Raw genomic sequence first — 288,358 nt, 5'->3', positions numbered from 1 at the left:
CATTAATGCAACAATTGTAACGATTTGTCGACAAACATTGCTGTTAGAGATTGTAAAAAAATGTGAGATTGGTTGGTTTGCTGAGAAAAAATAATTCACAGATTTCTTTGAATGGGACTAGAAAAGCTTTCAGAAAAAGAGTGCAATACAAAATCTATTATTATTAAATTATAATAATAGATTTTTGGAGAATTTAAGGAAGTTAAAGATATAAAAACATTTTGTCAAAATAGAAAAAAAAAAAATTACCACCAAAGCATCAGAACAAACTTGAGCCATAAATGGATTCAGCCCAAGGACAGAATTTAAAAACAGAAGCTAATATCCTAATCCCTTTTTCCACCTCCACCGGAATCTTATCTAAATTGCACAGTCCCATAGCGGTCAAAGGTTTCTACATTCGTTCAGCAACCGTGGGAGAATTTTATGTGGCATTCCAGTTTAACACTGTAATGGAGCAAATTTTGATGCAAGCAAAGTATCAAGCATGATGCAAGCAAAGTTGATGATATTTCAACTGTTTGGTGATACATTTCCGTTTAAAAAAAATGGGATAATGGACAAAATAATTTAAATTAAGAAAATTAGCAAATAATTTAAATTAGTAAGATTAAAAGAATTATCAAAGAAAAAATTTCCAGTTTTTCTTTAAAATTCCCTGATTTTTCCAGGTTTTTATCTAAATTTCCCTGATATTTCCAGGTTTTTTCCAGTATAAAAAAATTCCCTGATAATTCCAGGTGGGTGGCCACCCTGGTTCACTAAATCGCATTAACGAAACGTTTTCATACACGACTTCCGAAATTTCGTTTTTTTTCTTTCAATTTCTCGGATTTTTACTGTCCGAATTTTAAATGCCTTACTTTTCCATCCTTCTACTCCCTAATTTGTCCAAATGCTACGTTTTTAATCTCAAGACAAGATTTAGCACTAGTTAGAAAGCTAAATAGTAAAATGTTTCGTTTCTTTGCAGGAAAAAGTTTTGTAAAGCAATTTTTTTTTGTAATAAAAATCATTGAAGCAATCATTTTTTAATTAACACCAAAAATTTGTGCAGGGTTGCCTGAATTTCCCCTAACTTCATTCATGTGATCTGACATGCATCCCGGCAATATAGCACAATTCCCTTATATTTTTGTTTACATATTTACTTTATGCAATCTGACAATATTTTCTGAAGCTAAGAGTTAGAGCTAATATTAAATAAGTGAATAATTTTAATTTCTATTACTAAGTTAAGCATCAATGCATTTATTTGTATTATGGTGCTACATCAATTTTTGATCGAGAGGCTAGGCCTATCTGTATTCAAAGATTAAATTATCCCGTTGTGCTATGTATGCAGCTTTTACAGCAATTTCCTTTTTCCAAGACTCATGATGAGCCTTACACAAGAATTGTGTGATATTTTCACTAGAATCTTTTTGTAGTAAGATGTTTATGAGTTAACAAGTAAGATTTCAGTTCTTTTCTTAGAATGGTTTTGTGCAATTTTCAATATTCTGTTCAAATATATTTTATAAAGATTATTTCTTTCTGAAATATTATTTTAAATAAAATACCTTTAACTCTAATTGGCCTTATATAAATTGATATTAATAGCTTTCTTAGTAAAAATATTAACATTTCTATCAATAAACTCTATTTTAATCAATAAACTCTACTTTTTTTTTAAGTAATAGTGCTATATGATATTTAATATTAATATGATCATTTGAAACTATGCAGATGTTTTTGTTTCATTTAAAAATTCAGTCTCATTACTTTCCAAGATACTGGTACTTATTTGCTCTTTCTTGAATAAATCATTTTTAAGGCAGCATTCAATTTTGAATCATTAGCCGACTTTATTAATCTATAATTCTTAGCAAGCTTTGCTAAGTTTTTTAGCTTTACTGCTCACACTAAAAGATAACAAAACATACTTCTTTTCAGCAGAAATAGAAGCCGATGTGGTCAAAATTATCTGTGTGAGTAATAATATGAAGATGAATGAAATAATAAAAATTTCCATTTAAATTTGTTAACAATGGCAACTTTTAACTATTTAAATGTTTATTTCCATGTAATGATCAATTCTATGAAGTGAATATATTCATTATAAAGAGCGTTTTGTATTTAAAAATCGGTTATGTATAGCAAAAAGAAACAAAAAAAATTATTTGCCTATTTTTAAGGTGTTAAAAAAAATCTTTTTCGGAATTAGGTTAACAAAGGTATTTGTTTTAGAAAGGTTAATCAAGACTTTACTGTACTTGAATTATTATTTAAATTATCAATTATTTACTAAAGAAAAAACTTTTTTCAGACATTTTTAGGAATTGCTGATTTAAACGGTGATGTTCCTCGTGGTTTGCAAAAAAGTGAGATTAATAGACTTCCTACTCGCCAATATATTGCTGCCAATAACAATGCAGGCTCATCAAATGAGTTACCTCACAAAAGAGCTGGTTTAAATAAAGAATGCCAAGTTTGCCTTAGCGATTATGAAAATGGGGACACTCTTCGAATTCTTCCATGTTTCCACGAATTTCATACTCCGTGCATTGATCCATGGCTAAAGGTATTTACATTCTTTGCAAATTATCTTTTAAAGGACTTGTTTAGTTCAGGCCTTCAAATTGTTTTGATATTGAAAGTATTATCATTATTTAACATGGGTATTGCGAAATCTTTTTTGCAGCTCATATAAATAATTCACACAGATAGTGGATTTTAAATGTTTATGTGTGGAATATGTTACAGTCATGAACTTGTTTTTTAAATTTATGAGCTGAGGCATTCATTAAAGCCACACACTGTGCCCAATATGTTTATACAGTACAGTCCTAATTATCCGAGTTAATATGGACCACGACTAACTCAGATTACCGAAAAACTCGGTTAAAACGAAGAGTGTAAAAAAGGAAAGAGAAAGAGTAGGTATAAATGTAGTATATTTAAAAAATACAAAATTTATACGAGTACACCACACACAATTCATATTATAATTATAAAGCTTATTTAAAAACACTTTACGAGAATTAAAGAGTTTTTACTTCAGAAAGTCTTTAATCATTTTTTGTTTTACATTACTTTGGTGCTTTTCTGCAGCAATGTTTCGCCATTTTTTAGGGATAACAGGAAGGCTGGTGTCGCCTCTTCTTGTTGTTCTATTTTTCAACAGCCCTTTTGACAACTTTTAGTCCATCTGTATGAGAGATTTTTATATGTTGATTTTCATCGTTCCTGTCTTCATCTTCGCTAGATTCATTATTGACGATCATTTCATCGGATCAAGTTGTTAGATTTAGTTTTTCTGAGTGTTTGGAAGATAAAATTCAGATTTTTTTCGGCGGTAGTTTTAAAAATAAAGTAGAACAAAAATATCCTTGGAATATTTGATAGCTCGGTTAAAGCGGAAACTCAGATAATCGGGACTCTACTGTTATATTATTTTTGAGCAATAGTATAGATCAGATCAAGCAGGCAATGCTAACTAAAATATGTGATGCTGTGGGACAACATTAACATAATGTTGTAATCATAAATATGCAGGAAGTATTTAGATTAATGTTTAAAAGTAATATGAGTGACTTGTAACACATGTAAAGCTAGTCTTGCTTGGGTGCAGATATTAAAAATAAATAAGTTAAAATATACAATGTAAATAAATCTTAACAGATATGTTTATAAGATTACAAAACAAATTTAGATTTATAAAAAGAAAACATTTCTATTGGTTGTTGATTTTAATTGTTATTCTGAAAATTATTTTAAAAGTTTCTTTTATTTTAAAAATTATTTATATAAATTTGAAAGAAATTTAATTTCGCATTATCAGATGATTACAATTCAAGATTATGAGAAATGCTCCAAACTAGAGAAGCTACTTACTGTAAAAGAGTATAGATGAAAAAAAGATATGTGTGCTTCCATATTTTTATTAATATTCAAGGCAGTTCTGAGGTAAAATTAAAATGCTTCATTGGCCAAAAGTGATCCCTAGTTTTCTTAAATAAAATTTCTCCTTAGTCAGCTGTTTTTTTCCCCTTCCGTTTTTGGAACAGTTCATGATTTTTTTTTATCACTTAACATTTTAGTTGTAATTATATTTTTCTATATTACATATTTATATAACTTAAGTCTTTTAAAATTTGAGCTTGTTTTGTAGAAAAAAAAATGTAAATGTAGCAAATTCATTTTATTTGGCTCAGAGCTGTTAAAACCATGGGCATGGCCCTGCAACAAAGTGAGCTTGTAACATAAAACATTACTTAAAATTTTGCTAGAAGGTTTGCCTTCTGTAGATAAATGTTTGTCCTATGATCCCAGTAAGTACCCCTTTTATTTTTGCTACCAATTCGGGTTTTAACGCCACATGTTTGGCACAATATAGCCACTTTTCCCCTAATTACTTTAAATAAACAAGTTTAAGCATGACTCTTATGTTAACACATTTTTTAGTAGTTTCTGTAACTACCAATATTCATGCATTATCAACTGTTCCCGCAAGTTCTTGTATCATAGCAATTTATATCAATGATAAAATGTTTTCTGATTTTAATAATCACTGAAAAGCCTATCATAATATCAATATCGTGAAACATTTGGGCAACATGGATTCAAAAGTATTTTTATTGATTTGTGTTTTATCAATTTAAAAGCATTGCGTTCATTGTGTGTAACATGTTATATTTGCCCAATTGCTAATAATTGAAAAGTTTTTTACAAATTTCTAAATTTTATCTGTTTTGATTTTCTAATGTTTAATTATGTTTGAATAAAAACTTATACGGGTATACTTTTCTTTTATAGATCAATCATACATGTCCTGTGTGTAGAGTTGTTGTGGATTTAGAAGGTTGAATTCCCTTTTTATTTTTTGAAAGATTCCATATTATTAAGCATTCCCCTAATATTGCTGTGTGTCATGGAATAATTTCAATTTTATTTTAAAATAGGGAATTTAAATTTACTGAAATTCAAATTATTATTTTTTACAGTAATATAAATTTTCATAATACAATATAAAAGTTATGAAAATTTAGTGTATTTAATTTCATTGAAGTGAAATGTTTTGTTCATATCAAGTATGTACAAATTGTTTGCTTGATGTAACTTTAAGGTTGCTTTGTTTATAGAAATATTTAATAAAATTAAAGTATTATAAATTTATTATTTTTAGTCCTTGTAATTTTATCAATTCTTTAGTGTAAATAAATCATTGCTTGTACATATTTATTAAAATATTCAAGAAGGAACGATCTGACATAAAATTAGTGATGACTTACTCATAAACAGTGATGATTCTTCATGGTGCATTTTAGCATGGCTATTAAGTCAGTTTTTTTGCAAAAATGTGAAATTGGTAGTTTTAGTAAACTTGTGTAACTGATAAAATTGACATTGCTTCAGTTATTTATGCAGCATTAAAAAGAAATTCTATTTCTCATGATTTTTTGTGAAATGATTTTTCTAATAAACTATTCTATACAAAATTTAAAAAAAAAATCATCTAAATTATTGCAAAAATAACCTGTCATTGTGGGATTTTTCAGCTTTTCTAAATTCTAATTGTTGTTTTGAAATACTGTCAAAATGGTAACTCTGGTATTTAATATGTATGCACATAAGTAAAATTTTATATCTATCTAGGGAGCCACTGTTTTTTTTTGACAGAAATTTGCTTCTAAACCTATTTATTTTTTAAAGTTCACAAGTATTAGGAAGTTGGGATGACCTTTTTTCCCCAAAAATCCAAATTCAACTTTTTATTTTTTTGCATCATAGTGTCATTATGTAGTTAAATTTTTTAATAGTTCTTGAATTAAAAAAAAAAATATTCCATCAAATACCTTAAGAAATAGGACATTCAGAGAAATCAATTCAAAACTATGCTGTTTTTGAAGACCAATTGAGTTGAAGAAGAAAAAAAATAATAATTAGGAATGGTTATTTTACTACAAAAATAGAAAACATAAAAACTTTTATAATTAAGCTTTGTATTTATATAAAAATAAGTTTGGGATTATACTATAGTATTCATCAATATCATAAAAAATAGAATAGTACTTTCAATAATGTCGGATAGGAAAAATAACTGCATTTCAGAAAAATATTATTTAATTTAATTCACATGCTATTCTATTATATTTTGAAAGTAAGAAAAAAATGCTTCTGTTGAACTTTAATGCTCAAAAAGGGAACATCAATTAAAACTAATTAAAAACATTTTAGTATGTTTCAAAATCTTTTAATAACAACTCTTATTGAATTTCAAGTTATTTAAATAATCCTTTCTTTATTTGTCCTTTAAACGTTTAAGCAGAATTCATTAGCTGTTCTTATGGCAGTTTATAAAAACGATTAAAAAATATTATTTCCCATTTACACTAGTAGCCATTAAGAATAACTGCACTTTATTTTTCAAGTTAAAAATAATAAGATTGAAATGTTTGAAATTGTCAATTTGAAATGTGACAACATTTGTGTGCAAAGAATAAATATCAATACAAGCATCATTTTGATTTTTTGCAATTTTGTCTGTTTGTAAATCAAGGCAAATGATTTTCACAATCTAGATCATTCAGTATATAAAATGTGCTACAGGGTTTCCGCTACGGTAGCTTTTTTTGCAAAATGCGAAAAGACCCCTCAAAAATGCTAAAATTCAACAAAGCATTTTCGCATTTTTGCTAAAGGATTTTACTAAATTCCATTTAAAAAAAAGCTTCCGCGAAAAACCATGACGCTAACATCCATGAAAAAAACTTTATCAAACAAGGAGAAAAAATCTAAATATCTTTCGCAAGAAGAACCATGACGCTAGCGTTCACGAAAAAAACGCGATCAAACGAGATGAAGCATAGCGATCAACAAAAATGGCCGTTGCATTTTCAATTTGTTTTCGGAATCTCCCAGAAAAGATTTTCAGTTTACAGAAACTGAATTACTTTGTGAATGGGGATTATTTAAACACATCTTAATGCAACGATGTAAAAACATGTCATTTAATGAATTACTTTTATTTTTATATACCAATGATGTGTCTGAACAGTACCCATTAATAACTCCTGTTATAGAGTATTGTGCAACAATACCAATGCACACTGTTGAATGTGAAAGGGGCTTTAGCTGCCTTAATTTGATTAAAACTAATATTCGAAACAGGTTGTTAATCAACCATGTAAACAATTTGTTAATGATTAATATTGAGGGCCCTGAAAGTGCATTTGTAAAATAGGCAAACATGAAAGAAAGGAAGATTGTTAATTATAAACCAAATGTTTTGATAAATAATAAATGTGTTTTTTTTTTTTTTTTTGTTATAGGTATTCTTTTTGATATTCTTGTACATTAAGCTATTCTTTGTCAGATAACTTACAGTACTTGTTTGATATAAAGTAATTTTATGAGTCTAATGGCATTTTAGCATTTTGCTAAAACTTTTTTTCAGATTTTAGCTTTTTGCTAATGAATTTTTAGACTCAGCTTAAACCCTGATGTGCTATCATTTTACTGGAGTTTAATTTTCATAAAAAATACTTAAATATTTTCAATCTAATTTGTTGCATTTTAAATAAGTTGTCTTCTTTGAAATGCATATGGCAGTTTGAGTGGCATAAAAATTTCAAATTCATGAGATTATTTTTAAGTGGTAAGGTTATTTTTTTATATAATTTATTAAACGAATTTGAATTTATTATTACTGAATCATGATACTTTTATACTTACGTATATGAGGAATGTAAAAATCTCATACTACGCAGTATTTATTAGTGGAAAGAATTTTTTTTCCTATCCGGGAAAATATTTTAAATATCATTAACCCACTGACGGTTCTGCACGTAAAAAGTCGCATTTTAACCTGCAGTCTTCTCTGCATAGCAAAACCGGTTTTCCCTTGTTAACTGATAGGGGAACTGTGTGTAGGGGAGAAACATTCTCCCAATTTTGCCCATTTCCTTAACCGCCAGTGGGTTAAACTAAAGCACAAATAAAATCTAAAGTTTGCGTTATTTGGAGAATATCTCACACATAAATTTTAGAACATTGCCGAGAAAGGTTTTAGAAGTTACAGAAAGAGGCAGTTTTGAGTTTTTAAGAGCTGACTGCAATTTCCAGATTAAAAATTTTTTTCTGAAAGCAAAATAATTCTTTAAAAAAACATTTACTTGAATAAATTAGTTAAATGATATAGGAAGTTAGTTATCAACAATAAAAATTCATAAATTAAATAATATTCTGCCATTACCCTAAAATTAAATTGCCTATTCGAAGATTTGAAATTTACAAGTATAAAACAATTCAAATTATTCAAGGAATTTAGTATAATAAAGCAATAATAATAATAAAAAAATTGTTTTAAAAATGTTGGAGAAAATAAAAATAATCCGCTTATTAAAGACCAATTTTTAGTTTGAGTCAGAAAATACCCATCTATGCAAACACAAATCCTCTAGTACAGTGAGTGATTTAGGATGACAGCTTAAATTAGTTCGCTGCTCCAGAGGCAGAACATGAAAATGCTTGGTCAAGCCGCGTAAGTACAGAAGTCTTGCCAGAGATATATCAAGCTTGATGCTTGCTAGGAGGGTTAAAAAGCTTTGTTTTAAACGGAAAAATGCCATTAGAACATTAAATAAGTTGGAAACCTTCTGATATTCATAAACTTAAGAGTTTATAGTTTTGGATTTAAATCTTTCACTTTTAATCCACCTTTCGAAAATAAATTATGAAATAAATTTTTTTTTTTGCAAGAAGTGAAAATATAAATTTTCTAAAGATGTATGTTGTATTATTGACCATTCATTTTAATACAAGAGTTTCATATATCCCATTTTTTAAATAATGTTTTTCTACTATTTAACATTTATTTAAGAATGTTTTAACAGCTTGTGAAAGCCCTATTTTCCTATCTCCTCTTTTAGATGGTTATGTACCCTTAATGCTAGACAAAACTTATTAAATATCTGACTAAATTAACTATTTATTGATCACCTATTGAAAGAATTTAAGTAACACACTAAAATTCTTGACTTATAAAATGAAAAAATGTGAGCTTGATCAGTAGTTTTCAGTTTAGGTAGCTAAAAATTACTAGTCTGTTATTTGATTTCACATAAGAGATCTTGTATAAGATAGACCTTGAATAGAATAGATAAAATAATCAGGAAACAGGGTCATGGATATCTTTGTATGTCTCTTAGCTGCAAACTTTGTTTTATGATAAAATTTCCTAGTGATTTAGAAATATTAAAATTTAGCCGGAATCTTACATTTCATGCACATTGCTGCACGACTATTAAATATATATGCTTAAAATTTGTAATGGTAATCAAAACTAGTAAATTGAGAATCAAATGGTTCATAATCATTCCCTTTAAATAGACTCTTGAGTTTTAAAAGTGTTAACTGGTATTAGAAATGGGAACAATCACTGAAGATAAAGGGTACATGATTAAAATAATTTAGAACAGCCTGAACCTTTTCATTTTTACAAAAAAAAAAATTTTTTCCACGATTTCTTAAAATAAAAACCTACATTAAAGAAGGAAATATCCTAGTAAAAGTTATTAATACAATTAAAATTATTCATAAATATATATGTGGATAAAAGACTAACGAATATGGAGCTAAATATAAAGTGAAAAATATCTGAACTTGTATGTTACAAATTCTCCCTTTAGTCATTAACTTTGTGAAATTGTACTAATAAAATTGTTTACAATTACTGCAATTGTTTAAGAATGAATTCTATAAATTTTCGTTTTAAAATCGTAAATCAAAAGATATTGCTAATAAATAATGACTTTGCATTAAATTACAGTTGGAGAGTCTTGAAACATCTCTGAAAAATAATACAGATTTGCAAATCCTTATTATGACTCTCATAGCATAGATGTCAATAGCATTAGAGCTACTAATAATTCTAACTATATTAACAGAAATATCTAAAACTATTAGGAGCTTTTTGAATTTTAGTTCGTAAATGCTGACAACAGAATAAGTTTTTTTAAAATCTATTGAATAATTCAATTTTTGTTCTCATTTTTTAATAATTAAATTTTCTATTTATATAAATATTTTAAACTAAAATATAACCAAATGAAAACAAAGGAAGATTTCTCACTTTTTTTTATACTTTAGAGTTAAATTTCAAATTAAAATCTATTAATTTTAGCCAACATTCTCATTTTCATAATTCTCTAAACATTTGCAGTTTTTAAATTATTACATATAATTGTATTTCTGCAAAAATACCCATGCAAAATATGTCTAAAAAAAAAAAACCCATCTTCAATTCTATGTCCTTTTAGTTGACATTAGCGCTATAAAATGTATACATTTAAGTATCATTAATATAAATGCTGAAATATTAATATACACACTGACAATCAAGATGGAAAGCTGACTTTCAAACTTATTACTAAAATAACAATTAGATATTAAAAGTTTATTCGCACATTAAGTTAAAATGTAAAATAAATTTTTAAAGTACTCAGTTATTCTTTTTCATCATGTCAGCATATGTATGGAATAAAAAATAAATATTTAGGAATTGCTAATTAAAAAATCTAGAAATATTTTATGATTTAGTTGCTTATATTTAAAAAGTAAAGTATAACTTAATCCTTTGTTTAAAATAAAAAACCTGGTTTTTGGAAATTTTTTTAGACAAGCAACAAAGCTTTAAAAGTTGCAGTATCAAGTGAAAAGGACACATACTAATAGTGTGATAATAAATAAAATTGAATCATATTTATCAAGGAAAATTTAAATTAATCATGAAGGACATTATTTGTTGCAATATTAAATTATGCAAAGTAAAATAACAAAGTTAAAGAAGTCTAATTTTAAAATTACTTGTAGAGATAATATTTCATTTTATTTGATAGTAACTCATAATAATATTTTACATCAAAATTTTTATACCCCACCATAAAATACTAAAATCAATGTAATTTATTTTTAGTAAGCTCAAAACACATGTAAGGAAGGAGCAATAGGTTCAAATCATCATTGAGGAATTTTAAACTTTATAAAATGTATACTGTGATGTTCTTATTTTATGAAACAACTGCTTGGAATTACACTAATCTTCTCCTAATTAAATTTCTGTAAGTCTAACCATTATCTAAATTAGAGATATTAGTTTTTCCAAATATATTATGAAATACTAAAGCAAGCTCACAAAAAAATGTTAATCACATTTAGTATATTCAAAAATGTATAATCAATTCTGTTTTGAAATAAAAAGGTTAAAAAAATTTAAAACTTAGAATTTTCCATAGCACAATAATCCAAAAAAAAATCTAGAAATATTTCGCGTTTCAATATTTAAAAAGCAGAATTATATAAAAATGGAATCTGTATTATAATTTTTTTTTTAAAAAAAATAGAGATTCAATGTTTACTGATAAAACTAACACTATTACTAAACTATATATGTACGAAATGTTACATAAATAATACACTTAAAATTTTTTTTTCTATAACAATAAAATTTGATATCGGAAATAAATTGACATTTTCAAGAATTATAATGGTAATTTAATGAAAGGAATCCAAATAATACAGGTATATACTTCATCTAAGCAGGGTGTACATTTTGAAGTTTGCATGAGCATATTATGATGATGAATCATGTTACCGGCGACCGCGAAATCCACGTCTTGAGCCGCCACGGCCACCTCCTCTGCCACCACGACCTCGCATTAGTGAGCGACTCTCGCGTTCTAATTGTTGAACTTTCTCTCTAGCTCCAGATGGGAGAGAAATTAAGCGTATTTTAACGCCTTTAATGTAAACACTATGCATTGAAACTTCATGACCGCTTGCAAACACAACTTTTGCATTTGTGAGAGTTAAACTCAAATTATCTTCTGCGTCATGAAGTGTTCCGGTAAAAACTTCGCCAGTAGCTGTGTCCACTGTAATTGTTTTGTTTTCGAATTCTCGTAAGAGTTTGATAGGTACGCCAGTTTCTTCAGTAGGTTTTGGCATGCTTGATAATTTCTGCTATTGAAAAGAGTAATTGAAGTTATCAAAACTCGATGAAATATTTCCTCACACTGCCAAATAGAACACAAAACGAATACCACTCTCACTTCGAACCGAAACCCGGAAATGGAATTTCGAACAAAGTAAACAGTTGCAGTTAAGTTAATGGTCATAATTGAATTCTGATTTCGATTTTCAAATGACATTTAGAGAATAGCAATAATTTTTTAAAATAAAAACGAAACAGTTTATTCTTAACTAATTAAGAAGTTTAAGTTGCGTAGACAAATTTTTCCAAATGATTAGTAATTAAAAAAAAAAAACAGAAACGAAATCGATTATTGTTTTATATCATCGTCATTGCACAATAGTTGCCTCATGATTACGTCATAAACCTGGTGAAAATTTCGAAATCTGAATTTCCGTACCTCTGAAACATTTTCATTCATATTGTTAAGAATGTGATAGAATCAGAAAATGAGTAACTTTTTGAAAAATATATTGCCCTTAAATTTCTTTGAATTTTGGTAATTGTTTCTTGATCCAATTGCAATAATATTTCAATTTTAAAAACACTTATTTTTATTTGGCTCTCATTATTATAGAGTTACGAGTATTATTTTTATTTAAAATTTTTTTTATTGTAAGATAAATCTAGATATTTTCACTAGTGTCATAAGATTTTTTTCTCTCTCAATGCGTATAGAATTTTAATAACCTTGTGTTTTAATTGAGGTTTCAAACTGTAAGAAACAACTAACGGGAATGTTAATCATGATTGGTCATAATTTGTCATACATTTTAAATTTAGTTAAACACATTTTTTTTTATAGTAAAGAAATAAAATCGAAACCGGGATGGCTTCCTTCCATTTTATGTTCTGTCATGATAATGATTAGTGTAAAGTGATACATATTTTTTTTCTAATCTGGCGGATTTCATGTTTTTAGAATCTTTATCAAAAATGAGGACATTAAGGGTCACAAAATAATGTTTCAGTTAATAATTTCTAATAAAAAATTCTATCCAAATGTAACGGACCACTAATGAGGAATTTGATCAAGTTTGAGTGTCTAAGGATTTGATTGAATATTAATTTGGGACCACTAATGAGTTTTCCTTTTTATTTTCATTTTTGTGAGGAATTCTGAAAATCAATATTAAGCTTTTAAAAGACAATTCAGATTAGTCAGATATAAATTTAATTGTGTGTTTCGCACGCATTTGCTGAAAAAATAAAAATCTTTTGGAAATTATTTAAACCATTCGTTATGAATGCATTTTTTTGCCGGTGCTTTTACTCACAGGGCAGATGTTACGCAGAAGTTTTTCTTCCTTGTTTTAACATTTACCAGATTGAATGAAATTGCTGAGAATTTTTAGAGTAATCTTAAATTGCATTTTTATTTATAATTCTTGCTAAATCTTCAAATATATTGATTGTTATTTAACAAGAAAATAAGAAAATGGGAATTTTAGCTTACCGACATGCAATGTGTAAGGTTCACGGCACGATGCATCTCTCAGTGGCGTCACACCAGTGGAGTCACCTCTGTGGAGTCACATCAGTGGAGGGGGTTGCCGTAACGAAAGGTTAAATGTTGGAAAATGTATTCATTGTTATAAACAGATGTTAAGTTGATTTGAATTTTTAGTTAGATTTTGTTTTGTTTATTTATCAAATAAAATAGAAAATTCATTCCTATACAAAATTGATTTTTTTAAAAAATATTTATTTCCAAAGTGTGAGGGATAAAAAAAATTAAGCAAATGCAGATACAAATATCATAAAATTGAGAAAGAAAAAAAAACGTTTTTAGTTTAAAGCCTGACATTTAGCCAGTCTTAAATATCAAACAATTTTTTTGTCGAAAACTTTCGAAGGTTTCAGAGTGAAATAAGGAGAGAAAAAAAGAATAAATTCGAAAAAATTAACAAACAGTGAATATTTCTAATTTAATGTTTTATTTTTTAAGCATCTAAATCTATATTAATCGACATAATGTGCTCCAATTGTAAAACAACAATTTCCTTCTTCCCCCTCCCTTTTTTTTTAAAGATTCAAACATCTAATAACTTAATTAATCGACAGATTGTGCTTCACTTGTAAGCATATATGGCAACGTTACTTTTAAAAAGTAACGAGTAAAAGCACAAGTATTTTTTAGAAAAGTAACGAGTAAAAAGTTCTTATTTTAAAAAGTAACGAGTAAAAAGTACAAGTACTGAACAAAAAAAGTAACGATTTAAAAGTACATTTCTAGGCAATCGAAAATTCAAAGTAACCTAAAATTTTATTGAATAATATTCTTATGTTCTTTAATGTTTTTGCAAAATTGTTGTTATTTATTTAATTATTTTAAATTTTGAAAGTTATGGACATTAATTTATTTTTAAATTCTGAAGAATATTATAATATAATTTTATAATATAATCGTATAATATAATTTTAAAATCAAATATAATTTTAATATCAAACTTTTTATGGATTTGCTCGAAAAAGAAATTTTATCTTTTGATTTTAATTTTTAGTTTATTACTTTAATTTATTTAAATTACCATTGATTTAAAATTGTTTTACTCTATAGAAACGCGTTTTAAAAGCACAAACATGAACAAAGCAAACACCGATAGCTTTGCGATCTTTGAGCTAGTAAAAAATAATTGAACGTGCAGTATAAGTTGAAACAGAACAGTCTACAGTTTTATTAGTAACAATGGCTAATGCTGAAGTCATGCGAGAAAATCATTTTCCGAACATTTCTGCCTAACGGAATAATTAAAATTTGTAAACGAATTTTGGTATCAGCGGCTAAATTAATACCTTCGAGTTTTCAAGAGTTAAAATAGTAGTTATAAAAGGTTTTAAATAGCACAAATAGTTCTAAAGTTCTCAGATATTTGACTGGGCGTTGTTTGACAAGGTCGGCATAAACATAATTTTAGTAAAAAATGTACTAGATAAAAATGTATTTAGTAAAAAATGTATTAAGACAAAAATGTATTATTAGTGAGTTCAATAAGAAAATTGAAAAACGTAATGACAAAATCCAACATTTTTAATTTAAATGTATGAAATAAATGCATAAAACTCGAAAATGAATGAAAATAACTTGCTAATTAATATTTTTATTCATTTTGCAAAATAATTGCATTTCGAAAGTGGTGTCACTGAGTCTGCTGCGAGAATTTCTCAGAACGTGCTTAGCCACGCTGAATAAGTGCTCCACGGGAGCACTAGAAGGTACTGCAGTATTATATTTCACATATAATTTTTTTACGATTGGATATCGATTCAAAATTGATATGCTTTCCGTTTCGAATTTTGAGCTCATATATGCCATAAATTCTTCTGTCGCTGGTGATTGGCATGATGTTTTCAGCTTTAGAAAATTTAAAATCCCTGGGTTTTTTTTTTTTCTGTTACGTTATTAGTTATAGCAGGGTTTTCAGCTTGGGCAATTTTTTGGTAGCCACCTCCCTATCTTTTTCTTCCAACCAATTAAATTTGATGCAAGGTACCAAACCAGCAGCAAACTCTTTTTAATTTAATTTGTTTCCTTTTTTTTTTAGAAAGCTTACCGAGTTTTAGAAAAAAGTAACGATTTCATTCGACATTTCCGTTACAAATACTTGTACCTTTTCCCTAAAAAAGTAACGAAAGTACAAGTAAAAGTACTAAATTTAAAAAGTAACGAAGTACAAGTAAAAGTACGTACTTTTTACTTGTACCGACGGTACAAGTAACGAAAGTAAAAGTACTGTCATATATGCTTGTAAGACAACGATTTTTTTATTTTTTGGGTCATCGTCTATTTCTTTAAAGTAACAATACAATGCACTCGCAATGTAAAAAAAGATAAAAACTAAATGTTAGTTATAACTTTTTTATTCAACTTTTTCTATTGAAACGTATAAAACTCCTTTTCATAAATATTTACCTAACATTAGGAATAATGTCATACCCTAGACAAATTTTTGAAGTCAATCCTAGACAAATTTTGATCAGTTGAAATTTTAGCAATATTTATATTAGTTTATGTATTTCCTTCTAAAGGAAAGGTACTTGATTATATGTTTAACATACATACAGATAAGTCTCTATTTGACTTAAACCAACTTGCTTCAAAATGGCTTGCATAAAATCATGTCTTCTGCTAACTGTTTATAAGTAAAGCAGTGTAAGTCAAAAAGGCACTTGGTGACTTGACTCCGACGTCATTTTTATACGTCATTTTAAATATGACATTTCGATTGTAGTTCAAGACGTGACTTATCGGGCGTTATTTATAATGTCAAACGTGAAAACACTTTTCAGTGAAGGAGTCGAATACTATAATTGAATTTTGCTATTCGTAGTATGATTTTAAAAGCACTTACGTAAAATTTTCTATAAGAAATTGCTTTTCAGAATCATAGGAGCGAGATATATCAAAATGTACGCTCATGAAATTGAGATCAGAAAATGATATGGTTTGTTCTTTTTTTTTCGTTTCTTGTAAAAGTAGCTTGTTTTTAAATCGCGTTTTTGTACTTTTTAAAATATGTTCCCAATTCTAAAATAACATTTGATTTCGTGCTTTTTTTCAATGGCGGCACATGCAAGGGTAACACACTAACAGTGACACACTAAGTGTAATTTGAGATTTTGATATTAAACAAAATTTATTTTGCGAAATTAAAATGTGACTTTCAAACGTTTCAAAATGAATGTTTGAAAAAAATACTACGATTTAGTACAATATTATGTCAAATACAGATAATGTTAATATCCCATTTATTAATGTAAAAATCGTAAAACGAAGATGGGGGATGTATCAATCATAAATAAGAACCAATAGAACCATCCTGCAATGTGTGTGTTAAGATGAACACCTGACGGAAAAAGAAAAAGAGGGAGACCTGGCATAGGCACAAAAAAGTAGTCCTTGGCAAAGAAGTTTAACCGGATGGGAGGCAGAAAAATGCTTGTCCAAAGAGTATTCGGGATAAAAATACTCGAGACCTTATGTCCCAGTTTGAGAAGAAGGTGATAAGTAGGTGAATAATTAAGATATGGCATTGATATTAAGGCCACGTTTAATAACTGTCAAAATTTTTTAAGCTACTTCAAGAAAACAAAATTGGCGCAGAAGGCTGATGCTCCTCTACTGATTATGAAGTTTCATATTCCAAATCTGGAGTAGGTTAGAACTTTATTTTCTTTCCTTCAACCCATTATCCAGATAATTTTTAAAATAATCAAGTTTTGTTCTCGTTTGGTGCAGATAACTGTCATAAATGAAAATGTTAGATTAAAATATTTGTTAAGTTAAATTATTTTGAAGAATTAATTAGTTTTTACTTTAATTAATGAGTTACATCATTTATTAAATCATTGAATTAATTAGTTTTGTTGATTTAATTACAGTAATTTGAGAGCAAGTTATGATAATCTGAAGGATTTTGTACCAATATTCGGTCTGGGTATCTTATCGGTAAACGCTGTTTTACTGTAAAAAATTTAAATTTATGGAGCCACAGTAAATTTAATTCAAAAATACAATGAGAATTTTTAAGGCTGTTTTTATTCTTGTTTTTTTCATATTGATTTAATTTACAAACAGTATTAAAATCAACTAATTGTTGTAAATAATAAATAAAAATTGTATTTTATTCATTGCAATTTTTTCGTTTAGCTTTTCTACCATTTGTAAAAAATTCGCTTAAAAGGTTTTAAAAAAACTTTCTGGAAAATTGACGAATTAATTAATACAAATTGTTCATTTAATTGCTGTTTTAAAATTGAAAATGGACATAGTCAAACTTCTGGATATTTTGCTTAGTTTCTTTTTTTATTAAGGTTTAAGATTGGCCAGTTCTCTGATACGTAGCTTTTGGTGCCCGCTTCAACCAGCAATGCAGTTCGAAAACCAAGAGGAAAGATAAATCGGCTTTAAGAGTGAAGATATTCTTTCATTCTCTTTGTTACAAATAAATGATTTTGTACAGAATTCAAATGTTTTGAAAATAAACTTTTCATTTTAATACAAAATATTTTCCAACCCTGAACCAACAATATTTTTGTCACTATTTTACATCAAAATAAAAAATTTTCTAAAATATATATTCAGAAATTGAGAATTTGACTAATGCATTTAAAGTAGAACGATGAAAGCATTCAGTAGGAATGTTTCCAAAGTTAGTAAAATAGTTAATTGTATGTAACGTAGAACAATGAAACCATTCAGTAGGAATTTTCCCAAAGTTAGTAAAATAGTGAATTGAAGGTAAAGAAGAACGATGAAACCATTCAGTAGGAATGTTCCCAAAGTTAATAAAATAGTGATTTGTAGGTAAAGTAGAAAAATGAAACCATTCAGTAGGAATGTTCCCAAAGTTAGTAAAATAGTGATTTGTAGGTAAAGTAGAACAATGAAACCATTCAGTAGGAATGTTCCCAAAGTTAGTAAAAATAGTGAATTGTTGGTAAAGTAGAACAATGAAACCATTCAGTAGGAATGTTCTTAAAGTTAGCAAAATAGTGATTTGTAGGTACAGTAGAACGATGAAACCATTCAGTAGGAATGTTCCCAAAGTTAGTAAAAATCGTGAATTGTAGGTTATTATTCTTTAGGATTTCAACTTTTTTGATCTAGTGAAATTTTCTGAAAGAAATATTTTAAATATTGATAGAAGAATTATTAATAAACCGTTAAGTGATTAACTACTGTTAAACTTATCAAAAGTTGAAGATATTTGGAGCGGGTTCCAAAAGTTCCAAGTGTCGGAGCAGATCACATACACTGAGTGGCCAAATTATTATGACCACCTCAGAGTTTTATGCAATTGAGTTATTGCGTCACAGCGTTGCCGCTAGAGGGCAAGATAACTATAACACGGGAATGCTGGACAAGTGAGTCATCAGTTATACTGTGTTGCTGGCTCAGATATGGGAAGAAAAAGTGATTTAACTGAATTTCAACGTGGAATGATTGTGGGTGCGAGATGTGTCGGAACAAGCATCAGCAAAACGGCTGCACTTGTGAAGTGTTCTAGAGCAGCAGTTGTTAATGTGTACAAAGAATGGACAATCAAGCAAAAAACCGGATCTCAACGTCAGACTTGTGATCGTCACAGGGTACTGAATACTCGATCAGAGAGAAGGCTGGCCAGGGTTGTGCAGTGCAACAGGAGACCAACAGTGCGACAAATTGCAAGTGATCTTACTCAAGCAGCATCTGTGAACGTCTCTGAACGTACTGTTCGACGCACATTGCGCCGTATAGGGTATGGAAGCAGACGACTGACGGGGTGGTCATGATAATTTGGCCACTCAGTGTATATGACTCCGAATATATTTTTTCATTAAATCAAATATCTTTATAGTTCACTATTAAGCCTTTAAAGTTATATCTGTTTACGGTAGAAGAATGTATTATTTAAGTTAGTGGCATATTGGTAATTTTCTCGTTTTAAAATATTTTTCCCAAACTTAACTAAATTTTAAACTATCGCACTAGAATGATTTCGTTTCTCTTCAAACAACTATGTGAAGAATTAAGAATGCTTGATTCACTGTCGTTAAATTTTTGGAATGGAAAATCAGTTTTGAAATATTTTTTTTTACATTTATTTTAATCCTGTTTTTAATTTACAAAAAGAATCATTTACAAAAGAATCGCTTTCAAAAAGAATCATTTCTCAAACGGCGACGAAAAGAACTTTCATAGACAAAAAATATATAAAAATTACCTTTATTAACTATCTAGAATTTTGTACAATTTCTAAATTCCATACTATTTCTTTTTTTAAGTATTAAACTGTCTGAAGTATAAAGTCGCAATAACAATTTATGTTATTTTTTTTAAACATTTGTCTGATTACAAAATATCCAAGCTCAAAAAAAGTACAAAAAAAGAAGTTAAATATGTTTTTATTAGAAAATTATAGCAAAGATAAGTATCAAACTATGAACAATAAAGGAGAAGGGAAAAACAATTTTCTGTACTAATTACTGCTAAAACAGTCAAATTACTGTGAACTAAACCAATTAATAAACCAATAAATCTTACCAAAAAGAAAATATTTACACATAACACACTTTAGCGCAAATGCTTTCTCAGCTTTTTTTTGAAACTGACCATACTTATCCGACGATTGCATATAAATGAAAAAGAAAAAGTTACTTTTTATGGGACTTTCGAGAGAAGTTGGACGATTTATAGACAAAGCACAGCATAGTCATAATTTATACCTTTTCCCCGCGATTGTAACTTATGGAATAAGACGGTTTTATTACTTTCAAAACTCTGGGGTATCGCTAAGATGTAATAGCTTGTCAGAAGCTCGACCCTTCCCCGCTATAAGACGATATCCGGCTGTTTTATATGATGCCATCCTCACTGTAAATAAGCTTTGGACGAAATTAAAGCTCTACTAAAAGTATTTATTTATCTCTCTTGATGTTACAGTTGTAATGCAAATCTTCGTAAATGCGATGCTTTTATTGCAAATTGTAATGAGAATTGTGATGCCATTATAGGCATTACTCTTTTCCTAGCTTGTAAAATTTCTTTAATTTACTAAATTTAATAATTTTTTATCCAATTGGGTATTTGCACTTCAAGAAGAAGACCGCCCATACCCACACATGTGAACTATGACGTCAGCGCCAGCTAATCTTTATCAGCAAAATGGCGGATTAAAGTTGAGCTAAATTTTCCTACATAAGTTAGAATGTTAATTAACGATAAGTTGATTAAATAGAGTGCCATATCCCACATCGAATTAGTTGTAATATAATTCATTTTCGTCTACTTCTTTCACTTAACTTAGATTTATTATTTGTTAATGTATTTTATTGTAACCGTGTGATATATTTTTGTTTTGTGTACCTGGCTACCTCGATGCATAATTAGTTTATTTATGTTCCACGTGGACTCATGCCTGCCTTTGTGTTAAGTCTCTGCGTAAATATACGAGTATGGTGAAAGAATTGAAATCTTTGGAAAAGAATCTTTGTGGAAGAATTTAGAATGTATCATTTGAGAGAATTGATATTTGATGGGCATGACTGACTCGAAATAGAATGAAAAGAACAGTTTCTAACGTAAACAAATGACACGTTTTAACAATTAATTAGGATCGAGATAACCACACTACGTCACTTTCAGGTCTCCCATTATTATTAAATTAAGGCAATTAACTGGTAAATTTTTAAAAGAAATACTTTTTCTAAAACTTTTTGCTCTGTTTGAAAAAGTTATTCAATTTTGGAGTGTAAAATAGCTAAAAACTATCAGAAAAAATATGTGAGTAGAAAGTAACTGTATTTACCAAAGTATTTTCTAAATACAAATAAAATAGAATTTTTGCTAGATTTTTACTTTTTATGGGATTACGAATAGAAGTAAATGATAGAAGTTTATTACGAATGTGTACTTTACGTTTTTTGTTTTCAGCTTGACAAAAACAGAGTTTTTTTCTCCTTCTTAGTCCACAAGACCATGCAGTTTTTGAATTTCTTTATTTTATATTTTATTCTTTTTAGTTGATCATTTTAATTCCTTTTCGTTTGACATTTTAATTATTATCAATTTATCGAACGAACTAACAAAGAAAATTGACTAATATTTCTAAGACAATTTAGTTTAGTCATTAATAAATTTAGTCATTAATAAAATAAAAAAATTAATAAATATTTAAATAAAATTAAAATTATAAAAGCTTTATTTTTATAGCGAACTTAAAAAGAAAAAATAATTCTGCTTTTATCAAAGTAAAATCGAATAGCATCTCTAGCAGCAAAATAGTTTGCGCCTTTTTTAGACCAATATTCATTAATCTTATCTCAATAAATGTTAAATAGGCCGATATTTTCCGATATTGGTCTTATATAGAACTATTAGATTAACCTAACATTTTATATCCATTATCCAGCCTATATCAGTTCTATATAGAATTCTCCATTTTACCCGGATAATTTTCAGCCACTTTCAATTAATATCGGCTCTATATAGAATTGTTATTGTCCAATGTTAAAAAATTAATTTTGGATCAATATTATTTTATTTTATAATCGTCGTTGAACAGCCGATTCAATGTTTTGGGTTTACGACTACCATTTTTCCTCTCCGTAGCCCTGAACCCAATCCAGAAGACAAGGGAACGCCTGGATGAAGAATTGGAAGAAATTCGGACCGATGTTTTCGTCGAACTAACTCGTGCTTAGCAATTGATCGTTGCTCCGATTTTCAATGTTTTTACGATATACAAAAATTCCTTTTTCAGGAAAAGACACGTTTTTTTTGTGAGAGTGATTTTTTTCCATATTGTTATCGTGTGTTTTTCCATGCATATTATCCATGTGTTTGTTTTACAGTTTTCAATTATTAACAATTTTAATTTAATTAATGAGTTTTTTTGGACATTTTTAAAGGATTAATTCTTTTTCCGCCAATAATATAAGTTTATTTCATACGGATTTTTTTTCCTCTTTCGTGGTGTGGTTTATACTACAAGGCTTAGAAGAAATCAGAATTGTTTCGATTCCTATTTAAAATCCTTTTACTCGAAAAGCAATTCGACCTAAGCCCAATTCTTTACCCCCTCTGAAAATTTAAAAAAAAAAAAGAAATAAATAAGTTTGGTTAATATCTGAACCACCTTATAAGAATTTCTTTCAAGTAGTCACTGAGAAAACATAAAAATTGTTTGAGCCGCCTTTTTTCTTTCTCGGTGTTATTTTTTGAACTAATTAACTATACATAGACTTTATTATTTTTTGAACTAATTAACTATTATATAGACTTTATAAAAGCTAAGTAAAACCTTAATTATTACCATAATGCCTTTTATGGGGAAGAAGTGAAGCGTCGTTAGAAATTAAAAAGAGGAAAAATATTTATTTCCAGTTAAAGTTTAAAGTTTAAGTTTCACAATTTATTCTGCTCTATAATGCTTGTAATTAATGAATAAAATTTTTATTTACTATCTAAACTGCCTTGCACTAATTTTGAAGAGTGTCCGCTGTAGTTGTTTTTACTTCTTGGTGTATTTTTATTGAATTTTTTCTATCGCATTTATTTATCTTATTAATTCATAATACTAGAGGGAATTAAAAAAAAATCTAATTAGGTCTTCAATGCCATTAAAGCTGTGGAAAAGTAAATTTAATTGGCAAAATCTTATTAACCTACCGTAATCATATTTTTTCTTTCTATCTTTTTATAAGCAATTTTGAAGCGGCATGGCTTGTGTATAATATTAAAAAATAAATTAATTTCTCTTTTAATTTAGGAATTGGAAAATAAGAAAATTTGAACTGCTTTTAATTTCTATGTCCATTCAAAGAGGTTGCATGTACCAGATAAAACGAAAATAGTTTTTTTTTAAAAATTTCGTTTAATCTCTAGAGATTTAATGTCGAATATATTTGGTAGGTAGGTACTTTATTTACGTCGCACGAGATATGGGCTATAGGGATTCATCCCTGAGAATGATCCGAAGACATGCCATCACAATTTGATCTGCAGAGAGGATGTAGTTACTATAAATAGGGTGTTCTATAATCACCTCCCTTAGTAAATAATTTCCCTAATCCTTGTCGAAAATGGAATCAAAATTATCACATTAGAGGCTGCATATTAATATTTAAGTGCGAAAAGCAACAATGTGATTAAAACAAGACAAATCAGTAAAGTGAATCAGAAAACATTGAAACCTGTTTGATTGAGGAAAACTTTCAAATTTCTACCGGAAATTGATCTAGTTTTCGATGTTTTTAATCCCGCTTCTCTTCATCGTGAATCGTTAGATTTTATTAACGTTAGGATGCTTTTTCCATTCTTAAAAATTAAAATTATCGTTGCCTCGAATGTGTATAGATAATTTTGACATCACTTTCGACAATGATATAAATAACATGTTTTAAGCGTGGTGGTTGCGAAACACCTTGCATATTTTGAAATAGAAAAGTCTGCACTTACCATAAGTGGGAAAAATAAATCGAAATCAAAGGAATCGTTGTCAAGGTTACACTAACTAAAATAACTACTTTACATTGTACGTGGTATGAAACGAAATGTTATAAATACCCCTTCGCTTAATGTCTCTTCCTTATTGACATCAATAATCATACGTTGAATTTTGCCAAACTTTTTACATTGATTAAAGATTTTAATTAGGGACCTAAAGAATTATTAAATGACTTATATTAATTTAAATCACCACCCTCAATATATTTTTAATCCTGGCTGAAGATGAAATCAAAACAAATATACACATTAGGTACCGCAAATTAATATTTCAACCAGAAGAAAGCAAAGACGCTATCAAAATCAAACGAAACACTACTGAAGAAGGCGGGATTGAAAAATTCAATAACTTTTTCATAACCAGAAGCAACAGAGAGGAATCGATAGTCAATTCTTACAAGCAACTTCAATTTTAATCAGGCAACCAAGCTTGTTTTGATGGTTTTCATTCCGCTTTTCTCACTAGTGATTTGTAAAAATTTGGTGGCATTTCTTGTATCTTCCTGGTTTAAATATTAATCTGAGACTCCTAATAAGTTTATATTTTTGATTTTACTCTTGTCAAGGGTTTTAAAACATATATGTAATATTACGTATATATTTTCTAATGAAAGTATATTGCAAAGCCATTTTATACATATATATATTCAAGAGACTTTTTTTCACAGTCTCAAAAATGAAAAGAGCAAGAGAACGTTTTTAAAATCTTATTTTAATAACCGTTGTTAACATTTGTTTCTCTTTTATTTTCGAACGAAATCAATTAAAACGCTGTTCACGTTAAAATAATCCCGCATGGTTGACATCAAACAATTTCTGTACTAATGTTGGCATTTATATCACTGCATTAACCAAAAGCGTGATATTAGTTGCGTTCTGATAATCTAGAGTGTGGATTACAAACCGAATGTTTGGTTTCCGAGATTCATGTGAGGGGGAGAGGATTAGATAAGAGGTAATGCATTACCTATCAAGAGACGATAATTTATTACTTATATTAAATCAAGATCTATTCCTATGCAATGAAACCATGATCATTATTGGAGCCTTCACAGTTATTTTGGGCTTATTAGATCAACCGGACTGCCATAGGACATTAAAGTGATTGCTTGATGAAGATGTTTCTGTTACATTGGATAGATGTCGACTGTGTTTTCCTTAAAAAAAGGAAACGGGTGTTGTAAGTTAATATATATATATATATATATATATATATATATATATATATATATATATATATATATATATATATATATATATATATATATATATATATATATATATATATATATATATATATATATATATATATATATATATATATATATATATATATATATATATATATATATATACGGACTCACGTTCTCATTCGTGAGTCCTGCGCCCGGCCAACCAGGCTATTCTGACCAATTTCTAAGTAAAAGAAGCATTTATTTTCTACCATTGTCTCTGGAGGTTAAATTGATGTGAAACTTCTCAGCTAAACTTTATTAATGTTTCAGCAAAATTTTAAAATGTATGACAATTTAAAGGGATTTCTAATGATCAAACGAAATAAGGAATAATAATGCGAAATAAGGAAAATAAAAAAATTATTCTTCGCCTCTCAAATGTCAAATTTTATTTAAAAACGTAAAACATTCGACACAAGTATTAGTTTTTGATTCACTTTAGTCTTTTAATTCAGCCTTTAAAAATAAATACTAGATGGCAAATATAAGTTTTCTTTACATTTTAGAGGGAAAAGAAATTCTTATCTAAAACTTGATTTTATTTAAATTTCCGTGTCCTCTTTACGTTTTAGCTTTACATAAAGATTTTAACGAAAAAAAAAGGAAATTTGATTTTTTCTCTAGCTGACTCCAGAGGACTGTTTTCCACGTCAAAAGTAAACTTAAAAAAAAGGGAGCAAATCAATATTTAAGCTAGGAAGAAATAAAAACACTATGAAAATATGAGGAATCTCTTTTACGGTAAAGGGATTAAAAATACCAAAATCTGATTATCAGCTGGAAGAAATAAAGAGGAATTGAAAGTTGATTTTTAGAAACACTTCAAACTGAACCAGACAATCGAACTGGTTTTGATATTTTTAATCTCATTTTCTCACAGACATTTTGATAGCTGTCAAAAACGTTTTTTTTTTAGCTTAAATATTAATTTGCAACCCTTGATCTGTATACTTTTTTCAGCTCATTTTTGACAACGACTCTAAAAATATATATTAATCAGGGTTCCAAATTAATGGTAATCCGTTAATCCAGGACCACTCAAAGTTGACTTTACAACAATAAAATAATCACTAGTGGTCTGCAGAACCAGTAACTGATATAAAGGGATGATTTGTTATTTTGGTTTTTTAATTTTCTGTTTCGTGTTTTGGTGTGCCTTTTTGTTACTAAATAGCATAATTGGGTACTTGCACTTTAAAAGGAAGAAGATCACAGATGCCCACACATGTGACCTATGACGTCAGTGTCAGCTGATCGCTTTTAAGCAAAATGGCGTGTTTAAGTTGAGCTAAGTTCTCCACTTAAGTTAGAATGTTAACTAACGTGAAATTAATCAAATACAACGTCGTATCGCACATCAAATATTTTAAAATGTAATTTTTTCTTGTCTATATATTTTTATTTCGTGTAGCTGGCAACTTTGGTGCATAATACGTTTATGTTCCACATGTCAATGTTCTACATGTTCTACATGTTTCCTTGTTTAGTAAGAAATATATTGTGAAAGAATTGAAATCCTTGTGAAAGAACTTTTGTGACATAATATAGTGTCACTTAAGCGAATTGATACTAGGTGGGCTTGGCTTACTCCAAATAGAACGGAAATAACATTTGCTAACGTAAACAAATGCCACGTTTCAACAACCAATCTGAATCGATATACCCACACTACATCACTTGCGGGTATCCCATTTTGAACATCACGCATTATCTGTTACATAATTATTGTCATCTAAATTAACTTTATGAACTTTTTAAAAACAAGTCTAATAGGAGACATGAAAAAAGACCTGAGAAAAGGTGTACGGCCTGATTCTGTGATCCAGTGTCTAAGTTTACTACTGGATTAAGGATGCTGGTAAGGCAAACACCCTGTATAAGGTGTTGGGTAATAACCGTCTTTAATATATAATTTTGAAATTTTTTAAGGAAAGGGAATGGAGAGGAAAGGAGAAGCGTTTTTAAAAACTTTTAACAAATACAGTAAAGGTAGTATTGAGAATATCAAAACCAGTTTTATTTTATTACCGTCGTTGAATTGCTGACCCAATTTTGGGCTTACGACGACTAATGTTCTATTCCGTAGCCTTGTAATTTTGAACCTAACCCAGTAGACAAGGAAACTCCCGGATAAAGTGCTTGGAGAAATTTTCCTTCGTGTAGGACTTTTTGATGGATCTAAACCCGCATTTGCGTTGCATGGAGAGGAAAACCTCACACGGTTAGCTCGAGGGCAAGTGGACTCTTGCCCATGATCCTTCTACCACTGAGGACATCACTGTGAATGGTGCGAGCTGGGTGTGAAATTTGTATCGACCAGCCATCCATGGGATTTGAACCCGGCTCACCTGTCGAATGAAATAGAAATGTATTTCTAACAACTGCTTTTAATTTCATTTAATGAGCAAAGAGGTTTTAAAGCTCATAATACTTAAACTCGTACTTTAACTCGATTATAATTCATAGGTTTTTAATAAAATATTTGTTTTTGAATTTAGTCTGTGACCTCAAATGTGCAATAATTTTACCCCATTTTTAAATATTGAATTTAAATATTGAAAATGTGAAAATTGTGTTCCCATTTTAAATATTAATTTGGTGGCAATAATAATGTTCTTTTTTGAATAATTCCTTCAATTTAATTAACATCAAATTCAGATTCCACCAACTAAATTCAATTTTATTATTGTAGCATTAAAAACAGTGTTTTTTTACGAGATTTAATTGCTTTTCCAGCTTATATGAATAATTAAGTTTAGAAGAATTTTACTTCCCACAAAGCTTTAAGCCAAGCAATAAAGATAAATCGCGTCTTGTCGTTGTCGTTATCTGCCTCAATTATTTCGTAATTTTTCCAAGAAACGGTACCATTAATTACTAATTTAAATACTTATGACACTTGTACTTTAATTTAGTTGGCATAAACGTTAAGAGAATATTACGGTCTTTTTATCTTCGAAAAAAAGATAATTAGACCGTAATGTTTGGAGACTAAAATAGTTTAATTACTTCATAAAATTCCTTTGAAATTAGCCAAAATTATCTATAATAAGTGTAAAAAATTTTCATGCATGTCTCTGCAGTTAATTTTAACTTTTGAGAAACATCTAGGCCTGTATTGTTTTGAGCTGTTAATTGCGGTGGTTAGTTATGGAGATTTAAAACGCTTCACAAATTTAAACACTTTAGGTCGGGGATCACATTTATGAAGATAGTTGTTGACGCAAGCCATTAAGGCATGGGTAGCGATTTTTTTTTGTTTTCCAGTGTCCAGTGACGTCATCTATGGCCAAGAATTCTACTTCTGCCACACCCATACGTCACATCCAATTACAGGGCGGAGCTAGCCTTGATGGCTCTGGGGATAGAACGCAATCAGTTGAACCGGATTCAAATCCCAGCGACGGCAGGTCGATACGAATTCCGCTTCTGGTTTGCATCGACCACAGTGATGATGTGAAATACCCTCAGTGGCAGACGGATCATGGGTTAGAGTCCTCTTGCGTCAGGTTAGCCGTGGGAGGTTTTACTGGCCTTCCTCTTTATGTAACGCAAATACGGCTTAGTTCCATCAAAAAAGTCCTCCAGAAATGCATAAATTTCTTCCAATACTTGATCCAGGAGTTCCCTTGTTTTCTGGATTGGGTTCAAAATTTCTAGGCTACGGTGTTGAACAATGGTAGCCGTAAACTTAAATTTGGGTCTGCTGTTCAACGACGGTCACAATATGAAATAAAATATTGGACGGACCCATTCATACATTCATTCACAGTTCGTAATTTTGACCTGAACCAGAGAACGATCAAGCTCCAATTCATTACCTTCAGAGGTATAATTTTGCATGGAAATGTGGATGACTTAGTGACTGATTCAACGTGCGCCAGTCATCATCTACTACACGGGGAGTCTTCGGCCGGTTGGAATCGAACTCTCATTCTCACGAATGTGAGGCCAGAGCCCTACCAACCAGACTATCATGACCTCATTTATGAAGATTAAGGGGGAAGAATGGTTTAAGTACATTTTTCACAGAAAATGAGGATTGAATTGCTTCACAATAAAATATTACATGAGTAAATTTTTGAGTAAGTTTAAGTAAATTTTTAAAACTAAAAAAATATCAAATTTTTTTTTTAAATGAAGAACTTTTTTTTTACCTGCACTCTTTATATCAAATTTCAAAAACTCAAAATAAATATGAAATATTAAATAAATAAACCCCTCCAAAAAAAAAAACTGAAACGGTAAGACATTACTTGATTTCAAACTTAATTCCTTTTAAAAAAATATACAAAATGGAAGTAGCATTCGGCATGTTTCAAGCGCTTGAAAATAGGCGCTCATTTTCAAGACTTATCAGACGTGAATGAGGAGAAACAAAAGTACTTTGAAATAAAAAACGTGAAGTTCCCAACGAAAAATGGAAAAATAAAAGTGAGAAACAAAACTAGAAAAACCACAGTAGGCGCGAGAGAAAATAAAAGATGAAAAACAGAATCAAAAAAAAAAGTAGCTGAAAAGGGCAAATTACGGTAAAATGCATTTCCACAAGTTATGGAGAGGTGGTGAGGAACTAATGTCGTTAACAAGCGAATCAGCATGGTATCGACATGAGCTAATGTGTAGGGTGGACATAATTTTGACATTGTCAAAATTGAGGCCCAAGATTCCAATAATGTGCAGCAATTGATGATTTCTTGCATTCTTGATAATGGACATATTTATCATGTTCTTTAAGTATAAAGTTTAAAGCGCGTTCTTGTTTGTCCTATGTAGACAAGGTCACACTGACAAGGAATGTGATAAATGCCCCAGAGAACAAATAAAACAAGTTTTAAAATTTAGACTTAAGAGCCTCTACTGCGACGTAAATAAAAAGTACCAAACTACTATTTAGCACACTACTGTCGGAGAAAAAAATTGACTCATGCAAGACACCTTGCTAAAATTTTCATCAAGAAAAAACCCTATTTCATTTACTTTTACTCTAAAAAAAAGTTATTTCAGAATAAACTAAAATGGAATAAAATGATTACTGCTGTTTTTTTCCTAGCAATAACACACTTCAAAGGAGATCATTAGATCTGTACGTCAAATTCTATTTTAAGAACGAAATGAAGATTTCATCCTCACTTATCGATATTTTCCAAACGAGAAATATGACCACCGAAACATCAAATGCCCCAAGGGCTAACTAGTCTCACGAGAAAAGTTTTTATTACTTTTCTTTAAAGACGTTAGAAGGGTAACGGGAATTGGAAGTTTTCGTTCGTTTTGTATCAAATAATGTTAGACATATTGAACGTTTGTCTGAAACTTAAAATGTTTTAGATGTATGGAATGGTAACAGACTTATATCAACACATTTTGAAATAGTAGACTTTATTAAATTTTTCGTGAGACAACATTTATATTTTGAACTATTACATTCTAACTAATTCAGATTTGATTTGATCGAGAACTTCATTCCTTTCAAAAATATTAAATATTGCATATTTTTGAACTGTCACGATAACTGTCGTCGTGTTTCAAGAGCTCAAAAATAAGCGCTTGCTTCATAATGGGCGACTGTCTGGGAAACATCTCTGCAGATGATCCGGAAACAACAAACATACGTCATATCCACAGGGAGGACGCATTCACACACCATCCATATATACGCAGATCACAGTTACGACTTGAAGTAGAGCACGATCAATCTCCGATCCAGTACCCTTTGAGGTACTGGTTTGTTATTGAAACTTGGAGGACCTTGTGTCCCTGACAGATTTAGAGTGCACCAGTAACCATTTTGTACACAGGGCGTTTTCGGCTACAATTGATCGAACTTGCGACATATGAACCCAATGTCTTATCAACCAGGCTGTAATTTGCATATCTTATATTTTGCATATAAGATAATGTTGGATATTTACTCAACTAGACAATATCTTTTGAATAATGTAAGATACAAGGCAATTAGAATTCGAGAAAAAAAGCGCGCCGTATTTTCTGACAAAAATTATACCGATACAATTCTACAATCAGAATTTTTCGGAGTTTTGTATGTTTGTTTGTTTTTAGAGTTTTGATAAATTCTTTAAAAGAAATTTTATCAGAGGAGTTAGTTTTGGAGACCATTGTAAGATGTTCTGACGATATTGACCGATACCGCCTGAAAATCTCTTATCGGTTTTAATTTTTAGAGATGAGTGGAGATATACCATTTTTCTCTTTTTTTTATAAACAAATGAGTGTTGAATCAAAATGTTTTGAAAACAAATTTTTTATTTTAAAACAAAAATAGTTACAGTCTTAGACAGTAGCCTTTTCTTCACAACGGACTGAAATTTTAATTATTTCGTAACATACGTAGTTAGCTCATAGGTTTTAAGGGAATTAGAAAATCAAGGGCTGAAATTCAGGGCCTCGTTTCTTGAATTTTTCTAGGAGATAGATGATTAGTAGTATTCTATTCACGTCGCTCTAGAGTTGCACAATGGGCTATTGGCGACGGCTTGAGAAATATCCCTGAGTATGATCCGAAGACATCCCTATAGAGGGTGTGTCCTACGCTTTTGTAGCTAGACACCTACGAACGAAGTCTAGCACTTTAAGTTAGAACAGCTTAACGAGGACCTAAACCGCTCCCCCGCGGTCCCTTCACAGGCTGATCAAGAGAGACACTCGCTCGATGACAGTCGCCGGAGATACTTGACATCGGTGTTCTACTGGGAACCGTGTCTTTAAGATCAGTCCACTGCGGGATGGAATACTATCAGTCCACTGTGGGACGAATAAAATAAGGTAAAATGTTAATGATCAATATTCGGTGACGATTTTCTTAATATTTTGTTGAGGATTATTTATTAAAAAAACATAAGCAAAGTAAAATATTTTATCTAAGGGAGGCCAGGGAATAACGGCTTTTTACAAATTTTAATTTCAAATAGATTGTTTTTGTGTAAAGTACTTATAAATGATTTATGATTATATTATCATACTTCTTAATTCATGAGATGCAAGTAATTATTTCTATGAATATCTTAGCTAATTAATTCCAGATTAAACTACTACATTACTAACAATTGAAAAAGCAATAAATCATAAAATATTTGAATTATAAATTTAAGAAGCAATCCATTTTATTTCAAGCTTGTGTTCTTCAGGGAATTAATCTTTTAAGAGGGCTGCTTACTTGCAGATTTCTTGAGAATTTAAGATGACAGCTAGGAATATCTTCGGTAAGTAATTAGGTGTATTTTGATGCATTTTTCCTGGATTCCATTGCATCTCATTTAACCGGAATACATTTTATTTTAAGCATAATTATCTTGAAAGCTTGTATGTTTTGGTTAACATATTGTTAAAGTTCGAAATATTTGAAAAGTTCAAGATTTATGTTTAAGAAATTACTAATGAATCCTTCTAGCTAAAGAAATCACATCTTTTAGGAATTGTTTGTCAAAATTTGTAAATATTTCTACGAAATGTGAAAATATTCCTATAAAATATGGAAATTGGTAATTGGTAATACACGACGTGTATGATTATAATTATTGCATGCATGATTATAACTTGTGGTAATATATTGCATGCATGATGAGATGCATTCCCAGATAGCATTGTAAGGTTGCTTTTATTTTAGCAGCAACCTTTATCACAAAACCAGAAAAAGGTTTATAAATGATTAGCAAATAAACCACGCAAGCGTGAAACTATGCTAATTTTAGCTATTCAATGAGGTTCGCATTTAGCCAACACTTCCTACAAGAGATAAGGCCTCCACTCGGGTTACCATAAACGAGAAATCCAAACCTTAAGTTTTCCCCCACTGCGCAGTTTATGCTCATTACGTCAGACTACTAAATTTTTCCATGGTGAGGCCTTCTTTCTTCTAGGAGGTGTTGATTTAGCTTGAATAAGCAGCCCTTTTATATCGAGAATGAATCTAAAAACACTATATATCATCATTTAAAAAAATCTTGCATTTTAGAACCTTAACATGCAAAAGAAAAGAAAATTCAAAAGCAAGGTTTGCTATAAACGCTAAAAAATTATATATTTTTGTGTAAATGTATATGAGTGCCTTTATTTAATCTTTAAAAAAATATGATTGGCATTGTAACATTTCTGCTTTGTGTAAATAATTATTAACCAATCAAACTTAACACTTATCACTTAACACTTATGTGAACATTAACAATAATTGTATTAATGAGAGCCGCGATGGCTCAGGGTATAGAGTGTTCGACTTCCAATGAGGTGACCCGGATTCGATCCCGGTGATGGCTGGTTGATACGAACTCCGCATCCGGCTTCCACCTACCACAGAGCTGACGTGAAATATCCTCAGTGGTAGACTGATCATATGTTAGAGTCTCCTTGCCGTCAGGCTAACCGTGGGAGGTTCTCTTGGTCTTCCTCGTCATGTAACGCAAATGCGGGTTAGTTCCATCAAAAAGTCCTCCACGAAGGCAAATTTTTCCCAATACTTGATCTAAGGGTTTTCTTGTCTTCTGGATTGGGTTCAAAATTACAGGGCTACGGAGTTGAGCATTAGTTGTCATAAACCCAAAAATTGGGTTGACTGTTCAACGGTGGTTATAAATTAAATAAAAAATTGTGACAATGGAAAGAAATCACAAATACAACGTTTGCCGTAAGGTTGCTTGCTTACTAGGGCTGTTGATTGCTTAATGCTTACTCGTGATTCATTCAGCGCAAATACATTCATTCAATGAATTGATGAAAAAACATTAGAAATTGGTTTTGTTATAAATCCGTCAGAGAATGTAAAATGAGGGCTTAAGCCCGGTATAACGAAAACGGAGTTATTTCCATTCAAAACGACAAACGTATTTCCAGTGCAACTTATTTCAAAATCAGGGTTTTAAGAAAACCCGTTTTTTTAAACAAATAATTTTTAAAAAAAACTTAAATTAGATATTTTGTTGGGATTACTTTTAAAGATTATTTTATTTATTTTGTGTCTTTGAAATTTTTTCCATCGAATATTTGATGAAATATCAATTGGTGATAAATTCTACTTTGTAGAGGTCAGATATCTAATATTGCCATCCGGCACAAAACACTAGAATTTGATCACTCTAAATTGCCGGAAAGTGGTTAAATGCTAGATTGGCAATAAAATTTTTTTGCGATTAATAAAAAATTTGGTATTGATTAAAACTTGAATCTAGTTCCAAATGAAATAGGTGGTAGGAAGTTCTCAAAATTTCAAGTTTTGTAATAAATGAATAAATAAATAAAATAATTGAAAATCTTCTTAAAACAAATTGAATAATTTCTTTCTCACTTTCTAATTTGTCTAAGCACTCTTGAATTAGTAAATAAATTTTAAAACTTAGGGAAGCATCAATGCTAAAAGTCTCAAAATGCAGTTGAACAAACTCGCTTATAACGACGTGAAAGGATCAAAGTATTTGCTGAATTCAAACGAGAGCTCGTAAAATAAGAGTTCGTGAAAAAATAAACGTTCATATATGTTGTTGTTAACTTGTACCACTTCTCAATACTGACAAGTCTATTTTAACCCTTTCACTACCAATTTTTTTTTCTGAGAAAAAAATGAAATAAGTACTTAAATACATCAGTTACAATGTAAATATCGATAAAATTCTGAAAAAGGGAAAAAATTACTTACCAGAGGGAAAGGGATGAGTGGGACATATGTGTCCCATTGGTATTTTTTCGTGGGACACATGTGTCCCAGTGGTACTGAAATAATGATTGAAAATGTCGAGAAAAGCTAAGTTACTTTTACTCATTTACACGTATTTTGCTACAATAAGGACATAATGAGGATATAATAATATGTATATAATGAGGATATAATAATATGTATATAATGAGGATATAATAATATGTATATAATGAGGATATAATAATATGTATATAATGAGGATACAATAAGGATATAATGAAACTATAATAAGGATATAATAAACACTTTGTATGGTATACTGCAAAACAGTCTTTGCAAAGTGCAATTTTGCACATTGTACATACAGTTTTTGTTCTTTTTTCCTTTTTAAATTTGGCACAACGTACACATCTTCTGTGAGTTGGACCTTCTACTTGCAAATGATCGCCCACATTCAACATAAGCTTTGATACCTTTCCTTCCATCACACAGTACTCAAAATGGCGGCAAGACAGGACAAAATATCGCGCAATGAATTTTTGAGAGGGAAAAATGTATTGGGAAAGGATTGTACTGTCATCTATTGGGAGAAAATTACACGACAGTTGATACCAATTGTCAGTGATATCAAGGAATACCAGTGGGACATGCATTCACAATAGTACAACGCATATTTAGCACATAGGGTTATTTGAAACTGCCTGCGGGACATATATGTCCCGGTGGTAGCGAAAGGGTTAAGGCAGAGAAGTGATCTTCTTGATTTTCAGTGGCGCCATCTAGGGGAAGAATTCGATGCCTACCACACACAAACGTCACTGCCTATTTTACAGGGAGGACACGTCCACACACCGTCCATCCGCAGATTGTAATTTTTGACCTTAACTAGAACACGACCAATCTCCGATACAGTACCCCAGAGGTAATGATTTGTTATGGAAACTTGGAGGATTTTGTGAGCCTGGCAGATTTAACGGCACCAGTCACCACTTTGTATATAAGGAGTCCTCGGATGACGGAGATTGAACTGAAGACCCTTTGGACATGGACCCAATGCTCTACCAACCAGTCTATCCCGGCCTAAATGCTCATATATATACACTAAATTATAAATAGTTTTTTTATTTATTTTTGTAACTTTGTTTATTTTTTATCTCCATACATCAAAAAATAAGTTAATTTGTTTTGAATTGCCTTTTTGTCTCGCTTTATATTTCCCATTACTGGAAAAATATCGTTGACCCGAAAAACATAATAAAAATGTTTTTTTTTCTTCCGAAAAAGGGATTAGTTCAGCAAGAGAGGTTAAAATTAGTAAATTCGGTGGAAAGTAGAAAATTTAGCGAAAGAGAGGAGGTGGAAAATAGAAAAATTTTGATCACGAAAGCGGTCTTTGGTCTTTAAAAACGAGTTATGCTTCTATAGACTTACACTTTATCAACCAAGTATTTCTGATTTCTTCGTTAAATTTGGGTACGTAATAAACAAGTCCAATTGTACTGGATCATTAGAAATAAATTGAACTCATATGCCTTGGTTCAGCGCTTTCTAAAATGCCATATCCAAACAACATTCAGATAAAGATAAAAACATTACAAAAGACTGTAAATATTACCAATAATAATAATAATAATAACAATAATAGCAACAATAATAATAGCAACAATAATAATAATAATAACAATAATAATAATAATAATAATAATAATAATAATAATAATAACAATAATAATAATAATAATAATAATAACAACAATAATAATAACAATGACAATAATAATAATAATAACAATAATAATAATAATAATAACAATAGTAATAATACAATCGGAGTGACTAGCTTTAGCCTTAATGCAGAATCGTGAACGTGTCCCTAAAGTTTCCTCAACGGGTCGCAACTTGCCTATTGACCATTTGTCCCATAGCATAAGGACTTTTTTTATGGATGGCAAAGTTTTATGCGGTTTAACTTAAACCCATGTCTCCAAGATGGACTAAACTGAAACTTAATCGGAATCAAGTCTGGTTGATAAAGTTGCCAGCAGTAAAAAATTTTGAAAATCTTGAGTGTCTTTAGTTCTGGGTGCTAAAATTAAAGATATCACAACTTTTAAACGTATGTTTGGGAGAGTGCTTGGATAATATAAATTGTTTATAATTTTGACGATGAATAAAAACACGCTTTTTAAAATTTGTCCTAATTATTTTTTGCACACACATTAATGCGTAGTTTTTTCAAAGATTTATTCATAAAAATATATTAAATGCAAACGATATTGAATTCATTTTTTCAGTTATTGGCGGCGATAACAGATTCCATTCTACAAAAAAATATTCTTTGTATTCTAAATATTCTTTGAGAAAATATAATCCAGGATATTCTAAAATACCATTCAAATAATTTAGTTATATATCAGATCAAAACAGCTTTAGATGACTCGGTTTAAAATAAGTAATAACTGCAGTAGAAAGATTTACAGAAACGATGCAAACTTATCAGATATATCTCCTTTTCTCGCAATTTTAACAATGTATATCGTCAAACAGGACATGATGAAAAGGAGAAACTGGAGAAAAGTATCCAGAATTCGAAAAGGATTGTCATGGTGTTTGCAAAATAGATGAGATATTTTTATCTGTTAATACATAGAGAGCAGATATATGCTTTCGAAAATCTCTTCTAACTTGGCAGTGAAATTTTAAAAGAGAAATAGAATGAAGTAGAATGAACAGGTATAAATATTAATCGATAACTATGTTCTGACTTGTTTATGTTTGTTTCTTGTTTGTTATCCATAAAAGCTTTTAGACAGATAACGTTTTAGTAGTTTTGTAAATATCTGATAGCTTCTGTAAATTATTTGTTAGATAAAGAAAGTAGTTTTTGAAAATGTTTAAAATTATACATATATTTCTTTGACTACATTGGTTTTCACAATTAATAAAATTTTCAGATTTAGTCAACTATCTTTAGAACTATTGAACAGATTTTGATAAAATTTCGTATGATCATAAGTTGATATAATGCAAATAAAATAACCGACTAATGCTTGTTATAATAATGTTATAATAATGCATGCTCTTGCGTAACGTTCATTGGAGTCTAAAAGTATAAAACAGTGGTCACAGAGTTGAACAAAAAAAAAAAAAAAGAAAAAAAAGGATTATTAAGGATTATGGCCCCTCTGACAGATATACGGGTGATTTTGTATTGGAAATAAACCAGTTGAGAAGTTCTTGAAGCAGTTGTTTCTAATGACAAGCCAAGTTTGGAAGCTATATTGGCCTTTTTCAAATTAAGTCAGGCAAGGTAAAAGTATGTCTTAGCTAAGAACTCACACGGATAGATGGGCAGCACCTCTCATTCGTGAGGCCCCTTATTCAATATAGGCATCGATCCGAAAGGGAAGAAAAGTTTTTCCTGATCCCTTTAACCATGGTACTGCTCAGCGACCAACCACAAGACACAGATTAATTCCACAGATTTTATGAGCACGCATTTTGTTCGAACATAGTGGCATGGGTCTTAGCGGAGTCGAGGATCGAACCCCGGTCCCTCCGGGCGAGTCTGATTCTCTAGAAATGATGTACACTCTAAAAAATCCAAGTTTATCTTTGATTATTAATTATTCAATGGTTGATGGATAGTTAATTTACTTAAAGGTCAGTCGACTAGTTAATCCATAGAAATCAGTCAACTTGTTAATCACCAAAAGTAACAACAAACACGCCAGTCATTGGTCTTAGCGAATTAAGTCAGGAAGGTGCGCTTTTCATTTGACAGGAGGTTGAAAGTACGTCTTAACTGAGAACCTTTCGGATAGATGGCAGCACAAGTCATTCGATAGGTCACTTCCACAATGACATAGATTAGAAGGGGAAGGAAATTTTCTCCACATCTCTGTATACATAGTACTGCTCAGAAACTGACGACCACAGGTTTCGATTCCATAGATTTTAGGAGCGCGTATGTCGCATGAACTCAGGGTAGGAAGTAATTTTTGTTGTAAATACAGGCTTTCGATTAGGATTTGTGATTTTAAGTAGAATTATGCATGGAATAGTAGTATAACGAGTGAGTGGTTTCCTAAATTTTGTTACTTAAGATTCAAGATTTTAAATACCATTTTGCAGAGATGGGGGATAAATTTCGTTGATAAAGCGATTAATTGTCTTTTTCAAGGGGAGGGCAATTTTAGTCTTGGGAAAAAAATAGTGTTATTGTGTTAAATCGCATGGTTTGGACATTCAATACTAATCATCACAAGAGAGAAATTACCTTATTGGAGAATAACTCAACATTGCCTAAAAATAAAAACGCGTTGAAACATTTCTCAATGTTTAAAAAATACGTTTAGGTACTAAATATATTTCCTATCTCCTTTTAAACTAATGATTTTGGTTCACTAAATCTTGACACCAATTGATTTACTAAATAATGAAACGCGTCTTAAAGCTTATTAGTGAAATCTATAATTCACAAAAAAAGCCTTATTTCACGGTTCGATCAACTAAAGTTTTTTGACTTTTGTTGAATGAAAATTAAAAACTTATTTTACTTCATTCACTCATGGAATAGGCTAATTCAGAAGAAACCCGTTGCTTTGTCAATATATATTCAAAACGTTCGTACTTAAAGATTTGTTTGCTTAGCAAAAAACTCTAATTAGTGAAATCCTTTACAGAAAAAAAGCTTTCTTTCTAGTTATTCCTTTTTCATTGTTTCTAACTATTATATGCGTAAAAATACTTTGTTAACAATTACAAAAGTTCTTAAAACGTTTACTTTTTTTTTACCTAAGTGTAAATTAATTTTTTCCCGTATCAAAGAAAAGCTAGATTTTATTTTATAAGGATATAATGGATTTGTTCACTTTTTATTTCTTAAAAAAAGTGGCTAACTGAAATAAAGATTCTAAAAAAAATACTTTTGTTTGATATTTTTTTCGATATGATTTAATGGTGTGTGTATAAGTTGGAAGTAAATATTAATTTTATTACTTTTTACCTGCTTACTATATAAAAATATATACATAAAGATGTCTTAAAATTGTATTTATAATTTTATTTGCACATCTTGAAATTGTGATACTTTTTATGTAATTTTTTTTAAGTAAATGAATACTTAATTACAAATATTTACAAATTACATATTCTGCGTAATTTCAGAAAAGTTTCGAGGCAGTTGAATGCAAATTTTTTTCACATGTTCGTATAAAGCGAGCTTGTACAAAACCAAAATTGCGAATTCTAACTACCCAACTACAAGTTTTGCGAAGCCTAATTTATAGCTGCTACAAATCTGATACCAGGTTTTCAAAAAATAACTGACGATTTGAAAAATAATGAAAAGAAAAAGAAAGAAAGGAGATAGTATTTTTCTGTTTGATGCATTTTTCACCAAATTTTAAAATTAGTTATGGCATATAGATGCCACTGTGAACGAACTATGCATTCCGCATGCGGAATCATATGCATTTCAGGCCATTTCAATCACATGTATCTCATAAATTTGTTCTTTGATTATGCCACAATATTTGAAGTATTTTTAAAAATAATAGTAATATAAAACTAATATAATTTTGAAAAATAATAATAAAATAATAGTGCTTTGGGTAAATATTTTGAAAGAAGTATTAGCAACGCCACCTATTGATGAAATTTTCAACTAATTTTGAAACTTGACGATAATAGATAAGTAGTTTCCTAAGCAGAACATCAAAACCGTACATTCATATTTTTTCCCGTTTTTCATTAATTGATTTTTAAAATTTGCGTTCATTTTGAAACATGATAGCGTAATAATGTGTAACAGTAGTTCAATGCTGATGATGATGAGTAATAAGTTATAGCGTCTTTGTGGTAACCGTAACGTATTGTTTCTTCTCCTTCTTGTTACATGCGAGTCATCTTAAGAAGTCCCTTTCAAGTAGCCATAATCATTTAGATTCTTAAAAAGAGTTACACAAAATTAATAAAAGTAATTTAGTAATTCATATGCGAAATGTATCTGAAAATTTCTTAACCATGAATGTCTTAATTTAGTTTAACATAATTTTTTTTTTAAATTTTTGTTAAAAAATAAAGTTGCTTAACAGCTATAAATTAATTCTGGTTAATAGACAAGCTTATCAATATTCTATGAATTATTGTTACAGCTAATAAAAAATTGACAGACCTTTTTTTAAAATTTAAATCTGATTGAGCTAGGTGTCAATTGCTTTAACTTGTTATTTTTCATATTTTTGAAAAATAATATTTTTTTTTTGAAAGCAAGAAAATTGAGAATGGAAGCATTGTCAATACCTTTAATGTAGATTCTGAAGAGAATAATCGAATTATTGTAAGCATCGTGTTAAGCAATAGTATTTTTTGTTATTATTTTTTACTCTATTTTTTTTTAAAAACTCTTTTGTTAATTTGAAATTTTTAAGATAAAATGTGAAGGATACGGCCATCAATTGTTTCAATTTGTTATTCTTTAGTAATTCCTAAAAAAACAATGGATTTTAAAAAGAAAAAAACTTGAGAATTATCGCAATATCAATCCTTGAGCCTCAGTGGCTCAGGGAATAGAACGTTCGCGTTCCAATGTGATGAACCGGGTTCGAATCCCAACGATGGCTGGTCGATACGAATTCCGCACCAGGATCTCACCGACCACGGTGCTGACGTAAAGCATCCTCTTTTGTTGACGGATCGTTGGTTAGAGTCTCCTTGCCATCAGACTAATCGTGGGAGGTTTTCGTGATTTTCCTCCTCATGTAACGCAACTGCGGGTTAGTTCCGTCAAAAAGTCCTCCACGAAGTCAAATTTCTCCCAATACTTGATCCAAGAGTTCCCTTATCTTCTGGATTAGGCTCATAATTACAAGGTTACTGTGTTGAACATTAGTAGTCTTGAACCCAAAATTGGGTCGGTTGTTCAAGGACGGTTGTGAAATAAAATATCACTCTTTGTGATGTAGATTCAAAAAGAGATCAAACTACACTTATCTAATCAAATTACATTATTTTGTTATTTTTTTAACAACTCGTATTTTTACTAATTTTATCGTTATTTTTAATTTAAAAGAGCCGTTTATAAATTTTTGTTTTAAAAATTTATTATTCCTTCGAAATTTCCAAAAAAAGTGTCTTTTTTTATTTTGAAAAAGCAACAAAATAAATTTAAAATAAAAGCAATATCGATCTTGGTGCTATAGATTCCGAAAGGAATAATCGTATTACGGTTTGATCTGTAAGTTGGAGAAGTAAATAACTTCCGGTAAAAGACGGAAACCCACTAATGACGTACAGAGAATATCACTTTGATATATCGATTTCGATTAAGGTAGAACTCACAAAGGCACATTTACGAGCAAAAATGCTTTGATGTAACGCTTATTTTAATAATATGGAAATGCAAAGGTAACGCTTGGTTTCCTCAAGCTTTGATGCGAATTCGTAAATGATAACACGTGGTTTACAAATTATAGTACGTTTTATTGATCTATTTAAAAAAAATTAATATAATAATGAAATAAATTAAGTTAGACATTTATAGATCAAATTGAGTAGTTTTGTTCAAATTACGCTTTTTTTAATGTAAGTTTAAATAATGTTTTTATATTATGTTGTCTCAAAAATATTAAACATTTCATATAATATGACACAGATAAAAAAATTATAGTAAAATTACTGAACTCTATGGGTATGACATTTATGGTAAGGAAAATCCCATCATTCTGGTTGATAAAGTCAAAATATATGGTTTTAAAACCATTTATTTCATAATTTTTCATCTCATATTTTAATGGTTAACCGGAAATTCCGGGATTCAAAATTATAGTTCTTTTTACCACACAATTAGTAAAAAATGCGAAACTAAGAAGTTAATTTATTTGAATAGATGGTTTTTATGCCATGTTCTGGTATCGTGATAAAATCATCAAATTTTACCACATTTATCAAAATTTATCACACATCATAAAACCATATTTCATCGATAATTTTGCCAAAATATTATTTAAGTGCTTCGATAAAAATTACCAACCTTTTTGTTCTTTCCATAAAGCCTAAAACATAGTAAATTTTACTATATTCTTGCAGTTTTGGCCATATCTTTTCTAGGGAAGGAAAAACTTATTTTAGGTAGCAATATGAATAAAATATTTTCACCTAAAAAAAAACTTTTCTTGAGTGTCGCCTAAGATATTTTAGAATTTAAAAAAATGTAATTTAAGCAACACAAAACAAAACAAAAAATGTTTTAGATGATTTACATTGCAAAACTTTTTGAAATACAAATAAGCCTGATCGGCAGGCTGATTTAATACTTGAAACTTTTGAAACACAAATAAGAATTTACATACTTCTAAAATATATGAATCTTTTACTTCATAAAAAAGAAAAATGAATGAAAAATTCAATTTCTTTTTCGTAGCAATTTCGAGAAATGATTTTGGAGATCGTGTTTCAGGTTGAAAACTCTACATGAAATTTGATATATGTTATTCTCAAAGAAGAGGAAAAAGAAGAATAACAATAATGTTTTTATAAATTTGTTTTACTCATACGAAATATCGAAGTATCTCGAAAATTGAAAAAGAAAAGAGATGCAGAAATAAAATGAATATGTAAAATAAAAAATAAAAAAATAGAATAGTTTCTTGATTTCAAAAAAATTCAACAGTTGAAATATAATCAAGATGATAGCCTTTGACAGAAGAAAAAAAGTAGATTTTTTTATATCTGAAAAATGAGTAGAAAATATATCTATTGTACAGAAAATAAGGTAAAAGGATTTTCTTATGACAAACACTTGATTATTGGAACAGAAACATTTTCGAAATAAAACCAAGAATTCTGGGAGGAAAAATTTATTCCGTCACGTGCTTTTGGCACTTATTAATATTTGAAAACCTTAAATGTGTGCGTGCAATTAGATTAGGCAACCCCGTTTATTTATCCTTACATATTCCAAACAATATTTGTAAGATTACATAAAAAAATTATGTGAAACTAAATGCTGCTTTGAGAAACCATATATATTACGAGACGGGCATTTTGAAATAAAGAATAATTATCCTAAGATAACTAATTAATAAATAAAAATTAGCTAGTTATCTTAGATTATTTTTATCCTAAATTACTTTCTAAAAATTTTTATTTTTGAAAATTATTAAACTATTTAAAAATTTTATGAAAAAAATTTTGAAAAGGTAAAATGTCGTCATCAGCTCACACAATTGTATCCTAATTGTATCCACAATTGTATATATATATATATATATATATATATATATATATATATATATATATATATATATATATATATAATTAATGGATTTTCCGAATACCTTGGCATTTTATAAAATGTCTGATTTTATAATTTTCCAGTTTCTCCCTTGACGTTCTATAAAATGCCTGTATTTCCCAAAGAATTTAGATTTCAAGCTTCGAGGACATATATTACGTAAGTTTTCAACGATTGCAGCCATTAGTAACCTACCGATGACAATTAATATAAATTTTAAAATAAATGAGAAAATTAAGATTGAAAATTTGATAAGTAAATTAAAAAGGCAATAGAACGACAATTATTTCCTTGATAATTAGTAGTGCTCAATTTCTGGTTAATGCTTATGAAAATAAATGATTAATTAGTACGATTAGTAGAACAATACCAAAATACTAAAGCACTAAACAAGCTAATTTGTGAAAGAGCACAAAATGATATCAAGTATTTATTTGACAAACTAACATACAGCGAATATTTTGAGAATTTCAAGGAGAAATAATTCTCACATTATTGATGGTTTACTCAAACTCCTAGTAGTAAAACTCCTAGTAGTAAACTCCTAGAGTTCTCCCTAGAAGTAAAAAAAGGGTAGGGGCTTACTCGCAACAGTTTTGAAAGGGTACTCATTTTACACCATTAAAATTTATCAAAATGTGTATTATTACGTAAGAACTGAATTTGATCCTCAATTTTTAAATTAACCTTTTATACTATTTCATGAGCATATTTCACAAAGTAATTCTCGCTTACTATCTAAATAACAGAAAAATTTGAAGTTTTTGAAAAATAATTAAAGGTAAGTTAAAAGATTATCTTTGCGTATAAATTTTCTCCAAAAAAATATATAAAAAAAGAGGATTAATTGATGAACAACTTTTAAGCTTTTTTTTTCATTTTAAACTGAAAATTACCAGAAAATAAACTTTTAAAGACTCGTTTTTAAAGAAAGAGGTATTTATTAAAATAAATTGAATGGTAAAACTTAAAATCCCTAAAAAATTCATTAATATACCTACCCTCTTTTGAATAAAAGATGTGAATATCTCTGAGGCAGAATTTTAAGCAAATTTTAGCTATATAACTAGACAACAAAAGAAAAATCGTACTAAAATGAAAGAATGAAATTAAAAATTAAAGTTAAATAATTATCAATAACAAAATAAATCAAAAATAAACTTCTCGTTAAAACAGGTGCTTAAGAATCTTTTAATCTTCATCTTAATCTTTTCCGGAAACAATAAAATAAAAAGGCAGTGTTTTGAAGGGATGGTGGCTTATTTTTTAAAAAAAGGTAAGGAGGGAGCATTTATAGGGATCATAGGGCAGGCGAGCAAGCCGCCCTTTTAAAAACGCTTAGGTAGAACGCACGATTAAACATAGTCAAATTTCATATTAATTCTTAAATGACATTCATCCTTTTTCACAATGCAAGCAATTTTCTTTTCTATTTTTCATATTTATCTTCAGCATATCGGTATATTATTTTGCTTTTTTAATGCAATATTAAAAGTGTATGAGATGAATTTATTTAGCTTCAATTCCTTTCCAATTTTTTACAAAATACCTAGATGTTAGAAATAATAAAGCCTAGTAATCTACTAACCCAGTAAATTTATTGTATCTCCTTCTCCTAATGATTTTCATCGACTATGTAATATAATCTGGCAAATGTGTGGCCCGTGGGACTACCTGAGTTTATTGATGTGACCCTCGGGTGCAAAAGGTTGAAGACCTCTAACCTTCTTTCTTGCCGATGTTAGCACTACAGAGAAGACGCAAATTTTTGATTCAAAAATCTCAGAAAGAAGAGTTTTTATGAAGCTTTTCTTTTTTGAAATACCAAAATGAATGCTTTTGGAAAGCATTTTGAAACACATGGTTAGCTGTGAGTGTTTTTGCCATTGTATCAGTGCAAAAGGTTGCAGACCTCTAACCTAAGAGATACAAGTTAAAGGAAAATTTTTTTCCTTGTCGATATTAACACCATACAGAAGAGGCAAATTTTAGATCGAAATATCTCAGAACGAAGAGTTTTTAGGAAGCATTTTGAAAATATCAAACTGAATGCTTTTGGAATTCATTTTGAAACACGTTATGGCTAGCTGTAAGTATTTTTGCCATTCATTTAACATTAGAGGGGACTTACTACTAATTAAAGCTGTTTAATGACTAACTTTCTGATGTTACTATATCGTGAAAATTTGATGTCGCAAAAATCACTATCACTAAGCATTTTGCAGTATCTGTTTTAATTGAATAGTTTAGTGTAAGCGGCTTCCCGAAAAGAACGTAAAAGTTGGACTTTAAGAGTATGTAATTGTAAGTTGTATTTATAAAGCTTAGCTTTTATATCTGCCAGTCCATTAAATAAACTTTTTTTCAAACCAGAAATGTGTTTTGTAAATCGCTTCCTACCATTGGAATTTTTTCTAATGTTCTAAGTAGGCTAGAATATCCCCTGGAATCTTCTTTCACTAAATCTTCAATTAATAATGAGTCGGTTTCGAATCGATACTGTGTCTTTGATGTAGCTGTTGAATTCTTTAAATGAACTACTTTTTTACGTTTCAAAAAATATGCGATTGTAAAAATCAGTTTCAAAGTTCCATAAAACAGGCTTGACTTGATTCGTCACAACAATTCAATGACAAATTCAAAGGATTTATTCGGATATGCAAAACTCCTCACGATGAAAATCCCATTTTTTAAACATTTGATTTGTCTTTCGTTCATTAAGAAAAATGGTACAAATGGCATCTTTTATCTCATCAACCGCAAAAATAACACAGCATCAGTATTACCTTATAAGAATTGGTACTAAATATCACGAAAGAAAACGTGAATTCTATTAAATGAAACAATAAACGAGTTCTTAGAATCCAGTGGTTAAGAATTAAATCCTTCGAGATGGTCCTTTAAGAATTCCGCCAAGAATGTTATTGGTAGGAATATCAGTAAAATCCATGAAAATTTCAAAAGGATGGAAATACCTTTGGCAGCACAATTGTTCCCAATATATCTTCCAGAAGTAGTGTATACATACATTCCAGAATGACGGCTTCTGAGGAAAAAGATAAACTATTAGCGTTGCGGGAAAATCCTCTATCCCAAGTATGCAGAGCCATTAAGGCTGTGGGAGATTGCTTGCTGGCTGAACGGCTATCCTGTTTACTCCCTATTGTCCATTTTGTCCTCCTTATGTTCATATTTTGAAACTATTGGGAGTATCTTTTGTTAAGGTTTTGTTTTTCTATCCTCTCAGATGCCTTATGGTTTATTTTGGGAGATGTTCCAGCATCGTTAGTTCCAGCAAATTTATATCCTCTACAGAAACATTTCGTTTATTATGTTGGCTTTTGAATAAACCTCTGTTATGACATATTGTTTATTTTGAACAGATTGATTAGAAAGCACTGTGAAGTATGAAGTTAAATGTTAGAAACAACTGAATATATAAGGAATAAAATTAGTTGAAATTAATATTAGTAATGCTTGCTATATCCTCCATTATAATTTTCTATTTTTCAAAAAATTTAATGTAAGAAATTTCGTACCCTGTTCGCTCTACTCACCAATTCCATTGATTGCTTCTCATTCATCACTGTTTTCATAATTATTATTATGTTTATAATTATTATTATGTTTATAATTACTATTATGTTTGTAATAATTATTATGTTTATTATTATGTTTATAATTATTATTATGTTTATAATAATTATTATGTTTATAAAATGTGCAATTATTCGAAGCGCATTTTGCTAACATATAAATCCTAACGAAATGAAGAGATACCTAAATTTAAAAAATAATCAACAGTACTCGAAAAAAAAATTTAAACATAGGAATATACACTGCTCAAAAAAATTAGGGGAACAAGCAAAAAAGGGATGAAATCCTGGACGTTATAGCTTTACATGGGCATTAAATGCAGTATACAGGTGTAACAAAACACAATACAGAAAAAAGAAGCTAAAAAAACAATTATATGGGAACTTTAATTTTTAGAATGATGTGAAGAGAGCCATGGTGTCTCAGCGGATGGAATGTTCGCCTTCCAATGAGGTAAACCAAGTTCGAATCCCAGCGATGGCTGGTCGATAGGAATTTTAAAATTGCGTTATACGAGTCACAGTGGCTCAGGGTATAGAGCGTTCGTCTCAGTTGCTCCTGATTGATCCGAATTCTTCTCCCGGATCTCACGAATACGAATTCCACATACGCCGGACGATACGAAACCCGCACCTGGCTTGCACCGACCACAGTACTAACGTAAAATATATTCATTGGTAGACGGATGATGAGTTAGAGTCTCCTTGTCGACAGGCTAACCGTGAGAGGTTTTCGCTGTTTTTTTTCTCAATGTAACGCAAATGCGGGTTAGTTCTATCAAAAAGTCCTCCACGAAGACAAATTCTCCCAAAACTTGATCCAGGAATTCTCTTATCTTCCAGATTGGGTTCAAAATTGCAAGGCTACAGAGTTGAACATTACTAGTCGTAGGCCCAAAAATTGGGTCGGCTGTTCAACGGCGGTTATAAAATGGTGTAAGTACATGAAATGATTTTTAAAGCCAACAATTTGATAACGTGTAAATGACGAAATGCTGATTGTATGGAAATAATACAGGATGTTTAATATGGTGTGTGGACCCCTTGAACTGATAAGACTGCCACACACCTATTTGTATAGATGCTATGAGGTTATCTATAAAACTTTGTGGAATACTGCTCCATTCTTGACGAAGTGCGATCTCCAAGGCTTGGACAGGAGGCCTTGGTATTACAGCAACATGTCATCCGAGTAGTTTCCAAGCATGCTCGATCGGATTAAGATCTGGAAAGCATGGTGGCCACTCTATACGTTGCATTGTTTAAGCTTCAAGAAAGTTCTCAAGATGAGAAGTATAAGGTCCGGCATTACCCTGCATTAAAAGAAAGGAATCACCGATAGCTGCAGCGCAAAATATAAAATGGGGTCTCAAGATTTTGTCTGTATACTTTTGAGTCGTCACACTTCTGTCCGAATGTCAGTAACGTCCACTTATGCTGATTCCAGGCCATACCATCAAAGCACCTAGTCTGTAATGGGATCGTTCCTGAACGAATATAGGGTGCCACTTTCTCGCCATACCAATACACGTCTGGTGTTACGTTCTAAACTGAATCTGGACTCATTCGTAAAGAGCACTTGACTTCAATCACTTCGCACCCAACATCGAAGTTCATCAGCCCACTTTTCTTCGAGCAGCGACAGAATCCGGCTGTCAACGGAATACGCACCATTGATCTTCATGCATAGTGACCATCCTCATGAAGCCTATTTCGGATTGCTTGGCTCTGAGACCCTTCGACCTGTAGCCAAAAGAAATTGCCTTTGAATTATCGTCGCTTTGACTCCTCTGTTTCTACGATATGTTAGCTGGATATATCGGTCATTATTTGGTGTGGTAACACAACGTCATGGACGACGTCGTGCACGGCCTGTTTTTCGGATTATATTAAGGAGTCTTGCAAAGACACTTCTTGCCACTCTATCAGTGTCCGCTACACTTGTTTGTGTCTGCCCAGATTCCAACTTCTCGATAATACGCCAAGGAAGCCATACCAGAATCCAATATCATGTATTCTGGTAGATCACGTTGTCGTGAAATTTTCAAGTAACTTTTCTTTAGACAAAATGTAAGAAGTTGAATTTCAGCACTGAGATGACGAAACTGTTTTTCACCCAAAATCAAGTCTTCTGAACTGTAAATGCTTTTTCTGGTTTTTGATGTCAGGAACGTTGATTTGCATGTGAATTTGCAATGTTGGCACGAATCGCCGCAGTTATCAGAAGAAGTATTGGTGTAATTTCGGTAAATCTGTGTGCTCCCCTAATTTTTCTGAGCAGTGTAGAATGTGCGACATATTGAAAAGCAATAAATGAGATGGTATTTCACTTGTTAACACTATGCAACAGCAATCTAATATCATATAATAGTTCATATTGGAAACAGTTTTTATCTCACTTCAGTATTTTATATTTTTAGAAATTTCGATACAAATGATAAAATTTTGATCAGACAACATTCAATCTCTTATTTTTTATTACATTTTCAAACTTTTTGTTACTTTGACATCAAGTCAAGCGCTAATTTATAAAATGAAGATCTTGAGAGAGAAAAATATTTCCATAGCAATGGATAAATAATCATTATTTAAAACAAAAAGAAAGGGGATAAAATTGCGAAAAAAATAGTTAAAAATGTAATAACTTTCGAACAAATAGGGACTTTTTTTATATCCGAAGTTGAACAGCCGACCCAATTTTTTGGGTTTACGATAAACTAATGTTCAACTCCGTAGCCTTGTAATTTTGAACCCAATCCAGAAAACATTGGGACTCCTGGATCAAGCATTGGGATAAATTTGCCCTCATGGAGGACTTTTTGAGGGAACTAACGCGCATTTGCGTTACATGGATATTAAAATCATCGACTATTTACTTTGACCGTAACATATATAATATTCCAAGTATTCTATATAATCATATAAATTTTTTTAAATAATTTATTTATCGGTACTACCTGATTTTTTACTTAATTTTCTAAATTTTCTTCCTTAATGTAATCAGTTAAAAGCGGTTATAGCGGAACACTGTTTAAAAAGTAATAATTTCTCACCCTTTTTTTCTGTTTAAACATGCGTGTCAGATATTCTAAACAATATTCTAAATGTTATACACAATCAGATAATTATTCTAATTATCATGATATAACTATTCTACTTACTATTGCAAATTTATATATTAAGAACAGTTATAAAGGAACAATCTGCATATAAAGTTATTAGTTTTTAAAATAAATTACCTCTCTTTCTTCTGGTCAAAATATCTGTCTGAGATATTTTATATATATAAGATGGTTATAACGAATTCTATATATGTCGTTCTTAATATTTATTCTGTATCTTTTTACTCATTTTTACACATATATTAGACATTCTAATGCTCTAAATATTTTAAATATTGTATAAAAAAATTGTTCTAAATATTATATTCTAAATATTTTTGTAATATTCTAAATTTATATATTAAAGGCGGTTAATTATTGTACAGTCCGCAAAAAAAAAAACGAATCACCCTGAATAACTTTCGTTCTAATGATCGGATTTTCACGAACTAAGTGTCAATCTTAATGATTCCTGGGGGTGACCTCAAATATGCTAATTAATTAGTGCTAACTATTAATTAAGTTACGAAATCAGACACAAAAACGTACTTTCTCTGAATAAACATGCATTTTTTTTTACATATTTGGATTTCTTATCTTCAAAATATAGGGGGTAGCCGCAATCTGGGAAATGTGGTCCCCATAGTTTGGTCAGGAGAGCGATTCAAAGTTCGTACCCCTTAATGTTAATTTCGCTTTTTGCGTTTTCAGTCATATTTTCAAAACTAATGAAGCAATTAAAAAAAAATTGCACCCACTCATAAAACTCATTTACCCAAAGATAATTTCATGCAAAAAATAATTTTTAAAAATTATTTATTATTTTTTATTATTTAATTAAAGTGAAGATGAAAAAATATTGAATTATAAGGTATGAATTTTTTTATACCATATTAATCTACATATTTTTCAATTGAAAAATCTAAAGTTTCAACTGTTTTTATTTATTAGAAGCTGAGAAAAATTAAAATTAATTATTTTTAAAAAAATAATTTGGCGACAATAAAGAAATAACTAATTGGGGCGATTAATATTAAAATGTGATAAACTTGGGAGGAACTTGACTTCGCGCGCGTAGCGTAAAATTTCATTCATATTTTTTTCGCTAATAATCGTTTGCTAATCTTTTTATTTTTATTTCTTTCACACTATAAAATACGATGTTTCTTTTTTAGTCATTTAATAATTTATTTGCAATTTAGTAAAGAATTTTGAATAAAAAACACTTTATTCAACAAATGTCTAGTTTTAAAAAAGCGTGCTTCTGATAGAATACACCAGATTGTGCTTATTTAATGTAATTATTTTTTATTTATTTTATTTTGTTTTTCAATAACTGATACAATTTCAATAATATACATACGTATGCATAGATTTGGAATAATATATTTATCAATTTCTTGAATATATATTTTATAAATATTAATAAAAATACGTAGTCAACATTTTTAAACATCTCTCACTACATCGCAAATTTCTCAACATCTTATAGGGTAAACTAAACAATGAAGGAACACTTAAGCTTAGCTTGCCTTTAAAAAAAATTCATACAAATTTCAAAATTTGTAATTTTAGCTAAATGATGGTTTCGACATATTTGTTATTAAATGCAAATTATGTAAAAATAGTTAGATAACTTACATAATATTGTTTTAAGCTTTTGGTGGTTTAAATAATAAGTAGTAAGATGACCAAGTGAAGGAACAGTTCTTACCAGTGAATAAACACTAAATTTTCCAGAGAATGAACACTTAATTTTGATAATGTTTGATGCTCGTTAGGAATCCATAGGCCACACAAATGTCTAAAAACAAGATTTTTCTTGGAATTACGACATATAACCATAGTTAATGTGGAAAATTTTACTTTTTTTTCAGTCATGGAATGGAAAGTAAAATATGTTTGAATACATAATTTAAAAAAAATATTTTTCATTTTTTTCTCACAGTTTAATAGTCCGTTCTAAATTATGAATGTTTATCATTGTGTAATCTGATGATGTTTTTATTATTATTATAATTCGATCATTTTTTTGTTTAATCTTTTCCTCATATTTTTTAAGCTTTTTTTAAAAATCTTTTTAAGTATTTTTTTTCTCTTCGTCATGAGTAATTTATTTCTTTTTCTTTTGATTTAACCTTCCTCTTTTTTCCAAATTTTTGGCCAATGTAAATGTATCTTCGAAATTTCTTTTGATTTTCCAGTTCCATTTCCAGAATTCCTCACTGGATAATAAATGAGAAAAAGGAGTTTCGAAGTTTGAGTAAAACCCATCTCTCATTGACTTATATCTAGTAGTTACTTATGAAACCAATCGTTTTTGCAACTAACAATGCCTCAAGAGGACTTATCTCAAAATCAGTTTTCAAGATACTTTCATTATTAATGTTAGTTGTCTCAGCTTCAGAGCCGAAATTTGATTATACAATTGTTCTTTTTGAAATAAATTCTTCAATATTGAGAAAAGCGCAGGCTATTGGATATTTGGGAGATTAAACTTTTCTGTCAATGTTCCTTTAAAAATTTGCAACATAACTTGTGAGATTTCCTTCTCAAGCTTCTGAAGAAATAGCGCATCGTTACTCTCGAAGCATGTGTTTTGTTGATAAGTTGTCTTGCTCATTAACTCTTGGTGTCTGTTTTGCATGCATTTGTTACAGTCAACGTTTTCTACATAGAATGAAAAAATATCGCATTTCATAAAAGCATTTTAACTTCATCAGTTGATGCCTCAAATCTTATTTAAAAATGGATGTAAAATTTTCTAGACATATTGTTTTACAATTCTTTTGTTTTCAAGATCTAACGAGATTTCCAAGAATTACGTAGAAAACTAAACCAGAAAATTTGTTTTGAGGAACAAAACTTGCTCAGTTTCAAATTGATATGAGATTTATGCCTATCCAGAAGAAGCAAAATTAGGAATTTGATTGCATTTTTAATTAGCCATGGGTAGAAACATTTGCAATATATTTGTAAAATGTTGCTGCGGTCATCGTTTCATTTCATGAATAGCTTTTTCCAATGAAATATGTAGCAGGGACTGATTCTGTAATATCTCTACGAATTCTTCTGTAAGGAAAAACTACCAATGGAGGTACTTTTTCTTTCCTAGGTACTTTAGAATATAAATCCTTATAATTTTTAAGGCCGCAGATTTTTCCCGTTTAAGGGCAGTATTCAACTCTTGTTTCATTCGCATTGTAAATGCAATCACTTTATAAAAGGATGCCAGGACTACTTCCCTCCTAAAGATTCTCTGAAGTTCTTAAAACCAGTATTTCGAATATTATTCTCGAAGGGAAGTTTTACCTTTTGAAATTATCTTCGCATTGCACTGAGTTATCGGTGGATGTCACCTTAAAAAAACTTCACCCATTTTTCACCTAGATAATTGTCTTTAAATGGATTTTTCCTACCAGTTCCCGTTAGGACATTAAAGACGGCAATAGGATAATAATTTAGCTAATTATTGGCACAAAATCCTGCAAAGATTCCATTCAAGCTTTTGTTATTATATTTAGTTGTTATATTTAGTTAATAAACATAGTTTATTAAGGAGTCTAAGGTATGATGTAATAACTAATCACTACATTTATAAAGATAAATAATAAATTAGTTATTAGTATAATTCTTTAAATAAATTTAGCAATTAAATTTGCATATTTAAATGAAATAGTTATAGGAACTATTCATACAACATTTAACTGAATTTTAGGAGTCCTCTATGTCGCTGAACTACTAATTATCCAAGTAAAATCATATTTCACACATACTATTCATTCACTGGGAAATCTATTCTCAGTGAAGGAACATGCCTGTTCCTTCACTGGTTAGAAGTTGTTTTTTTTTATTTTTAACATAATTTTGATTTATAATATGACAAAAGGTACAAGAAAATTAAAATTTTTCTTTTATTTTCATTAACTTGAAAAAATCCCAGTAAGGAACACTTGTTTATACATTGGTTTTTCATCGTTCTGTAATCCAGTTAATAAACACCCCCTAATCTCAGTACTTGCTTATGTTATGATGCTTAAAATAAATAAAACGTAACTTCAATGACCATATTTTGAATTCTTTTTTTCACAATGAATAGAAAAAGCATTATTATATGCAATTAAATGTAGTTTAAACGGATAACAACAAACACTGACCTTATAATTTTGTCAAAGAAACAAGGCGTTGAACAGATACTAACAAATTCCAAACTTTTTCCAGAGAAGACTCAAAGACCAGATAACTAAATGCATTGTTAAAGGACTTCCTATTGTTAGGTAGTAAGCTACTCTTACCAATCAATCTAAGTTAAAACGTTTAAAATCTTATTTCTAAGAAATATCTATGAAATGCTCCTTCATTTGTTGGTTTACCCTATATCATCCTAATCTTAAAAGAAATTTCCGGAAGTGTATCGCAGAACTATTTTACCAACTATTTAATAAAATTTTAACATTGTAAAATTCTTATTCTTTTCCATTTTACGTTTATTATTTCTTCATTAATATACTAATAATTTTTTTAGAACTTTAATTTAGATTTTCTTTAATTTAGGTTTCCTTTTCAAATTATAGTCAAGTTTTTTTTAAAGAATTATTGTCTGCTAGCTAAGAATAAAACCTTGTTAAGAAATTAAAAACATTCAGCTGTTTAAAATTATTTAATGCAAAACAGCTGATTATTTACTTAGCATACTATTTTTTTGAAAAAAGAATATAAATTATTGATTGTCTTCTTTTTTTTGTTTCTTGTGACTTCAACTTAGATTATCTAAAATAGTGTTGATGTTTTATAAGTCACTACAAAGTGGATAAAGATACCGAACATAAAAAGCTGTGGAATACGTAACCAATTTTTTTAGTGTCTTAAAATATCTCAGTATCTTAAATGTCGTCCTACTATCTTAGTTGTGAAATTAAATTTTTAATTATCTGACCACGTGTGATTCACTAATTATTTCATTATATCTTTTACTCTTTATAATACCAAGTAGATCTTTTTTTCTGATAATATACTAAACTATTTTGTTTAATTTTTTACTTTAGCATGATTTCCAAGATATTATTGTAGTATAATTTGTTATCAGGAAAATGCCTTATTTTGTTAATCAGGAAATACTAAAAATTGAAATTTGTAAGGATTCCGAAGCTGTGCACACAATACACAATTTCCGACCTTATTTTAATAAAAAAAAATTTTAAAAAAAAACGTGGCAAGTAGGCTAACATACTTTTTACAGAAACTGTGAAAACTAATTTTTCCTATATTTCGTCAAAAGAGGATAAGAATGATATTCCTCCAAGGGACCTACTCAATAATTTCGCTATTTCCAGAATGAAATCTGTTTGATCGAAACATATTATTCCTTGAAAATTACACGAGGGAAAAATTAACTTTTATTATTTATCTAAGCTTATTCCATTTATTTAATGATAGCGGTATTAAGGTTAAGGATATGCGTCGGAAGCTCCGTTTATTATTATACTATAAATGCATTAAATCATGTAGCTTGAATAAGCAATAAGGGTATTAATTATTTTACGGTATTAATTATTTTAAGTAAATTATTTAATAATTTTAAGCAAATAAGGGTGTAAAAATAAACTCGATCGAAATACTCCGAAATTATACCCTGAAATATATGTAGAATAAACTTTGGAATCGATATATAAAAAATACCTTTTCAAACAACTTCGAGTAGGACGGAAACGCTAACTTGTTTAAAAAAGTTGTCCTTGTTACTATTTAATTTCGATTCCTAGTACTAGGGAACATTCCATTTTCACATTCGACTTTTGAAATTTCAATTGTAAATAGAATTTTTTTATGACCTTAAACTAAAATGTTAAGGCTTGCAGCAAAAAAAAAAAATTTTTTTTTTTTACTGCATTAATTTTTTTACAAAGTAGTGAATTATTATTTTTCCAATCTAAGAACCTGTGCCTATAACATAAGTAAAACTTATTTTAATATCGAGTGAAATAATTTAATATGTTGTGTAACTAAATGGATAATCCCAAGAAACTGAATCGAAAATATAAAAACTTCATTGATTTAAAAAAATAATAGATGATAATAAAAATAGACATGTTTTGAGCGTCCAATAATAAAAGTCACAAGTTATCCAAGCCTGACAAGTCTTGAGAATGGGCGATATATTTGAAAACTCGAAACATGTCGACTTTTACTTCCCTCTTCATATGTTTTGAAGCCAGTTGAGTTTTTATCGTCAATTATACTGCTTTACATTTGGGTCTTGATCATTATTTTGATAAGGATTTTACACTAGTTAAAGTAAACATATGCATTTTAATATTTTATCAGGATTCATATGGTCTTTAAAAATGTAAGAACATCAATATTGTAAAAGTTATATTTAACTTAAAAATTAACATTTTGACACCAGATATTTTGAGTTAATGAAATTAAATATTTTATCTCTTAAGTTTTTGTGTATCTATAAATGACCCCCATCCCCCATTTCAGTATCTTAAGGATCTTACGAGCTCTGTTTAAAAAGAGATCATCAGATATATATAAGAAAGCAAAAATAACCATAGTAGCAGTATTTGGTGGTAAATGTAGCTTATCGTAATTGAAGAATATGCTGTGCGACATTTTATGGTGAATTTGCGAACGTATAAGTTTCAGAATGTATCGAAACATGAGGATGCTATTTGCTAATCATCTTTATCCAAAGGAAACGATGTAACCTAAATATCTAGTAGAATGAAGCGATTTTTTAAGCAATGAATCCTACAATTTGCAACATATTATTTCAATATCTTATTCTCAAACATAACATATTTCAATCTTTTTAAAATGCCACTAAACATTCAGCAATTCCTTGAGTTATAGAAAAAAGAAATATCGTAAATTATAGAAAGCCTTGTGAATGTGCATTAGAATTATTATACAATCTACATTTTATTTTTCAAGCACTTTTTTTTTCTTCAAATTTTTTTGCCTAGAAGACTCGATTAAAACTGTAAAAATGATTATCCCTAAAATTTTGTATATAGCTATAATAAGTTATGCTCATTTTATTTTAGTATAAAATCCTCGAATAAATATAGTAAAAACAGTGTAATCTAAACAATATCAGATAAAAAGTTCATGTATTTAAATTCTAAAAACTATCATAAATAATTTATAAATCAATTCAAATTTACTTTTCAAAGGAGATTAAAATAATATTTTTTTTGCTTTTTGGACAGAAATCTCCTAAAAAAATTGTTTATGGCCTGGAAACTTCGAGATATTTTCTATTAACAATAAATTAAGCCCCTCCGAGCAATCACTGAACATTATTTCAATTTTTTTACTATCAGAGTTTGGTTGCGTAGCAACCTAGTAAAATTAAGCACTCCTCTTTTGAATTAGTCAATGGGTTATCTTAAAATATTTATTTGCGCAGGCGACTTTTTTTGGCGGTTTTCTGGACTATCGCCAAATATATAAACATTTATTGCGGCCCAATTTACCACCCAATTTTTTTAAAATTTTGTCTACCCCCCCTAATTCAAGGGTCTAGATTCCAAATATGTAAAAAAAATTATATGTTTATTCAGAGAAAGTACGTTTTTGTGTCTGATTTCGTAACTTAATTAATAGTTAGCACTAATTAATTAACATATTTGAGGTCACCCCCAGGAACCATTAAGATTGACACTTAGTTCGTGAAAATCCGATCATTAGAACGAAAGTTATTCAGGGTGATTCGTTTTTTTTTTTGCGGACTCTGCATATAACGTACGTAATTCTTAAAATCAGTTTTTTTGTTTTCTTCTCATTAAACTAGCATTTCGGCCATGATATATATTTTTATGTTTAACAAACGTGAAATATTTCCATTTCTTTCGAATATTTCTGATTAAAAAGTATGATCACAATTTGAAAATTGAAACGAGCGATTCATCTAGATTTTAGGTGCTTTTAACCGGAATTGAGAAAAGAAAATAATAAGGAATTATTTTTTTAAGAAAAGAAAGAAATTCATCTGGAATGAAAGATTCGATTGTAACCCAATGTTATCTCTTTCAGACAGCATTTATTATTTTCTTCTTCTGTTGTTGTTCAGACAATGTTTATTATTTTCTTTTTTATAGCTGTTTTTTATTTTCTATTTATCAACCTTTGTTTTTTTTCTTCTTTTTTTTTACAGTGACTAAAGAAATTATTACCAACTGTAATTTTCCGTGGGATACTTTCTCCCGGAGTCGCAGTTTTTCAATACAATTTAGCATAATAAAAATTTTATGTTTGCTCTTTTCTTTTGTTTTTGCTCCTACAATGTTTATTATTTCCTTTTTTCCTGTTTTGTTACGCAGTTTTGTTTGTTTTCTTTTACAGTGATGCCGAAAGATATGACTAAAACTTAATTTCCATGGTATAATACTTAATCCATTAACGCCTAAAGCGCAATGCTTCACTATAATTTTGCACATTAAGAACACAATAAACAATATTTATTATTCTTTTATCTGTTTCTGCTCCAACAATGTTTATTATTTTCTTGCTATTTATTTCCTTTATTTTGAGTGACAAAGTAAATATCATTTAAATCTGAACTTCCGTGGAAAATACTTTATCCAAAAATCCCTTTATCGTAATTTTTCGATAAAGTTTTATATATTAAAAATTTTGTATTTGCTATTATTTTCTATTCTGTTAATGTGGTCTATTCGGTGTTTTAGTATTCTGTTATAGTCCCTACATGGTTTATTATTCCCCTTTTTTCTATTTTCATTTTCTATTTTTCAACTTTAGTTTCCTCTTTCTCTTTTTTTTAAACAGATTTTTTAAAAAATATGCTTTTTGTGGGTTCTTGTTTTACCTATTAATGCCTAAATCGCGATATATAATTACTATTATACTGATTATATAATAAATATTATATTGAATTGATGAAATTTTTTTTATGATATCGAGCTTTTACTTGATAAAAACTTTTTTTCCCTTTCTTTTTTTAAGTATATGGGTGATTTACACGAAACATGAAATTCACTGTCCCTTGCTCCAAAATCTAATACTATAAAACTAAAAAAACTTTTTTTTAAAAAAAATTCATAAATGGCATTGCTGTTAGTATTTTAAAATGATTTTGCACAAGCATTGACTGTTTTGTATGCTTAAAAAATTTAATTGAATATCAAAATGTCATTTTCCTGGTATGTCCCAAACAATATTTCCAATAATAACTAGTTTCAAAACTTCCCATACATTTCTCAAAATCTAATTTTTTTTATCTTATCCTATGTAAGCATTTCTGGAATATACGCAGAGGGTATTGTTTTCTAAAACTTCGTTTAAAATAATTCTTTCTGTCAATAATTTGTTTGTCCCATGAAAATCTGTCATTTTACAGGCTACTTTTATTTAGTGATTTATAACCAAAATAGATAGCGCCAGGAATCAATATCTTATGTTAATAGATTGATTAGATACCCTCCTATCTGAACATGTCTTGTTGCATGAATAAAGAACCAATTTTCTGCCTCAAAATCTATTTCAAAAATTTTTTCAAGGAAAGTAGGTTTTTATGCTGTCATTTCCTTGGCTTCTTGAAATCATTAATAACAAAAACTACATAGATTTATCTGAGTTATTTTAAGAAATATTGTTGTTTTCTGCAGAATATAAACGTCTTCGGCCAAAATATTAAATTAAAGTAAAGTTATATGCCATAAAATAGCGAATTTGTCATTATCCTGGCTGTCATTTTCCTGGCTTATGAATGACAGGGCATTGAAGTGTTACCAGAAATTCTTTTTAACTGCTAATACTGTAAAGAGGGAAAGCAAATATTAACCTAATAACAAGTTTATGTATGATTGTAATATGCTTGGATGTAATCAAAGTTATTTATTTATTTAATGACTGATTATTATACACAATTTTATTCTGTACATATCAGCAACAAAAATTTTTTTGTTTCTTTCTACAGTGGATAAAAAGAATTAATTTAAGCAATTTATGGTCCATCTAACATAAAGGCTTAAGTTGAATTACTTACTACTAACTTAAAATGACTGTTTTTTTAAACTTCTAAGGTAATATGTCATTTTCCTGGCACTCAAGATTTGGCGAATTTCTATTTTATTTTTTTTCTCGAGCAAATGTCAATAAACTACACTGCTGTATATAAGATATTAATAAGTGTAGCTAAAGAAGTATACAAGAAAATTTTTTTGATCATTTTGAAGACATTTTTTGGTCCGAATTGTCATGTTTCGTGAGAATCACCCATATATGGATTGCAACAAATTTTGCAATTCTGTAGGTAAATTTATATATTTTATTATTCTAATCATATTATATTATTCTAATCAATTATATATTATATTATTCTAATCAAGAATCAGTGCCAAACACACTCGAAATGATAAAAAGAAAGATGTACTATTCTTTTGACATACATATTAAAAAAAGAAATTCATTTTCCCGCTTCTCGCTAACAAGCATGTTAGATCAGAACAGCAGTAGATTTAGATTATCTTTTTTTCAAATTATTATCAATTTATTGTTATTTGGCTATTATTAAATTTAAAGATCTTAAAATTAAAATTGAATGAGAAAGTAATATAATATTAATTTTTATTTTACTGAGTGAACTAAATGATTTTTCTTCCTATACTTACTTACTTACTTATCCTCTACGTGCCTTTGGGCACTTAAGGCCTCTAGCATATCCCTCCAACGCCTCCTGTCTCTAGCAATAAATCTTGCTTCCTCTCAGCCAGATATTCTACATTCTTTTAATTCGCCCAAAAACATGCGCTGGATGGTAAGTCTGGGCCTTCCTCTTGTTCTTTTACCATCAGGGGCCCATGTAAGCGCAACAGATGTAATTTTTTCTTTGGGCATTCTAAGGATATGTCCGAGCCAGCTCCATCTTCCTTTTTTAATTTCATCTTCTATTGTTTGTATTTTAGCTTTCTTTAATAGATTTTGACTTGATACTTTGTAAGGCCAGAAAATTTTAAAAATAAATCTTAAACATTTGTTTTGAAAGGTTTCTAATTTTTGTAATTCGATCTTAGTCTGTTTCCAGGTTTCTGCGCCATATAATAGTGCTGCTCTAACAATAGCTCTGTAAACAACTATTTTTGTCTTCATTTCAATATTTGACTCGCTCCAAAATTTATGTAATCCCTTAAAACATGTTCTTGCTTTGATTATTCTCTGTCTAATATCTTCACTACTTCCACCTTTTTTAGTTATGACAAACATAACTTGGAAAAGGAAGAATAAAAATCATATTTTTTTGAAAAACTTATTATAAAAAAACTTTATATATCATGTTGGTTCCCGCTAATGAGCAATTTAAATTAAATTCGCAACTAATTGATTAATAGTAGATTTAGATTATTTATTAAAATTATTTATATGGTTCTACGTATTAATAAATTTAAATGAAATATTAAAATTACATTCGAATAAAAAAGTAATATTAGATTAATTTATATTTTATAGGGTAAACAAAATAATTTTTCTTTCTACCATTCATGAATTAAAATATAAAGATTCGTAGTATATATTTCGTATGAAAAAAAGCAATCGTAAATTACGCCTGGCGAATACCATATAAATGGATTTAATATTTCTTAATCATTTGTACCACTGGTAAAAATAAAATTTTTACTACTTTATCACAATGTACAAAGCGAAACATAACTTGAGAAAAGAAAAAGATAAAAATTAAATTTTTTTGAAAAACATTTTATAAAAACAGACTTTATATACCCGTCGCTATGTTGATTCTCGCTAACGAGCATGTTAAATTAGATTAGTAATTAATTGATTAGTAGTAGATTTAGATTATTTACTTAAACTATTATTTATCGATGGTTCTTTAGGTATTAATAAATTTGAATGAATATTAAAATTACAATCGAATAAGAAAGTAATATTACATTAATTTACATTTCACTGAGTAAATAAAATATTTTTTTTTCTAACATAAATTAAAATATAAATCTGATTCGTTGTATATATTTCGTATGAAGAAAAGCAATCGTAAATTACACGCAGGAATACCACATAAGTGGATTCCAAAATAAATTTCTTAATTTCTTAATCGTTAAGGGTAAAATAATCGGGTAAAAATAAACTTTTTACTATTTTATCACACCGAACAATCAGTGCCAAACAGAACTTGAAACGAACAAAAAGTCATGACAAACATATAAAAAAAAGGAAAAAAAAAGAATCTATCTATATTCCCATTATTTAGGCGGTTCTTGCTAACGAGCATGTTAAATTAGATTAGCAAGTCAATTAATTACTAGTGAATTTAAATTATATTTTAAATTATCTATCTATTGTTATTTAGATATTTTTAAATGGAAAGTAATATTAAAATTACAATCAAATAAGGCAGTAATATTATATTTATATTTTACTGAAGGAATTTAATTTTTTCTATCTAGTATTCATAAATTAAAATATAAATCTGATTCGTAGTATAATTTCGCATAAAGAAGAGCAATTATACATTACGCTTGTCAAATACCAAATAAATAGATTAAAAGATAGATTTCTTAATCTTTAAAGGAAAATAATCGAATAAAAATAAACTTTTTACTATTTTATCACACTGAACAATCAATGCCAAATAGAACTCGAAATGAACAAAAAGTCATGACTAACATATTGAAAAAAAGAAAAAAGAGAATCTATCTATATTACCATTATTTCGGTGGTTCTTGCTAACAAACATGTTAAATTAGATTAGCAAATCAATTAATTACTAGTAAATTTAGATTATATTTTACATCACTTATCTATTGTTATTTAGATATTATTAAATGGAAAGTAATATTAAAATTACAATCAAATAAGACAGTAATATTATATTTATATTTTATTGTAGGAATAAAATTTTTTTTATCTACCAATTGATAAATTAAAATATAAATTTGATTCGTAGTATATATTTCGTATGAAGAAAAGCAATTATAAATTACGCTTGTCAGATACCAGATAAATTGATTAAAAGATACATTTCTTAATCTTTAAAGGAAAATAATCGAATGAAAATAAACTTTTTACTATTTTGCCACACTGAACAATCAGTGCCAAATAGAACTCGAAAAGAACAAAAAGTCATGACTAACATATTAAAAAAAAGAGAAAAAAAGAAAAGAATAGATCTATATTCCCATTATTTCGGCGTTTCTTTCAAAAAGCTTGTTAAATTAGAGTAGTAATAAATTGATTGGTATTAAATTTAGATTTTTTATTTAAATAATAGTATTATATTTATATTTTTCTGAAGTAATTAAATATATTTTTTTCATCTAACCATTTATAAATCAAAATATACGTCTGATTCGTAGTATATATTTCGCATTTAGAATGGCAATCGTAAATTACGCGTGGCGAATATCGCATAAGTGAATTCAGAGATTCTTTTTTTCTAATCTTCCTAGTATCGCGAGTAAAAAAGAAACTAACTTTTTACTAGTTCATCCCAAAGGAACAATCAGTGCCGAACAGAACTCGAACTCCCAAAACGTGTCACATTCTCTTTTCGAACACTCTAAAAAAAAAAAAAAAAAAAGAGAATCTATATTCCCGCCATTTTGACGGTTCTAGTTAACAAGTGTGTGTGAATGGATATGGAGTTGAGTCTCTTTTTTTTTCATATTGAACTTTTTTATTTATATTTTTTTTCCTTATTCATCGAGACGATGATGAGACAAAGAATTTACTTGAAGAAGCTGCTCTATCTCCACACTTATTCAGCGAAAGACGATGCTGCAACCCTTTTCTCAGATGAATTTTCCAGAATGGATGATTTATCGCCCTATCTGTTGCTATAGCAACGAAGCATCCCTACATTTTCCACGTTGTCTTTGGTTCAGTTGACACTGTGATCTGGTTGAGAATGGACCGGGTATAAACAAGTTATGGGAAAAGTAACTTCATCCTTCTTCAACCAGAAATGCATGTCTCTTATCTTCTCGTAATTTATCTTGGCTTTCTAAGAATTTAATTTATTTACCACGGGGACTCTATAATCTTTGTTTAAGAAAATGCTTTGAATGCGTTAACATTCTTTACTGTTTTTTTCATAAAAGTGCTACAAGTTGACTCAAAACATTTACCCTGAATTTTGTGAAACAATTTATTCAAAAATGCATGCTGATGTTATGAAAAAAATTCAGGAACGTGTTTTTAAATTACATTTTCCTCTGGTGATAATTATATTGCGATAAAAAATTATTTTGAAATTCATAATTTATTTAAAATCTGACGCATTACTGGACTGGAGTTATGCACTGAAATTTTACCTACACAATTCCTTATAACGAAAAATATAATCATGTATGGACTGATATTGGAAAATTTGAGTCAATATATTATTTCTGTTTATGGGGAAGCCAAATGGATTGAAATACGAAGATTAGCAAAAGTTGATCATGCTACTTTTAGCACACATCATGTCTATCCTGATAGTTTAATTCCAAGGTTAACATCCAAGGCTTGTAAAGTAAGTCATTTAAAAACTTTTATTTATGCTTAAAACTCACTTTGTCTTTTCTCTGTTCTAAGTTTTATCTTTTATAAAAATTACATTTTGTATGATTTAAAATTAAATTCCATCTTTTACGTTTTTCTAAAGGAAACATTTTAAAATTATCTTTCTGAGTTAGAATGAATTGCAAATAAGAATATTGAAATAATTTTTATATTTTTTATTCAAATTTTTTTTTTTTAAAATTCAGTTAAAAATACAATTTTTTGAAGTAAAAAATCTGAAATCGTTCCCGCGAAACCGATTTTGAAACATTTTCACAAAAGGATTCGGAAAGTTATCACGAACTAGATTTGTAAACGTTTGTACGAACCCGATTTATAATTCTTTGCACAAACTTTATTTAAAATCGTTTGCACATATCCAACATTAAAACAATTTGGTATATTTTGAAAATATTCACTTTTGAAATTTTTGGTTAAATTATTAAATACAAGCTTTGAGTTAAAAATTTTTTACTTGCAAAAGCGTTAAGTATGCAAAATTTAAATGCTAATTTTTATGTAATTCTGGGTAAAAATGTCTATTTCGAGTTTGTTTATATATTTTATTGTTCAGTTTTGTTGATTTTCTTATATGAAATTTCTTTTCCAAAGTTCCTATTATTGTTTTCTTGTTGCTGCTAGATGCTAATCACTTATATTTATTTTATTACATTTTAAACAGTTGAATTTTTATGGTGCAATACAAATACCGTAGAAATATTTCAAGTGATCTTGAAAGCTTTAGATACATCAATTTCTGACGAGAAAACTATATAGTGGAAAGATTTGCGGTGGAAAATTAGTGCGGCTTTAAGTCTTAAGTCTTCGAGCGATTCCCTTGTCAGAAGAGAACTCTTCTCTAATTTATCATCTTTATCTTTTGAGCTTTTGTTTGGCTTTTTATTTTTTTTATTAAAACAGTTTTGCTAATTTTGATTCTTGTGACTGATAACAAAAAAATCTATTTCGTGAATGATACGGTAATTTTAGAGTAAATTATTTTTTTAAAAACTTTTATAACTGATATTTTTTAGAACAAAAATAAAACTTTGATTGCATTTCGAAAATTTGGCGCGTGGTGAAACTGTGTGGAAATAAAAAAAAGAATAAATGAATATAAATATCATGCTAGCGATCGTTTTGAGCTTGAAATCTCATGATTGAAATTTCGTCGTGCTCCAAAAGGAATTAATTTTTATGGCAAGCTCTTTTTCTTTTTGAATACAAAACGTAAACAGGTTTTAGCAGTAGTATTGTTTAGAAGATTTTTAAATGGCATGGTCTAAAAAAATTACATTTTGAATCGGAACATCAAAAATTTCATTTGGCAATAACACCGGTTTTCATATTTTTGATCTCGTCTTGTTTAATAGTGATTCCTTAGATTTAGACAATATTTTTTATTTTTTCTCGAAATTTTTCTTCCGCTATTTGTCTACTTTTTGACTTTATTTTTGTCAGAGATTTTAAAAATATAATGTTAAGGGGTGCTTTGATTACAAGACACATGTATAGTCTATAGAAGTGAGATAAAAGTCTCATATACTGCGTTTTGGAAAGAATAAAAGTATAATTAAAAATGTTATAGTTTCAATTATAATGTATTCCGTTTAATATAATTGTAATGTTTAAATTATAATGTCCGCAATCAGTGATGCTTGACATCGGTGTTCCACTGGGAACCATATCTTTACGATCAGTCCACTGCGGGACAAAAATATCTAAGAATTTCATGATAAGGAGGTAGTTTCATTATTACTTTGACTTTGAGTAAATGTTCACTGAGCACTATTTTTTTAAATTTTTATTCCTGATTCATATCCGTTTGATGATTTTTCTGAGAAATAATTTAAAAAGTACTTATATATAAGAAGTTTTTTGTACTGTCTAAGATTCCTGGAGTAACTTAAGAAATCTTTCTGCAAATCTTTTGCATTTCAGAAGATTATTTTATTAACACTGTTTCGAATTTGATTCTTTTATATCATCAGTTATTGAGCTTCGTTGGCTAAGGGAATAGATCGTTCGCCTTCAAGTAAAGAGATCCAGGTTTAAATCCCGGCTGTGGTTGGTTGATACGAATTCTGCTCCTGGTTTGCACCGACCACAGAGTTGACGTAAAATATCATCAGTAGTAGATGGATTTTTGATAAGAATCCCCTTGCCGTTGGGCTAACCGTGGGAGATTTTCGTGGTTTTCATCTCAATGTAACGAACAATGTAGCGAAAGGATCCTCTCCGGAGGCTAGGTTGCCCCAATGCTTGATCCAGAACTTCATTTGTCTTCTGGGTTGGGTTCAAAATTACAAAGCAATGGAGTTGACCATTAATAGTAGTAAATTCAGAATTGAGTAGGCTGTACAACGCCGGTTATAAAATAAAAATAAAATATGATCAATTTTTATATTTAGTGAAAATTGCTTTGTTTAATGCTGTGAATGCGTTGTAATGGTAAATTTACGAACCATTATTTTAATAAATTAATCACCATGCTTATTTTAAATTGAACTCTTTGTAAACATTTTTATACACAATTTCAAGCACTCTTTCATGGTCCTTTTTCATTGATTGTATTTCTGTTCTGATGTCTTTTTATTTTTAAATTCATTGTTGTTTATTGTAAGTGGTAATATAGGCTACCAAACTATTTTTCCAAACTATTAAATGAACTGTTGCTACTGTATAGCCTATAAAAGAGATGGCGAATATGTTTCAATTAGATTGTCAGTTAAACTGTGATACAGTATTTTTTTTTTTGTTCTTTCGCATTATTTCAGAAAAAAAAATCTTTAATTTATTTTCATTGTAACGTAAAATATAAAGCTGGTAAAAATTGTAGTACGCAATAAAATGAGTTAGAAATTTTAAATTTTTTATGGAAATCTTTTACAACGTGTACTTTACAGAGGTAGAGTGGGTACTATACGTGGATAGGGTACTTTTTTGAGTTTACGACTACCAATGCTCAAATTCGTAGCAATGTAATTTTGCACCCAATCCAGAAGACAAAGGAATTCCTGGATCAAGTAGTGTAAGAAATTCGCCTTCATGGAGGACTTTTTGAGGAAATAAACCCGCATTTGCATTACATGAAGAGGAAAATCACGAAAACCGAATACGGTTATCCTGGCAACGAGGGAACTCTAACTCACGATCCGTCTACTACTGAGGATGTTTTAAGTCAGCACTACGGTCGGTGAGAGTCGGGTGCGGAATTCGTAACGATCATCTATCGCTAGATTCGAACCTCGGAACCCTCATTTGAAGGCGAGCGCTCCATTCCCTGAGCCACCGCGGCTAAAGAATGTTATTGAATAAAAGTAATTTAATCGATATAAACTTGTCACGTGCTACCGAAATATCTGTTCCGGGCCATTAGTCGGCCCTCTCTGGTCTGTAGTAATCAATTGACTCTTTACATATATACTGAAACTTATTAACTGTACTTAAATCATTAAACTAAAAATCGTGAACTTTATAGTTTAAATTAAATATTTGAAATACTAAAAATGTTAATTATAAAACTTTCTACATTTTCATTTTTACTAATTCATGTTTTGAGTAGTATCAGAACATTTATTTTAGTTTCCTTCCACTCCATTATCGACAAACCAAACATTGAATTTTTGCTGCTGACTTTATCAGCATAATGAGAGGTAACTGAGTTGTGGTGGCTCTGGGGATAGAGCGTTTGCATTTTAATGAGGTGATCCGGGTTCGAATTCCAACGATGGCTGGTAGATACGAATTCCTCACACTGCTCGCACAGACCACTGTGCTGACGTGAAATATCCTCAGTGGTAGACGGGTCAAAGGTTGGAATCCCCTTGCCGTCAGACTAACATTGGGAGATTATCGTGGTCTTCCTCTCCATGTAACGCAAATGCTGGTTCGTTCCATCAAAAAGTCCTCCACGAAGGCATATGCAAGGCTTAACCCCGTCCCGCCTCCATTAGGAGGCATCCGGGGATACTGTTTACCCGAAGTACATGTACGTGACTGCTCAGCAAGAAGAGTGACGAAAAGGAATTGCTTGGCGACGAAAAAGTGGCAACACATCCCGCCGCTGGGTGGCCTCCTCAATTCAGCGCATCCACCCCGAGGCAAAACCCAGGAATGGGGTGCACGGGTGAGCTCAATCTCAAAATTTTTATGAATTTCTAATAAAATGTTATTGTCCTAAAGGTTTGGTGAAGGTGCTGTAGCCAACAGGCCAGTCTGGGCGTCGGCCGCGTAAAGCAGCAAGTTTATTGAAACAAGTGATTTACAACATACCACGAAGGCATATATCTCCTAATACTTGATCCAGAAGTTTCCTTGTCTTCTGGATTGGGTTCAGAATTACAAGGCTACCGAGTTGAACATCAGTAGTCGTAAACCCAACGACGGCTATAAAATAAAATGTGAGGTAGCTCAATCTAATAGATTTTTTTTGTCTTTACTAGTTTAAGAAAACATAAATATAAACATAGAACTTAACCGTAAACTCAAGTTTTACAATAATTAATCTCTAAAATAAATGCTTTTAAATTTGCAGAAGCAAAATTACATTGTCCAAGTAACATTGAAAAGTAGCTTAAGTAACCTTGATGAACCGTATCGTAAAGAAACTGATGTAAATAAAAGACATCGAGGAGGTTTTTCTAGTTTAGGCTGTGATTTAAAATGTTAAAACATTTCTTTATTTTTGTAGCTCCATTTGTTATAAGTTTTACTGTTTTAAAATAACAATTTTACGATATAAATCCTATAAGATTTCACAGAAAGCAATTATTTTTTATAAGTATTTATTTTATTTAGTATTTTAGTGTTTTTTTTTTATCTTTGGACATTTTTAATCAATACTCTGTTTTCCTGCAGAAAAAAGATCACCTTATGTGAAAAAAATTTGGTTTGTTTTGTCAAAAATTTTATTAATCCGAATTCATTTTAGTGCACTCTTAGAAAAATGCATCCAACCTTTTTTTTTTAGATTTTGTAACCGGCTTTGGACATGCGACCCTATTCCGGGTTCATGACTATCAATGTTCAACTCCGTATCCTCGTGATTCTAAATCCTCCCCAGAAGACAAGGGAACTCCTTGATAAGCCATTACGACACTCTAGCCTTCATGGGGGACTTTTTAAGGGAACTAACCCGCATTTAGATCAAACGGAGAGAAAAACTACGAAAACCTCCCATGGTTATCCCGACGGCAAGAGGACTCAAACCCATGATTCCGTCTACAACTAAGGATATTTTACATCAGCACTGTAGTTGATGCGAGTCGGTTGCAAATTTTGTATTGATCAGCCATCGCTGGACTCGAACCCTGGCCTCCTCATTGATAGGCGAATGCTGTATTCCCTTAGCCACCATGTCTCGCACTCAACGTTTAACCATACATATTCGATCATACGAAATAATTAAGTCTTTTAATAAATGCAGTATTACTAATTTGCACCAAAAATTTTCGACTTGTTTTTTCGTTTTTTTTTTTAAACCAGTTAACCTTTTTCAACTTTTCATGAATTGCAGCAAATTTAAACTTCTGGTTTATACTGATGCCAACGCTGATTTATAAGCGCCTAAGAAAGAAAGGAAATTCGAATGGATGTCCTAAAATACTTTTTACATTTTTCTCAGAAAATACAGATTTTACGATTGTTCATTACGTTAGTCAAAGTCTTCCTTCTTCCTAGGAGGACAATAAAAATAAAGAATAAAAAAACTTTCTCGAAAGTACTCTATATTTCTCTCTGAAATTTGCAAAGTTACGAGGCTTTAAAATCTGGAAACTGTAGCTTTCTTTGGAAAGAGAAGTCTCAACTTGAAACATTGTAAATTTATAACGGAAGAACCTATTTTCCATACGAGAATGCATCTGTGCACGCAAATTATACTTATCTACATGATGAAAAATAAAACTCGAACAGTTTGCTTGGTTTTCATTCTTTAAAAAAAAGAAATGTTTGAAGTTCCTAATACTCTAACTAAAAAAAATGGTTTTGTTATAGATCATGAACTAATCAACATTTTTATAATAAGCATTGCTGAAACAAATGTTGTGTTTATCAAATTAAACTAAACTGTGCTAAATTGCTCAACAATTTTCTCATTTTTTGTCAATGGCAATTTCTTACGTAGCTTAAAACTACATAATTTAAGAGGACGCCATACCGTGGGAGAAACTTTTCATCACAAATTCTGTTTCATTGACGTAAATAATTTAAAATTTATAGTATTGTGGAGTAACTACCACAACGAATATTAAACATCAATTCACTAGTATATAAGATATGCTAACTCGATTCAATCAAGAGGTACCTTTTGATAGATGAAGGCTCGCATGGTCGATAACTCAGACCCCACATTGGTGACCAGGACGTGATTTTAACACTCACTTCTCAAAAATCTTGACAGTAACGCCTACTTCGTTGGATGATCCACATTGAACAGTAGACTTGCTACTTGTGACTGCAACATTATCCTATCCTCCTCACGCTGTTGCTACTCAGTCTAGTCTCGATTAAACACAACGTCAGCCTGCATACACTCAACTGCTAATGGCAACACGGGAGCGACTACGACTGTGAAGTTAATATACCTCTCACTTTCAGCACTCAAAAACCTGGTGACTCTCTCTCCCGGTCTTTCACAAGTACAGCAACCAGTGGTATCCGTTCATCGAATTCTATCCCTGATAAAAATTCTGGTGGGGGAGTAAAATCCGCCCCCGCAGTATATAAAAGAAAAGTTCTGACAAACCTAGAGTAAACCATGGAGTTTCAAATACAGAAAAGAAATTATAAAAAAATATCAAAATGAAAACAAATTATGAAAGGATAACTTAGGAATACGCAATTGGAAAAGTTCTCTTCCAATAATTGATTTGCATTTTGATATTTTAAATTTTTTCTTCAACACCTGGAAAAAAAATTTCTGCAAATTTATTTTACAAATTTGTAGTTTCAACGTGGATTTTTCTTTAAAATGGTGTCCCAGAGCAGTAAACTATTCTGAAAGTTGCAGTAAAAAATGGAATTTTTTTCATGAAAATGTAATTTTAGTTTTAACGTTATGAGGGACGCGTTAATAAGATATATCTTGGTTTCAATATTACAATGGTCACTCAAGAAATTAATTTATCCAATTTTATTAATTTTTGCACGCTATTATAAAATTTTTTTATCCAAGGGTTACAAAAAAATAAATTTATAAATTTAGTTAAATAAAATAATAAAAAATATGAAACATTTACTAAAAAATAAATTTTAGTAAATGTTTCATATTTTTTATTATTTTATTTAATAATAGTCGAAAAAAATTTGAATTGTTAGGTATACAATTTTTAATATCATTTGAAAGCAAGTAATTTTACATGGCAAGATGCAAAATTTGAGCGAAATCGATTGAATGGTCCCCGAGAAATTAAATTTTAAGTATATGACTTTTTTTTAAATTCGATTTCTCAGAAACTATTCAAGCGATTTTGTTTCGCGAAGTCTACATATTTATCTATAGTTTCTATAGGTGTCATTTGTTCAACTAGTGCCGTACATTTTGCAATCGAGTAGTAGCATGTCCAAAACCTCAACAAAAAATGGATTTTTTTCCATTCCTGAAAAAAATGTATTAAGTTATGAAGAACACTCAAGAAATTTATTTTACCTACTTACATAGTGCATGATATACTTTTAAGAGATAAAAAAAAGACAAGTAGTATCTATTTTATAAGTGTGATTCTTTAAATTCATGCTGTGTACTTTTAACTCGAGTTGTTTCCTTTAAATATGGTAGTCAGAATATGTTTTTTTCCCTACGTGTCTCGAACTCTTAAGTTAGGTAAATCTCTTAAGTACGAAACTCTTAAGTTAAAACGAACTCTTAAGTTAGTTAACTAGGGTAAATTTACAAATTTATTTCACAAATTTGCACCACGTAACTTGTATATTTTAAGGCATAAATATTGCAGTTTCTACTTGTATCGTTCTATAAAATGGTGACCCAGAGCTGAAAGTTATTCCGAAAGTTGCAGTAAAAAATTGATTTATTTTTCATAAAAACGTATTTTAAATTATTTTATTGTGAGAAGAGTAGATATCGATAATGTCAACCTTCTTCTATGAAAAGGTACCTCTGGCATACAATCGAGTTAAAATGTGTTATATACTAGTGAATTGGAATTGTATTTTTATAGTGGTAGACACACTACAGTAATATATCTACAGTAACATAATGCAGTAATATATCCACCAGTATTATATCTGTGATAGAATTCGATGAACGGATACCACTAGTTGATTCATTGCTGTTTGTGAGAAGCCGGGAGAGCTGTATTAAGATCACCGGACAATTGACTTGCTACTTGTGACTGCAACATTATCCACCTTTTCACGCTGTTGCTACTCAGTCTCGATCACACATAACGCACAACGTATATACTCGACTACTAAAAGGCAACACAGGAGCGACTAAGACCATGAACTTAATACAGCTCTCATGATCAGCACTGAAAAGTACGGTGATCTTAATACAGCTCTCCCGGCTTTTCACAAAACAACAATGAGTCAACTAGTGGTATCCGTTCATCGAATTCTATCACAGATACAATTCTGGTGAGGGAGTACCGTAGTGTGTCTACCGCTACAAAAATACAATTCCAATTTACTGGTATATAAGACAATGTTAACTCGATTCTATGTTGGGGTACCTTTTGATAGATGAAGGATGACATTGTCAATAACAACTCGCCCCACAGTTATGAGGGAAGCATAAGGTTAATATATTTTGATTTTAATATTATAATGGTCATTCACAAGAAGTTAATATCACCAATTTGAATCGAGTAACGTATATTTTCTGGACATAAATATTTTCTACTTGTGTCATTCTTAAAATGAATGATGGTAAACTTGGAAAAGCAGATTCCATATAAAAATGAGGAATGTGGATTTTTTTACGAATCTCAGCAATCAAAAAATAGAAAGAAAAACATAGACCTTAAATGGCTTTAACATATAAATTTATTGTTTCTAATTAGCAATATCTTGTATTTCAAACAAACTGCCCTGTTAATGAATTCAATTTTTTTTCCTGAGTAAAACCGCGTTGAAAATAAATATTATTTTGTGCTTATGCTTTTTCAGTATAAAGATGTCTAGGTTGACGTCACTTCATTTATCTGTCCACTGGCAATCGATCAATGTTCAATCAGTTACAGATAGCAACCAATCGGAATACGTTTCTATTGGGATTAGGGATATGAATCGTCCAATGTAAATGGTGCTAGCGACAATTGATTGATTTATTACACTCAGTGGTACAGTTCAGTCTCTAGCTTAGACATCTCGATATTTGTATTGCTATTAGCTTAATACTAGTTCTTCGTAAGGGTGAAAATATGCAGTAAGCCGGTAATGATCAAAACTATTAAATCATGCACTAAATTGAACTGACACGATTAAGTTAAAAAAAACTCCAGTTTTTTCTTTTTAAATTTATAATTACTTGTTACTCTCCTTGATGGCTTAAAGTTATTATATTAAGCAAAATAGGTTTTAAGAAATTCATTTTATCAAAATAAAGATTAATAGTATTCAGTATCATTTGGCTTAATGCTCCAGCCCTTATCCCATTCAGCGGGTTGTAAAAACTAATTTCCACTGTACCTATACAGTTCCCGCGCTATGGATTTCAAATTATTAGCCAGTAAATTAGCCAAATATCATAAGTATTTTACCTTATTTCATAACCGTTGTTGAACAGCCGATCTACTTTTTTGGGTTTACGATTGCTAATGTTAAACTCAGTAGCCTTGTAATTTTGAACTCAATTCAGAAGACAAGGGAAGTCCTGGATCAAGTACTGGGAGACACGTCAGCACTGTGGTCGGCGCAAGCCGGATGCGGATTCCATTCGACCTGCCACCACTGGAGATTTGAACCCGGTTCACCTCATTGGAAAGCGAACGCTCTATCCCTGAGCAATTTTCCAAAGTTTTCGCCAAATACAAAACTTAAAAATTTTTCACATATTTTTTCTTACCATTGGGAAAAAATCATTCTCCAATACTTTAGCCAAAACAAAGTTTTATTCGAAATTATTACGATTTTATCGCATTTGGCGAGGTGGCGCATGATTTATCGCGGGACCTGCCTATTGTAGATATCGTGGTTCTTATATCAGTATATACAGTACTTATTAAAACAGCTCCAATTTGAATAGTATCAGTTATATCTATTACCAAAACTTTCCTGTTTTTCGGATTATTTTTTTAAAATTGAATACAACAAAGAGCTCTTCCGCAATTTTTTAATTGTAGGCGTACATTCAAAATGTTGAGTGTTAAGTCTGAAATATTAATCGTACATCTTATATATTTGGCAAAACTAATGGCAATTTTTTCATAAAAAACGACATGGCTTAGAAGAGATAAATTAAGTTTGCATATATGAACAAATCAAAGAAATATATGGTTAAATCTTATTTTGCTCCCTGCATGAAAAGATTACATTTATGATTCAAATTATGCATTGACAAAGACAAATAAGAGCTCCCTTGGCATCAGTCTAAGCAAGAGAGGTTTTCGTCATTTTTACCATAATTAAAAAATTCTTAACAAGCGTGAATGTAAGTTGGTTCATTAAATAGGTTTTCTCTTGTCTTCTGGATTCAAAGCTAAGATGTTGGAAGCGAAAAAAGCTAGATACCCATTGAGTGGATTGGCTGTTCAACGCCGGAAATTCTTAATCTGAATTATGAAGTTAATGTGAGTTGCGCAACTATACTCAGTTGCAAGTTGAGAAAAAACTTATCCTTATGGAGAGAGCCCGTTGGCATCTAAAATGCACGCCAAATGTATGCCAGGCTCTCAGATCGAAAGTATATCAACAACGCTACAGTTACACAGTCTTTGGTTTGTTTCCCGTAAAATTAGAAAGTTCTACTATTTTAAATACTACTTTCTGTTTGCATTTAAAAAACGGATGAATGAATGATAAATATTGTTTCTTGCGAACGATTTTCTTCTACGGCAAGAAAGTAAAAATGCGTCGAGTTTGATTTGTTAAATCTCGAATCTGTCTCGAATTTGATTTGTTAAAGGCATGCCAGCAAAAGACGCTCCATTTTTAGAGATCCAATCAAATCCAATGCTCTTGATACGTCATATAGTTGTTTCTTTTTCAAGAACGAATATTCTCCTTATTTCACGAAATGTGTCGCCAAGTCTAGGATTCCAGTAAGATTACGAAATTATAACCTATTTTTTAATAATTCTATGATATATATCGTAAAAGATAACACGAATGAAATTTCTGTATAACGTGTTTAACCTTTGAAAGCTTTTATATTGTTTTGAATGCGTATTTGTATAATTTGATAAAGAAATAAAACGGAGCTTTTTGCAGTTGCTGATGATTACCTAAATCCTATACCACAATGGTCTATTGCAACGGAGTATAATCATAAATGCGTAGTTTACCACGACAGAAAAAATACCTTAACAGTGTCATAAGCATTTTTTCTCTTCATGAAATCGCTGATTTTTAATTAAAAAAAATTAAAATTATTTGTGTTTTAACAGCTATAGAAAATTTTTTTACACTAAAATTAATAAAAACACTTTTATTCATTCTTGGACATACTCTTATTTTATTTTATAACTGTCGTCGAGCAGCCGACTCAATTTTTTTTGGGTTTACGACTACTAATGCTCAACTCCGTAGCTTTGTAATTTTGAACCCAATCCAGGAGACAAGGGAACTTCTGGATCAGGTATTGGGAGAAATTTGCCTTCGTGGAGGACTTTTTGGATGGAACTTAACCATATTTACGATACGTGGAGAGGAAAACTGCGAAAACCTCCAGCGGTTAGCCTACCGGCAAAGGTACTCTAACCCAGTGTTTCCCAAAGTGTGGTACGCGTACCCCCAGGGGTATGAGAGCAATTTAGCGGGGTACGCACTCTTATGCGAAATATCTTGCAACAAACGAAAATTTCAAAAAATTTCATTTAACAAAGCTAGCCATGAAAATTTACGATTACATATTGTTTTATTAGCTATTTTGTGCAGAGTAAACAGTTAATAATTAGTGGTGTCAACAGCCAGTTGTGATTTTTAACTTTTGTGCAATTTTTTTATAGTAAAAAATACATACATTTTTTTTTATTAGTGGTACACAGCGTTACGAAAAATTTGGAAAGGGTACACAAAAGTCATAAGTTTGGGAAACACTGCTCTAACCCATGATTCGTCTACCACTGAGGATATTTTACGTCAGCACTGTGGTTGGTGCGAGCCGGGTGCGGAATTTGAATCAACCAGCTATCGCTGGAATCGAACCCGGGTCACCTCATTGTTAGGCGAGCTCTCTATCCCCTGAGCCACCACGGGTCAGACATACTCTTAGAAGTAACAATATGACATAACATTTTGATCACTATTAGCGTGATTTAAAAGAATTCTTTTTTGAATCAATAATTATCAAAATCTCGCCAAATGAGTGATAAATACCGGTACAGCTTCTACCACGTGAATGTTGAGATAATGTTACATCTGAATCGTTTTTGGACGATTTTCAGACAAATGGGACTACATTTAACTTGAGGCCAGTTTGTCCAACACCTCCTAGAAAGGAACAGGCCTCAGCACGGGTTACCATAAATATCCTTTAGTAGTCCAAACGTAATGACATATTTCGTATTTTCTACCACTGCGCAGCTTAGTACCCCGAACGTAATGACATCTTTCTTATTTTTCATCTACTGCGCAGTTAACTTCGTCACATCGGACTACTAAATTGATCCATGCTGAGGCCTTCCTACTTCTAGGAGGTGTTGGTTTGTCCCTAATTGAATTTGCTAAAATTTTATTTCATGAATATAAGCTTAAATATACGTATGTTTATTTTAGTTTTTCAAACAAATTCGTTGAAAAGTATTAAAAATTTTCAAACAGCAGATGCTATGCAGAAAATCATTAAAAATCTTCTTTTTTTAAAAGATTTAATGCTAAGTAATATATGCCTAAACATTTTAGTTGTCATGTCTCATCAAATATGCTAGAAATATAAAGATTGAGAGAAGTAATAAAAACGAGGAACGTACAAAGTTCAAAACTTATTTACTCAAATTTATTAAAATGTAAATTAACTTGTTCTTCCACTAAGCTCTAAATTTAAATACTTATCTGCTTTCTATGTTTCTTTTTACTTCTAAAAATTTCAATTGTAAGTGAATTGTTTTTAGCATTAATTTTTTTAAAAGTTGACGGAGGCATAATCCAGTTATTTAAGATTAAATTCAAATTGTGTCATATATTTGTCATTTTTTTAGATATATTTTATTCCATGTATATTTTTACAGAAATCTTTATTTGCCTTGCCTTTTTTATTCGAAATTGATATTTGAGATTGATAGCCACGCTCCGAATTTCTTTAACTTTGATATGATATGATATATATATATATATATATATATATATATATATATATATATATATATATATATATATATATATATATATATATATATATATATATATATATATATATATATATATATATATATATATATATATATATATATATATATATATATATATATATATATATATATATATATATATATATATATATATATAAATAAGGAAAGCAAAATATCATATCAGAGTTAAAGAAATTCAACGTGTGACGATAAATACCATTTATGACCATATAAACCATTTATGGCCAAGGATACGACTTTATCCACACACACGTCGCAGCCCGTTTTACAAGACCCATTCATACTTCATTAACTCATCTACAGATCGTAATTTTGATCTAAGCCAGAGAACGAACAGTACCCTCAGAGGTACTGATTCATTGTGGGAACTTGGAGGACTTTGCTTTGTGACCCTTACAGATTTAACGTGCACTACTCACCATTTAATATACGTGGATTCTTCGGCGGTGGGATTCGAGTTCACGATCTCACGAACACGAGCCCTATGACATATCAACTAGGCTATCCCAACTTTTATTTGTTTTAAAAATTTTACAATGGTTAGGGTTGAGCAGTGATGACTCAGGGGATAGGGGATTTGCCTTCCAATGAGGTGAACCGGGTTCAAATCCCATCGATGGCTAGTTGAACCGAATTCCGCATCCGTCTTACACTGAAGGCATGCAGTACTGGAGTAAAAATATAATCAGTGGTAGACGGAGCATGGGTTAGAGTCGCTTGCCGTCAGGCTAACCATGGGAGGTTTTCGTTGTTATCCTTGCAACGCAAATGCGGGTAAGTTCCATCTAAAAGTCGTCTATAAAGGCAAATTTCTCCTAATATTTGATTCGGGGGATCCCTTGTCTTCTGGATTGGGTTCAAAATTACAATATAACGGAGTTGAACATTAGTAGTCGTAAAACCAAAAAATTGGGTCGACTGTTCAACGACGGTTATAAAATAAAATGGCTTGGATTGCTTTGAACTGAATTATTATGGCTCGGAGTCTTCAAAACTCCTTGGCCATGTGTTGGTTGTACAATAGCTGTTTGCTAAACACAATATCTTTTATTTTCCTATGTATTTTAATAATATTAATTTCCTTTACAAATGTAAATAGCCAAAAAAAAAATGTATTTACTCTGCTATAAGATAACATAAAATAACAAAACATAAAATATTTCAAAATCATAATGTAGTTAAAGTTGGAAATATAAAGTAAAACTAATTATTTACAAATAATTAGTTATTAATCAATACGCAGAACAAAGACATTCAATGTTTTGAAGTTTAATTAAGTTCTGAAAGTTATCTGAAATTAAAAAGAAAGATAATTAATTTACAATATCTCAGAGAAATGAACGGGATTCAGCAGACAAGTCGTTTAATTTGAAGCAGTTTCTAACTTTAGTAATTTTGCAATTCAAAATAGCTATGAAATTGAAATTTAACGCAGTTAATCTTTAGTTCCACTAATCTAGAACAAAAGGTTATTATCTTCCCTAATTACTTTAAAATTCCAAACGTTCTGTCAATATTTCTGGAAAACATATTGATATTTTGAAATCCTAACAAAGGATAGATTTGTTGTCAGAATATACAAAGGATACTCAATTTATTATAAATACTCTGCATAAATATTGTAAATAGTTTTTAAAAAAAATCACATATTTAGTAATTTATACAACTTAGGATTACGGTAGAACATTCTTAATGTTTTTTTTCTTTAAAATAGACTTTTTTTCCTTGTAAATTTATAGTTTAATTGTTAAATTAAAATATACACAGTCCAGTCACATTAATGTGACCACCTGTCAAAAACCAGAATAACCACCTTCAACAGAGCGGACCGCTACGAGACGTGCAGGAAGAGAGTCAATTAGGTTTCTGAAAGTGTTCACTGGGATGTTGAGCCATGCCGATTCCAGTGCCGTGATCAGCTGCCCTAGATTACGCTGTTGAGGATCCATGGCGCGAACAACCCGATCGAGATGGTCCCACAGATTCTCGATTGGGTTTAAATCCGGTGAGTTTGCTGGCCAGGGGAGTACAGTAAATTCATCCTGGTGCTCTTCGAACCACGCACATACACTGCGAGCTGTATCACACCTCGCATTGTCCTGGTGGTAGATGCCATCATTCTGAGGGAAAATCATTTGCATGTATGGGTGGACATGGTCCGCAAGGACAGATACGTACTTGTACTGATCCATCGTGCCTTCCACAATGATGAGTGCACCCAGTGAATGTCAGGAAAACATTCCCCAAACCATAACGTTCCCTCTTCCAGCCAGCAGCCTTCCGGCAATTGTTGCAGCGTGTATGCTTTCAGACGTTTCACGACGTATACGCCAACGTCCATCTGTCCCATGGAGCATAAAATGTGATTCATCCGAAAAAGCCACCTGTTGCCACTCTGTGGACGTCTAGTTGCGGTACTGGCGTGCGAATTCCAGCCTTTGTCACCGATGAACAGCAGTCAGCATAGGTGCATTAGCCAGGCGTCTGCTGCGGATGCCCATGCGCAGCAACCTTCGCTGAACAGTTGCTGAGGATACACTCTTGGTAGTCCCCTTGGTTCATCTGGACGGTCAGTTGCTCATCAGTTGCACGTCTATTCGTCTGAACGCATCTCCGTAGCCTTCGTTCGCCTCTGCCATCTTTGGCCCGTGGTGCACCACATGTGCTACGCCGCTTGTTTTGTATAGGGCCATTTTGCCATGCACGGTATACTTTTGCCACGGCGGCGCAAACAGTTCACAAAATCAGTCGTTTCCGAAAATGCTTCCACCCTTGGCCCGAAAGTCAATAATCATGCCCTTTTTGACGTCGGATAAATCGCTACATTTCTGCATTGCGCCAACGACAGAAATGCTTTTCGATGCCCTAGGACATGCAATATATACACTACACTGTAATGTGCTGCCACCTATACTCTGTGATTGGTTATTTCACGTTAACGTCGAAAGTAGGTGGTCACATTAATGTGACTGGACTGTGTATATATGTTATGCTATATTATTTACATGATTTGATTTTTATTTTACTCACTAACTCTCGACTTTGTGTTATTGTGGCGAAAGAAGTGCCATTAGTGGCAGTTTGGGTTCATGCGTTCGTGGTGTTTTCCCCATATTCGAACGGCGCCATCTGCCTGGTGTAATTGAAAACAGGATTCAGCAGACCTCATGACCCTTTTCTAGTCATCTATTGCTGCTTGTTTTTGTATGCCTGTTTTAGGCAGAGAGGTGCGATTGTTCTTGTTTTCCAGTGGCGCCATCTATGGCCAAGAATTCGACTTCTGCCACACCCATACGTCACACCCGTTTGTAGGGCGGACCCATTCATACATACATTCAGGTCAAATTACGATCCACAGATCGTAATTTTGACCTGAATCGGAGAACGAGTCATCTATTGTCCAATCCTTATGCTACTTTGCAAACTGGAGACGTCTGCTCCTGTTCAAGGCTAACAGCAGAGGCTTTCGAGCAGGTCGTCGGCTGCCATAGCCTATACAGTGTAATGTGCCGAACACAGTTCTTTCAGAGGCGTTCACAGTTGCACCTTTAATAAGATTCCCCGCTATTTGCCGTATTGTTGTTCTTCTGTTGGACCGAACAACTTTGGCAAGTCTCTTTTCAGCTCGAACACTCAGTAGCCTGTGACGACCATAAGCCTGATGCTGAGACCCGGTTTTCTGCTTGGTAGTCCCCTTTCTGTACACATTAATAACTGCTGCTCACGAACGCTTCACATGAGCAGTCGTTTTGCTGATACTGATCGCGACGCCTTGAGCGCCTGCAATCATCCCGTATTCAAACTCAGTTAAGTCACGTTTTTTTACCCATATCTCCGAGCATAACACAGTGCAATTGATGGTTCACTGAACTGTATTAAACATTTGTGTCCCCGAGGTTACTTGCGGCCTTTTTCACATTCATCTTTAACTTGAACTTTGTGGTGTTACATTTGCCAATGTAACACCACAGGCAAATGTATCTATTATAAAACCATATTTTATTGTTAGTTTTACTAAATTCATTGCCAAAGCATTTCGGAAAAAATCACCGAGGATTTTGGTGAGCTAGAAACATGGTACACTTTTTTCATATTTTGTAGTTTTGACCATATTTTCTTCTTTATGTGATTAACTTTTACTATCATGAGTTGGCTGCAAGCAATAGCGTCATATCAAATGATGCTGAATGCAGTTAATCTCTATTTTTCTGGGAATAATTAAATAACGTAATTGCTTAATTAAATAACGTAAAGCCACAGGGTGGGGTGACCAATAAAAAATTGAATTATTTTAGTTTTATTTATTATGCCGGTATATGCCTTTTTGCTTTTGTTTGATTTCCTAGTGTTCTTCAGTACTGATTTATTATTTTCTTTTTTTTTTTAATCATCCTGTACGAGGATGAGGTATTTAGCTAGCAAGTAAATAAAAAAAAACTTTGAAGTTAAACACTTCTATAACGGTTGGCGATTTTAAAAATTTAACATTGTGGGCGAATTATTTATATGAATCAAACTGGAAGCTGAAAATTATCTTACTCCGTAGTAAAACTACTTAATTTAGAATAAAAATAAAAATGATTTTTAAGTTCGCAATGACAAACGTTATAAGAAGAGGGAAGCCATTAATCTGAGAGCCAAAGCTCTCTACTCTGTGAATTTTTTAAACAAATCGTTTAATTTTTGACTGTTGGTGACTTCAGAAAAATATGGTCATTAATCTGAAAATTTATTTAGCTATTCATACATTTCACTATTATAGAACGAAACGTCATTTTATTTCAAAGACACTTTAGCTTCTTATTCAGGGAGGGTGTTACGCAATCACTGCCTTTAATGCATATTTCTGGAATGGAAATGATGAAGTTAAAAAAGTATGCACATTAAGGGTGAAACGTGCTTAAAAGCGAGGAAAAGACAAAAACTTTATTTACAAATCTGATGAGTTATAGTAAATGCAAATAAAAATGTCGAAATTTGCCAAATTTCCGTATAAAAAAAATTACACCAAAGTATTAGTCGACTTTTCAAACCCCCAAAATTTTACAAAAAACAGAAGGTCGAATTATACGCCGGTAACAAAGTCGGACATTTCTTTGAACATTCTGACATTCTTTGAACAAAGTCGGACATTTCTTTTCGTGAAATATCGATGCATCATAAACATTGAGATAGATATGAATAACTCTGTATCTACCTTTACAAATTACCCTTTATAAGACCTATTTTTAATATGTTATATGCAATAGATTTTGCATTCATCACCATTTATTCTTTACTCATGTTTTTTTTAGAAGCAATACATTGAAGGGGGCCGGGATAGTCTGGTTGTCAGGGTGCTGGGATTACGTTCGTAAGAACGGGAGTTCGAATCTAGCGGGCCGAAGATTCCTGTTGTAGTAAGTGGTGACCGGTGCACGTTAAATCTGTCGGGTCTCGAAGTCCTCCATGTTCCCATAACAAATTATACACCTGGGGCTACTAAATTGGAGATTGATCGTTCTCTGGTTCACTTCAAAATTACGAATGAATGGATGTATGAATGGGTCCGCCCAATAAATGAGTGTGAATTATGGGCGTGGCAGAAGTCGAATTCTTAGCAATAGATGGCGCCAATGGGAAACAGGAACAATCGCACCCCTTGCTTTAAAGGCCAATGGCAACAACAACAATTCTTTAAATAACTTTAAAAAAAATTAAGAATATAAAAGAATAAGATAATTTATTCAAGAGTATTTAAAAAAATATAATAAAATGATAACTAACATATCATCAAGCTAAAAATTTAAAGATTACAGAATATTTTTGTCGGATTCATTAGCGTTAGTAGTTTTGTCATAGTGATCCTACTCTGCAATGAATTATACTTCATCCTCATCTGCTGAATCTCACAAAAAAATTTTTCCACCCGCATCCAAAGAATTCGAAATTCCACACTTTTTTAAAACGTTTTACAATAACATTTGAATTCGCATTATACCATGACGCATGACACCTACAGGAATGATAATCGACTTACCGACAGCGTTCGACTTAAGCACATGGAATACCAGAAATTTGCTATCTCGCTGTCAAAAATATTTGGTGAAAAATATATAGCGAGATATATGATAACTATTTCTATTAAGTATCTTTAATTTCCCTTTTTTTAAGACAATTCGACATATTTTGAATTTTTATTTCCGCCTTTTCATAAACTAATTCATCAAATTTCGATTGTATTTTTCCTTGTTTGAAAACTAATTTGCGATCGATAATTTTTAAGTTTTTGACATTTATTTTGAGAGGGATTCTAAAAAATGTATGTTAAGGGTGATGTAAAATATTTAAGTGAATATCAATATTTCTGCATAATATATTGTTCGTTGGAATTGTAAAACAGGTTAATTTTGGATTCAACGAAAAATGTCTAAAAACGAGAATTTTTAAGCGACATGATAATAAATTCCACATATTATGCACTTTGTTTTTAATTTTTTATTGTTATTATTTAATATCATTGTTTATTTCCACGAAATATTACTTTAAGTGGGTTGATATTTCTAAAGAAATACAATTTGAAAATACCTAATGCTTCTTATTAAATTTATTACAGATCACGTGTAACATTCATACCATAATTTTTTTCCTTTATTATTTAAAATACATAATCTACAAAGCACAATATAAATTTTGTACCTTTTATTTTGCAAGTTGAGATTTTAATAGAAAAGAGATTATAGTACCAAATTATCTCTTAACTATTCTTACATTGCTATCCGAAATATTCTTAAATTGCTGACAAGGAAATAAAGAATTCGCTTGAATTAATCGAATACTTTTTAAAACCGCAGTTCTTATTCTTTCCGATATAAATGAGTACTTAAAGAATTATGTTTGGATCCCTTTATACAACGGCTCAAAAACGATAGGGCTGGCAGTTAAGAAAAATTTATCATTCTGTTCTTTTCCTTGAAATGTAATCCGCAAATCTTTGCGACATCGTTTGATATTTAAGCTTTTAATTCCTATTTGTTTCGAAGAAAGTAAATTTCGGAAACTTAAGAGGTTTACGTTAGTAATTCCTCTTTGGTAGCGCGTTTGATCAATTCATATAATTAAAAAAGCCTGTAAATATATAATATAAAAAGATAACCAAAAATAAATAAACAAAACATTCTAAATCTAAATAAAATCTTGAATTAAATGATCGTTTGTGACATTTTAAACGTTTCTTTTGAAAGTAGTGGGTTATTTCGGATTTTTAGTATAAAATAAAACTAAATTTTTTCTATACATGAAATGAACTTTAGACAGTCAAATAGCTCCCATTATGTTTGACTACTTTTTGTCACCTTTGTATTAACTTCATAATCCTGAGCTCTTAGAACATTTGATCCTTATCAGCAAAATACTCAATCGAATGCGATTTGAGGTCATCAGTGCTACTGAAATTACTTTCGATTAACTTCATATTCCTGCGCTCATAGAACATTTGATCCTTATCAGCAAAATACTCAATCGAATGCAATTTGAGGTCATCGTTGTTACTGAAATTACTTTCTATGAACTTCATAATCCTGAGCTCATAGAACATTTGATCCTTATCAGCAAAATACTCAATAGAATGCAATTTGAGGTCATCCTTGTTACTGAAAGTACTTTCGATTAACTTCATAATCCTGCTCTCATAGAACATTTGATCCTCATCAACGAAAAACTCAACCAAATGCGAATTGTTGAATTGCATCGTTGTTACTGAAATTTTAACCATATAAAAATTTCGAAATGAATGCTAATTCGTTGGGGCAAAGGGGAAGCTATATGGCATAACAAATTGCAAGAGAATCGTGTTATAGACAATGTGAGGCCTCACACATCTTTAACAATAAATATGACAAAATTATTTAATCTTGGCTGTGAAGTGTAATCGCATCTCTCATAAGTCCCAACCTTGCACCATCAAATTATGCTTTTATTTCGAGGTTTACAAAGCTTTTTTAACGGTAAAACTTCATTTACAACAATGACCTCAAATCACATTGATGGTTGATTTTTTTTGTTAATGAGAAACGGTATATATTAAAAGTAAAATAAGTAAAATATTTTAATAAAAGTAGATAAAATATTTAGTTATAGATCGAGAATTTTTTTGGGGGCCATAAAATTTTCAAAGGGAAGGATTGTTGAAAAAATAACATAACGATATTGAAAAAATAACACAGAAACATGAGGTCTCAAGCACTATCTTGAGACAATGCAGGAAATAGAAAATTATGCATAATATACAAGGATACTACTAAAACATTATGTATTTATTTTTATTGCATTTCCACACATGTTGCACATTTACGACCAATGCTACTATATATGGTATATGTGAGAAAGTGCGTTATTCCATGCAATGACGATGTAAACTGTAAAGAATTTCGGATTACTGTAAGAGATACCGACTTTAGGGATGCAAGTACTTTTTATAGTAACACCTATATTTTACCGTAAAATTTTACCAAACGAAGAATCTGATACATCGTAATTTTTATATATACCGTAATATTTACTGTAAAATCTCAGAATCATTGTAAATAAATTAATATTGCTGTAAACATTATGGTATAACATTTCACGGTAAAAATTTATTTAACTGTAAAATTGATTTTACAGAAGTGGCAATTAGGGTGCCATTACTTTTTACCGTAATTTGATTCGGAATTTTTTACAATGCATGGATAACTCTGGACGCTTGGTCAAAATTTCGAGCGTCTTCTGTAGTAGTCAAAACCAACCGCAGTGCTGATGTACAAATATCCTCAGTGGTCTACCGAACATGGGTTAGAGTCCCCTTGCCGTTAGGCTAACCCTGGGAAGATTTTGTGGTTTTCCTCTCCATGCAGCGAAAATGCGGGTTATTTCCATCAAAAAGACCCCAAATTTCTCCCAATACTTGATCCAGAAGTTCTCTTGTCTTCTGGATTATGTTCAAAATTGCAAGGCTATATAGTTGTATATTAGTAGTTGTAAATCCAAAAAAAAATTGAGTCGGCTGTTCAACGAGGGTTATAAAATAAAATATGAAATAAATACACTATAAAAATTATTGTAAAAACTGGAAGGTACTCAGGATGCCGGTACATTTTTACCGTAAAATTTTACGTGCGAAGATATATTAACAGCAATTAAAGAATATTATTGTTGTAGTTGTTGCCGTCCGCCATTAAGGCATTGGGGGTGCGATTATTCTTGTTTCCAGTGGCGCCATCTATGGCCAATAATTCAACTTCTGCACACCCGTTGATAGGGTGGACCCATTTATGCATCCCTTCATTCATCCACAGATCGTAGTTTTGACCTGAACCAGAGAACGATCAATCTCCAATTCAGTACATCCAGAGCCATTGATTTTCTTTATTATAGAAACATAGAGGACTTTGTGACCCGACAGATTTAATGTGCTCCTGTCACCATATACTACATGGGGAGTCTTTGGTCGGCTGGATTCGAACTCCAGTTCTCACAAACTTGAGTCCAGCCCTCTGCTGCCAGGCAATCTCGGCCTAGATTACCGTCAAAATTAAGATATAAAATTATACGTTAAAAATTGATTTTTCGGTAAAATGAACTTTACCGATGCTGCATCTAGGGCATCAACTTTTTACTTTAATTCGCTGGGAAATATTTTACAGTGTAGTGTTTGCGATCCCAAGTTTTTGTGTAATTTTTTATTCTTGCTTTACTTGCTATGCCCTTCTGCTAGATATTTTTCAAATAATCTATAATATATATATTTATATATATATATATATATATATATATATATATCGCAATACATTACTCTTGTATTCCATCTCGTATTCGTATGTATGAACTCGGAGCGTGTGGGCCAGTGGAGGAGGGGGTTTCTCCTACCGGTTCTGAAGGTGCTTAAAGAACTTGAAAAAAATGCTATTTAAGTTGGATTCTGTTTATTAATGTAAACGTTACAAAAATGAACAAAACAGGGTAAGAAAATAAAGAATGAAGTATTGTAAAGTGTTTTAATACTATTAAGAATCCTTTACAAATTTGTGAATGTCTGCTAAACTTGCTGTTTTACTCTCATATAAAAATATACTCTTACAAAAATATTTTTAAAAATATTAATTTTTAATGAACTTAGAAAAAAAATGCAGTTTCAGTTGTTGTTCAGCAAATTTCCTATAAAAGTAAAACTGCTGAAAAATATATTATTTCAAAATAGGAACTAATCTAAAAAAAAATGTACAAAACGTCTAGAATTCCCATCAAATCATCAGTGTGCGTCATTTGTATGCAATTTAACTTGATATGACCGATGATTTGATATGATTTTTATGTGTGGATAAAAATCAAATTAAATTGTATGCAATTTAATTTGATTTTTATCCACATATAAAAATATTTACTTGAACATTTTCATAAAAATATTCACAATTATACGCATTTTGAATAAAGTTAAATCTCATTGCATTTGATGATCTTCAAATTTTGTTAAAAAGTAACAATACGAAATAAGATATGCTTCTAAAAGCGGTAAAATATTCTAAAAAATATTCGAAACGTTTAGTATCCCCGCCAAATTGTATCCCGTTACTTCAATACATTTAAGATTTTGTTGCGAAAATGTCATTGTTGTTTCCCGCCATCAGGAAGGAAGATTACTTCCTTCTCAGTAAACAGAAGAATTTTGAGTCTAAACGTAATGAATTTATTGATCTTTGAGGAGTTATGTGAGCCCCCGAGTTCGCCTGAAAACAGTGTAATAAAAGATAAAAATAGGTCGCCGGCTCTTTAAATTCCCCCGAATCCACTTTTTGTCATTTTTGGCTCAAAACAAAAGAAAGATAAAAGTAATAATTTCTTATAGTAGCATTTTTAGCCGCTTTTAAAAGATAAGAAAGTTCAGAAGTTTGAGTTGAAGATTTGATCGAAAAGTAAATAATTTTTTAAAAAGAATTTATCGTGCTAAAATTTTTTTAAAACCGATTGTGTGGAATTTATTGCAAAAATAAATGTTGCAAGCTAAAAAAGAAATTTATTTTGTAGCCATCATTTAAAAGGAAAGATTTAGAAATTTTATGGTATTCTTTGAAATTTTTTCATCAAAGAAAAATAAATTAAATCCTTTAAACTAGAAGCATTTAAACTATTGCTAATATCGTGTAGTAGGGAATTATCCGAAATTTTAAACGGAAAAAAGAGCTTAAATATTGAAAGCGTTTCTAGACTTATCTGAAAATCGCCGATTTAGCAGGATTTTCCCACTTAAACAATATTCATTAAAATTAATGAGTAGTTCTCCGTATTTGCAAGTTTTTATGAGCCTAAACAATGAATTTAAGTATTAGAATAGAATTAATCTTTTAACTATTAAGTTATTTCGACAATTTCGGTGCATGCATAAATTGTCAATTTTTTTATTGCAAAATTCAAATGTCTGGTTCAAAATAAAATATTCTTAGCAATTAATTGATATTTTTAATTACAAGCATAAAACTTTTAATGTTTTGTGGCCACTTCATATTTGCTTGCTGTAAAGTTCGCCTCCAGTGGAGCATTATTTTATAAAAATTAAAAATTTTTTAAAAATATTTTCTAAAAAAGTAAGTAATCTATATAACGTTTCAAAGAACTGGACTCTAGACTAGGGAAATATAAGTGTCAATCGTTCCTTGACTGCTACAAGCACCGGATTGAATTTATATTTGGTCGAAATTTCGACTTAGCCACTTTGACTAGTTGTGGTGCTTAAATTTTGACACCATTGTGCCTAAAGCCAATACAAGTTTAAATTTTTCTTAAATATTAAAAGCAATTTTTTTTACCAATCAAACTATCGTCTACTTTCTGACATAAAAAATCTAACACTTCATCAGCACCTGACGCCGGGCTCGTGACGCGACAAGATGAAAAAAAAAAAAAAAAAAAAAACACTGATTTTTTTTTACCGATTTTCCAAGTCTGATTTCAAATAAACATTGTCGGACAACTTCAAGTCAAGCCGGAATTCAGGTGCATGATGATTGGTTCTTAGTATCACGTGGTTATTTTTCGCTAATCGTTGAAAGGCAAGATACTCAACATCAGTAATAGAGTAAATTTGGGTGGAATATTAATATTCAAAATTTAAATTATTTCTAAAAATATATTTATTGGAATATATTCCAATAAGTATATTTATTGAATATATTTATAGAAATATATATATTTATTGGAATAGAAGTAAATAGAAACTTTACTATCACTGATTGGTGCTATATGAAATTTTTTCTTTCCATTTTATAAATTTTTGCCAAATTTTTACTTTAATTTAAGATATACTTCATTTTCTGAAATAGTAAAGAGTCAGACAAGTCATTCACTAGAAATTGCAAGTAAACCATAAAATTTAAATGTGAGAGAGTTATGGGAATTAATAGTTTCATAATGTTTTATTAGTAGCCTTAATCCTAAAAAATTATTTTTGTTTCAATAATTTTATTAAAATATCAAGTTTACTGTTAAAAATATAATCGTTATTAAAGTATAATATTGTTAACTAGTGGGCTGCGCCCCCTGTTCGCTAAAGCTCGCCAACCCCCGAAAATTGCTACGCAATCTGATATGGTTTGCTTCGCAAACCAAAATCGCTTCGCTCGCTAATAACTTAGGCACATTGCAAATACACAAAATTCTAAGAATTCAAAACAAAAATTCAAATCCATATAACATAATTTTTTTTAAAAAAAATTACATCTTTTTAATAAATACTAAGTCATTAAAATAAATTTGAATTCAAATAAATGACATGTAATTCGTTAAACCTGTTAGAAATGTGCTATAGTATAAAATCTTAAAGCGTAACAGCACGACTGAGACTCATTTTTCAATGAATAACTAATAACAATAATAAAACAAATAAATTCGTGATATAAATTAAAAATCGTCAAATAAATTCGTAATATATAAATTCGCGAAAAAAAAGCACTTTCGACAAAATACTAAAATAGAGATCTATCGACAAAGACCACTCACTTCTGCCTAGCTTAAGGCTATTTCAGTTTCCGTTTTTAAAAGCGCTATATGTTGAGCCACCTCAGCTAGATTTGGCATGTGACATTTTTAGCGGCAATCATAGGTCGATTTTTTAGCGTTGCCATTCGGAGAGTTGTAATGAGGCTTTTTTTGTCGCCGTGTAAGTGAAATATATATATAGATGATATATCAATGAATTGAAATGCAAAAAAATGTAATTGCTTAAATACGTATAATATAATTTTGTTTGTATGGTGTTTTCTACAACAGGAAGCGCTGCAAGCTCTTCACTGCGTATACATCCGGGTAACTGTTTTTAGTTTGTTTTGAAGCTATTTGGCTCACAACGTGATTATTGTGTTCTAAAATCCTCTTGAGTAGTATTTCTTGTATACGTGTATTTGTTATCTAATTTATTATTTGTGTTTAAAAGAAAAATCGTTATAAAAATCGTCATTTGAATACTTGTAATTTCAAGACGTAAGAATCGTCATTTGAAAAAAAAAGAATAGTTATAAAACACTTTTTACCTTGTTCAAAATATATCTACCAATTTCGAAATTTAAACCTAAATGATAATTTGTAAAATGAAAATAACCTCGCTGCTTGCATAATATGCTAACATTAATGTACGATGGTGCATGGCTTTCACCAAGAACAAACAGTAATAAACAAGCAAAAAGAGGCAAAATCAGAACTTTTAAAAGAGCAAGTTCGTTCTTAAGCTAGCAACCATGTCACCTTTTTCAACAATATATCTCTAAATAACTAAAACAAATTTTCACTTCTAACTCGCCAGAATTACTTAATATGAATTATATCTTATGAAATACAACAGATTTGAGTTCAGAAACTATATAATATATTTCTTTTATTAGAAACAAAAATATCTGTTTGAAAATATCACCTCGCAGAATAAGCAGTAGCAAGCAGCTGTATACTTTCTAGCCGGAAGTAGAGCAAGTCAAGAGCTCAAGATTGTTGTTTTTTACATTTATATTGAAAACACTATTCATATGTTCTGGATCTGAAAACTGAAATGGTTTTATAACGAGAATATTTCTTTAGGCATATTTATCTCGCCAAGATTTCTTCAGAAACTTTCACTAAATAGAAATAACTTTAAAATCACTAAACTTTCGAAAATTAGTCATTAGTTTAAGGTTTACTAATCCTGTGAAGTGCTTCGATAGACAAAGGAATTGATACCGAAAATGTCAACTTCCGGCAACATCTTCTGGAAGAGAAAGATGAAATTGAAGAATCTTTGACAGCATTCGGAAACTTAAATAAGGAGCTTTAATGTCGACGAACAGAGTGGGGAACTTTATTAATTTCCGATTCAGACACTGCTTCGTGAATATTTAATACGACTTTGAAATGATAGAACCACTAGAAAGCTTAGCTATTAAAGGTAGAAAGATTTGTTATTTAAACTGCTTAAAGTGGTGCTTGAATATTTCATAATGACCTTTTCGGTCCAATATTTCACGTTACAATATCCAAAAAGATTAATTAACATATCTATAACATATGTGACAAAAATATTTATTAGCATATGGGTCATTCTCACAAAAACAGTCATTTTCATGTCCCCAGTATATTTTATGTTTGTTTTACAACTTACGAAAAAAAAAATTTCAGGGAAAGTGTCCTTCAGAATGCAGGCTAACAAAAGAATAAAAGTAAAATTATAAATTTTTATTTTTTATTTATTTTAGGTAATTAAAATATACCAATATGTCATTCCCTCACTTGTCCCCACTGTTGATTTAAAAAAAATTGTTTCTGAAATAAAAATAAAAAAATTTACAAATTCGTGTTTTTTATTTCAGACTATTGAAATATAGAATTCGGAAAATCAATTTTAAATTTAATTTCTGATAAAAAAATATTAACACAGCACTACTTTAAACTTTGTCCCTAGTGTTTCGCGTCATTCCCTCACAACAATGTTCTTATCACCGGCAATCTTTTTAGAATAAAATATTTTAATAAAAACTGTAGCAGTTAACAACTGGCATCATAGAACAAAATTGCAGTATGTTTCCATCTTCAACTTAAAGAAGCTTTGCTGTGGAATAAATTTGAATGAATCAAACCAGGTAGAATTTTTTACATTTGTCATTCCCTCATGTCGTTTTTTAGAGTAAAATAAAATACAACTTCATTAAGAAAGTTGATAATTATATGCTGCTTTCTTATATGAATATAATGGTATGTGATTGATTTGAGAAATTAATTAGGCCTAACTGTTATTTTTAAATTTTATTAAATTTGTCATTCCCTCACTAGTGTATAAAGTGAGGGAATGACGCTGAAGTGAGGGAATGATTCAAGATGAGTATATCATAAAAATTTTTTTTGTTCTGTCGTGCCAGCCAGTTTTATTTCCCAAATTTTTAAAAACTATTAAGTATATAAAACTAAATTATAATAAATGTTAGATATACTTAGTATGTTATCATTTTCAAACTTGAGGTAGCTGTAACTTAGAGAAAAACATGTATTAAAATAAAATATCATTCCCTCAAATTTTAAGCAGTGAAATTAATTAATTTATTTAAATATTAAGTATAATTTATAGGATATATACTTTCTTTATAATGCCATTACATATTTCTATTAGTATAAAAAGTTTCAGAGCTTTTTATTCACTTTACTTTTTTGGGATTTTATGAACTGAAAAATGACAGTTTTCGTGAGAATGACCCATATATGTTACAGCTATTGTACAGAAATTAGTAATTCTACAGGCTATCTAGCTAAAGTACAGAATAAATTGGCTGATCAGTTAAAGTGCCAAAAAATTGTTTCATTTCTCAAATCACCTAGATAATTTGCAAACTACCTAGATAATCTCCACATTACCTACTAGACACTCGTTAAAGTGAAAATAAGATCTTTCTTGAAACAACAGTAACGTGAACTTAATTTGCATACTGTTATTTATGTAAATCATGCAACAGCAAATTTAAATAATGTAATTCATTTATTATTCGTACCTGAAAAATCAAGTTAATGCAATCCAACAATTAACACATTGGTTGATAGAATCAATTATCAATCACTTTAAAAGTCATGCTAGAAAGAATCAAATGGCTTGAAACATTCTAACCAAAATTACAAACGAAATATTTATCAACATATATGTAGTGATTTGTGCAGCAAGGGAGGTAAAAAGACAATAATTAATTTAAGAATTAAACTTAACAAATTTAATAAGGAAGGAAAATAATTACAACAGCGACATCGATAGCGGAGAGCTGGCTACACGCTGCGTTGCAGGACAAAGACTGACTGCTATAAATAGATTTCTAAGGAGAGGAATAAGTTTATTAAGTATTCGGGGCTTTTCCCGTCTGGACAGTCTGACACTGTGGATACCGGAACTTTTGGACAGGCTGGCAGCTTTCAATGAGGAAGTTATTGGTTTCGAGGATGATAGATGATGCGATTCGTACAACTACTACCGTTTAAGTGCAGAAATCAGTAATTCTACAGATTATCTAGCTAATGTGCAAATTAATTAGGCTGATCCATTAAAGTACCAAAAAATTGTTTAAATTTTCAAAATATCTAGATAATCTGCAAACTACCTAGATATAATCTCCGCATTGCCTACCAGACATTCATTAAAGTGAAAATAAGATCTTTCTTGAAACAACACTAACGTGTACTTAATGTACATAATGTTATTTAGGTGAATTAAGGTGAATTACATTAGATTACTTCTGTCTTTTAGTCTAGATTTGTATGTAAGCTGGTATTCTTTTTAAAATAAAATCCTAGGAACATGCAACATATACATCCTGAAAATCTTTTAATTCATCTACATTTCATTCAATTCATATGCTTATTGATTCGATTTACATCTTTTTCAAAGATGATATACATACACTGGTGTTGGAAATTAAGAGAATTTGCAGACTTGGGGTCGATTATCTCTCGAACTACTGCATCGATTTTAAGGAAATTTGATTTGTGCATACATTGATACAGTGCAAAACCACTCAACAATTGTAATACACACGCATGATTGGCTTAACACTGGCTTGAGTCGGGAGGTATGAAACTGCTGTTTCAGAATAAATAAAATAAAAAATTGGTTAATAGGGAGTATGGTCCCTTCTTACAGATATAAAGGCCTTGCAGCGTCATTTCATACTTGAAATAAGGCAGTTTATCATTTCCTGCGGTTATTGTCCTGTGGCAATTTCATACCTTCCGCCTCCAACGAGTGTTACGCACGATCATGCTTGTGTATTACAATTGTTGAATGGTTATTTGTTTTGTATTGTATGAATGTATGTACATATGAAATTTCATTAAAATCGGTCCAGTAGTTCTAGAGATAATCAACAAAGTCTGAAAATTCTCTTAATTTCTTATATCAGTTTATATATTAACATATCCTTGTAAAATAAAACAATTTATTTTTCTTTTATGTGTCCAAATATAAACTTATTTCATTTTATTCCGTAAACGTAAGAGTCTTATAGATTCTACTTTATTTTGAATTCATGAAGTAGTATTTGAATATGTTTTTAAAAAGTAACTCAAAAATAATGATATTTTTCATCTTGGAAGATTAAATGCAATTTAGTTTATCTGGAGATAAATTTAACTCAACTTTTTAATTTAGTTCAGTAAATATCAGTAGGAATTCACATTTAAAGAATTTACTTTTCGAAGTAAGATTAAGGATAGTTTAATTCCGTTTAATGGGAAAATAAGGAATAAAAGTTTAAAGTTTCTTTAAGTTTCAAGGAGAAATTATATTTTGTTTAAATATATATAATATGTGTTAAACTATATTTCGTTTTTCTGCATGGTGTTTATGAGTGTAGTTATTTATTTTTTAATAAATTAAGTTATAATGTTAAGTAAAAGTTATTGAGAAGACTAACTAAATTTTTACTTAAAATTTCGCTAATTATTACCTAAATAAAATCATATTGTATATATTTTAGTAAATAATACTAAAAAGTTTTCTCAGTTCAATTTAACATTTAGAAAAATTAGAACAATTGATTAAATTTTAGTTAAATTTAGTCTTATGTAAATAAACTTTATTATAGAGATTATTGTTCCTTCGGTAAAAATATAATGAATTTCAAGTAATTATTTTCACAAAAGAATAGATTTATAAAATGCCTTCTGTATTCATAAATTAATTTGGATTTTGATAAAACTAAAATTATTTCTTTGAAAGTTTCCTGTTAATAAACCATGCAGTAATAATTAACTTCGGAACTTTGATGCTTCTTTTATTTAAATGAATTATTTAATTGTTTGAAGAGTTGACGTATTTAAAATTTCCGGAAGTCTTATTACAATAATTTAGAATAAATGTTCAGTTTACTACACTGTCAAGAGATTTGGTGTATAATTTCTGCAATTTATAGCGTAGAAGTAAACTAAAATTTTTCACAACGCATTTGCTTACATTTCTTATTTACCTTTTCACTTATTTATCTTTACATTTATTCATTTTCTGACTGTTAATTTACTGATATTTTCCAGTGCATTCGATTCAATTTATGGATTTATTGAAAAAAATATTCCCTTAAGAGATCAAGCACATTTTCAGTAATATATTTGCACTTATTATTTCGAAACAATTGCTATTTTGTAAATTTTATCTTACTTTTGCAGGATAATTACAGTTCTATAATTAAAAATGTATTTAGTTTATCTTAATGCTAAAAATGGTGGCAACTATGCATCAAATTTTTTTTATAGTGTAGCAGCTGTTAGAAACAGGGGAAAAAATGAATTTTCCTTTTGTATTTGACTAAGGATTATAATTCCTATATAACAGTGATTATTAAACTTATTTCTTTTACCGCCCCCTTTGAAAATCAAATATTTTTCAGCGCCTCCCATTTTTTATACACCCCTAAAACTTAAAAACCACAATTTCATTACTTTAATAAATTTATTTTATTAGTCGGTTCTGATGTTTAAAGTTGCATTCTAAACTAGAAATTTTTAAAAGTGAGAGCAAATAAAGCCAAACTTTATAATATTAATAATATATTTTAATCAAATTAAAAGAAACAATACAAATATGTAATCAGTTTTCGTTTCTATACTAATCTAATGAGATGGATGAATTTGATGATATTTAATAAGTTTGTTGATATCAGGTTCGATTTTACTCAAAAACACTCGGTAAGTCGCCGCGTTTGGTAACTTGAAAATTATTTCTCTTTTTAATAAGCAGCGTTGTCACAGCGCTAAATCCACGTTCACACAAATATGACGATGGGAATGCTATCAAAAATCGTTCACCGATAGACCACAATCCAGGGTACAACTGCGGAATTGACTTTTGTAGCCAAAATTGTTGGTAGCCATTTTTGTATTTGATTTTTATTTCCTCATTCGTTGTCAGTTCTATAAGTTCTTCTTCCAACTAGGGTGATATTGCTGCGTTGACATTTGAAAAAGGATCTAACACCCAGTTTGGTATTTCCAATGACTTTTCAATGTTTTCGGCCATTTCATCAATTCGTCTTTGGACAGAACTATTGCTCAAAGGAATTTTTCGAATTATATCTGCCGCCGGTTTATGGAGCACAGTAGTTATAACTTCTTTTATCTACGGCAAAATTAACGTTTCTCCGATGGTGTGTGGTTTACCTGTTTGAGCAATTAACAGAGAGATATTGTATGAAGCTTGAAGCTTAGCAGCCACAGAAAAAAGTTTCGATACACTTGGCTGAGCATTATGCTTCTTTTCCAGATCTTGAAAATAGGCTATATTTTTGTCCTTCTTATCCGGATGCATTTTATTCAAATGATCTTGAAGTCTTGAAGGCTTCATCGCTTCGTTCTGGTGCAATTTAATTAAGGTAAAATTGCTCTAATTTTTTAACTATCATCGATCATGTTCCTTTATCTATCCGCAGAAACTTGTTTCAACTTGATTGCGTACGGTGTGAGGGATATCCTACGAAATCTATGTTAAGTATTTTAAGTTTTTATAACATCATACAAGGTAGAAATATAAACTAATTATTCGTTATTGTGAAGTAGGTGGGTTTTAATTTTAGTGAAATTTAAAATACTATATAAAGTAAATGCAATTATAAATTATACATCTCCCCCCTAACCCACATCAACGCACCCAAGGGGGCGTTATCGCCCACTTTGAGAAAGACTGCTATATAATATTCTTTTATAATTCCTATAAATGGATTAAAAACCTGTATTTAGTCCATTTATCGAGATATTTTTAAATCTATATTTATAGGGAATGTCTAATAAAAATTTAGGTATTTCAACAGATAACGGATGATAGCTAAACTGGCACTTTTAAGTCAATCCGCATTTTTATCACAATTAATGTTTTTGGTTAAGAAATAATGTTCCCATATATAATCAAAATCGTAAGAGCCACTCGCTGTTTTGAGGTTCAACTTTACATTAAATTTTTTTTTTGTTATCGCAAAACCTATATGACTTAAGATTTTGAAATTGCAAAGGTGAATAGAAAAATGTAAAAAGGAGCTAGATTGAGTGAAAAATTTTAATATTCCACAATTAGTTAAAAAAAAACTATTAACTATTCAACGTGTAGTAAAAAATACCATGCGGACCCTCAAAAATGTTTCTACAGAGTTCAAATTTGGACAATTGAAAAGGTCATTTTTGTTTATGAACTGAATTGAAATTTTACGTGCTTTATTTGCAAATTATTTCTTTCCTTTTTAATTTTTCGGTACATTTTTTTCCTGTTGCGAAAAACTTTAAGACTTACAAAGGTATATAGACTAATAAACAAGGATTACAATATAATTAATAAAATTAAGTTTCAGAAAAATTAAGATTAATATTTCGAGAACTATCAATTGTTAAACTTGTAATAAAAAGCATATTTCCCGATCTACATCCCGCTGATGTGCAACAACAATTAATGAATTCGACTCGCTTTCATTAATAAACTTAAAGATAGGATTGTGCACTAGTCACAGTTTATTTAATACACGAGGAATCTTCGCCCGTTGTGATTCGAATTCACATTCTCACGAACACGAGTCCAACTTCCAAACCAACGAAGTTATTCCGGCCAAAAAGTTCATCATAAACTGTATGTTAAGTTTCAGAAAAATTAAGAATAATATTTCGAGAACTATCAATTGTTAAACTTGTAATAAAAAGCATATTTCCCGATCTACATCCCGCTGATGTGCAACAACAATTAATGAATTCGACTCGCTTTCATTAATAAACTTAAAGATAGGATTGTGCACTAGTCACAGTTTATTTAATACACGAGGAATCTTCGCCCGTTGTGATTCGAATTCACATTCTCACGAACACGAGTCCAACTTCCAAACCAATGAAGTTATTCCGGCCAAAAAGTTCATCATAAACTGTATGTTAATGACATTAAGTAAAATTATTTATTTTTCATATTTCATAAAAATAGCAATTTTAAAAGCTTGACTACAAATAATAATATAAATTCATTCCGTCTTAAATTCACAGACAATCTCATCTTTCTTCAATTTATTTTTTATTCTTTATCTGTTTCACACACAAAAGGATTTGAGCGACGGTTTTTAATTAAATCTCTCACAGAGGTAGCGGGGGCTGTAAGTGTTTGAAATTTTAGTTTATGAAAAGCATAAAGTAGTATGCAATTAAAATGAATAAGCTGTGAAATGAAGAAAAGAAAATAAATTTTAAAATGGAAGAGGAGTCAAAAATAGAATTAATTTTTCTTCATCATTTGAATATTTTTAATGCATTCGTATTATGTCATTTTAAACATTAAAATAGTATTGATTTGTTTTAAATTATTTTAATTCAAATAAGTGTACTGTCGTCCAATTGAAAAATCAGCGTAAGTGACAAAAATTTCGAAATGGAGATTTTTTATATATTTGGAATCTTTGCATGGTAAGCATTGTATATTAGCAAAAATAATTTTTTTCAAAAATAAATTTTATTTTATCAAATTTTTGTAATTTTATTTTAGCGTTAGCAATTGAAGAAAAATAGTTGTCAAGCCACTTTTCCTGAAATCAATCATGAAGCACTAACGTTTTTTTTTTCAATTCCACGGCAGTATGCAAGTTCACTTCAGTAGATTATAAGTTATACGTGGCCGGTATGGCCTGGTTGGTAGGGCGTTGGACTATCGTTTGTGAGAATGGGAGTTCGAATCCAGCCGGCCGTAGACTCCCCGTGTAATAAATGGTGACTGGTGTACGATAAATCTGTCGCGTCACTAAGTCCTCCATGTTCCCATAACAAATCAATACCTCTAAGGGTACTGAATTGGAGATTGATAGTTCTCTGGTTCACGTCAGAATTACGATCTGTGGATGAATGAATGGATGTATGAAAGGGTCTGCCTTATAAACGGGTGTGACGTATGGATGTGGCAGAAGTCGAATTTTTGGCCATAGATGGTGCCACTGGAAAACAAGAACAATCGCACTCCCTCTGCCTTAATGGCCGACGGCAACAACAACATTAATTATGCGTATTTTAATAAAGTTCTTTTTAAATATTTTTTCTTTCAATTTTAAATGCAATTTTTCTGTACACTTAAAAATGTTAAGAACATTTATTATTTTGGAGAATCTGAGCGGTTTTTTATTTCTTAAAGACAAGCACAACTTTGGAAAATTTGCTTTGATAACGTTTTAAAGTTTTAGTCAATTACATTGTAAAAGAATTCCGGATGAAATTATGGTATAAAAAACCAGCACTTTGGATGCATCTTCCGTAAAATCCATTTTACCGTAAAATATTATACTGCAATTTTAACATAAATAATTATTAAATAAGAATGATTCAGTGACTGCACGATAATTATTACTGTAAAAATTACGGTGTATCGGAAGTTTACGGTAAAAATGGATTTTACGGTGCTTATTTCAGTAATTTGATCCGGAATTTCTTACAGTGTAATCTTAGATGTTTGTTATTGTATCTTATTTTAGGTTTTTTTTTAAGTGCCGTCAAATTATTTGCATGTGATAAGGAATTCACTCAGTTCTTTTGTATATGATAAAGTAATCTCTCGATTTTTTATTCTCAGTTCACATTATTCAGTTTAGTTTTTCTTTTGTGGAGAGCTTGAGAGTTTTGCTAAGAGGGATTAATTTGATTACAATACGATTTTTTATTCCGTTACACGTTCCGGTAAAAAGGGATTTTGAATGGATAAGTTTACGGTAAAAGTGGTTACGGTAAGTTTACGGTAAAAGTTATGGATAAGTTTACGGTCACGACACTTTATATGGTGTTTAAAACATCGTAAACTGGATACTAGAACGATGGTTTATTTATTGAAAACATAAAGAAAGACACAAAAGAAAAACTTATTAAAAATTGAAGGTGGAGTTTGCTACCATTTCGATTTGCCAGACTAGTTCCTTTTACCATTTTGATTATTTTTCAGTAATTAACAGTAAATAGTACAGTAATTTATTAATTTATTCATAAACAGTACATTTAACAGTAATTTATTCATAATTCCCTCCGCCTGTAAACGCCATTTTTCTTTACTACGACTGGCTTCAGTGGTACATGTTACTGCCATCTACCGGCAACTGCTTCCATTAAAACTTGAATACTTTCGGAATAATTTCATATGTTCTTTTTTGCCATATTCGTCTTCGTTTTTTTACTATAACGCTTCGAAACCTAGGAGGGAATTATGAATAACCCTGTAGTTATTTACAGCAGGGTCAGCAAACGCTACTTATTAAGTCCTTGGTATACTTTATGAAGTTATAAAATTGACTGTGACTGTGAGTTACTTCGCGTCGAAGCAAAGTTTCTGAACAAACACTCAGGATGCCGGTAATTTTTACCGCAAAATCCATTTCTGCAGGGACGTGTTACGGAACAAAAAATCCAATACCCTTAGTGTTCATTATAACAGTTTTCATTTCTTCATTAAAATGAGAATTTACTCAAAAAACGAAATGAGTGAAAATCGTAAAAATAAACTAAAAATAGAGCCCATCATTCAACGAGAGAACATGTATATTCAAAAAGTTATTTTTGTTTATTAAAAAAGGTTTTATTAAAAGCGCGATAAGTAAAAAGGGAGAAAAATTAAAGTATCTATATTGTATCTAAATTTCAAAGTGTGTATTTTTTTTCCGGTATCGCGATAAATCATCGATTGTAGCTCATTTTCGTAATTTCTGGACTTAGATTCAATTTTGGCAATGCGAAAATTATTTTCTCCCCAGTCCCATCAGCTCACCTTGATGCCTTGGAATCTTGCTTCATTCATAAGAACTCTCCATAGCGTGGGGAAATGCATTTTTACCTGATGTTCCCCTCTTGACTACAGTGCTACAGTATCTTGTTCTGTTTTTTTCATCTTTATTTTTGTTTCATTCTCGACTACTGAGGTTTTTCTAGTTTTGTTATCCTTTCTAATTTTTCTTATTATTATTTTCTAGTTTTCGTTGGCAATTTCATGTTTTATGTTTCAATATTTTGTTTTCTTTGTTCACGTCTGCCGAGTCTTGAGAATCGGGGCCTATTTTTTTGAGCTTTTGAAATTTGTCCACCTTTATTTTTATTTGCATATTTAGAAAAGCTAATGAAATTTCATAATCAAGTATTTTCTTACCCTTTCAGTTCCTTGGGGCTATTTAAAGTATAATGTGCTTCATTTACTCGACAAGTTATTGAAACATTTACTATTAAGTATTAAAGGAAGAATCTATTAAAAAAGAAAGGAATAGGTTTAAGAAAAAATACAGAAAATTTAGCTTACATAGCTCAATAAGTAAATATGCTAGATCTGTTTCTGTTATCAAATATACATTAAAATCAGAATTTACTAAATTTGAGCAAAGGGAAACAAATGAGAACTTCCGAAACTAAACAAATAAAGATATTTACTGAAATTGTTATTATTGATACATTAGAAACAGAAGTTACTGAAGAAATGAGTCAAAATGTCATGATTCTAACTAAAAGTATAATGATTATTATTAAGTTAAGTGTTATTATATGTGTATTAAAATCAGAAATCACAAAAAAGTAACAAGTCAAATCCAAAAGAGTAAAGTAAAAAGAGCATGAACAACTTAAAGAATGGATATATTTTAAAAGTTTCATTATTTATATATATAATGTAATGTAATGTAATGTAATGTAATGTAATGTAGTGTAGTGTAGTGTAGTGTAGTGTAGTGTAGTGTAGTGTAGTGTAGTGTAGTGTAGTGTAGTGTAGTGTAGTGTAGTGTAGTGTAGTGTAGTGTAGTGTAGTGCAGTGCAGTGCAGTGCAGTGCAGTGCAGTGCAGTGCATTGTAGTGTAGTGTAATTTAAAAATAGCACCGCACCCATAACTCAAACAGAGAATACATTTATTAAAATTGTCAAAATTTAGATCTATAATCAGAATTTAACAAAACAGCAATGATTTAAAAGGGAAAAAATGAAGTAAACTGAAGTATATAATATTCAACAAAAAATATACTTATAAAAACTTTTATTTATACATTAAAAGCACAATTTTCTAATCAGCAGTAAAAAAAAAATTTCTTTTTTTAAGGACTGATTTTATTTATAAAAACGGTTGTTATTAATGCATAAAAGTTAAAATTTAACTTACTAAAAAATAAGTAATGAAAACAGAAAAGTGTTACTTAGAAATAAATTAAATTTCAAGGTTAAGTAAGTAAGAAGAGCACACACATCGAGTAAATTTGAATGAGTGTTACATTTGGAGGAAATTGAAAACTTCAAATGGAAGAAAGATGGGAAGATTTATTATTTCCTTTTATCAAAGAAAAAGAAGAAAGGGAAACTACTTAAACAATCATGCATTGTCATTGGTTGTTGTAGATGAGACCATCTTTTTAAGTCGAGTTCCAGCACTTTCGAAAAAAACTTTATATCAACTGTAATAGATTTCTGTATATCATGTAGAAAAAAAATCATTGTGGGAATATTTTGAGGACTTTTACATTAAAAATCGATGTTTTATGAGCGGTGCGCAAAATAAATAAAAAAATAAATAAATAAATAAGCGTAACAAACAGTATTACTTTCGATCGAATGATCGGATCTTCTCATTCTAGGACTCAATCTTATTGGCTCGAGGGGGTGTTCTCAAATATGCTAATTAGGGTAGACGATATTTGCAATTGCGTAATTAGACACAAAAACGAACTTTATCTGAATCGAATCTCTGGTCAAATAATTCCTCAAAAAACGAAATTCAAATATACGATTTCTTTTCAAAATTCTATTTCTCACTAACAACACGACCGACTTCGCTCGCTCAAATTTTGTATTTTGTCATGTACAATTACATTCTTAAAAATAATGTAAGAATTGTATGCCTTTACAGTTCAAATTTTTTTCTAACAATTATTAAATAAAAAAATAATAAAAAATAAAAATATCTACTAAAAATTATTTTCTACATGGAATAATCTTTTGATAAATGAATTTAATAATTGTGCGCAAATTTTTTTGAAATATGATGAAACACGCAAAAAATAAAAATTAACATTAAGGCGTTGAAACTTTGGACTGCTCTCTTTACTAAAGTATTTGGACCATATTTCCTAGATTTGAGGCTACCCCTTATATTTCGAGAATCTGAATCCATCAAAATACATTCGAATATATCGAAAAAAAGGTATGTTTATTCAGAAAAAGTGCGTTTTTGTGTCTGATTTCGCTACTTAAAATATTGTCTGCACTAATTAGTTATTTTATTTTAGATCACCTCCTTGAACCATTAAACTTGAGCCGTAGAACGTAAAGATACGGTCATTAGATCAAGAGTTATTTAGCGTTTGTCCATTTTTTTAAGTCCTGTACCTCACAGTTTTATGTTATTTATTAGCTATAGTTTCAAGCATATTTTTGAATTTTCAAACAATTTTGCCAATTTTTTTAGCATGTGAATACCTACTTTTTATGGCAGAAGTTCTGTATGCTATAAAATTACCCTGAGACGTAAGGGTTATTTTATAGCATGCTATACTATATTATAAGGTTTTATAGCATACTATATAATAAGATTACTATTCAGACTTATGTTCTGAATAGTAAACATAAAAAATTTTTATAGCTCTCGAAAACGATCTAAAAATCTAATTCACAGACTGAATATACATTTGTTTTTTAAATAAAAAAAACTACGTGATTCGTTTAAATTATTTCAATTTCTATTCGCAACATCATTCTTGTAACTTGTTTTAAAAACGAATTGTGCATTAATGTTGGAAATATATTTCAGAGTATATTAAACTTTCCCAAGCCAGCAAACTATGACTAGAATATATTTTGCGGAAAATTTTATTTTGTAACTTAATTCACGCTACTTATAGTTACTTATTACTACGTAGTTACTACACACAGTAATTATAGTTACTTATTATTACACGTTGCTTATTATTCATACTTTTGATGTAAGCAAAATTTCATCACATGTTATTTGATTTTATTAAAAGTCATTAATTTATTGAAATCGTGCCAACAAAAACTCATTAATAAATCTTAATAATATTATATCCCAGCTTTAAGGTAAACATAAAGTCCAAAAGTATAAATTCACGAAATATGAATTAATCACAGGGAAAAAAATTCGAGTAAAATTACCTTATCGCATGGTAATGACATTTCTGGTCAAAAAAAATAATTCTAAGTAATAAAACCATTTAACTAGCCATTAACATAATTGAACCATTCATTTGGTAATTTTTTCCATTCGTATGGTAAAGGTTTACTGGGTTTCTGGTTTTCAGAATTACAGTTCTTATTAACACATTTATAGTGAAAAATAGAAAACTCAAAAGTAAATTAAACTGAAGAAATGATTTTTATGTCATGCTTTAAGGTATCATGATAAAATTACCAAATTTTATAGTGAAAAATACAAAACTCAAAAGTAAATTAAACTGAATAAATGATTTTTATGCCATATTTTAAGGTATCATGATAAAATTACCGAATTTTACCAGGTATGCCAAAATTTTTGCACACAAGTACCATACTTTGTTAATGTAACCAAAATTATTACCAAAGGGAGTCGGTAAAAATTACCGATCTTTTAGCTGAAGCCTTAGTTCCCAGAAACGCGGTAATTTTTACCATATTCTGGTAGTTTACACCATACTTTTTTCTCACAGTGGTTTCTCTCCTTTTAAAATCTAAGTGCAAGTTAATTTCGATCATAAAATTTTCTAAGAAGAGTTTGTACCGATGGCAGACTCTTCTTAGAATTTCTGACTTAGAATTCCTTTCGTTTTTCAGAATTGACCGAAAAGTTTTTTCATAATCAATAATTTAGTACGAAGATTTTTCGGAAATTGAGGTTCTGTAAATTTATTTCCAGAATTTGTGATCCTTGCTTTTTCACCTACGTTATTTATTTGTTATTTTTATATTATTTTCTTATTAAATAATTAGTAATCGAAACAAATTTTAATTTCATGGGTTCAAATATTAACGGCACTCCAATCTATGTGCATTTTTTTCGTATAGAACATATATTTCGTATTTTTTTTCGAAACATAAAATAAACTAATATAAACCTTTTCAAGACTATAATCTCAAAACTATTTTTGATCTAAAGTTTTGTTAAATTTTTTTATTAAAAGGGAACAATTTAGATCATATATTTAAATTTTCTTTATTTAAGTAATTAACTTTAGTATCATACTCAAGCTTGCAAAAGCACAAACTTTAAATTAAAACATATTTAGGTAATTTTTGCTACTTCACATATTTTTAATCCTTTATCTCTTAACACCTCCGATTTGAAAAAAAAATACTAATAAATTGAAATACAAAATTTTGATAGCAGAAATAATAAAAATTTACATTATAAAATTAAAAACTTATTAAGAATAAATGGTTTGTTAAATTTCTACAATATTATGCAAAATGACAAAACTCTATTGCATTTCTGAGACATTTTGAAAAATGACATAAGCATACAAATATTCCAAAAATTTCAATTAAATTCATTCATTTAAATTCAAAAAATTTAATTTTTGCCCAACGTCCTACCAACCAGTCGATCTGTGCCCTTAAAGCTCTCTTGCGAAAATAGATATGCTTTTCGTGTTTTTCGCAGGTATGCAACACAGTGACAGAAAGGGTAAAGATTGCTGAATACAATTACGCTAATAAAGAATGACACTTCAAAAAAAAGTGTCATTCTGTATTTTTCATCAAGTTTGAATTTTATTTTAAGTGGATTTTTCCAAAGAATAACGATTTGAAATAATGTGAGGGAATAAGTTATTCCAGTTTTTTTAAAATAAAATATTTTATTAGTACAAAAAAGCCCAGTTTATTCAGTTTAAAGTTTGAAAAAGTGAGTTGATTTTTCATGGAGCCATTCAGTGTATCAACTATATTGGAGAAGAAGAAATGAGGTGATCCATAAAAGAGTATACAGTTTCAATGTAAGATACTATATATTATCTGCAACGGAATTGACTGGGATTATTTTAAATTTTGTTAGGGACAATCGCAGATGCTCCACGTGTGACTCCTTAATTGTCACACGACATACATCGAGCCGATGATCCATTTCTGCCCAACGCGAATTGAGGCACCTAAGTCAAGTGAATTGAAAGAGATCAATTCCACTCAGTTTTCAACGATGACGCAACCTTTATACGTCAGTGGGAAGCTAAACAAGCAAAATGTTCCTTTTTGAAGAACAGATAATCCCGAATTGACCAAGCAAGACGTGCGAGATTCCCCTAAGGTAAATGTGTTCTATGCCATGTCCAGAAAGAAACTGTTTGACCATTGTTTTTATCAAGAGCAAAGTGTCACGGGACCCATTCATTTGGATATGTTAACTCTTTGGTTGATGCCACAGTTGCAGGACGATATTGACAGCTCCATTCTCCAATTGGATGGTGCACCACCACATTGGTAGGCCTACGTGCAAAATTGCCCTTGATGAATATTTCCCTCATCGATGGATTGGACGAGCCACGGATTATAACATTCCACTTACCCAACGGCCAGCCAGAAGTCCTGACCTAACTCCTAATACCTTGTGATTTCTTCCAGTAGGGTTACGCAAGGAATTAGGCATTCCCCCTACCTGTTTATCTAGAGCACCTGAAACAGGGTATCATAGCCACAATCAATGGATTTGTTGTTGTTGTTGTCGTTTGACAAGTGCAGAAAAGTTAAAGTACAAGTCGAATGGGACCGAAGGCATGGAGATCAGCCCTGGCCACTTCTCCGACATCAATGGATTTGATTCAGATATTTTAACATGTGTTTGTGCGGAAATGGATTGCCGGCTTGATGTGTGTCGCTTGGCTAATGTATCCCACATAGAACATCTGCAATTGTCCCTAACAAAATTTAAAATAATCCCAGTCCAATCTGTTGCAGGTAACGCATAATATCTTTCATTATTCTTTATTTATAGGGCATTAAAATTGTATACTTCTTTATAAATTACCCTGTACTTGTTTTTTTAATTAGATCTGTTTATTACAATACATTAAAAAACAGAAAAGAAACGAAATAGTTTTTTATAAAAAAAACACGTTGGATAAACAAGTAAGCAGAATAAATAAAGAAGTACGTTTAATGCTCTTTGTTTATTTACTCTCTTATCTTTAGTGATATATCCACTCCATTGAATTATTGACTATACCATCTAACGAGCTTCCGTTTGGCCACTTAAGTAATAAATAAAGAATTTACTACACACTTCTTGATCGTTTCCTCTATAGTAATCATGATATTCTTAGAAAAATAGCCAGGTAAAACAAAGCTTTATTCTGAAGAATTTTAGCTGTGAATGGTTTTTGCATTAGATATGTGCTCTAGAATGTGACAGAGTATACCTTTAAAAACTTTTGATCTTTATAGGAAATTAAATGTAGGTTTTTTTGTTTTAAATTTTACTAAATTATTTTATAACAGAGATTTCAGTGAATAACTTCAAATTTAAATCATGGAAAGCATGCTTTTTTAAAGACGCAACCTAGTATAGATAACTTTTAAGTAAAAATATAAGTGCAAAAATGCTGCGCGGTTAAGAATGTGTCAAATAAAAATGCTGTTTTGTTGTTTCCAATGACACTAGGACAAGCTCGCCAGGCATTGGCATTTTGTGAATTAAGTCATGAAGACGTGCCTTTCGTTTGACAAGAGAGCACCGCATGAGGGAAAGTACTCTTTGCTCAGAACCCCACGAATAGATGGCAGCACCACTCATTCGTGAGATCACTTCCTATTTAAATATAGATCTGAAGGGGAAGGAAATTTTCTCCAGATCCCTATACCTATGATGCTGCTCAGCAACCAACCACAGGACTTTCGATTCCATAGATTTTACAAGAACGTATATCGCATTTACTCAGTGGGTCTTAGAGGAGTCTAGGATTGGACCCCGTCCCCTACGGAGCAGAAGATGGTTTTCTAACCACTGGGCTGCCACGGATGTTTTTTTATTAGTGTTTTAAAATTTTCACAAAATGGGGAACTTCCTTGAGCCTAAAGCTGTCCACCAAATAAATATGTTTTTATATTAGTGTTTTAAAAATTTCACAAAATGGGGAACTTCTTAGAGCCAAAAAGTCCACCAATAAATTCTTTGATTTCGGATATAATTTTTACGACGATAAACGAATAAAATTTATTGAACCGAACTTAAATGAATCAGATAAAAAAGAATATAAGCTAAATTTACACGGATCAAATTTTAAAACAATTGAAAAATTGGGAAAGGAATACATGCGAATTAAATGTAATTTATTTTTAGTAAATTATATAGGTGGAAAATTAAGCAAATTGAATATGAATCGAATATAAATTTATCGAATAAGTTCGAATCAAATTTTAATTAAAATATTATCAAATGGTCGAACAAAATGTATTCGAATTAAGCCTAATCGAATAAATTATGAATATGGAAATTAAATTAAATGAATATTAACGAATCAAATATAATGGAATCAAATACAAACTAGTTGAATATATACGAATCCAATTTTAAATAATTTAAATATTATTAAGATTTCAACCAAATGCATGCAAAATGAATATAACTGAATTTGAGATGAATTTGATGAAACTGAATTGAGAAAATAAAAGGAACTGAATATTAACAAAAAAATATAAGCAAATTTATATAAATTATATGTAGTTGAAATTAAATTAATTCAATATAAATGAAGTATAATTGAATCTAATCGAAACTAATAGAATAAACATGAATCAAATATTAACTGAAATAAAAAATATTGAAATGACGGATGGAATGCAAGCGAATCAAATGCAATTGAATTCAATCGAATTAATCTGAAGTAAAATTAAACGAATTGAACGTAAACGAATTAAGCGAAAAAGAATCAAACATTAATAAAAGCGAATGCATAAAATAGAATATATAAAAGCATTGAACCAAATAGAATATTCTAAATAAATTAAAAATAATATTGCTGTGGCAAACTGGATGTATACGAATCAAAAATATTCGAATTAAAACAAGTTATACAAAGAGAAAATTAAACGAATCGAATATAAACTAATTGAATGTAAGCAAATGAGATATAATCTAATTTAAATAGACTAAATATATAAAATTTACAGGAATTGAATAAAAATAATCGAATTTGAATGTATTGATTGTATCAAAATTTATAGGAATTATTTTTTTTACTTATTCTACTTTTATTATTTAAGATTTTTAAAAACGAAAATTGTATTTGCTTCCTATTAAATCACAGATAAAAGTACAACTTATTGAAGCGAATACAATTATTGTTTTATTTCAAAAGCTTTGTTTTCGAATAATTTACTTAAGAGATAAAAATTTTCAAATGTTAAAGTATTATCATGATCAAATATGGGTTTAATTAGATTTAAAATAAAGTGTAAAAAGAATTAAATTTAAAAAAAAAAGAAATATATGTTGACTTTCTTTCCCTTTTGAAAACAATGAAAAATTGACTTGAATTTATTTAAAATAAACTTATCACTCTCCCGCATAAAATATTTTATAGGTTTGTTATACAATACAAAAAGTAAATATTATTTCAAAATATTTGAACAGCAGTTTTAATGCATAGAACAATTTTTAGATTGAAAGACGGATGCTTCTCATTTTCCTTCTTCTGAAAATTTCAGTCTTACTTGAAAATTGAATTTTATTGAAAATAAAAATTAACTTTCCTTTGTCATGCATATTATTATGTAGAAGGTTGCTTAGTAAAAATAAGTTATTTCAAATTATTTGGATAGTATAGTACGGCACAAGAAAATTTTTCAAATGCACAAAAATTGCTCTACGGATTCTTCACTTCAATTTAATACTTTATTTTATACTTTACTTTGTTTCAAGTTTGTGCAATTTTAGAAAAATGTTTTCAAAGTAATACACACATGAGTGAATAAAATTGAATAAACAGAAACGAAATTATTGCAATTAAAACCTAAGTTGAATTGAAAAGGCACGATTCATAAATCCAGTTACATTGCTTGTTTTTCTTATGTTGTTGTCGCCGAACATTAAGGCAGAGGGGGTGCGATTGTTCTTGTTTCTCAGTTACGCCATTTATGTTCAAGAATTCGACTTCTGCCACATGCATACGCCGCACCTATTTATAGGGCGGACCCATTCATACATTCATTTATTCATAGATCGTAACTTTGACCTGAACCGGAGAACGATTAATCTCCAATTAAGTACCCCCAGAGGTATTGATTTGATAGGGAAACATAGAGGACTTTGTGACCCAACAGATTTAACGTGTACCACTCACCATTTACTACACGAGGAGTCTTTGGCTGGCTAGATTCGAACTCCCGTTCTCACAAGCATGAGTTCAGTCTTCTGCTGACCAGGCTATCCCGGCCTGTTATTCTTATTCTTCACTTCATTCAATTTAAAGTTTCTATAAAAATATTAAGCCCCATCATTTTTACCATTTTTTAACTTTATATCCGTATATAATATACCCTATTTTGTGAATAATTTTTCTTTATTGATACTGGAATTGGATATTAGAGCATTTTTAACCCATATACTTCAGATTTTTGTCTAGACCTTTGAATTACAAATATCCAATAACTAAAATTAATTGATTGCAGTTAATTGAAATAATTAATCTGAAAATTAAATAATAAGAAAAAATAATTTTATCAACCAATAAAAAATTAATTTTATTAGTTAATATAAAAAGTTGAAACTAATTTAAATTAATTTAAGTAACTAAAAATTAATCCAACTAAATTAAAAATTGAAATTAATTTAGGCATTGAAATGGGAAATATTATTGAAAAGTTAAATTATTCTGAATTAAATTAAACAAATGAAAATTGATTATACGTGAAATTTAAAAATGGCATAAAAATTAATTTTGTAAACCTCAAATTAATTTTTATAAAACAAAGCGCAAATAATAGAAATATCCTTACATTATCAGTTGTTACTTATATTTTTTTTATCAGTAATTCCTCCTCATTCTTAGACCCAATTCATATAATAAATACTAATTCCGAAAAAATAAATTGAAAACTTGTTTAAACTAAGGAATCGAAATAGATGAATGATTGCAGAAAATTCAATTTATTTGAAAATAAGGATATAAATCTGAATAAAGCTTAAATAGACTTACATATTAATTTGCATCAATTTAATAAATTTTTATTAACATTTGCATTTTTAGGACAATAAATAATATCTGATTACTAATAGCATGTTATTTTATTGATTGAAATGCAATTCTTTAAAACTAGTTTTGGTGTAACATTTTCAATTTAAATTGACTGACAAAATAAAAATAATATTTTTAAAAACCACGTTTTTGTAGTGGAGAATAATAATTAAAAAACAAAAATTTGAAAAACGAAAAACGTGGGGTGCATGAAATACATAACAGTAACAGTATGTGTGCTCATGAGAATATGTGTATGTCTATAATTGTTGTCATCTGATCTCTATAATTGTATTATCCCCTACAAAAACGTGGTTTTTAAAAATATTATTTTTATTTTGAATTTTTTTTACTCACTTCCAAAATCTCAATTTTTTTACTCATTGTACACAAAACTTTTCAACTGACATGTGAGACTAATTTGAAATAATCAAATCGACAACAAAAGACAATCGCGAAAATATTAATTTTTCTTTAATTTTAATTTTATTTTACTTTGTATGTCTTTTTTCTCTTCATTTCTCTGCATTGTCATCCAATTCTGAACTATGTGCCAAATTTGAAGTCTGTAGCTAGTCGGGAAATTAGTTTAAAATCGATTACAAAATTCCACCCGAACAGACACGAAGGCAAGTTGATATAAACATGGTAAAAACTGAGTAAAGTAATAAAATAAGTTCAGATTTAAGACTGAGACAAATGTCGTCATTCTAAACAATTTTTTTTACCGGCAAAAGCCCGGAACAAAAATTGACATTTTTTCCCCACTATTGAGGCATCATGATATGTGCTTCCTGCCCTGCTTAAACGCACCCACGTGCTGATTGTCACGTAGCTCACCAATAAATCCGATTTGTCTTGTCTTTTCACTAAAGGCTTGGCTAACCTCCAGACATAGTTCACAGCTTTTTCTTTTTGAAAAGACGGCTGAAATTTCGAACCAAACGATATTACAAGAGCTTGAATTGAAGTGAATGCAGCAACGATAGAGAAGTGAAGTGAAAAGGAAAGGAAGGAAGAAGATAAGTTCCGCCGCTGCAGCAGATGTCGAAAGGAAAAAGTTGGTCATTGGTAGCGAAGAGCTTCTTCTTTTTGGTGGAATGACCTTCTCCTTAATTGCACCCGAACTACAAATAAAAACAACTTTTGAAGAATGGAAAGAAAAAGAAAAATCCCTTTTTCATTCATAGGCGATTCGGTGAATTTTTACAGATGGATTTATTCGTACTATAATTTGGGTCATATTCACGTTTATAAAATGTTGTACGCAGAAAAATAGTATTTCAATGGTATATCAATTTATGTGACCGATAAATGTTCTACTGTAACAACGAAATTTATTTACCCTACAATTATTCAACTACAATAACTAAATTTACTTAAATAATTGTCTAACTTGTCTAAATGTTCTTGTAAATAATTGTCCAGGGACTAATATAGGGGACTACGTCCAGGTACTATGTAATTGTCCAACTTCTAACGATAACGACGGCGCATGGGTAGTGTTCTGTTGAACTGGAAGCATTAGTTTCGTTATTTGACCATTTCCGGTGAAACGTAACCAGTCTGGCAACATTAATTCAACAAATGATACAAACCACTGGAAATGTAAAACAAATTGTTTTCAAATATTTATCAAGAACTATTCTATAAACAGCAAAGAGCTGTCGCTTCATTTAGAATGCCCTGTCTAAGTTCACACCGCCGACCAGGTGACAGAATGGTTAGCGTGTCTGATTGCGGAGCCGATGGTTGTGGGCTCGAATCCCGCTCAGGGCATGGATGTTTCTTTCTCTCTGTGTTCTATGTCCTTTCTCCTTTGTGTGATTGTGGGAATGTGACCCGCCTTATAATTGGGTTTGTGGTTGTATGACGTGGGCTACGCTGCTCCTCCGCCGTGGCCTCGCCACAGGTGCCACTGGGTAACGAGAAGAGAGTAGCAGTTCTGGCACTCCTGGCCAATGGGGCAATACATCCCAAGTACCCGCCATTTAAAAAAAGGTACGCACTTGCCCAAGTTCTGCCTGATTAAAATTTTCAATTCATGTTAATGTTCACTTCAGAATTCTTTTATTGCTTGCAATGAAAACTTTTATCTACTCGATTAATAACTAAAAGATTTTCAGGCTAATGAATCTTGATTAAATTATGAATACTCTCAACTTTTTTAGTTGCATACCAATAGCGTATTAATCTGGCGATTGAGCAGATTGAGAGGACGCAGTACTTTCCCTCGCAATGCGAGCAGCTAACTTCATTTGCAAATAATTTTTTTGCATTTTGATATTTTGAAAAAATTCTTTCAGCATTTTAAATTTCTTAGTTTACTCTAATTTTCTGTGGATTCACTTCTTTTCAACTATAAATTTTAAATTATTAATTGAGTTGAAACATCGGTAATCGAGTTATCTTCCAGAAATCCGTTTTTTTTTTAAACAAAATTCATTCAGTAAATCCTTATTTTTGAGAACACGTACGCGTACTATGCATTTCAAGCTTCCAAAAGAAATAATTCGTAATTATTTTCTTCAATTATGAAATATGTTATCATCAAAGGAGGATGAAAAATACTAAAAAAAATTGCGAAAAGAGCTTAAACCACGCCTTTCGCCTGTCCTTCCTTCATTTACCAATCGAAGTATAAGTTCTAGTAGGGGGGATCTTTTTTGGGCGTTAGGAGATAGCCTCTTTACTTTCTTTGAATAGTTTAGGGGTTAAATAGCCTTGGGATCTTCTATTGTGGTTGAAAATAGTTTTTATTTCATTTGCTTTCTTTAGAATGAGTTGGGATCGAAGACTTTCTTTCGAATTTTGTTATGTTTTTTATTATTTATTTATTTATTCATTTATTTGAATTTTGGATGAGTACTACAATTTCTACGGTGAAAAGTAATTGAACCCACTTATACCAGTTCTACTAATTAACTAAATAAAATCATTTTATTGATATAATTAAACGTTTTAAAAATAAATTCGTCGTTTATTATATATATATATTTACATACATTCTCTCAGCGAAATAACCCATCTATAACTAACCCGGGATATAGGGAACTGTGAACACGCCTTTCTTGACAGTAACGCCCACTTCGATCTGATCTACTTCGATTGATGGTCCACATTGAACAGTTAACTTGCTACTTGTGATTGCGACATTATCCACCTCCTCACGAAGTTGCTACTCAGTCTCGATCACGCACAACGTACTCACTCGTCTGCTAAAGGCAACATAGGAGCGACCACGACCGTGAACTTAATACAGCTCTCACGATCAGCACTCAAGTACGGTAATCTTAATACAACTCTCCCAGCTTCTCACAAAAAACAGCAATAAATCAACTAGTGGTGTAGATTCATCAAATTCTATCGCAACTATAATTCTGGTGGGGGAGTATTGTAGCGTATCTACCACTACAAAAATATAATTCCAATTCACTAGTATATAAGACATATTAACTCGATTCTATGGTGAGGTACCTTTTCATAGATGAAGGTTGACATTTTCGATGACAACTCACTCCCCACAAACCCAGTCCAGAAGACAAGGGAGCTCCTGAATTAAGTATTGGGAGAAATTTGCCTTCGTGGAGGACTTTTTGATAGAACTAACCCTCATTTGCGTTACATGGAGAAGAAAACCTCCTATGGTTAGCCTGACACCCCAAGAGTTCCCTTGTCTTCTAGGTTGGCTCAAAATTACCAGGCTGCGAAGCTAAACTCAGTCGTAAATTCAAAATAGGATCAGCTTTCAATGCGTGTTATAAAATACGACAAAATTGCTCAATGTAGGGTTGATTATATTGTCACTACCACCAGCATTGAACTAAGAAATTAAGCATAAATGCAAACTGGAAAGATTTTAGGTCTAAGGATATGATTTCTTCTGGCATTCCATCTTTAAATCTAAGTAATAACATTGATATCTCCGATCTTTTCTAAAGAGGATTATGACGAACAGTTGTGTCATCCATCTATAAACATTACGAAGTCCCCATCTTTTTCTATTCAAGAGGAGAAGAAATTATCTTAGCAAATCAGGAATGGGGTCAAGATGATGCTTTTAGTTGGGTGTGGCGGTGTAGAAAAGGCAATGATCGTAAGTTGGGGTCTTTGTATTGTCGGCTGTCAAACTTAATTGCTTGTGTAAGCAGGGGAGACGTGCGGAAGTTTTAGAGAAAAAAAAAGTAGGCATCATGTTCCGGGATATTGATAAATAAGCTTATACAAACTTTCACATACATTTAGTTTTTTTTCTTCTGCCACAATGATTTAATTAATAAGATTAAATTTCACTATTTTCTAAAATGTTAGATTTATTTTGGTAGAATCTAGTGCTTTAAAATGTATAGTAATGTATCATTCAATATTTAATTAAAAATTTAAATACATGGTGAAATGTGAATGACCGAAATCAAGTGAATGTCGACCTTCACCGGTGAATATCAACAATCGCTTTGTTGAATGTCCGAAATATTTGTTTGATCTGTTTTGATATTATCATACATATATAGCATATTTATTCAACAAAAAGGAACAGAGGTACCGTTTTTAGTTGATTAACCGGTCGTTGCTAATCACCAATTGATCATTAATGCATTACTAATTGGTTGTTAAGGTTAAACTAAGGTTAAACTCCATAGGGTTGTTTGAGGTTAAACTAGATCACCAGGTCTTCAGTAGTTAATCAATTGATACGCGATTGAAGATAACCAGTGTAAATTTTCTTTAGTAATTTCTTCAAATTACATTATCCACCCGTGAGAAAATGTAAAAATGACACATGGGTAGAAATGTTTTTTTTTCTTCTCCAAAACACTCACTACCAAATTTCGTAACAAGCCATAGCATAATATTTTCTGAGTTTTTTTTATAAATTCTTTTAACACACTGACTGTCTAGCAAATGGGCAAAATTGGGAGAATGTTCCTCCCCAATACATTATTTTCCTATCTTATAACGTGGTAAACCGGTTTTGTTATGCGGAGAAGGCTGTAGATTAAAATACGACTCTTTACGTGTAGAACCGTCAATGGGTTAAGCAGTGTTTCCCAAAGTGTGTTACGCGTACCCCTAGGGATACGGGAACAGTTTAGCAGGGGTACGCGTTCTTATGCGAAATATCTTGCAACAAACGAAAATTTCAAAATTTTTTACTTAAATATACAGCTAGCCATGAAAATGCAAGATTACGTATTTTTCCATTGGTTATTTTTTGCAGAGTTAACAGTTAATAATTAGTGGTGTCCACAGCCAGTTGTGATTTTTAACTTTTGTGCAATTTTTTTTAATCACAGCAAAAAACAGTACCATCTTTCTCACTGATGCAAATAAACTTATTAACAAAACTTAGCAAACATATTTTAAAATAAAAATAAAAAATATATTTTAAAGTAAAAATAAAAATAAAAATATTTTTGAAAAAATACATTCATTTTTTTTAGTGGTACACCGGGTTACGAAAAATTTAGAAAGGGTACACAAAAGTCATAAGCTTGGGAAACACTGGGTGAAAATACCAAGTGCAAACACTTTACGCGTATTAAGATGCCGGAATGCATTAACGGAATGCATCGTTTAAAATTACTTTTGAAATGCATTTTTTGGAATTATTAATTTGCTTAGAATGATCATGATAAATTTTTATTAAAGGCAGAATAACAAAGTTTATTAAGAAAACTCAACGTATCGGTAGCATAAAAAAATATTTAATTATAAGATACTGTTTTTGATCTTGAAATACGAGATGAGATAGAATTTAATGAATAAATTAAATGTCCTTGAGTCAGTGAAGTTAATCATTCGGACTGATACTTGTTTGAAAGATAAAAAGGATAAAAAGGAATCAGTTAGCTGATTGATGATGGTCAAGAAAATAAATGGCATGGAATAAAATTAAAGTTCCTTCGAATAAAAAGTTTTCTTTTAATGTATTCAGATTAAAAAAAGAAAAGGAAAAATGAACCGTTCTCTGATTGATTGGCGGTTAAATAGAGAAAAAAAGAAAAATTAATATCTTTAAAGAAATTTGCTGAGTGCCTGGTATTTTAGTTATAAATAATTTTAGTAAAATACGTCCCATATCTTTAAGGCACTCTAAAAAAGAATTTGGAAAGCGGGTATATTTTTATTGCTGAATTAAGAACAAATTATTATAAATGTATGCAGGTACATATTTAAGCAAGCTATGGATTTCTTAAATCTTTAAAACAAGTCAAAATATTAATAACGTGCCGTTTTGAAGTATTTTATGATGTAGAAAAAAATGAGTAACGCTCTTATTAAAATATCCTCAGTGGTAGACGAATCATGGGTTAAAGTCCCTTCGCCGTCAGGCTAACCGTGAGAGGCTCTCGTGGTCTTCCTCTTCATGTAACGCAAATGCGGGTTAGTTTCATCAAAAAGTCCTCCAAGAAGACAAATTTCTCCCAATACTTGATCCAGTAGTTCCCTTGTCTTCTGGATGGGGTTCAAAATTACAAGCCTACGGAGTCGAACATTAGTATTCGTAAACCCTAAAATTAGGTCAACTGTTCATCGACGGTTATATAACAAAAAGTAGAGAATACCGGGCAAGTGTATACTGAGTAATGACTAGTATATAACTGGAGTTAGAATGTATTTCGGACACTTACCAAAGTGACTATGTGATTGTTCACATTTACCGGTGAAATTCAACAACCACCAATTTCGGTGTTTCACAGTAACATATGCACTCATATATAAACCAGTATAGTTTGCCAATATTTCTTTAAATCCTTATTTTGTATGTAGCTCCAAAATCTAGTGTAGACTGTCAGAAATAAATTTCTTTTATTTGGTTAGAAATTTTTTTCTTATTTACTTAGAAATTTTTTTTTTTATTTACTAAGAAAAACATTCGGCGTTTAACATTAATGTATACACTCATAAATAGACTAGTATAGTTTCTTAATATTTCTTTAAATCATTATTTTGAATGAAGTTAAAAATCTTTTGTAGACTGTCAAAAATACAAGTTTTTTTTATTTGGTTAGAAAAATAATTTTTTTATTTACTTAGAAAAACATTTTTTATTTACTTAGAAAAACGTTTTTTTTAATTAATTACAAAGGTATCCTTCCTTAAATGCACAATTAGATGGGTTTTTTTGTCTTCTCATTAAATATTTAGAGACACATTTCTTGTTTTTTACTTTTTTAATTATCATTAGTTGTTTAAATGACGTAAATTTTGAAACATTATCCCTTTAATTCCATCTAATTACGTGCTTAATCCTGAATTAATTGTGTGGAAAAACTTTGGCTATAAATAAAAAATTTCTAATGTTTAAGTGTGGGTAAATTCTTTCCTTATATTTTCTTTAAGAAACGTGTTAAGAACAGATTTAATTTTTTACACAACTTACAAATTTTTTTGTTGGTATTTTATAACTAAAAACTGTTGGAAATGGAAAGATGAAAGCAGTAAATAAATAGATTAAAACGCTCTCTTTAACTTATAAAAATTGTGTAACACACAATTTTACTTATAAAATAGTGTTTCTTTGTTAAATATAAAGAATTATTTATAAATAAGTTATAACTAGATTCAGACACAATTTTTATATATTTTTTCTACATCAATAGATTTTAATACTATTTAGATAGATTGATAATACAAAATCATTTAAATACGTTCTCTTATGATAAACTTACCCAAGAAAAAAAGTAATCTTTAAAAATGCTGCATCCACCAAAAGAATGTAAATAAAGTAAAATATTTTTATGCAAATAAAAATACAAACGCTGACAGCAGATTTTTATTTGTTAGCATGCAAATAATATAGTATAACATGGAAATAATTATTACGAAATATTTAGAAAATAATTTCACAATAACATGCCTGACTTTGTTTTTAGAATGAAATATACTTAACATAAATTTTATCAATATAAGCTTTTATCCAAAAAATAATCTTTGCAAAACTTGTATAAAATAATAACAATTAGCTTCAATAATTTTTTTTACTATAAGCCTTTGATTGAATATTATTTCGCCATAATTATATACAAGCCATTCAAAATATGAAAACTAATTAAGTCATTTTTTTAACATAAATGAATTAGAATTTGTCTATACTTTAATTTTAGAAAATTTATTCAGCATTGTTTTTCATGCCTCTTAACCCCGTTTACGCAAGGTCTAACGTAGAGCAGTGACGTCACACGAGAAACGATTGTATATTTTTTAAAAATCTAGAGCTGAAAGAATTTTCCTAAAAACTAAAAATGTATTGAGATGGAGTGTATGCTTGAACTTTATATTTACTCCGAAAAACATATAATTTTTTAAGATATTAAGTATTTGTATATCATTATATACAGCATTCTAAAAAATTCTGGATCAAATTACAGTAAAATTAACTGGAACAAAAATTCCAAATTATAATAACATTTAATTTCAGTGATTCAATAGTTTTACAGTAAGTATAATACTGTAAAAATTACGGTGTAAAATTTTACAATAAAATTAGATTTTCTGGTGAAATGGATTTTACGGATGCTGAACAGAGTCTAACATAATTTGATCCAAAATTTTTTAACTATGTACAAAATATTCAATATCTATGTAATTGATTTTTAAATGAATATATGAAAGCTATTATGTACAGAATTCAGTTTATTTATATTTAACTAATAATATATGTAGATGAATCCAAATTCTAAATAAAATTCTTTAAACAGAAAATATAAGTACATTATTTAGTTTTCATTTTATCGACATTCAAACAATTATAAACTAGTTTGAAATGCTGAAGTAATAGAAATTCAGGGAATAATCAGCATGCTATGAAAATGCAAATAGGTCATCGCATTAAAATGAGTAAGTTCTGTCCTCAGTTCCTTTCAGCAATTGATAAATAAATTCAAATCGATTTATTGTAGAAATATGACAAATCAACTCCTATAGCTATGCTTATACATTAATATTACATTCTTCACAACGAAGCACTGTTTCCAATATTTTTAAGCAATGATGAATAGATAAAACTTCTATTATCTCAGGTTTAAATTAGAGATATTAGAGATTAAATTAGAGATAGAAACATCGTAGTGAAAATTTATGTTTCAGTTAATGTAAAATGACCTTTATGATTATATTATTACAATTTTTCTCTATCTATCTATTTATAAATGAATAATATGTATAATATTCCAATTTTAGATATTATATAAAATATATAATGCAAATCATAATTTTTATTGTTACGTTAAGCGATAGAAAACTTTCGAGTATGCTTAGAAACTAAATTGGTAATCAGGATTCTATGTTCTAAATTTTGTTTAGCTTAAGTTTTTAAAAAAAATTTAACTTATAATTTTTTAATTATTCAACTTATAATTTTTTTTAATTATTTTACTTATAATCTTTAAAATGTTTGTTTCTGTTATCCTATCTGTTATCAAACAGATAAATAAAATGTTCAGTGATGAAATGTTTGCGAAGTATTATGCAAATTTATTTAAATAGTTGAATAACTTTTATGTACATTAAAAATTAGGTTGTTCAGAAACAAAACATAACTAAAAGTAACTGAAAGATACCATATTTTTAACATTTGTTTTAATTTTTAATTATTTTAGAAAAATGATTAAAAAAACCATTGTAATTTGGCGACTAAAATTCATATTTTACATTCAGTTAGACCAAAAAGTTTAAATTTTCAGTTAGTAACCAATGGCCGGTAGTGTCTATAAACTTAGTTGCCACTTTTTCCTGGAACCTAAAACTCGGTGACCGATATTCGAAGGTACTTTTAATTTAAAAGTCACTTTTTACAAATTATTTCTGTTTTTGCTTAGATTAAATTATATATATTTTTTAAAAAAAATTCATATTGCAAATAATCTACTGTTATAAAAAGTTAATTCAACAATGAAAATAATATAAATATGTGACAAAATTAAGTTAGGCATTAAAATTTATATAAAAAGTTGTGACTTTAAAGAAATTATTTTAAAATATTTGGAGAGGCAAAATACATTTAATGTACAGGTGGTTATCAAAATAATGGAAACACCCCAGATTTTGAAGGAATCCTTTATTAATATGGCGTAGGACCGCCTTTTGCATGCCAAACAGCTTGGATTCGCCTAGGAATCGAATCATACAAATTCTGAATAGTGTTTAGAGGAATATTGTACCATTCTTCATGGAGATATTGTGAAAGTTCCGTGAGAGATGCCGGTGGAGGATATCGATTCCGGATTGAAAGCTCTAAAATAGACCACAACGGTTCGATTATATTGAGGTCTGGGGACTGTGCTGGCCAAGGTAGATGTTCCACTTCATCCTCATGTTCATCAAACCATGATTGGACAACTCTGGCTGCATGAATAGGGGCATTATCATCCTGGAAAATTCCATCTCCTGCAGGAAACAAAATTTGCATCATAGGATGGACCTGGTCAGCTAAAATTTCTCTATACTTCTCCCCAGTGATCCTTCCTTTCAGGGTTACCATTGGGCCAGCAGAAAACCATGACACGGCTGCCCATACCATAACCGATCCACCTCCATGCTTGACAGTTGGATGGAGGCAATCAGGATCATACGCTTGTGCAGGTGTTCTCCAGACATGTACCCGTCCTGTTGTGGGGAAAAGTGTGAACGACGATTCGTCTGACCATATAACAGTCTTCCACTTATCAATCGACCAGGTTTTGTGGTTGTGGCACCACTCCACACGACGTTTTGCATTAGCATCAGTGACAAGAGGCTTGGGAATTGCTGTTCTGCCGTAAATGTTCTCTTTATGAAGGTATCTCCTAACTGTAATTGTTGACACTGGAGAATCCAGATGCTGATTGAGCTCTGCGGTCACTTTGGCTGCAGTTGTTTTCTTTTTAGACATTACAATCCGCTTCAATACCCGTCGGTCTCTTTCACTCAGCTTCTCCTTCCGTCCACTATTTTGCTTTGATGAGCTTGTCTTTCCGCGCTGTGTGTATGCTGTCATGACTTTAGACACCGTACCTCTAGAAACGCCTAAAAGCTGGGATGTTTCGGTCACTGTTGCTCCAACTAGTCGGGGTCCTACAATTTGGCCTCTCTGAAAATCTGTGAGGTCTGACATTTTACGCTTCTGACAAAAAAATTCAAAACGTAGACAACTCTGTTAAAGCTCTCTCATACCACCTAATATATGTACTTTTTATATTAAAAAATACTGGTAGCTAAGATTATATTTTAATGCTTATGAAGCGAATTCTTAAATGTCCCTTTTATTCACAAGTGTTTCCATTATTTTGATAATCACCTGTATCTCCAAATTAACAAACATGGCCTTAAGAAAACATTGATTTAGAGCATACCGGGTAAATGTATACCGGGCCGTGGCACTGATCTTAAAAAAAAAAACATTGTAAGGCATACTGGGCAGTGGTACTTAACTAGATCTAGTATATATTTCGGACATTTACCAAAGCTACTATGTAGTTGTCAATATTCGCCAGTGAAAGTCAACAACAACTAATTTCTTTCATTGATATTTACATACACAGTATACTTCTTAAACTTTTTGATTTGTAGGTACAAAAAAATGTAATTTAAAGTTTGAGTATCTCAAAAAAAACTGTTCATGGATTTTAGGATGAAATTTTTTATTTTTTTAGCCATGATATAGATTAGTTTTTCATGATTATAATGGTTTTATAAGTAATTTAAAAATATATATTTCCAAACATGTTGCATAAAAAACACTTTTTTTAAAATCTTTTTCTATATTTATATACTTCAAATATGTTTTTTTAATAATAGGACTTCACTTTTTGACCGAGAAAAATTTACTTTGGAAGATGTCAGCAAAGCTTATATAATATATACAGGGTGATTCTAAAAAGATGAGCAAAATTTCAGGAAGTGATAGTACACACCCAAGCAAACAATTTTTTATCGGAGAATGCATGGTCGAAAACAAAACCGCTAGAGGGCGTCAAAGTTTATGTTCTTATATGAGGCAAAAACACACAAAGAACGATGAAGTTAAGTTATAAAAGCAAATTTAATGGCATGTGATTACAATAAGTGTTCAAAACAATAGCCGGCAGCGGCTGTACAGGCAGTACAACGGCGAACATTCTGAAACACACCAGGCATATCGCGAACTTTCCCTGTAGCGGCCGAAAACTTGGCGACAAGTAACGCAGCGCAGTAACTCGCAACAGGAATGGAGCTTTCACGTTTGCATCAAACAACTTTCCAAACGCGCCAGCACCTTTGCGTTTTGCTTTCGACCATGCATTCTTTGATAAAAATTGTTTGCTTTGGTGTGTACTATCACTTCCTAAAATTTTGCCTATCTTTTTAGAATCACCCTGTATATGTAATATTAAATACGTTTTTACTAATATGAAAAATGTAAATTTGTTTTTTTCTTCATTTTATGCAAACTTCAAATATATTTTTTCAAATATTAGGGATGATTTTAAAACTTGTTTGTTTTATAATAGGAAATTGATACGAAAGCAAATAAGAAGAGTATGCAAAATACCCTATTAAAATCGATTCACGACTTTCTAAGGTATTAGTGAAAATAACACATTTTTCTTTCCTAGGAATAACAGAAAAAAGCAAAGCATGTTTTACCCTTTAGAATTAAGAATAATACTTGTACATATTGTATTAGATAATACAACAAAAAATAAATAAAGCATTGCTTTCTTTAATTTTACGACGTTATTTTAAATTAATCTTGAAAGCTTTAAACTAGACAGATAAACTTTTGTATATATTTCTCAAGCACATTAATGGAATTTAAAGAGTTTCCTAGCTTTCAATAGCGCAGCAGGACTTTCTTAATGCATTTTTCTGCACCAGACCTAAAATAGATAATGATCCCGCAGTAGAATTTCAAGTAGATTCTTAGAAAAGGCAATAAAAATATAGTTCGACAACTTTTTCGGAAGATAATTTCTCCTCTCATTTCTTTTTGGGGTGATTTCTCTCCCAAAAATTTTTTTTCCCCAGAGATAATATTACTTCCGGTTGTCTAAATGTTCTTTAGAGGCTCGTTTCATAAGGCGGAAACAAACGATTCTTTCACCAAATTCTCCCTTCCGCCTCTAGTAAGGATTAGAACTTTTATTAAAATAGTACGATTCATTCTTTTAGGCCTATTTTTATCTCTCGTGGTAGAAATAACACGGGAAGTTATTATTATTTTTTTTTTGCACTGACAGTAGCCTGACAGATTGATTTGATTGTTGTTAAAAGTAATTATATTTTATATTGTTTTCAGTCGTTGGAATGCTAAAAATATTTTTTTAAAGTGTTAACATTGGGTTGCATTGCAAAAGTTTACGACTCTGATATGAAAACAAATATGTAAATAAAATTTAGCCACAAACATTGCATTAAACATCGTCTGACACATTGAAACATCGTCTGACTTTTTAATATTTATTAAAAGATAATATTTCATCCTGTATTCTGATATTTTTTAATATTATTCTTTACCCATTTATGCCAGATGGCCTTTTTATGTTCTTTTTGGGCTCCTTTAAAAATGTATCAAAAATTTCCAGGGAATACTTGAAAGTAATCTCAATCTATTATTTTTCAAGAAATTTTTCAATTTATTTTTAAAGAAATCATTTATCAAGCTTTCTTTTAATTGCACAATCCTTTTAATTTCCAATTTCAATAAAATTGAGTTCTTTGCAGTTGCAATATTGCGAAAAAATTAGATTTGATTATTGTGAAAAGTAATTATATTTTATATTGTTTTCAGCTTAGAACATTTTTTCAAGAAAAAGATGAATAAAGAGACAATATATTATAAGTTTTAACATTGTGTTGTATTGCAAAACCTTACGACTCTGATATGAAAACAAATATGTAAATATAATTTAGCCTAAAACTATTATTTTTATTAAACTATAATCTCAATCTATTATTTTTTTAAGAATTTGTCTTTTTAAAGAAAGCACTTATCAAGCTTTCTTTTAATTGCATAATCTTTTTTATTTCCAAGTTTAATGAAAATGAGTTCTTTGCAGTTGCCAGTTAATTTCATGTAAATTATTATCAAGTTATAAAATATTATTAAAAAATGCTTTGGTGAAAGTTCAAATTTTTGACAGATTTCGACATTTATTTTCATTAGACATTTATTTTCGTAAACTTAATTAATAATAATTATGAATATTTTATCCCAGTAATTAATAATATATAATTAATAATAAATAATGTAAAAATGATTAATATTTAATATAAGAAATAATTATAAATAATTATAAAATAATAATTATCATTCATTATTTCGTTACGACTTAGGAGATCGTTGTGTAGAACTACAATTTTACATGCGATAACACCTATTAATAAGCTACGATTCTTCTTGAACAGAAACATATATAAATTTTATATTATATTGTTATATTAATTTATAATTTATTGTATTTAACATATTTACACATTACGTATTTAACATATTTAACATATATATTAAGATTGCAGCGAATTTGCATCATAGCTAAACAGCACCACAAATTCGCACCAAGGTATTGATATTATAGTAAAACGCTTAGCCGAACTTTCGAATAGTGTTAATTAAATTAACTGTTGCATTCTTAAAAGTTTCTGTAAAAATAACGACAGAAAAACAAAAACCTATGTTAATTTCTTCAATCACAAATAACAGAGTTTTTTTCAGTTGCAGAGTTACGGAAAATTTCGATTTTTTTCTTTTTTACTGAGAAAAAGTATGGTCAAAACTGTCAGAATATAGTAAGCATTACAATATTTCTGCCCATACAGTTCATAGGAAAACATCAAATAGTTCGGTAATTTCTACCGAAATGCTTTAGTAGTGATTTTATTAAATGGGTTTTTAATATGCGATAAAATTTGGTAAACATGGTAACATTTGGTAATTACAGAATGATACTTCAAAGCATGAAATAAACTCCATGTATTTGGTTAAATTTATGTATGTTAAGAAACTGGGGAACTGGAAGATAAGTTTTGTTCTTCGCAGCTGGGTACATACTTTAGCCTAGAGGGTCAATCTGCCAAATGCATGACAGGCTGCAAGGGGAGTCGAATCTCAGTGTTGACACCACAATATTCCTTCCATTTCTTCTGCACGTGAGGAGTTTCCAGTATCGTACTCTCCTCAAATGGTGACTCTGGACTATTGGAATACGAAACTCATTCACGTTTGAATGGAAGCACCACAGAACTGCTCAACACAAACATCCTTCACGATTAGTGGCAATACTAGATTAACCAATTAAGCTGTATTAATTAAGCTACCTAACTTCTATGCACAATTAACCGGTATTTATACGGGTTTGAAACCATACTAGTTGCAGATGGTTACAAAACCGTGTAGTTTTGTAATCATGTTTTTTTAACCATACCAGTTGTAAACTGTTTAATCCCCGTAATGGTAAAGAAACGTTCCTAGCCATTAACTTTACGGTTAATTGGATGGACTGTCAGATATTTCATTGTAAATTTAGAATGAAAATTCTAACAGTGCTTGCAGCCCTTCCTAAGTGTAGGGCGCTGCTGAGATCATAATATCTAGTAGCCATGAAGTAAATGACAGTTTAATTTGTTTGCATTAGTATAGCGTCTCATGTGAATAATTTTCAGTATTTTAGCAGAAACTTTGCATTTTAATTAATTTCACTCCTCATACAGGATTTTTAGTAGATTTTCATGCATGTTCACCGAAATTTTTTTTTAATAATGTAAGCAAATGATACTGATGCAAATTAACTATGTAATAAAAAATTTACCCTAACATGCGAAAAAGTAGAATTTTTTTCTAAACCTAAAGAAGCACTTAAGATTGTACTACAAATGAATTTAATCGATTGAAATAAACGCATGTGGAGATTTTTTGACAATAATTGAATAGGCAAAACTTTTACGTCTTTAAATTCTTCTACTGATGGGTATGGAAATTGTAAGAAGAATCGAAAAATTCCATAAACTAAGCGACTGAAATATTTACACCTTTTGAATCGAATTTATTCATAGTATATAGTTACTATATGTTAAAAATTAAACCCAAGCATATAAAAGAGAAAAATTTGATTTAACCTAAAGAAAGTCTTAAGATTGTACCACAAATATATTTAATCTGCTAGAATATAGAGGGAATTTTAGACTAGCGCTTTTCAATTTATTTCCGTTATGGAACACTTAAGTATCGACTTTCGCTTAGTGGAACCTCGACTTTATCAATTAAGTTCATTAGCCATTGTGAACATATTAGCTAAGAAAGAAAGACTGCGAGTTATTTTGAAAGTTTTTTTTAATTGTTCATCAATACCTATCTTAAAATTAGTTTCAACGTCAGGCAGTTTGTTTCACTGATCCAGAACGGCATTGAGTCTAGTTGAGAATTTGGTTTTGGTGTTTGCATTAGGTAAAAATGAATAAAATAACCTTAAAACTGGTTTGTATTAAAATAAAAACAAACGAAAAGGAACTGTTCTAAAAGTTGAGAATGGTTATTACAGAAACATATTCCTTTATTGTACAATTTTGTTTTATTATGCGGTGAAAAAAATTAAGTAAAAATACTAATGCATTTTTTTCATAAATGCATAACTTTTCGAGTATTTATTCAACACATTTCTTTTTTTTTCTTTAGTATTTTACTTACAAAAATTCATAGAAAGCAACTAAATTACTAAAGAAATAATTAATTATTGACGGAATATAAATAAAATTAAAATTTTGAAAAACCATAATTGGTTAACTGTCCTAACTTTCGGAACCCCTGTATCCTTCCCACGGAACCCTAAGGTTTTGTGGAACACCTTTTTGGAAAAGCTGTTCTAGACTACAATCACATGTAAAAAGGAAATATCTAAATGTTGAAAAACAATTTTTTTTACGTTGTTGAATTTCCCTATTCACGAATGCGAACACTGCGAAGAAACGAAAAAAATTCCATTCACTAATCAACTGAATTTTTTCTACTTTTTTTAAAAGTATATAACTTATTGTATATATTTACTATACACTAAAAATTTAACTCCAATATGTGAAATAGAAGGATTTTATGTAATCTTAAGAAAAGGCTTAAGATAGCTTCACAAACGAATTCAATCGACTAGAACGTCCCCAAGTAGAGAGAATTCTTGACTATAATTGAATCAGAGAATTTCTGTGTACTGAGGAATTACGCTGGCTTACTAATTATCTGAAGGTTACATTTGCTTTCCTACAGCAGTGCTTTGATTAAATTAAACTCTATCACACTAGTAAATATTCGAATAGCTTCATTTGACAAAGTACGCAGCATTGTATTTGTTAGATTTAAGCAGTATGCAAATCAATATTGATATTGACTGAAATTATAACTAGGATACACAACTTATGCTAAATTGAGAAGTCCTTTTTATAATTTCCTGAGCTTTGTAACGTTAATTTATTAATTATGCATGAAATAACGACAAATAATTTATTTATTATCGCTGCTTAAGATAAATTAAAAAAATTAAAATTTCACTTTTGAAAGAAAATTTTATCTGTCATATAAATAAGTAACATTGTATTTAGAAAATATAAGGAATTCCTAATCAAATTACGGTAAACAGGGTGACGCTACTTTTAACAGTAAAATTCTTTTTATTTTTATTTTATCGGAATATGTTTCGGAACGAAAAATCTGATATGGTCGTAATTTTTACAGTAGTAATTACCTTAAAATCCGTTAATAACTCTATTTAAATAAATATTACTGTAAAAATTATGGTAGAATATTTTACGGTAAAATTAATTTTATGAATGATGCACCTTAAGTGCCGGTACTTTATACCGTAATTTGATCCGGAATATTTTACAGTGTAGGTTTAATTGTAAGTGCAAACAAGTGCTGATATAAACCAAACGTATAATTAAGATGTAAAACTTCAGCTTGTATTAAAAGTATATTTTTATAAAGTATATTTTCTTTTTATAAAAATTATGGTATTATATTTTACGGTGAAATCAATTTTATAAATGATGCACCTTTAGTGCCGGTACTTTATACAGTAATTTGATCCGGAATATTTTACAGTGTAGGTTTAATTGTAAGTGCAAATAAGTGCTGATATAAACCAAACGTTTAATTAAGATGTAAAACTTCAGCTTGTATTAAAAGTATATTTTTATAAAGTATATTTTCTTTTTCATAAAAATTATGGTAGAATATTTTACGGTGAAATTAATTTTATGAATGATGCACCTTAAGTGCCGGTACTTTATACCGTAATTTGATCCGGAATATTTTACAGTGTAGGTTTAATTGTAAGTGCAAACAAGTGCTGATATAAACCAAACGTATAATTAAGATGTAAAACTTCAGCTTGTATTAAAAGTATATTTTTATAAAGTATATTTTCTTTTTTATAAAAATTATGGTATTATATTTTACGGTGAAATCAATTTTATAAATGATGCACCTTTAGTGCCGGTACTTTATACAGTAATTTGATCCGGAATATTTTACAGTGTAGGTTTAATTGTAAGTGCAAATAAGTGCTGATATAAACCAAACGTATAATTAAGATGTAAAACTTCAGCTTGTATTAAAAGTATATTTTTATAAAGTATATTTCTTTTTCATAAAAATTATGGTAGAATATTTTACGGTGAAATTAATTTTATGAATGATGCACCTTAAGTGCCGGTACTTTATACCGTAATTTGATCCGGAATATTTTACAGTGTAGGTTTAATTGTAAGTGCAAACAAGTGCTGATGTAAACCAAACGTTTAATTAAGATGTAAAACTTCAGCTTGTATTAAAAGTATATTTTTATAAAGTATATTTTCTTTTTTATAAAAATTATGGTATTATATTTTACGGTGAAATCAATTTTATAAATGATGCACCTTTAGTGCCGGTACTTTATACAGTAATTTGATCCGGAATATTTTACAGTGTAGGTTTAATTGTAAGTGCAAATAAGTGCTGATATAAACCAAACGTATAATTAAGATGTAAAACTTCAGCTTGTATTAAAAGTATATTTTTATAAAGTATATTTTCTTTTTTATAAAAATTATGGTATTATATTTTACGGTGAAATCAATTTTATAAATGATGCACCTTTAGTGCCGGTACTTTATACAGTAATTTGATCCGGAATATTTTACAGTGTAGGTTTAATTGTAAGTGCAAATAAGTGCTGATATAAACCAAACGTTTAATTAAGATGTAAAACTTCAGCTTGTATTAAAAGTATATTTTTATAAAGTATATTTTCTTTTTCATAAAAATTATGGTAGAATATTTTACGGTGAAATTAATTTTATGAATGATGCACCTTAAGTGCCGGTACTTTATACCGTAATTTGATCCGGAATATTTTACAGTGTAGGTTTAATTGTAAGTGCAAACAAGTGCTGATATAAACCAAACGTTTAATTAAGATGTAAAACTTCAGCTTGTATTAAAAGTATATTTTTATAAAGTATATTTTCTTTTTTATAAAAATTATGGTATTATATTTTACGGTGAAATCAATTTTATAAATGATGCACCTTTAGTGCCGGTACTTTATACAGTAATTTGATCCGGAATATTTTACAGTGTAGGTTTAATTGTAAGTGCAAATAAGTGCTGATATAAAGCAAACGTATAATTAAGATGTAAAACTTCAGCTTGTATTAAAAGTATATTTTTATAAAGTATATTTTCTTTTTTATAAAAATTATGGTATTATATTTTACGGTGAAATCAATTTTATAAATGATGCACCTTTAGTGTCGGTACTTTATACAGTAATTTGATCCGGAATATTTTACAGTGTAGGTTTAATTGTAAGTGCAAATAAGTGCTGATATAAACCAAACGTTTAATTAAGATGTAAAACTTCAGCTTGTATTAAAAGTATATTTTTATAAAGTATATTTTCTTTTTCATAAAAATTATGGTAGAATATTTTACGGTGAAATTAATTTTATGAATGATGCACCTTAAGTGCCGGTACTTTATACCGTAATTTGATCCGGAATATTTTACAGTGTAGGTTTAATTGTAAGTGCAAACAAGTGCTGATATAAACCAAACGTATAATTAAGATGTAAAACTTCAGCTTGTATTAAAAGTATATTTTTATAAAGTATATTTTCTTTTTTATAAAAATTATGGTATTATATTTTACGGTGAGATCAATTTTATAAATGATGCACCTTTAGTGCCGGTACTTTATACAGTAATTTGATCCGGAATATTTTACAGTGTAGGTTTAATTGTAAGTGCAAATAAGTGCTGATATAAACCAAACGTTTAATTAAGATGTAAAACTTCAGCTTGTATTAAAAGTATATTTTTATAAAGTATATTTTCTTTTTCATAAAAATTATGGTAGAATATTTTACGGTGAAATTAATTTTATGAATGATGCACCTTAAGTGCCGGTACTTTATACCGTAATTTGATCCGGAATATTTTACAGTGTAGGTTTAATTGTAAGTGCAAACAAGTGCTGATATAAACCAAACGTATAATTAAGATGTAAAACTTCAGCTTGTATTAAAAGTATATTTTTATAAAGTATATTTTCTTTTTCATAAAAATTATGGTAGAATATTTTACGGTGAAATTAATTTTATGAATGATGCACCTTAAGTGCCGGTACTTTATACCGTAATTTGATCCGGAATATTTTACAGTGTAGGTTTAATTGTAAGTGCAAACAAGTGCTGATATAAACCAAACGTTTAATTAAGATGTAAAACTTCAGCTTGTATTAAAAGTATATTTTTATAAAGTATATTTTCTTTTTTATAAAAATTATGGTATTATATTTTACGGTGAAATCAATTTTATAAATGATGCACCTTTAGTGCCGGTACTTTATACAGTAATTTGATCCGGAATATTTTACAGTGTAGGTTTAATTGTAAGTGCAAATAAGTGCTGATATAAAGCAAACGTATAATTAAGATGTAAAACTTCAGCTTGTATTAAAAGTATATTTTTATAAAGTATATTTTCTTTTTTATAAAAATTATGGTATTATATTTTACGGTGAAATCAATTTTATAAATGATGCACCTTTAGTGCCGGTACTTTATACAGTAATTTGATCCGGAATATTTTACAGTGTAGGTTTAATTGTAAGTGCAAATAAGTGCTGATATAAACCAAACGTTTAATTAAGATGTAAAACTTCAGCTTGTATTAAAAGTATATTTTTATAAAGTATATTTTCTTTTTCATAAAAATTATGGTAGAATATTTTACGGTGAAATTAATTTTATGAATGATGCACCTTAAGTGCCGGTACTTTATACCGTAATTTGATCCGGAATATTTTACAGTGTAGGTTTAATTGTAAGTGCAAACAAGTGCTGATATAAACCAAACGTTTAATTAAGATGTAAAACTTCAGCTTGTATTAAAAGTATATTTTTATAAAGTATATTTTCTTTTTTATAAAAATTATGGTATTATATTTTACGGTGAAATCAATTTTATAAATGATGCACCTTTAGTGCCGGTACTTTATACAGTAATTTGATCCGGAATATTTTACAGTGTAGGTTTAATTGTAAGTGCAAATAAGTGCTGATATAAACCAAACGTATAATTAAGATGTAAAACTTCAGCTTGTATTAAAAGTATATTTTTATAAAGTATATTTTCTTTTTTATAAAAATTATGGTATTATATTTTACGGTGAAATCAATTTTATAAATGATGCACCTTTAGTGCCGGTACTTTATACAGTAATTTGATCCGGAATATTTTACAGTGTAGGTTTAATTGTAAGTGCAAATAAGTGCTGATATAAACCAAACGTTTAATTAAGATGTAAAACTTCAGCTTGTATTAAAAGTATATTTTTATAAAGTATATTTTCTTTTTCATAAAAATTATGGTAGAATATTTTACGGTGAAATTAATTTTATGAATGATGCACCTTAAGTGCCGGTACTTTATACCGTAATTTGATCCGGAATATTTTACAGTGTAGGTTTAATTGTAAGTGCAAACAAGTGCTGATATAAACCAAACGTTTAATTAAGATGTAAAACTTCAGCTTGTATTAAAAGTATATTTTTATAAAGTATATTTTCTTTTTCATAAAAATTATGGTAGAATATTTTACGGTGAAATTAATTTTATGAATGATGCACCTTAAGTGCCGGTACTTTATACCGTAATTTGATCCGGAATATTTTGCAGTGTAGGTTTAATTGTAAGTGCAAACAAGTGCTGATATAAACCAAACGTATAATTAAGATGTAAAACTTCAGCTTGTATTAAAAGTATATTTTTATAAAGTATATTTTCTTTTTTATAAAAATTATGGTATTATATTTTACGGTGAAATCAATTTTATAAATGATGCACCTTTAGTGCCGGTACTTTATACAGTAATTTGATCCGGAATATTTTACAGTGTAGGTTTAATTGTAAGTGCAAATAAGTGCTGATATAAACCAAACGTTTAATTAAGATGTAAAACTTCAGCTTGTATTAAAAGTATATTTTTATAAAGTATATTTTCTTTTTCATAAAAATTATGGTAGAATATTTTACGGTGAAATTAATTTTTTGAATGATGCACCTTAAGTGCCGGTACTTTATACCGTAATTTGATCCGGAATATTTTACAGTGTAGGTTTAATTGTAAGTGCAAACAAGTGCTGATATAAACCAAACGTATAATTAAGATGTAAAACTTCAGCTTGTATTAAAAGTATATTTTTATAAAGTATATTTTCTTTTTTATAAAAATTATGGTATTATATTTTACGGTGAAATCAATTTTATAAATGATGCACCTTTAGTGCCGGTACTTTATACAGTAATTTGATCCGGAATATTTTACAGTGTAGGTTTAATTGTAAGTGCAAATAAGTGCTGATATAAACCAAACGTTTAATTAAGATGTAAAACTTCAGCTTGTATTAAAAGTATATTTTTATAAAGTATATTTTCTTTTTCATAAAAATTATGGTAGAATATTTTACGGTGAAATTAATTTTATGAATGATGCACCTTAAGTGCCGGTACTTTATACCGTAATTTGATCCGGAATATTTTACAGTGTAGGTTTAATTGTAAGTGCAAACAAGTGCTGATATAAACCAAACGTATAATTAAGATGCAAAACTTCAGCTTGTATTAAAAGTACATTTTTATAAAGTATATTTTCTTTTTTTAAAGTATATTTTCTTGAGCTTTCTTATAATATCAAATTATATAGAGCTTTCGCCTTCCAATGAGGTGAACCGGATTCGAATTCCAGCGATGACTGGTCGATATGAAATCCGCCCCCGACTCGCTACGACCACAGTGCTGACGTACAATATCCTTAGTGGTAGACGGATCATGGGTTAGAGTCCCTTCGACGCTAACCGTAGGAGGTTTTCCTATCCATATAGCGCAAATGCGGGTTAGTTTTAATAAAAAAGTCCTACACGAAAGCAAATTTTTCCCAATACTGATTCAGGGTTTCCTTTGTCTTTTGTTCGTTTGCTTCAAAATTACTAGGCTACGTTGTTGAACATAGGTATTCATAAGCTCAAAAATGAAAAGGCTGTTCAACGAGTGTTATAAAATAAAATATAAAACTACTTGTTGCCAGTTACAGTTTTAAAAAAATGTTGATAAAAAATGCTAAAAAAATAAAATATAGATTAGTAAATTTCTGTATAAGAAAGTTTTAAATCTTTCTATGCTTTCTAAAAATAACTGTGCAATCTCTTCCTTTTCTTACTTCTTAGGATAAGTTCAGTTTCTAAAATTCTATGTAATTAGATTTTGTAAGTCAAATGTTTTTTTATTGTACAAAATCTACTATAAACCTATTGCATGATTATTTTACTTTTCGTTCTACTAAAAGTAAATTACAAAATATTTGACACGATATATTTTTATTTGTAAAACAAAAATCTATTTTTTTTTCGCTGTAATTACAAACACGCATCCATGACTCTACCAGTAAGAAAAAGAACTGTTTGGAGCGAAAAATAATTATGTCGCTTTGCAAAGATACATTTGAAAAAAATAAAATAAAATAGAATATCGCAATCAAATTTGAGCACGAAGACAAAAAATTTTTCTTTCTCTAATGTATTTTTTGTTAGTTTTTAATTAATATAAACCTGTTTTATGAGTTTTGTTTCCAAAACAAAAGTAATCTTACAGAAAATGTGTCACTTTGTTCACAATATAAACATATCTAGCCATCCACTATTTGAAAAAATAAATTTATTTTAAATAGCTATTTCAGGAGCTAATCTAAAATGGATAAGAAACTTAACTGCACTAGAGTTCAAAATACAAAGTATTTTCATATTTGGTTGATATTCTCAAGAAATTCTTTAAAAAGTCTAATAAGAAGGAAATTCTTTGAAAAGTTTAATAAGAAAGAAATTCTAGGAAAAAGCCTTGTAAGAAAGAAATACTGGGAGAAGTCTAATAAGAAAGAAATACATACTAGGAAAAGCCTTGTAAGAAAGAAACTCTGAAAAACATCTAATAAGAAAGAAACTCTAGAAAAAGCCTTGTAAGAAAGTAAATTCTGTAAAAAGTCTAATAAGAAATAAATTCTGGTAAAAGTCTAGTAAGAAAGAAATTATGGGAAAAGTCTAATAAGAAAGAAATTGTAGGAAAAGTCTTATAAGAAAGAAATTCTGTGAAAAGTCTATTAAAATTCTGTATGAACGTCGTATTTATTGACTCGACAGCCTTTTGTGAGCAAAAATCTTCTTTAGAACCTTATTCTATTCTGTCCTCTCATTCTGTCCACCAAGTTGGCCAATCTCAGTATTTTAAAGTGCTAATTAATGTAGTGTATACACCTTAGTAAAGGTCAGCCTCTAATTTAGATATCAATTATTTGAAATAAAAGACACTTGATGTTAGAAGGACTTGAATTATGCAGTAAATTTAATGCTAACTACTTCAATCTAATTGATAATGTTAGCTTTTTTTATAAAACTTGTACAACTAATTATTGTATTTTTGACTCCATGTTCATATATGTTCATTGCATCTAAAATTCACAAAACTAGTCTTTCCGGATCAAATTACGATGAAAAATTATCGGCATTCACTCTGCCAGTACTTTTCACTGTAAAATACACTTTATATGAAAAATTTTCTAAAAATATATGAAATACCTTGCATAAAAAAAGAGTCTAATGTCAAAGTTTTAAATAATTTTTTTCTAAATAATAAAAAGTTAAAAAAATAAATTAAAAAATGAGTAGAAAGTAAAATTTTGAATGAATTATTAAGCTGAAATAAAAATTTTAATGTCACCAAATGATAATAATTATTAAATTTATCTTTTCTTGCAGTCTGTAAAACTATTCGAAAGAATTACATTCACAAAAATAAATTACCTCGAACTTTGGTTCATTACAAAAACTGGGTACACATTTAGGAAAGAAAACAATTACACTCCTCCTAATGATGCCATTACTAAAGACAAAATAGAATTTCAAGAAATCTTAGCCTTATATTTTTTTCTTTTCTTTGATAGGCACTAAGAAACGAAACAAGTTTTTTTTTTCCAAACTAATGTCAAGTATTATTTTCTTGTGTTAGAGAAACTCAGAATTACACTGAGGCTTATTATGTAGAAAAACTTCAACATGATTTTAAATAGATACTGATTAAGAAAAAGCTCACAAATTTTTCGAATGCTTCTGTGACTAGGTTTCATAAATATTTTATTTGGAATTCTTTGCATGGGTATGGGTACCGAGTTTTCCAGTTTTTAATTTTAAATTTACTTATGTATGTGTATATCTACATACACATTCATTCAGTGAATATCATTCAATATAGCTTAAAAATTACATAGGGAAGAATACCTCATTTGTCTAAATAGAAATGCCAAGCGCGTAAATAGGTAAGAGTCAGTTATATGTAGTATAACATTATGTATACTAATATCGTTATAAATTTTTAATCTATTGGTCCCATCGACTTTGTTGTTGTTGTTCATTTACGTCGCACTAGAGCTGCACAATGGGCTATTGGCGACGGTCGAGGAAACATCCCTGAAGATGATCCGAAGGCATGCTATCATAATTTTGATCCTCTGCAGAGGGGATGGCACCTCCGCTTCGGTAGCCCGACGATCTGCACGCGAAGTCGAGCACTTTACGGTAGAACAGTTTAGCGAGGACCAATACCGCACACCCTCGGTCCCTACGCAGACTGATCCAAGTGGTCACCCACCCGCAAACTGACCGTAGCCAGTGATGCTTGACTTCGGTGATCTGCTGGGAACCGTGTCTTAACGATCAGTCCACTGCGGGACCCATCGACTTTGTTTCAACTTCATTTGATTCATTGAATATGATACTTAAAAATTATTTTACTTGCTTAGATGGCATGGTTTAAATTCATACTTTTTATGAAAATTCTTCCCACTGACTAAACTAAACAGACTTACATCAGAGGAGGGGTAAATTTCAGATACTTATATTAGTTTAAGAATTAATTTATAAAGTGATTTTTAGCTTTTCATAGTAAAAAAAAAGTATGGTCAAAATTACCAGAATATGATGAAATTTACTATGTTTCTGACTCTATGAGAACCTCAATAACCTTGGAAATTTTTACCGAAGCACTTTGGTAATGATTTTGGCAAAATTAACAACATGGTTTTATAACAAGTGACAAAATTTAGCGAAATATCGTATTTTTTATCATGTATTTAATTCGTGTAATAATATCATTTTATCATGATATCTTAGAACATAGCATAAAAGACATTTATTTGGTTAGATTTACTCTTTTCTGATTTGTATTTTTTACTAATCGCGTGGTAATAAACATCATAATTTTGAAAACCTACTCTATTGCCCTGCTCTGTTCAAGACTTTTCTCTCCGAGCGTTATTGGGCGGCTAGATATGTTAGATTAATGTACTCTGTTACAGCATTTTTTGTTGTTCTTTGTGTTCCTTCTTTCTATAGTTTTCTGTTTTATTTCATAATTTGCCATTAGAAATAAATAAAAAAATGAAAATCAGAATTTCCGTAAACCGTTATCATATGAATGAAAAAACTGCTAAATGAATGGTTTAAATACCGTACATTTTACTTTCATCAGAATTATGGCTTCTTTTTCCAGAAATGCTATCATACATACTGTAAAAATTCCAGATCAAATTACGGTATTAAGTACCGGCACTTTGGGTGTATCATTCGCAAAGCCCATTTTACCGTAAAATATTATACTGTAATTTTAACAATAATATTTTTTATTAGCGTGCTTCAGTTATTTTACGGTAATTATTACTGTAAAAATTATTGTATGTCAATTTTTTTTGTTCCGCGTCATGTGCCTTTAAAATCGGATATTATAGGGAAGAGTAATCACACCCTAATGCTGGTACTTTTTATAGTAATTTGATCCGGAATTTTTTACAGTGCAGTATAATTTTACCAGTATTTTATCGCCGTCTGCTAATTGTTGGAGATTTCAACTTGTCAAGAACTTATTTTATAGTAATAATTGAATATCGATACAATCGTTGCTTAAATTTTTAAAAAAATATCTTTAATTAAAGATGCTTGACTTACTACTGTTAAGAATTTAATGGGAAAACTAAATTGAGTTTAGCTATCATCCAAAGCTACATTGTTCATCAGAAAAGATTTACGTCTATTTTTGACGCTTGTAATAGAAGACACCAACCTTTCTTGCTCAATTTTACCGCTGAAATTACACTGATAACAGTTAATTTCTTTTTTACCCGAACATATGTAGGCCGAAACTGAAATTGACACTGAAAAAGATACTTCTTTTAGATAAGTATCAAAGAAGAAAAAGAAGAAGAAGAAATTAAATATTTCATTAAGATTTGTTTCGCAAGAAGTGGTAGAAAAGAAATAGTATATTTACAACTCGCTGCATTAAAACCTTAACAAAATTGTTTTGGATATTGCTCAAGAGTTGTTTATAGTTAAGAATTTACTTGAAATTTCATCTCTAGGAGTTAATTTTTTTTCAAATTTATCATTCACGTTTGTAGCTGAAGTTAATTATACTATTACTTCTTCTCAGGCACTACAGCCGGTTACCGGCCAAGGTCATCAATGTACCCCATAAATACACTGGGAAAACTTTTTTTTGTTGAGTTCATACAAATACTTGATCTTGGTCGTGGTGGCTCAGAAGATAAAGCGTTCGCCTACCAATGAGCTGAACTGGGTTCTAGTCCCAGCGACGACTGGTCGATACGAATTCCGTACCAGGCTCACACCGACGTAATATGACCTTAGTGGTAGACGGATCATAGGTTAGAGTCCCCTTGCGTGTTAGAGTCAGGCTAATTATGGGAAGTTTCCGTGGTTTTCCCTTCCACGTAACGCAAATGCGAGTTGGTTCCATAAAAAAATTCCTCCATGAAGGCAAAATTTCTCTCAATATTTGATCCAGGATTATCGGTAAAAGTAACTTCTATTTTTTTATGAATGATGGAGTAACATTGTCCAACGAAGCTATGCCATGAAAATTAAAGTACAAAAATTCTGCAATCACATCCCTGTGAGTCGTGGTTATCTCGGGTAATAGAGCGTTCGCCATCCAATGGGTACGAATACCAGCGATGGCTGGTCGATACGAATTCTGTACCCCGATAGCACCGACTACAGTGCTAACATGAAATATCCTCAGTGGTAGACGGATCATGGGTTAGATTCCCCTTGCCGCCAGGCTAGCTGTGGGAGATTTTCGTGGGTTTTCTCTCAGTGTAATGCAACTACGGGTTAGTCCTATTAAAAAAGCCTTCTTTCGAAGGCAAATTTCTCCCAATATTTATTCCAGGAGCACCCTTGTCTTCTGGATTGGGTTCAAAATTAAAAGGCTACGGAGTTGAACATTAGTAGTTTTAAACCCCTTCCCCCCCCCCCCCCCAAAAAAATGAGTCTACTGTTTAAGGACGATTATAAAATAAAATACTTGATCTTGCCTGATTCGGGTGTTGGATTTCAAATCTAAAAATTATGCGAAAATCTTCTAAGAAAGTTAAGGCACATCGTGAGGATTAAATCTTCACTGGAATGTATTACCGCATACAATTATTTTTTGTTGCATTTAAATAAATACTTTATTTTGTCTAATTCGGTCTCAATCGGAATCTGATCTTGATCTCAAATCTGAAATTAGTTCTGCTCCTAAAGATACAGATTTTATTTTAAAACGACATTTTTAATCCATTTTTTGTCAAAATGCGTAAATTCAAAAACGTTATATATAACAAGGGATTGCGTGAATGTTGTGAAAAACTTATAGGGGAGTTAGGACATCATCAGGGAATAAAATTGCATGGGAACTCACACCCTAAAATATTGTTATACGCCGCTAGGGGACGCTTTCCCATTTTGAACTATTTCTTCGGATGATTCTGAATAGTAGAGAAATACCCCGCGTATGACGACCTTTCTGGGCATCGGTTTCTATGCAGTTTTAATCCAGATGATGTGCCTAAATTCCTTTAGAAACTTGTCGCAACATTTACGCTCTTTTCTATTATGACCTGTGCAGAAGCACATGAGGAATCTGTTCATGTTAAGGGAGCCCCTCTAGTGGCGTATGAGGATATTTCCGGGCAAAGTTTCCTATGTGCTTTTATTTCTGACGATGTGCCGTAACTGTCTCAATATTTTCATTGACCTTCTGTTAAACATAATGACTTTAAACTTGCAAATTTCTACAAAAAAGTACATTTACGCGCTTTTCTATTATGACCAGTTCAGAAACACATGAAGAATCTTTTCATGTTTAGGAAGCTCCTCTAGCGACGTATGATGATATTTCCGGTCACAGGTTCCTATGCGATTTTATTTCTGACGATGTGTCGTAACTGTCTCAATATTTTCGTGGACCTCCCGTAAAACATAATGATTTCAAACTTGCAAATTTTTACAAAAAAAAAGTCTAAAAAATGCCACTTTAAAACTGCAGAGAGGAAGGAGAAGTCAACATCAGATTTGAAATCAGTGAAACGAAAGTGTCTAAGATCTTATATACAAAATCTCATGCAACAGACAAATCAAAATTGTTTCCCAGTGTTATTGAAATTTTCTTATTTTGATTTTATGAAAAAAAGTTGCAAAAAAATTATTGTTGCCTGATGTAAAATCACGTAAGAAATGGCGGTTAGAAGTGTAATATTTATAACTAGCTAGATAACGAAAAGCCGTTGTTTTTTTCGAAATTTGAAATTTTATGTCCGTTAAAAATCGTAATTGTGGTCAGATATTAACTGAAATTAATTTTATTGAAATTTGAAAATATTCAGATGTTCCAAAATTAGCCTAATATTTTCACATTTGTGGGTCAACAGCGTAAGCTTTAACTTAAAGAAAAGTATAAATGCAAAACATAATAATAATATAGACGAAAAAGAAAAGCATATATGCAAAACAAATTTTTAATTTCTATCATATTTTATTTAAATAAATAATCCCAAGAAACTGGTGCGATATGATATTACTTGATTAAAAATTTCATTATATGAAAAGGAAGTAACAGTAGACATGTTTCAAGCGCTCAATAACAGACATCCATTTCCAAGACTTGCCACACGTGAATAAGAAGAAACTAAAGTGATTTGAATTATGAAATATTTTCAAATCACTTTTGTTTCTTCTTTTCAAGTCCGGCAAGTCTTGAAAGTGGACTTCTGTTATTGATCTCTTGAAACATGTCTACTGTTATTTCCTTTTAATATATTTTTGAAGCGAATGAAGTTTTTATTCAAGCAATTATATATTTTTGTTAATTCCGCCAAAATCATGACCAAAGCGCTTCGGTAAAAATTACCGAGCATTTTTGTATCCCCAGAGAGTCACGAACACAATAAATTAAACCATATTCTGATAGTTTTAACCATATTTTTTTCTCAATATATATCTAAGCTTTATTGTTCTACTAATTTGATCCACAATTTACACTCAGTAGGAATTAAACCAATCTCTTAAGACACCCGTAAAAGAAATCGGACCTAGCTGAACAAAGTCATTTTTCTCCTATTTATATTCTCACACACTTTAATTCAAATTATTTTATTCCAATCCTGAAAATCTCTTAGTAAATAAAAACCTGAATTTCACATTCAAAAACAAAGAAAATTAAATTTATTTTATTCGCAAATGTGAAGGATTAATTAAGTGAAGTTTCTTGATCCCTCAAGAAAACTATTAAGGTGTGCCGGATTACAGATGTCCCAGTGCACCCTGCCTTTACTTATTATGAAATGCCTATGCTAAATGAAATTTTTTTCGCACGAAGATAAAATTCTTGATCACGCGAAAGAAACAAAAAAATCCAGTTGAACTTTTAAATTGAACAGAAAAAGAGAGGAAAAAATTTTATAGATAAAACTCTCCCCCCGAGAGAAATTGAATTTTAAATTGAAATTGAATTAAATATGAAATAAATCGAATAAGTTTTTTGTCCTTAAAATTAAGGAAAAAGAAGCCACGCGAAATATAAATTGACTTCTAACTTTCGGAGAAGTTCCGATGTTATTTCAAATTTTTATGCTTTTAATACCATTTTATTATTTGTGAAATTTTTTTTTGCTTATTTTCGATTAAAGATAAGTTTATTCAAGACTATTTGGTAAGTCTTACTGATCTATAGAATATGAGAGGTATCTTTGGAATTTTAGACTAGAAGAAAATACTGCTGTCAGACTTTAAAAATCCATTTTTAAATTTTTAGAAACCTTTTAGAATTTTGGATACTCAAGTAAGCAGTAAACTTAAGTAAGACAGTAGGAGTTGCTGTTTCTAATGCAACGTGCCAATACTACGTGAAACCAAGCGAATTTAAGGGAGGGGGTGTGGTTCTTGTTTTTTAGTGGCGCCATCTATGGCCGACGTCACAACCAATCTTACAGGGTGTACCCATTCATACATCTCATCCACCGTTCGTAATTTTATCCTGAACCAGAGAACGACCAATCTTCAATTTAATACCCAAAGAGATATAATTTGTTATGGGAATATGGAGGACTTAGTGACCCGACAGATTTAACGTGCACCAATCACCCTTTACTGCAACGGGAGTCATCGGATGGCTTGGATCGAACCCACGACCTTTTGGACATGGGCCCTACGCCCCACCAACCAGGCTGTCCCGCCCCGCCAGTAAGAGTTAATTCACTTAGTAAACTTTGCTCAAAAATTGTACTAATTGGTCAGGCATTAGGAAAAAATGTGTATATTTTTGTGATTGAAAGAAGGGGGGGGGGTTTGTTTTGAAAAATAGAGTTTATTAATGGAGGTGAGTGACCTTTCAAACACTAACTCTTATTTCAACTAAACTTTGCGGGATGCGGGTGGCTTCTCAGGCAAATTAACAATATATTGGAGACAGAGTTAAGCACAAGGGATTGATGTTTACGAGTAACATAAAATCAGGGAAAGTTAACCCTTTTTTTTATTATCTTTTTAAATTTAAAGCACTGCATGGGATAAAGAGGAGCAAAATAAATGTGAATAATAAGCAATTATATTGTAAAATTTCAACATAAAATAAAGTGTGTAATGCAGAAAAAAATCATATTGCTCAATTAAAAATAAATGTCGTCAGTGCGATCCATGAAGATATTAGTACTGTGCCTAAACCGGTTCGGTATTTGTTTTTTCTTTAACCCCTTAACGATCGGTTAATTTTCAAGAAAACGGTCATAAAAGTGCCTATTGTTTATTAGTGCTATTTGATTAGTGCTGACGTCTAGTTTAAAATAAACTAACTATCTGCAATTACCTTAAATATCCTGGTACTGCCATCTGCTGTGTAAAATGAGAAATAAAATGCTTTCCGGGCAAAAGAAATGAATTAGTTTTATTCTTATTGGCGCGTTACTACTGAACACTCAAGCCCGGAAATATCACGGGAGTGAGAAATAGAGGGATAGATGTTCATTTCTCAAAAAATGACGAAAAAAACTTATAATAGTTCCTCATTGTAAATAGTTTTATAATTATATTTACCTTACTATGCTTAGAGAGTAAAATTAAGTTTTATAGTTTTCGATTTATATTTACAAAAATGATCTACGATAAAAAGAAATATAAAGTTTATACTTACATTGACGTTAAGTTCATATATAACGTAGCTCCAGTTTAGTTGCATATAAACATCTAATCTAAAAAATATTCTAAAAATAAGAATATCTAAAAAATATTTGCTAAGATTGGAATAAAAACACTTTTTCGAATATCATAAAATATGTAGGATTTATCAAAATATTTTTTAAATCAATAATCCCGCGATACGAAACCAAAGGAATATAGCTTTAAAGAAGAAAACAGTTTATCTCTAGATATTCTCTAAAATAAAAAAATACATTTTACAAACATTTTGGGATATATATTTTCCCTTTAGAACTGTACACTAATTGAATTACCTGAACTTTGGATTACTATTATTTTTATTTAAATGCAAACACCACGCTAAAAAAGTATTTTAATTGAATAAATGCAAGTGACGTAGTGGTTGAAACGTTGCATTTGTTTACATTAGCTACTGCTCTTTCCATTCTATTTTGAGAAAGCCGAACCCGTCAAGTATCAATTTTCGTAATTAACTCATTCTATATTCTTTCACAAAGAATATTTCAATTCTTCTACTATATATTTCTTACTTGAGGGGAATTAATTATCGACTATGCTAACTTTCATCTATGCCAACCTTCACGAATGAATACCACTAGTGGATTTATGCCGTTTTTTACAGCATTTCGCTCATTTTTCTTCTTTGAGCAGTTTATATTAAGCAAATCAACTTTTTAACGTGGACCATCCATCATGTTACCGAGTTCATATCACGTCCGGGTCACCATTGAGGGGAATTAATAATCGACTATGCCAACCTTCATCTATAGCATAGATTCTCAACCTTTTTAACGTTGCCGCCCTCTTAAGGAGCAAAAAACATTTCAACGCCCCCCTTCGTGAAAATGCAGTTGTTTAGAACATGGGGACGGAGGGAGGTGTGCTGAATTATAAGCAAAATCTTAATTTCTTTACGCTTTAAATTTGTTTGGTATCTTAAAAAAATACAATGTGCTCATTAACTCGAAAATTTTCTCGCGACAGGTAATCGCAGTCTATTTGTTATAATAAAAATAAATACGTTTAATGAAAAAAATACAACAAAGAAACCTATGCTTTAAAAATAAATAAAAAATGTTTAATGATAGTCTACAGTCAAGGATAGAGACGACTGATGTTACCTTTAAGCAAAAATTCTGTGAGACGATCATCATTTCAAAGTTTACTTAGTTAAAAGTTCAACCAATTCCTCGTAAATCTGAACCTCTGCTGTTTCAATATTCACAAAAGGGTTCAGAACCCATAAACCCATTGAGGCACTTCTAGGGAACAAAACATCTTTAAAACGGTCAGAAAAGTTCATGTGCAAAGAGTCAAGGTGTTGACAATATTCTTGTGCGTCATCAGAGTGAATTTCGCCTGCTTGGCTGAGCTCATTCCAACCAAAATTCTGCTTCCACGAAATGAGTTTCTTTAGAAAGGCAGAAATAACTGATTTTGTAGGGATCAAATTGAGCTCGTTGCCTTGAAGATGTAAATTATCACCCTTAAATTTTACAGATAAATCTGTCAAAGTCTTTCTTAAATTCTAGCAATCTGTCTCTCAGAGCTACATCTCTGTTTTCGAGGAACTCAAGCATAGAGTCGAAAAGATTCCAATACCTATTGAGACAGAAGCTTTTGGAAAGCCAGTGAATCTCGGTGTATAGTAACAAGTGATTGAATTCTTTATCGTTTTTTTTAAGCTGTCTGAATAATCAATCGTAGAGAGCATTACAATGAATTTTGTTCACAGCAGATATGGCATATTGCAATGATTGATGCAAATGGTTGCTGAGATTTTCCCCTATTAAATGCTTTCTATGAATCACGCAGTGAACAGCTAAGACATCTGGTACCTTCCTTTCCAAAAGGGCAATGTCGACCCACCATTGCAGGAGCCTATCAGTGGTAATAGACATAATATTCGCAAGAAGAATGTTTTTCTGCTTAAAATAATCTTTGAAAGTATTAAAAGTAGATTTACCTTTGATATCTACAATCAAGCTTCTTGCTAAAAGCATCTCTTGAATAATTTTTCCTACCTTTACAAACCGGACCTATGCCTAAAGTAAAGCCTACATTATCTGGCAAGGTTGATTTATCAACTTGAAGGGGAAATTCGCTGGATATCAAAAGTTTGCGTAAAGAAATTTCAACGTCTTCAGCCAATTCATCATTTCGTCACCGCACTGTATCGTTGCTTACGGGATATTTTTTTATTACAATGGATGCGACTGGATGGTGTAAAACTGTTTCTAAAACTTCCTTGACAAACGGCAGTATCAACTCTGCTCCGATGGTATGAGCTTTCCCAGATTTAGCAATAAATTTTGATATATTATAAGAAGCTATTAAACCAACGTCGCATTTTTGTGATGAGGTTGCTAGTAACCCAGAGACCGAAGGTGCCTTCAGAAGCGTGAAAGAAGATGTTCATGAAAAATGTCAAATCTTCATTTTGTTTGTCAGGATAAGTTTTTTGCAAATTTTCCTGATAAGGGTAAGATTTCATTACCTCATTAGATAAAACTTTATTACAAAGTAAACACATGGGTAGTTGAGAGTTCAACAGTGATTGAACAAATCCCAACTTCAAGTATGTGGCACTGTATTGATGACCATATATGGCAACGTTACTTTTAAAAAGTAACGAGTAAAAGTACAAGTATTTTTAAAAAAAGTAACGAGTAAAAAGTAAAAAGTTCTTATTTTAAGAAGTAACGAGTAAAAAGTACAAGTAAAAGTACAAGTACTAAACAAAAAAAGTAACGATTTAAAAGTACATTTCTAGGAAATCGAAAATTCAAAGTAACCTAAAATTTTATTAAATAATATTCTTATGTTCTTCAATGTTTTTGCCAAATTGGTTTTATTTATTTAATTATTTTTAATTTTGAAAGTTATGGACATTAATTTACTTTAAAATTAGGAGGAATGTTATAATATAATTTTATGATATAATCGTATAATATAATTTTAAAATCAAATATAATATTAATATCAAACTTGTTATGGATTTGCACTAAAAAGACATTTTATCTATTGATTTTAATTTTTAGTTTATTATTTTTATTTATTTAAATTACCATTGATTTAAAATTGTTTTACTCTATAGAAACGCGTTTTAAAAGCACAAAACTAAACAAAGCAAACATTGGGTTTCAGATAGCTTTGTGATCTTTGAGCTGGTAAAAAATAATTGAATGTGCAGTATAAGTTGAAACAGAACAGTCTACAGTTTTATTTGTAACAATGGCTAATGCTGAAGTCATGCAAGAAAATCATTTTCCGAACATTTCTGCTAAACGGAATGATTAAAATTTGTAAACGAATTTTAGTATCAGCGGCTAAATTAATACCTTCGAGTTTTCAAGAGTTAAAATAGTAAAATAGTTTTCAGTAGCACAAATAGTTCCGAAGTTCTTAGAGATTTGACTGGGCGTTGTTTGACAAGGTCGGGCATAAACATAATTTTAGGAAAAAATGTATTTAGTAAAAAATGTATTAAGACAAAAATGTATTATTAGTGAGATCAAAAAGAAAATTGAAAAACGTAATAACAAAATCCAACAATTTTTATTTAAAATGTATTAAACAAATGCATAAAACTCGAAAATGAATGAAAATAACTTCTTAATTAATATTTTTATTCATTTTGCAAAATAATTGCATTTTGACAGCATTTTTTTTAAATTTTTTTTTTAGAAAGCTTACCGAGTTTTAGAAAAAAGTAACGATTTCATTCGACATTTCCGTTACAAATACTTGTACTTTTTCCCAAAAAAAGTAACGAAAGTACAAGTGAAAGTACTAAATTTAAAAAGTAACGAAGTACAAGTAAAAGTACGTATTTTTTACTTGTACCGGCGGTACAAGTAACGAAAGTAAAAGTACTGCCATATATGTTGATGACACCTCTTTTTATTAACCGACATTGTTGGTGGCAGGGGACTTCAACTTTTTCTCACTATAAAAACTCGTTTAACGTTTTTCACCAAAAAGTCATTTGGTAATTGTTGGAAAGGTAGTTCTTACATGGAGAAAAATTCCAATAAAATTACCTTGTCGTATGGTGATGATATTTCTAGTAAAAACATCAGCAACTACATAATTCTGATTAATTAAAACAAAATATACGCTAATCAATCCATTCATTTGGTGAGTTTTTTTCGTTCATATTCTCACAGTTTACCGTAAATTTTGGTTTTCAAAATTATAGTTTTTATTATTACACATTTAGTAGTTATTATTTTAGTCTGACAAGTAGATTTAGCCGAAAGAATGGTTTTTATGTCATGCTCTATGCTATTATATGATATAATTATAAAATTTTATCACATATTATAAGACCATATTTTATTGTTAAATTTTATCAAAATCATCACCAAAGCACTTCGGTAAAAATTACCGAGATTTTTGGAGTTCCCATAGACCCAGAAACACGGTAGATTTTACCATTGTGCTGATAGTTTTGACCATACATTTTTCTCAGTGTAATGATGCTTCACAAGTCGTATTCATTATTTGAATTAAATTGCGCACGGTGAATGAACAGTATTACAAAAAGAAAAGTAAGTAACTTAATTGTAGAACGATTTTAAAAATGTTTATTATAAAATGTTGCGTAGCAAGTTATAATTGGGATGAGTTATAATAAAGGAACACTGCTTTTAGTTTTGAATTTATTATTTAAGATACAAATGAAAATTAAAAATTTAATAGCTTTTAATCAAATATCATACAAAAATGTTATTAATTCGTATAACAGTTAAATACTTCTAAATAAGGGTAGATAACTTTTTTACAGGGAAAAATCATTTTATGTATTTCATTAATTTTATGTGTTGAACACTATAAAAAAAATCTAGATCTTTTTCCGGAAATCACACCATGCGATTATTTGATCAAAATGAATGCGACTCTAACAATGAGTAACGACAACATGTTTTTATGTAAATGCAATTCATAAATCATTATGAAAGATCATGAATGCAAAAAGTAATGAAAAAGTATGATAGTCTTACCATTAATTCGATTTTAATAATAAAATAGATAGTTTCTATGGAATGTTTGAATTGATATCGCACAAGTGCGAAAAAAGGTCAAAATTAAGCATATTATGATTATATTTACCGTGTTTATTGCTGTATGGGAACACCAAGAAACACGTGCTTTTCACTAATGCGCTTTAGTAATGATTTTGGTAAAACTAACAATAAAATATTGTTTTCTAATATTTGCTGAAACTTGGTAAATGCGATAGCATTTTGTAATTTTATCATGAAACCTAAGAGCATGGCACAAAAACTATTTATTCGGATAAAATTACTTTTTACTTTTGTACTTTTTACTAAATGCGTCATAGTAAAAAGTATAATTTTAAAAATAATAATTACCGGTCAGACGTTTCCATATGAATAGTTTAAATATCGTGTATCTAGGTTCTATTAATTAGAAGGTCTCATGAAAGGTGAGCTACCTTTGTGTTGGTTTAAGTACTGAATAAAAAATAATTCAGCTAATCAATGAGTTATAGCTAAAATCACTGATTACAATTGTTTGTGGTCACGAAACTATATTTATTTTGACATAACATTGCTTTGTTGTTTTATATTTTGCTTTAATTTACCGATGCGTAAACTTTATTTTAGAAAAATTATCTTCAATTGTCTGCTTTCAAATTTTTTTAGAATGTTTCTCTTGAATCCTGCAGTTCAATAGATTTTTTTCATTGTTAGGACAACTCTTCAGTAATTTAATTTCAAAACGTTTTGTAAGGGGCCCGGAATATTTGGTGGGCCTTGGACTTGAATTTGTCTTTGCCTGAAAGAAGCATCAATTATTTGGAAGCAATCATAGGGGTTAGTGTGCTGCAGCGAAGAGGGAGCTAAGCCCCCATGTAACGGGATAAAAATCAGAAAGTTTATGTTAAAAGCTAGTATTTGCAGAGCATAAAAACTTTTAACAAACACATTCCTTTATTAATTTTATTTCTCGATACGAAAATTGTTCTGTTATCATAAACCCTCCCTTTTTTATTTATATTTCGAAATGGTATAAAGAAATATTTTGATTAAAGATTAGAAATGATTCTTAGATAAAAGATTTGTTTGTTGCAGAGAAGAGGAAAAAAATCTGTTGTGAATAAACCTGCTCATTTGAATAAGAGAGACATTTTATTTCTGGAATATTTTGCTTCATTAAATGATGAAATTCAGATTGTAATGCGATCCTTTCTAAAAATAGTTCGCATGATATAAATCTGCTTTTATGATTGCGGTTGATTTCGCTATAAGTTAACAAATCTGCCAGCTGTTGTTGACAAATGAAATACAGTCTTTGTAGATAAATAAATAAAAATACGCATATTTCTCTCCAGTTCATCAAAAAGTTTTAAATATTGTATGAATTTTCTCTCTCCCATTTTACTGCTGAAATTATTATGATATACATTAGAGCTTTGTTCGAATTAATCGCAGAAAAAAGAAGATTTTTAGGCGGATAATTTTAGTTTGTTTCCTTCCCACATTATTATTTTTAAGATTTTGCTTTTATTGTCAGATTAATATTTGAATTTCAATGCCCAGTTTTTCACGATTATTTTCATCCATACTATGGCGGACTTATCAAAAAAATTTCTAAGACTACTACGCATTAATTATTTCTTTAAGCAGGTAGAAGGACTTGTAGGAGTTTTTTTAAATATAAGGCTTTTGGTTAATATCAAGTTTTAGCCATTAAATATTGGCTTTTAAGATTTTTATTTAATGCTTCGTTTCTTTTGTCTTAAGTTGCTTAAGCTATTAAATTGAATTATTGATTAAAACCATTTTCAGAGTAAAGTTTAATTGTTTTTTTTTTTTTTTTTTTTTTTTTTACAATCTTAATAATAACTAGGTCGGGAAAAGTGTCAATAATTTCGGGAAAAGTGCCATTATCTGTAAAAAAATCATGTATTGTCACTTCGAGCTTTTCCAACATAATAAAAAACATATAAACAATGGGGAATATTAGCTATAGGCTATAATTATGAGAATTTTAAGCAAACTGCACGTTCTCTATCGTCCACTTAAAATGTTTGTTCTCATAAGCATAGAATGTTTGAAAAATAATGCTAAATGACGATTTTTAATTTTTAAAGGTTTAGTCAGTTAGGTTAGATATAAAATAAATATGAGTAACTATGTGAATAACGAGAAACATTCAATGTTAAATAATCATCAAAAAGTGAATACTTAACCAATATAGTTTAGAATTTATGAACTTAATAAGAAGTCAATTTTATTAGGATTAGTTAAGAAGACTAAACAAGTATGGTGTTTTGGTTATATGTCAGTTAATATTGAACGATGTTTTGATTTTATTATATTTATAATTCTTAAATGTTTAGTCAGTTAGGTTAAATACAAAATAAAAATGAATAACTGTGTGAATAACGTGAAACATTCAATGTTAAATAATCATCAAAAAGTGAGTACTTAACCAATATAGTTTAGAATTTATGAACTTAATAAGAAGTCAGTTTTATTAGAATTAGTTAAGGAGACTAAACAAGTTTGGTGTTTTGGTTATACATCAGTTAATATTGAACGATGTTTTGATTTTATTATATTTATAATTTTTAAAGGTTTAGTAAGTTAGGTTAGGTGTAAAGTAAATAAGAATAACTAAGTTGCGTATCTACCACTACAATTACTAGTATTAACTCGATTCTATCTTGGGTTACTTTCTGATAGAAGACGATTGACATTGTCGAAAGCTCGTTCTCCACATTGGTGATCCGGATGTGATCTGGCCACACCTAGTGACAGAAGTGCTCACTTCGACTAGAACACGCTTACATTGATGCATGGTCCGCATAGAGCAGTAAACTTGCTATTTGCGACTGCGTCATTGTCCTCCTCGTTCAGGTTTATTGGATTTATTTTTAAGCAAATACTAATAAAATCTAAATAACAACCTCTGAGTTTCTGAAAGACAATAAAATGAATTTAATCTTAATCGAATTGTATTTTTTCACTAAGGATTTGAAAAATTAACGAGATTTTCTTACTTGAAATCAGACGTTAAGTTCAATCAATATGCTACTGTGAATGACCGAAATTGGTGGTTGTTGACTTCTCATAGTCGCTTTGATAAATCCAAATATATACTAGGTCAAGTTAAGGGCCACTCCTTGGTATACATTTGCCCCGTATACCCTATATCAATGTTTTTTTTTAAGGTTCAGTGCCACTGTCCAGTATATACATTCAACCGGTACTCTGAACACTGATGTTTCTCCTAATCTATCTTCCGCAGTTATCAAAATATCGAATAAATATAATAATATCAACGAATAAATTAATATCAAATCAGATATAACAAGCATTTTGGATGTTCATTAAAGCTACTCTGTGATTGTTGACATTCACCGGTAAAAGTCGACATTTTCTTGATTTCGGTCAGTCCCGGTAACAGATATACTAAATTTTCACGAATGATTTTTTCCCGTTTGTTGAAAAAGCAATTTGTGGATAGAATTTAATACCCAGGTATCATCCTTGATGTACTTTTAAAAATTTTAAGGTAAGGCCATTATATAAATTCTTTAATACGAAAAATTCCACTTTGTTTTTCTTTTATTAATTCTGATATTTTTCAAGTAAGAACTTTTCAAGTGTGCCAAAATGTTACGTACAAAAAAATCATCGTTAAACTTGCTTCTCAATAAAAAAGGATAATTTGTGAACACAATAGAATTATTTAATAGAAACATTCGTTTGCATTCATTCGAATGTTTTAAAGTCACTGCGCATGCTCGTGATACAGATATTTCAAAGTTAGGTATGCCCGCACATGCGTAGTTACTCCAGAGTATACTTTCTAAAAAGGGAGGGGATTTGAATTGGTATTGAGGTTTAGAAATGTCGTTTCACGTCCCCTCAACTTCACCTCGGCGACAATGTTTCTCAGAGCTGCACATTCTCAATGGCTTCGGAACTTACAAACGTAAATACAATTTGAAACGGAAATAGAGAGATTAAGCATATTCATGTATCATTCGGCTTATACACTCTAGTTACTAAGCTACATGCTGTAAAGTTCTCTAGCTACTAATCTTGTCCAGATCACTAAATCTGTGTCGTAAGCATGCTCAATTAGCTCAGCTCATACGTACTTGTACTTAAATAACTACGTGTTTACTAGATTTCTGCCCCGTGATTGTTTTGTTTCATGAAATGTGTGCCCTTTCTGTGTTCAGACTAAGACATGAGGAAGAGGAAAAAAAAACAATATTTCTTGTATAAAATATATCCCTTTGTAACTCAACAACTCTGATTTAAGAAATATTTACGCGGATGTTAGAATACATCATATTAAGCGTGTAAAAAATAATGAAAAAATTAAGACCTTAAAATTAAAAAATTATTGATAAAAAACATTTGTTGAACATCTCCAATATCGTGAAAAATAGCACAAAAATTCTAATATATTTAAAACTTTATGTGAAAAATTTTAAAATTGTTGCTTTTATGGTAACAAGGTCTCACACCACATTTTTCTATCCCTCTTTAGCCAAATATACAATCAAGGGGATTGTTGTAAAAAAATTGTATATCCTGCAATTATGTCGTGGAACAATTCTTGCTAAACGCATTATAATATTGGCAGCTGCACCAAGACTTGGTTCCCCCGAGTTTGCAATATTTTCTTTACCTGAATTTAGTTCTATTTTATAGGTAAATCCACCTCATTATAGGATTGAATTTCATGTATGTTGCAGATATGTAACGCGGTGATACAAAGGGTTGAAGTTTGCATTTGTTCTATTTTATAACCGTTGTTGAACAACTGCCCAGATTTTTTTTGGGAGTTTACGACTGCCAATGTTCAATTCCGCAGCCTCGTGATTTTGAACCCAATCTAGAATACAAGAGAGCTCCTGGATCAAGTATTGAGAGAAATTTGCCTTCGAGGAGGAATTTTTGATGGAACTAACCCGCATTTGCGTTACACGGAGAGGAAAACCACGCAAAGATCTCACGGATGGCGAGACAGCTAGGGGACTCTAAACCATGATCTCTCAACCTCTGAGGATATTTTACATCAGAACTGTGGTTGGCATGAGCCGGGTGCTGAATTCGTTTCGACTTGCCATAGGTGGGACTCGAAACCGGTTCACCTCATTGGAAGGCGAATGTTCTCTCCCTGGAGCCAACCATAGAGTTGAAATATGGCTCCATAGAGTTTAACTTGCCGTTATATAAAAATATAACGGCTGTAGTTTACAACTATACATCAGCATGAAAGTAATTTAAACTAGTTGAAGTCTGGAACGATCCCACATTCACTTACCACTGTGTTCGTCTTTTACTCGACTGAAACTTTTCCTTCTCCGTCGAACGGGTAGTTATAACATGATTGAAAGATGTTGCCCCTTTAGATATAGATAGATAACTTTAAACGAACAGGTGATTTAACAATTTGATTAACAATCCAACAATCACTTTAAATAATCGCATGAACATGCGCAGATGTACGTGGATAGGCTAAATCTCTCTAGTATAATTTCCATGTACACCTAACTCATCTAAGGAAAATGGTCATTATTTATTTTCGCTTTAATAACATTCAAAGCTCATATTGGCAGACTATTTGCAAGCGGCCATCTTAAGTGCCTTACTTTTGAGAGAGGCAGAAAGATCTTCCTTACCTGCAAAAAATGCTGTGTTCAACCAGCTTTTGCCGAAACATATTCTGGTTCGCCATGGACTTTCTAAGATGGATCTTACATCAGATCCCCTTTTTGTTGTAGATTTGCTGCTTATCTGACATATATGCCAGGTTAAGAAGATAAGCTGTCTCGTATAATGCGATTCGAGACATTCATCATCATCATCATGGTTGGCTAGACAGCCCAATGTGAGCCAATGCCTTCCTCTGAAGATTTCTCCATGACCCCATGAGAAAATCAGACTCCACTGAGTGATCCCATCTCAACCGCGCCCTTCCCCGCTTTCTTTTTCCAGTGGGTCTAAAAAGCAGTATCTTTTTTATTGTGTTGTCGTCACTCATTCAAATCACGTGGGTGATCTAATTCATTCTATTTATTTTTATGTATTTAATAATATCAGGTTGTTTATAAATCTTGTACAGTTCAAAGTTAAATCTCCTTCTCCAGTTATTGTTTTCATTTACACCACCAAGTACACCCCGCAAAATCTTTCTCTCAAATATTGCGATACAATTTTCTTCCAATTTTGTCATTGTCCAAGCTTCAGAAGCGTATGTTAAGACTGGCCGGACAAGTCTTGAGACATTATGCATGTTAAAAACAACAATGAAATAAAGATTATAAACTAACATTTAGGATATAAATTTTTTTTGTTATTTAAACAAGTTCTATCATGCTAAAATCAAATTTTATACTTTTAATTGGATAAGATTCTTTTTCTCAAACAAAATTTAATGTTCACTCACCGTAATTAAAAATAAATAAACAAATAAATAAAATGTTCACTCACCGTAATTAAAAATAAATAAACAAATAAATAAAATTGCGCACGACGGATTAATTTCAAAAACCACCAATCCCAATGAACTAAGGTAACTGTTCGAATTTTATGTTTCATTACATTATTGATCTACTGTCTTGCTACGAATAGCAAGTTTTATTTACTGTTTCTTTCCCTTTTCAGCAAAAAACATCTTGCATTCCCTGGAGATTTGACTTTTCACCTTTTTCTTGCACGAGTAGCTTTCAATGCCAATTTTCTCTATTACTTCTCAGTGTTTTTCTTTTATTTCTGCTTTTATTTTTGGGTGTCTCTTTCATTTGAGTTTGTTTTATTTCGTTTAGGAATCTTTCTTTTTTTAAAATTTGTTCTTCGCTTTCATTGATCATCATCTAAACGTTTTGAACTTTCTTTTGCCCTAAATATTTGTATTTAGGAAAAATATTTAAGAATAAATTTTTTTAGGAACTTTTCTTATATAAATGTTTTATTTTATTTTATAACCGTCGTTGAACAGCCGATTTAATTTTGAGAGAACGACTACCAATTTTCAACTTAGTTGCCTTCAATTTTCGTTTTAATTTTCTTTTGCTTTAAATATTTGCTTTTAGGAAAAATATTTAAGAATACATTTTTTTAGGAACTCATCTTACAAAACTTTTTTATTTTATTTCATAACCGTCGTTGAACAGCAGACCTAATTTTGAAAGAACGACTACCAATTTTCAACTCAGTTGCCTTGTAAATTGAACAGATGACCTGATTTTGAGAGAACGACTGCCAATGTTTAACTCAGTAGCCTTGTAAATTTGAATCCAATCCGGAAGACAAGGGAACTTCTGGGTCAAGTATTGAGAGAAATTTACCTGCGTGGATAGGTATGAAATTAACGGGGTTATAATCGTGGATAAAATTTACTACTAAGGATATTTTCCGTCAGCACTGTGACTGGTGCGTATGGATATGGAGTTCGTATCTACCTTCCATCGCTGTGATTCGAACCCGGATCATATCATTAGGAGGTGAGCGCTCTATTCCTTGAGCCATCATGGCTCTCTCGTATAAATGTTAGATTTTAGTTATTATCAAAACTACTAGTTAAGATATTACTTAAGTTTTATGCTAAAATAACTAAACTTATATCATAAAACAGTTATTCGTCACTGAAATTTCTTTAATTTACAAAATCTATTGTGGGTAAAATTTTGAATATTGATTGTTTTGAAATGTTTTTCTTACTACTTTTTTGGATTTTATGCATTAGTACAAATATAATTCTGATATAGAATTTTTAGTAACTATTAGGCTTTTATTTATAATTGGAAAATACCAAAATATATTTTCACTAGTAATTTAAGTGTCAGAAAAAAAATAAAAAATGCACCGTTGTCCCATCTGCGTCAAAGGATTAAAATTATCTGTTTATTTTAGTTCTGTTGTTATTTACAAGATGTTCATAACTCTCCTAAACTTGAAATAAAATTTTCAAGAATGAAATAAATCTCGACTTAAAGTATCTCCCAAATTTTTTTTCTTCTACTTTTGAGATATTAAGCATTTGTGTTTTATAAAACACCAATGTTTAGTATCTCAAAAGTAGAGAAAAAAAATTATCTAGTGTATAAATAGTTACTTATTTTGAAGTTTAGTTTACCTATAAGTAGATGTTCTCAATGTTAAATTTAACTGAAATCAGTTGAATAGTTTCCAAATAATTATCATGCGATTAAGATTATTAACCGTGAATAATTTCGCCTTCGACAAGGAAATTGTATTTAAGAATGATTTAAAGCTGACATAAAGAATATAATTTGTATAAAAAATTTCGACACGTATTATATAAATTTAAATACATAACACATAAATCTAAGCACACAACATAAACCTTAACGTATAAACTTTTATCTCAGAACGCGTCTAATATTATCTGTTTACTTTATTCTGTGTCTGTTGTTATTTACCAAAAGTTCACAACCCTAGACCTCAAATGAAGTTTTTAAGAATCTGATATATTTCGACCTAAAATATCTTCCAACTACAAAAAACCAATATTTATTATCTCGAAAGTAAGAAGAATGCCCAAGAATAGAAACTTCTTTTAAAGTTAAGTCTATCTGTAAGACGATATCTTCAAATCTAAATTTGAATGAAACCCGACCCAAATACTAAATTTAAATGAAATCAATTTTATAGTTTCCAAAAATTATCATCTATTTTTAGCCGTAAATAAATTTCGAAATTATAATTCGTATAAAAAATTTTGCCATGCATTATATAAACTTAAATGCATAATATGTAAACCTAAGCAAGCACATAACATAAACCTTTATCTCAAAACGCATTTAAAATTATCTGTTTTCTTTATTCTGTTTCTGCTGTTATTTACCAAAAGTTCATAACCCTAGACCTGAAATAAAGTTTTCAAGAATCCAATATATTCCGACCTTAAGTATCTTCCAACTATTAAACACCAATGTTTATTATCTCGAAAGTAAAAGAGAAAAAAAATTGTTTAGTGTATTTCCTGGCCAAGAATAGAAACTTATTTTGAAGTTTAGTCTACCGATAAGAAGATGTCCTCAAAGCAAAAAAGAAAAGTGTCTTTCTCCATTTTCTTCTCAAGAGTCCGGTGATAATCGGCACTTCGCACGCATTTCTATTTCCACAGCTGTTGCAAATGATACTCTTTCTGCATTTGAGACCTTGAACACAAAAGCTTACTCGCCTGAGAGAACTTAACAATATTTTTATAATGCTCCTTCCGTTTGTGTTTCAATGAATTATAAAGTTTGATGCGTGTGATATAATTTGATTTCAACACTGTTTTTCGAAGCTCTGTAGTCAAGGAAAATAAAAAAGTCATAGTTTGTGTGCCTTACACTTGAAGCAATGCGATGATTTTAAACACTATATCTAATCTTACCGTGAAGAATTATCTGGACTTTAGACAGACAAATAACTTTTAATATTTTAAAAGTTTTTATTTAATATTTTAAAAGTTATTAAACTTCTTGTAAAATCGCCAATTTGGCGACATTTTTCTACCTGAAGGAAAAATTATCAAAATCACTGCTTTATTCTCAGTTTTTGCAAAATTTTATGAGCCCAGGTAAGGCAGGGTGGGAGAAAGTTCCTAAATATTAAAATAATAGTCTGCAAACGCTTTTTATTTTTACAAAACTGTGGCTTTTCTCCATATTGACGATATGCGCCATTTTCAAAATAAGCGTAAACAGCGCCAGCTTTAGATAGACCAAACTTGACCTAACAATCATGAGTAACAGTTGCAAACTTACAGCAGTTATAAAAATAACATATTATTAACAAAAAAGCATCATTTTATATTACGACGGAGCCTTCGAAAAACAGCTTTAATTATTAAGACTTTTGCCACCCAATATTATGGCTTTACTTTAAAAAGATTTTTCGCAAAAGGAAATAAAAAGGACACAATAAGAGCGCCTTAACCGTTTGACCCCATATGGGACACCGGTGTCTTTTTTATATGGGTTTTTTTTCCAGACGAATACCAAGTAAAATTATTTTTTGGGGCATATTTTAATTATTTTTATTTTTATTTATTTTATTTTTTTAATGGCGGGTACTTGGAACTATTGTCCATTGGGCACAGAAGGTGCCAGAACTGCTAACTAGAATCCGAAGAAGTAGTTTTTTTTCTCCATTCATATTCAAAAGCTTATCAATTACTGATTTTGAAAATGAAATAAATTTCAATGATTGATAGTTGTTTCTCTTAAATCTAAGTAAATGCAAATAAGTGAAAAATTATTGTTTGGAAGTGAGCCGTGTTTTTTGTCACGACACTTGTGTTTCATGCAGTGTTCCATTACCTTATATTATTAAGTGCTAAATATAATATCTTCCCCTACTCTGACTTAAATTAATACAAAATAATGAAAAATGTATGAAAAGTATATCATTGTATTTTAAATGTATGTTTTAATGCTTATAAATAAACTTTAATTGTAACAAATTAGAGCAAATCTTTAGAGGGTCATATCTTAAGGAATTTAGATAGTTTTTCGAAACAAAAATGTAAATTTTTTTAAAAAAAAAATCTGTGTTATAATCTGCTTTTATTCTGAGCTGATAAGAAAATATTAATTTAAACTTCCAAAATTTTAGTGAAAATATGAAAACACACTTATTAAAACCAGGAAATAATACACACATTTTCTAAGGTGGAATCATTTGCAAAATCACGTATTTTTTAAAGTTGGGCAATTCCATATGTGACGGAATGACATTTTGACTTGCAAAATAACAATTAATTGAAGTTTCTATGTATCTAATTTCAAATAAAAATTTTTTTTTCTCATGCATATCATTATTATTGGCATAATGCGCTTCATAAACTAAAAAAACAGGATTTTCTATCTTTTTTACTTTTAATTTTACGAACTTTTTATTTGTGTGACGGAATGACATTTTGGCAACCAAGCTTTTGGCATGCCGCTTAGAACTGGTAGTTTCTGCGAATTTTGCAGCTATTATTTTTCTGAACTATTTTATACTTTTAGTATAATGTGTAAGCAATGTAAAATTTGAATTTGGAAAATTAACCTCAGGTTGGCTAGCAGTTATTAATATCTATTTGCTGTGACGGAATGACCGTGACGGAATGACAAAAAGTTTAGTAGAAGAAAGTCTTCATTTAAAAAATGTTTTATTAATATGTAAATGATAAACAGAATGTAACAGATAAACAGGATTAATATTTATGTAAGAATTAGTAAAAATTTCAACAGTTTGAAAATTAGGTTGTCTCTGAAGAGGTTTTATATCTAACTTGCCAATGTCACGTCTTATCTTCGTTCTTAGGAAATTTATGCATTATTAAGGCATGTGACGGAATTTCGTAAACTTTTATTTTATATATTAAACTTAAAATGATAATGTTTTAAATGTTTAAATTTTGTACTACATGCATATTTTTTTCAAAATATTGCAAAAGAAAGATACATTTCTTTTATTTTATAAGTATTTTTCAAGAAAACAATTTGAGCACAAATGTGAACAATTCACTTGTCAGCCATGTGATTACTTTAGAATGCTTCCAGATTCAAAAATTTTAAAATTATAAAAAATGAAACGGCAATATGTAGACTTTGGCTATTTTTGAACATATTTTTAAAATTAAAATATGCAATTCAAAAAAAAAATTTTCACTTAAAAGTTGACACTTCCGTGGAATTGCCCAGTTATTTATTAAAAGTTTTGTCTTTAAATCTGATTTTCTTAATTATTTTTTTTTGCTTAGCGTATAAGATTACTTGATTTCTAATGAACCTGTTAGTTAAAACTTGGTTATTGGTTGGAGTATCGTATCGTTGCTTAAATTCATACTAGTACTTAAATATTGGTAATTATTTAATATTTATTATAGTCTAAAGCAAATTTTATTTTACATAAAAAATTCCAAAAAATAGTTTTTTTTTTAAAAATGTAACTGTGAGGAAAAAAGTATGATCAAAACAATCAAAATATGGTAAAATATTGTTTCTTGCTCTATGGAAACACCAAAGATCTCGGTGATTTTTACCGAAGCGCTTTGGTAATGATTTTGGTAAAATTAAATGGAAAATATTGTTTTGTTATAAAAATTTCATAAATCTGATAAAATTAGGTAATTTTATCATAATACCTTAGAACTTGGCATAAGAGCCATTTATTTGGTTAAAATTTTATTTCAATTTTTTTTAAAACCAAATGTGTGGTAATAACTATAATTTTAAAAAATGTGTACTAATAGAGAGTTCGCTTTCCAGTGAGGTGAACCGGGTTCAAATCCTAGCGATGACTGGTCTATACGAATTCCGCACCCAACTGCCACCTACCACAGTACTGACGTAAAATATCCTTAGTGATAGACGGATCATGTGTTAGCCTCTTTACCATCAGGCTAATCTTGGGAGGTTTTCGTGGTTTTTCTCTCCATGCAATGCAAATACGGGTTAGTTCCATCAAAAAATCCTCCACGAAGACAAATTTCTTCCAGTACTTGCTCCAGGAGTTCCCCTGTCTTCTGGATTAGGTTCAAAATTTCAAGACTACGGAGTTGAACATTGGTAGTCGTAAACCCTAAATTGGGTCGGCTGTTTAACGATGGTTGTGAAAAATTAGTTACCTTTAATACATTAAATGTGCATGCTATAAATTTTATTTTATCAAAGTTTTATCACGTAATATTCTTAATATTATGTTTGTTTTCGTAGAAGGAATTTTGCGATGAAATTTAAAAAAAAAGAAGCATTTACTCACTTATTTATTTACTTTTTTGAGAAGTCTATTGTATAATCAAGTGATTTAGTGTTTTCTGTGTAATTTTCGCGTTGAATAAAAGCAGTAAATTAGCCAAAATTAAGTGAATCCATTTTTTGCTTAATAATATTATCTAAGAAATTTTAAAACAAGAGAAAATTAAAAAGAGAAACAAAAATGTTTAATTTTTCATGGCCTTCATCAATCAAAAATTTTTTGATATTCATTATTCATGGTAATCCCTATTATGACTCAGTTATATTAGCAAAAAAGTTAAGTGATTTATATCAGAAAATATGAGAAATTATGAATAATTCATATATTTATGAGACGTTGAAATTGTGTTGCTTTTACATTATTAGCCTTTTATTTTAAACCTAAACTAAAATTTGAAACATAAAACTTCATGAATAAAAAGTTGATAATTATTTTCATATTTATCAAATAATATGTCTATTAAAAATATATAATAGCTTGGGAATTTACGAAAAAGATCTTTTTTTCTAATAATGCTGTGTTATCAAAATATCCTATGCGCGTCAAAAATAATGTTTATCTTTACTTTTTTCCCTTTCAACCTTTGAATATAAACGGCATTATTCTTAAAGGAATCCTTAGGAACTTATTACTTTAGCTTAAAGCGAAACTAATTAATTTTACATAATGGGAGGAAAAAAATTGTTTTTCTTTTTGCTTCAAAATTAATAACTGGAAATTCTATCTCAAGTTTTAGGTGTTATTTAAAGAAAAGTTTTATGGTAGCTAGGTTTTATAAAAGGAATATTAAGCAATATTCACCACAAGAAGATTTGCTGAATTGTCTCTCAATTTTAGAAGAAAATTGGAATGCAGCTCATTTAAAATATTTCATATTGATGGTGTTTTCAAATTGTAAACAACAATCTCGAGTTCTTGACCAGCCCCACTTCCGGTTAGAAAGTATACAGCTGCTTACTACGGCTTATTCTGTGAGGTGATATTTTCAAACAGATAACTTTGTTTTTAATAAAAGGAATTATATATTGTCTAAACTCAAATCTGTTGTATTTCATAAGATATTAAGTAATTCTGGCGAGTTTGAAGTGAAAAATTATTTCAGCTATTTATAGATGTATTGTTAAAAAAGGTGACACTAGTTTTCGAAAAGCAGTTTTTTTTGGCAGTCCTGATTTAGCCTTTTTTTACATGTTTGTTACTGTTCTTGTTGCTGGCCGTGCACCATCATATGCTAGTGCTAGCATAATGTTAGAGCAGCGAGATTAAGTTCATTTTCCAAATTATCATTTAGGTTTAAATTTCTAAGTTGGTATATTGTTGACAAGGTGAGAAGTGTTTTATAACGATTCTTTCTTTCTTCCAAATAACGATACATTCTTTAAACACAAATAATAAATCAAGTAACAAATACAAGTATACAAGCAATATTTAAGAGAGTCTTAAAATACAATGATCACATTGTGAGGCAAATGGCTTCAAAATGCTCCGGAAAGAGAAACACGGAAGTATAGCCTGTAAAGAGCTTCCACTGCACCCCTAGTGTCGAAAACACCAACCATAATGGGCAAGTTCTGTTGCATGGAGCGAGTGAAGTGTTCTAAATAGTTAAAATTGTTTAACCCGTTGCAGTACAAAAAGAATTAAGAACGTTCAATTGGTTTTAATTTTAAACAAGAAAGAGAATACATTTCCTCTTTCTTTTGTAAAAAGATGATTTACTGTTGTTAAATAATATGTTTTCATGACAAATTTAGATTGTATTTTGGCTGAATTGGGTCCCTGTAAGTGATGTCACGCGTGGGTGGTGAACCCGCCTGTCGATAATTAAATGGATGTATGCATGGGTCCGCCCTATAAACGGGTCTGACGAATGGGTGTGGCTGGCAGAAGTCAAATTCTTGGCCACAGATGGCGCCACTGGAAATCAAGAACAATCTCATCCCAGCTGCCTTAATGGCCTTACGACAACAACAGCTACTACTTGGCGTAGTGTGAGTAATGTGTATTAATGTAAATTTACGCAATGGCGCACTCGGAATAAACAGATTTAGACGTTGATAATGTCATATAACTAACTGTAACCATCATCTATATTACTTAACTGTGACTGTAGTGTTTAGCAGACGAACACAAATCATGTGCTTGGAAAGACGCATAAGAGCGGTCTCACTTTCTATGCTTTCTTTAAAATTAATTAGTTTATTATTCTTGATTGAAGAAAATAAATAAAAAGCAAATTACTTTACTTATATGGATTTGAAATTATGATAATATATTCCATTTGAACTAATTAACCTTGAAGTCAATTACTGTACTAACTGCAAATTTTCGATTGAGTAAGTTTTCTTTTTTCTTTCAAGGTTCTTGGAGTATCAGAAAGAGAATTCTTGGATCAAATGGGAGTGTATTTCGTCTCTTTTGTTGGGCAATATGGCTACGATAGAGTTTTGGGTGTTCTAGGGCGTCACATGAGAGATTTTCTCAATGGTCTTGACAATCTCCATGAGTACCTGAAGTTCAGTTATCCAAGAATGAAGGCGCCATCTTTCTTCTGCGAAAACGAGACCTCTTCTGGACTCACTTTGCACTACAGAAGTACACGACGAGGATTTCTTTGGTACACCATTGGGCAAATACGAGTAAGTGAAAGTTTTTACTAAGTTTAGACTTAAATACAATGTGTATAACTAATAGTTATTCTGATAACAATTCAATCGAATTTAAAAATTCTTGTCAGTGTTTAATTATTTCTTTTTTTTCGCATTCTTTGAGAAGGGAGTAGATCTTGGGAGCAGTTTTGAGGTTTCATTTCAACACTGAGCTTTGGCCAATCCATATGTCTTATAACAGATGAACAACCGATACAGAGGGGGATTAACTGTTTATATCCATGAAAGCCAGTTCTGAGAACAACCGAATTTAAAGGTTCGAGATTGAGACGTTTCCCAAACGAACTGTGTAGTGGTCAGGGAGCTGACCTCACATCAGAAAGGTCCTGGTGTCGTTGTTCTTTCACCCTCTGTACTATCTGTCCTTACTGTTGGAGCAATGCTGACCCACCTTATATGGTGCCCTGAAAGAGTGGTCAGCAAATCTGTCATACTGATAACTGAATGACAAATGTCAATCAGATGGGCATTGGAAAAAAAAAGTTTGAGATTATTCAGGAACTAGTGTATGATTGAAATCGCAAAAATAAAAAGGTTTATGAATATCACAAGCATTTATTTATATCTTCCAAAAATTTCAAAACAAGTCTTAGAATTTTTGATGTTGAGAAAAATTAAATTTGAAAATCATGTGGGACAAGAACCGCTTTTCTCCAGCATGGCTCATCTTCGAAGCATAATAAATTTTGGGGAACACCGATTTTTAATGTTATTTAATTTCCAAAACTTAGTAATCCTCAAAATTGCACAGATGTTGATCTAATCATCATTTTTGTGCAAAATGGACAAAAACCGTTAATCCCCTTGGTTTTCGTGCATTAGCGCCTCTCTCTGTTCAACTCCGCCACATCTTTGTGTTAAATTTTGGTTCTGACCAAAATGATGTAAGAAAATTGATTTAAATGTGTGTGAGGGGGCAAAGCTGTGTTTATGAAGGAGTTTTGAGTTATATTAACTCGCATTTGGCATTAACCATGGAGAGGAAAAGGATGCGAAAAACCTTTGCAATTTACCGAAGCCAATGAGATTGTAACCTGTGATTATGTTACATAACATCTGAACAATCCTTGTAAATATATTGCTGATTTGTGATCCATATGTTCAACTCCGCATCGCCTTAAAGTTAAACTTTGATTCTGACTCAAACGTTGCAAGAGTAGAAACTCCTGATTTAAATATAAAGACAAACCTGCTTTTGTGGAGGACTTTTGAGTGAAATTAACTCGCATCTGTTTAATCTTAATGTTAAACTTTTATTCTGACTCAAACGCTGCATGTGAAGAAATTCCTAATTTAAATATGAAGACAAACCTGGCTTTGTGGAGGAGTTTTGAGTGAAATCAACTCGCATCTGCGAAAACCTATTCAAGCTTAACCGACGACAAAGGAATTGAAACTCATAATGGTTATTTTATGGTCCTTGGTTATTTTATGTTAACACTGTGGTTGATGTAAAAAGTAAACAGTTTAAAAAATAACCGATCATGACCAGTATCAAAAAAGAGTAAGCAGAATAGGAAAATCGATGTTTGAGTGCTATATTTTAATTGAAATGTTTGGAAATATTCTTACAGATTTGAGACTTCAAATATTCTGCTGAATCAGAATAAATAACACCATTATACAGGGTGTCCCAAAAGGTCGTTTACAAACTTAACATGCTGGTCTGTCATATCATGATGAACAAGATTTACATAGGAACTTGTGTCCGAAAATTAAAACTGCGACCGCTAGTGGGCGATAATTGCACGAAAACGGGAGAGTGGGAAAAACAATCATTTCAGGCGTGGACGTTGAAGGAGAAGGATGAATGAGTTTAGGAACGCAGAAATGGCCGACATGCATTACGTATACGACGCCGCTGATGGAAATGGACGAGCCGCGGCACGGACGCACATTCAGCGCTTCCCAAACAGACATCAGCCAAGTCATGTTTTGTTTGGACGATTGCACAGCAGATTATGTGAATCAGGTGCTTTCGTAGCACGTAGCCACATCGGTCGAGAACGTGCTACACGCACACCTGTCGTAGAGGAAACCGTGCTACAGGAGTATGCCCCCGACCTGACTCCCCTGGATTTCTACCTGTGGGTCCATAGTGTACGAGACACCTGTAACATCGGACATGGATCTTATCGCCAGGATCGCGGAAGCAGCAGCACGTGTCCGTGACACTCCTGGCCAATTCGAACGGGTTCGTGGATCCATGCGCCGACGCTGTGAAACGTGCATTGTGGCGAATGGAAGGAATTTTGAGCATTTGCTGTGATGTAATGATGATTTATAATAAAAATCATATTAACACCGCTATCGATATCATTTTTTTTCTCCTCATCCAAATCTGCACTTATCGCCCTCTAGCGGTCTCAGTTTTAATTTTCGGACACAAGTTCCTATGTAAATCTTGTTCATCATGATATGACAGACCAGCATGTTAAGTTTGTAAACGACCTTTTGGGACACCCTGTATAGGATAAGCATTTTAATTAACATTTAACATGTATTGGGAGCTAAGTTCAAAAAATTTTGATCATTGAAATGTGCTTGTTACTAATCTAATAATTCATAAGTTGGTATATTACATGTTGGTTAAATTTTTTTCTCACGTTTGTTATTTAATAAGAAAGTCATGCTGTATTTAATGGTCAAGGGTCTTAAAACTTGTTTAAACCTTTCATATTCATATATTTTAAATTCCAGTAATTCTGTATTTAATAATGAAAAGGTTTTAAAATTGTTAAAACATCTCTTACTCACATTCGTTAAATTACAAAAATCCTTCATTTAATAATGAATGTTTAAGGATATTATACTTGTATTTGTTAAACTATAGTCATACTCTATTGAATTTGGAAAGTACTTACTCACTTTAAAAAGTATCATATTTATGTTCTAAATTAATAATCCTACGAAACTGAAGTGGTAAGATATTAATTGATTAAAAAATCATTCGCTTCAAACATTTTGACCAAAATTATTTCCATTCCAGCTCATCTTGATGCCCTGGAATCCTGTTTGATTCACATGAAAGCTGATTCCCTTGTTAACGACATTAGCTCCTCACCACCTCTCCATAGCACATGGAAATGCATTTTATCTTGATTTGCCCCTTTCGGCCTCTGCGTTTTCCCTTTTCTGTTTTTTTTCATGTTTATTTTTATTCTTTCTCTGCTACTATAGGTTTTTATAGTTTTGTTTTTCACCTTTGTTTCCCCCACTTTTTTTGCTGGCAACTTTACGTTTTTTATTTCAAATTAATTTTGTTTTTTCTCATTCACGTCTGGCAAGTCTTGAAAATGGGCTCCTATTTTTGAGCGCTTAATACATGCCGACTGTTATTTCCAATCTGTATATTATGTCTGGAGTCTTTTAATCAAGTAATATTTGTGCTTGTTAAATGGTAATCTAACCCTATTCTTTAATAAATGACTTAATAGTTGTTGAAATACCTCTATATTTGTTAAATTATAGCCTTCCTCTATATAGTTAAAAAGTGCATAACATGTATACATGTGTACATGAGTATGACATGTTTGAAGTGTATTACATCTATAAATATGTATAGTTAAAAAGTGGCTTAAAAAACTGTTATACTTTTTAATTTCAGGAAGTTGGCCGACACTTCTACAAAACAGATGTTGTCATCGAGGTTCTCAAAGAAGAGACTATCTTTGACACTTTGCATGTCATGATGCAACTGACCTTCGACAATCGAGCTTTTCAGTTAGACCGACGACAAAACGTTCAGAGAATAGACAAGAACATGATGCCCGTACAGGCATTCCTCTTTCTTGAAATATTTCCTTTCTGTATAGTATTCGACGAATATCTAGTCATTAGAACAATAGGAAACAGTCTCTTAGCTGTGATGCCAAATATTGTTGGCAAAAAACTAACTTTAGTGTTCGAATTGACGAAGCCACTCATTGAATGTACGTGGAGAGCGGTGAGTGCATTTATTATTAGTTGGATTCATTTAGTGTTGTTTTAAAATCTGTAAAATAAAACACATCAAAGTAAGTTATGAATTCAATTTCTAAACTAAGCTATATTATAAATTCAGTTGCTTTATAGCACTGAGAAAAAAGTATGGTCAAAACTATCAGAATATGGTAAATTTTCCCGTGTTTCTGGCTATTTAGAAACATAAAAAAGTTTGATAATTTTTACGGATGCATTTCATTAATGATTTTGATAAAATTAACAATGAAATATGGTTTCATAACATGTGATAAAATTTGGCAAATGTGGTAAAATTTGGTAGTTTTATAATACCTTCGAGCAATGCATAAAGCTCATTTATTTGGTTAAATTTGCCTTTTAGGTTTTTTTTTTTAAATTTTTTAAAATTAAATGTGTTGTAATATGAATAATACCAAACTAGAATTTCTGCCGTTACTATATGAATTGAAAAATTACCAAATAAAAAGATTAGGTTATGTTTTTTTTACATATATTTGCTTATATTTTTTTACTTATATTTACATTACAGTACAGTAATTTTAGTAGAATTTCTTATAACGTATGCTAAAATTTGGTAAATGTGGTCAAATTTGGTAGTTTTCTAATATCTTACAGAAATGCATAAAGCTCATTTATTTGGCTGAATTTGCTCTTCAGTTTTTCAAAATCTTTTTTCATTAAATGTATGGTAATAAGAATAATTGAAAACTAGAACTTTTGCTGTTCCTATATGAATTGAAAAATTACCAAATAGATAATTTAGGTTACGTTTTTTTTATACTTAAAATGTGTCATTCCAGTACAGTAATTTTAGTAGAATTTTTTTTATAACATGTGATAAAAATTTGGTAAATGTGATCCAATTTGGTAATTTTATAATGATACCTTATAGCAATACATAAAACCCATTTATTTGGTGATTTTCAGTTTTTTTATTTTTTATTTTTATTGAATGTGTGATAATAAGAATAATTGAAAACTAGAAGTTTTGCTGTTCCTATATGAATTGAAAAATTACTAAATAAATAATTCAGATTTTGTTTTTTTATTTATTATTTTCTTCATTTACAGTACAGTAATTTTACCAGATTTTGCTCGATCTGGCTTTCACTTTTAATTTTATAACGAATGAATAAATGAATTTATTTTTTTATTTAAATAGGTCCGTTGATTCACCAAATTATGTTAATATTAGCAACTTCATTTATCATTTGTTGAATTAAATGGCGTCATAATACTGAATTCATTCATAAAATTAAATAAAAAGAAAAAAATTACTCTACAATAAACACGGAGTTCAAGACTCCATAATTTCGAGATCATCGGTATGATGGTGGCAATGTGGTCGAGATTGCGCGCTTGCCGCATTTACTTGTCACCAACCTGATCCTTATTGATATAAAGCTGGGTGGTCGAAAAAAGATTTTTTTAAACGACAGCTTTCTCATACTATCGTGCTATACTCCCCTACGTATCACCGAGTCTCAATATTGATAAATATCAAATTTAATTACGTCATTACTTTTCATATTCAATATTAGTTATTAAATACTATGTATAGTAAATAATATAAGAGATATAACATTAAAATACAGTTTTTTAAAAGTCTTATTAAATTAAAAACACTTTAGAATTTGAAGAACATTGAATCCCTTGCTAAAAAAAACGTTTTTAAACTTATGCAGTTCGACAAAAAATAAACTAAAAACGTAATTTAAAAAATTGTACATTGAAACCCTTGTAATAGATAACGTTTTTAAACTTATGCATTTCGACAAAAAATAGACTAAAAATGTAATTTAAAAAATTGTACATTGAAACCCTTGTTATAGATAACGTTTTTAAACTTAGGCATTTCGACAAAAAATAGACTAAAAATGTAATTTAAAAAATTGTACATTGAAACCCTTGTTATAGATAACGTTTTTAAACTTAGGCATTTTGACAAAAAATAGACTAAAAATGTAATTTAAAAAATTGTAGATTGGAAAAAGAGAGAGAAACGGATTGCAGATTTGAAATCAGCGGTTCGAAAATATCCAAGAACCGTTATAAAATCTGCTGCAACAAGAAACAGAAGAAAAAAAATATGATCTCCGTCATAATCTCTCAATTTTTTTGCTGATATGGATAAACTTAGCTCGATGAGAATTGTTGTCAAACATGTTTGTTTTCGCTGAAGAAAGCAAAAAAATTAATTAAAATTGATATGAAAAGCAAAACATACTGCGCAAAATTAGCTGTGTGATAATGATAATAAGCTAAATTAGGTTTGAAAATAAATTTAGTCTTAAAATTTGATTGTGTGTTCTGCACTTTAAACTTAAGTTCATCATTAATATTTTAAATTTTCATTTAAAATATATTGCTTACAAGATTCTTCTAAACATAATTTACCAAGAGTAGCTAAAAATGTTTTTCCCAAACAACTTAACAATATCAAAACATTTAAGAATTTCTAATATAATTCGTAAACAGTGGTTGTTAAGGGAGTGTTTACAGCGCATTCAGTACGAAACGCTGTTATTGCTGTGTGGTTATGACAGTTCATTTTTATCTTTCAGTATAAAAATGTTTCGAAGTGAAATGTTTTAATTAAATTTTGTAAAGAAAAGACGTTTTGGGAACTATTTTATTTTTCGGATATCTAATTTCATTTTATCTTTTAATGACAGGTTCCTGCTCAAACAATTAATTTAAAATAAAAGGCAAAAACTAATTAAAATTTCTTTATAATTCACTCTTTACAACTCAGAAATCACTTAAGAATAAAAATAACACGGTTAAAATTAGATTAATTTGATAATTTCCTTTCAATTAAAAATATTCTCTTCTTAAGTATTATAATTAGCGGCATTAATATGCAAAAATCACGTAATTAAGCTAAGATGATAAGATTTTGAAAATAATGAGATTTTTCTGGTGATTATCTTCATAAGTGGAAGCTCGATTGTTTAATGTATTTTATAGTTTTTGGAATTTTCACTAATTTAACAAATATTCAAAATATGGCACTTACTAAAAGCGTAATATGATGTTGTTGAGATCAAAGAAGATTATTTGGAGTGCATATAATCTTATACTTTGCAAAATTAGAGAAAAACTGTTGTTGATTGGTTCCGAGATTTTAAAACTTAGGAAATACAAAATTTGCATCAATATTTAAAAATGACTGCCATTTTTAATTGTCTCAGAAATGGATAAAAATAGGTTGTATCATCAGTTAAATTTATTATCAATATTGTAACTCAAATGTCAGCACTAATTTATGATTTTTTAATATTCTATAACAGGGGTTTCCAACTTGCATGAGGCCGGTTTGATTTTGACACAAATCAAATGGCGGGCAGCAACTTAATCAAAATTTTTTGTAGGACTCTTTTATGTTTGAAGGAACATTAAATATTACTGTCAGAGTTTTACCAAATTGTAGAAAACAAAAGTATTGAATTACAAATTAAAATGAGTAGATTTTTGAAAATATTTAATTATATTTAATTGTTATTCATAATATTTTAAAAAATAATAAATAATAAAAATTCGGGCAACAATAATTTAATGTGCACCTATGTATTAAACAATTAATGTGCAACAGATATCTAATTGTTAAGGCATTAAAACTTACATAGTAGTAAACAAAATATTGAATGACTAAATTGAGGTTTGTCTGCTGCAACTACCAGAGAATAGATATTTACATTTAAAATTTACAAATGTTAAAAATGCTAAAAAGTTAAATGTTAAAAAGTTAAATCGGAGAATTTCTTCGAGAAAATTTCTGATACGCCCATGCTAAGTTATATTCACAAAATACAAAAAAAAAAAAAAAAATGAAATGAAAAAGAGCATCATACACGATTATTTTTGGATTTGAATAAATATTTTCTTGAATGCAAAACCTGAAAAATGAATTTCTTTGCACGGTTGGTATGTTAAGTTTCACAGAAACGAAGAAATTAGGTTTTTTTAAACGAGAAAAGTATTTTAAAGCCATTCAGATTCTTACGAAAATTGTCCGCAAAAAAATGACAACAAATACATTTTAGTTCGAGGGCCACAAAAAAAGGCTTCGCGGGCCGCCAGTTGGAAACCCCTGTTCTATAATATAGAGCTAGGTTTATTTTAAACCTAGCTCTTAATAAAAAAGTAAAATACGATAGTCGGAAGCAAAACACAACGCGAAAAAAAGCACAAATAATTTACAAACTATAATTTCAGTTCTATAAACAAGAACCTTTTTCAGTGTCAAAACGTCAAATTAGGGTAGAGACAAGCGCGTGCAAAGTGGTTTAGCCAATAAGGAAAAATTACTAAATGAATAGCTTAAATATATTTTTTGGTTTTATTGACTAAACTTACGTTGTTGTTTTTTACTTGAAATTTCGTTTATATACAGCACGATAAATTTACCAAATTTTCTTTCTCCTTATAAGTAGTGACAGTTTTTTTTCCTGCTATACGAGAATTGTGCAATAAAAACTATCTCTAAAATACATCTTTTTTTAAATTCTTTTTTTCCTCGCAGCTCTTTTAGAAAGGATTCTGAATAGTTTGTTCGAAAATAAATGTTCAACAAAGCCTGAAGGATCTAGTAACTACTAAATATATTTCCAATCGATATATTTTATGAGTGTATCGTAAGGATAAATCAAAAATACTTTTCTTGAAGTATCTTTAGATGGAGATAGATGATTTTCAGAGCATGTGATAATGTCTTATCATTTAGAAAATAAACAAAGTTGCACTATTTTAATAATATTTAATATTTATTTAAGTTCGCATAAATAATCTGAATGTATTAGATAAGGCGAATAGTTTAGTTAATGGGATTTTAAATCTAATTTTTAACTGAAAATTAATGTATTCAAAATAAAACTATGAATTTTCCTCGTAAATGATTCATTATTAACCTGAAAGGAAAACTAACCTGTTATTGAAGCATTTTGAGCTTATAGGATTAAAAAAATTTTCATCGCCTTCGCGGAGTTTTAAGCTTTTTCTATTAGAGAAATTTTTGTTATGATCGAAATCACTTAAAATTTAAAGCCTCTAAATTCTGTAAGTATGGTGTATGGGGCAGAGATTCTTTTGCTTTTTTTGTAATATTAGTGTAATTTGTGTAATATTAGGAGGCTCCTTAACCTACTAGCTTAGATCTCCATAACCTCTAATGGCTTCTAATTCATAATTTTTTTTCTTCTTAAAACTAATATTTTTCACACAAACATTTTGTCCCCAAAATGTATGATTTCTGTTATTTTATGTAAAATCATTTATCAAACTAAGTACGTAAAATCCTAGGCTAATACTCAGTTGATAAAAGTAGGCTTAAATTAAATATATATTCGTAGAAAGTGGATTCTTTTGTTTAATAATGTTCTTGTTTTATTCAACAAATATAATATTATATTATTATGCGATGTTCGGAAACTAGACTCCCCCCCCCTCTGAATTCATTTTAATTAAATGTTTTTTTTTTTATTTACCCCTGAAAAACTTCGATGAAAACATATCGATTGAAAACGAATTTAATGTTTACACCATATTTCAGGCAATATTGAACATTAATTTTTGAACAGAAATAATTCAAATCCTTTTTAAAGCAGTTGTGAAAAAATAGCTTATTGTAAAAAAGGATTTCGTAGCAATACTTTTTCTCTCCGTATTAAATAATTGTAAGCATCACCACCATTACTTTGGGTGTTCAACTTTTTGTTAAATGAATCGTAGTAATTAATCGGATTTTTTTTCTTCAAAAATTAGTACTTGGAAAAGAAAAACTCGTGGAATACAAATTCTGTCGCTTAATAAAAAGATATAGAAGAGTATCGGATCTTATAAGAACGATATTTAATTTAGTTTAAATAGGTAACAGTTTTTATCTTCTTTGCATTACGGGTTTTATGTTCAAAAATTTCAGTATTATTTCCCTTTAAATAATCATCCGCTTCTAAAAAATTTAAGCAATTCCTTTTCTTTGTTAATTTTGACATAAGATCAAAGGCAAAATTCAAAAATAAAAATCTCGAGTAAGAAAATTTTTTTTCTTGCAACCATGGGTGAACAGTCACTATTTAAAGCAGGGAAAAATCAATAAAAATCACTTAAAAGTGAAATAAATTTAAACGAGAAATAAATTAGAATTTCTTAAAAAGTTAATATAGATCTTTCCGCGTGTCACAATTCAACTGCGAAGTTGCATTATAGTGAGTTGCAGAGTGTCCAGCAACCCAAGAAAAAAAATCATGATGGTTTTCCTTTGATGGACCTATTAAGTCTAATAGTTTTTTGCAGAACACAATTGTGCCGTAAAGCAAAATATTGCGAAAGAATTAGCGAAACAAATCAGTTAAAATTGCAATAACCTTTAAACAAAATAGAATTTAAAAAAAACTCGTTTCTAAGCTTATAAACAAAAGCGACCCTTTCAGCACATTAAATTTCAACTCTATTGCTCTGCACAGCGATCCTCATATTTTTTACAGGTCAACAAGTTTTTATTTTGTATTAGTCATATTTTGGTTTTCATATCATGATTTATTTTGTTTATCTATGTTGATAAATGAAATCGAATAATCTTGATGTCTGATTAGTTTCTTAATCTTCATCGTGAGTTGGGCGTATATCAACAATGGTACAGAGAGGAATGTTGAATTATGATATATTAAGCAACGAAATGTCTTTTTCATTTTATTAATCTATTTCATTCAACTATTTTTTTCTCTCCATTGGTCTGGATTGATTTTCTACTTAGTCTGCAAAAATGTAAGAAGCATTATTCTTCGAAAAATAGTTTTAGTTTTAATCAGAACATCAAGGTTTCCTAACCTATGTGAAGCCATCTTATACGCAATGCTTTTCAATGCGGTTTGTAGGCGTGTTGTGGTTTTCAAAAAGTTAAAAGAAACTTATATATTTTTTTATTTTGAACCCCTTTAACACAATTGATGCTTTGCACATAATAAATCAGGAAAATTTTCATTTGGTTATTTAATTTTTTTATTATAAGATAACTTATAACATTACTAAAGCAGTTTTACATGGAGAAAAAAAATCTGGTAGTATTACCGAACTTTATGATAATGATGTTTCTGATTAAAAAAAAATCTGAATTCTGGTTAATAAAACCAAAATGTACGATATTCAAACCATTTATTTGGTAGCTTTCCAGTTCAAAAGGTAACGGCTTACCAAAAATTCTGGTTTTTAAAATTATAGTTCTTATTATCTCCCTTTTAGTAAAAAATACAAATCTAAAAAAATAAATTTAACCTCATAAATGGTTTTTATGTCATGCTATGATAAAATTGCTAAATATTACCACATTAGCCGAATTTTATTACACATTATAATACCATATTTTATTGTTAATTTTACCAAAATCATTACCGAAGCACTAAAGTATAAATTACCGACCCTTTTAGTGTTTCCATAGACGCAGAAAAATGGAAAATTTTCCCATATTCCGTTGGTTTTGATCATATTTTTTTTTAGTGTATTGTGTATCTAACCTTCTAATACAAATATTGTTTATTTACTGTCTTTTTTCCTCTTCTCAATATTATTATAGGTTTTATTTTTAAATCGGCCTTAATGTTGTTTGTTTTGAAATTGTTGGGAATTACACAACTCCCTTTGACAACAACTGACTTTTACAGGAGTGCTTTTCTTTTTCTCATAGATTTTTTCTTCAATATTTAATGAAAGAATCCTAATGACCTATTTTTAATGAATTCTTATAATTAATATAAAGAGAATGAACGTTTTTTTCATATTGAATGTCTGGAATTTATAATTTCAATTTCAATTCAGTATTTGGTTCAGTGTATCGTTTAAAAAATAATATAACACACGAAATTATATTATTATACTTCCAGAAAAAGGAAAATGTCACCAATACTTAAGAGTATGATGTTGAGAAATAAATAAAACTGAAGTGGTTTTTTTCTTTTTCGACCTCATCCTGTCATAAAATCTAGAGACCTCCTTCAAATCATTAAAGTGTTGACTCTAATTCATGTGGAAAAAAGACCTTCTGAAGAAAGTATATACTCCTTTATCTGTAAAGTGATGTTATTTTGAGAAACATTGTATCATCTCTTTTTTCCTATTTCTACCTCCTTCTCTCTTAAACGTGCTTGAGTTCAATTTTAAGTTACTTCGTCGTTGAGTTTGGGAATATTTCTTCTCAAGAACCATCTTTTCATTCATCTATCGAACAAGCCCGCATTGGCCATAGAGTGGACATGCTAATGGCCCCTCGATACTAGCTACTTATTTAGGGCCTCATTGGAGGTGGGGCTCTGAGACGGGGAGTTTCACTGCAGCAGAGCAACTTGGACCTTTATTGGATCAATATCCACGACACTTGGCTCAATAAGAGTTCAAAGGGCCGTTCATTCAAGGTCGGATTCACCCAATATTTTATAACCACTTTACAGCAAATATCAGCCCTACATAGAATTGTCCGATTCACCCAATATTTTACAACCACTTAACAACAAATATCAGCCCTACATAGAATTGTCCGATTCACCCAATATTTTACAACCACTTAACAACAAATATCAGGCCTACATAGAATTGTCCGATTCACCCAATACTTTACAACAAATATCTGCCCTATATAGAATTGTATGAATCACCCAATATTTTACAGCCACTTTACAACAAATATCAGCTCTATATAGAATTGTCCGATTCATCCAATATTTTACAGCCATTAGTGTTAAAACCTCGGTGTTAAAATTCGGTGTTAAAAACTCGGTGCGTTCAAGAATAAAGACTTCTTCCAAAGATGAAAGGAAAAAAAATATTGCAACGCAATATGACACTTGCACTTAACATTTACGATGTATGGAACGAAACAAAATCATACTACGAATTTGCTTCGAGCTATATATTTTATAGATTAGAATATTATGGACCTTTAAAAATAATCCTATAAATTGTAAAATAAATATTTTCTTATACTCTGTTAGAAATTGTTCGGAAAAAATGGTTGAATAGCAATTTATTATTATGGTTAAATAGCAATTTATTATTATGGTTAAATAGCAATTTATATAATTGTTATTTTATCATATTCAAACAAAACAGTCAAATTATCATAAATAAATAAGATGGTATTCAAGCTGTTTACAGGGAGAAAGATCATTTATTAACTATTTTCAACTAATACGGTTAAACAACCAGAATTTTATCGCACCAACTAGATCCACCTAATGAAGTTTCTGAGTTCCTTGCAGATGGGTGCGTAATATAGCCGAGAGGGCTAATGTGTCAGTCTCATGACCGGCGAAACTCTGGTTCGAGTCCCAGTGTTAACACCACACTATTTCTGCCTCTCCTTTCTACACATGAAGAGTTTCCAGTGTACTGCACTCCTTTATTTGTGTTGTGACCCTGGACTGTTAGAATACGATAACCCCATTCTCTCATAGATGGCAGCACCATATAACTGTTAAACTATCTCCAATGCCCAGTCAAAATTTTCTTTTACTGTTTTGAAGCCATGAGTTTTGTAAATGGTAAAAAAACAGTATAGTTTTGTATTCACGGTTATTTAACCATACAAATTGTAAACGGTTTCAAAACCGTAAGGGTAAAAAATGTTCTTCACTGTAAATTTCACGGTTAATTGGATGGACAGACTACTGCCAATTGTTTTACGATAATTTCAGAATGAAAATTCAAATAATGCAGAATAAGATATTTACTAGAGCAAATAAAAAATGTGTTAAAAATTAAGCATCAAACCTGGCCTCTTGCGTCAGGATTTTTTCAACTTCTAATAAAATATAGAAGTCAAGTTATTAAATAAAGAAATAAATTACAATTTGTTTACTACTTCCTAAAAATCGAAAATAATAAAATAATAGATTATTAATTTCTTTTACGGGCCCCATATTCAAGTATCACATAGTCCCCACACTTCCAATCAAACCCATATCGTACAAAAATTAATATATATATATTTTTTAAAAACTAAGAAACAATAGGTTGAAAGTTTGTATCTGAATCAGGGCTCAAAAAAACTCAGAAATTTTACCCGTCCCCGAGGACGGCTTGTCCGACAATGTACCCGTCCTCCTTTGAAACTAACCCGTCGCTTCTAAATGAATAAAAATATAATTTTCTCTTATTTATTACAAACATTTATATAAATTGCACGATGAATTAGTAGTTACTAGGATTACAAATACTAGGATTATATTATACAGTAATAAAAGAAATACTAGGTTACTAATAGTAATGAAAATTTTTTTTTTATGAAATAATTTAAATGACAAAGGTCAAGTTTTCTGGAATGTCAATTTATTCGGGGGTACTGCGTTTGTTAAATGAATCAAATATGACGTTTGCCAGTTCCACAATCAAGTCAATGATTTACTGAGGTTTCTGCACAGAAATCTGAAAGGGGTTTTCCATTTAGATAAATGTTCATAATTGCGTTTAACACTTCTTGTTTAAGACCAGTACGTAATGTGTTTTTTTGTAAGTTCATTGCTGAGAAGCCCCTTTCAACCGCGCAGTACTCCCAGACAGAGAAAATATCAATTCCATTTCAGGGTCATCTTAGAAGTGAGGCGCTAGACTCTTGTAAGATAACAAAAATTGAAAATGTATCACGAACATTAACGGGAAAATGGCCGTCCGCGCGGACGTCGGATTCGAGAAATTCGTTGTCCGCGGAGAATTTTTGACCGTCGAGGACGGGCGGACGGGCTGTTTTTCGAGCCCTGATCTGAATAGTCTTAAAAATGATGTATAGACTCAATGAAATGCTCATGCTAAATATTTCTCTCTTTTTTGATTGAAGAATTGTAGACCTCACAAAATTGAAGACTTTGCGGACTTTTTAACAAACTAATAATAACGATTAGACTAACTATTTTTCAACTAATTTTTAATTGCCATTCTTGCTAAAAAAAGGAACGTAAATTTGGTATGAAACTTTTCCATCGAAAAAATTTTCGTTAACATATTTTAGTATAAATTCAAAATTTCGAGATCGAAACTGCTCGCAATTAAAAATAAATTGCTAAATATATTATCTTTCCAATTCTCTCCTTAAAGGTAATTAATTTGCTGTGTACAATTTTAAAACTATTTATGTACGTTGGAAAGTTTACCCTGAAAATTATTATTTTAAAGTTAATTAAAATTTTATCCCACAAGCTAAAAATATTTTTCCACGTTGCTCAAAATTATCGAGCACATTAGTTGTATCTTAATTTTAGCTTCCAATATTTGATTTAATATTATATGGTTATCTTCAAAGGAAGTAAAATTCAATTCGCTTTGTAAAATTCAATTGTTTGTTTTATATTTAATGCCAAATTGAAATCCTCATTGAAATCGTCATAACCCCTATTACTTACAAGTTTAATAATAAATTGAAACCTCCGTAAGCCTTTTTGAGTATGAAAATCAAAATAATCAATGCCTGAGGGATCTTCTATAACTTATACAAACTATGATGCAATATAAACTAATTTGTTATAGCATGTTAATACCTAGTTATTTTATGTATGTGGAATAAAGGGGGTGAAGAGAGGGCTTTAAAAAAATAAAAGGAGATACGCTAAACTTAACAAAATATATTAACAAAAATAAGATACATATTCTACTGGAGCCACACATTCCAACTGATTCCAACTACATGGTTTACAAGTAAGAGTAATGTAAGTGTAGTGTCCTTGATATCACGTGATTGAGATGGTTGCTTCGTGGATCTGTATTCCACATGTATAACGCTAAATATATACAATTAATATTTTCTCTAACAAAAATCAATGTAATCAATGCCTGCGTGATTTTTCATTACTTATGCATGCTACGAAGCAATATGAACTAGTTTTTGAAAGCTTGTTATTAGTTATTCTAAGTTTAACACTGACTATGTACAATTGTTATCTTCCAAAACAAAAATCAATGCAAGCAATGCTGCTTGATCTTCTTTATCAATGCAAATTATGTTGCCATATAAACTCATTTGTTATAGCATGTGCTATTAGTTATTCTGAGTTTAAAGCTATCAATATAATCAATGTCTGTGTGATATTCTGTAACGTATGTATATAATGATGCATTTTCAACCTATTTATTCAAATGTCTAAATAGTGATTAGATATTTATGAACTTACTCTTACTACTTATGAACTTACAACTTAGATATTTATGAACTTACTCTTATAAGAGCTATTTTCTCCCTTCAAACCTTTATAGAAGCTTTTTCAGATTGGAAATCAAAGTAACTCGCCAAGAGTGCATCAAAGAATATAAAATTTCAAATTTATGTTGACTTTAAAATTATCATAAAATATAGACTTATGATAAATGGTGGAAGAAAGAGTTTTATGGTGGAAATATTTTTATTTCAGTTTTTATTAGTTGGTTCAGTTTTATGGAAGGCTTTGGCCGCAGTAGCAATGATTTCTGGTACATTTGCACTTTTCGCGAAAGAGGGATTTGTTCCAGAGAATTTGAACAAAAATATTTTTAAAAAAAAGATTGCTGCTTTATTTATGAAATATTTGTAGAAGATTCATTCATAGCCTTATCCGAAGATAGCGAAATAATAAGCAGTAACAAAATAATATGCCTTTATGAAGAGGAAGACATCCCTTTTTTTTTAAAAAAAAAGATAACATTTTTGTAATTAATTAATTAAGTAACGGTTGGACTGAGGGGTCTTCGGGGACCCATATTAATCCTAATATTAATTCTTGGCATATGACTAGAATTCAAAATTAAAAGTGACCTTAATTATTCCCAACAGACACTTAGAAACATGAAAAGAGATTCATAGTTAGCGATTTACGAAGGATTAAATAGCCAAACACAAAGCCTTATTATTTTTGCTCAGGCGAAGCTAAATTTAATATTAATAACGCTAAAGTCTCTTGTATTGTTATTAATATTAAATTTTAAATAATTTGGCTATTGCTTCATCTCCAAAAAGACCACGAGAATTAATATAACCCTGTAACTGAAGCATTTTTGTAGTAAGAGAAATAAAGCAGCTTAAAGAATAAGGAGTTAAAAATAGATTTTGATGTTCGATTTAGTCGTGACAGTGAATTAATGAGTTTTACATTTGTATTTAATTAAAAAAAAAGGCTTATCGTGACATTGATTGTTAAGAAGAGAATAAAATATTTATATTTGCTTTTTATAAAATGTAATAAAAATTAAATAATTGGTTTAATTTAATTAAAATTGGATTAATAATGATTAAAAAATATAAATTTAGGAAATTAGAGAAATTTTAAAAGCTTAATATACAATGCCTATAATGACATCACAAAGAGATTGGAGGCAACACTGGGTAATAAAAGTCACCAAAAATAATTTATTAACTAAGACATGTGAATCCTTTCTCATTAAAGTTCTCTTTCGTTCGATTTTGGCCATTATCATGATAAATTGTATGCAAAAAGCTGTAATCGTGCCTCATATTTATTTAAAGCTTCATTAATAGTATGACTGTCAATTTGCAGGAATTTCAATATTTTAAGATTTTTTTAAATTTAAATAAAATGTACTTTCAACTCCACACAATCCAAAAAAAAAAAAAAAAACAGATAACAGAAAGAATACTTGAATAACTTTAAAAATCAGATTCTTTCTCTGAAGTACTACAAGTAATATCTCCAAAGAAATACATATATTTCCTTTAGAAGGATTAAAATTTTTGACTCATTAGATGGGACAGCAGTGGTACAAGTTGGTAAATGTGTTTCGCATGGTTCACACAAGTGCGGTCGAAAATTTAAGACCAAGCATGTTTATTTACTTTTGCGCATTTAACAAAGAGCGGAGAAGTTTTTATGCCAATAAAAAAGAAATTTTCACCCAATTATAAAATCCGTATTACAAAGATTCACGTAAAAATTATTTTCAATTATTATTCTTTATTTTTTACTATTTTGTTTAAAGAGGGTAGAAAAATTTCCGAATTGTAAGGCATACAGTCGTTTTCTCTATTTTAAACTTAGTAAATTTGATGCAATGCAAAATTTTTGCAAAAATTTTGACAAAATGCAAAATTTGATTGAAATTGGCAAAGCAGTTTATGAGCAAAAAAATTTCAAAAAAGCTATATTTTTTTAAACATTCATTTCTCAATAACTGTTGAATCTATTATTAATTGAACGAATCAAAATATTTTTCAAACCCATTAAAGTCGTTTATCTAAAGATAATTTGTACACAAAGTAACTCTTTATTATCGTATTTTATTCAGTTTAAAAATGATCGGAAATATTTTAATTGTAATGGATACAAATATTTTTTTGTATTTTAAATCAATAATAAATCATGGAATGAGATGTAACTGTTGAGAACTAAAGAGGTGAGATGATGCACTACGACCTAGACCCTATGCTTGTAACTGCACTCGGAGTAAAAATTATGGTAAGATTACCGTTTGGAATGGGTAAAAAAAACATGATCTTGGTTAATAAAACTGAAATATACAATATTTAAATCCTTCATTTGGTAACGTTTCCGTTTATATGGTAGTGTTTTGCCGGAAATTTTGATATTCATAATTGGGTACTTGAACTTCTAGAAGAAGAAGAACACAGATACTCACATATGTGAGCTATGACATCAGCACCGGTTAATCATTTATAAGGAAAATGGCGTGCTAAAGTCGAGTTAAGTTTCTCCACTTAAATTAGAATGTTAGTCAACGCGAATTAAATAAAATACGTTTCCGTGCCGCACATCAAATTCGTTGAAATATAATTTTTTTCTGGTTTGTGTCCTTTACTTAATTTAGATTTATTTGTTGTTTGTGTACTTCATTGTAACCGTAATATATTTATGTTTTGTGTACCTGGAAACTTCCATGCATTATTAGTTTTTCTATATTCTACATGACTTCGTGTTAAGGAAGAAATATATAGTGAAAGATTTGAAATCTTTGTGAAGGAATATAGAATGTGCTACTTTAGTGTATTTATACTTAGCGGGCTTGACTTACTAGAAATAGAATGGAACAATCAGTTGCTAACGTAAGCAAAGCCACGTTTCGACAACCAATCGGGATCGAGATACCCTCATTACGTCAATTGCAGATATCCCATTATTGTTCTTATTGTGACTTATTTAGTAAAAAATCTAAAATTGAAAAGTAAATTTAGACGAATAATGGATTTTGTGCCATGCTTTAAGGTAATCTGATAAAATTTTCAAATTTTACAACATTACCAAATTTTATCTTGTATCACTGTTAATTTTATCAAAATGATTACCAAAGCGCTTTGGTAAAAACTACTGAGCTTTTATGTGTTCCCATAAAACGAGAAATACTGTAAATTTTACCATATTCTGGTAGTTTCTTCCCATATTTAGTGCAGAATACGCAAAAACGTTTTAAAACCTTTTATAAAATTTTGTTAATTTTTGTATTTTGCCTCGTAAAATTACATTACTTGAAATGATGTAAACAAATTGTATACCTTAGAATCCAAATTTTTTTTGACTATTATTAAATAAAATAATAAAAAATAATAAATATTTACTGAAATTTATTTTTTGCACAGAATTTTCCTTGGATAAACGAATTTCCTAATTGTGTGCAAAAAGTTTTCAATTCGCTTAAAAATCACGAGATATGGCGAAATATTCAAGAAGTAAAATTAGTATTAAGAGGTCTAAACTTTGGATCGCTCTCCTAACCAAACCATGGGTACCATATTTCCCAAATTACTGCTACCTCTATATTTTAGGGGTCAGAAATCCGTATCCGTCGAAAAAAAGGTATGTTTATTCAGAGAAACTACGTTTTTGTGTCTGATTTCGCAACTTGAAATAACGTCTGCACTTATTTATTATATTTGAGTTCTAGAACGCGAAGATCGGATCATTAGATCTAAAGTTATTCTGGATGGTTCGTTTTTTTGACGCACTGAACAACAACTTAACCTTTTTATTATGTATAACACTGTTTCAGGCGTTGAAATGAAGAAAGTACTGAAGAAAGTACTTAAGAAGAATAAACTGACGTTTGTTTATTTCTTTTCGAAAAAAAAGAAAGAAAAGCTATAGTCCTACTAAAGAAATAACTGATGCCTCACTTTTAGTTACTAAAAATATCACAATGATAAAAAATGCTCTATGTGTAACTGTTACGTTGGAAACGAAACAATTGATTTATGGCTTAAAATAGGGAAATTACGCCAATTATTTTCACTTAGGGAATTTCTAAAATCTCGCTAAACTGTATGTTAAGCCAAAATTATATCCTGGTGAAGTTTAATGGTGCTTATGCGTCTTTGAAAATGTTATTATGATGGAGGTTATTCCTTTCGCGGACATAATAACGATGCTTAAATAGCATGCTTTGAACTTGATCTTGAAGAAATAATTCATTGAAATGTTTCACGTTTTAACTATAATATTAATTAATTCTAGGCGTTTGATACATTGTTTGTTTCTTAAAAAGGTTATAAGTTATAGAACTGTTTGAGTATAGAGTATAGGACTGTTTAATGGATCTAGAAATATTTAAACTCGTCCTTGTTTTAACAGAGTGCGTAGCGTTTTTAAAAAATGCTTAAAGGTGCTTGATTTACATTTTCGTTTTTTAAACGCCCTTAAAGGTGCTTTTTTCATTAGATGTTTTTAAAAAGTGCTTAATTTTCCCTTTTTCAAAACGAAATTTTTCTTTACTATGTTGATTTTCGCTTCGAATTATGCAAAAAGACACAGTTCACATTGTTCTATTCAGCGTTTTCACAATTAATTCAACCTCAATCTATTTCGGCGTATTGTCAGTCCGTAGCGAATGAAAACACCATTCGTTTCACATTATTCAAAATTTCAAGATTTTTGACAATTGTCAAAAACGATGCTAAAAGGGTTTTCTTTTTGACATGACGGTTAAAACAAGATAAAACCGTCAATTGTCAAAAACTTTCCAATGCTGCTTAATTATGATATTTTTTAAAGTGCTTAAAAATATTTTTTGAGTGCTTGAAAAGTGCTTAAAAGGTGATTATTTTTTGTTGAATAATTTGGCTACGCACCCTGTTTAATTAGAGTTTAAGTGTCATTATTAAAAACTATTTGTTGAATTTTTTTTTTTGAAATGATAGTTAAGATATTTAAAAATTTTTTTCTTTATTTGCAATGTGTTGTTGAGTGGATTGTTAGATAATTTAAGTCATAGATAAATTGCGAGTTTGAGCATATTTTTAGTTACTAAATGATGACTTATTTTTTATTATTAAGCATAAATTTTAGGTCGGTTCCTATTTGTATTTGAAAAATTTTGAAATAGTTCAAATAATAAAATGTCCAAAAATTTTGAGCCTGGCCTTACAAAATATTTCAGTAATTTTGAAATATAAAATTTTAATTGTTGAGAATTTAGATTCGCAGATAAGGAAAATTCTATTCTAATAGGATTAAACTATGCGTGCACGTTTCTGACTAATTAGATATAAGTTATGCTAACAAGTTGCCGCTGCTCAAGGCTTACCATTTTCTCTTAAAACATAATGCATGAAAATGAAGTCTAAAATTAATTTCGTCGACACGGGTTACTTTGCGAGTTTATTTAATAAAAAAGTTTGGCCAGAATCAGGTCAAAAAAGCTACTTCAGTGGTCATAATCAGGGCTTTGTTTTATTGCTGATAAGGAAGAAACTTTGCCATTTAGTCATAGCCAATCAGCGAGAAACTAATAAATTTGCGAAGTGACTGTGATTAAGCAATTGGAAAACGCTAATAAATTTTATTTTTAAAACGCTTAGAAATAGCTGTTAAGGTAATTGTATTAGTTCTTTTTTTATTGTCTATAATAACTATTAGAAGGATGTGATTTTATTTTTTTTACAGCCGTCGTTGAACACCCGACCCAATTTGTTGGGTTTATGACTACTAATGTTCAATTCCGTAGCCTTGTAATTTTGAACCCAATCCAAAATACAGCGGAGCTCCTGGATCAAGTATTGAGAGAAATTTGCCTTCGCAGGAGGACTCTTTTAATGGAACTAGCCCGTATTTGCGATACACGGAGAGAAAAACCACGAAAACCTCCCGTGGCTAGCCTGGCGGCAAGGGGACTCTAACCCATGATCCGTCAACCACTGAGTATATTTTACGTCAACACTGTATGTGGGGAGAGTTGTTACAGACCATGTCAACCGTCATCTATGAAAAGGTACCCCCAGCATAGAGTCGAGTTAACATGTCTTATATACTAGTGAATTGTAGTTGTAATTTTGTAGTGGTAGATACGCTACAGTACTCCCCCACTGGAATTTTATCTGTGATAGAATTCGATGAACGAATACCACTAGTTGATTCATTGCTGTTTTGTGAGAAGCCGGGAGAGCTGTATTAAGATCACCGTATTTTTTGAGTGCTGAATGTGAGAGGTAGGTCGTAGTAGCTCCTCTGTTGCTGTTAGCATTCGAGTAATCACAAGTATGCCAGCCGACGTTGTGCGTGATCGAGACGAGACTGAGTAGCAACAGTGCGAGGAGGTGGATAATGTCGCAGTCACAAGTAGCAAGTCAACTGTTCAATGTGGATCATCCATCGAAGTGGGCGTTACTGCCTAGGTAGGCGTGTTCACATCACGTCCGGGTCACCACTTTTAGGCCCCCGTGTCTTCGAGGGTCTATTGAACGTTATGCATAAAGAAAGAAATATCATTCATACATAAACTAAATTTATTAACTAAAAACAAGAACACAACCATCTGGTTTGACGGCCGAGAATGAAAAGGTAAAGCTGAAAAAGTGAAAAAATAAATTACAACTCAGTTGTCAACGGAACGTTGCCAACGGTGTTAAATAAACTTAAAGCTTTAAATAAAGTTAGGTGAGGCTAGATCTATAGCTCACCATACTGTAGTCAGTGCGAGTGGGGTACGGAATTCGTATCGACCAGCATTCGAGCCCAGTTCTTATTGGATGGCGAGGGCTCTATCCCATGAGCCCCCGCGACTCAGAGGGATGTGATTGTGGAATTTTCGTACTTTAATTTTCATATCATTGTTTTGTTGGAAAATGTTATTCCATGCTTCATAGAAAAATTAAAGTTACTTTTACCAATCTCTTATTAACTATTACAAACTAATAAGTTGTCCCGTCTCTAGCATTGATAAAGATTCTAACATTCCAACCAGTTCTGTTGAAGATAGAGGGAAACAAAACAGAAACGAAACAAAACATTAACATTGACGAACGAGTTTTGAACAACAAAAAAATATGGTTGCAAATTTTCTTAAGAAAAAAAAAACAACTTTTTAAAGCATTTCCAGGCAAAAACTTTAAACATTCGAGACGATGCTGTTTTCAAGGTTTCCTATCTGAGACAAGAGGAGAGGAAATCTTTAACTTTTCCTAAAACAGGAAATAAATTGGGGGTTTTCTGAAATTGAAGATGCTTAACTATATTCATCCCTAAGGAATCGATGATACGCATTCTTTTTTGAAAATTTTTCCAGATATTTTAATCAGCATGAGTCGTATGTGTTCTTCTTTTTTACGTTTTTTCTGCTAATGCAATCTAATGAAATATTTAACAATTTAACGAGTAACTAATATAAATACAATTCACAAAATTCACAATGAATTCATTTTTTACAACTGTTCACTAGTTTATTTTTGCCCGTTTTATCACAGCAAAGGTAACATTTATGAACAGTTTTCTATATATGTTAGGCAAAGTTACTTTGACCTAGGTATTTCAGTCTCCGCGATTTCTTTTTATTTTTCACTGAGAGAGTGGTAAGAGTGGTAATGAAGATGATACATTTAAAAGCCAGAAATCAATTCGATACGCATGTACCAAGCTCAGAAATTAATTTCCTTTCTGCAACTGATAGTGAAATAAAAGGATTTTTCAATTGAAAGTAACGATTGGGCAAAGTAACGTAACACCAGTTGACCGTTGGTCAAATTCCTTCCAATAGGTCTAATTTTCATCTTGGTAAAGAGTTTTTTTTTAAAAAAACACTACAGAAATTTGGTGATTTATCTTTAATTAGCATACATATGCTATTATTACATAATTTAAGCTACATGATGTTTTAGAAGTATGAGAAATCCTGATGGAAAGCAATGCAAAGATCTCCATTAAAAAAATAAAAAATAAAATAATTTTGCTTAAAAATCTTACAAAAAAATAAGCTGTTTTTGAGGTTGCTAAGATATTGACAGGTATAAAAACTCACACCTGAGGTAGAAAATGAGGCTATGTTTTTACCAAAAATAACCTTATCAATAAACCTCAATTTCTACCTCATTTTCGTCCCGCAGTGGACTGATTGTAAAGACACGGTTCCCTGCAGAGCACCGAAGTCAAGCATCGTTGGCTGCGGTCAGTATGCCGGTGGATGACCACTTTGATCAGCCTGCGTAGGGACCGAGGGTGCGCGGTATCGGTCCTAGTTAAACCGTTCTACCGTAAAGTGCTAGATTTTGTAGTTCGTTGGGCTACCAAAGCAGGGGAGCCATCCCCTCTGCAGAGGATCCAAATTACGATGGCAAAAAAAACAAAAAGATGGTCCAAGTCAACACCTTATTAAAATTGCAGCAAATTGGCCAGATTAGCTGGTTTAACTTAAAACCACTTTTTTGAGTCTTTACAAGTTAAGTTGAATAATACTTTAAACTTGAATCTCTTTCCCTTAAAAAAATATCTTAAACTTGTTTCATATCCCACTTGATCCACAACAATATCCACATTAAGTCCTTGAACCCGTAAATCATTGAACAATGATAAATGACATCAGAACTAGAGAAAAATTAAATCTTCTGCCAATCACTGTTTGTTAATGTATGGACAGCGAAAAGAGGGTCCAATTTAACACCTCATTCAGGTTGTGCCAAATATGTCCAATATGATGGTTTAACTTTGAACCATCTCTTTTTTAGTATTTACTATTTGTGTTAAATAATACTTAAGACTTGACTCACTTTCCTTTAAAAAGAATAGACCATCTTAAACTTGCTGTTCCAATCAACAATATCTACATTAAGTTCCTTAAACCCGTAAGTTAACAACGAAGAACCACGTCAGGACTGGAGAGTAGTTATCTCTTCTCGCAACCAATGCATTTTAAAGTACTGACAACGAAAACGTGGTCCAAATTTGCACCATATAACCTTATCAGATTTTTTCTATAATATAGATTGAAGTACCAATATTATATTTCAACGTTGTACCTAGTTTTTCTAAGAGTGCACAAGTTTATAAAAAAAATAATACACAGATACTATATTTTCTTACCTTTAAATATTTGAACTTTATCATCATTGATTTTACATAGCTTTTCATCTTGCAATATTCTGAATAATGCAGTGAATGCTAGTTGATTGTATTATCTTACCATTACGTTCTCGCACTGTGCCCGAGGTTAAAGTAAGGAAGTCAACGAAATGCTGTTAATTGTACTTCGTAATCGCATTGTACGCAAATTAGTTTTTAAAACTGCAGAGCCAATGAGACTTTAAATGAGAAAAACTCAGTTAATCCCAGGTTTAAATGTTTAAACAGTGTCTGCGAACAATCATAAATAAACAAATGAGGAGTTTGAGATTTCTTCAAAACATTAGATACTTAGTGGCTTATGTTGTTGCAAATGTGCAAGAGTAAAAATATTTCGGATGTAAAGCTAATTATTCTGTGGCAATTAAAGTTTATGCGGGATTAAGTTTCTTCTCTTGGTAATTATTATTGCTTTGCTTTGTGGCGTTGCTATAAGCTAATTTAGTTTAATTCATAAGGAGATTTAAAGGTGAAATAATTTTGCCAAATATGACTTAAAACATATAAGAGGTAGAAACTTTAGCCATTTTCTATGATTAGAATTTCAAGGGAATTCTCAAGTTCATTCAAATGAGTTTTTTTTATAAAATGCATACATTCAAATCTCTCAGCGGGAGTCTGTATGTGAAAGATACAGTACAGGTGAATTTGTTTGTGCAGTGCGCAAGCAATTATATAAAAACATATTATTTGTTTTTTTACAAGTTGACAAAAATAGTACCGGTAACATTGCACTATATTTTTGGTAACTCATACTCATACTTAAGTTAATATTCCTTTAGTTTTTTCAATTATTATCACTAATAATCGATGCATTAACGAAACTAAGTCTGTTATAGAAGTCTGTATTTAATATACAAAATCTTTAAATTTATCATGGTATAAAACTTATTAAAATAATCATTTTGAATTAAACAATAATTTAAAGCAAGCATATAAATACCCGTAGCATATAAATACTTTTTTTTTTATAAATATTTAGTAATAAAGATTAATTTTATAAGAATAAGCTATCGAAGAAACACATTTATGATAGATTTGAAATGTATGTCCTCTAATCCTTCCTTAATTAAAAGTTTTAGAAAATATTTTGAATAATTAATATTGTCTTTTTTAAATTATTAATGCCGAAAAATATATTCAAATAAACACTTATTTAATTAATGTTTGATGATTGCATACGAAATATGAGTTTTAATTTTTTCTTATTATAATTAAATTATTTTATTATCTAATTTGAAATAAAAGCATCTTCAAATAATGCCACAAAAAAAAACTTTTTTATACTTTTAATAAATGCTTTGTAAAATTTTATAATTTAAGGCTGATTTTTTTTAATTTTCATAGTTTTTTTAATCCCAAAGGATTGATTACTGTATTCTTCGATGCAAAGGTATTTATTATTAAATAATTATTTGTCTTAAATTTTAATTTCACGGGATATATATTTAATATAATATGAAACAATGGTGGAAGAATTGAAAAAATGAAATATTTAAGGTTAATCCGGCTTCTTTTGCGAAGTAGAACGAAATTCAGAAAATTATATTTGCTTCCTTTTTAAACTCTTTGCTGTAGTATTTGAATTTAATTCTATGGTATTTGAATTTAAAACGCTCTTAATATTTTATAATCTTCATATGAATAGATTCAAAACTAACAAAACTTGTTCAAAAACTGTCCAGCAAAAACAAACCACAAATAACTCAAGTCATCCATAGTAATAGATTAAGGTTGCTGAACCATATTTGGAGAAGCTCGAAAGATAATAAAAAAAAGAAAAAAGAATAAGAGAAAAAAAACTATTTCTAAACAAACTACAAGTAGACTGATGCTGCCATCTGGTGTATTGGTCGAGAAATAAACATAATTCCTGACAGAAGAAATCGAATGTTTAATCTTTTTAGAGTATTATGTCTAAAAACTCCATCCCAGAAATACCATGGGCACGAGAAATAGAGGGCAACTTCCCTCTGTTATTTTGACGGGAGTGAATAGGAAGAGGTGAGAGAGGATGAGGTTGAATCAGCCAAGTCCTGTAAGCGTCTGTTGTGTTTGTGAAGAAGAAGCAGTTGGGACAAAATAGATTATAACACTGTTCTTATCCAAGAGCATCTTCATCCTTGTCAACTCCTACACACAAGTCATGAGCCAATTTGTTACATTATTTTGCCTTTGTTTTCTATCCATTTTCTTCATGTATAGCGTTATAGTGCAGCCATTTAGCATCTGCATAATTGCGTGTTTTAAGTCAGCAGGACCAATGCAAGGTTGATTGCCATGTCTGCTATTTCACTTACGTCCATCTCTGGCTAATCTAATTTATAGCTATCATATTCCCTTTTTATTCATTCTAAATTTACAACAGAATTCACAAGAGCAGAATTTGTTTTTATGCCATTTTGCCTAACTTCTAGTTATTGCCAACTTGAGGGGACTTGAGCACTTGTCCAACTTGAGGGGAATTATAAATCGACTTTGTCAACCTTCATCTATCAAAAGGTACCTCTAGATAAAATCAAGTTAACATGTCTTATATACTATTGAATTGGTATTCAATATTTATAGCGGTAAATACACAACATTACTCCCCCTCCAGAATTTTATCTGTGATAGAATTCGATGAACGGATACCACTAGTTGATTCATGCTGTTTATTTACTTATATCAATTTTTGCTCATCATATTTTTTCTTCGTAGCATTTCCCTCATTATTTTTTTTCCTTCTTGTTTCTATAACATTTCGCTATTTTTTTTATTTTTTCAATATTGCTTATTACCGGGAGACTTTATTTACTTCACCGAATTTTTTTTCTTTCTTTCTTTGAGCAGTATATATTTTTAAGCAAATCAACTGTTCAATGTGTATCATCCATCAATATTGGCAAGTTCTCATCATGTCCGGGTCACCAATGAAGGGAATTATAAATCGACTATGTCAACCTTCATCTTTCAAAAGGTAGCTCAAGATAGAATCAAGTTAACATGTCTTATATACTATTGAATTGGTATTCAATATTTATAGTGGTAGATACACCACAAACTCTTTCAAAAAATTTATTTAGATGATATACCTTTTAAAAAAATAAATGATAACTTGAGAATCAGGAGATAAATCTATCAAAAGAATTATTTAAATAATTTACTGACTTTAAATTACGGTAATAAAAAATTTTCGATGTTTGAACATATTTTTTACTCTATAAGCACTCTATGGTCGGGGTTACTACAATCTCTACTTTTTAATACCTTGCTTTTTTGCCCATCCTACATTACAACTGTAAGTGATTACATATAATTACTGCTATGTAATCACGATTACAGGGAATTTCGATTACAATAGTAATCATAATTTCTGATTACATCAGAGGCAGGCAAAAATGAATACAATTACATATTTTGATAACAGTATTCAATTACTTGTAATCACGATTACAAATTTTGATTACAACTGCAATTGTGACTACAATAATTAATTCCAGTAACCAATTACTTGTAATCATGATAACGAACATTCATAATCGTGATCACAATGGTCAATTACAGTAATCAATTACTTGTAATCGTGATTACAGGTAATTTCGATTACAAATAATCATAATTTCTGATTACATCGGAGGCAGGCAAAAATGAATACAATTACATCTTTTGATAACAGTATTCAATTACTTGTAATCATGATAACAAATTTTGATTACAACTGCAATTGTGAGTACAATAATTAATTACAGTAACCAATTACTTGTAATCATGATTACAAGCATTCATAACCGTGATTACAATGGTCGATTACAGTAATCAATTACTCGTAATCGTGATTACAGCTGTAATAAAAATTATGGTGAGTAGTAATCACTATTACAATTAATTTATTACTGTAATTGACCATTGTAATCAATAGTACAGCTGGAATGAAAGTTGTAATCACGATTACAAGCAATTGATTACTGTAATTGATTACAGCTGTGATCAAAATTATGATATCTGTTGATCAATTGTTGAAGTAATTAATTATGGCAATCGAGAAATGTAATCAATTACATTTTTGCCGAATTCTTCTGCATGCCATACTTTATTCCTATACTCTACTTTTTTAATATACAATCAAAATGATAAGCATTTTGAAAAATGTAGGGTAATCTTAGTTTTTTGATTTTTTGTTTTGTTTGGTGATTAAACAATTTTTTAAACGTTGGAAATTATTTATAATAAGTATATTTAAATTAGCCTATTACATTGCATATTTAAGATTCTTTAAAAAATTAGAAGAAAGCGACAAAAAGGCTAAAAGTCTTTCAACTACAGCTTTGCATTGTCTTTCTTGTCAGTTTCTTCCTTTTATGTCTGAACGCATTATAATAGAAAAAAATTCTCTTACATTATCTTTATTTATAAAATGGCTGTTATGACGCGAGCAGAGATTTATTGTTTATTTTTAATCTCATTTCATGATTTTTTTTCTTGATATTTTTAAATAAACAAATAAAAAATTTCATTCGTTTTTTAGATTTTAATAAAACTACGGTTACAAATTATTTCTGACCAGGAAAAAGTAAAATAAGAAAATCACCATATCAGATGAAAAATGTGCTTTAGGCAAAGACTTTGATTCTTATCCTGACTAACTAAGATAGGCATGAAAAATGTTAGTTTTGCATTAAAAACTTAGAAATACTTTCTTTTAAATATTACTCAGATTTTTCAATTAAATATCATAAATTTGACAAAAGAAATCAAAATAAAAAAGACTAACTTATTTTTAATTATCAAATACAAGTGCAATTTAACTGTTACCAATCAAAAACACGAATGTAATGTTTTACTTGCGAATTCTTCTGGATTTTATCGATTAAAATGATTACACATTATTTTTGCTCATCATAGATATTTAGAAATAAAAACTGAAATTTTCAAAGCTGCACAAAAGAGACAAGCAAAAATAGACCTCAAGTAAAGTACAATATAATGATTAGGGTCTTAAAATTCTAAAAATCATTCTGATCTCTGAAGTTCAGATAATTCGGACTGGGATAATATAATATACAGGAAGGGGGGTGTAAGCCCCTTCCTCACTCTTAAGACACTTTACCGGTCACTGATCGGGTATATTTTTACTGTGCATGCATTCTTTCTTCTTCTTCTTCTGTCTGCCCGAAAGGATTAAAGAATGACCGATTGCAATCTCTATTACGTGCGAAGTACTACGAAAAATAAAAACTGTGACTAAGAATAAAACTCAGTCATCATAGACACAGTTCAAATTTGAATCATCGTTGTGAAAATGGTATTACAGAAATATGTAAATATTCAGTGATCAATATTTCTTCTAATTGAAATAAAATCATATGGGCATTTATTGATGTTCTGTTATTAAATTACTAGGGGGCTAAGCCCCCTATTCGCTACCGCTCACCAACCCCAATAATTACTTCGCAATTATTGTCGTTTCTTGCCAGAACATAATACATGCACATATATACATATATGCACTGAACATATATGCACTAAAAGAAATTCTGTTTGTTTAAGCTTGTGCCTCCACTTGCCACGTCCAAATATCATTATCTATTAGTATTATAAATATTTAGATCTACTGGTAAGCAGAAGTAATTTTTCTAAGTAATAATTTTTTAAAATATCACTTATCTTGTTATAACAATATATAGTTATCACAATATACTGTTCAAACAAATTTTATGATTTCGCAACCGTAATTTAATAATTTCGCTTACCAAATTAGGGCATATATTAAATATTTATTATTGCTTGCATCTCATTGTGCATGAAGCTCATCATGAAGTTATAAAGCATTTAACAGATCTCTTGAACTTTAATTTATTACGGTATATTAATGTTATTTGTTCAAAAATAATAATTGCAAAATGGTTTATAAGATTTGATGACCGTTCTACCTAACTTTATCTTAAAATGTAGCGCAGAATTACATTATAATAATAATTAAAAAAAAAAAACAATTCTCTTAATTTTAAACTCGAAAATTGAATTAAAAGCGTTATAATAGCAGTACAGGAAAATAACTTTAAATTACAAAATATTTATTGAAAAACAATACCTTTACGACTGTTATTTGTTTACAAAATAATATGGAAATGATCCTCATGCGTTCTCAATTTTGCTTAGTTGTTTTGTTCGTTACTAACCTCAAGTTTTCTGTGATTGGTTATGTGTTAGCATTTCACTCTCTTCTTATATTATATAAAGAAATATGTATATACAAAGTAAGCTTACTATATAGCGCCTTACACTAAGTAATCTGGCTTACTACGTGCATAGCAAACATGCTGATATCATGCTTTCATATAAGAAAATGAAATGGTGTCGTATATTGCATCATTTCTTTCATAAGTGTGAGAGCGATAAATTGGGGATATTTAAAAAAAGGCAAGGTTGCATTGGGACATTAATACGCAGTAGTAAATTAAAACATAAAAATGTACCAGGTGTTATTACATTTATAAAATTTTATTTTGTAACCTTCGTTGTGAACAGCTGACACAATTTTCGGGTTTACTATTACTAATGTTCAACTCCGTGACCATGTAGTTTTGAACCAATCCAGAAGACAAGGGAATTCCTGAATCAAGTAATGGGAGAAATTTACCTTCGTTGAGGACTTTTTGATGGAACTAACCCAAATTTGTGTTAAATGGTGAGGAAAACCACGAAAAACTCCCATGGTTAGCCTAACAACAAGGGGACTACATTTATAATATTTAATGAGATATGGAGATATGCTGTAACATCCATAATACTCTATAATGGAATATCACTCCGTTCGTAAGAGATATGTTCAGGAATCCACGCTGCTACGAAGTGTCAGAGGGTTCATAACGCTGTTTAGAAACATCAAACATGTATTTTGAAATTAATCAAAAGCTTTTTTTTTTTAAATTTAAACTCTTTTTCTTTTTGTTGCAAGTTAAGAAGAGACCATTATCCGAAAAAGGGTAAAAATTCTTTGTAATGACTATATTCCATGCAAATAATCACACCAGATTTTCATAATAATAAACTAAACTTTATTCAAAATTAAAAGAAACTAGTCATTATATTTACTCAGAGCATCCAGCTCTTAAACAACCAAGGGAGACCCTCTCCCGACCAAGATAAACATACATCTACCTCGATTCCTAGCATGCCCCCGAAGGGGTGACACAATGCGCCAAGTGCGCCTGAACGATCGCCAAACAGTTGCCAAACATTACATTCTTTATGTCACATTTGATTTGTTAAGGGCATGTCAGCGTAAGACGCGTCAGTTTTAGTGGCCCAATCAAATCCAATGCTCTTTGTAACGTCATATAACTGTTTTTTCCTTCTTATTTAACGAAATGTGACGAATAACTTATGCAACGAATAACTTACTTAAAATCTATGATTCTAGTAAGACGTTGAATCTATAAATTTTTTTTAAAAAATAATTCTGAGTTATATATCCATCTTAAAAGATAGCATAAATTTAATTTCTGCTCGACGTGTTTAACTTTTAAAAGACTTCAAATTGTTCTGAAAGCATCTTTCTATTACTTGATAACGAAATGAAACGAAACAATATGCAGTTGCGGATAATTATTTAAATCCTATATCGCAATGGTCTCTTCCCAACTTGTAACGGAGTACAGATTACTTCCTATCTGGGACTAGAGAGAGGGAATTTAATATAAAGATCCCTTCTTGTTTTGAAGTTTCTGAGCGTACATACTCTCAGAATAAAAACTAACTCTACCTTTTAACGATTCAGCTATCCTTGAGCAGTATTTCGTTAATTTTGAGAATCATTTCGCCACGAAATCACGCTATTTGTGACGAAACGTGCACTCTCAAACCTATGACGAAAATGTTTCCTCAATTCAAATCCTCTTCGTAGTGCATTGTGGGAGAGTGTTAACTAGAGTGACGAATAAAGACTAGACAATCGAAAATAAACTGACGATTCACGATGACCGGTTTGTATGTTGTTCAAGAAGGTTGGTCTTGTACCAAGAAGACCCGGAGTTCGAATCCTTCTTCGGATATGGGTGTAGTTTATGTATTTGAATTTGTTGTATCGTGCCGTCTTTGTGGTACCCACGTTAAAGTGATTATTAAAAAAGTTAGATACATTAGGCACTTCATGTTTTTCAACTTTGTGTGCTTGTAGAATATATTAATTTTCACTTAAATATAAACGTTTATATATCAAATTGAAGGTAATTTAATGAGGAATTTAATAATAAATACAGTATTACAATATCTGTATTACAAAAAAAGTTATGCAACTATAAGTAAGATCTATCTTCGATTTGCATTTTTTTAAAGTGATACTTACACTATCAATACTTAGTAGGATAACACTTATTTTTTAAGACAGCTTCACAGCGTCTTTTCATCGAGTGAACGAGTGTTTAGAGTTCATCTTTCGTAATCACATGGTGCCAAGAATCAATTATAGCTTCACTTAGTTGTCTTTTGATGGATGGACGTTTTTTTCGTACAAGAATTTTCAAACATCGCCACAAATTTTCAATTGGATTGAGATCAGGGCTGTTTCCTGGCCAAGGTAATATATCTATGCCTTTATTTTGAAGGCATGCCTTGCATACTTTTGCTGTGTGGCATGAAGCTGAATCCTGCTGAAAAATAAATGGTGCGTTGTTGGGGAAGAGATGTCTGATGGCAGGTATCAATTTTGGGTTTCAGGACAGTTTCGATGTATTTTTTGGCACTCAGGATGCCAAATCAGGCCAAAAAAACTGCACAAGTGCTACTACCGATAGAAAAATTAAATGGCTATGCCTTCAAGATAGAACAATGTCATCAGATGCCATTAGATGTGAAATGAATGCAGCTGGTATTGCAGTAAGTTCAAGAACAATAAGTTCAAGAACAATAAGAAGAAGGTTATCAGGATTTGTACTACGAGCTAGAATTCCAAGGAAAAACCATATTTAAATCAAAAGCAATGCGAAAAACGAGTTAAATTGGCAAAAGAACACATTAAATGGTCAGAAAATCAATGGAAGCAAGTAATCTGGAGTGATGAGAGTAAAATATCGCTCTTTGGAAGAAATGGTAGGAAATACGTGAGACGTAGAGTAGGTGAAGCGCTTCATCCTAATTGCATTGAAGCTACTACAAAAAATCCAACAAATGTCATGATTTGGGCATGTATGTCTGCAGATGGTGTGGGCCGAATTCAAGTGATTGATGGCATCCTGAATGCCAAAAAATACATCGAAACTGCCCTGAAACCAAAATTGATACCTTCAATCAGGGATCTCTTCTCCAACAATGTACCATTTATTTTTCAACAGAATTCAGCTCCATGCCACACAGCAAAAGTATGCAAAGCATGCTTTCAAAATAAAGGCATAGATATATTACCATGGCCAGGAAACAGCCCTGATCTCAATCCAATTGAAAATTTGTGGCAACGTTTGAAAATTCTTGTACGAAAAAAACGTCCATCCAATAAAAGACAACTTATTGAAGCTATAATTGATTCTTGGCACCATGTGATTACGAAAGATGAACTCCAAACACTCGTTCAGTTGATGAAAAGACGCTGTGAAGCTGTCTTAAAAATTAAGGGTTATCCTACTAAGTATTGATTGTGTAAGTATCACTTTAAAAAAATGCAAATCTAAGATAGATCTGACTATTTGCTGCATAACCTTTTTTGTGATGCAGATATTGTAATACTGTATTTATTATTAAATTCTACATTAAATTACCTTTAATTTATATATAAACGTTTGTATTTAAGTGAAAATTAATATATTCTACAAGCACACAAAGTTGAAAAACATGAAACTTTCAAAAAGTGTCCACACTTTTAGCCACCACTGTAAGTATATATATATATATATATATATATATATATATATATATATATATATATATATATATATATATATATATATATATATATATATATATATATATTATATAGCTGGTGTTGCATATTGGCTAAAACAGTTAGGATAAGCAGCAGCAAGTTAACATTTCAGTGATCAAAAAAATTTATTAAAAACTGTCTAATTTCAGTTTTTGATGTAAAAAAAAAATCATGGTCTATCCCAATTAAAATAAACGGAAAAGAAAATTGATTTGAAAATTAAGTACTCTAATTTTAATCCCTAAACTTGGACAATGATATTTTCTAAACTTAATAATAATTTTCTCAAATTTTTCTTAATTTACTGCAAAACTGAAACTTTTGTGACAGTTTTTTCTAACTTAATAATTATTTTTTTCACAGATTGTTTTTTATAAGAAAAATTTCCTTTTGGAATTTTTTATTTTATTTTTTGCTATATATAATTATTAATACGTCTTCATAAATAGTTTATATTAAATACTTTTTCTACTTAAAGAAAAATATTGTTAATCTTTGAATTTTTCTTTTTAGTAATACTTGAATAATTTTTATTTCTTTTTTTTCAGATCCACAGTCATACAAATAATATTTTTGAACTTTGTTCCATTGAACCGATAAAAGTAAAAGACGACTCCTTTTCGGATAATGTCTCTGAAAAAAGTATTGAATCTGATTTCAATGATGACGACACAAGTAAGACGACGATTATTCATTAAAGTTCAATTTTATAAAAAAAATATTATCTAGTTTCCCAATAACTTTTTACATTTCACTGCAACTTTATCGTTTGCTACAAAAACTAAATTGCTTATAAATTAAAAAAAAAAGCATTATTTCTACTCAGTGTGGAAATTGTCGTTCGAAATTTCGATCTTACATTCTTATATCAAGATTCTAATGAATTTATTGATGAAATCTGAAAAACTTCATTTTATTTTTTTTGAGAAGTAATAGTTAAGATTATCAATTTGTTATTATTATTTTTTTTAAAAGTTTCTTATATTTTTTGATAATGAATGATGCTATTATAATGATAAAAATGCATCTTAAGACAAAAGTTATTTACAAATTAAGAATTAATTAAGAATAAAGTTATTTACAGTTATTTACTTTTAAAAGTTAAAATGCTTTAAAGGTGCCTAGAAGTGTTAAAATTCTATAAAAGTTTTTAATTACACTTTTTACTTTAAGTCAACAGAAAAAAAAGTAATTCTGAGCTATTATTTTTTGTAGTCTCTGGAAATTTATAAGAATAAATTGTTTTAAGCAAAAATGTATTTAAAAATAAAACTTTGTTCTAAGTTTCTAAATTTTTGAAAAACGATATTTTCGGAATGTAGTGCAATTACAATTCAGTTAAAATTTAGTACATTACAATTCAGTTAAAAATTCGGTACATTACGGTTACACCTATACAAACATAACAATTCAGTTTATTAACTGTAGCAAATGAAAACTTATTACTTTTTGTATTAATACTTCGACACTGTAAGAAATCCAGGTTCAAATTACGATATAAAGTACCGGCACTGTAGGTGCATCATCGGTAAAATCAATTTTACTTCCAATACTGAAAAATACTTTGCAGCAATGTTGTAATGAATAAAAACGTCACAAGATGTAATAAAAAAAGGAAAAGATGTAATTCTTCTTAAAATTTTTGTAAGCACGCACATCCTGTTAAAACTTTAGAAACATATTAATAACAATGAAGAACTTAATCATAAATATTAAATGATAATAACAAAAAACAAGAATTCAAATATAAATTTTAAAGAGTAACCATAAAGGATAGCTTAATAAATATCTAACATTAATATTAATAATATGGATTAAAAACGTAGTTATATGAATTAAATATTAAGCACATTATTACAATAAATTAAGAATACATTTTTAAGAACTTTTTTTTTATAAGTAATGATTAAGTATAACTTCTTATTAGTGATTAGTATTATCAATTACCTCTTTTTTATTGAAAGATTTCTAATAATTTTGACCAAAATGACGTCATTGTTTTGATAAAAAAACATTTTGAAAATAAATTTACTAACAAATCTGAAAATACATTATTTTAAAGGTTTTCTTACTTTAAATTGATGGGAAAAATTGTCTATATTGTGTGTTTGGGAAAAAAATTAACTGAAAAATGTTTTAAATTATTAAAAATTTTAATTTTATATAGTCAAAATAAAAATATGTTTTTAGGACATACGATAATAATAAAAAATTCTCCTGATAATAATAGAAAAATTATTATCCTCCTATAATAATAAAAGGAAATTTTTTAATAATTTTAGAAAAATTATTAAAAATAAGACAATGAAACATCATATTCAGAATAGAAATGAAGAATTCATTTCAACTATGTAAAATACTATACTCACAATAGAAAAAAATGTATGCTAACATTTTATAACGATGCAATTATTTTCTCATTTCTTTAATATAAAACAGTCCTCTAATAGTGAAAGAAAGTAAACATTTTACTATATTGTAAAAATCTTGTTACATTAGAAAACTAGACAGTACAAAATAAAAATATGTAATACATAATAATATGTGATACATAGAGATGAAAGAAGTAAAAAAATATTGGGAACTTCAAAAATTTCAAATTTGTTTTAGAAACAGTGACTGAGTTTTTTAAAATTCTGTTTAAAAAGGAAGTTAAAACCTGTTTATAAAAACATCTGGAAGTGCATTATTTTAAAACTTTTGTTACTTCTTCCTGTCATTTTTTTAAGTCAATAAAAAAGTTAGATTTTAATTTAAATTGCGTAATATAGATCTATATATTCAGAAAATAAAAATTCTTTTAGGATAAAAGATGATTTCAGAATGATTTTCTGTTTCGTTCAATATTAAAAATAATGCTATGACGCACTATATTTGGAATAAAGTTAAAGCAAAGTGCTATTTTTTTACTGAATAAACAAACTCTAAGTTTTAAAGATGTAATACTCCAAAGAATAAGTAAACTAACTTTTTCTCACTTCACTAATATTAAAATGTTTATATGCCTTATACCGAATAATATTTTTTATCTTTTCAGTAAGAATCTAAGCCTGTTTACTGCGTAGTAAGAAATTTACTACATTAAAAAACTCGCTCAGAGTTTAAGGGAAAAAATCATCGCACTTTCTCTTAAAAGCTGAAAATAATAACATTTTATTCCTTAAGGAAAAAATATATTCTTACATAATGCTTTAAAAAGAAAATTTACTAAGAAAACATCGCTTTGATATATTTATTAAATTTTCTTAGAGGCGCAAAAAAGACTAAGTTAAAAAAGTACAAGATTAAGATGTACGAGGCTAAATCTTATATTTTGTTATAATTTTAAATGTAAAAATTCCTTTACTTGTCACCTTCATGATTTTTTTTTTAAACTTGAGATCTTAAATTTTTTTTTGTTGTAATGAAGTGAGTCAGTATCTTTAATAAGATTTGCGTTGCAGAGAATCTTACAAAAATGTTATAAATGATAATTTTTTGCTTAAATAAGAATTCATATAATAATCAGATTTATAAATTTAATTTCGAAAAATGGTATTTTCATTTTTTTTATTTTTTAAGTGCACATTTTACTTTTACTCTAATTCTATTTAAATTGATCTTATTAAATAAATTAAATTATTTTTAAGGGACGACGTCATTTATTGTAAATGTCTCTCTCAAATTGAAACATAAACAAGTGCAGAAATTATGTTCCTTTGGTTAATTGGCTATTTTCATTATCATATTTGTAATCAGTAATACTCAATCAGTATTATTTCTACATATAACAAAGAAATCTCTTTGTGTTTTAAAAATATTTTTAATGATTTCAAAAGAAATACACCAAAAAATTGATCAAATAAAATTTTAACTCAGTAATAAATATTTTTGAGTTTATAGGAGCCTTTTTTAATGCCTTTGGGTTTTTAGGAGCCTTGTTCGTGCCTTTGGATTTAAAGGAGCCTTTTTTTACTCAAACAATAATGTAAATTAAATAAATTCATTGCTATAATTTTTAATAATATTCTTTAAAATAGCACTCTTACATTATAATGATACCTTATAAATATTGCAAGTTTTTATAATGAAAGATGCTGAAATTTGAATTAAAATTAAAACAACTTATTTTTATTGTAATTATGTATTTTTTAATAAGTGAATGTGAAAAAAAGTATCCCTATCAGAATAATAAAAACAAAAGAAAAATCCTCCAATAGAAAAATCCAATTTGTGCTTGAGAACGATTTTAGTGATCCAAAAATATTTTTTCAAATAACTTTAAAATTTTTTTGTTGAAATAGTAAAAGTTTTTTTGGGATATTTTGGTGGCACTTTCGAAATATATAGACAAATTAAATAAGGTAACGTTTATACTAACAATATTGATTTTCATTTTTAGTGAAATGATTTTTTTTTTATCAGTATAGAACGTTTTATTAGTGATGCAGGAATTTATTTTAATTTATTAAAAGTTACTGGAAAGTTTCAGGGACTTTTAGAAACATTTTTGTAAATAATAAGTGTTGTATTAGTTTTATATATTTCTGAGATTATTTTTGACATGATGTTTGAATTTTGGAATAGTGTTAAAACGGGAAAGCAATTTAGTTTTAAGTGATACATCAATAAAAATAAAACCTTTAATTTCGATAAAACAGTAGTGCAATACTGCTAAATAAATAAACAAAATTATTTTTGCATAATTAATGTTGATATTATGCTTTGGTTATTGATATGGAAGTGTTTTATTACTAATGTGATTCATCATAAAAAAGAAAGCTTTTTATTTTATTAAAAGAGTTTTGATATAATGTTAAAATGTGAAAGGATTTTTTATTAAAGTGATTTAGTAGTAAAAATAAAACTTTTTAATTTTTATAAAATAGTGCAATGTGCAGATAGCTCGAAATATATGCTAAGTCTAGTTAAGTTCCACTGGGTGGTATACATTTGCCCGGTATGTCCTGCATCAGTGCTTTTTTAAAGATTCAGTGCCACTGCCCGGTATAAATTTGCCGGTATGCCCTACATCAGTGCTTCTTTAAGATTTAGTGCCACTGCCCGGTATACATTTAACTGGTACTCCGAACACTGGTATTTCTTCTAATCTATCCACAGCAGATACTAAACCATCGAATAAATATAATAATATCAACGAATATTTAATTACGAATAACAAATAAATTAATATCAAATCGTATTTAACAAATATTTCGGAAATTCACCCAAGAGACTATGTGATTGTCGACATTCCTCGGTGAAAGACAAGTCTCTTGATTTCGATCGTTCACGGTAACATATATATCGCTTTTATATATATGATAAGAAACAAAACTGTTTTTTTTTTATTAAATAGCTAATAGTGTTAGAAGTTTAAGATTACTATATTGAGAGGATTTTTAATGTGATTTTTTAACTTTTGCTAAACTTTTAAATTGTAAAAGTGGTTTATTATTGAAGTTACGCAGCAATAAAACTTCTTTTTTGATAAGATATTGCAATGTCTTGAATAAATACACTGCAAAAAAATCCCGAAACATTTTTGAATATATAGAGCAGATACGGTGCTTGTAGTTTTAAAAATGGTTTAATATTTTGGAAATAACTTGTGGGACTGTTAATTGTCCAATGGGGATCATCTATCGAAGTAGGCGTATTTAAATCTGAGTGGGCTCTGCTGTCAAGATCGACGTGTTCAGGTCATGTCCGGGCCACCAATGTAGGCCCTAGTGTGTGGACAGCATCAAGCACCAGCTATCAGTAGATACCCCAAGATAGAATCGTGTTAACTTGTCGTATATACTAGTGAATTGGAATTTAATTGTTGTGGTGATAGAAGCGCTACATTATTCCACTATCATAATTTAACTGTGATAGAATTCAATGAATGGATATCACTAGTTGATTCATTGCGATTTTGAGAGAGACCGATAGAGCTGTATTAAAATCACCGGCCTTTGAGTGTGCTGATCGTGAGAACTATATTAGAATCATGATAGTGAGTGTGATCGCAATTACAATTACCAACGAGTGTATAAAGGTCCCCGTTGTGTATGATAGAGACTAACTAGCGACAGAGCGAGAAGGACAATGTCGAAGTCACAAATAGCAAGTCAAGTGTACACTCTGAACCATCCACCGAACTCGGTGTGTTCAAATCGAAGTAGTTGTTTCAGTCGAGGTAGACTACCGACAGTGTCAACCGTCATCTTTTAAAAGGTACCTCCTGATAGTATCTAGTTATCATGTCTTATATACAAGTGAATTGGAATTTAATAGTTGTAGTGGTGCCTGAAACCACTACAACTATTAAATAATAGGTGAACTGAATAGGTGTCAGTGAGATTCAGTTTCCCACATGTTTCTCAATTGATCCGAAACATGATATTAAATGAATAATTTCTTTGAGATTTTCGGAAACGTTCTTGTCGAAAGTTTGTTTTTCGTGTTAATTTAATAGTTGTAGTGGTAGCTGAAACCACTACAACTATTAAATAATAGGTGAACTGAATAGGTGTCAATGCGATTCAGTTTCCCACATGTTTCTCAATTGATCCGAAACATGATATTAAATGAATAATTTCTTTGAGATTTTCGGAAACGTTTTTGTCGAAAGTTTGTTTTTGAAATTTTTTGCAGTGTAAATTTAACTTCCTGATATTATTTTTCATGTAAAGTTTAGACTTTTTATGTAATATTAAAGTGTGAAAAAAGATATTAAAAGTGATTTGTCTACAAAGCTGAGTTTTTGTTTCGATAAAATAGTGTAAGACTGTAAAAATAATTGCGAAAAGAAATCCGGCAATTAAATTCGAATAAAAACCTTTAGCGATGAAAAATTTCGATATATTTTTCTTAAAAGCTTAACTTTTCTAAGATTTTGAAGCTTGAGAGTGAATTCCATTGAGGAACATTTTTAGGAAAATTTTCATCACAAGCACATTGTAAATAACTCGAAATTCTAAAGTAAAAAATAAAAAAAATGTTGAAAGGAGTTCAAACTGTCAAGGCCAGACTAGTCAGCTTGAGTAGTTTTTGGTAAATAATAAAAGTAATCGGATTCTTTACTAGAGTTCAGAATAAATAACGCAATTAAAAACTTGACTTTGAAGAGCATTTTAGAAAACTGAGTAGAGTTTATTTAATATTTTGAGTATAGTTCTTCCTAAATTATGTTTAAAATTGACATTTTATAAATATTTGTTTTGTGTTTCATTTCAGGAAAAAATGACATGAAAATAATATTAATGACGAAGAAATCAATCCAAAAATTGTGTTCAACTCCACAAATTTAAAATGGATCAAATATTTGAGATTTAGAAATATATTTCAGAATTTAAAAAATTAATTTTGCACTTAATTATTTTAACGTAACACTCTAATTAATTCAAACTAATTATTTAACACTCTAATTAATTGAAAATTATTTTAACTTCTAAACTATGTTTGAGACTGAAGTTATACTTCATTTAGAGTAAAAAAAATGACGTAAAAAATATGAATGACAATGAAATCAATAAAACAAACTGTGGCCTTATTTTAATTTATAATCCTTTCAATTTTAAGTTAACGACTACTAATGTTTAACTCCGTTACTTTGTAACTTTGAACCCAATCCAGAAAAAAGGAGAATTATTGGATCAAGTATTGGGAGAAATTTGCCTTCATGGAGGACATTTTGAGGAAACTAACCCGTAATTGCTTTACATGGAGAGGAAAACCACGAAAATCCGCCACGTTAGCCTAAGGCCTTCCTTCTAGAAGATGTTGTACTAACCCGCATTTGTAATACATGGAGAGGGAAACCACGAAAGCCTCCCACGGTTCGCTTGGCGGCAAGGGGACTGTAATCCATGATCCGTCTACTCCTGAGGATATTTTACGTTAGCACTGTGGTGGGTGCGAGCCGGGTGCGGAATTCGTATCGACCAGCCATCGTTGGGGTTCAAACCCGGTTCCCCTCATTGGAAGGCGAGCACTCTATCTCCTGAGATACCACAGCTTTGCCTTCAATCATTCTACAGTTTATAGGTTTATTTATTTATTTTTTTTATTTCAAACTGATTGGCCCATTTACTGATTAGCCGATTAACTGATTCTCTCCTTTTTCCAATTTACTGATGAGAGGAACTATTGATTCCAAAATCACTAATTCGCTAAATTCATTGATTCATTCTTTTTTTCCTGTTTTATTTGTAACATCACTTTTTTATCACTTCATTAGGAAGGAAAATGACGTGATATTTATTCATTCACTATTTTGATATGTCACTATCCACTTTCACAATGTTTAATTTGGGTTCAAAATAACATGACATTTTTTAACTCAATCATTCACTCACTCATTTGTTACATCACTATTTAGGTGTATAATGTTATATTTGGGTAAAAAATGACTTGAAAATTACAGGGTTGTTACAGGGTCGAATTACAGGGTTGTTTTATTTATAAACTGATTCACTTATTTATTGATTCCCTCATTTACTAACAACGACGGATTCATTCATTTACCGACTCACTGACTCGCAAATTTATAGATTCGTTTTCATCTGTGCACTCATTTATTTACTGATTCGTTACATCACTATGTAAATAGTTTAATAATATTACTCTCTGGTAAAAAATAACGTGAAAAACTATTAATTACAGATAAATTATAAAAATATTGCCATCTTTCCCGGCCATAACACACATTACGAATCACTCTACCACAAATATTTTTCCCTTATGAACTGATTCGCTTACTTACTGATTCCCTCATTTACTAACACCGACGGATTCATTCATTTACCGACTCACTGACTCGCAAATTTATAGATTCGTTTTCATCTGTGCACTCAATCATTTACTCATTCGTTACATCACTATGTAGGTAGTTTAATAATATTACTCTCTGGTAAAAAATAACGTGAAAAACCATTAATTGCAGATAAATTATAAAAATATTGCCATCTTTCCCGGCCATAACACACATTACGAATCACTCTACCACAAATATTTTTCCCTTATGAACTGATTCGCTTACTTGCTGATTCCCTCATTTACTAACACCGACGGATTCATTCATTTACCGACTCACTGACTCGCAAATTTATAGATTCGTTTTCATATGTGTACTCATTCATTTACTCATTCGTTACATCGCTATGTAAGTAGTTTAATAATATTACTCTCTGGTAAAAAATAACGTGAAAAACTATTAATTGCAGATAAATTGTAAAAATATTGCCATCTTTCCCGGCCATAACACACATTACGAATCACTCTACCACAAATATTTTTCCCTTATGAACTGATTCGCTTACTTACTGATTCCCTCTTTTACTAACACCGGCAGATTCATTTATTTACTGACTCACTGACTCGCAAATTTATTGATTCGTTTTCATCTGTGCACTCATTCATTTACTCATTCGTTACATCACTATGTAAATAGTTTAATAATATTACACTCGGGTAAAGAATAACGTGAAAAACTACTAACAGCAGATAAATTATAAAAATATTGCCATCTTTCCCGGTTATACCACACATTACGAATCACTCTACCACAAATATTTTTCCCTTTCGAACTGATTCGCTTACTTACTGATTCCCTCATTTACTGATTCCCTCATTTACTGATTCCCTCATTTACTGATTCCCTCATTTGCTAACACCGACGGATTCATTCATTTACCGACTCACTGACTCGCAAATTTATTGATTCGTTTTCATCTATGCACTTATACATTTACTTATTCGTTGTATCGCTGTGCAAATAGTTTAATAATATTACTCTCGGTTAAAAGATAACGTGAAAAACATTAATTGCCGTTTTATTTTAAAAATATTATCGTCTTTAACGCCAGTGCCGCAGATTGCAAATTACTGTACCAGAAATCTTTTTTTACTTATAAACTGTTTTACCCATTTAATGATTGTGGGCAAACAGGTTCCCCTATTTACTGATAAGTAGATTGACTAATTAACCTATTTACTGACAGGCTAATTCATATATTTGCTTCCGAATATTAAATTACTCATTAATTTACTTAATCGTTATATCATTAGTTGTTATCAGAAAAAATATTCTGGTCAGCATAGTCCGAGCTTCCCAAGCAATGGAAAATTTTTCAGATAAAAATACAAAATTAACGCTCTTTAATGTTCGCGCCCTTTGACCTTGTCTAATGTTTCTATTCTCTGAGGAATGCGAAAACAATGCAATTTTTATTTCACTGTTTTTGAATTCCTTTTAATTTTTACGAATAAACAAATTTAATTATTTATTAAAATGATAATTTTGTAAAAATTTTTCATAATCAGTAGCCTAAAAATGTCTTTAATACATTTATTTTTACTGGCACTTAGATAATGAGACTTATAGAAATTGAAATTTGGTATAAAATTATTTTAGTGTACCAATGATTTAGTATTGATACGAAATATATTTTGAAATGCCTCCATTAAAACGAAAAAAATTCCTGCGTACAATAACATTTTTTTAAGAAAAAATCTATAAAATATCGCTCCACATAGTGTCAACACTGTTGATGTCAATGCAAGGAAAAAGTATCTTTTATTTCATAAATATCAACTTCAAAAATTATCATTTTTTTGGATTTTATTTTTTAATAAAAGAAAATCTGAATTCCTTTCGCATCAATAGTTTATCACAAAAAATATGTAAATTCGGAAAAATATGCCAGGAATTTTGATTTTAGAAGCCGAAAGAAGATGAAAAAGCAGGAGGGAAACATGCTGGGTCAATCATATTCATGGAGAGCAATAACTGATTAAAAAATAAAAAATAAAAAATCGTTTTAAACTATGTATCTTTTTATAAATGAATGTATTTTTTAAAAGATTCGATATGCGAAATAACAAGATATTTTTCAATTAAAAATCTGATGCTTGATATTTTTAGTATGCTACGTAAATAATAATTTAATTAATAAAAATATTAATTAATATTCCAGTTGCAATTATTCATATTTTTTTAAACATTTAAATAAAATAAATGCTTTTTGAATAGGTTCGCGTTTACTTTTCTTTTAAAGAATATAAATACGGACAAAACTCTTTCTTAAAAAGAAAATGGAATTCGTGTTTAAATAGATCCAAAAAAGCATTTTTCTTTAAGATGATTGTGCAAAACATGATTTATGGCAAAATTTTTGAAATTGAGTTTATTATAAATGTAGAATACCAGTAATCTTAACTTTCTAAAAATATTTTACTTTTGTTTATAATCCAATTATTTTCAATGTTATAGCAGTTTTTGTGCAAGGTGATAAAAGCGGATAGACTAATAATTTGAAATCTTTGAATGCGTTGATTTCAAAATCAGATTTTTTTTCACATTTTACGCCATCTTGAATACGATACCTCATGTTGTTTTTGAAATAATTGTCTACAATTTTTCACGAGTGTTTATGATTATAGCACTCATGTTTTGAACTATAGACTAAGAAAAAAATGCAGAATTTCATTTTTATGCATGTTTTTTCGCAAAGAGAAGTGCGGAAATTTTTAAAAATTTGCTTTTTTAACTACATTGATCCCTAACTCTGTGGTATATGCACCTGCTTTTAAGATAATAGTTCAAACCGTAGCCTTCTAAATAAAATCCTCAAAGATCTTTTGCTTTAGGCGATAAAAATGCTTTAGCAGTGCTTAGTGTATATGCAAAAAAATGCCATATAATGCCTATTAATAAAACAAATGGCCATTTTCAATATAATTATAAAGAAATGATAATAATATTTTTTGTTAGTTTTGTTAGTTCATACACAAATTAAAACAAATAAAGAAGTTTTTCAAATTTTTAAGTAATTTTTTTTTTAAAAAAATTGTTGACAGTAGTTGGATACCTTAAAAAAGTAATTCGTATTTGGATAGGTTCAGAACAACATTTTTCTTTTAATAAAAAATGCATTTTGGAAAAGAGCCATACTAGTCATATGAACACTTTACTACTGTTTTTACTACTATTCGTTAAAGAACAAGTTTGGTTCATATTGTATTTTAATTTAGAAAGCGTTTTTTTTTTCGAACTTTTGTATTTTTATTACCTTTCTTTATTTTTTGCATTATTCTTTTCTTTGCGCAATGCTTTCGTGCATTTTTTCGAAATTCAATTTTTACAGCATTTTTTTTCCGAAGTTAATTTTTATAGTTTTAACTTAAGAATAAAAATAAATAGAATAAGGAAAAGTATATTAATTTTTTAACTTACAATTAATTATTATTACGCTGCACAGACATATTTAAAAATTCCTCAAATGCTCTAAAACTCTAGGTCTCGGTTTTGATTTTTTATTTCTCCATTTTTATATTTAAAAGAAGAAAATTTTATTTTGATGTTACGTTTAAGTATCAAAGCTATAAATAAATTTAATATATGTGTCATTGACATGACGAGAACTAGTATAAATATCTGGCTAATGAGGACAAATGGAATATTTCTGTTATTTAATTCCATTCACATTTTCTGCATCACAATTTATTAGATTTTTAAGTAGCAAATTAAAAAACTAGGTTTTTGTAGTTGGAAAGTGAAATGTAGTTTTTTTAATTGCGGTTTTTGACCATTCTTATTTATTATTTTTTAATAATAGGAAATTTAGTGTTATAAATTAATATGCTACTTATTTTAATAGTCACTTTTTTTGCTATAAACCGATGAGCTTAAACGAGCAAATGACACCACGAAACACAATAAAGTTCTCTAATATTAGTTCCGTATTTTTTAGTTGATTGACAATGGATTAAAAAAAAATTGATGATATGCAAACTGACCCTATTACACTTTAAAAGGCTTCGAATCAAATTACAGTTAATGCACCATCCATGAAATCCCTGTTACAGTACATTTTTACCTTAAAATTTTGTACTGTAATTTTTAAAGTAATACTTATTTAATCACTGTGTTTTATAGCAAATATTCTATTGTAAAAATTAGGGTAATTCAATATTTTTGTTTCATAAAATTTCACTTCAAAAATGGATTTTTTTGGGGAAAAGTACTGGCAGTCTGAGTGTTGGCATTTTTACCGGCACTCAGGGTAAAAGTACCGGCAATTTTGTAATTTGATATGAAATTTTTTACAGTGTGGTGCGGACAAAGCAATGTTTTTTTTATAAAACAATTATTAAAGAAAAATAAGCCCAAATCAGTTTATGTATCATCCAAAATAAAAATAAGCGTTTAAATTTTGTTTTAAAAAAATTATCAGATCTCTTCAAAATACTGATTAAACTTTTTACACAAATTTATTAAAGCTTTCCCTTTCAGCCGTTCTCTTCCCTACATAAATGATGTATTACCATGTTCAAAAAATAAACAAAGAAGAAAAAAGAACGAAACTATTATTAACTTTGTGTTATATATTATGTACTTTAGACATTTTCGCATAATGATTGAAGACTTTCTGATAAGATATACTCTAATATGCAACAAATGTGGTATAAAGTTTTCGTTGTATTTAAAAACATATATTCATGAATAGTAAATTGTTGTCTTATCTCAATAAATAATTCGCGCTTTGTCAATTCTTTTCCCAACGTCAACCTACCTGATCAATCATTTCCTCGGAATCAAATATTCAAATGGAGTGATGTTGGACAGAACACCTTTCAAATTTTGGAAACATATTTCTTTTACTAATCTTATTATATTACAGCTTTAGAATTTCTTTCAAATTTCTAAAGAACTCTAAGTTATCGATTTAGTTATCAACAAGATGAATATTTTCTTTCTTTCTTTTTTTTTGTTTGGTCTTGACATCTTACTTCTTCAGCGTCTTGCCTCTTTTATTATATAAATTTACAACAATCTTTGTTTTTTTAAGAATGGGAAAATAAATGAAATTTATTGAAGATAAATTTGTTCTTGATCAACTAATCTGGAAAATACTCTCCCAGTAGTTAAGTCAGGAGGGTAGTCGAAAGTTTAGGCCCCTTTATGGAAATTTTAATACGCATTTTGCTATTTTCCTGAAACTAATGAAGCTAATCAAAAAGTTTTTGGACACATTTATAAGACTTGCTTGAACACAATTCAATGTAATTTTCTTAATCATTAATTATTTTCTATTTTTTAATTTATTAACGATCAAAAAAGTTGAATTGTAAATTATGAAAATTTTTACAGCTATTTAATTTTAAATTCAAATTACAAAATCCAAAATTTGAAGGAAGTAATTCTCGAGCCAAAAAAAATTAAAATACAGTTTCGTTGAGACGTCCAAATTAAAAAAATAGAAACCTTTGGCATCTCTTTTGACTAAGCTCAAAAAAGTTGAATTGTAAGGCGTAAGCATTTTTGCAACAATTTAATTTTCGTAAATTCAAATTTAAAAATCCAAAATTTGAAGTAAGTAATTCTCGAGCAAAAAAAAATTTAAAATACAGCTTCTTTGATACGTCCAAATTAAAAAAATAGAAACCTTTGACCTCTCTTTTGACTAAGCTCAAAAAAGTTGAATTGTAAGGCATACGCATTTTGCAACAATTTAATTTTCGTAAATTCCAATTACAAAAATTCCAATTACAAGTAATTGTAAATTACATTTACAATTACTTCCTTAAAATCCAAAATTTTAAGGAAGTAATTCTCGAACAAAAAAATTAAAATACAGCTTCTTTGAGACGTCCAAATTAGAAAAATAAAAACTTGTGACCTCTCTCTAGACTAAATTGAAAAAAGTTGAATTATAAGGCATACGCATTTCTAATTTTCGTAAATTAAAATTACAAAATCCAAAATTTGAAGGAAATAATACTTGAGAATCAGAAATTTAATAAACAGTTTCTTTTAGACCAATGTTCCCCAACCCCCGGTACCGGTCCGTGGATCAAATGGTACCGGACCGCCCATTTCATTGAAACTGAATTTAAATTCCTAGGTTTATACCCCAAATTAAAAATATCTGTGTTCTATTAAAATTTTATTTATTTAAAAAAAAGGGGCCCCGAAGGTAGAATACCTCGAGATTGGCAGAATGCCCTGCAAAATACCCCGAGATTGCCACCAGAGCACTTAAATCCCCATTGCCATTTCCGACAACCTATCAATGTAAAGCGGGGTATTCTGCAGTAACAGCAACCAAAACAAAGCAACGGAATAAACAGGACATAAGCAACACACTTCGGGTGTCATTGTCTCCGATTACCCCCAGATGCATTTATTGCAAAGAAACAGGCTCAGGGTTGTCATTGATTTAACATTCTACTAAATTAAAATGTTAAATCACTTTATATTTTTTTTGGTGTAACTGTGTTTTATATTGAAGGCATGTTTAAATACAATTAAATTAAAATTCAAAAACCAAAATAATTTAAAATATAAACAATCAACGTCCCCCACCCCACCGGGCCGCGGTAAAATTATCAAACGTTGACAAGTCTGTTGTGATAAAAAGGTTGGGGAACACTGTTTCAGACGACCAAATTAGCAAAATAGAAACTTTCGACCTATATCTCTTGACCAAATTTTTAAATTCTATGGGACCATTGTTTTCTAAATTGCAACTTCCCCCTTCCTTTTTAAAGAGTCAGGAATTCAATTCGTCGAAAAGAAAAGGTATGTTTATTGAGAGACTGTACGTTTTTATCTCCTATTTCTTAACTTAAACTATCATTTGATCTAACTAATTAGTATATTTCAGATAAGGACTTCGAACCTACAAGATTGAGTCCTAGTACATCATAAAAAATTCTGGATCAAATTACTGTATAAAGTGCGGTACTTTGGGGGCAAAATCCGTAAAATCCATTTTTACCTGAGGACTGTTTTTCGAAGGTTAAGTCGTAATATGAAATTATGGTTTTTTGCGAATAATATTCTATTTTTATAACTGCAGAGAGTTTGTAACTGTTACTCATGACAGCTGCGCTTATCTTGAAAATGGATCAAAACGTCAAATAAGGTGGAAAGCCACAGTTTTGTGAAAATGAAAAGCGCTTGTGGTATAATTTTTAAGATTCAAAAACTTACTCCAGTGCTGCATTACTTGGGTTCATAAACATTTGCAAAAACTGGGAATATGGTAGGGATTTTGATAATTTTCATCTAGGTCGAAAAATGTCGCCAAATTGGCTATTTTTTAAAAAAAGTTAAATAACTTTTAAAATGTTTAAGTTATTTGTCTGTTCTAAAACCTAGAAAAGTCTTCACGGCAAGTTTACACAGATAGTTTAAAATCATCGCATTGCTCCGAGTGTGAGGCAATTAAACTATGTTTTTTAAAATTTTCTTGGGAGATAGAGCTTCGAAAAACAGCGTTAAGATATTAGACCGTAATTTTTGCAGTAATTTTTATTTAATTTGAGTGATTCAGCGATTTTATGGTAATTCAACAATTAAAACATTGCGGTATATCAGATTTTTTTAATTCAGTAGAGTGTTCCATTTAAAATGAATTTAATGGTAAAAAGTACCACACCTTGAGTACCAATACTTTTTACCGGAACTTTATCCGGAATTTCTTACAGTGTAAGTTATTTTTTATATATATTTTTTTCTTCGGATCATTAGATCAAAAGTTATACAGGACGTTCGCTTTTTTGGAACACTATACAATATTTTAAAATGTTTAATATTTCATTAAAAAAAGGTCTTTAAATTAAAAGTTTACTTTACTATTCATAGGATTAGAAGACAAATTATTACATTTAAAAGGACAAATGATGTATATGGAAGAGTGGAAGAGTATGGTCTATCTAGGAACTCCTGTGTAAGTTGAATTTTAATTTAAAAATTTGTAAAATTCATTTTATGTCAGTGCATATTACCCTAAGTTGCAGTTTTTAATAATTTCCTTCAGTATATGTTATAATCATTGCTCTCATTATATTTAATAAACAATGCCTACATTTTTATTTATTATAAATTTGTATTGTTTTTACATATTTTATAGATAATTATTCCTAACAGTAATTATATTTAATAATCATTGCTCTCATTATATTTAAAAAACATTGTAAACTGATTAACCAGGTCGCATGATAGCATTTAAAGGAATGGTAAATTTGAACTAATAAGGATGAGTTTAGAACAAGGCAGCTCAAAATAGTGTAATTATTAGTGGTAGTTTCCTTACAAAAAATAAGGTGTTTTGAGGTTGACAGGTTAAAAAAAATATACCTGAGATAGAAAATGAGATTATGTTTTGGACCAAAAATGACCTCATTAATAAATCTCAATTTCAACCTTATTTACCCTTCACAAAATCAGCCTCATATCTAACTCAGAAATAGTTTTAATTTAGATCGGGTGAAATTCACATCTCAAATATATGTATTTGCTTGAAGATAAGAAAAATAAATCCATACACTTCAAAAACAACCTCCCTAAGCTATTTGCTCTAAAGTAGGTTTTTATCAACCTCAAAACAACCTCAAGTGTGAATGAATACATATTTTGAATATGCACCTTGGGAGGTGGATATTTTAAAAATGTTTTTGTAACCAACTTCGAATAAATCTCAAATCAATCTTGACATTTAAAAACAAACTCATATAAACCTCAAAAATACCTTACATTTTTGTAAGGGAAGACAATAGCACCATTTTTTCACTCATGCCAAATACAATCAGTATAATCATAACTTTTTGATTACCTCTAATCGCCTTAATTATCACAATTTGATAACATTTGTTTGACCTCTGTTTTTGATGCAAACCCTTATTGAAAATATTTTATATTAACTATTCCCAGCTGCTCATTCTAGACGCCAATAACAACAAAATAACAACAACACTTAACGTCGTCAGTAACAACAAACACTTAACGATAAATACTCACATTAAGCCATTAAAAATTGTACTGCAGCGCGTTCTATAATTTTCCATATTAGCACGACTTTACATTAACGTCATATGCTCTCATGCGAGCTGGTTTATCATTTATATACAGTTTAAGGTGCACTCCACATGCTGTGGCTGCTATATTTCTAATGCTGTCACTTGATTCACATCTTATTTGAGTAACCTTTCTCCATAGTATTAATATCTAATATAAATATATTTTTAAATTTTTTTTCTATCTTGTTTTCGTGTCTTTCTCAGCGTTCATAAATAAACGAAATCTATTTTCTATTTCTTAAGATCAATTTCTTAAGCTTCTTCGAATAAGCGAAACATTTACCAAGTCCAAAATTTAATATTAAGAAATACTTATATCCTACTTTTGCTACCAAAATATATCTACACACTAACTGGTCGTTTAATCAATGGTAAATAATTGATTGTTTGCAAATGGGGGCAATTTTATTTAACAGAAAAGTATATTCTTGGAATGCTATAGAAATACATAATATCCCTATCAAGATACCTTAGGAATTTTAAAAAAAATCCTATGAAAAGCAATACTTGGTAAAAAAAATCTTAAGTTTTCATTATTATCCTCGCAGTAAGTTAGATCGAAATGTTGCAACAATATAATTAGGAAGCATTACACCACGATGTCAGAGGAACCAACCAATGTTCTTTTAATGGCTTTTAAAGCCGATATAAAACGACCTTCATTACAATAGTTAAATTACAAAATCCTTATCCATGAGCAAAGAAGTTTTTAGAAATATCATTAGTCTTTATTACCAAACATTACTGAAAGGGAAAGTGTAGTAAGAAAAAACACTGTAATGGTATTATTTATAAAAGATTAAGCAAAGATTTGATAAATTTCCTCTGCGTTCTATTAAGACATAACTATTATAGTAAAGTTTATAAGCAGAATTTTACTTTCCATCATTTTGAACTTATCTTGCATATTTATCCTTACTAAAATTTTACTGCTTGTTTTCATTTTTAATGATACGTAAACTAATAACAATGCATACTTATTATTTTTTTTTCATTTGAAGAAGTTATTTCAGTCTGCACTAGCCACATGACATTCGGTCAGTGTGGGCAAATTATGCATTTCATCTATTCACAGTCAGAATTTTTTCGGGAAAAAAATGGTTAAATAACAATTTATTTCATTGTTATTTTATCATATTCAAACAAAAGAGTCAAATAACCATAAAATCGCCATAAGACAGTATTCAAACTGTTAGCCGTAAGAATAACTGTTTATTAACTGCTTTCAACTTATACTGTTAAACAACCAGATATTTATCGCACCAAGTAGAGGCACTTTATTAAGCTACTTGCAGCGTCCATTACATATTATATGCAGCGTTCATTACATATCCAGATTGCATTACATATTATAGCCGAGAGGGCTAATCTGGTGATCTCATGACAGAACGAAGATTCGAGTCCAAGCATTCACACCACAATACTTCTTTCATTCCCTTCAACAAATGGAGAATTTCCAGTGTCCAGCACTTCCCAATTTATGACCCTGGACTATTAGATTACGATACTCTCATTCACGCATAGATGACACCACCATAAAGCTGCTTCGTACAAAAAGATTACAATACTTGATCTAAATGTTTTCTTGTCTTCTGGAGTGGGGTCAAAATTACAGGGCGTCGGAGTTGAACAACGGTAGCCGTAAACTCAAAATTGCGTCGTTTGTTCAACGATGGTTATAATAATAAATAATAATAATAAGATTCGAAGTAATTAAATAGTTTATGTTGACTGGTTCTTTTTTTGGGGGGGGGGATTTTTCTACGTGAAGTAAAAACTAGTCGTAATGACTTTAAATACATTATTGCTAGAAACAATGTGTTAGTTATGTAAATATATTGTCCATCTAATTATAACAATGAAAGGAGTAATAGTAAGAAAGATGGCTTTGTCTTTATTTCAACAAATATTTGAATCGTTTCATTCGGCGATAAGTTGATATTTAAAACCTAGCTTCTTACATAATTTATATAAAGTATAAAATATGAAAGATTAAGCATTAAAGAAATTGGAGATGAAAAAAGCAACTTTAGATTGCGAAGTCATCGAAAATAAACTGTATAAGCACTTTCGGGAGCTGATGAGCGATAGCGAGGAGAGAGTGGAATTATTTAGAAATAAGAAAATATTTTTTTATTGAAGTTGTTTTTAAATTTTATTTTATGAAGTAGTTTGAAAAATCAGTATTAAATCTTCTTAGCTGAAAGATAAACGCATTGACAGAATTTCGGAAATTCACACTTTTCTAGTGCTTTTAAAATAATAATGATCATAATAATATATTTATATATATATATATAGCATAATAAATAAATACAAAAAACACGAAGAAAATTAAGAGAAACAATAAGTATTATTTATTGCGCATAAGCTGCAAGTAAATAGAACTCATAAAATAAGTTCAAAATGAAGAGAAAACAAGGGAAAAATTACAGAACAATGGAAGAAGGGGGAGGGAGAGATAATAATAATAATAAAAATAGCAAGAAACCGAAAGAAAAAAAAAATTCGAAGAAAAAGGCAAAAATTCTTAAAAAATCCGGATTTTTATGAAGAAATAAAGAAATTTCCTTTCATAGCAAACATTTTTTAATAAAAAAACATTAAATTTTTTAAGCATTTTTCAGAAAATTAGGAAAAGAAATTTTTGTTACAACCAACGTTACTTTTCTTTAAACTAAAAAAAAGTAAAAGGATTTTATAAAAGGATTTTGAAAAAAAGTGAATTTAAAATAATTAAGAGCTAATGAAAGCACTCTCTCTTTTTACTCAAACTTTCGTTAGTTGTAATGAAAATATAACTACTACAGATGTTCCAGTAGTTTACCATGTATTTACGGATACTAGCAACGGAAATGAAATCGGGATTATATGTGCCTGGAAATATATATATTACTGACTACTGATATTTGTAACAGTTATCGTATGATCATATATAAATATGATCTGTGATAGTTACTGGTACATGATTAATTGACAATCTCACTAAAAGATTAAAACCTAGATTTTCATTAAAACCAATTCCACTTCTAAAAACTAAAGTTATTTTAACCAAGTTTCGTGCCTTAAAATACTTTTAACTATTCAAAACAAGCTGAAACTAATCTGAAAATTAAAGCGTTATTTAGAAAAAATTAACTGTCTTCATTATGCTTACTTTTAACTCTTTATACTCAATGATATTTAATTGCACTTTTATATTAATTCGCTAAACCAGAAAACTTTTCATTTAAACCAATTCAAATCTAAAAAGCTTAAGTTATTTGACTAAGCTTAGTGCATTTAGGTACTTTTAACTGTTCAAAACAAGTTAAAACTAGTCTGAAAATTGAAACGCTATTTAGACAAAATTAACTGTCTTCACTATGCCTTCTTTTAACTCTTTATACTCGTTGATATTTAATTGGACTTTTAATATTATTTTTTTCTAAAACGGAAAGCTTCGTATTAAAACCAATTCAAATTCTAAATACTAAAGTTATTTTACTAAACTTGGTGCATTAATGTATTTTTAACTATTCAAAACAAGCTAAAATTAGTTTGAAATTAAAAAGTTATTTAGACAAAATTAACTGTCTTCATTATGCTTACTTTTAACTCTTTATACTCAATGATATTTAATTGCACTTTTATATTAATTCGCTAAACCAGAAAACTTTTCATTTAAACCAATTCAAATCTAAAAAGCTTAAGTTATTTGACTAAGCTTAGTGCATTTAGGTACTTTTAACTGTTCAAAACAAGTTAAAACTAGTCTGAAAATTGAAACGCTATTTAGACAAAATTAACTGTCTTCACTATGCCTACTTTTAACTCTTTATACTCGTTGATATTTAATTGGACTTTTAATATTATTTTTTTCTAAAATGGAAAGCTTCGTATTAAAACCAATTCAAATTCTAAATACTAAAGTTATTTTACTAAACTTGGTGCATTAATGTATTTTTAACTATTCAAAACAAGCTAAAATTAGTTTGAAATTAAAAAGTTATTTAGACAAAATTAACTGTCTTCATTATGCTTACTTTTAACTCTTTATACTCATTGATATTTAATTGCACTTTTATATTAATTCGCTAAACCAGAAAACTTTTTATTTAAGCCAATTCAAATCTAGAAAACTTAAGTTATTTGACTAAACTTGGTGCGTTTAGGTACTTTTAACTGTTCAAAACAAGCTAAAATTAGTCTGAAAGTTTAAACGATATTTGGACAAAATGAAATATTTTCACTGTGCTTACTTTTACCTATGATATTACTCGTTGATATTTAATGGCACTCAACCGTTAAAGAATAAATGTATTTTAAAACTTCTAACAGAAAGTCGTTAAATTTTTCTTTCTACTGATTTTAAGTGAACTCTTAAGCCCATTTAATATTCTTGGAAATAAATGTTATACCATTATATTTCGCATTAGCTATACGTGTTTGCTTTATCTTCAGAGTGAAATAAACACGTGGAAGTTAAAATAAAAGGATGATACTACTTAAAGAGATAGTGTCTGTAGCGTTAAAAATGTACTTACGAGTAATAAATTTAATGTGAATATCAATTGTGTAAATTTTTTATTTTATTTTTTTTGAACAATTTTGTAAAATTTAGTAGAGTAATTGAAATTGATTCCAAGCAGCATTGTTAAATTTTCTTAGTGTTAGTTTAAAAAGATAGTTCTATTTTGTAATAATTAATTTAAGTTAAAAAGTACATTTTTATGTAGTGAAGATAAGCAATAGTTTTTCATCGGATAATGAGTTCAGCACTTAAAAATGAATATTTTAATTAAATGTGAACATAAATAAAATAAAAAAAATTCCCCTTTGTTCTTAAGATTTTGAAGGATAGATTGAAATAGCTTCCGATTTCTATAATTATCTTTTTTCAACTTAATTTTTTCTAAAGAAAAATGTTATTTTAAGAGTGAAATAGCATTCACGATGTAACTATTTGACTATATAATCCTTAAGAAGAATACGAGATAAAAAAAAAAGTTAAACTCAGAAATGTCAAACATAAAATTGTAGAGATATAGGGAATATCATAGATATAGGGGTTCTATCATAGATATAGGGTATAATATAGACATATAAACTATTGCTCTATATTAGTCCTTATATACTGCAGTGAAGTAGCATATTTCGTGAGCAAATTCTCTACTCAAAAACTAATTAAATTTAAACCCTAGATTGTGTACTAAGGATGATGCTATACGGCAGCATCTGCAGTTGTATTCTATTTAACTGTTCTAATATAATTATTTGTGAAATTTATCGTTGGGTTTTGCCTTTTGATATTTCCATCGCAAACATTTATTCTTATTGATAGTGTTAAAGAACGTAGTTGGTTTTTATTAATGCAAATTTATCGGCCTAACTGTAAAAATAAAACTCACTACTCCGTAAAAAACTTCGGGATCAAATCATTGTATAAAGTACCAGCACTTTGGGTGCACCATCCGTAAAATCCAGTTTACCGTAAAATCCATAATAACCGTAAAATATTATACCCTAATTTTTATAGTAATATTTATTTAATGAGAGTGATTATTACTGTGAAAATTACGGTATATCAGATTTTTTGTTCAATAGCATGTTACGGCATCTTGACTGTTGATACTTATTACCGAAATTTGATCCTGAATTTTTTACTGTGTATAACAAATGTGTATTTTTTACTTTTGAATTTAATAGCTCCGCATCCTACTCGCTTTGCTAAACAACCCTTAAAATTTCTGCATAATCATTTTTAAATACATTCTTGAAATAATTTTATTTATTACCTAATGGGTTCTGACTTCGCTCACGAAATCTCACGATTGCTACAATTATATTTTGTTCAATTATATGTACAATTATATGTAGTAATAAGTTGAAAGATCACAAAATATTGTTTTATTGCATAAACACAGTGTTGGTATCACGAATTTATATCCCGATTTTAATGTTACAAAAAATCTAAACATAATCATTTTGAATGGTTAAAAAAAACCTTTTTTCAATTCATCTACAATTTTTACTACATATAAACACAATAACCATTGCCTACATTTTTATTTATTATAAATTTGTATAGATTTTACATATTTTATTTATAACTATTTCTAATAGCAATTATATTTAATAATCATTGCTCTCAATATATTTAAAAAACATTGCCTATACTTTCATTGATGTTCAATTTGTGTAGTTTTAACATATTTTATTTATAAATATTCCTAACAATAATTATACATTGCCCGCAGTAGGGTTTAAAATTGGAAAAAAATGTTCTAATAAATCGCTATATGTGTTTCATTTTAGGGTGTATAGTTTTTGTAGAAAAAGACTTAAGTAGTTTTGTGATGTGAATTTAGAATTATTTTTATCTCGAACCTTTGTAAACTTGCTATGTTGGGCTAAGATTGTAGTTTCTATATTTGGTGACAAAGGCCCGAGAAAGGTTCGCAATGTAGGCTTAATATTGGGGAATCTATATTTTATCATATTTGTTTATATAAGGGTTGCGTAAAACAAGTAATGGACAAGTTTAATAGCATCAGAAATATATTAATGAGAGCACTTTAGAGGGTTATAAAGGAATGTAAGAGGAGTTCGCCGCAGATTATGTTGACTGGTCAACCAGGTCGCATGACGGCATTAAAAGTGAGGGTAAATTTGAACTAATAAGGATGCGTCCTGAACAAGACAACTCAAAATAGTGTAATTTTTAGTGGTAGTTCCCTTAATACCTGAGATATACCTGAAATATACCTGAGATAGAAAATTAGGTAATGTTTTGCACCAAAAATAACCTCATTAATAAACCTAAATTTCAGCCTCATTTACACCTCACAAAATCAGCTTCATATATAACTTAGAAATTATTATTTAGAATTTATTATATTTAGAATTTACAATTTAATACATATTAAGTTTCTGATTACTATATCAAATCCTTGTATGTTTTATGTCAAAGAGACTTAGTGCTAAAATTAAATTCCTAAGATTGCACTGAAATTTTCTATTCAATATTTCACAAAATAATATCCACAAATAATTGTGTTATACATACAATAAATTAATTGTGAAAAATGAAATAGTGCTTTCATCATCAAATTATTGAAAATTGCCATTTTTAGAATGCGTGACTTGGATGCAATGGTACATACTGGACTCTACATCAATGATCTAAGCATGCATGATTTTAGCCGAGATATGGTGCTGGCCGGACAACAACAATCCGCAGAATTGAAGCTGGCTTTGGATCAGGTTTGTTTATTTTTCCTACTTCTTAATTATTTTACTAGGCAGAAATTTTTTAAAAAAAATTTCCCGTTTCCCAGATGAATATTTTTAATTCCTAATGGTTTCAAGCTGAACATAAATATGATAAGGAAAACCTGAGAGCCGAGATGGCTCAAGGGACAGAGAGCTCGCTTTCAAATGAGGTGAATCGGGTTCGAATCCCGGTAGATACCATATCTGCACCCGGCTTGCACCGACCACAGTGCTGACGTGAAATATCCTCAGTGGTAGACAGATCATGGCTTTGAGTCCACTTGCCGTCAGGTTAATCGTGGGAGGTTCTCGTGATCTTATTCTCCATGTAATGCAAATGCGGGTTAGTTCCATCAAAGAGTCTTCCATTAAATCAAATTTTTTTCTCAATACTTGATCCATGAGTTCCTTTGTCTTCTGGATTAGGATCAAAATTACAAGACTACGGAGTTGAACATTTGTAGTCGTAAATCCAAAATCGGATCGGCTGTTCAACGACGGCTACGAAATAAAATAAAAAGAAACACCTGAAATATCTGCGACTTTTTTCTTGCACCACACATGCATTGTTTAGAAAAGTATATTGTTACAAATTTTTAAATATTTGTATAATTTTGTAATTATTTTTTTGTCATGAGGCTAAATGCCTCAGACGGACTAGGAATGATCCAAGAAGAAGATGAAGAGAAGAAGATCTAAGAATGATCTTTCGAACAAATTAGAGAATTTGTAAGAAAGGCGTGGAATTCTAACGTAATTTTGAAAGAAAATAAGGCTTAATGCATTCGTTGTGGAAGTTTCGATTTGGCAAAATTTTTGCCGACTTGGCGATACTTGGCGACCACAGTATCAGAATGATTATGACAGTCTAGGTGACAGAATGATTGTTCTGAAAAATTCGAGTTTCAAAGCGATAGGATCAATATTTGCGGGAATAGTCTAGAATCATATCGAATCATATCTAGAATCAAGTTCCGAGGTGACGCAATACCTTTCAGATGAGAGGAGGCCTTAGTACTGGTTACCATAAATAAGAAATTTGATCATTTAGTAGTCCAAACGTAATGTCATCTTTCTTGCTTTCCCAAACTGCGCACCTTAGTAGCAAGAGAGTAGTGACATCTTTCTTATTTTTCTCCATTACGCAGTTTACGTTCGTTACGTCGGACTACTAAATTAATCCGTGCTGAGGCCTTCTCTGTTCTAGGAGGTGTCGCAGGTGTCGTCGCCAAACCTATATAAATATTAGTGTTCCTCGTAGAGTAGGGATTAGTTTGCTTGCGACTGCGGTAGTTCTGCTTTGCTAGTCTGTAGGGAACCGCGTTAAAAAGTCTATGTTACGCTGTATTACGCTTTTATTTGAGCTGTAATTGAGAGCTAAAAATAGCTGTATTTTCTGGAAGATTCTGTTAAGATTTTTTCAGAAGTCTTTTGGACTGTTTTGTTCATTTCTAATTGAAACGAGCCCCTGCGCTCGGTACGGTATAGATGTCCATATGCTTTAATATACATTAAGAACACCTTAATATGCTTGAGATTTCTTAATTGCATTGTAAATCTGTATTTCTTTACTTCAAAGAAATTTCCTAAACTGAGAGTTTCTGAAAGGCTGCTTAATCTAAAATCTCGCAAAATTTGATTTAATGTATTTTTTATTTTATTTTTTTGACACTGAGTAGAGGGAAGTTTCTTTGCTGGTTTTGGACAGTATATGTACAAGGTATATTATATCTGTATAATAATAATATTAAATAATAAAATATTATAATAAAATGAATTTGATAGAACAATAAGAGCTGAGGTGGCTCTGGGGATAGAACGTTCGCCTTCCAATGGGGTCAACAGGGTTAGAATCCCAGCGATGGCTGGTCTATACGAATTCCACACCCGGCTTGCCCCAATCACAGTGCTGACGTAAAATATCCTCAGTGGTAGACGGATCATGGGTTTGAGTCCCGTTACCATCAAGTTAGCCATGGGAGTTTTTCATAGTTTTCCTCTCCAAGTAACGAAAATGCAGGTTAGTTCCATCAAAATGTCTTCCACGAAGGCAAATTTCTCCAAATACTTGATCTAGAAGTTCCCTGGTCTTCTGTAGTGGGTTCAAAATGACAAGGCTACGGAGATGAACATTAGTAGTCGTAAACCCGAAAATTGGATCTCCTGTTTAACGACGGTTATAAAATAAAATAATATAATAAAATAATATAGTAAAATAATATAATACAGTGACTTGCAGCACCGTACATACATATATTGCATTGTACTTTAATGTAATGCAATATAAAGCATGTGATGCATTATATTTAAGTTTGAAAAACGCATCCTATGTAACGAAAAACCTAAATTTTTTTGCAAAGAGGGCTAATTACCTTTTTTTTAGTATTGTATTTCTGTTTAGCAGGTTAAACTCATTCAGGATCAGGTACTCTCACCTGAGAACTGTTGAATTAACTGTTGGTCTCAGTCATCAAATATCTACACTAACCATATTGCACTTAGCACTTAATTTGCATTGATAAATATTTTTTCCCATAAAAGCTAAAATATCGAAACGCTTTTTAACTTATTATGAAATATAGTATTTTTATTTTTTTTAAAATCTGGTTTTCTATTTTTAAGAAATATTTTTTAATTCATAGAATCTTCAAACTTGAATTAATTTACTAGAAAAAATTTTATCTTTTCACGTATGCATTTTTTCTTAATATATTCGAATTTGCCTAGCTTTCAACTGTCCCTTGCGTTTAATTAAAATTATCGATTTGTTGAAGACATTCTGAAGATTTGTGGAATCATTATTGCGTAATTCTAAAAAGAAAAATCTTGTTAAGAATTTACTACAATTCCCAATTTATCTCAGAAAAGGTGATTAAATTAAATTCTTTGACTCTCAAATTGATTATGCAAATACATTTTAATTGGAATCGTGTTATGCCTTTGACCACGGAATAAAGGGAGGAGTTATTTTCAATATTGGCGGTATTGTTTCGGCGTTAGAAAGGAAAGTGACTCGCCAAAACGACTTGTTGATGGAATAAATATATTCGACAGACTAGACAGTAAGTACTGTCGGAAATTTACGGATAATGACTGCAAATTGACTGCGTGTTCCATGTCAATTTAGTCAAAGGAGGGATTTTGCGATAAAGAATTATTGGGTGGAATAGTTGTAAACGAGTTCGCGGAATGGATAGATTTCTATTTTTCGCTTTATTATGCTTTCGAGTTCAATGATAATTTTTTTTTTTGTATAAAAATTTCTTAAAATTAACTTTCCTCAAAAATATTCTATAATGATCTGATTGTTTAATGTAAGAAATATTAAATTTTAATTCTTTTTAAAATTATCTGCTTTTTTGTTTAATTCGGACAATGTAATACCGTCTGAAAACAAACTTTATACTTACTTTCACGAAGCCTTATGGAGGTTGATTTATTTTTTTTACGAAGTTTGATTGTAAGTAACATCTTTAAAAAATCTCATTAGAAATGGTCTGTCAGTTAAAATTAGAATTGAATGATTTTCATTAGTGTTAGTGCTAACTCATTTAGCATAAAATTTTATTTTTGTACACGGAGAACAAAATTTTGCAAAATTGTATTGTTTGAAATAATGTGTGTAAAAAGAATCTAAAACAGTATGCATGTAATCGTGATGTTTCTGGTAAAAAAAACTGTAATTCTGGTTAATAAAATAAAATATGGTATTTAAATAATTAATTTGGTAGTTTTTCCGTTCATATGGTAATAGTTTACCGGTAGAATTTTCTTTTCTTTGATTCAAATTATGGCAGCTGCAAAATTTTATAAAAATAGTGTTTCTAAGTTCTCCTTTAATAAAATACATTTGTTTTACAATAAATTATGCATTAATTTAAAAGTTATTCACTTAAATATAAATATATCTAAATACAAGGTAATTTCTGTTTATCTGTCACAGCAATATTTTATTATAATAATGAAAAAATCTTTTATTAATTATAAATACACTTGTACAGTTTCAAAGATCACATACTAAGCTCAGTGTAAGAAAAAAATCTATTATATTACGAAACATATCTGGCAGCAAAGTTGCCATAGATTATCCGTATGATACAGAAAAATTAAGTTATCGAAAATTTCCTGTAACAAACACTACAGAAAACATCTGTACGCACCACATCAGGGTATGATAGATGAGGGGTTCCATAGAACAGGGTATGACAGATTAACCTGGCGTGAAGATAGCTGCATACCATCTGGTTGACATGGTGAAACAGATTTCTAGAATTTTGATTATTTTTTTTAACATCTCATTTTCAGACTTTTGATAATCGTTAATTTTAAAAGAATCATGTTAATTTTTTTACTTTTTTCTATCGCTTAGTTCAGATGGAAATCGAACCCAAGACCAGCCTAGTATGAGGCCAATTCCTTGATCAAATTTGGCGGGAAGGTAGCTGTATACCTTCTAGTTGGCATAGTGATACAGATTTTCTAGTATTTTGGCAATTTTAGTCTTTTGAGAATCATTTCTTTTGAAGGAATCGTGTTAACATTTTCTTCCATCGTTAAGTTCAGACGGGATTCGAACCCGAGACTTTCATGGTATGAGACCAACTCCTGGACCACAGTACAATCTAATCGACATCTGTTTCAATACATCAAATAATTTGTTTCAGTTTTGATACCTTAGTTTTTCATGTTCAAAACTGAAAAAAGAAATCTGTACCCAACAGATATAGTCTGTCTCAATTGTTACATATTTTTGTTCACAGAAAAATATCTCTTTTTGTAGATAACGATGTAGTTTAGCAGTAAAATTTTGTAGTTTTAGAGAACGGGAATTTTCGGTAGGAAAGTTACAGAATTATTATGTTTTTAATAGAAATTGTTTACAGTGCTTAGGTTGATTTCAAATTTTCAAATTATTTTATGTCTTTATTACAAATTATTATCTATAATTGTTTGTCTCTTATTTATCATAATTGATAAATAAGAGACAAACTATATATATATATATATATATATATATATATATATATATATATATATATATATATATATATATATATATATATATATATATATATATATATATATATATATATATATGGCCGGAGACAGATTGTACCAGATGTTTAAGCACGCAAATCCGAGATATTGCGACTTTGTGGTCTGTGAACTCTGAGCTGCCGATCCATGACATCCCAAATGTACTCTATCGGATTGGAATCCGGTGAGTTAGGCGTCCAGGACATTAACTGGAATTCAGCATTTTGCTGATGGAACCACTCCAACACAATTTGAGCCTTGTGACACAGGCGTTGTCCTGTTGGAAAATTTCATTTCCAGCTGGAAAAACAGAAGCCAAGTAAGGGTGCAACTGGTTCGCAATGATGTTCAGATACCTTGTAGCATTCATGGTCTGCTCTACCACAATCAAGGGTCCCAGAGACTCGCAAGAGAACGTCCCCCAAAGCATAATACCGCCACCACCGGCCTGTGTATGGCCTACTGTACATGTAGGTAGTAACTGTTCGCCTGGAAGACGACGTATCCTAACACGACGATCAGAGTGATGAATCACAAACCGTGATTCACCTGACCAAGCAGCTCTCTCCCATTGATCCATGGGCCAGTCGCGATGTTCCCGGGCCCAGATCAGGTGTAGTTGGCGATGACGCTCGGTCAGCAAAGGCACACGAGTGGGACGTTTGCTGCGTAGCCCCATATCCAACAGTGTCCGCTGAACAGCGTGCTCTGATACTATTCTACTTGACCCTGCAATGTATTGGGATGTCAGCTGAGCTACTGTCTATCTCCGGTTTTGCTTCACCAAGCGAGACAATCTCCGACGACTTTTTTCTTTGATAGCGTGTGGACGTCCAACACTATATCGTCTACTGCTGGTTTCACCGTCATTCATAACATCCATTCATAACATCCGTCATTCATACGTCATTCATAACATCCGTCATTCATTCATCATTCATAACGTCCACTTTACATAAGTACTAACAACTGTAGATCACGGACAACCCGCGAGTCGTGCAGTTTCGGAAATACTTGTTCCGAGCCTTCGAACCATTACAATCTGCCATCTATCAAAGTCGCTTAGATCCGCAGCCTTTCCCATCACTCACAGAAGTAAGTGTAAGAATGATTCTTCAAATTCTTCAGCAACAGTTAAATACCACTTCCACCTGATCACGTGCCTTCCACGTCATCCAGGAGAGTTCATTGCAAAACGTAGGGGTGGTCATAATATTTTGTAAAATTAATCAATAAATCGATGACTCTTTCAGACAATGTAAAAACGGTATTTGAGTGATAATCAAAAAATCTACTTTACTACACGCATGCTTGATACATTATATCATAAATAAAATTTTAAAAAATGTATACTTACAATTTTTTTTTTAAATTCATGAGAAAGAAAAAATTCTGAGAGCTTAGAAGGCATTTATTGAATTGTCCCAAAAATACTGTGAGTAGGTACCATTAGGTTAAATGATTCAGTGCACTGTAAAAATTCGTTTGCGTGATCACATTCCTGCCCTTACTTTTAACAAATAATGACATGAAATGTACTATGAATTTTTACGAAAATCCTTTTTTATTTTTATCCATTTATTTATAAAAATATTTTTAAAGTTTAAATGTTTATTGAGTTCTTGACATGGAAAAGAAGGTTCCTCTTTAAGAACAGCGCAAGTAAATAAAAATCATTAAACAGCATTGAGAATTCGGATTCAGTATTTACTTTGCTCTTGTATTTGAAATAGATATCTTCGCATTATTTGAACGGTATAGGAAATATATCATAGTATCAATGGAAAAGATTGGTTGGTATATAATCTTTTATATTCGAAAGAATTTTTCCAATATGTTTCAGTATAGTATTTCTATTATCTTTTAAGAGAAAACAAAGCAGTGATTGTCTTTAGCAAGCTTTTTATTTAATAAATATTTATTAATCATCTAATAATAAATATTTATAGTTATACAGTTATTTTTCAAAACTTCATTTAAAATAGTTTATTAAAGGAACTCTGTAGAACTTAATATGTGTATAGTTTACAAAACTGGATTTAACACAGCGGGTATTTTATTTCTGCTCTGATCCTTTTTATAATTTTACCCAATTTATTTAAAAATTAATTTAAAAATCTTTATATTTTCGAAGGTTATTAACTGGATCATACCAAAATAACTACGTACTTATAAAGCAATAGTTATATTCTTAGTTCGTACTTGGTTATGTTCCTAATTAGCTATATAAATTGAATTAGCTGAAAAAGTTAATCAAGCATTGTAAAAACTGACTGTAATTTCTACAGAAGAAAGACACATTTTTCACAGAAAAAAACTGTTCAAAGAAAAATACCGATTTTTTTCTTTGTTTTTATCTTTTATCCGCTCACTGTAAAAAATTTCAGTTCTTTTTACAGACTTCTTCTGTATATTTGACGATTTAAAGCTATTTTGTTGATTAAACGGTTTTTCTCTGTTTTTTTTTAATCTATTCATAAACGTAGTGAAATTGATAGTTTATATTCTAGTTTCTGCCATGCACTGTTGCTTACCATACGATAACTCCATCTTTTTTCAAATTATTTTACGATAATTTTCTATATTTGCTCTTATTTTTCAGTAATTATTTTGTAGTTTTGAACTTCGTATGTATCTGCGATTCGATTTAATTGTTAAATTGATACTCTACCTGATTATCAAATATTTATTTAGATATAATTTTTTGATAAGTTAAGATTGCCAGACATTTTTATACGGGTGGGCTATTATAGTCTTAAATGTCTTTACACTTTATTACTTCAATAAGTGTGATTTTTTTTGAAAAAAAAAAAAAAACAGTTCAAGATTTTTCTTCATAATGACACAACGGAGCTTTCGAAATTCAGAAGACAGCACTCGACCCCCAATGATGCGATAATGGTTTGAATCCCAGATTCGACTGATCATTCGAATGCTGATCTCGGCTCGCACCAACCATGATGCTGACATACATATTTTATAGAATGTTTCGTTAAAATAACAGACTGATCTCGGCTCGCACCTACCATGATGCTGACATACATATTTTATAGAATGTTTCGTTAAAATAACAGACTGATCTCGGCTCGCACCTACCATGATAACGGAGCTAGTTTGTTTAAAGAAACAGTATTTATCTGCTGAAAAACAGGTGACTGTTTTTAAATAACAGTATTTTTTTACGAAATAACCGGTTTTATACTGACACACTGCCTACAGTTTTCTCTGTTAAATTTAATAGATTTTTTAACAGTAAAGAAGAAATAAAGTTTAATTTAATTTAAAAACGAAGCAAATCCAGTAGATTTGGTTTAGAGCCGAGAATGCATAGCGTGTGTCTGAAAATGTTGTATTAAAAAAATAATGACTTATCTAAAGATATAATGCCTAATTCTAGATAATGTTTGATTGTATAAGATAATGCTAGATCCAAAGGAAAGGTAGTCACTCCTAAGGAGTGATTCCTGATCTAAAAAGATAATGCTGGCTCTCAAAGATAATTCATGACCCTAATGATGATCCTATTTAATGACTTATCCTACAGGTACACTATAAAGACACTGTATTACTCGAAAAGACCTCTTAAATGACTTATCCTACAGGTACACTATAAAGACACTGTATTACTCGAAAAGACCTCTTAAATGACATATCCTACAGGCAGGGGCGTACGCAAGGGGGGGTTATGGGTTTAAACCCCCCCCCCTTGAGCTCAGACAAAGTGAATTTACAAAATAATACAGACAAAAATAAAAATTTTAGTAGAAATTATGCGGGTTATTATTTTTTAAGACTATATATTTTTATTTGCCTTATGCCTACTTTTTTTTTCTCACGGTATTTCTCAGAATACTGATAAAACATTTACTATAATAGGGTTGTATTTTTGAAACCAAATTCACGTGATACTGTTACGGGCGAGCCCCGATCACTGGTTCCTTTCTGACCTGCCAGTCGCGATAGTTTTCGAAACTGGCTGGCATTCGCGAGGTCTGGAATCCTAGACGTTCTGTCGTCTTTGAGACAATTCGAGAGTTTTGTAGATGCTGTTAAAAAAAATTATATGAAAGGGGGTTACATTTATTTTCGATTTTAGTCAGACTAAGAGTTATCTCTGCCGCTTGTCCTACGGAGTTTGTTTCTAAATCTGTTTTGTTTTGGAGACTCTGTGCTCGCTGAAGTTATTCATTCCAGCTGGAAGCTTTGAGATAGTAGCTTAGTGGATATTTCTGTGCCAATATATATGTATATATTTTTGCTGTTCTTGGATCTTTAGGATGTCTAAACGCAAGAATTTAACAATTTTTAATTACTTTGAGAAAAAATCACGACCTGAAATTAGTGAGGTGACAGCATCTAGTACCAATGTAAGTTTTTCTGTTGAACAGAAATGTGATACTTCCGTTGAAGAAAACGTTTCTAGCGTAACAGAATCTGATGAATGTGAAAGCGGCCCTCAAAGTGTTACTTCCCACCCATATGACATTGGACTTTTTTCAGAAGATAATACATGCGAGGATAAAAAACTGGATATACTTAACAATGTTTGGGAACCCAATTCAGCATTTGTTTTTCCTGAAAAAGGAAAAAGAAAATTGAAATTTCAGTACAAATGGCTTTATCGCTGGAAATGGCTTGCATATTCAGAGGTTAAGGGTGGTGTTTTTTGCAAATTTTGTGTACTTTTCGCCCCAAGTGGTGCCGGTTCTGGAAAGCAACCTTTAGGCCAACTGTGCAATGTAAAATTTGACAGCTGGAAAAATGCTGTAGAGCGATTTTCTGAACACGAGAAATGTCTTTATCACAAAAAATCGATCGAAACTGCTGGGACATTAAACGATATTTTATTTGGAAAGATGAAACTTGTGGATGAACAAGTTGACAGTGCAGCAAGCAGATGAAAATTAGAAAATAGAAAAAACATTACTCCAATCATTGAAACCATCCTATTTTGTGGAAATCAAAGTCTCGCTCTAAGAGGACATAAGGATTCGGGAATAATTGCTGAACAACCAGGTGAGGAGAACGACGGAAATTTTCGGGCATTGTTTCGTTTCCGGAGTAAGAACGATTCGACTCTTAAGAACATTTTAGAGTCAAGCAGAAAAAATGCTCAGTATACCAGCCCTCGATTTCAGAACGAAGTTATTGAGGTTTGCAATATTTTAATCCTGCGAAAACTAGTCAGCAAGATTAATGATGCAACTTGCTTTTCCATTCTTGCAGATGAAACAACTGATATTGCAGGTATAGAGCAATTATCGTTATGCGTTCGATATATCGATAAAGAAAATTTTAACATCACCGAACATTTTTTGCAATTCATTCCGGTGCATGACTTAACCGGAAAAGCAATAGCAACAACAATATTAGACCAATTACAGTCTATGAAAGTTGATATAAAAAAGTTACGTGGACAGGGGTACGATGGTGCTGCATCAATGAGTGTAAAAATTAATGGTGTACAAGCCCACGTAAGAAGTATTGTCCCATCAGCACTCTATGTACATTGCTCTGCTCATAGCCTCAATTTGGCTGTATCAAATGCATGAGAAATAACTGGCATTAGAAATTGCTTAGGGACAATTAAAACATTATACGACTTTTTAAATACGCCAAAAAGACGGTATGTCCTATCTTCAGCAATAGAGGAGATGGAAACCAGCTCTAAGAGGGAGAAAATTAAACAGCTATGTGCAACCCGTTGGATGGAAAGATACGACTCAGTAACCGCTGTGGTGGAACTTTTCGAGCCTATCGCCGAAACACTACAAAAAATATCAGAATGGAAGGATAAAGAATCAGCTACCCAGGCTAATTCTTTACTGTGCACAGTATCTAATTGCCAGTTCGTAATATCTCTTTTGTGCATTTACAAAGTTTTCACCATAACAATCCATCTCTGTAGATACCTACAAAAAACAAGCATAGATTTGATAGAGGCAGTGAGTCTTGCAGAAGATGTCATTAAAGATCTAAAATTAATGCGTGAAAATGCCACTGAAACATTCTCTGAAATATTCAGCTCCTCTTCTCTTATGCTAACAAGCATTGGATCTTCCACTTCCATGCAAATCCCTAGAATTACAGGAAGACAGAAAAATCGCGATAATTTTCCCTCATCGACACCGGAAACATATTTCAGAGTTAGTGTTTTTATTCCATTTATAGAAAATTTTATAACACAATTAAACTTAAGATTTGTATCGCATCGTGATATTTTGAAAGGATTTCAGTGCCTTCCACCTGCCGATCCTTTCATTTGCCAACCTTCAAACATAAAGGCTTTTGAAGCATTAGTGGAATTTTACGCTGGAGATTTGGATACCTGTAAAGAAAGCCTTAAGTCTGAACTAAAACTCTGGTATAAAAGATTAAAAAGGATTAGTGAAGACGGAGGTAGTGTTTCAAAAACTGCGGCGGATGCTCTTGGAATGTGCAATAAAGATATAACACCAAACATTTTCAAACTCCTAGAAATATTGGTCGTTCTACCTGTTTCAACGAGTGCAAACGAAAGATCCTTTTCGACTTTGCGCCGTTTGAAGACTTATTTACGCAACTCAACGGGAAATAATAGAATGAATGGATTGGCGCTCTTAAGCATTCATAGAAAATTTACCCCAGCTGTCGAAGACATTTTAAACAAACTTGCAAAAAAACCCCGTCGTTTGGATATTACAGTATAAATCAATAAATTTTTAGCGTGTTTGTATACTGGTTTAATTCCCTATTCGTTGGTAAGTCATTTTTTAGTTAAATTCATTGGTTTTCTATGGAATATTCACATTTATATGGTTATTATTTAGGTAGATGTTACAGTATGAGTAGTTTTTTCTGGCTTGATTTATTCCTACTTTTTAATAAAAATAAAATATTTTACCTCTTATTATAAAAAAAATTATATTCTTAAACTTAAAAAATAAAAACAAAATTTAACTAAACAATGTTGTCGAAACAAAAAGTCAAAATTGTCTAGCTGTCTAAATTAGGGAAGTAAAAGTGCTTTATTACATACTCGAATTTCTTTTAGTAATTTCTGAAAATTATGAACCCCCCCCCCCCCTTGAAAAAATTCTGCGTATGCCACTGCCTACAGGTGCACTATAAAGACACTGTATTACTCGAAAAAACCTATTAAATGACTTATCCTGCAGGTACACTATGAAAACACTGTATTACTCGAAAAAACCCATTAAATGACATAGCCTGCAGGTACACTATAAAAACACTGTATTACTCGAAAAAACCTATTAAATGACTTATCCTGCAGGTACACTATGAAAACACTGTATTACTCGAAAAAACCCATTAAATGACATAGCCTACAGGTACACTATAAAAACACTGTATTACTCGAAAAAAACCTATTAAATGACTTAGCCTGCAGGTACACTATAAAAACACTGTATTACTCGAAAAAAACCCTATTAAATGACTTAGCCTGCAGGTACACTATAAAAACACTGTATTACTCGAAAAAAACCTATTAAATGACTTAGCCTGCAGTTACACTATAAAAACACTGTATTACTCGAAAAAACCTATTAAATGACTTACAGGTACAGTATAAAAACAATGTATTTCTCGAAAAAACCTAGGGAACTGGGATTCACGAGCTTATTAGAAGCATTACTGATTTAAACTTAGTAAACTAAGGACTTATTAGTAGTATTTCCTGTGTTTTCCTAGCATGCTTACCGATAAGCATTTAGTAGAGTTACTGGAAGTTTTCTTGCATGTTTTTTTGGAACTTTTAGGAAATACACCAGAAAAACACATGTAACTATACAAAGAAACCTTTGGTATATTTGCGTGTATAGAGAGCAAAATTAAAAATGGACTACCTTGAAAAACTTTTGATCTAATAATCAGATCTTCATGTTGTAGGACTCATTCTTAATGATCTGAAATATGCTAATTAATTACTACGGACGATATTTTAAGTTACGGATTCTCACGGAATAGTTACGAAAGTACGCAACTCAGATACAAAAACGTATTCTGAATGCACATACCTTTCTTTCGACGGATTCAGGTTTCTCACTCCCTAAATATGGGGGGTAGCAGCAACCTGGGAAATATGGTCCCGATAGTTTGATCTGGAGAGAGGTCCAATGTGTGCACCCCTTCATGTTAATTTTACTTTTTGCGTGTTTCGGTACATCTCGATAAATTTTTAATCAAATTGAAAAATTTTACACACTATTATAAAATTCATTTATCCAATTCATTTATCCATGCAAAAAGAAATAAATTTTATTATTTTATTTAATAATAGTCGGAAAATTTTTGAATAGTTAGGTTTACAATTTTTTATATCATTTTAAAGTATGTAAATATACATGGTAAAATACAAAATTTGAGTGAAATCGGTCCAACAGTTCCTGAGAAATTGAACTTTAAGGAAGTCGTATATTCAAAATTTCATTTCTCTAGAACTAATCAATCGATTTCAATTAAATTTTGTATTTTGCCTTGTAAAATTACATACTTTGAAATTACGTAGAATATTGTATACTCTACACTTCAAAATTTTGTCGACTATTAATAAATAAAATAGTAAATATTTACGAATATTTATTTTTTGTATTTTTACAAATTTTATTACAGGTTTCAAAAATTGTTCAATTCGCTCAAAAAGTTCTCCAGCAAATAATAAGCAGAAAGTAAAATTAACTTAATAAGTAAAATTCTCTAAATAAGCAGAAAGTAAAATTAACATTAAGGATATAAGTTTTGGACAGCTCTCCTGACCAAACTATAGGGGTCATATTTTCCAGATTACGAATATCCCTTTGGTGGTCAGAAATCCGATGCCATTGAAGAAAAGGCATGCTTATTCAGAGAGAGTACGTCTTGCTGTTTGATTCCGCAATTTAAAATATCTTCTGCACTTTTTAATTAGCATATTTGAGACCACCCTTACGACCCATTAAGATTGAATCCTAAAAGACGAAGATCCGATCATTAGCTCAAAAATTATTCAGAATAGTCCCTTTTTTTCTGCGCTGTGCATAAGGGTCATTGTTAACTTTGGTTTACAAAATGTTAATAATTTAAGTGAATGAAAGCATTGAAACTTTTTATATTAATAATAAATGTACTTAATACCATTATAAGGGAGAAAAATGTGTATTATGTAAATTATTCATAATATATTTAAAAAAATATATTAATATCAAATTTAAAAAGTGAAGGATTGAATAGTTAATGAAGGTTAGAGTGACACAGAATATGTTAATGCATTCTGATGGTAAGCCCGACCTTTAAGTAAATTAATTATTTTTAATTGATTGTGTAATGTTTGTAACTTCTTAATTCCAGGAACTACAAAAAAGCAAACAATTGGAAGAATCGATGAGAAAACTAGACATAGAAATGAAAAGGACAGACGAGCTTCTGTATCAGATGATCCCGAAGCAAGTAGCAGATCGCTTACGCAAAGGTGAAGCTGCTGTCGAAACTTGTCAGGTAATGTTGAAGATATTTAAACAGTCAAATTAAATTATAGGAAACAAAGTTAAAAAGTTTAAATGTTTTTTTTTTAATAATTTTTCCTAGAAAAATATAAAAATTTAACAGCGTGAATACTTTCCTAATAAGCTTTAATTTTTTAAGATAATCCATAAATTATACTGGGGGTTTTGTTTTCTGTTGTATGAGATTTCTTCACAGATCCCTAATATTCGTATCTCTTCTTTCAAATCTGAAATCGGTTTTCCTCTCCATGCAGCAATTTTTTTAAATGAAATTTTTAGTCCATTTGGTACAAGTACAAGTTTAAAAACGTTATATATAACAGTGAGTCGCATAAATGCTACAACAATTTTCTAGAGTAGTTAAGGCACAAAGGACAAGATTAAAATTGCATAGGAACCCATGCACTGAAAAGTCGTAATACGCAACTAGGGGTGCTTTTCGATAAGAACTGTTTATCCGTGAGAGAGAACTGTTTATCCGTATAGAGAGGTGCCCTTTACCGTGTATGACGATTTTTCTGGGCTTGTGCTCCTAAGCCATTTTAAACCTGTGTGTGTCTTAATGTGTCTTAACTCTTTTAGAAGTTTTTGGCAACATTTATGTGACTCCCGTTAAATATATATAAAGTTTTTAAAAGCGTACATTTCGATAAAAAAAAAAACTAAAAACGTCATTTTAAAAAGGAAATTCTGCAACTTTATGAGCAAAAATAATTCCAGATTGGAAATCTTCTCACCCGAATCAGACAAGATCAAGCATTCATATAAATACTACAAAAACTTTGTTCATTGTTTTTTTTAAAGCGAAAAGCAACTAGTTTTTTTTTAAAGTAGTAAAAATAGGTAACCGTGCTCTACGTATGAGGTAATAAACAATTATGCAATTAAAATAATGTGTTTGCCTTTTGTTTGGAATGAGTGCATCAGTTAAGCGATCTGCTTCATTTTCGAATGAATTAGAAGCGATGTAATGATTTCAGAGCGTATGTAATGAATAATATCGATAGCGAAAACTACTTCCTTGCAGAATATTATTCAAATTGAAAGGTTGCCTCTTAATCTCGCTTCTCCTGTTTCCATTTTTGTAGCTGTAAGAAAAAAGTTTTCTTCTGATTTAAAGATTTCTTATTACATTTTTAAATACGATTCATAACGCACAGTATATATCACTTAATAAGTTTCTTAAATTTTTTTAATGAATTTTTATGTAAGAAATAACCTGCTGTTAAATTCAATTAAGTAATATTCTACTTTCAAAGGAGATAAAAAATACAAAAAGAAAAATTCAAAATTTCGGTGAAATTGATCGAATAATTCCTCAAAAATCGATTTCTTAAAAAATACGTACAGTTAAAATTCGAATTCTTTGGAACGATTCGAGCAATATATATGTGATAACTAATAAAAAAAATACTCAGAATGTTGACATAAAGCAAAAGATATAAATTTATTAGCTGAAAAATTTTTCCCTCTCCTTCAAAATACTTTTTTCCTACTTCAATGTGCGATGCTCGTGAGTTCATTTAATAAATATTTCGTCAAAAATTGACAAATAATGCAGTTTGAAAAAGCATGTTATAATTTTTTTTCAGTGAATTGTTTCGAGCAAACACTACAAAACACTCGAAATAGTAATATTTATTTTACTTTCTAGGCAATTGGTACGAATTGAAATTGCATAACACAACAGGAACCAAAGAAAACAAGCAGATACCATTACCTTAGTTTTTGAACAACTTCGACATGAACTTTTCAGTTTCGCTCTCTTTTCAAGCACGAACTGCTTGATTGCCATACATGGAAACGTTACTTCTAAAAAGTAACGAGTAAAAGCATTTTAAGCAAGACTTTAAGAAAAGTTTTGATTTTAAAAATGAGTAAAAAGCACAAGTAAAAGCATAAGAGAAACCAAAAAACTAATGATTTTAAAGTACATTTCCAGGAAATCAAACATTCAAATTAATCGTGAATTTCGTTAAAAATGCAAGAAAAATTTATTTAAAATTCATTCATTTTTAATTTAAAGGTATAATGGATTAAAATGCAAGGAAATGTTCCAAAGTTCTATTGAAATAGTGAACGTTGAGAGAAACCAAACGAGAAATCAAAATTCAATTCTTGCTTATAAAAAGGAATTTTAAATTAGGCTCATTTTAAAACTATTAAATCTTAAAAAATATAGCTTTCACTTTTAAAGTTTTCTTGTAACAAATTGATTTGTTGAACAAACTTTATAACATTATAATTTTTGTTTACAGAAATAGGTTCTATTGAAATAGTGAACGTTTAAAGAAACCAAACGAGAAAATAAAAATTCAATGTTCGCTTATAAAGAGGAATTTTAAATTAGGCTCATTTTGAAACTATTAAATCTTAAGAAATTTAACTTTTAATTTTAAAATTTTTTTGTAACAAATTGATTTGTTGAACAAATTTAATAACATTATAATTTTTGTTTACAGAAATCAGTAAAAAAAAGTATTTGTATGCAGGTAAATTCATTAAAGTAAGGGTTTCACGTTCCCCCCCCCCACCAGCCACCCTCTCCTTTTCGGGAAATTGCAATCCTTAAAGATGTTTAAAGTTAGCTATTAAAGAATGTATAATACATTAAATTTATAAATTAAAAAAAATATATTTTTTAAAGAAATTTTTTTTTAAATTTCAGCAAAAAAGTAACGATTTCTTTCAACATTCTCGCTACAAATACTTGTTTTTTTTCCCAAATAAAGTAAGGAAAAATAAGTAAAAGTACTAAATTTGAAAAGTAACGAAGTACAAGTAAAAGTACGTACTCTTTACTTTTAGTTTCGTTACAAGTAACGAAAGTAAAAGTATTATCATGTATGTTAATATCAGAGCTGTTCCTGTTTTCAAAATATTGATTCAAGTTTCATCACCAGTAAAAATGTGTTTTAAAATTAACTGCTTTGTGAAAACATCTCTCTGGCTACATGTACTCGTTGTTGCGTTCGAAACAAATTATAAGTTCGAGCTACGAGGCTTTGCAACTTTTAATGTTCTTTTAAAATTGCTCGTAAGGAATAAAACGAGATAAGAACTTTTTCAATAATGTATCTTATTACCGAGTATCAGTTCTCAGATATAATTGGTACCTTGACTAAAAATGGAAGTGGATAATCCACCAGATCGCTAATCATCTTCGACGGATCTGTAACATCTTAGAACTTTTCATACCCAACAAATATAATTGTTTGACAAACAGTCATTTTTAAATGCTTTCTTCATTTTTCATTGCTTTTGAAGCAGATGGTTTAATCCCGAAAATAAGTTTAAGGCATATAATGTAGTTGCTCAATAACATTCGCAATTTTAATAAATCAAATGAAAATTATTTTCTCATAAACTAATTTATTTTCAAACGATAAAATTAAATACGATCTTGATTCTTTCCAAAAACTTAAAGAAGTTGTAAAAATGTTTGGTAATTTTTACAGACGATATGTATTACAGAAAAATAAGTTTAAACAAAGCAATTCGAATACTTTTAGATCCCATTACAATGTTTGTTATATTTGCATGTTAATAAACATAATATCTGTATGTTAAAATCAAAAATGTTAATTAAATATTTACAGATGATATCTATTATAGATGAAATCTAAATAAAGCATTTAGAATACTTTTTGAAGCCTGCAGAATGTTTAATTTAATTACATCTGAATAAATAGAATCTAATACTAATGTTAAAATTTAAATGTCATTATTGAATTTATTTAAATTGTTTTCAAATGCTATTTCAGCAGCCATAAAGGAACTAAAATAAATTCATAAAATTAAATACATCGAGCATATAAATATCAAATGCATTTTTTACATTATAATTATTTCATAATACAAAATTTTATTTTTAATTACATATATAAAAATAAAATTTCTGCAGTCAAAGAAATATCATCTGATATAATTTTCAAGCGTATATTTTAAATAAAAAGTTCAAACTAATTACTTGAAATATATTTAAGTCTATTATAAAAACTAAAATAAAATTTCCCTCACAACAATATGCATGAAAATTTTAAACAGAATTTTCCCGAAATCTAGCTCTTCTTTTAATTATTTTCAAATTTCAATCGAATAACTTCTTCTACTTTAGATTATATATAAAATGATATTTAGGCTTCACTAGTTCGAAATTAAACATTCCACTTAAAAATGAGAAAATAAATACTGGAAAGTGATATTTATTTCGCATACTTGTGCTATGATGACAAATGTTATATTTTACTTAGCTTGTCAAAAACAAATATGAGCCATTAAATTCAAGGCTTTTGTGAGCAAAATTTTGTTTTAAGATGCAAAGATCCAAACGTGCTTTTGCTGTTAAATTAAATTTAAGAAAAAAGTCTATCTTTTGTTGTTGCTGTTAAGAGTTTTGTCATTGTTAAACATCAATTTTTATAACTTAAACTTATCGTCACAAAAAATTAGTAATATATTTTTCTGAATTTATGTTATGTATCTAAAATAACAACTTATATACATTTGGAATTAAAGTTTTTGGTTTTATTTTACTTTGGTTAATGTACTACAAGAGCTACACTAATGGGCTATTGCATATCACATACCATATTTCAAAGTTCATTTTACCAAAATCATTACCAAAGCACTTCGGTAAAAATTTCCCATCTTTTTGTTGTTCTCATTGAGCTAGTAACACGGTAGATTTTACCATATTCAGATAGTTGTGACCACACTTCTTTTCTTTTCCGCGTAGGTTGCCGTTTTTACAAGCTCTACCTTTTATATCCTTTCATAAGCTCCTAACATACCGGTGACAATACATTAGAAGGTTTTTCAAACCACTAAGACATAATGAAAGAAAGTACAATCCAAAAAGACAACCTGCTTTTTAGCACAGGGAATCGAACCCTGGTTCAAGTCGTGTTCGACAAAAACTATATCCACCACCCCAACTGGACGGCTTATAATTAAATCACATGATAGAATATAGCTTTGTTTGGCTATCAACGTTGTACTAGAGCTAAATTCATGTATCGTCACCGTCTAGTGTGGCTCTAATACATCGTTAACTACCAAACAAAACTTTATTTAATCCACTGATTGAATGTTAGAGATATATACTTAATTATTCGAAACACTTTAAGCGAATCCAGAAATTTTTTTTGGAATTGTTTCTTAAAAATAAGGAAAAGTGATAAAAATCAATCTTTAAATCACAACATCCCAAATTTGGCTATGGTCAGAAGTCGGTATTGATTATTTTTATCTAACTTCACAAAGATACTAGGAGCTTAGTAGTACATTTCTAAAATTTAATAATTTCCTTTTCTCTTTTTTTTTTTGCAGTATTTTGAGAGCGTAACCATACTGTTTAGCGATGTGGTGTCTTTTACAGAAATCTGCAGTAGAATTACGCCGATGCAGGTGGTTTCCATGCTCAATTCTATGTACAGCATATTTGACAAGCTTACAGAAAAGCATAATGTTTATAAAGTAAGGTATCATGTTTACACAATCTTAACTCATTTTCTAAGTAATCCTTAGCTTAATAATCTTAACTCATTCAATATATCGGTTAGTAAAATTTACTCCAACCTTAATGTGACGCTAAATAAAATCGTATTCTTAGATTTCTTTAACTTTATTATGCAATTGTTATCATAAATTAAGGAAAAATCACAAAAATGACCATAACTCAAAAAGTTACGCATAGAATTTAATGAAAAGGGCACACATTATTGAGCTCACAATAATGTATAAAATAAAATAAGAAGTATTAACCATACAATTACGGTGTTGCAGAAATTATCATTCATAAGAAATGAATAAATCATATGCGTCAATTGCGATGTGAAGCTTTCAATCATGCAGTCTACCAGTTCCACTGGAAGTGCAGTAGTTCTTGCAAAGCAATTGCAAGCGTGGCAAGGGTCTGAGAAGGACGATTCAGAGCAGTTACACGTCTTCTCAAAGCATCCAAAACCCTCGATGGAATTCAAGTCGGGTGATCAAGCTGGCCACTCCTTGTGCTGAATTGTGTACTGCTGAAGATAATCATCCACGATGCAAGCCTTCTGTGGCTTTGCGTTATCATCCTGTATCAAGAAATCATCACCTATTGCATCAGCATAAGGGTGGTCATAAACATCAAGTCTGTCATATCCACGTACGTGAACAATCACGGTTCCACGTGGAAAGACATGCAGGTTTGTAGGTCTACCCCAAGGAATACCACCCCTCACACTGACACCGCCTCCTTCGTATGTATCATTTTCACAGATATATGGAGGACATTCCAGAATCAAATAACGCCTACTATCACTTCGGAAGTTAAACCTGTACTCACCTGTGAAGATTACGGCCTTCTATTGGTCAGCTGCGCAGTAGACATGCTGCTGCACTCACCTCAAACATTCCCTTGTATGGCATGATGAGAGTGACCCGCAAGTGGCTGGTCGCCTGACGAACAAACCACGTTCGTGATGCCTTCTACGCACGGAAGACTTTGACACCAGTCTTCTGGTGGCTGCACTAAGAGAAAATCTGAGCTGACTCCCAGTTGTGGTTCAATTCCTTCGTACACATCACGATAAATATTGGTCATAAGCACAAATTGTAGCCTTTGGCCATCCTTGGCTGAACCTGAATGCCAAACCTGTGGTTAGAAATTGTTGCCAAAGTGTTTGAACCACGGAAGGACTCACATTTAGCCATCTGCCCACTTCTATCTTGCCTCATCTATCCGGCCTCTTATCTTCCAATAGATCTCCATCACAGTTTTTTGGACAAACGATACCGGAAAGTCATTGTTACAAATTGGCAATCTCAAATTTCTAACTTCAGAAGTAACGGAATTCGAAGGCTTGATATCAAACATAAAATTACATGCTCAATTTTGTCAACAAGTGCATAACTTCCTAAGAAGAAACATTAAACAATTTATTTTCAAAATGACCTAATTTTGCAGTAGGTACATGGTGCAGTCAGAGAAAAATTTATTGATACCTGTGCTTATATTTCAGTCTGACCTGCATCAGGTTTTAGATCAAAAAGTCCCAAGTGCCATCTGTTGGCGAGCTTTGTAACTAAATTCTTGGTATCCAAAGCAGGCATTTATATTCTTAATCAGGTACAGAGTCATGGTGGCTCAATGATCAATAATACTGGCTTATCATTGTGAAGGATTGTTGTTTGATCATTAGTGGGGACTTGAAGCCCACACAGATTTACACCATTGGGTATCTGCTTGTCTCTGTAGCAAATACGGTTGGTCACAATGCTGACTAATGAACTTATATAAAAGGTAACTTTATAAAAGGTAACATTAAGTCATGATCATGTTTGTTGATCACGAAACTAATGAGTCTTAGACTCCATGACTTTTCTGACTCACATCCATGCTGGAATGAGAATTTTTTTGACTTGATTTTATTTTAAAAAGTCATTGACTATTTTTGAACACCTAGAATTTCTCATGAAATGGTTCAAAGAAATACTTCTGGCACATAAAAAATGCGTTTTCATCTATGCAAACAGTTCTATCACGAACATGGAATAATTATCAAATTATGTATTCATGCGTAATAAATTATGGGAATTATTAATTATAAGGGTGAGATTAATTGTGTCAGATTAATTATGCAAACTAATTGAGCTGTAGAAAATTTTTTTTTAAAAATTTTAGATCAAATATAGTGTCAACACAGGAAATAGTTTCACCCTTGCTTCACAATACTTTGCTGAACCCTAACTGAATTAGTATCAAAATTAATTTAGAAGAAGGTCATTTTAGAAAGTAATTACCGATAAATCTTCAAAGAATCTCACTGTACAGCACATCTGTTTTATCTTTAAAACTTTCTCTTGAACTCATTAATCAATTTATAGAGAACTTCAAATTTAATTAATGACAAAACATTTTTGAAATCTCTGATGAAACTTGCTCTCTTCGTTCATACATTATTAATCTATTAGACTTTATGAATAATAATAAGTATTTACTTCAAAACGAATTATTTCTCAATAAACAAAATTGTATAGTTAAAAATCTTTTATTAAAGCAATATTATTCGTGTTTTTTTTGTTCATTTATTTTTCTTTTGTTTAAGCGACAACCAAAAGAATAAATGAGATTAGAATACAATATTTAGATATTAGCGTCTGATTTAATTAATTTCATAACCCTCTTGTGTAATAAACATTTGTCCCTAGATTGGATGATGTTAAATAATTCTTATTTACATCATGATTATAAACTGCGTTTTCATAAAGTCTATCAATTGCATAATGAAATTATGTTATATTCTATCGAACTATTATATTTGTAAAGAAATAACTAAACGCAGAACGTTTGTGCGCTTTACCAACCACTAACTTAATATAGAAAGTCGATGATCATGAATAATTTTACACGCTTTTATCAATTTAAGAAGTTGGAGAAGGATGAGAGCAGTTATTCATAATTTAAAAGTATTGATAAAATGTGATCAATGTCGACATTACAAAAGAATTTTAACAAATGCATCTAACTGTATTCGATTATGCCAGAACCGTTTTGCAATCATTACTAAACCTTTGACAAAGTTAATTCAATTGTATGTATATTCTTATGAATATTGAGACAATTATAAGCACATATATCCAATTGTTTTGGCCCTAAATTAATAGAAACTTGTGAACAAAGGGAATTAGTGAAAGATCATTTAAAGTAATAGTAACTAATAACTTTTTAATAACAACATTTTACACTTAACACTTTTACATTTAAAGTAATGTAAACAATATTCTTCTATTTATTTTAATTTCAAAAATGCATCAGAAATGCTCGTTAATGAACATATTCTTTATTTAAGTGATACAGTTTACTGAAATGTGTTATTAAGAAATATAATATTTTCTGTAGTTTTAAGGTTTGAAAGTGGATCATGTTCTAAATTAATATTTACTTATGACGATGAAATAATATATATATATATATATATATATATATATATATATATATATATATATATATATATATATATATATATATATATATATATATATATATATATATATATAAGTTGTATTGTATTAATATTGTGTTGTATCTGTTGCATTGTATTGATATATTTTGTTTTGGCTATATTAATACAATATTAGAAAGCACTCTTTTTTTGTCGATATCATTCTGCGAGCTGATAATTAATTAAATACTGTTCTCTGTATGTTTACGTCAAAAATTTATCGCAATGCTTAAATGATATAACAGGTGGAAACAATTGGTGATGCTTACATGGTTGTATCAGGAGCTCCAGAAATAGAAGAAAAACATGCCGAAAAGGTTTGTCAAATGGCGCTGGACATGGTTGTTGTAATTGAAGACCTCAAAGATCCCTCTACAGGTCAGAGCTTAAAGATCAGAGTAGGTAAGCATTGAATTACAAATTATTCCAAAAGATTCAAATGGAATTGGAAAGAATAATACTTTCGTGTATTTTAATGTTATGAAAAATTTACCAGTAATTCCTTCAAATAAAGTTCCTGGGAAGATCATCGTAAATATAACAAAACATTAACATGCATTATTTTTACTATAACGAAATTATGCGATCACTTTATAATGCTAGAAATTTTTCGAATTTTTTTTTTTTAAATAACAATTTGTTTAATAGTTATTTTACCATATTCAACAAAAACAGTCAAAAAAGTTTGTATTCAAACTGATAACTGTGGTAAAAATTGCTTATTAACTGTTTTCACCTAATAGGGTTAATAAACAACCAAAATGTGTCCCCCAGATAGGACACCGGTGTCCCAAGTATATATTTTTTTCTGCCTCTCTGATGACAATCAAAAATAATTTTCTTAATTTTTTTATTATAAACTACAGTCTAATAGCTACTAAAAAAATCTGCAAGATTATCGGAATTATATTAGCACTAAAATATAAAATCCCCAAAAAGTAGTTTGATTTTTTTTTCATTCATATTCAAAAATTTATAATTGATTGAATTTGTAAATTTCAATGAATGAACAACTGCTTCCCTTATTGATAATTGCAAATAAGTGGAAATCTAAATAATTGCAAGTAAGTGGAAATTTGAAAAATTATTGTTTGGAAGTGAGCCGTGTTTCAAAAAAAAAAAAAAAAAAAGGACACCGCTGTTTCATGCTGTATTCCATAACTATAAATTATTGAAGTACTTAATATTATACTTTTCACTTATTTTGACCTAAATTAATACAAAATAATTAAAAAAAAGTATGAGAAATATATTTAATAAAAATTTTGCGTCAAAGGGTTATCCGGCGCCAACTAGGCCCACAGTCAATGAGAATCTTGAGCACGTTCTTCGAAAGTTTAAGCCAAGCCGTGTGATAAGGATTACGAATTCATATCTTTATTTTCCATCATCGGACACCTAATAATCTAATAGCAATAAATATATAGTGAGGACCTTATGAAGCCACTTAGTTCCTTGCAGCTGGGTCAATACTTAGAGACGGCTGATTTGTCAATCTCATGATCGACTGAATGGGAGTTTAGGTACCAGCGTTGGTACATTAATATTTCCTCCATTCCTTCAACACATGAGAAGTTTCCTGTGTCTCGCACCCCTCAATCAGTGATCCTGGAATACTAAACTATTATTCACGCGTAGATGGCAGTACCACAAAGCAGCTTAACTCAAATAAAAATGCGTTAAAAACGTTAAACATTTAACTCTACCTTGTTGGAAGTCGCATAAGAAGTATAACTTCAAAAATTGTAGTACTTCCCATCTCTCGCAATAGATGGGACATCTCACCACTAGATAAACCGAATGTTACGGTTTACTTGACAAAACGCAGCTTAATCATAATCTAACTCCATTACATAACGAAAAGCCAGCGTAATCTAACTCCAATTTTGTGATAACATGCTAATTAGTTACAAAATCATATAATTTTTTTCAGATTTTTATTTTTATTTTTTATTATTATTTATCATTCCAGTTGTAAGTGGTTTCAAATCAGTAAAGGTAAAGAAATGGTTACAAAATTGTGAAGGTTAACCACAAACTTAACATTTAATTAAAAGGACAGACTGTTGCCTGCTATTTTACCATAATTTTAAAATAAGAATTCTAATAGGGTACTTGCTTTTAGATGCTTTAAAAATGTTGTGGTTAGAACATTCAAGTGAGGATTGCACATCTATCTCATGTAAAGCACTATAGCGTATATTGTCACAAAACCAGAAAAATTTATTTTCTAGCATTGCATATAAAGGCTACACAAACTGAGTTATTCTTTTTTTTACACCAAATTGACTTAAATTATGACTAGTATGTGGATGCACTTTTTCATGCAATAAATATTTTTAGAACCGTATTTTGCGGTTTTTGCAGTGATTGAATATTAATTTAATTATCTTTACAAATATTAACCAAAGTATAATTGCAATGCTCGAATTTTTTTCTTATGAAAGTAAAATTTTTTATGTGAAAGTATTGGGAAAAACAGTTTAATTCGCTCATATTCTAAATGATCCTCACAAATTTTACAGTGTGTGCAATTTTAAATTTTGTTTATGACTCGTAATAGTTTCTTTTAACTATACATTTTTAAAATTTGTGAAGAAAAGGAAATCTTTTTGGTAAGATTTATTTAAATTGGTATCTAAATATTAAATTTAGAACAATTAAAATGAGCTTATTTCGTGAAAATTTTCAAAAATATTGTTGTTTATATTTAACTTGATTTCAAACATAACATGTTATTCCTTTTTTTACATTTTTTTTTACAACTTGCATCTTTTAACAAACTGTTTTTCACAATTTTGAAGGAATAAATTTATTGCGAGTTAACTGTAAACCTCTAAGCTTATTTTAAGCCTTTTTTTAGTCAGGTTTATAAGTTTTAACTAACGCACTTTTTTTCTTTAAACAGTTAGAAAAGAATTTAAAAAAATAATAATTTAAAAAAAAATAATTTTCTCAAATAAGAAATGCAAAAGCATAGAGGTACTAAATAACTTTTTATTTGACATGCATTTTCTAAGCTTGTTGGATTAAATAAACAAATATGCATGCAAATGACAAGGATTTAATTTGTGAATCGCTTTGTTAATTAGTTTCACTAAGTTCATTCCGAAAATGTTTTTCTAATTGACAGAAATTTTTTCATACCAAACTCTTAAGAAATGTTTTGATTCTAACTAACTAAACTAACGAAACATTTCTTATCATTGTTAATTCAGTATTTATCAAATGTTGTTTTAAAGAAAATTAGAGTACTTATTTAAACATAAAACACAAATAATTTAACTACGCAAATGACAAACAATCTATTTTCAATTTTTGTTATGTTAATTTGTTATTTTACGAAGTTTTTTCGCTAAAATGTTTGGAATACGAAATAGATTATTTTTACAAAATTTGTTTTAATACCCGTAATTTAACTTCAAGGAATACAAATTATGAATATTAGACGAAACTGAAATTTTGAATATATTTTGCACTTAAAAAAATAAATTTTCAGAATATCTGTCACCAATATTCTTAAAATTAAATTATGAACATCTATAAGTTAAAACTTTTTTAAGATATTTAAAAAATTGCTAAGTAGTTTGTATCCTGTACTATAATTAAACAAAAATAATTGCCTTGTTTATATTTTCTTGTATATTCCTGTTTGTATTGTATATGCCTTGTTGTGTAAAAATAATTATAATCTAATCTCAAATATTTTCTACTTGGCATTTAAATTTACAACAGTAGTGAATAAATGTTAAATACTAATTTTAACTCAGAATACTACAATTGATTTATAAAAAAATTATTCCTGATAAATATTATTCCTATGTATTCAATATACTAAGCACTTATAAAATTACAACTATTATTTTCTTTTTAAATTAACAATCTACTTTCTTGCAATGCCAGCTTTTATCTAATGTTTATTTGTTGTTCTTTGGCTTCCAAATTAACATGAAAGTAGGTCATAATGGCCGACTTTACGTAAAATGTTATTATACAATCCAATGTATTGGTAGTGTTTATGTTGTTTAGTTACAAATCAATACTTCGGCAATAACTAAGTCAAGTCATGAAATTTCAGGGTATTTTTTGGTTAGCCGGGCTCAGGGAAAATTCAAGTATTTTTTGTTTTAATTTTTTTAGTAAATTTTCATGTGTTTAAAAAATAAATAAAATAAAAAAAACGGCTAGATTACGGCTAATGCGAGTCAGAAATCTGTATTTGTCGAAAAAAATATTTGTTTATTTATGGAAAGTACGTTTTTGTATATAATTTCGTATCTTAAAATATCATCTACACTAATTAATTAGCATACCCCTTATCATAGGTCACCCATATTAAACCCCATTAAGGTCACCCATTATCATAGGTCATGCATTATCATAGGTCACCCATTAAGATTAAGTCTTAAAACGGAGGATCAAAAAATATTCAAAGTGGTTCCGTTTTTTTCCCCTCACTGTACATCTTTGTATGTTCAATTATTTTCCCTCTTAAGGTCTAAAACAATTGCTCCTCATTTTTAATATTTGTCAAATTAAAACTCACATCTCTATGAAAAATATGGTAGTTTCATTTGCAGCACATTTCATAAGACAAAACGTACTCACCAGCTCAAAATAGTCGATAGCCAGTGGATATTTTTTTTACCTGATATAGGCTGTAACGATACGAAAAGAATGTTATGGCAATAATTAGGTTATTACGATTCAAAGCAATTTTTTGGTCTGAGTATATTTTATAAATATACTAGCTGTACCCTGCGTGCGTTGCAACGCTTTCAATTTGAATTTGAATTTTGTATTTAAGTGTGTAAATGACATTTGCGATTATGATTTGAAATGCAAATTTTATTTAATGGTGAAAAAAACCAGTGATAGTCTCAGCAGTTAATTCTCTAGGATATCATTAGTGCATTTTCAAACAGACATGTATGGTGATGCACACGGAGCATGAAACATATTTTGGACAATGATCTGAAATAAGACTGGATCTATGGTGACATCAAGAATTTCTGCTGATATCTGATCAGTTTGGCATGGTGGTTTTTTTTCAATAAGCCAAATCAGAATGTGTGCCTGTGGCAATCCTCGTTTTTGCCATTCAATAGAGTACACCCAACACCGTGTCTCTCTAAAAACATGACGCTTCACAATGAAATCAAGTAAAGATTATCATTTTTGTTTGAACACACGTGCTGTAATATCATGACGATCCGATGATGATTGTCCTGGTAACAAAATATCTCTAATTTCAACCCAAGCAGAATTGCACGTAAATGTAATAAATAAATCTAGGAGCCCATTTGCGAGAACATATGTCATTGCATCCTGTGAGTATTCATACATGTGCCTTGGAGTCCAAGGCACATGTATGAATACTCAGACATGTATGAATACTACATTTGCAGGGAGTCCAAGTTTTTCTCCCTGCAAATGTAGTCGGCAATATAATCATTTTCCCCACAACCTTAGGATTAACGTTACCATCATTAATTATTGCTTCCCGTAAATGAATGCATTCTTCTGAACGTAATTTGGTTTGATTTAATTTAATATACAGTAGGCGTTCAGTTTCAATTTTCGCATACATATCGGCAATGTATTAATGAACTAATTGTCGACATTTTAAAGTATGATTATCAGCGTTTTGGCAATCATTAATCTATATGCATAAAAACTTATTGAACTTGCTTTTTTATTGGTTTTCTCGCCTGTTTGCGGACTTCTTAATTTTATGTTAAAATATTATCCCTCCTTTCCTCACCAAAATAAAATAGGATATTGCAATGCATCATATGATCGATAAGTTTCTGAGAACTCTTTGAACGTCATGATTTCTGCGATAAAGAACTGTATCGCGGGAGGTAAATTCTTCGCCAACTATAACAATAGCCACTTCATCCAATGTTGGCGCATTGTATTTTTCTTTGTGGTGGCCTACAGGTGTTTTTTCAGCTCTAATAACAACTTTGTAAGTATCGGATGACATTTAGTCAAGGGCAATTGTGAACAGCCTAATTAACTGATTATGTTGATCGAAAAATTTTTGTAATACGGTAACAATTTTTCGTTTAGTGCCATTCTTTACCTGACAACGTTGATTGACTTGATCATTTGTGTTATCCATGAAATAAATTTGTAGAAATTTATGATCTGCGTTAGGCATTGAAAGAAGTGATCCTGCACGATGATAAATTTGGCCTTGCACTTTGAATGTTGGGATGTAATTCTCGTTCACGATACGTGTAGCACCGAATAAAGTCATTTAGAAACACGAATTGTACCGGCGTATATGCGCCAAAAATTTTTTCGATTGACTTGTATGACCTGATACGAAGGTTGATAATGTCTCGGCAGGCGACGTAAAATCTTGTAGTTTCAGTATGCCTCTAGAACAGCAAATTTCAGCTGTTTCATTTTTAAATTTGAGAGCATTACAAAACATACATAATTGATATATTTCTCCGATGATGACACTTGGGGGAAGACTATAGTTTGTTGTCGGATCATAGTGAAATGCACTGAAATTCAAATCAGAGTATTGGCAGCGTCTGAATAGCGAAATGCGTTCTCGGTCGGTTTTCATTCTTGCTTCCCGTTGCTCTGATGTTTCCGACGAACGGGCTTGTGTAGTTCGTAGTTGATTTGTTGACAGTCTTCTTTCCTGTTGCTCAGACGTTTCTAAGGAACGGGCAAAAGCATTCTGTTCTCGATTAGTTTCAAGTCATTTTCCCGTTGCTCCGATGTTTCTGAAACACGGGTAGTTCTCTTTTTGCGTGCTTGAGATGTCGACCGACTAAGAGCGATTTGCTTAGGCGGCATATTTTTGTAAATATTCTTTCTGACAAAGAAAAAGAAATGTAAAAGTTGACAGTGGTCGCAAATTTGCTAAATCGAAATATCACATACATATTTTAAATAATAAAAAGAGCAATAAAAATGAGATGAATAAGAAATATGAAAATTATAAGATTTAAAACAAAAATCAATTTTATAAATGAAAGAAATAAAATGGATGAATTCGAAAACTTTGCATAAATAAACAAACAAACTAATAGTTTTCAAATGACAACTGTCACAGCACTGAAATCTTCGAAAACTATATTTAATTGTGCTAACCTAATATTACGTACTAAATATAAATATTTCTGAAAACGTGCAATTTGAATGACATTTGCTTTTGTCTTTATATTTATTAAACAGTTTTCACAGTACTGAATCCTTGCTTGTGCTCACCTGACATAAAGAAACGCGCGAATTAAAAATTAAAGTATATGCAATTTACTTTAATTTACTTTTCTAAATGAATAGAGTTATAAGATAGAAAATATCACTGTTGTTATCTTCAAGATATTTGAAAATTGAATCGTTTATAGCAAAATTTAAAACAATGGCTAGCTTTTAACCAATCAGAAAATTCCATTTCGACTTTCACTGATATCGCTGGAACGGTTTATCGCAGAATGTTCTAATATCGACCGAAACCTTCCTCGTGCTTTGAACTATCTGTATGCCAAGTTTCATAGCTTTCTGTCGGATGGTTTAGGAGTCTATAGAGGACAGACAAACAGACAGACACACATTCACTTTTATATATATAGATTTATATATTTTTCTCTGTTAAAATTCTCGTTTTATGAGATACATTAGTGGCACTGGAACACATACGTTTCTGACATGTGACAGAATAAGAAATAGGCTATCTCTTGTCATTAGCTGAAATGTATTTTAGTAGTAATTCTTTATAAACACTTGTATTAGCTTTATTGCATTAAGCTACAATTGTTATTAACAGCTTTAATTCACTATCTTATAATAAATAAGAAGACAAACTTAAATTTTTGTCACACAAAAACGAAAACCGTACGGGGCATCATTTTTGAAAAATTGACATTTTTTTAGATAGTTACCAAATTTTACTAAGAGAGGGATGTGGATTACGTTTTTTATTTAAGGTGTGACAAAAATTAATTTTTTTTCTCCTTTTACTTCGACACAAAAAATTTCATTTTTGAAATTTTTACTCTTTTTCTTCACACAAGTTTTGTGTCCGTAATTTTTTTTGTTAAAAAATAGTCAAAAATATGATTGGTGATAAATTTGGACAAGATCTATCAAAAAATAATAGCAATTTTTATTGATAACCTGCATGGAGCTCTAGTTGAAATGTAGACATTCTAGCTAGTTGTAAAATTATCGAGATTTTGATTTTAAAATTTTTCCTGCACCAAAAAAGCAAATAAGATTTTAAAAAAAGTAAGTAAATCGAGGTAATAAAAGGACTATCTGATTAAAACAAAAAGTAGCAAATAAGATTTTTACAATGCAATATTTCAAGAATAACACGATGTTTCTGGAGCAGATATGATTTTAGAACAAATTCAAATTATCTCTCACTAAAAATAATCATCTCATAGTAAACTAAATATTTTTTCTTTGTTATTAATAGGTGTTCATACAGGAGCAGTTGTAGCTGGCGTTGTTGGCTTGAAAATGCCCAGATATTGCCTTTTTGGCGACACTGTCAACACAGCTTCAAGAATGGAAAGTACAAGTGATGTAAGTTTCTTTCATTTTTTAACCAATCTTTAACGCGTTGACTCGTAATATTTTTTAAATTTCCTGTAACATTAATATGGCAAAATGTATCATATTAATCCTTGAAAGAAAATTTGATAACACGATTCTACCGTTAAACTTGAACGATTACACGTTTCAATGTAACACCGAATTAAGATTTAATGGCCCATTGTGCAGCTTTAGAGTGACATAAATACACTAGAACTAGAACCAAGAACCTAATTAAGATTTCGGCAAATTCGTGTAGCAGCTTGAGCCACGCTGTTGAAAGGTTGTTGAAAGGTTGAGCCCAGAATGTTGAAAGGTAAAATGTTGCACACCATCTGCGCCAAGAAAGTGGGCTTCTAAACCGAACTTGTTGACTGATGATTCCTTAATTTCTTTTGAAGGCAGTCATTCTGCAACGTATGTCACAATATATTTCATGTATATCATACGTTATATCACACGTATATCTGAAACTTGAGAGATCGTCATAGGTATTTAAGGAGAGCACGATATACTTTAATTGATTTTTCCTTTTTTCTCCCTCTGTCGTGAAATGTACGAATATTTTTCTCTTGTAAATAATTTTTTTTTTCGGTTTTGTTATGATATATTAAATTGTTGAATAAAGTAATTCGCAATAACTTCTGTCTCAGTTTTATGCTTTTCTGTTAAAAAGTATTTAATAGTCTGCGCGAGAGATGACTCAGGAAACCGGGTTAATATTATATTTACTTTCTAAAAGTATGGTTACAGACTCTCCATTGAGTCATAATACTTTAGCTTCATTTGTACTGTCGTCCCGCAGTGGACTGATCGTTAAGACACGGTTCCCAGAAGATCACCGAAGTCAAGCATCACTGGCTACGGTCAGTGTGCGGGTGGGTGACCACTTGGATCAGTCTGCGTAGGGACCGAGGGTGTGCGGTATTGGTCCTCGTTAAACTGTTCTATCGTAAAGTGCTCTATTTCGCGTGCAGGTCGCCGGCTACCGAAGTGGGGGTGCCATCCCCTCTGCAGATGATCACAATTGTGATGGCATGTTTTCGGATCATCCTCAGGGATGTTTCCCAGACCGTCGCCAATAGCCCATTGTGCAGCTCTAGTGCGACGTAAATGAACTAATACTACTCATTTGTACTGTCTTATGGTTCAGGAAATCTGTTTTATGGTCCAGTTTTGAAAGAATTCTTCTAACAGTATAAAGGTAATGCATATCTAAAAAGAAAATTATGAGTAATTGCATAAACTAGATACTAATCCAAGTAAGTAAAAATTGGGTAAAAAGAAAATCTACTAATTAATTTTGAATTTCATGTAATTTTCAAAGCTACTATCTTGGCAACTGCTTCATAAAAAAAGTCTTTCAATGCTGGCACAATACTGAATTCTTTTTTACTTTTATTCATTTTATAACTACAGCTCAGAATTTTGACTTCGACACCACTCTTTACTTTTTATTTAAATGACTATAAATTTAATTAAATGTTTCATCAAACCTCTGCTCAGAATTCTCCAAACGTTCAGTAATAAATTCAGATATCACTGTTTTACTTATTTATTTTCTATTTCTAAATCATTAATTAAAAAACTAAAAACTAATTAATTTTCTAAAAATAATTACTAATTAAATTTCTGACATTGTGTTTACATTCAAACGTTTTATAATTTAACGATACTTAGGAAGCTTCCAAACTACAAATGCAAGAATTATTATATTAAATATCAAGAATGAATTGCTGTTTAAAAGTTGTTTCATTAAATGTCACGAAAACTTATTTTCGAAGTTTGAAAAGCAATAATTCGTTATCACAATGAAACTAGGTTACATTTTTCTTACTCAAAACCAAAACTTACTTAAAATATGTTTTCTTTTTCAAAAGAATCTCTTCCTTTCTTCCCTTTAGCGTCATTCTTTCTTTTCAACTCAAATATTTCCAAAATGGGGAATTTTCCTCATCATTAGTTATGAATAGCTCTCTTTATTTATGGCGCCTATCGTTCCTGCCAAATTGTTCCTAAGGATTTTTGTCTTTCATCATTTTTATTTTTCTAAGAACGATATAGCATGTGACTTTGAAGAATTTCTCATTAATCTCTAAGAAAGCAAATCGAAATTCAATTTAAAGGTTATGGAATCATGTATACAGTGCAAAAAAATAACACCACCATAATAACTTTTGATATAGGGATCGAATCTTCACGAATTAGTATTCGAATCTTCACGAATTAGATAATGGAACCATGTTTACCGGGCAAAAAAATAACACCACCATAACAACTTCTGATATAGGGATCGAATCTTCACGAATTAGGATTCAATATGAATGGTAACTTCAAATATGCTAATTAATTAAAAACATTCCAGCAACAATCCGTTTAGGGCCAGGGGTCATGAAGATTGAGACTCCACAATTTCGTGACCAACGGCATGATTGTGACAATGTGGTGAGCACTGCGCACAGACCACCTATACTTCCCAGATAAGTTGGTACCCATCGATCTGAAGCTGAGTGGGCCATAAATTGATTTTACTTTGTTTCATATTCTGCCACATCTCGAGAATTTTTTATGCGAATCGAAAAAATTTGGCACACAATTATAAAATTCGTTTATCAAAAATATTGCCAAGCGAGAAAATTTTTTTTATAATTATTTGTTATTTTATTTAATATGATTCAAAAACTTGTATACATTACATTTCTAAATGGAGATAATTAATAAATTTTAAAATTTATCTTTTTGCACGGAATTACCTTTGGATAAACGAATTTTGTAATTGTGTACAAAAACTTTTCAATTCGCTTAAATAATTCTCAAAAACAGGCGAACTATGCAAAAGTAAAATTATCATTACGGGGTCCAAATTTTGAACCGCTTTCCTAACCAAACAATTTGGACCATGTTTCCTAGATGGCTGCTACCCCTCATATTTTGAAAATGAGAAATCCGACAGAAAAAAGGTATGTTTATTCAGAGAAAGTACGTTTTTGTACCTGATTTTTTTGAAATAAAATACTTTCTGTACTAAATAATTAGCATATTTAAGTTCATTCCTTTAAACCATTAAGATTGTGTACTAGTACGTGAAGATCCGATAACCAGCCTAAAAGTTAGTCAGGGTGTTCCACTTTTTTTTTGCTCACCATACATAGTTGTTGCTGTTAGAAACGATTTTAAATAGAATTTTTAACAATGCTTGGGGTTCTTAAATTCGAGCAACTAACTCAAAGGGGTGTAAGGAAAGACCATTTGACAATGCCAACCGTCAACTATCAAAAGGTATCTCAAGATTGATTCAAGTTATCAAGTCTTATGTACTTGTGAATAGATGTTTAATAAACGTAGTGGTAGTTACGCCACAATACTCCCTCATCAGAATTTCATCAGGGATGGAATTCGATGAACGGATACCACTAGTTGCTGCATTTGTGAAAGACCGGGAGAGCTGATTAAAGGTCACCGGGTATTATGCTTCAGCCATGAGAGCTGCATTATCCAATGTCATGATTGTGCGTGAGAACTCTCTGTGTTGCCATTAGCAGTCGAGTGCGTGCAGGATTCCGTTGAGTGTAAATGAGACTGAGAAGCAACAGCGTGAGGAGGACGATAACGCAGTCACAAATAGTAAGTCAACTGTTCCACTTGGACTATCCATCGAAGTAGTCGTGATCATATCACATCCACAAGTCACCAATGGGGGGGAACAGACTATGACTATGCCAAAGGTATGACAATCAAAAGGTATCTCAAGATTGATTCAAGTTATCAAGTCTTATGTAATTGTGAATAGATGTTTAATAAACGTAGTGGTAGTTACGCCACAATACTCCCTCATCAGAATTTCATCAGGGATGGAATTCGATGAACGGATACCACTAGTTGCTGCATTTGTGAAAGACCGGGAGACCTGATTAAAGGTCACCGGGTATTATGCTTCAGCCATGAGAGCTGCATTATCCAATGTCATGATTGTGCGTGAGAACTCTCTGTGTTGCCATTAGCAGTCGAGTGTGTGCAGGATTCCGTTGAGTGTAAATGAGACTGAGAAGCAACAGCGTGAGGAGGACGATAACGCAGTCACAAATAGTAAGTCAACTGTTCCACTTGGACTATCCATCGAAGTAGTCGTGATCATATCACATCCACAAGTCACCAATGGGGGGGAACAGACTATGACTATGCCAAAGGTATGACAATCAAAAGGTATCTCAAGATTGATTCAAGTTATCAAGTCTTATATACTTGTGAATTGATGTTTAATAATCGTAGTGGTAGTTACGCCACAATACTCCCTCATCAGAATTTCATCAGGGATGGAATTCGATGAACGGATACCACTAGTTGCTGCATTTGTGAAAGACCGGGAGAGCTGATTAAAGGTCACCGGGTATTATGCTTCAGCCATGAGAGCTGCATTATCCAATGTCATGATTGTGCGTGAGAACTCTCTGTGTTGCCATTAGTAGTCGAGTGCGTGCAGGATTCCGTTGAGTGTAAATGAGACTGAGAAGCAACAGCGTGAGGAGGACGATAACGCAGTCACAAATAGTAAGTCAACTGTTCCACTTGGACTATCCATCGAAGTAGTCGTGATCATATCGCATCCACAAGTCACCAATGGGGGGGAACAGACTATGACTATGCCAAAGGTATGACAATCAAAAGGTATCTCAAGATTGATTCAAGTTATCAAGTCTTATATACTTGTGAATTGATGTTTAATAATCGTAGTGGTAGTTACGCCACAATACTCCCTCATCAGAATTTCATCAGGGATGGAATTCGATGAACGGATACCACTAGTTGCTGCATTTGTGAAAGACCGGGAGAGCTGATTAAAGGTCACCGGGTATTATGCTTCAGCCATGAGACCTGCATTATCCAATGTCATGATTGTGCGTGAGAACTCTCTGTGTTGCCATTAGCAGTCGAGTGCGTGCAGGATTCCGTTGAGTGTAAATGAGACTGAGAAGCAACAGCGTGAGGAGGACGATAACGCAGTCACAAATAGTAAGTCAACTGTTCCACTTGGACTATCCATCGAAGTAGTCGTGATCATATCACATCCACAAGTCACCAATGGGGGGAACAGACTATGACTATGCCAAAGGTATGACAATCAAAAGGTATCTCAAGATTGATTCAAGTTATCAAGTCTTATATACTTGTGAATTGATGTTTAATAATCGTAGTGGTAGTTACGCCACAATACTCCCTCATCAGAATTTCATCAGGGATGGAATTCGATGAACGGATACCACTAGTTGCTGCATTTGTGAAAGACCGGGAGAGCTGATTAAAGGTCACCGGGTATTATGCTTCAGCCATGAGAGCTGCATTATCCAATGTCATGATTGTGCGTGAGAACTCTCTGTGTTGCCATTAGCAGTCGAGTGCGTGCAGGATTCCGTTGAGTGTAAATGAGACTGAGAAGCAACAGCGTGAGGAGGACGATAACGCAGTCACAAATAGTAAGTCAACTGTTCCACTTGGACTATCCATCGAAGTAGTCGTGATCATATCACATCCACAAGTCACCAATGGGGGGGAACAGACTATGACTATGCCAAAGGTATGACAATCAAAAGGTATCTCAAGATTGATTCAAGTTATAAAGTCTTATGTAATTGTGAATAGATGTTTAATAAACGTAGTGGTAGTTACGCCACAATACTCCCTCATCAGAATTTCATCAGGGATGGAATTCGATGAACGGATACCACTAGTTGCTGCATTTGTGAAAGACCGGGAGAGCTGATTAAAGGTCACCGGGTATTATGCTTCAGCCATGAGAGCTGCATTATCCAATGTCATGATTGTGCGTGAGAACTCTCTGTGTTGCCATTAGCAGTCGAGTGTGTGCAGGATTCCGTTGAGTGTAAATGAGACTGAGAAGCAACAGCGTGAGGAGGACGATAACGCAGTCACAAATAGTAAGTCAACTGTTCCACTTGGACTATCCATCGAAGTAGTCGTGATCATATCACATCCACAAGTCACCAATGGGGGGGAACAGACTATGACTATGCCAAAGGTATGACAATCAAAAGGTATCTCAAGATTGATTCAAGTTATCAAGTCTTATGTAATTGTGAATAGATGTTTAATAAACGTAGTGGTAGTTACGCCACAATACTCCCTCATCAGAATTTCATCAGGGATGGAATTCGATGAACGGATACCACTAGTTGCTGCATTTGTGAAAGACCGGGAGAGCTGATTAAAGGTCACCGGGTATTATGCTTCAGCCATGAGAGCTGCATTATCCAATGTCATGATTGTGCGTGAGAACTCTCTGTGTTGCCATTAGCAGTCGAGTGCGTGCAGGATTCCGTTGAGTGTAAATGAGACTGAGAAGCAACAGCGTGAGGAATACGATAACGCAGTCACAAATAGTAAGTCAACTGTTCCACTTGGACTATCCATCGAAGTAGTCGTGATCATATCACATCCACAAGTCACCAATGGGGGGGGGGAACAGACTATGACTATGCCAAAGGTATGACAATCAAAAGGTATCTCAAGATTGATTCAAGTTATCAAGTCTTATGTACTTGTGAATTGATGTTTAATAATCGTAGTGGTAGTTACGCCACAATACTCCCTCATCAGAATTTCATCAGGGATGGAATTCGATGAACGGATACCACTAGTTGCTGCATTTGTGAAAGACCGGGAGAGCTGATTAAAGGTCACCGGGTATTATGCTTCAGCCATGAGAGCTGCATTATCCAATGTCATGATTGTGCGTGAGAACTCTCTGTGTTGCCATTAGCAGTCGAGTGTGTGCAGGATTCCGTTGAGTGTAAATGAGACTGAGAAGCAACAGCGTGAGGAGGACGATAACGCAGTCACAAATAGTAAGTCAACTGTTCCACTTGGACTATCCATCGAAGTAGTCGTGATCATATCACATCCACAAGTCACCAATGGGGGGGAACAGACTATGACTATGCCAAAGGTATGACAATCAAAAGGTATCTCAAGATTGATTCAAGTTATCAAGTCTTATGTAATTGTGAATTGATGTTTAATAATCGTAGTGGTAGTTACGCCACAATACTCCCTCATCAGAATTTCATCAGGGATGGAATTCGATGAACGGATACCACTAGTTGCTGCATTTGTGAAAGACCGGGAGAGCTGATTAAAGGTCACCGGGTATTATGCTTCAGCCATGAGAGCTGCATTATCCAATGTCATGATTGTGCGTGAGAACTCTCTGTGTTGCCATTAGCAGTCGAGTGTGTGCAGGATTCCGTTGAGTGTAAATGAGACTGAGAAGCAACAGCGTGAGGAGGACGATAACGCAGTCACAAATAGTAAGTCAACTGTTCCACTTGGACTATCCATCGAAGTAGTCGTGATCATATCACATCCACAAGTCACCAATGGGGGGGAACAGACTATGACTATGCCAAAGGTATGACAATCAAAAGGTATCTCAAGATTGATTCAAGTTATTAAGTCTTATGTAATTGTGAATAGATGTTTAATAAACGTAGTGGTAGTTACGCCACAATACTCCCTCATCAGAATTTCATCAGGGATGGAATTCGATGAACGGATACCACTAGTTGCTGCATTTGTGAAAGACCGGGAGAGCTGATTAAAGGTCACCGGGTATTATGCTTCAGCCATGAGAGCTGCATTATCCAATGTCATGATTGTGCGTGAGAACTCTCTGTGTTGCCATTAGCAGTCGAGTGTGTGCAGGATTCCGTTGAGTGTAAATGAGACTGAGAAGCAACAGCGTGAGGAGGACGATAACGCAGTCACAAATAGCAAGTCAACTGTTCCACTTGGACTATCCATCGAAGTAGTCGTGATCATATCACATCCACAAGTCACCAATGGGGGGAACAGACTATGACTATGCCAAAGGTATGACAATCAAAAGGTATCTCAAGATTGATTCAAGTTATCAAGTCTTATGTACTTGTGAATTGATGTTTAATAATCGTAGTGGTAGTTACGCCACAATACTCCCTCATCAGAATTTCATCAGGGATGGAATTCGATGAACGGATACCACTAGTTGCTGCATTTGTGAAAGACCGGGAGAGCTGATTAAAGGTCACCGGGTATTATGCTTCAGCCATGAGAGCTGCATTATCCAATGTCATGATTGTGCGTGAGAACTCTCTGTGTTGCCATTAGCAGTCGAGTGTGTGCAGGATTCCGTTGAGTGTAAATGAGACTGAGAAGCAACAGCGTGAGGAGGAAGATAACGCAGTCACAAATAGCAAGTCAACTGTTCCACTTGGACTATCCATCGAAGTAGTCGTGATCATATCACATCCACAAGTCACCAATGGGGGGAACAGACTATGACTATGCCAAAGGTATGACAATCAAAAGGTATCTCAAGATTGATTCAAGTTATCAAGTGTTATGTACTTGTGAATTGATGTTTAATAATCGTAGTGGTAGTTACGCCACAATACTCCCTCTTCAGAATTTCATCAGGGATGGAATTCGATGAACGGATACCACTAGTTGCTGCATTTGTGAAAGACCGGGAGAGCTGATTAAAGGTCACCGGGTATTATGCTTCAGCCATGAGAGCTGCATTATCCAATGTCATGATTGTGCGTGAGAACTCTCTGTGTTGCCATTAGCAGTCGAGTGTGTGCAGGATTCCGTTGAGTGTAAATGAGACTGAGAAGCAACAGCGTGAGGAGGACGATAACGCAGTCACAAATAGCAAGTCAACTGTTCCACTTGGACTATCCATCGAAGTAGTCGTGATCATATCACATCCACAAGTCACCAATGGGGGGAACAGACTATGACTATGCCAAAGGTATGACAATCAAAAGGTATCTCAAGATTGATTCAAGTTATCAAGTCTTATGTACTTGTGAATTGATGTTTAATAATCGTAGTGGTAGTTACGCCACAATACTCCCTCATCAGAATTTCATCAGGGATGGAATTCGATGAACGGATACCACTAGTTGCTGCATTTGTGAAAGACCGGGAGAGCTGATTAAAGGTCACCGGGTATTATGCTTCAGCCATGAGAGCTGCATTATCCAATGTCATGATTGTGCGTGAGAACTCTCTGTGTTGCCATTAGCAGTCGAGTGTGTGCAGGATTCCGTTGAGTGTAAATGAGACTGAGAAGCAACAGCGTGAGGAGGACGATAACGCAGTCACAAATAGCAAGTCAACTGTTCCACTTGGACTATCCATCGAAGTAGTCGTGATCATATCACATCCACAAGTCACCAATGGGGGGAACAGACTATGACTATGCCAAAGGTATGACAATCAAAAGGTATCTCAAGATTGATTCAAGTTATCAAGTCTTATGTACTTGTGAATTGATGTTTAATAATCGTAGTGGTAGTTACGCCACAATACTCCCTCATCAGAATTTCATCAGGGATGGAATTCGATGAACGGATACCACTAGTTGCTGCATTTGTGAAAGACCGGGAGAGCTGATTAAAGGTCACCGGGTATTATGCTTCAGCCATGAGAGCTGCATTATCCAATGTCATGATTGTGCGTGAGAACTCTCTGTGTTGCCATTAGCAGTCGAGTGTGTGCAGGATTCCGTTGAGTGTAAATGAGACTGAGAAGCAACAGCGTGAGGAGGACGATAACGCAGTCACAAATAGCAAGTCAACTGTTCCACTTGGACTATCCATCGAAGTAGTCGTGATCATATCACATCCACAAGTCACCAATGGGGGGAACAGACTATGACTATGCCAAAGGTATGACAATCAAAAGGTATCTCAAGATTGATTCAAGTTATCAAGTCTTATGTACTTGTGAATTGATGTTTAATAATCGTAGTGGTAGTTACGCCACAATACTCCCTCATCAGAATTTCATCAGGGATGGAATTCGATGAACGGATACCACTAGTTGCTGCATTTGTGAAAGACCGGGAGAGCTGATTAAAGGTCACCGGGTATTATGCTTCAGCCATGAGAGCTGCATTATCCAATGTCATGATTGTGCGTGAGAACTCTCTGTGTTGCCATTAGCAGTCGAGTGTGTGCAGGATTCCGTTGAGTGTAAATGAGACTGAGAAGCAACAGCGTGAGGAGGACGATAACGCAGTCACAAATAGCAAGTCAACTGTTCCACTTGGACTATCCATCGAAGTAGTCGTGATCATATCACATCCACAAGTCACCAATGGGGGGAACAGACTATGACTATGCCAAAGGTATGACAATCAAAAGGTATCTCAAGATTGATTCAAGTTATCAAGTCTTATGTACTTGTGAATTGATGTTTAATAATCGTAGTGGTAGTTACGCCACAATACTCCCTCATCAGAATTTCATCAGGGATGGAATTCGATGAACGGATACCACTAGTTGCTGCATTTGTGAAAGACCGGGAGAGCTGATTAAAGGTCACCGGGTATTATGCTTCAGCCATGAGAGCTGCATTATCCAATGTCATGATTGTGCGTGAGAACTCTCTGTGTTGCCATTAGCAGTCGAGTGTGTGCAGGATTCCGTTGAGTGTAAATGAGACTGAGAAGCAACAGCGTGAGGAGGACGATAACGCAGTCACAAATAGCAAGTCAACTGTTCCACTTGGACTATCCATCGAAGTAGTCGTGATCATATCACATCCACAAGTCACCAATGGGGGGAACAGACTATGACTATGCCAAAGGTATGACAATCAAAAGGTATCTCAAGATTGATTCAAGTTATCAAGTCTTATGTACTTGTGAATTGATGTTTAATAATCGTAGTGGTAGTTACGCCACAATACTCCCTCATCAGAATTTCATCAGGGATGGAATTCGATGAACGGATACCACTAGTTGCTGCATTTGTGAAAGACCGGGAGAGCTGATTAAAGGTCACCGGGTATTATGCTTCAGCCATGAGAGCTGCATTATCCAATGTCATGATTGTGCGTGAGAACTCTCTGTGTTGCCATTAGCAGTCGAGTGTGTGCAGAATTCCGTTGAGTGTAAATGAGACTGAGAAGCAACAGCGTGAGGAGGACGATAACGCAGTCACAAATAGCAAGTCAACTGTTCCACTTGGACTATCCATCGAAGTAGTCGTGATCATATCACATCCACAAGTCACCAATGGGGGGAACAGACTATGACTATGCCAAAGGTATGACAATCAAAAGGTATCTCAAGATTGATTCAAGTTATCAAGTCTTATGTACTTGTGAATTGATGTTTAATAATCGTAGTGGTAGTTACGCCACAGGGGTGATAAAAGACATCAAGAATATGAATACTTGAGACAGAACAGGGATTCGTAAACCATGTTGAGAAGGGGAAAATCACGACAGAAGTTATGCAGGTTTCAATATCTCGCTCGAAAACAACTACGAAAGACTACTAACTTGCTAACTACAAAAGATTTGAGCGTCAATCGTAAGTTTAGAAGTTAAAATAATCACATTTTGACACAGTTTTCGAGGAAAACTCTCGCAACAATCATTTGCTAATCCTGACATTTTTTTCCTTCACTGAAAAAATGTCGGAATGATACAATTGTTTTTTCGACCCATATTATTGATTGAATAATTAGCAAATAATCGCATTGTTACACATTGTGAAAAGGATGTTCTTATTTTTATTAATTTAAATGGAAGAGGGCTGTAGCCGACAAATGCCTTCATATCACCAAAAATTGAACAGCTATAGCCGCCATTTGCGAAAACGTGTTAAATTTTTGGACACCTCATATATAGCTTACTCATTATACATTTATTATAACATGTAATAATACAATTTGTAACAAAATATTTTATTTTATAACCGTCGACGAAGAGCAGACCCAATTTTGAGTTTACGACTACCTAAGTTCATCTCCATTGCCTTGTGATTTTGAGTCCAATACGGAAGACAAGGGAACTCCTGTATCAAGTATTAGGAGAAATTTGCATTCGTAGAGGACTTTTTGATGAAATTTGCCCGCATTTGAGTTCCGTAGGGAGGAAAACCACGAAAACCTCCCATGGTTAGCCTGATGGCAAGGGGACTCTAACCCATAATCCATTCACCACTGAGGATACTTTACGTCAGCACTGTGATCGGTGCATACTGGATGCGGAATTTCGAATTGAGCAGTCATTTCTGGGATTCAAACCTGGTTCACGTCATTGGAAGATGAGCGCTCTATCCCCTAAGCCACCATGGCTTAGTTAAAATTATTTTATTTTATTTTGTAACCGTCGTAGAACAGCCGACCCAATTATTTTGCATGGGTTTACGACTCTAATGTTCAACTCCGTAGTTTTGTAATTTTGAACCCAATCCAGAAGACAAGGGAACTCCTGGATCGAGTATTGGGAGAAATTTGCCTTTGTGGAGGACTTTTTGTCAGACCTAACCCACATTTGTGTTACATGGAGAGGAGCTGAAATAATTGACTTATGTAACGTTAAGTTCTCAAACCACTAAGATTTAATTCTGGTGCGTGAAATTCTGATCAGTAAATAAAAAGTCATTAAGCGCGTGCATTTTCTTTTTGCTCGCACTGTACATATCTGATTAATTAAAGCATATTTAAATTTTTTTAAGTCATTCATAATTTTGAATACGGTTATAATTGGCAATTTCCTATTTTCTCTATTGTTTTAATATATTCTATCATAAATTGCTTTCTGTACTTTATTTTTAACTAAACAGCAGCGGTCAAGTCAAGTATTTTCTTAAGTGTTTGAAAAGCTAAGTGAATAAATATTGAAAGCATAATAATGTTAACTTAATCATGCTAATAAATGTGTCTAACATTCATTCTTTTTTTTTAGGTTTAGATTAGTGAGATAAATGATTATACACTCAACTTTAATCATATTTTTACTCTTAATTTTAGGCTTTAAAAATTCATATAAGTGAGAGAACGAGAATGAAGTTGGATCCAACAGAGTGGGATATATCCGGCAGAGGGACAATTCCTGTAAAGGTAATCTAATTTACCGGAGTTTAAAAGATAGCCTTTTAGCCCTTTGCTTACGGTATACCACATTGTACCATCATATGCGGTCCACATGTTGTGCCAGTCGTAAACAAATGGTTAAATAATAGTAACTCAAATGATTATATAAATTTGTACATAAGTTAAACAAGGTGTTTCAGAAAATCCGTTTTTCCGGGGTGTTCCTTGGGAGATTGTTCCATGGAATACATTTCTTAATATGTATTTTTAGAATCCTCATCTAATCCTCATCTTTAGAATCCTCATCATGAAAACTAAAAAGTATGTACATTGGTGGTTGTAAAAATATATTTAAGCTAGGAAAAAGCAGAAACGGCTGCGACACATCGAAATCTAACAAATTACAGCAGAGAAAGGTGAATGTAAAAAAAACTAAATAAATAAAAAATAATAATAAAGAAGTTTAATTGGAAGTTGAAATGTTGAAACTTGATGATGTTTAACATTATTGTTTTCTACTTCTCTCTGTTTCGAAGGCGTTTTGTAGCATTAATTTGCAACCCCAAATGTGTGTACACTTTGCTTTTATTTCTGATGAGGGTTTTATAAATACAAAGTAAAAGTGGTCTTTGAGGAATACCGTGAATATAAATTATATCTAAATAAAATCAATAAAAATACAGAAAGAGAGAAACAGCAATTAAGGTTTGAGCACACTAGACAATTATTGTTATTTCAAATGAAGTAAAAGAAACTCGGTATCTATAAATTAAACTATTGATCATTATTTGAAGCACTAAGTATTAAATAAAGTAATAACTATTACTTAGAGTACCAATCATTGATAAGAGTCAATAGCTAATTAAATCACCACATACTTAACTAGCATAATAACAAAACAAAAAAACTAGAAAAATGAACGTCGTTTGATCTGATGACTGAATTTTAATGAATTAAGATGAGATCTTCATAGTTAGAGTTTCAAAAAGCTAAAATCTACTAAGACTCACACATATTATAGACACACACTTATTCATAACTTAGAGTGCTCAACACACAAATCAGATGCATTTATTCAGTTTCTGAACTGGTGGAAATAAGTATATATTAGTAATACAACTCTGACTTAATGGTTATTTCTTGCGGTATTAAAGACTTAAAACTAGATGATATATTCATTTTTTTACCGGTTTTCATCCAATATTTTCTAAAAAAAGAAGGCCTTTACACGGATTACTTTAGTAGTCCGAAGGAACGAATATAAACTTCAATGTGGAGTAAAAAATAAGAAAGATGTTACACCGTTCGGACTACTATACTCTGTTGCAAGTTAAGAAAAAACCATTATCTAAGTGCGCGCCAAATGGATGCCAAACTCTCAGCGCGAACGAATATCAACATCGCCAACTTGGGAAACGACGTTACACAGCCTCCTTTTTGCTTCTCTTAAATCATCTGAAATGAGGAGAACAAAACTTATTGAATAATCAATTAACAAGTAATAAGAATTAGTAAAAAATGATATCTAAAAATCGTAATAATTTCTCGCCTTTCTGTTCGTATTTGAAGAAACTGAAAAAAGAATAATAAATATTGCAGAAGATTTTCTTCAATGACGAACAAAAATAAAAATTCTTAATCTCGCATTTGATTTTTTAAGGGCATGTCAGCATAAGACGCGCCATTTTTAGTGGTCTAATCAAATCCAAAGCTCTTGAAACGTCATATAGTTGTTTCCTTTACAAGAACGAATGTTCTCTTCATTTATCGAAATATGTCGCCATGTTTAAGATTCTAGTAAGACTGCAAAGCTATAAACTTTTTTTTGTTGATAATTCCGTGATATATATTGTGAAAGATAGCATGAATTAATTTTCTGTCTGGCGTGTTTAACTTTTAAAAGCTTTTATGACTGTTTTGAAAGATATTTGTTTAATTTGATAACGAAATAGAACGGGACTATATACAGACGCGGATGATTACTTAAATCCTAAACCGCAATTGGTTTTTTCTTAACTTGCAACGAAATATAAACTGCGCAGGGGAGAAAAATAAAAAGATGTCACCACGTTCGGACTACTAAGGATCAGATTTCTCATTTATGATAATCCATACGAAGATCTTCTATCTTCTGATCAGTGTTGACTCATCACGCTTGTACTAGATTACGTGCATAGCTATGTTATTTCAAACTATGAAGTCCTCATAGCTATGTTATTTCAAACTATGAACTCCTCATAGCTATGTTATTTCAAACTATGAGCTCCTCATAGCTATACGAAATTGGATACGCTATATTAAACTGCATATTTTTATAACTATGCAAAATTAAATCATATATGAGCTAAATTTAAATATATATTATCTTCAGCTATGCTAAATTAAACTTTAGATTTTTTAATTAATTTACGCTTTTTTTTTCATAAAATAGAATTAAAGCTTATTTTATTAATGACACGGAAATCAATTTTAACAGTTAATGTGATTGTTACCGAATATTCCTTTATTGATTCCAAGCTTTTCGGTGAAAAAAGCCAAAAACACCAATTAAGTTCCAATTTTTTTTAATATTTTCTCTGGGATTTTATTTTTAAAGCTATCTTATTTCTCTCAAATCCAATTAACGTTTAAACAAATGGTTCTTTTTCTTTGATTTGAGTTTATCATCAATTAAAGGGTTTTAGCCTTTCTTCATTTTATCTAATGGCAGAGTATGACCAAGTATTTTTTTTTCCAACTATCATTTTTCATAGGATTAAAATTTCGGGTTTATTTGTACTTTTGAAAACCTTATAAAGCTATTTTAAAATTAAAAATTGATATAATTTTCAATAATCTGGTTTAAATTATAATTGATAATAGTTATATATATCTTATGTTAGAATTAACTGTTAAATCCCCATTGAGATTTAAAATAAATTATATTAGATTTTCATAACTTATTTTAAAGCTTATTAGTTTTTATGAGGAATAATTATTCGTTTCGTAGCAAGCTACTGATTTCGACATTTTTCTTTAATGTTTTCTCTACTTAAGTATTTGTTATATATTTCTCTAGAGATGAATTTAATTTTGTACTTTTAATCCTATGAACTTTTTTTTCAGTATTTTTCTAAACTTTTTAAACGAATTGTAGCTACCTATAAGCTAATTTTAATACGTTTCATTTTCTGCATTCTTAAACATTCAAATTTAATAATATCGCATTATTTCGTCAGTATAAAGGCAACGGTTGCTAGGAGGTTAAAGAATTTATATCTTCAGTAATTTTCGTGAATAATTAATTAAATTCTAGAAGTTTGTGCATGTTCTAGTTTTATCAAATTTTAACACTTTCCTTGAAGCCTCGAAATGAAATATAAAAATAAATGAACTTTTCAACAGAAAATTCTTTGTTATTTCGAATTCCAAAACATTATTTCCAATTTATTTCTTAATTAAACATTTATTACGTTAATTCACAATAAACAGAAAATAAAATTGATAAAAAAATAATGTTATTCTAAGAATATTCTATTCGATTCCCTTAAAAAACGAAATTTACATTTAGTTGCTGGTAGAGTAGAAAAATTATTGATATATTGTAAACTGACGATATTTTAAAGGCATCCTCAGGATCTATTGACCATATCTTACATGAATATCAATTATACAATAATTATTTTCTATGATAATCCCACAGATATTCTCGAGAGCACTAAATAATATTACAACCATTATGGTCAACGATAAAAATAGAGTACAATAAAGCTGAAAATAACATTATGGATAATAATGCTTTTAAAAACTTTAGAGAACGTCGAATCATAATATGGTAATAATATACAGTCTTAAAGTTTCAAAATGGTTGAAACTTTAAGACTGTTTTTTGAAGGCTCCGTCGTCATTTGAAAATATGCTTTTTTGCGAATAATATGCTATTTTTAAAACTGCTGTGAATTTGCAACAGTTACTCCATGCTTATTTTGAAAATGGCGCAATATGTCAGTATGGAGAAAAATCACAGTTTTATGAAAACGAAAAGCATTTGTGGTCTAATTTTTTTATATAAAGCTTACTCCAATGCTGCATCATCTGGGCTCATAGAAATTTTCAAAAACTGAGAATAAGGCAGTGATTTGATGATTTTCATCGAGGCGAAAAAATATCGCCAAATTGGCGATTATTAAAAAAATTTAATAACTTTAAAAATATTTAAATTATTTATCTGTTTCAAAGCCCAAATAATTCTCCCCATCAAGATTATAAATATAGTTTAAAATCATCGCATCGTTTCAATTGTAAGACACTAAAACCGTGACTTTTTTTATTTTCATTGGTGACAGAGCTTCAAAAAACAGCGTTGAAGTGTAGCTATTATATTTATCTTAAGAAACAAGTAAATTTATGTTGAGTTTCCTCACTTTTTAAATTTTTCTTTCCAAAGGGTAAAGGTGAAATGAAAACATACTGGCTGCATGGTCGGTTTAAACCTTCAGAATTTTATGACGATATTCTTACACCTAAACTTATAACACCAGATCCAACAACAAGTGGTATGTGTTACGACCTGCCAGAAACACCAGACACTCGCTCTTTATATTCTCCTGTTACATTCGAAGACGTCTCCAGGTATTCTCCTCTAATATCGCCAACAGCTTCTATATGTAGCGATACATATCTCACCTTGGTACCTGAAAAGGACAGTTTAAGGTTGCCAGAGTCTTCAGTGTCACCACAGATTGCTGGTTACAGAAAAGGTAAAAAGGCTATTATATTTTACATAGGGCGTTGTATACACTTATTTTTTTCGGTGATATTTTCGGTGATCACAAGCAGTTTTACCATGTAAAATCTCCCAAAACATTTGCTGTTAAAAGAAAATTTATTTGCATAGAGTTAGTATAGAAGTGTTTCGATACTTTTGTTCAACCCCTGTAAGTTTATCTATTATATTTGTATTATTAATTTCAGTAGTTCTCTAGTATTAAGGTTTTATAAAACAGGTTTTATTTTGTGATGAATCAGTGTTTCGTTTCGTAAATTACTGTTTAAAAATACATTTTATTACATTAATACATTATATTCAGTGTTTTACAATTAAAAAATACGAGAAAAGACAGAATTATTTGCCTAATTCCAGTATTGTGAACTATGCTATGGCAGTTTAAAATTTACACATCTGTCAATATTGTCTGTAACTTTGAATTACATTGCTTCGTTTTTAATTTTAAATTTTTAACTCACCAGCGGGTGACCGAGCTCCGCTCGGAGAAAACAGGTATCGAAGAGCTAACTCGAAGATTTAAATTTTCAATTGTGATTTATCAAAACAATACATGCCATAAGGAAATTTGTGAAACCATTGGTGAAAAGATAACCGGTTAAAGTGCACCATTGTAAACTATCTAAACAAAGTTTGGAAAGGGAACTATTCTATACAAAGGTAAAGTTTGAAAAGTCATAGGAAATAAAATGTAATTGATAACAAAAAATTAGACAATTAAAGACACTGTTCACAACGAATTCGTAAATTTGCTTCCGTTCATCCGCTTCTTGAAAATTCTTGTCCAGGAAAAGGCGTCGATGAGAGAGGTATTGTCGAGCATAAAAGACGATGCAAACTCCGCAGGAAGACGCGTCATCTTGGTGGTTGTAAGCGTTGCGAGGTTTCACGATGCATCCTTTCAGCTTTTCATTCGTAACAACGGTATTCAAAACGTGTCGCAGTATTTTTCTCAAAACAGCATCGATGGGCAGCGGGTTGTCGACTGGATCGCAGACTAATAGTTGACGTTCTCCATAGCTTGCTTCGTAAATTCCTAGCATCCAGTGCTCGCCTCTATCCATTTGAGCTCTCTTGTGAATGGGAATGAGTAGCACGTCGAATCCTTGTTGAACGCCGTATAGATAGTTGGAAGCCTTGTTCTGGTCGCTGATATCGTTGAGAAGAGCCATTCCTTCATAAGCGCCATCCGCTGTTGTAACGTAGAAGCGTGCGACAAATTCAGGGTGAAGTACGGCAACTTTGACGGTCGGGTAAGCTTGTTCGGCGTAACGGAGAAGCATTCTGACAATGACGGTATCTTCTAGTTGTCCATTTGCGGGTAGAATTGAGTTGATCGCTTGTCGTTCCAAAATTCCGGCTCCTTCAAGAATTTCATGTAGAGGTGCGTTCTGCATGTTGAAAATGTAGCTTGAAATCTGATGAATGTTGAAATGTCGGACTTTGTTGACGGTGATTTTAACACAAAAGTTAAACTTTTCTCCACTTTGATAAATGTAAACTAATGCGAACCTTACAATTAAATTATTAATTCTTTCGTATATTATTGGTTTAAATTGTCGAAAATTAATATTTCAATTGTAAGGTTCGCATTAGCATACATTTATAAGAGTGGAGAAAAGTATCTATAGCCATTATGGCGAACTAATAAAGTTTGAAAATATCCTATCTGTAACTCCGAACTGCTCGACCGTAGCACTTCAAAACCGGCGCCAATCGATTCCTCATGGCCAAAAACCCCAGACCCCCAAGTTTACCGGAGTTTATTAATTCTGGGGCGATTTTCGACTTGGCAACCATTCCTCGTATTATAGTATAAGATTTGAATATTTAATTTAAAGTATTTAATATAAGTTTTTAATTATCACAGAATGATACTTCGTGTAAAAATGCGTTTCGGTCGAGATGTGTAATCAACGTACGATAAAATATCAAATTACGTTTTTTTTTTTTAAAAAAAACTCGCTGTGGTGTAAATTAAATACTGGATCACAGTTATTCATGCCATTATGAATCACGAACAACGATTTTACATTTTAAACAGGTGCTATTCCTCAATATACAGATGAAGAAACACTTTCCGTAGTTATGAAAAAAAATGTTACATGGGCGAACGTTGGCGTTCAAACAAGTCCCCGAAATCAATGTCCAGCTAAGGTGCCTACCTGCTTCCTAGATGCTAAAGATCACTTAGAGGATGAGAATATGATACCAAAAAATGAAGTAAGCTCTATTTTCCTTCATTGTTATTGTGATGCTGCTATCACAATATCCTCACTTTTCAGTCTTTCGGTCTTCGCCTAAATTTTTAAAATTACTTTTCTGGTGATGCCTTGCACCTATCACTTTTTAACTGTAGCCGTTAACCTTGCTGAACTTGAATACCCGGATTGACAATCATTCGATTGTTGATTCTGCTTGAGATAAGGGATCTGTCTTCAAAGTTTGTTTTCCTTCTTCGCATGCTCAGGAAATAGAATTTCTTCTCTTATATTTTAATTAGTCTTACATTTATGCTGTCGAAATAATTTGGATAAAGTAATTATTTACAGATCTCATTAGAAATAGTTTTTTAATAACAGAGCGCAAGCGGGAGTGAACACTTGTCTCCTTCTGAAAGCTCTTCTGCCACGATGATCCTTTTCTGAACGTTCCAGTTCCTCCGGAAAAGGATATTGATTTAAAGAAGCGATTAAAAATAAAAGCTGAATCTATGATAGCCTTCTGCTGTTTTATTCAACTTCCAAACAGGTAGAGTTCATCTAGGCGTGGAAGAAACTATTGACCAGGAATCTTAGGGTTCTAATTACATGGCCCCTCGTCTTCCTTTGGGAAGTCATTGCCTATTAAACACCAACGTGACAGTTATCAGCAACAGCAACAAAAATTGTCCATTACCTACAAATCTTAAAATTCATCGCCCAAATTAAAACTCAGGTTAAATTATATAGTATGAAGCGCTGGGGTTGGAATGGCAGAGTTCCGAGAAAGGGAGACAGACATTCAAATTTTTTAAAGACCCGAAATTAAATAGACTACAAGCAAACTTCTATCTCAATCAATTTTTAACAGGCCACGGAGTATTTGGAGAACACCAATATAAATTATTCCACAAAACTCCAGAATGCAATTACTGTGGTGAATATCAATCTATTGATCACTTTGATTGTTAATGAATTGTTCTCAATTCCAGATAGTCCGGGGCAATCACTTTAATATTAGTCAACATCAATGCTATGCTAACCTGACTTAGAGAAATATCATAAAAAAGATTATTAAACAAACTTCAGAGGATGTATTGGGGGACGGTTTTTAATGATCTCGGAACCTGCTTGTTCCAGCTTGGGTGTCTCAATTTTATTGATGGAATAGTTTTGTAACTTTTACCATGTCTTTTATAAACTCTTCTACTTCTACTTGCTATTTCTTTTAACTGACACTTTTAATATATTGCTGTTTTAATGTTTTATCATCTTACATGATTTTTGCTGCTCTGTGCTAGCCATGTTCATGGGCTGTTTGCCATGTCTGATATGTATTTTATGTTTGTACTGTTTTCGGATTTTTTGATTTTAATAAACATTTACCATTATGCCCTAAATAAGGGCGGGTTGGGGAAAATTTTTCCATACCTACAAATCATTTCTCAAAATGAAAAAAAAGGTTTACTTTGTGCTATATACAGGGTGTCTCAGCTAAATATTTCAAAACCTCTAAGAAGGATGGGTTGATTCCTGATGGGGTAATAGGTATAGTGAGGGTGAGCCAAGAATGACTTAAACATCCAGCATGGAATAAAATGTGTTGGACACTGTGGCGGGCTGCTAAAACCACATACGAACGAAAACGTTTTCGACCATGGATTGCTATACAACTCTGAATCTTTGTGTTGTCCTTTATTTTCCCCTAAAAGTTTGTCCCAATAATCCTTGGACCTTGTATAAACAAGAACCTTCTTCAGTTTTGAAACACAGAATGAAAGGGGAAGAATTATATCTAACATTAAAATGTTACTTCATATTCGAAAATATTATCCATAAAGTAATATTACTTGAGCGATGATCTATGCAATATTCACAACATTTCTTGTTAAATACTAATAACTTATTGTCTTTTTGTTCCAGGAAAATGGTTATCTCTGCTTCAAAAATAATGAACCTTGTTGCCTCCACAGCCAAATTTTAGAATGCAACTCAATGTATTCTTCCGCAGGTCAATCTGGAATTACTGTTCATCCACCTCGCCGTACTTTCAAGGACGTTACGTCACGTCCGAACAAAAAGAACAGTATTAAAGTTATACACGTTGCACCAAGGGTTAGAGGTTCGAATCCTGTGACCAGCGAATCCGAAAGACTGCGACCACTTATAAAGAGTAATTCGTGTGTGTTTTTATAACTGTGATAAACTACGACCTAGATTAAAAACAGTGCATTCAAATTTTGCACTGCAGGCTATATTTATACTTTTTTCGCACATAAATTAGAGACATATTCGATTATGAAAGATCACATATTTATGAATGTTGACGAATATAAATGTTTTAAGATTTTAATGTATGAAAGAGAAGAATTTAAAACATTTTCGACGAAAAATGAACTATTTTGGATGTTCTAATTGACGATACTGTGATATGAACTGTCTTTTTTGTATCATTTTGAAGTGTATTTCATATTATTTAATCATATTTCATTGAACAAATTTAATTTTATTGGGAAATTCTTTTTAAAAAAAACTATTTCAGTTTTTGAAACTGAAAACGATATTTTTAATTTATTTTTACCATTTTACATAGTTGCAAATAAAATGCATAATTTTAGTTTCAATGACATAAAGTCACAATTATCATAAAATATAATATCACACATCATGTCATAACAAAAATTTTAAACACTTATTCCTCGTAATGCATTTAGTTATTATTTGTGTCGAAGTTAAGCATTTAAAATATTTTATTGATTTAAATCGAAAAGCAAATTAACTAATTATTTGAAACAAATACTCTCAAGGGAACTGAAGCGAGATAGAAAAAAACTTTTTGTACCTCATAGTTGAAAGCATTGGAAGCTCGACATGCTTGGAGCACCCAAAAATACGATCCCCCTTGCGAACGTGAAAAAATAAAAACTTAGAAACAGATTAGAGTACGAGGAAGAATACGGTTACCAGAAAAAGAAATAGCGGTAAAATGATGAAGAATATAGCAAGTTAAACAGTGTTAGCCGAAGGAACGGCAGTGGTCAAATGAGGCTATAAGTTCAAAATGCATTTTTAAGCGCAATGTAAGGTTGGATTAGAACTAAGATCATTTATGGAAAATTGGCTTCGATCATATGAATAGAACAAAATTCATAGGTATCAAGATGGGCTGATGTATCAGGAGTGGATAAAAAAAATTAAATACTACTGATATTGTTATAACTCGAATTTCAGGGTTTTGTCAACATAGCCAAAGTTGCACTGACAAAGCATTGGTAAAAACTTCAATGATTATCTATCTAAAGGGATTTTTAAGGCACTCTCGGATGTCAAGCTCCCTGCGCGAACGAATATCAATTTGTATATATATCAATCAATACAGCCTTCTTTTTGCTTTCTTTTGCTAAATTGTGGTAAATGAGGAACACAAATTATTAACTAACAAATAATAAGAATTAATGAAAATGATAACTAATAATCGTAACAAATATAAGCATTTCTGTTTGCATTCAAAGAAACTGATAAAAGAATAATAAATATTGTTTCTTGCAGACGAATTTCTTCTTCAGCGAAACAAAAGTGAAAATTCTTTTTCTCGCATTTGATTTATTTAGGGCATGCCAGCATTGAAAAAGCCATTTTTAGTATTTGAATCAAATCCAATGCTTTCGCAACGCCATATACCGTAAACCGGGGCGAGTCTACCCATTTTAGTTTTATTTAATTTTCACTATTTTAAATTGCAAATAAAAAAAATTTTACCGACGGAGGACTTAGTTCAGACTCTAAGTAAGATGGCGCTTTAGTAGTTTGATCCGTTTTTATTTATTTGGTGTCTTTTTAACCGACCTGTTCAAACGTCTTTTCAGAGATTTGTATTGAAAATCAGCAAACTTTTAGTTGGTGCTCCGTAAGTATATTATTATTATAACTATTTTCACTTTGGTTAAGTGATAAACTTATCTAAGACTGAGATTACATTAATTTTATATGAAAAAAAACAAAAAGAATGTAAGTTTTGCTGTTGTAAACAAAAAGCCAGAATTCGCGGGGCGAGTCTACCCATTCGTATTTAGTTTTAATAAAGCATAATAATATAATTTAGAACTTTGTTTATATTAAAATTAAGTCATTTTAAATGCATTTGAGTATATTATTTTAATTCTGCATTGATAAATTTATCATTAATAAGAAAATTTATAGGTTAAATATAAATGTAAATATAAAATATGTTTATTTTACCTATTTTTTCAATTTTTATATTACAAAATTAACTTTTTTTATTTAATGCAAGTTAAATAAATTATTATTTATTATTACAGATGGTTCGAAATTATATTCGCAAAACAAATGGTTTTACATGTTACAAAAAAATGACATGATTTTGTTAATAATCTTTAATTTTTATTAATTATTTAATTGTAAATTTATATTAATTTTAATTTATTTTTATCAACAATAATCAGAAAAAAATGTTATTTTATAATGTTAATGATTATAAAAACAAAACTGTGATCAAAATATGATAATCGATCGAATACTCAATTTGTGTTATTTTATGAATAAAAAAATGGAATATATAATAAAGTTATGAATTTTACTTCATAAATATCCCATATAGTAATTATAATAACAATCTAATAGTAAAATTTGATTATTTACAATGTTAACATTCATTTTAGTAGAATGGGTAGACTCGCCCCATACGAGAGATTTGTCAGCAGTTCTATAAAAATATACAGTAACAGCGTAACTGTTAATATTTTCTAAAATCGATTTCACAGCTTTAAAGAGGGATAAATAGCGATTCCGAAACACCTATTAAAAGCCTTTTTTTCTTTAATATTTACAAAAGTTTGACCACTTGAAAGTTGACAAACTGAAAAAATGGGTAGACTCGCCCCGTTTACGGTAGTTGTTTCTTTTTCAAGCATGAATGTTCTCCTTATTTATCGAAATATTTCGCCATGTCTGGGATTCCAGTAAGACTACGAAACTCTAATATTTTTTAATAATTTTATGATAAACCGTAAAAGGTAGCAATAATTAAATTTCTGTCTGACGTGTTTAACCTTTAAAAGCTTTTATATTGTTTTGAAAGCATATTTGTATAATTTGATAATGAAATAAAACGGATCTGTATGCATGATTACTTAAATCCAATACCGTATTGGTCCTTTCTTAACTAGCAACGGAGCATAATTAGTTCATCGAGTGCTGAATCAACTGCAGAAAAGGGAATCTATAGTTAGCAGCAAGGGTACTAGAGGAATTTAAGCTCGGAATTTAAGAACGAAGAGTCAGAACATATGTGAACACATAAATTGAAGATGCCAAAACTTTTTAACAACTAAGGTGATTGAAAACGACATGTATTATGCATTGAAATAAATTCTGCTCTCATTTGCAATTTTCGCTGTCTCCTTGGCAACTCATCTGAAATGATCCCCTTTACCCCCTATAAAATATTTCATTCAACATTTTAGTTAGCAATTGGGTCAATTTATTCTAAGCTGTTTTTAAGCTTTTATTATTTACGTTGTCCTCCTGATAAAAAGTATCATTTTTTGGTGTTTAAAACATAACTTTCGTTTAGATTATGAAGTATTTTTTTTCTTTCCTAGCAGTTAATTACTTATATTGCGAATTAAAAAATTACATTATCGAATATATTTTTTGAGGAATACTAGAATAATTCTGCTTTTAGTGCAGTAAACTTCTATAGGATGCGTCTGGAAAAAAACGACATTGAATTTATTGCAAAGCTAATACTGTGTTCCAGCTTGTTCGGACGCGTTGGAATCGGCAAAAGTGGTGATCAGTTTACTTATGCATTACCACAATTTCACCTCCGTCCTTCAGAGGACAGACCTTTTCTTAAGCGTTCTTAATTTTGTTAGTTGTTCTAAATGAGGTTTTTCCGTAGAAGTTTTAAGTGCAAAACAAAAGGAAGTTTAGAAGGAGTCTTGTTTGAATCATGATATGGCAGGAAAATCGTTGGCACTTTTGAATTGGCAAAGAAGTAATTCTCAAAGAATGCGAAGTGTCAAAGTGCGTTGCTGTTTTAAAGTTAGAAAAAGATCGCTATGTCCATTTGGGACTTATTGGTACGTTTGATGTTTATGCCATTATATAAACACTCAAACAACTGTCTGAGTTCATAAATTCTATTACGCGAGTCACATTTCCTTTGGCTATGGTAAATTATAACTTTCCAGCACGAACTTCGTCACGACCAAAAAGGAAAAATTTTGAAATTTAAAACGAGCTCGTTTTCTCCTAATGTTACTGTTATTTAGTGACAATGATGAAAATAAAAGTTGTTCATTATTACCTTCAGGAACAAAATGTACAAAGCTCATTTTTCGTGCTATTCCCGAGTCATTAAAATAGTTTTTACCTTTTTCTTGGAAAAAAGGGGAAAAGGGACCCCATGTCATAAAAAAATAGAAAATTTTATTGTATAGCAAACCGAATATTTTGATTTCATTGAGTTAAAACCCTTATGGAACTATTAACTATAGTTACTGCTGCTGCCATCTAGTGATGCTTGTGAAAAGTAAATTTCATTATTTACTTTCATAACAAAAAAAATCCAACTTATTTGGTATAATAAGAAAAGGCACACTTTTGAAAATATGCGAGAACATTCATCTCAAATATTATTTATTTCTATTTCAAGTGAAGAAATTAAGCACAACCGATTCACAAGTGACGTGCCTCCTCTCACTTTGCTTCTTTTGCGCTGGATCTTATATTATGCTCTGGTTGGAAATGTGCTTCGCTATATGTTGCTCGCCCTATAAGTTGCTTTTTTTGTATAGCATACAGCACTAAGCTGTTCCCTACGATAGTTACGCATTCCAAGAGCTGGAAATCTTCTCCTTACTATTATATTCTTTGTCTGAGCGTTCTACAACACGTAGAAGCTTCGCAATACATCCAGTGACATAATTTTTCGGACACACCATGCGCACTTTGAAAGTGTTTGATTTGAACTTAAAATAATAATAACAATAACCAGATAAATGAATGTTATTTGTCAGAAGTACAGAGTGTGATGTATATGAGAATGCGATATTAAACCTTTTATCGCACTTTTGTCAAGTAATTGATAGCTGTTTCAATTGGAGAAAATTTTGTGTTTTTTTAAAATAAGTATTGTTGTAATTGAAAACTGTAAAAAAAAAGAGTGTAAAACATATTTGACAAATAATGCACCGAATTAAGTGTTTTTTGTGTAATGTTATGTGTTTCACAGATGCAATACTGCATAATAATTAAAAAAAAAGATCTTAGTAAAAATCTTATGTTTAGGTATCCGACTAGTGCAAAAACATAATTTTGGACAAAATTTTCGAATTTGAGTTTCTTATAATTATAGAATCCCTGTACTCTTATCTTTCTAAAAATATTTTACTTTTGTTTATAATTCAACTATTTTCACTGTCATAACAGTTTTTGTGCAAGGTGATAACAGTGAATAAACTAATGAATTTATGTTTTTAAATGCGTTTATATCAAAACCGGTTTTTTTTTCACATTTTGCACCACCTACACGATATCTCATGTTGTTTTTAAAATAAATGTCAGGAATTTTTCAAGGGTGTTTATGATTATAGCACACATGTTTTGAACTAAAGACTAAGAGAAAAAAGTTGAGTTAAATTTTTTATGCATGTTTTTTCGCAAAGACAAGTACAGAAATTTTTAAAAAGGGGCTTTTTTAACGACATTGATCCCTAAATTAGTAGTATATGCCCTTACTTTTAAGGTAATAGTTTAATGCTTAGTTGATGGCATTCTTAACAAAATCCTCCGAGGATTTTTTGGTTTGGGTGAATTTTTTACAGTGTTTAGCGTATATGCAAAAAAATTCCTTATTTGCAGATAAAAATGGTAATTTAAAAAAATTAATCAAATAACTATATTTTTTTGCTAGTTTTATAAGTTTTTACTCATAAAACAAACTATTTTTTCTTAAATTTTATATTAAGACTTTAAGAAAAAAGTTATCGAAACTATTCCTATACCTTAAGTTATGTTTGTTTTCATGGAGAATATAAATTCCTGACGTTTCTATACATTCTAAGACTTAGTTTTCAAATTTGCTGAAATTTCCTTTTGCATGCTCCTTAGACATTTAAGCTGTTGAAGTTTAAATGTTTAAATACTTTTTTTTAAAGTAACTTTCGATTATCTGAATATATTTTTTGTAGCAGTTAACAAAATGTGATGAGGCAGAAATATGCCTTTTAAAGTAACAGAATTTGAAAAAATACAAAATACTATTGTACCAGTAATTTTCACTGGTTTCAGTCTTTCATAACATGAACTTCAGTTTGCACAGATATGAGAATACTACAAACTACTGAGGAATCTACGGATTTACTGAGATTTTATCGTGATTTGAACCATGTAATATTTTCTGCAGTTACAGAAATGACTTTGTTTGCAATTTTAGAAAATTGAAGTGTAGATTTTATATTAATGGTTGGAAAAATATCAGCATTTTTATAAACAAGGTGTTTCACGAAAGCTACGTATTTCTAGAAGCCACGTTAAAACGAGGTAAAGAAATAAATAAAATGGGGGTCGCAAACTAATATTTAAAAAAGGAAAAGAGAACAAGATATTAAATCCTAAAGAAGCCAAGACAGCTAGTTTTTAAATCCTGTAGAAGCTAAGACAACAGGTTATTAAATATTGGCGAAGCCATGACAACAAATTATTAAATCCAGGCGAAACCATAACACAGACAGTGGGTGTTTAAAAATCAAAGCCATATTGATTGATGAAGAGATAAGAAACACTTTAAAGCTTCATCAGGAAACCAAACTGGTTTTAATGCGTTTAATTCTAATTTTTTTTCAATAGCAATTCCTCAGATTCTCACAGTCTTTATTTCTTGCTCAGTTGTGTACTAATTTGCGACCTCCAATGTGCGTAATTCTCCGATTTCATTTTCTGACAAGATGGCTATAAAAGATATTAACAGCGTATCAAAAGGAAAACTAAATGCGAAGGATTAGCTCGAATTACTCATTACGTTGGGACTGACAATCCTTCCAAATATTGAAGATACGGATACAATAAAACATGAATTTTC

The 288,358-nt window shown here is 30.5% G+C and overlaps 3 protein-coding genes across 7 annotated transcripts in view; 2 read left to right on the top strand and 1 right to left on the bottom strand.

Moving 5' to 3' along the window:
* LOC107451554 (uncharacterized) overlaps positions 1 to 5,157 on the top strand; it is a 25,373-nt gene extending 20,216 nt beyond the window's left edge. For all 5 annotated transcript variants that reach the window (XM_016067692.4, XM_071183993.2, XM_016067694.4 and 2 more), the window contains 2 exons: positions 2,309 to 2,563; positions 4,798 to 5,157. In XM_016067692.4, coding sequence (XP_015923178.1) covers positions 2,309 to 2,563; positions 4,798 to 4,848 — 306 coding nt within the window. In that variant the 3' untranslated portion in view covers positions 4,849 to 5,157. The remainder of the gene's footprint in view (positions 1 to 2,308; positions 2,564 to 4,797) is intronic.
* Positions 5,158 to 11,512: 6,355 nt separating this feature from the next.
* On the bottom strand, positions 11,513 to 13,221 carry LOC107451553 (small nuclear ribonucleoprotein Sm D3). The gene has a single exon (XM_087153989.1). The coding sequence runs from the start codon at positions 11,986 to 11,988 to the stop codon at positions 11,632 to 11,634; it is 357 nt and encodes a 118-aa protein (XP_087010115.1). The 5' UTR covers positions 11,989 to 13,221; the 3' UTR covers positions 11,513 to 11,631.
* Positions 13,222 to 64,719: 51,498 nt separating this feature from the next.
* LOC107446971 (soluble guanylate cyclase 88E) lies at positions 64,720 to 281,934 on the top strand. Its single transcript, XM_043047850.3, has 14 exons — positions 64,720 to 65,375; positions 166,765 to 167,043; positions 170,681 to 171,019; positions 202,782 to 202,908; positions 218,852 to 218,936; positions 227,181 to 227,310; positions 241,684 to 241,830; positions 247,170 to 247,316; positions 251,074 to 251,230; positions 259,278 to 259,387; positions 272,224 to 272,313; positions 276,713 to 277,025; positions 279,096 to 279,274; positions 281,176 to 281,934. Exons 1-14 carry the CDS (start codon positions 65,208 to 65,210, stop codon positions 281,446 to 281,448), a joined length of 2,544 nt encoding a protein of 847 aa, XP_042903784.2. The 5' UTR covers positions 64,720 to 65,207; the 3' UTR covers positions 281,449 to 281,934.
* The last annotated feature ends 6,424 nt before the right edge of the window (positions 281,935 to 288,358 follow it).

This window comes from Parasteatoda tepidariorum, chromosome 10 (assembly GCF_982258835.1).
Source record: "Parasteatoda tepidariorum strain Cologne lab strain chromosome 10, Ptep-v5.0, whole genome shotgun sequence".
Lineage (NCBI taxonomy): Eukaryota > Metazoa > Arthropoda > Arachnida > Araneae > Theridiidae > Parasteatoda > Parasteatoda tepidariorum.
Note: the sequence above shows the minus strand (reverse complement) of the source record. Positions and strands in the feature narration are given on the sequence as shown.

Coding starts and splice junctions, on each gene's coding strand:
- LOC107451553 (XM_087153989.1), bottom strand. CDS start 11,988: ATGCCAAAACCTACTGAAGAAACTGGCGTACCTATCAAACTCTTACGA.
- LOC107446971 (XM_043047850.3), top strand. CDS start 65,208: ATGTATGGACTGATATTGGAAAATTTGAGTCAATATATTATTTCTGTT. Junction 227,311..241,683: donor TGAAGCTGGCTTTGGATCAG/GTTTGTTTATTT, acceptor TCTTAATTCCAG/GAACTACAAAAAAGCAAACA. Junction 272,314..276,712: donor GAGGGACAATTCCTGTAAAG/GTAATCTAATTT, acceptor TTCTTTCCAAAG/GGTAAAGGTGAAATGAAAAC.